Source organism: Prinia subflava, chromosome 10 (genome assembly GCF_021018805.1).
Source record: "Prinia subflava isolate CZ2003 ecotype Zambia chromosome 10, Cam_Psub_1.2, whole genome shotgun sequence".
Classification (NCBI taxonomy): Eukaryota; Metazoa; Chordata; class Aves; order Passeriformes; family Cisticolidae; genus Prinia; species Prinia subflava.
The window spans coordinates 1,822,748-2,108,652 of NC_086256.1; the positions used below are offsets into that span (position 1 = coordinate 1,822,748).

Here is a 285,905-nt window from a genome sequence, read left to right on the forward strand (position 1 = left end):
CTCAGAGCTGCACCCCTGGGCAGCAGAACCTGGAAAAAGGGAAAGTTAAAACTTAAAGCATCACCAGGCCCTTCCCTGTGTCCAAGGAGCTCTCTGGAAATGTGATTTTCAGTCCCACTCCTGTCCCTCACCATCAAAGCTCCAATTCCCAGTCTGACCCAGACCCTCTGCTCTCCATCCTGTGGTGATGTGGTGCTGAATGCTGAATTCATGTGAATGTGGTGCTGAATTCCTGGCACACCCCCCACGTTTCTTTCCCTGTGTTTCCTCCCTGTGACCCATCCTGAGCAGGATGTGCATCCAGCTCCTCCTTGCTCCAGGACAATCCCCTCATGCCCAGAGATCGGCACTAATTAAAATCTGAGCTGCTGCCACTGTAATTAGCCAAGATGTGGAAACTCTGGGTGGGCACGGTGCTCTTCACGTGTTTTACCCCAACCTCCGCTGGATTTCAAACCTCTGCCACGGCAGTAATTGAATTTAGAGGCCTCATTTCCGAGGAAAGCGCGTTGGAGTACAAACACTCCCTCCCTGCGCTCCCGAGCCAGGGTTGCTGCTGCTGCTCTGCTCTCAGCAGATTTTTGGCCTCTCTGCTCTCTCATCCCCTGCCAGGAGCTCAGGGCTGAGCTTGGAGCAGCCCGGGGACTTTGGGGAGCTGTTTGCAATTGAGGAAACAACAAAAAAAATCACAAAAACCCGCGAGGCAACCCCGTGTTTGACCCTGCCGGCGGTGCCCGGACCCGCCTTTGATCCCGCGGGGTTCAAAGGAGGAGGAATCTCCCAAAAAGCTCCCAAATCCCGGGATCTGCCGCCGCCAGGTGGCCCCGGGATGTTCCCATTCCCCAGCGCCAGAACGGCCTCGCCTCGCCCTCCCAAAATCCAGGGAGCTGCAATTTCCTCTGAGGTTCGTGTGAGTTGAGAGGGGGGAGAGAAAATAAACCCCCAAGCCCCGGGGGATGCGGGATCCCAGCACGGAACAGTCACACAGAGGGGCTCTGAGAAAGGACACACAGCACAGGAAAATTAAATTCGTGTTCTGGGAGAGGGGAAAAATCCCCTGAACGTCACCTCGGGACCCGCTGTCCTCCACCTCCGGTGGAACGGCACCTTCCCTCCAGCTGCTGCTGGAAACAAAGGGGATCCCGGGGGAAAAGGGACTTCTTAAACAGTTCTGGAGTCACCAGGATAGGAAAAAGGAGGAGGGAAACTCCAGTCCCCTCTGAGACCCCAGGCAGCATCCTGGCTCTGCAAATTCCCTGATTTTTAATCTGCTTGCTAAGCCACAGGAGAACCCAGGAGTAACATTCAAGAGTTTTTATCACATCCTCAGCTGGAGGGAGGAGATTCTGGCCAGTACAGAATTTATTGGCTAACTCAGGCTCTTGTGTAACTTCCACTAACGACAGCAATCAACGAAGGTGATCTAACCCCTGAATAATTTAAATATTAACATTATGGAGAGTTGGAAAGCGGCAGAAAGAAAAGGGTGCACAAAGCTCCCCAAGCCCAAGGAAAAGCTCCTCCACAAGGACTCGCTCTGTCTGTTCATTACTGCTGTGAGAAGCACAGGCAAAGATTATTTTAATATTCTGCCCTTCCCTCCGCCTCCAAGGAAAATAAAATTCTGTTTAAAATCATTCATGAGGCCAAGCAGAGCCAAGGGAAGACATATTTTTGCCATGAGGTCGAGTTTTGTGAGATCCAGTGGGGGTTTTCGCAGGAGCTTTTCGCCTGGCTCTGGAGGTGACTGCCAAACATTGGAAATAAATGAAGAAAAGTTTCAGTTTCGCCTCGATTCCTTTGTGGTTCATCCCATCCCACCTGGACCCTGCCTTGCATTTGCTCCATTCCTGTGTTCTCTTTTGCTAAACCGAAAGAGAGGAGGCACAGCCTGAGGTGAAGAAATTCCCAGCTCCATGAAAACCTGGGAGAGCCCAAGAGGAGCTGCTGCTGGTGCCTTGGGCAGGCTGAGCTGGAACAGGGATGGACAGAGCTAAGGAATAAAGCAGAGATTTATTAAAAGGCCTTTAGGATCCGCCTTGGGTGGGAGAAGAGCCTGGCCAGGGCTGCACCCAAAATGGTCACAAAATGGATGCAAAATGGACGCAAAATGGTCACAAAATGGTCACAAAATGGACACAAAATGGGACCAAAATGATCACAAAATGGTCACAAAATGGATGCAAAATGGGACCAAAATGGACCCAAAATGGTCACAAAATGGTCACAAAATGGACACAAAATGGTCACAAAATGGACCCAAAATGGACCCAAAATGGTCACAAAATGGTCACAAAATGGTCACAAAATAGATCCAAAATGGACCCAAAATGGATCAGAGGTCATGAGGTTTCACACTTTTATAAGTTTTGATCCATTGGAATCCCAATTCCATCACAGACCTTCCATTTCCTTCCCTTCCACGCCTGGGATTTGTGATGGAACCCTGGAAGTTGCATCAAGAACACAGGGAACAAACAGACTTTGAGGACAAACTGGAGATATTTGGGGTTTGCAACTGATTCTCTTCCTGAGCGAAGATCCTGCACTGAAATCTCGATTCCACCAGCGGGAATTAGACTTGAACTCCAGCAGGGCCAAGTTTTTATCCTCTGTGTCCCAGGCACATCCCCTTTTCCGAGTCTGGAAATAGCCTGGGTCAGGAATCCGCTGCTCTTGGATTTCCAGTGCTGAGAACTCCTTGTCCTCAGGAAGATTTGTCAGCAGGCCAGGGACGACCAAATTCCAGCGGGATCCAGAGGCAGCTGAACCAGGACAGGGAACCTGACTCCACTGGCTCCTCTGAAAGGTGATTTCCAGAATGTTCCAACGGGGGTGCCACACACACAAAAAGAAATGCACCAAAAAAACAACCCCGGGGTTTTGTTTTCCTTTGAGAGAATTCCCTGCTGTTTATTAATATTACAAATGCCCTTGGGATATGCATTCCCTGAAATAAATGTCATCGATCAGGGCAAAGGAAAATATCACCGGGCCCGACGATGACAAATCTGCTGCTCCTGCCAGGCCAAGGATTCGTTTCATTTTTCCTTCATTTAGGAACAGGAGCTGCTGGCAGGGGCTGAGGAGGGAACTGCTGCCAGCTGCCTCCATAAGAAATGAAATAATTGGGAATATTCACCAACAGGGAGAAGAAAATCATTGCTCTCTTTGGTCCACAGACCCAAACCTCCCGGAGTCAGGGATTTCTGAAATGGTGGCAGCGGGAGCAGAGGTTTTGTTGGGATTTGTCCTGTAAAGTGGCTGGTGATGCCTCAGAGGAGAGGCACAGTCCTCCCCAGTCCCAGGAAGCCCTACCATGGAAAACAGGCTCTTTTAAAGGAATTCTCATCCAGATCCCACTGGCATGAATTAATTCTGCTCAATGGAGCTGTGCTGACTTTGTCACACAGGAGGAGCTTCCTCCTTTCCTAGCAGAGGATGCCACAAAATTCAGAGACAGTTTCCTCTCACTACCAAAATAAAAGTTGCAGGAAACACGAACATAAAAAATATTCTCTGCAGGCCAAGGCAGAGAATCCCAGCTTTTGGGTAAGTTACTGAATTTTCTCAGAAAATCATAAAATCCTGGGTTGGGAGAGGCTTTAAATCCCACCCAGTGCCACCCCTGCCATGGCAGGGACACCTCCCACTGTCCCAGGCTGCTCCAGCCCTGTCCAGCCTGGCCTTGGGCACTGCCAGGGGTGGGGCAGCCACAGATTTTTTGGGAAAACCATTCCAGAGCCTCCCCACCCTCACCAGACTCTGGAAAAAAACCCCTGGGATCCCTCCCTGCTCTCTCCCTGCTCCTGTTGTCACCTGGTGAGCAAATGCAGAAGTTCTGTCACCAGGTTGCTGTATTTTCTGTTGATGTGTTGGAAATCATCCCCTGAAGAAACCAGAACACCCAAGGCTCTCCAAACTCTCACAGTCCTGGTTTCCTTCCCAATTAGTGCAATTACACCGCTCTAATGGGCTGCACTGGCTGCTCGGTGCCCTCAATAATCACAGTCAGCTCCTCCTTTGGACCTGCCCACCATCTCCTCACTCCTTTAATTTCCCCCTCATTCCGTGCTAATTCCCAGGGAAGAGGCAGGAATCACACACGGCTCCACAATTTGTTTCACTCCTCATTAAAATGAAGCTGTTTGGTAAAATCCTGCAGACACGGAGGGATATCCTCAGGAGGGGAGAGGATATTCCAGGTGGTGGGAATGAGAACAGATGGAAAGGCCAAGAGTGCTCCGAGAAAAAAAATCTGAATTAATTTGTCCTAAAAGCTCCCAAACTCAACAAAACCAGAGGACAGCAAATAACAAATAAACCACTTTAAAAACTCATCCCCGCACTCCTGATCAGGCTGGCAATGGGAGAGGCCAGGAAAGTTTAAAGTGAATTTATCAGCTGCCCTCAAGCCCTGTCTGCAGTGCGGAGCTGTGGGGCCTCGGGAGATAATGGGGTGTAAATCCCCAGGATCAAAGGGAGCCCTTCCCTGCTGGATCTGGAAACTGGTGCTGGCCACAGCTCCAGCCCTGCCATTCCTGGGGTGTCTGCTCCCCTCGGGCTGCAGGAGGGATGGGAATGATCCATCTGCACAGGGAGCAGCCCCAGCTCCTGCTCATCCCAGCAGGAATTTGGATTTTGACATTCCCAGCCACTGCAGAAAATAAATCTCAATATTTTCCGGCAGAGAAGACACCAATCTCCACCTGCTTCCTCCCCTGGTCGTGAGTGAAATATTCCTTTATTCCTGCTCCCCAGAGCTGCTGAGGTCAATCCATGGCTTCCCAAAGTGATCCCTGGCACGAGGGGAAAGCACCAGCCCCTGTGGAGCTGAGATGAAGCAGCTTTGTCACCAGGCTCTGAAGGCACCACAGGTTGTTTCCCACGCATATCTTGTATTTTTAAACAACTCAAACTCTCTGTCTCTGGGTTGTTTGCCTGGTTTCCCAGATAAATCCCAATTTCTCCATGTAGAACAAGTCTCTCCTGGCAGGACCTGTTCAAAGGTCTCACTTTATCCAAGACTTTTGGACATTCAATGGCCAGGTTGGAACAACATCTCTGCAGCTCCCTGCTGTGTTTCAGCAAATGCTGATGACAAATTCCCTGATAAAATGAACAGAAATGGGGGATTGGGAATCATTGCTGTCCTCGCTGCTCCAAAATGTTACTGGAGTTTGGATAAACTCTGGGAATGCCCCACAAACCCACTGGATTTCCACAGGTATCCCCCACAGCTCCCACAGATGCAGATCCTGCTCCCAGCAGGTTTATAACCCCCCGTGTCCCTCATAAATCTAACAGAGATTTCTGCTTTTAAATTCCATAAAAGTAACCCAAATTCTCCACACACTTGAAGGTTACAGCACTGCAAAATCCTCCTTTGTGTCTCAAGGTCAAAATTCAATTACCAAGAGCTGCAGTTCCCTCTGCAGGAGCAGATAAACCACAGGGTTTAGGGTAAAATTCAGCAAATTAAAACTCAGCAAATCCAGGCCCAGAACCAGCCCAGCACCATCCCCAAACGTGTTGCACTGTTAAATGGGAAATAAAGGACACCACAGATGCTTCCAATAATTCCACTTTCGAGTCAATTTTGCCTCCTTTGTCTTAAAGAGCTTTTGATGTGCGGCCCCAATATTGTGTCTCTGGTTTTAATCATTTTCTATTACCTCAGCAATAGAAACTGTCCTGCAATGGGCTGAACTTTAATCTGGGGGAGATCAAACAGGCAGGAACAGGATGGGCTGGAGAGTGACCAGCTTGGGGGCAATATTCCCTCTCCTCCTATAAAAACCCACGGCAAGGTAAAAATTTCTGCTGGGATTCCACAGACGTCGCATCTTTGAGAGGCTCCAGGCCCATGGAAAGGGAATTCTCCTGTTTTTTCCATGGATGTTCTGCAGCAGAACCAGCTGCTCATTCCACCCCCGGCCACAGAAACGTGAATTCCTAAAGAAACACTGGTTAAAATGTTGTAATACAAAAGAAAGATGCTGTCACATTTTTCTGCAAATGAAAAATTGATTATTTTTTGTCCAGTGGTTTTGAAAAAATACTGTTTTGTTTTTGTGCAAAAATGTTCTTTAGAGCAACTGTGTTCAAAAGTCTCTGTTTGCTGGCTCAGGACTCTGCTTTGTGTCCCCTGTGCTCACACCAGAACCACCTGGGAGCTTGGGCTGCACCATCAAATCCCTCAAATCAAACGGGAGAGAGGGAAGGAATCAGCTGGGATGGGATTCCCAGGGAAGCTGTGGCTGCCCTGGATCCCTGGCAATGCCCAAGGCCAGCCTGGGACAGTGGAAATGTCCCTGCCCATGGAATGGGGTGGGATTCCAGGTCCCTCCTGAGCCAAACCATCTCCTTTGGATGCTCAGCCCGGTTTGGAGGAGGCAGAGCCGAAGCTCAGACACCCCGAGGGGGCTGAATCCTGCCCCAAAGGCAAATTCCTGCTGGGGAATGTGGGAGGTAATCCCCCATTCCAGAGCCTTGGATCCAGCAGGGGTTTGTTCCCCTCCTGGCAGGAGGGGTTTGAGCCAGGGATGTGTCAGGGCTCTCCTTGAACGCCCATCACGGCACAAGGAGATGGAATCGAGGGTTTCCAACCCCCCTGGAAATCCCAGTTCCTGCACAGCAAGGCAGATTCCCTCGTGAGCATTCCTGAATAAACACATCCTGCTGAGTCCTTCCAGCCCCATCTCTGCACAGGCAGCTCTGGGCTCCTCCTCTCAATCCAGGGAATGCAGAATTCCAGCCCAGTCACTCCTCTGTGGGAACAAAGGGTCCAAATCCCCCTTTCAGGCTCTGCCTCAGTGGCCTTTCAATCAGCAAATATTTATTCTCTTTCACAGCAACACAGCCGGCCTGAGGGGATGAGACTGTCCAGGCTGAGGGCTCAGTAAACACTGTTTTATTATTTTATCCAGGTTTTATTCCCAGCCCTCCCGAGCTCCTCAATCCAGCCAAGACTCCTCCATTTCCAAGAGCCTTGGCTGTGTGAAGAGGGAAGGGATGATGATTTCTCCTCTGGAATATTCCCTGTGCCTCTGTTTGCACAATCCCAGCTTCCATCCATGTCTGTTCCCACCTGAGGAGCGACTCCTTCATTTCTGCCATTTCCTCTCCACATTACCTCAGCAGCTCCTGCGGGATTTTCCCTCTCCTCTCTCCCTGAGGAGCTCCTGCCTCTCTGTGCTCCCTCCCTCGCATCAGGTGTGAGCCAGGCTGTGATTCCAGCCTCAGAATTCCCAGATTTTCCTGCTGAGAGGGAGGGAGGGCAGGGAAAGGTCTTCCCGAGGATTTCCAGGTGCGCTGTTCGGAGCTGGCTCGTATCTACAAATCCTTCAACCTCAAGGCTTTGAAATAAAGGAAAAACCTCAGGCTGAGCTGAGAGGGGTTTGAACACAAAACCACAAAGTGTGTGAGGGATTGTTTTACAATCCCACTGCTGCTCCTGACGGATCAGGTCATTCCTAATTCCTGACTGAAGCCAAGGATGCCTGGCTGACACCAGCTCAGCTCCCCTGGTGACTGGGAAGATCCTTCCAGGTCCTTCAGGGTGGAGGAAACACCGATGTGATCGTGGTAAAACAACGTTTTAATAAACAGCAGCATAAAATAATCCGTGTTTAATATCATCTCTGGCACGTGAAATACAAAAATGCACATATCTCAATTATAAAATAGCCTTTGTTATTACATTTTTCTTTTTCATGCTTGCCTAATTGAAATGCCCGTAATTAATAACTCAATCATCAAGTAATACAGTGATTAAACGCATGCAGTGAAAACAAAGAAAGATATTTGTATAAGGTAGTGGCTGAGTATCACCATAATACATTTCAGGAACATCTACATCAGGGTAAAAATCAAAAGAAACAGCCCAAGATATAAAATGCAGAGATGTATTTTCACTTCTGCTGTACAAAAACACCATCACGCTTTTGTGCAAAAAGATAAAAATAAAGTCCTATGATACAACATTGTCGACTGAGCAAAAAGATTGTTTTTTGTGGACAATAAAAATATTATTCAGTACAAAAAAGAGAGTCTGTGGAAAGTGTACCGTACACAGCAGGTGTGTAACTCATTAAAGTGGTTTCAAATGAAGAATCTCGGTTGGTTCTACCTGAATGGGTTTTTTAATGACACAAATGGTGCATTTCTAAGTGGAAAATCAGCACTAATTCACATTATTAGACACAATTGCTATCGATGGATTTGCTGCCTGGTGGAACGTGAGTCTCCCTTTTTCCAGGGTTACTGGAGTCAGAGTCACTGAAACGGCACAATAAATATTCCTGGGAAAACTGATTGTCATACATAAAACTGTGGTTTGGCGCTTTTCCATTGCACAGTTGCATAGCAACAAAAGGATACAAAATTCCTGCTTGAGCGACTAGATGGAGAAATGTTATCTTTGAAGAAGCTGATTCAGGTTCTGAAATTAAAGCTCTTTAATTTCATTTCCTTTAAGGCAATTCCTTAAGAACTCCAGCTGTCCTTAGCAGCCAGCAGCAGATGAGGTTTGTAGACTGCAAGCTGATAACTCCAGCATTTGTGCTGTCACAAAAATGACATTTTTTGGTCTGAATCTGAGCTCAGACTCCCAACTAAACCAAAGACCAAAACCCCACCTGAAGTAATCGATTCAGCTCTCAGATCATATATTTGAAACACAATCCTCGACTGCAACATTTACAAATATTTTCCCTGTTGGCACTGAAATTGCACACCCAGATCTCCGAACCTTTGCATCTCCTAAAAAAAGAGACAAATATTAAAATACGGATTTCAGTATTAAAAAAAAAAAAGTTCCCGTGATTTAAATCACAAAGGAGGTTTAAAAAACTGTGAAAAAGCGTTGGATAAAATGTTTTTATTTAAAAAAACCCCTCAGATTCCTTCTATCTCTCTTTGGGTTGTCGGTGGCACTTGGAGAAACGCGGCCAAGGCTGAGGATTCCCACCACGAGGACCTGTCTGGTCGTGCCTGCCCATCCTGGCGAGCAGTGAAACTTCACAGAAGACACTTTGCTGCAATGTCTGTCCAACAACCAGAAAAGGAGCTTTAATAAAATATTCAAATAGAAAAAAAAGAAACAACCCCCAATCCTTCCTACCCCTCTGCGAGCCCGTGGAGCTCTATGTACAAGGCGTGGCGTATTTACAGCTCCGCCGAGATCACGGAGTCGCCGGGTCCGTGCGCGCTGGGGTCCCCCAGCAGCGAGGGCTGCTTGGAGTCCAGTTTGAAGGGTTTCTGAGTCTTGCTGCCGAACACGGCCACGGCCATGCCCGCAGGGTGGCTGGGGATGGCCACGTGCGACAGCAGCGGGATGTTGGCCTCCTGGTTGGAGCCCGACGACGGCAGGCTGGTGACGTGGCCCGTGCTGGTGGAGCCGCTGGCGCTGCTGGGCGAGCGGCTCTTGGGCGGGGGGCAGTGCTGGAGCACCCTGGGGGGCGCCTGCGGGGGGTAGTGGGGCGCGGGGAAGGCGGCGTAGCCCGGCGGGATGGGGAACCCGTTGAGGGGGATGTAGCGCTGGTTCTGGGCCAGGGCGGGCCCCATGAACCCCGCCAGCTGGCCCTGCGCCATGCCCTGCGCCGGGAACAGGTAGTTGGGGTAGCGGGGGTTGCTGAGGTTGCTGACGGGGCTGGCGCTCAGCGACGTGGTCTGCGTGGTGGCGTTGCCCCCCGAGGGCGTGGTGGAGCTGGTGTGGCTGGAGAGGCCCTCCCAGGAGCGCAGGCGCGCGTGGATCTCCTTGAAGCGCGGCCTGCGGGAGGGCAGGTCGTGCCAGCACTCCGTCATCAGGCTGTACATCCTGGGGGGACAGTCCTCGGAGCAGGGCAGCAGCTGGCGCTTGCGGATCATCTCGATCACCTCCTGGTTGCTGAAGCCGTAATACGGCTGCAGGCCGAAGCTGAAGATCTCCCACAAAACCACGCCGAAGGACCAGATGTCGGAGTCGGAGGAGAACTTGCCGTACATGATGGCCTCGGGGGGCATCCAGCGGATGGGCAGCAGCGACTTGTTCTGCACCCGGTAGTAATCGGCCGAGTAGATCTCCCTGGAGAGCCCCAGGTCGGAGATCTTCACGTGCAGCTGCTCCCCGATCAGGATGTTGCGGGCGGCCAGGTCCTTGTGCACGAAGAAGTGCCCGGCCAGGTACTCCATGCCGGCGGCGATCTGCACGGCGATGTGCAGGAAGTCGCCGTGGTCCAGGCTGGACTTGACCGTGCCGTCCTCGTCGCTGCTGCAGCCGACGTCGGAGTGGGGCGAGCGCATCACCAGGAACTCGTGCAGGTCGCCCTGGTTGGTGTACTCGAAGAGCAGGCACACGGGCTGCTCCTGCGTCACCACGCCCAGCAGGCACACGATGTTGGGGTGGTGCAGCTCGGCCATCAGCGACGCCTCCTGCTGGAATTCCGCCCACTGCTGCGGGTTGTTGAAGTCCTTGAGGGTCTTGATGGCCACCAGCTGGGCGTGGTCCATGCCCGGCAGGTAGAGGTGGCCCTTGTAGATCTTCCCGAACGCGCACTCGCCCAGCTCCTCCATGAAGCGGACGGCGGAGAGGGGCAGCTCCTTGGCTTTGCTCTGTGGGAGAGACACCGAGGACACGTCAGGGCTGAAAACAGCCTTTGGAAAGTGAAACCCCGCGGGGCACGGTGGGTGGGAGACAAGGACACGGACACGGGAGCAGTGATCCCATGGGTGCAGTGATCCCATGGGTGCAGTGATCCCATGGGTGCAGTGATCTCACTGGAGCAGTGATCCCACGGGAGCAGTGATCCCACGGGAGCAGGGCTCCCATGGGAGCAGTGATCCCATGGGTGCAGTGATCCCATGGGTGCAGTGATCCCACGGGTGCAGTGATCCCATGGGTGCAGTGATCCCACGGGTGCAGCGATCCCACGGGAGCAGCGATCCCACGGGAGCAGTGATCCCATGGGAGCAGAGATCCCATGGGTGCAGCAATCCCATGGGGGCAGTGATCCCATGGGGGCAGTGATCCCATGGGAGCAGTGATCCCATGGGTGCAGCGATCCCACGGGTGCCAGGCACAGCCCAAGGAACACCAGGATCCACATGGGATCACCGTGCTCCAAAGGGTAACGAAGGGAATCCCTTCCCATCCTCTCCACAAGGTCAGATCCAACAAGGATCGGATCCAAAGTAATGCAGGAGCCATCAGCATCTCTGCTTTTGGCCTTGGGCATTTCTGTACTTGCAATTGGATGTGACTAATTTCGGGAATTGAGGCGATTCCCATGCTCTCAGAGGTCCATGCTGAAGTGTTTTCTGGGCCAGGGCCGGGAGTTTGAGCAGGAAAAAAATGATTTTGTTTTAAAAACCGTGCCCTTGTAGCCCATTCTCCCTTGCCTTTGCTGTTAACCCTTCCAGGCACAGCAGAGCCTGTTCCCACTGTGTTCCATCCCAAAACTCTGACAGCGAGTCCCTAAAGGAGAGAGGCAAACCCTTTAAACATTTATGGCCCTTTGGTGTGCAGATATTCACTCCTGGGCCATAAAGAACCTGTGCCGTTCCCAACTTCCACTTGTGCTTGTAACACCCAACCCCACTCATTTAGGGCCCTCAGTAAATCCACAGGTAGTAATTTAAGGTTAATGAGTTTGGGATCTAGGCTCTGTAAATTAGTGTAAACATTGGCATTTGCATTCCAGGCCAGCTTTCCAGTGGCAATGTGGGAAAAAACCTGACAGTTCAAATAATCATGGAAAAAAGCCAGTTTAGCATGAATTAATTCTCATTGTATTGATCACTTATGACTTTTAGACAAACACCGCATTAATAATCATAATAATGATAATAACAACAATAATAATAACAAAGCCATTTAAGCAGGCAGCCCAGTAGACTGCACAGTGATGGCAGGAAATTAGCTATATTGTTGAGGAACAGATGGTTTATATTACCCAAATCCTTTAGGCTAAAACTTGTTTAGGTCTGGCATATTGTAAATTATATTTTAGTAATGAAAGTGAAGTGACCTCTGTCTGACCTGAGCCAGGGTCCGTCTGTCTGAACCAACAGAGTGGAAAACTGGGGGAAGAAAATGAAGCCATAAAGTTTTGGCAGGAAGGGCTCGTTTGGAGTGAAGCAGTTGTAAATCTGCCTGGCTTTTGTTTGACAGGTCTTTGTCACACACGGGTGTCCAAAATGTAGGGAAGTGTAAAATACACAAGAGGCAGCAGGTCAGGGGAAAGGGAGAGGGAAACCCACCCCTTCCACCTCTGCCTCAGCTCCAGGACAAGATGTCCTTAATTTATTATATTTTTGAAGGCAATAAAAATCCCTTAAAACCAGAGGAAATGCTAACATTCCTATTTATCCAAGCAAACAACTGCCTCAGTGGGAGCTTGAAGCTGAAATGTGTTTTCACCCAAGGCTGACATCAATTTTAAAAATAAGATTCTGTTTCCTTTCCTTGAAAATATTGTTTGAAAGGCAAGCAAAACACTGGAGATGGGGGGAGCTGGCTTTCCCAGTGGGAAAATCCTGAATTAGCACAAATAAAACGAAAATATTCTTGCAGCACATGACTTGCAAATTGAAAGGAGAGAGAATGGTCAGTATTTGCAAACATTTCCAGGGATTTCTGCTTTCCTGCGCTGTGTGTGCCAGCAGGAAAGGTGGGAATTGCATCCTCAATAAAAGCATTTCCATGATCTTCAGTTTTGCCAGAACTAAACCCCAAATTCCCAACAGAACAGGCAGCAAGAAGCAACCCCAAATTTACCAGAATATTCCAGAGATTGGATGCAAGATGCACTTTGGACACTGACTTTATTAAATGGTTTTTACTGCTGCCAACACTTTGAGATAAAACTACTCCAAGCTGTACAGGAGAGCTGGAATTGGGAACTTCCAAGGAACATGAAGATAAATTCATGTTATGGGAATTGAGACACAGATTTTCACTCTCAAATGGTTCAAAAGAACAAAGCCCACCAAATTCCAGAGGAACAAAACCCATCAAGTGTTTGAAGAACCATCAAATATCCTGAGTTGGAAGGGACCCCGAGGATCAGGAGCCCTGGCAGGGTGTGAAGCACAAGGGAAAGGCTTTCCCAGGGCATTCCTGTGCCTGTGGATGCTGGGATGACACTGCCAGCCCCATCCTGGGTGACACAGCCACGCCTGCACATCCCAGGATGTGCCCCTGATCAGGGGCACGAGGTTGATCACATTAAAACCAGAAGGGTTTTTAAAATTCCTCCAGAGCTGTGGTGAAGCCAAGCAGCAGCAGCAGGAGCTGTGCTGCAGGCAGAGCTTTGAGGCTGTTTTGGTCACTGCTGCTTTCAGCTGAGGGATGGGCAAGCCTGAAAGCCCAAGGAGCAAATCTTGGCAGAGGTGACTTTAGCTGAGTGAAAGGTGACAGATGAGCTGAGCAGAGCCATGGAAAGCTCTCCTGAGGAAATGCTGAATCACATTTTTACCTGCATTACCCTCCCACTTAACTGAGGTGTTTTGGAGGTGCTTCAGAAAGGGATTTCTTACTTTATCACACAAAACCTCCATTATTTCTCCAGGGACACGGACACACAGGAATTACCCCCTTGTTCCAGCACAAGCTGCTGCTGCTGAGAAAACCCTCCCCAAAAAAATCACACAAATCACAGGCTGGAAACCAGCTGAATCCTTCAGTGCTGGGCTGTTTGAAGCACTTCCCTCCCTGCCTGTGGAGACAGGAGTGTGGAAGCAGCAGCCTGGGTTTACCTTTGGTTTGTAGGCGTTGAGCATGGACATCTCCACGTTCTGCCCCCGCACGTGCTTCGGCTGCCGCTGCACCGGAGGGGACGAGGATTTCTGGTTGTTGCGACAGATGCAGATGAAGAAGAAGAGCAAGGCTATGGCCAGGGGAATGGTGACACTTGGCACCAGGATGTACAGGATTTCCATTTTATTCTTTTCCTTGGAATCCTTGTAATCTGGTTCAGAAAGGAAAAAAAAAATCCAACAAGGAGTGAGGCATCCCACGGAGTCAAACACACCCCTGGGTCAACTGAAAGTGTTAAAAAGAGTAAAACTTGCTTTTTGTCTTGCTGAAATCCACCCTGAATGTTGTTTTATTTAATTAATATTAAAAGGAAGGCTGATTTTGTGGACTAACAGTTCTGAGAGGACACACAGGAACCGTCCCTGTAAGGTCAAACCCACTGATGGGCAGGACAGAGTGGAATGCTGTGAGGTGGCCTTGGCATGGGCTGAACTCATGGCCTAACACAGATCCACAGAAAAGGGAATTTCTAAAACACCTTATGGAAGAAGCTTGTGGGAGGTGCCCCTTCCCATGGCAGGGACTTGGAACTAAATGAATTTTAAGGTCCCTTCCAAGCCAGACCATTCTGGGATTCCAAGAAAAGCTCTGGTGGGAATACAAACTCCTTATTTTGTGTCTTGGTTTGAGACAATTTGAAGGAGAACACTCTGGATTGAGCTGCCTCCCTTTAAAGGTTCAGCCAATCCCTTTCCACCAAAAAGGAGTGGATACAAGCAGATGGAAGTGAAGAAAGGACAGTTCACAACCAGCACAACCAGGCAACAGTGAGAGGTGCCAGGAAAGCCGGAGCAGGGATAAAAGGAAGGAACCCGGAGGGGTTGGGAAGGAGGATGGTGTAACACAGCCCAAAGGCTCCCTGCAGTCCCTGCTCCCTCTCAGGGCTATTCCCAGAGCACGCTGGAAACGCGATCCCCTCTTTGCCCAGGATATCCAGCGCTGCATCCCCCGGCTGGAGCCGGCTCCCCGGGAAACGCAGCGGGACAGGGGAGAGGCTTTGGGAGGAGCTCGGGCAGCCCCCGCTGGGTGACAAGGACACATCTCCTTCCCCGAGTGCCGAGTGGCACAGGGACAGGGATAGGCACAGGGACAGGGACAGGGACAGATCCTCCATCCCGAGTGCCCCGGGCACAGGCACAGATCCTCCACCCTGAGTGCCCCGGGCACAGGGACAGGGACAGGTCCTCCATCCCGAGAGTCCTGGGAACAGGGACAGGGACGGTTCCCCCCATCCCGAGTGCCCCAGGCACAGGTACAGGGACAGATCCCCTTCCCTGAGTGCCCCGGGCACAGGGACAGGGACAGGGACAGGGACAGGGACAGGGACAGATCCCCCATCCCGAGTGCCCTGGGCATAGGGACAGATCCTCCATCCCGAGTGCCCCGGCACAGGGACAGGCACAGGGACAGGGACAGATCCCCCATCCCGAGTGCCCCGGCACAGGGACAGGCACAGGGACAGGGACAGATCCCCCATCCCGAGTGCCCCGGCACAGGGACAGGCACAGATCCCCCATCCCGAGTGCCCCGGGCACGGGACAGGGACAGGGACAGGGACAGGGACAGGGACAGATCCCCATCCCGAGTGCCCCGGGCACAGGCACACGGAGCCTGCCCTGCTCTGCCGTTCCCAGCAGCATTCCCAAGGTTTAGGGTGGGACTCCACCCGCATTACCGCACTCACTGCGGGAGCTCGGGGGATGGTGGAGCCCGGGCTGTTTCCAGGGGAATTGGGAGTGCCCGAGGCAGCCCCAGGGAGGCTGGGAGAACGGGGATGTTTTATTATCCCTGCAGGGTCACTCCGGTTTGTTTGTCTGTGTTTTCCAGGCTGGATTTGTTCAAGTGCTCAGCGGCCCACACAGATCTCTTTTATGCACTTCATTAAACATGAACTTGATCTGAAGCTTGGGCTCGACTCAAATTGTGACAGAGGCAAAGTTCAAATGGTTCTGGATGTCACTTTGCATAACCCCTCTCCTCTTGCAGGCCCACGCTCCTCTCTGATCATCCCTTTCAGATTAACTTGTGCCATCTGGATTTTAATTGAGAGGAGAGGTTTAATTATTGAGCCCAAATATTCCTCCAGCCTTTGGGAATCGGGAGAGGACCACAGCACCGTCCCCGTGGCATTTCCCCTGTTCCCAGAGAGGCAGGGATTCACACACTGCCCTTCCCAGCCTTCTTAGGCTTGGCTTTGCTAAGCCTCATGCTCGAATTACCCCGTGTTTCACATCTTCCACAATCAGGTTGACAAACTTTGATGACACAAATCTCTCTCAGCTTGTGAGACACAGTTGAAGAAAGGAAAAGAAAGCAGCAGCACGAGGCAGAGGGAGACCTGGGCACCAGTTCATCACCTGAGCCACTCCAGTCAAAGGCAATTATTATTCTTATTAAGTAGCAGCCCCCCGCCACGAAGCCTCATTAGGTTAATGGGCTTCTTGGGAGCCACCCTAATTAAATCCATTTCCCATCTAGGCATGTCCTGGAGAGGCAGAATGCACAATGCTGATTAAAATGGGCTCTTTCAGCCAGTGCAGACCCAGCAGAATGCGAGTCCCACATGTATTCTGGTTTTAATATGCAGATTAGCATTTAACAATTCAATTACTGCTCACCTGATCCAGCTCTGTTTGTATTCAGAATAATAAAGCCACAGAGCAGCGAGTACCATTTAAGGCAGCAGTGAGAGGTTTTGGCAATTAAAACCTTTGTCGGGAATTCTCCAGCCCAGCCAGCCTATCTCAGTTATTATCAAGGAAAGCTGGAAAATCAGAGAATTTGGCTCCAAAAGAGTCCTGGAATCCCAGATCAAAAGCCTGAGCCAGGCCTGGCATCCCAAAGCCCATCTAGAGGGGACTGGCACAAGAACCTTCAGGGTAGCTTTTTGTTATTTCTGTTGAAATAACACCAGAAGAGATACAGGACTCAAAAAGTGGGGGAGAAAATCACAGAATTGCTGAGGTTGGAAAAGCCCTCAGAGATGAGCAAGTCCAACTCTTAAACCAGCATTGCCAGCACAGCTCAGGCCTTGTTTAAAAACCAGAGGTGACATTGCCAGGTCCTCTAAAATGGAATTGAACTTTGTGTTTACAGAACTGCATTTTGGGTTTGCAAAATGAACAAAAAGGGAGATTCAGCTCTCATTTGATTCTGCTTTTCAGAGACCCGGGGGGAAGTGAATGGAAGACCTGAACAAATGGGTCCTAACTGTTTTATCTGCGTGTAGAAATAACAGTATTGATAACGGGCCAAGAAAAAATATATACAGCTATTCGCATGGACATGCCAGAAATGCACCCAGAAATGTTATGGAAATTCAAAGTTTCACACAGAATTTGATGTTGCCTACAAGTTGTCACAGTAACATTCACCTTTCCCCTCAGAAAGGAGATACCTTTGATGTTCCTGCTCCATAGCCAGAACCAAATTAAATTTTTTCTGGTTCTGGTTATGGTTATAAACATTCCTGCAGTGAGACACATTCTGAGTCTGCTCCAAAGTCTTTTTCAATTAATGGAAAGATGGGAATCGATGCCAAAATGGGATCTAAATTATGTTCTTACTGAAAGGGTAGATCAGGGGGAAGGCAGATAGTCTGGGCTCTATCATGTACATCTCAAACCCTCTCCCTGTTTTTGGGCCCCTCACAAGAAGAAAGCCATGGAGGGGCTGGAGCGTGGCCAGGGAAGGGAAAGGAGCTGGGAAAGGGTCTGGAGGGGCTGAGGGAGCTGGGAAGGGGCTCAGCCTGGAGAAAAGGAGGCTCAGGGGGGACCTTGTGGCTCTGCACAGCTCCTGACAGGAGGGGACAGCCGGGGGGATTTGGGATCTGCTCCCAGGGACAGGGACAGGAGGAGAGGGAACGGCCTCAGGTTACACCAGAGGATGTTTAGATTGGACATGAGGGAAAATTTCTTCACTGAAAGGTTGTCCAGGGCAGCGGTGGGGTCTTAAAAGGGACTCAGAAAGGGATTTAAAAGCTGTGTGGGGACATGGGGCAGTGGTGGCTTTGGCAGTGCTGGGGATGGTTGGACTCTATGGCCTCAGAGGGCTTTTCCAACCTGAACAATTCCATGTTTCTACGATTTAATTTGGCCTAAGGAGCTGTACTGATTGGAACAACAGCCTGGAAAGTCAGGAGCACTTTCACAGAATTCTCAGAGTCACTGGGTTGGAAGAGACCTCCAAGATCATCGAGTCCAACCAGCCCCAACACCTCAACCAAACCACGGCACCAATGCCACATCCAGCCTTGTGTGAAACACCTCCAGGGATGGACTCCACCACCTCAACCAAACCACGGCACCAGTGCCACATCCAGTCCTGTTTTAAACACCTCCAGGGATGGTGACTGCACCACCTCAACCAAACCATGGCACCAGTGCCACATCCAGTCTTGTTTTAAACACCTCCAGGGATGGTGACTGCACCACCTCAACCAAACCACGGCACCAGTGCCTCGTCCAGTCTTGTGTCAAACACCTCCAGGGATGGTGACTCCACCACCTCCCAGGCAGACCCAGGCCACTCAAGCCATTCCCCAGGGAACGACTGCTGTGCCACCACTTTGTCCCAGCTCCTCAGAGCAGGCCCACCAGGCTGTCCTGCAGCTCTGTTCCCAGGTGTTCCATTCCCCTGTGGGAATGGTTTCTCCTCCCTCAGGGACCCCTAGAGCTTGTGCCGTGTAGTTTGACCCTTCCTTCCCTTTATTGACCCCCTTGGCTGTGTTCCAATTGCCCCACCCTCACAAGAGCTGAGAAAAGACCCTGTTCCTCTGTGCACGCCCTCTTTCCCTTTGGAGACCACCTGGAATAAACATCTTACTGCAGCTGAGGGTGAGAGCCTCTTCTGAGTCCTTTTTCCTGTCTTTTGATATATTCCTCCAGAGCCTGAGAAGGCCTGAGCTATCTTAGACCCTGGGAGGGGTTAAAAAGGAGGATTTATTATCACCCAGGCACTCCCAAAGGACAATCTGTGCACCAAACCCTTCCCCTGTCTGTCCCCACGCCGGCTCAGGCATTACCGCAGGCCGGCACGTCGCAGAGCTCCGACTTGAGGTTCTCGTCCAGGGTGAAGCACCACGGCGCGTCCTTCTGGCTGCCGGGGTTCCTGCAGTAGGAGTGGCCCCCGTTGAGCTCGGGGTACCTGGCGGCAGTGAAGGTGTGGGTGTGGGGGTACTGCGAGTTCCAGGGCTGGCACTGCCGCCCCGAGCGCGTCACGCTCACCGTGCCGCGGTAATCCACGCCCGTGCTGTTGTAGCACCGGTGATCTGCAAAGACAGCCAGAAACCAGAGCCATGGTCAGTGCTGGGAGCAGCTGTGGGGAACCCTGGCACTGGGGATTTTACACTTTCTGTGCTGCTCACAGGCACTGACCCCCAAGCAAACTCTGCATTGACCTGAGGCTGTGGAACAGGCTCCCAAAATTGAGTGACAGCACTGGGACTGTGGGTGTGGAGTTTGGGTAGCAGTGTGTGATAGCACAGGGTGCAAAACTCAGAGTTTAAGGGTTTAGAATACAGCAATAGATATAAAGCAGGATGGAGGTTTTAGGGCAGAGGCTGAGTCCTTCTTTTTCAGCTTCTTCTCCACAGCTCTGGGTGGTATTTTGTAATTTGGGTAGAAAAATCGGCATTGCAGACCACAGGTGCTTGTGGTTATTGGGTTAAAAGTAAAAATATTTAGGTGTCATTCCATAGTTGGACAGTTTATCCTTAAAAGGCCTTGTCGAGAGAGAGACAGGGCTCCATTTTTACTCTAGAAAGTGCTAGAAGTGCTGTAGAACTCACAGCTTGTGAGACTGTAATACAGATGAGAATTAATAAACATCTGAGTCCAAACAAGAAAATCTGTCTGGAGCATTTAATCCCAACCCTGGCAAAAAGAAGACAAAACACAGGTGAGCTGTTGGCATCCCAGCATGGCCCAGTTTGGGAGTGTGGGATCCCAGTTTGGTGTGTGTGAAAATTCTCAACACCTTGTGCACGTAGGCCCAAACACAGTAAAGAATACAGGCTTCGACCTGAGACCTTGGAAAAGACTTCCAAATTTAGAGACCATAAGCAAGAATGTGGGTTTGTAATACAGATAGAGACATACTAAGCTAGGCAGTGGGAAGTTTCAGAGATTAAAGTCAAGATCTAAAGGTGATAAGAAGTTTTAAGGTGTAGCAAGTAGTTTGTGTGTCACTGTATGATTGGATAAATAAAGCCCGCATTGCAGCAGGAGGTGTGACACAGGTTAATTAGCCATTGGTGTGGAAATTAATCTGTGTGGCAGTAGATTATTGGCTGATAAACCTTTCAAACCCCTTGTGACCTGTGGTCTTGTGACCACTGATGACCATTGACCATGAACCTGTGGGTGAAGACATTCTCACCCTTCATGAGATTGTAGAAGAAGAGAAATCGATCATTCATAATTCATATTTTAAGACACCTCCCAGTGGTCCTGTCTCTCTCAACACCCCGATAGGTGTGGCTGCAGGGCAGGGCCTGCTTTGCACTCACATTCCTGGGAGGATTTAAAGCTTCCAGGAGTGGAAACAGCCTCTCCATAAGACACACAGAAAGGCAGAGCCACAATGGGAAATGGAATTACAGCCCTTATTTCCATAGCAAGGTGGACAATTGGTGGGAGCCACGTTTTAGATTTGCCTGTTGGGATGTGGAAGGGTTGTGAAGGGGCTGCAGCCCAGCCTGATCAAAGAGTGGGCTCAGCCAGAGCCTAAATTTAGGCTGGCTTAAGCAGGCCAGCCCTGGATCCAGCCCTGCCAATGTTCCCCCTGACAAGGATCCCTGCACTGCACCGCCGGTGCTGCCAGGCTGAGGGGGGAGGAGGATGGAGGAGCAGGGAGGATGATGAAGGAGCAGGGAGGATGAAGCAGCTCATATTCCTCAGCATCCAAAGCTTACATGCCACAGTTTCCTACCCCATATCACTCAGAAAAGACTTGAAAAAACCCTTCAGAATTCCTGAAAAAAATCTTCAGAATTCCTGAAAAAAAACCCTTCAGAATTCCTGAAAAAAATCTTCAGAATTCCTGGAAAAATATCCTTCAGAATTCCTGAAAAAAATCCTTCAGAATTCCTAGAAAAAACCCCTTCAGAATTCCTGAAAATATGCATCAGAATTCCTGAAAAAACCCTTCAAAATTCCTGAAAAAATCCTTCTGAATTCCTGAAAAAAACCCTCCAGAATTCCTGAAAATAAAACCTTCAGAACTCCTGATAATATCCTTCAGAATCCCTGATAAAACCCTTCAAAATTCCTGAAAAAGACCCTTCTGAATTTCTGAAAAAAAACCTTAAAATTTTCTGAAAAAATCCTTCTGAATTCCTGAAAAAAACCCTTCAGAATTCCTGAAAAAACCCTTCAGAATACCTGCAAAAAAACCCTCAAAATTCCCGAAAAAAACCCCTTCAGAATTCCTGAAGAAAACCCTTCAGAATTCCTCAAAAAACCCCCTTCAGCATTCCTGAAAAACCCCTTCAGCATTCCTCCCCCTGCTGGCCGAGCTGGCGCTGGGCACTTCCCCTGTGAGCTGTCCCAGCCCAGCCCTGGCTCCACGTGGGACGCACGATCCCTCCCAGCCAGCCTGGGCGCTCCAGCCCCATTTTCCAAGGAGGAAAAGCATAGGGAATTCCCTTCCCCACTGTAACAAAGCATTTCTCACAGAGGAAAAGCAGAGGGAATTCCCTTCTCCACTGTAATAAAGCATTTCTCACGGAGGAAAAGCAGAGGAGCCTCCCTTTCCCACTGTAACAAAGCCTTTCTCACGGAGGAAAAGCAGAGGAATTCCCTTCCCCACTGTAACAAAGCATTTCTCACGGAGGAAAAGCAGAGGGAATTCCCTTTCCCCACTGTAACAAAGCATTTCTCACGGAGGAAAAGCAGAGGGAATTCCCTTTTCCACTGTAACAAAGCCTTTCTGCCAGCACTCACTCTTGTTGATGGGCTCGGCCATGGGGATGCCGATGCGGATGCAGCTGGCCGCCTCGGGGCTGTCGGGCTGCGGCAGGTCCTCGCAGTTGGGCAGCTTCAGCCGCATCAGGATCATGGGGTTGGACCTGGCGAAGATGTACTCGGTCTGGCACAGGACGTTCTCCAGGATCTCGCACTCGTCCCGGCACAGGTCCCGCGGTTTGGGGACGGCCGAGGCGTCGTCGCAGTAGGGGAAGGCGTAGTGGCACAGAGAGGGGATGGCGAACTGCGAGCACTTGTCCGACAGGTGGCTGGAGGTGCCGATCATGGTGAAGGCAGCTGCAAAACACACACGGGGTGGGCTGGGGATGCTCTGCCTGCCCGGGAAAGCCTCACTGCCCACAGCAGGAACACACAGTGCTAATTGCACTGCGAGTTATTAACGATGCGACTTCACCAGCAAGGAAAATGCACCGGGATTTCAGCACGGGGTCAATGCTGAGCTCATTGCCCAACCCCCTGCTGCTATGAGATTTTCTTAGTTTGCTGAGCGTTCATATTAAAGTGGAAGGTTTGCACCTTCTCACGCTCCTTTCATGTAAAAACCAGTTGTGTTCTATAAACGTTGCCACTGTTTTCACTTTCCTTGCTGGGACAGACAAGGCTGTGTGACAGTCCCTTTGACCAGCGTGGTTGAGAGGTGGCAATGCCACTCTCCAATCCATGGGCACCTTGTTGGAAGTAGATAAGAGGGAGTAATAAGCAAAGCAGGGATTCTCCCCTGCTGCTCTGATCCCCCCAAATTTGTAGCTCCGTGTGTCTTTTCGGGCAAGGCTCACAGCAACAACCCCCAAATATAATTATTCTTTTAATTATTCCTTTTTTTCCTCCCAAAAAAATTGGAATAGTTTACAAATTTGTGTAATATTTGGAAGCCCAGCAGGTAAACCCCAAATTCCTGCACCAGCTCCTTTGTGGAAGGTGACAGCTTTCATTCAATCCCAAATAACTTTTCAAACAGTTATTTAAACAGCTGGAAGGTTCTGAACTGGTGGCTCCACGTTGCCTTGCTTGGGGAAATGTTTCTTGGGGAAATGCTGGGGGAATGCCTTTTTTGCAATGCTGACAGTGTTTGGAGACAAAGGGAGAAGAGAAATTTGGGATATTCTGACAGCAAGAAAGAAAAATCTGAATATAGAGGTGATTACCGGGGCTAGGATCAAGCAGAGTTAATTTATATGAAAAATAGAGAATATCACAATATCTGTGAGTTCAGCAACCCCAGCAGCACATTCCACAAAAAGGATGGCAACTGGTTCTCCCTTAAATGCAAAGGAAATCCACTACCTGCTGCACGATTTATGCAGCCTTTCCCAGCACCTAAATTATTCCAGCATTATTATTATTATTATTATTATTATTATTATTATTATTATTATTATTATTATTATTATTTCCCCTTTGCTTTCAAAGCCCTTTGCTGGGCTAACAGCAGCACTGAGTCTTCCAGAAGCTGTAAACACACAGCCCTTTCTCCTTTAAAAATCTTTTTTTTTTAGGTATTTTGGGAGGAGCTGGAGGAGCAGAGACACCCAGACGAGCTCCTGGCAAGAGGGAATAAGGCCCAAAGCAAAATAACTTTGCTGTTTCTAAAACTCCAGCAGCCCTTTGGGAGCAGACAGCTCGGTGGGGAAGCAGCCAGGGAGTTTTTACTCACCTGTAATCTGATTTTCTATTTCCCCCTGCATGTGCAAGGACTCCATGTAGATGGTTCTGTTCCCAATGAAGCGGGCGCAGGCGATGCCCCTGTAAGGCTGGCAAAACCCATCCTCCTCATACTCATCCCTGAAACCAGCCAGAAACAATCAAATGGTGACTGTAAAATAGTGAAAACAATTAGGATTATTTCCCTACGTTCAAAGAGAGCTTGAATATTTGTTTGTTTAAATAAACCCCCTTCATCTGCCTGGTAAAAAGTGGCATTTCAGCTTAGCCAAAATACACATTAATGTTGTATGAAATGAGTGCTTTTAAGGTCTGCTCAGAAATAAACCCAGCCTTGATTAGAAGAGAAATATAAACTGCCCGGAGAAATAGGATTGATGTTTATTTAAAGCAGCTAACACATAGTTTTCTATTTTTGAACCAAGCTTGTGCTCTAATATTGATAAACACAGCAGGAAGAGTCATGCAAGCAGAATTTCAAGTGTATATAGAAAATCCAACCTCTGCCAGCAGCGATGCCCTGGAAATGGGAAATGTTTGCTCAGCCTTCCGTGTGTGTAGAACATTTAGTGCTCAAACAGGACCAAAACTGAGACAGGAGCTCAACAGACACATTTCTTTCATTAGGTGCTTCTTTTAGTCAATACTGGGGACATTTAATCCAGAAATCCAGATGGGAAATTATTTGCTCTTCAAACACAGCAAGGAAAGGCAGACACTGGGTATTTTGAATAATCAGCAGCGAGCAGGGAGTTTTAGTGGGTTTTGAGGAGGGGTTTTAGCACATGATCCCTGAAATCCCAATGCATGAATCAGCCCTTTCAGTCCCTTCCTGCGAGGATCCACTCCGAGATGTTTAACTGAGATTTTTGGCAGGAATTTTCTGGACAGACACCCCGGCTCTGCTTGAGGAGGCAACAGGAGGTGCTCAGTGAAAATCTGCTGATATTTCATTTGTCATTCCTGCCCAGCCCAGCAGCTCCTCTGTGGCTCTCAGACTGGGATAAATGATACTGGAATATCCCTAGGGATGATGCCAGCCGGGAGGGAACAGGTGTCCTTTGTGTGGGGCATTCTCCCTCCCCCAGATGCCGAAAGCCCAACAGCGGAACCACGCTACGCCTTAATAAGGCAAAAATCAGAGCTTTTTTTTTTTTTTTAATCAACTCTGCCATTAAGTTTAACAAAAGCCACTTTCATCCCCTCCTCAAGACCTTGGCTGTGCGAGCTTGGAAATGCAAATTCCACGGGGCTCTTTGAAGTCGCCCATCCTTTGTGCGCGGCTCCGGGGCCGGCGGGCGCTCCCGGTGCCCGTCCCCGGTGCCCGCTCAGGGATTAGCGGGAAAAGCGCCGGGATCGCCCTCCGGGACACCCCAGACATGGCCCGGGCTGGCACAGCCGGCCCCGATCCCCGCAGTGTCCGCAGGGAGAGGCCAAACCCCGGGATTAGCGCGGTAATTTATGGGTGTGAAGGCGAGGGGGTGGGAAAGAGCGACGGGAGAGATGGAAAACCCCTCCAGGGCCACCTCACCACTGGGAAATTCCAAAGATATTCCCAAGATATTCCCAAGGTATTCCCAAGCACTCTGGAAGCTGGGTCGCAAAAGCACGACCTTTAAAGCACTGCCAATTAAACTCTTCATTAACAGCCTGAGGGAAGGTTGAGGAGCCTCAGGGATTCAGGCAACAAAGACACCTGAGATGCAGGCAGGGACACACGGCCCATCCTCGGGTTCCTGCAGGGAGCAGCTCTGGTGAAATTATTTTTGTTCTGTTGGTTCTTGAAGAGAAAATCTGAAATCTGAGCTGAAAAAGCGACTGCAGGCTCTGGAGGTGAGTTCATCTTCTCATCATCAAATGCCCAGATAGGATATGATTAATTAGCCGTTCATTTTTAATGGAATTATAGCATCATAGAATCCTTAAGGCTGGAAAAGGCCGCTAAGATCGAGTCCAGCCATTCCCCAGCGCTGCCAAGTCCCCAAGTGCTACATCCACAGGGATTTTAAATCCCTCCAGGGATGGGGACTCAGCACTGGGCCAATGCCTGACCACCCTTTCTGTAAAGCAAATTTTCAAAATATCCAGTCTGAGCCTCCCCTGGCCCAGCCTGAGGCCGTTCCCTCTCCTCCTGTCCCTGTTCCTTGGGAGCAGATCCCAAATCCCCCCGGCTGTCCCCTCCTGTCAGGAGCTGTGCAGAGCCACAGGGTGCCCCCTGAGCCTCCTTTTCTCCGTAATTTCTCTGAATTTATCACGGAATTTCACCCAGGGACTCCCCAAAGGCTCCCCTTGAAGGGGAGGGTTGGCAGGGAGCTGCCACCAGCTCAGCTGGCTGGAAATGCCCTGAGGAGCGGGGATTATTCTGCAGATAATCTCAGGAGAGGAAGGGCCAGGATGCCTCCAGCCGTGCCCTGGGGCTGCATCCAGAGGAATTCACACAGGGAAAATCGCAGATTAGTACCTCATGAGGAGCAGGAACTGTTTAGGATTGTTTTGGCAATCAGCTCCATAATGGGGCAGAAGGGTAAAACAAACGAAAGGAACAGGAGCATCAGGGTATGCCAGAGGGACGCTGAGATTCCGCAGTCCCCTGAACCCTGCTGCGGGGGACCTGGGGACAAAAAAAGGGCTGGGAGGTTCCTCTGTGGAACAGCAGCTCCCCACAGCACAGCGGGTTTGGGGAGCAGCCACGGCTCTCCCACACCCTTTCCCTGAGCAGATGCTGCCGAGGGGATCGCCCTCTGCTTTCCAGACACTCCATCCAAACCCATCCAAACCCATCCAAAACCCATCCAAATCCATCCAAACCCAGAGCCGGAGCCCCACACGAAAGCCACAAAACCATGAAGGGCTCCCGCAGCTCAAACACATTCCCCACCTCCTGCTGCCCCCTGGCAGCGCCTGGGCTTTAAAAACAGCTATTTTCAGGTTTGGCTTGAAACACAGAGATCACGTTTTGGCTTTAAACACAGCGATCACTTTTTGGCTTTAAACACACCTATCAGTTCTTGGCTTTAAACACAACTATTATCAGGTTTGGCTTTAAACACAACCCTGAATTTTTTGTTTTAAACACAGCAATAGGGTTTTGGTTTTAAACACACTCCTATCAGTTTTTGGTTTTAAACGGAGCCATTATCAGGTTTGGCTTTAAACACAGCTCTGAATTTTTTGTTTTAAACACAGCAATAGGGTTTTTGTTTAAAACACAGCAATAGGATTTTGGTTTTAAACACATACCTATCAGTTTTTGGTTTTAAACACACACCTATCAGTTTTTGGCTTTAAACATACACCTATCAGTTTTTGGCTTTAAACGCAGCCATTATCAGGTTTTGGCTTTGAACACAGCTCTCGGTTTCTTGGGCTCAAGGCTGAGCCCGCATTCCTTTCCCGCAGTTTGGCATTCCTCACCTGCTCTGCGTGAGGAATCACCGCATCCCGCTCGGGTGAGTTTCTGCCTCTTGATCCTGATCCCGCACAAGGAAGGGTCCCTTTGGCTCCAGCAGGATGGAAATTAGGCCTGACCCAGCAATTAACGTGTTAACATTTACAGACCAGTTTAAATCCTAATGATTAAGTCCTAACGAACTGAAAGTCAATGCAAGCCCCCAGATTCAGCACCGCAGGGCTTCTAGAGCCCTTCTTTGCAGGTTTGGTTTCCACTCTGTTTTCTCTTTCGCCCTGTCGATATTTCCAGCCTGGATGTTGATCTTGGAGCTTGCCCACTGCTTTTGGATCCTGCTGCACTTCTCCGTGTGACAACACCTCTGGCTGGGTGTAAGAATAGCACCGAGGATTCATTTACACCGTGCTCAGGTGTCCCCGAGGATCTGAAAGCTCAGAGCTCACAGAAAACTGAGGAGGAGCTTTGAAGGGTGTCCAAAATCTCTTCAAGATCCCTCCCAGCCCAGCCCATTCTCCGATTCCATCTCGATCTCAGCTGCTCCTGGCTTGAAGCTCCCGTGAATCCCGAGGCTGATCCCCCTCCAGAGCAGCTCCTTTCTGACTCTGGGCCCAACTTCTGCCTCTGCAGCTTTTTGGGCATCCCCACGCAAAGCAGGCAGAGCAGAGGAGCATTAACAATCAGATTGCAACATTGATTTTATTGCTTCACACTTAGCCTGGAGGGGCTCGGTGGTACCAGCCCCACTGCAAGTGGTTCCTGAACACAAACCCACAAACCATCCCTGCAAGGTTCTCTGGCAAACTCCACCTCCCAACATCTCAAATTTTCTTTTTCTAAATTACAAGAAATCGCCCAAATTTAAACATTTCCAGCAAATGCCAACGAGTCCAGGAACTCAGTTCAGCAAAGGCTTTGTAAGCAGGCTTTAATGTGAGTTCATTGAGAAGTGTTGAATATACTGATAGAAAACCCGAATCTGTGAGATCATGTTGTATTTATTTTTACAATCCAATATATTAAAAATGCATATTCCAGAGATGCTGTCATTGTGTGGTCATTCCTACCACACCCCATGGATTTCTTTCTTTCTTTTCTTTTTCCTTTCCTTTCCTTTCCTTTCCTTTCCTTTCCTTTCCTTTCCTTCCTTTCCTTTCCTTTTCCTTTCCTTTCCTTTCCTTTCTTTCCTTTCCTTTCCTTTCCTTTCCTTTCCTTTCCTTTCCTTTCCTTTCCTTTCCTTTCCTTTCCCTTTCCTTTCCTTCCTTTCCTTCCTTTCCTTTCCTTTCCTTTCCTTTCCTTTCCATTCCTTTCCTTTCCTTCCTTTCCTTTCCTTTCCTTTTCCTTTCCTTTCCTTTCCTTTCCTTTCCTTTCCTTTCCCTCCCTTTTTCTTTCTTTCTCTTTTCCCCTTTTTGCTTAAGAAGGATTTAAATGAGTACTTTGCAAGAAAGAATCATAAATCCAGGACTAATTTGGATGTCTTGAGCAAAAATGGCCAAAGCAGGGAACAGAACAGGCAAGACAAAGTCCCAAATGCCCTGAGTGTCCAAAACCCAGCATGAATTTAGGTATAAATGCAGTGAAAGGTTGATTTATGAGAATTAACCAATATGAAGAGCAGAAGCAAATAAATTTTCAATTATCTCCCAGATCTAGCAAGTGGAGATGGAAAAGTTTTGGCTCTGGGTGAAGACTGCAGACGTTTTTTCTCACTGACAAAATGAAAGACATTTTGTCTTGCCATTGATTACAAGGTGTATCAATAAATTATTTTATGGTTCCGTACACCCAGTGCCCCTCTCTGTATAAATTACTTGCACATTGTTAAATAAATTATATTTTCTTCCCTCCTCGTGTTCCAGCTTCACACAGGATGAAATGAAAGGGGTTTGACTTGGCAGATCTCCCTTAAAGCAAACAGATGAATAAAAATTCTCTCATACTTTCCAAAGAGCAAAGCCCAGTTGCCTGTGCCTCGCTTGGAAAATGGGAACACCTTGGCTCTGTTTCAACGATATATTTCAGCGAATTTCTGCATTTCACTTTGCAAAAAGAAGAGAACTGCCCAGACTTCCACGTCACTGTGTAATTTAGGGAAGAGTTTTGGGGAGTAAAAGCTGTTGCTGTTTGACACCCATTTAAAGGCACAGGCGGCCAGGGCTGAAATGGGAAAGCAGAGGTAGAAAGTTAAAAATTCATAATGCTGTGCTTTAACATCATTATAGAGTCCCAGAGCACCTCTGAATAATAATAATAATAATTATTACTATTAATAATAATAATAGTAGAGCCTGGGATAGTGGAAGGTGTCTCTGCTCCTGGCAGGGGTTGGAATAAAATGATCTTTAATGTTCTCCTCATTCTAGGACTCTGTGATGAAAAAATGCCAATAATTAAATGAGATCTGCCTAAGGAATTGCTTTACTTGGTTGTTACCTCACTGTTCAGACTGAGGGTTGCTTTGAATGATGTCTCCAGTCCAGATATGGGTAAATAATCCAGAATTCCTGCTGGTTTGGGATGCTGGTTGAACGGATTTGCAGTGGGATGGCACCAGGGAGCCCAGGCCAGCACTGAGGCCATGAATTAAAGCTAAATATTGACCAAAAATCATAAAACCAGCCCTGAGATTCAGCTTCAGAGATGTTCTTTTCCTCCTAAACACTTGAACTGTCCCCTTGCTGACACAACTCCTGCAAGGCCCAAGGGCATTCCCTGCAGGCTGGGAGGGCTCAGCAGCTGCAGCTGGTCAGGGAACAACCCTGGGAGCGGGGCTTGGATCATTCCTGGCAGATTCCTGACATCATTATTCAGGATAAACTGCAAATCATCTGCTCAGAGTTAGGGAATGGCAGGAAACTCCTGGCACTGCTGTTTTGTTTGACAGAGCTGTTTTAAGGTTACGTTTGGAAGCTTGGCTCGTCCAAGTTTCGAAACGCAGAGGGGGAGAAAAAAAGGTGAAATATTTGAAGAGCAGTCAAGAGGGATAAGATTACACGTGCTGAAGGTTGTCTCCTCTCTCAGAGGAGAAAACACGGAGAAAATTCCCTTCCCTAGTGCTGGATTCCCTCCTGGAGCTGCAGGGGTCTCACCCACCCCTCGCCCACCTCTCGTGGGGCACGGAGCTCCAGAGGAGGTGGGGATGGAGGGATGGATGGATGGATGGATGGATGGATGGATGGATGGATGGATGGATGGATGGATGGATGGATGGATGGAGGGATGGAGGGATGGATGGATGGATGGATGGATGGATGGATGGATGGATGGATGGAGGGATGGATGGATGGATGGATGGATGGATGGATGGATGGAGGGATGGATGGATGGATGGAGGGATGGAGGGATGGATGGATGGATGGATGGATGGATGGAGGGATGGATGGAGGGAGGGATGGAGGGATGGAGGGATGGAGGGATGGAGGGATGGAGGGATGGAGGGATGGATGGATGGATGGATGGATGGATGGATGGATGGATGGATGGATGGATGGATGGAGGGATGGATGGATGGAGGGATGGAGGGAGGGATGGAGGGATGGAGGGATGGAGGGATGGAGGGATGGAGGGATGGATGGATGGATGGATGGATGGATGGATGGAGGGATGGAGGGAGGGATGGAGGGATGGAGGGATGGATGGAGGGATGGTGGAGGGATGGATGGAGGGATGGAGGGATGGATGGATGGATGGAGGGATGGAGGGATGGATGGAGGGATGGATGGAGGGATGGATGGAGGGATGGAGGGATGGAGGGAGGGATGGAGGGATGGATGGAGGGATGGAGGGATGGAGGGATGGATGGATGGATGGATGGATGGATGGATGGATGGATGGATGGAGGGATGGATGGAGGGATGGAGGGATGGAGGGAGGGATGGAGGGATGGATGGATGGATGGAGGGATGGAGGGATGGATGGATGGAGGGATGGATGGAGGGATGGAGGGATGGAGGGAGGGATGGAGGGATGGATGGAGGGATGGAGGGATGGAGGGATGGAGGGAGGGAGGGATGGGCAGCTCCAGCCCACAGAGCTGCAGCTGCTCTGCCTGAGCCACCCCAGACCTCGTGGCTGAGGGTCTGAGGGGCCTGGGAGGGGATGGATGGGCCTGGAGCACATCCCCTCCTCCTCCATGTCCCACACGCTGCAGGGAAGCTGGACACCAAGGCAAAGGGAGAGATGTCCTTTAAGAGCTTGGCCACGTCCTCCAATTTATTTTGTCCAAATCCCTCCCAGCTGGGAGGGAATATTCAGAATTTAGGGCCCAATTATGCACATTTTGGTTAGACTTGAGAAGGCTGCCCAGCCCTAAATTTGAAAACTCAGATTCTGATGTTCTAGAAAGCAAAATCCCAACCCTTCCTGGGTACCAGGACAGTGCAAATACAGCTTTGAACTCTTCCAAACTGATAGAAAAACCTGCAATATTGAACCCCACAAAATCAGTTTCAGCCCATTTTATTTCTCCCTAGCTCTCTCCTTCTTTCCCTTATTTTCTGGAGTCACAGCTCTATTTCTGCTCCTCCCTCCCCTCTCCTTCCTCCTAACATTTAATTTGTCTTCTGTGCCTCAAATAGTTCTTTCTTCTGGTGACCTAATATTTTAACCCTACGCATGATGAGAAACAGACTTCACAAACCTGACACTTGAATTAAAAGTGAAACACATGCCTCAGCACAAGTTAATTAAAAACAATACCTATAATGTTAGCTTGTTTAAGCCATTATTTGACCAGAAATTTGCACCCATCAATAAATGGAGTCCACAACTGCTGCAAAAATAACAGCAAGCTCGAAGTTAGCAAAGTTAGCTGGTTTATTTCTCTTTTTATTTCACTGATAAGAAGATCTCCCTGATAGGAGGGGGCAGCCAGGGGGGTCAGGCTCTGCTCCCATGGAACAGGGTGAGAGGGAACAGCCTCCAGTTGTGCCAGGGGAGGTTTGGGCTGGATATTGGGAGAATTTTTTTATGGAAAGGGTGATCAGGCATTGGGAGTGGGGCAGGGGTGGAGTCCCCATCCCTGCAGGGATCCAAAATCCCTGTGGATGTGGCACTTGGGGACGTGGGGCAGCGGTGGCTGGACTCGATCTCAGAGGGCTTTTCCAAGCTAAACAATCCTGTGGCTCCATGAAATTCGGGATTCTTTTAAGAAAATCCAGCAGATTTTCCTCAAGAACCTTCCTGGGAGTTAGGCCTGGGTGGGAACACGGATTTTTCCTCCTGCAGTTGGGATTGTTGGGTTTAGGAGCATCACAAACTTGAGCTGGGGGTAAATCCAAACTCATTTTAACCCGTTGGTCTCACTGAATTCCTTGGCCAAGCCTCCCAACTGTGAAAACATTGGAAGTTCACACAAACTGCAGGTCCACCATAAATCCATCGCCTGCCACACAAAATTCCTCAGCTGGGAATTGCCGGAGCTTGAAAAGCCATCCCCACCCATACCAAAGTGGGAAAGATCCTTTTGCAGATAAGAAACTCCCTCTTGAGACAACAAACACAGGAAAATCGGCTCCAGTGGAGATGGAGAGCGTCCCTCGGTGCCCTCCTGGAAATGGGATAAGGCACAGAGAGAACCTCTTTGTTTTCCTTAAAAACATTTTCCCTCTATCCGGGGGCTGCACGGACCTGAGTGAAGCAACCACACTCCAGGAGCCACTGGAATATTCAGAATATTCGCATTTTGGTTAGCCTCGAGAAGGACACCCGGCCCTAAATTCTGAAAATCCAGGAAAGAATTGTGAAAAATGGGCAGTTTTCTACTCAAAAATGGGACAAATCCCTCCCAAAACTTCAGATTCTAGGAAAAAACCCAGCCAGTCACTGCCCCTTTCTCATGTTAGCCCAAAAAGTGAATCTGTTCCAGCACACCTTCCTGCCTGTTTTCTGGCAGCAGCATTAAAATAATTATTAAGTAAATTCTAAACCCTTCTTCTTTTTTGTCTTTTTTGGGGGGGTTTGAGGTGGTTTTTTTTGTGTTTTTTATTTTGTTTTGGTTTTGGTGTTTTTTTTGTTTGAAACATCTAATTTTTCAATGCCAACCAGTTTGAAACTGTAAAAGTTTAAATTGTGTGAGCAACTGAAGGAAAAGCCCAGTCTGTAGAAAGCATCTCAAAGGCTGTCCCTTCACAGCCTTTTTACAGCCAATAATTGGTATTCAAGGTGAAAAAACCCCATTTTTTGTCCCCCAGAACAAGCACTTTTTACAATTCATGTGGCTGAAAATGAACTTTTTTTTTGGATTTGTCAAAGTTTTAGGATATGAAATTTATTGATATTTCCCAACACATAAAACTATCCCAATTGGTTTATTTAGTTTTATTTTATTATTCCAGTGAGCCAGCAATTGAGAATAGGAATCCCCTCGAGGTTTGCATTAGTGGGAATTATGGTAATGTGCCACTGGGAATGGATCACAACTTTTTAAGGCATTTTACACGTGATTATTGGGGTGCTTTGATGCAAATTAAAGCAAATTAAAGCACGTCTGCCAGACTTCCTACCTGTGCCACCAACATTTCAGCTCCAAATCTGAAATTAATTGTGATTGATAAGCTCAGATGGACGATATGGCTGATATTAATGCATTCTCCCACTGGAAAAATATTATTTAAGATAACAGACTTGTTTCTAGAGCCTTGTTTTAATAACATCTGTTCTGGCACACTCGAGCATTGCACTGGATCAAATTTAAAAGCTGGGTTTTATCTCGGAGTGGGTGAAATTCTCAGATCAATACTCACTCTTATCGTGGTCTTGTAATATAAAACACGGATTTTGCAACTGCATAAAAAATTCGAGGATTTAGCCAGACACCATTTAAAGGGCAGGCACACCCCACCCATGCAGCAGAGCCGTATAGAGCTGAAAATCAAAGGAAACCCTGATATTCCCACCCTGCTGCTCCTTTGATGCAGCCAAGGAACTTTATTTTGGCAAGGCCACGATTGCCTGTTTTGTCTGCAGTGCCAAGGATGGAGTAACAATCCATGTTATTCATGGAAAAATACAGAGTTGAAGCCCACGGAATTCCTCAGGTTTATCCCCACGGAGCTGAGATCAGACCCTCGAAGAGCTGCAGCTCCTGATGCCCCAAACAGCTCTCAGGGTTCTTCTCCCCTTCCCTCACCTTTAGCATTGCTGGAATTGTATTTTCTCCCATTATCTTTTGCTCCTTCCCAGTTTCCAAAAGATGGGAACACTCCTGGAAGGGCAAATTCTCATCTGATACTCCTTGGTGCCCATTGGGGAGGAAAAACTGACACCACCAAATTTGAAATAAATGCTGAAAAATTACTGAGAGGAGCAGAAGTCAGACAAGGAGATTTCCAAAATTGCCAGTGGTGCAAAAGAGGTTTCATGATGCTTTCAAGTCCAAGGTGAAGAGTTTCTGCTGTAATTCATATTTTTTTCTCACAAGATGGAAATGGTGGAACTGTCACCAATAATGCAGAGTTAAAGGCATTTATTTATCATTTACACACAATAAAATTTACACTAAAATTAAAATTAAAATTTACAATATCATTTACACACACACTCTGCTCCAAAAGTGGTTAAAGAAAACATTAGAGAGGAACTGCTAAAGCCAAATCTTTCAGACTCAGGCAGGTTGAGGCAATTTCCACCCCAGCACTGTGGGAGAAGCCTCTCCACGATCTCTGTGGGATATCGTGTGCTGTCCGTACTCACACACATCCTGGGAAAACCCAAATCCCTCCAGGGCTGCCGGCCTTCCCCACCTCACAAACCAGGGAATGGCTGGAATGGAGCCCAAAGAACCCAGGAGAGAGGAGGTGACAGGGCTGGGACAGTGCCCAGGAGCTCACGGAGATGAGACCTCGCAGGGTCCCTCTGGCAGAGTCAAAGCTGGGATGTAAAGGGAAGAGGGGCTGCACATTTAGGATCCTAAAGGGGCTTCTGACCCCCATTCATGTTCAGAAGTTAAAGGCAGATAAAATCAACATGACAGGGTTTTTTTCCTCAAAGATGTGCCCCAGTTAATTGCAAATCACCCAAACTGAGCCATACCCAGAGAGAAATTCTACAGCAGTGGGGACTGCAATGGTCCCTCCTCGCTTTAGGCCCTCCAAATCTCTAATCCAGCTGTGACCCTGGAAAGGGGACTGGCCTGCAAAGTGTTCTTGGTGCTAATTGCTGGGCAGAACCGTGGCAAAAGAATGTGTCCATTCATCTGGAGCAAAATCAGGAAGGAAAGAAAATCTATTTGTTTAAAATTAATTCACCAGGACAAGCAGTTTGGCTGGAGAACTACAGCAGGGTAAGGTTTGTGATTGGTTTTTGCTGAGCACTGGTCCTGGCTGGCTCAGGCACAGGAACAGCATCAAACACCAGCTCGGATGATAAGTGCTTTCCTTCCTCACCCAGGTAACCAGGCATGTTTTCCTGTTAACAAGATCCATAAAGTTGACACACTCAGAAATGGATGATTAACTCCTTTTACAGTATTTGAGGTGGCCCGGGGTTATTGCTTTGAATAGCCAGAGCTGGAACGTCAGGAATGGTTTTAATTATCAGGATAAATAATGTAACACCTTATAATCTTCTCCCTTGCACTGCAGGACTTTGTGATGGAGCTACACAGACGGGGAGGGAGCAGTAACTACACACAGGCTGGCTGAGCAGTGAGGTTATCCTCGTAGGAAAACTCCTTCCCAAGCTTTTACACCCTGCTGAAGTCATGGAAGCCCCTTGGGTCACTACAGATTTATTCCCACTTTTAATGGTTATACCAGGCTGAATAAACACTTGCTCCAACACTGGTTCTCCTGAAGGCTGCAGAAGCCTGGAGTAAAATCTAAATTGAGCTTGGGATGAGTTTAAATTGAAAAAGAATAGGTTTGGATGGGATATTGGGCAGGAATTGTTCCCTGGGAGGGTGGGCAGGCCTGGCACAGGTCCCCAGAGCAGCTGTGGCTGCCCCTGGATCCCTGGCAGTGCCCAAGGCCAGGCTGGAGCAGCCTGGGGCAGTGGAAGTGTCCCTGCCCATGGGACGAGATTTAATGTCCCTTTCTGAATTCCTGGATTGTGAGAGGGAGGGAAGCTCTGCAGTGTCCAGCTCCCAGCTGGGACAGGGATTCCAGGGACAAGCCAAGGTCCCGCTCCCAGCCCTGGATCCCAGCCTGGGATGTCTCAGCAGGCAAACAGCAAAGGCTCAGCACCGAGTGTGTCTGAAGAGGGAGGAGAACCCCAAAGTGCCCACGGAAAGAAAGGATTTACTTGCAGACAGAGATGACTTTTCATGTGGGTGAAAGAACGCCAAGGACAGGAAACAAATCCATCCCACAGAGCCACAGACGCTGCCTCTCCCCCTGCCAGTGCCCCGTGCTTGCAGAACTGTAATTTATTATTATTATTATTATTATTATTCCTCCTACTTTTTGTTCTCCTGAATAATTCCTACCACAAGCGATTGAAGCTTTCACTACTGCAAAGTTTGAAATGTTTCATCTCAATTCATTTTTGATGAACCAAAAACCTGCCTGAGGCTGAGCTCTGGATGTGCTGAGCCTCCAGCAGGTCCCTCAGAGCTCCTCCTTTCCTTGGTCCCCACCAACACAGAACGAAAAGAGCAGAGGAGGATTTGTTTAAGGAACTTCAGCAGCTGCTGGGCACTGAGGTAAAAGAATGAAATGATAGAGATTGAGATTTGTCCCCTGAGATTTTCCTGCTGGCTTGTGTGAGAGATTTTGCTGTGACCACAGAAACATTTGAGGCCTTTAAACAGGATTTCCCTCCTAATTAAGGCCTTATGGCACCTCGTGTGCCTCGGAGATGACCTCAGATATTGCAAGTGGGTTCTGAAATGTGTGAGCAGTTCTTTATTCCACCCTTCCACCCAGCCACTCCCAAGGCCCAGGAAAGTTCCAGAGCAGGATTTGGCCACCAGAAGCTGCAGGGTTTGAAGGAAAACAAGGACTTTGAAAACCACTCGTTCCACAGAAGAGAAGCTCCATTTCCTCTTTCAGAACATTAAATTAAGACACAATTTCATCTGTCAGTTTTCTGACTCAGTTACATTGAACTCATGACAGCCAGACACCCTTTTACACCATGAGCACCCAGGTTATTGAATTATTTCCCTTCTTCTCTGCTCCACCTACAGCCCTTTCCCCAGGAGTGAAACAGCAGAGGCAGTGGGGAGCAGAGAAAATCAAATTCTGTGTTTTCCTGCAGCACTGGATCCTTGGAATGACTCTGAACCCACCCCAGGGTGGTGGGGAGGGAAATCAAGGACCTGGTTTCAAATACCTTAAATTTTGTTGTATTTTATTTCTTAACTGCATAAGGTAGACCAGCAACCCCCCCAAACAGAACAGAAAGCTCCCAAAGCCTGGGACTGAGGTGAATTTTCCATTGTAAAATACAATCCTTGTCCCCAAAACAAAACTTCCCACCTTTATTTTAGCAACTCTGCGCTGAGAGGCCACTGAAGAAGGAACTGGGTTGGATTTACACACAAATAAAACAGCAGATCAGTAATTTTCCTGTGTTGTCTCAAGCATAATGAAAATCAGGTTTAATCTCACGTGAATCAGGGACTCTCTAAAACATGTTTTTTTATTTGTCCTCTTTGAGCACACAACACACAGGCCAAGTCCTTCCAAAGCCAGGCTCTGCTAAGCCAGGACTGAAAGCTGACCCAGGCCTGCTGAAACCCATTGTCACTCTAATATTGTCAGCTCTTTCCTCACAGCCCTCAGGCTCAAAGAAATCCTGCTAAGCCACTTAAAATGTCCTTCTGATTAGAGATAAATGAGATTTTTTTTTGATTTAAACTGTCTTAAAGAGCAAACACTGCCTCCTGAACGCTGGAATGCTTCACAAAAACCCAGTGGTTTGGCCCAAAGTGCTGCTGCAAGCTTTCAGCAGCTCCACCAGGGATTTTGGGGTTGGCTTCAAAGGAGCTGTTACCTGGAATGACCACATGAAATATGGGAAAAGCAGATTATTCTCTGCTCTGAAGCACAGCCAGCACCCCCCTCCTCTCCGCTGGGTTAGGGGCTGTGCAAGTTTTATTTTCTGAGACAAATGCCTGATGGTCTCAGCTTCGTTTCAACAGGGAATAAAGCAAAGTTTGGAAGCTCTGAGTTTTTAATCAAATCCAATATTTTTGTTCCCAAGCAGCCTTAGGAACACAGGTCCCTGTCCTGAGGGGATGAACTCCAGCCCAGACAGCTTCTGCAGGGAGAGCAGTGGGAAAAGGCCTCTGGTGACACAAAGGCATTCATGGGGACAATATTTGGCAGGTTTGGCTGTTTGGTTTAACTCACAAGCCTGGGTTTATTATTAGTCAGACCCAGACTGCCAACTGGGCTTAATGATATTTATTATTTTTTACAATAGTTGAAGAATGTCTCCATGAGCACAATGGCCTGGAGGAAATGACCAGCAGAAGTAATGCAACTTTCCAGCCTTTCCTGATTTATTTTTTTGCCTTTCTGTTGTCAAAAGCTTCAAAATATCCTCACTTTGCTCCTTTTTAAAATAAATCAGGAAAATGGACACAGAGTCTGTAACTCAGGGTTAAATTATGTCATCACAGGATTTAAGTGTTTTGGAAAGACTGATAACTGAGATATTCAATTAGAGAAAGGAAAATTTATCCAATATCTGTACTTTGCTTATCAGTCCCCTTGGAATCATAGATTTATAAAGGTTGGGAAAATCATTGAGTCCAATGAATAACCAGGACCCTGTGGGGGATTTGAGAATTTCCTGGATCCAGGGTTAAAAAAAGCAATAAGGTCTTGATATATATCTATAAATATGAATATAAATAAAGTCACTGATACATAAATAAAGGCAATAAAGATAGAATGACAGCATAAATGCCTCTTTCAATGTTATCCTCGCTCTCAACTCCCTCAGTCTCCAGGATTGGCCACAAATCCCACATGCCAGGTCAGGGAATTCCAACTGTGCAGCTGCTTGTGTGAAAGTCTGATGGAATTACAAGCCCCAAACTCCTCCAATCCTGACTGGAGCATTCCACAGGGGACACCTCCACCCCAAACATTTATTCCCATCCAGCTGTAGCTGCTGTGGGTGATCCTGCACAGAGGGAAAGCCAAGCCAGCTCTTCAGTTTGCCTTTCCTTTGTGCTCCCCATGCCCAAGTTCTAATGCACCTCACTCCCTCCTCCCTGCCTGCTTAAAAAAATATTGACACCTCTGTAATTAATTTGTTTTCAGATAATTCAGTCTCCACGCTGGGCTGGGCCTCTCTCCTGTGCCACGTGTGGCCAGGAGGGGTTTCTGTTTGCCCTGCCCGCAGATAAGGGAGCCCTTCAGCTGAAATCTCACAAATGGTTTTATCAGATACCCTTCCAAAAGCCAAAAATACTTTCTAAGGTCAATCTTTCACCAAGCTCCAGGCCCATTTCTTTGCTGCAGGCTTGCCACAGCATAACCAGATGCAATTTTAGCCATTTCATGGCAAAGAACGTGGCTGTTTGCAGCACTGCTCAGGTGAGAACTGATGGGCGATGCAGGGCCACAGCAGACAGGAGCAGCTGGATTTCGGGAAGGAATTCCTGGCTGGGAGGGTGGGGAGTCCCTGGAACAGAATTCCCAGAGCAGCTGTGGCTGTCCCTGTCCCCTGGCAGTGCCCAAGGCCAGGCTGGAGCAGCCTGGGACAGTGGAGGTGTCCCTGCCATGGCAGGGCTGGCACTGGATGAACTTTAAGGTCTTTTCCACGCCATCCCTTCTGTGATTCCATTCTCTTTTCTGTTTCAGGCCACTCCTGCAATAGTTTGGGCTGATCCCCCCCGAGCTGGTGCCCTGCAGCTCCTCCAGCTCCAGTTCAGGCCCCTCAGCCACACCTCAGACCCTGCTCTGGCCCAGCTGCCCACACGTCTGGGAGATAAGGGGAGGTACAGAGGCACAGGAGCCTGCTGTTCCCAGATAAGGTGTAAATTTAGCTACCTAAGTACCCTGAGGTCGATAAACACCCTGCAAATGCTCTGCAGCCAGTTCACCTCACACAAGGCACAACTGTGCCTTCCTAAATTCTGCATCAATTCACCCAGAGCTTTTCAGTCCTTCTTTGCTCGCTGAGGAAAATCCAAGAGCGTGACTCCCAAGAAGCCGCGTGCCCTGTCCCTGGGCAGACTCCTCACTGTCCCCAGTGCCAGGCACAGCAATCCAGGGACAAGGTGAGACAGTGGCACTGGAGATAAGCGTGCAGCACATCAAAGAGCCCGTGGAGGGGACAAGGCCAGCTCTCCCCGGGAACATTCCCAGCAGATAACCTGCCCCAGCCCTGGCAGACTGAGGGAGGATTCTTTTCCCTGGGATGAGGTCATCCAGCAGGACGTAACGTGGTTTGTGTCAGCATCAGCCACTCGGGCTCCAACCTTGCACCACGTGGGGCTTTTTATCCCACCCAAAATATATTTATATTGGCCTTTGCATGGAATATCCCACTTCAGGCTTGTGCCTCAGATCCCACAAGCTGTAGGAATGAGCTGCAGCACCAGCACACAGTGGGAGCGTAAAAGATCCCACACCAAAACACCTGGGAACTGTGTCCAGTCCTCATCCAGAATTTCCATCTCTGAACAGCAGGAGGGAGTTTCTGTGCCAGCCACAAAATGTGGGGCGGGCTGGAATTCCAAGATTCCAGGAGTCAAGCCTGGCAGGCAGAGCGCAGGGACGAGGCTCCCAGGACGCTGCTGGAGCAGTGAATCTGTTCTGGCCTCTTGATTGGCATTTTTTTCTTTAAATTTTACCTTCTGTGGCCAAAAGAGGAAAGTCTCTGTGCTCCTCTTTGAAATCCACAATCACACACGCAGTTGGCCGAGCCTCACCTGGATGCTGGCCAGTGCTTACACATTTTCTTGTTGCAGGAACCGTGCTGGCACACAGAGCCACTGCACAAAAGATCTGTTTTACTGAAAAACCCAGATGTGTTTAGCTGAAAGTTTAAAAGAAAATTGAAAAAAACCCCTCAATCATTGAAAAAGATGGGAGAATCCAGGGGGGTTTGTGGTTTCACAAGCCTTGCAAGCTATTTCTGGGAATCACAAACCCTATTTCATTTTATGAATCAGATGCTCCTTAAAGTTACAGCCCTCTTGTCTCCTCTTTTCCCCTCTCCTTGTTCCCAGTGGTTAAATAAAGAACAAAACAATGCCATATTTAGGATATTTATATATAGAAGAGGCTCCATGAGGAACAAAAGGAACGTTCCAGAGGAATATTGGCACCAGGATGTACATATTCCATTTGGGAATATATCCCTGCCATACACACCCAGGTTAAACCTCTTCAGAACATGCTCACAACACAATAAATAATAAATACAGAGCATTTTCCTGCACCCTTCCCACTGGATTCCACTCCAGCAGGGTTTTTCCAGCTCGTTTTACACCAGCCCATGTAACCTGGCATTTTCCTTTTCTTTCTCACCACAGCTCCTGTGGAAGTTCTTGCTCCAGCACCTCTAATCTCAGGGATTTGTGCCCAGGATTTCTGCTGCAGTGGGTAAAGTTTGGGATAAGCACCAAGCCAAGGCTCCAGGCATCGGGAACAATGGAGAATGAGACAAAAAGCACACAAAGATGAGGCACAGAACCATTTCCCAGGCAAAGGGTCTCTGTTGTTACACTGAATTCTCTCATCTCCAGGAATCTGCTGTGCTCTGACCTCGTTCTGCTCTGGTTCTGATCTCTGCAGCCACACCTGAGGTGAGGACACACATTCCTACATCCTTAAGGGACCAACCAGGGATGATGGATAAAAGTGAGTTTCAAAGGGACGTGGAGCACAGGAGCTTCAAAAATAATGTTCAAAATCTGGGTTGGGGGAAATTTTGAGCAGCAATGTCTGCAGTGCAAATTCCTGCTTTAGTGGAAGGTGTCCATGGCAGGGGGTGATCTTTGAGAGCCCTTCCAACCCAAACCCCTCTGGGATTGTGTGAAATGTTTGAGTGCAAACACACAGCCACAGAGAATGCACAAAGCCCTGGGTGAACCCCCAGGATGCTGCCTTTGATCTCCCCAGAATTTTCCACTCAACTCAACCTGAATCCAGGAATCCATGGATGAAGGGAGGAGATGGCTCAGCTGAGGGTGGCCTCTCCCAGCCACAGCTCCTCGACCTCTCTGCCCTCCTTGACACCATCCAGGTGTTGGAAACTCTTCCAGCAGCCTGAGAGCCTGGAGCTGCCTGCTGGGGACACATCCAGGGGTGGGACACGGGCATCCCCACCCTCCTCACATCCCCTGAGCTCCCTGGAGCTGGGCCTGCATCTGCAGCACCCACAGATGAAATAATGATTTATTTATAAAGCATGAGTAGGGCTCGTGGGGTGTTTTTGTAAACAAAAGAAGCTTCTCCCAGCTAAGCAGAGCAGCAGAGCAGGATCATGGAAGGTGATTCCAAGGCTTTTCCAGCTTGTCCAACAGGAAAGAAGGATGAAGGGTATGGAATTCACACCCTCCCCACATCCCCTGAGCTGCCTGGAGCTGGCTCTGCATCTGCAGCCCCCAAAAATGAAATAATGATTTATTTATAAAGCACGAGTAGAGCTTGTTGTTTTGGGGGTTTTGTTTTGTTTTTTTCTTTTATTTTTTTCCTTTTTTTTTGGGGGGGGGGTTTGTTTGTTTAGGTTTTTTGGGGTTTTTTTGTTTTGGTTTGGTTTTTTGTTTTTGTTTTTTTGGGGGCTTTTTTTGGTTTTTTATAACAAAAGAAGTTTCTCCCAAGCTTCTGTCTAAGTCATTGCAGCAGAGCAGGATCATGGAAGCTGATTCCAAGGCTTTTCCAGCTTGCCCAACAAAAAAGAAGGATGAAGGGTATGGACAGTGACGCCCTCCCCACATCCCCTGAGCAGCCTGGAGCTGGGCCTGCATCTGCAGCACTCACAGATAAAATAATGATTTATTTATAAAGCATGAGTAGGGCTTGTTGTTTTGATTTTGTTTTGGGGTTTTTGTTTTGTTTTGGTTTTTTCTGTTTTTTTTCCTTTTTTTTTTTTTCTTTTCTTTTGTGGTTTTTTTTTTGTTTGTTTTTTGGGGGTTTTTTGGTTGGTTGGTTGGTTTTTTCGGGTTTTTGTTTTGTTTTTTTTGTTTTTGTTTTTTTGGGGTTTTTTGGGGCTTTTTTTGGGTTTTTTTAACAAAAGGAGTTTCTCCCAAACTTCTCTCTAAGTCAGAACAGCAGAGCAGGACCATGGAAGGTGATTCCAAGGCTTTCACAGCTTGTCCAACAGGGCAGAGCCCTGAAGGATGTTCAGGGCTGCCCACCCTGGGGCTCCTGCTGTCCCTGGGGACAGCACTGCTGCCTTTGCTTCACACTGATTTCCAAATCAGACTTTTGGCTCTGAGACAGCTCAGGGAAAGCAGCAAAAACAACAGCCATGAATTATTGTGTTATCCCTGCCTGTCTCCTTTAGAGAAATCATCACTGAACATTCCCATTCACACTTGGCCCATCTGTTTTTCTGCCATCACATCGGGGCAGAGCTCTGCTCCTATAAATTATGGAAGGAAAAGTGCTGAGAGTGTGGATGTCTTTAAAAACACAATCCTCAAATGAAATCTGTAAATGGACAGAACCTTCCACTCATGGGTGGCTGATAAAGACATGGGAACAGCAGGCCCAGGAAGTTGCCATCAGTTTTGTTCTGAATTTTATGGCCGAGTTTTCAGACTGTTCCCAAGGAAAGTGTTTCCCCAGAGGTCAGCCAGGTACTTCACCTCTCACCCTGGAGTTGAACACTGCCACAGATGGGCTTGGTTTTCACAGAAAAAAAAGCAGACAAAATGAAATTCATAGCTACAAATTCATTTTTCAACTTGTACAGGGAGAAGGCTGCACGTGAGTGAGTCCCACAATCCAATCCCCAGGATATTCCTTGCACTGAGGAACAGCAAACACAAAGAACCAGAATTCGAGGTAATTTCCCTCCTGCATTTCACAACATGCAACTGAAGGGTGATTAAATATCTTTTTTGGTTACAAAACTGTAAGGCACAACTGCAAAATGAACTATTAAAGAGGACATACCCCTTTCTTTTCACCTTTTCACATCCATTATGTGCATTTTAGCTGGTTAAGTTGTGGGGGTTTTTTTGGTTTTTTTTGGAAGGGGAGCAAAAAAACTGCAAACCTCTGCCAGAAAGAAAGAAATGGGGAAAAAGATTCCCAAATGTATTTTGTTTTAAAAAGTGAGGCAATCCTGAGTGGCCCAGGCAGTGAAATCCCAGCCCAGCTTTGTGCTCTCACGTGGGTTCTGACCACCAAGGACGTGTTGTACAACCCCACAAATTTCAGAAACCCCAAACTAGGTGGGAGCAGCACCAAATCCCCATTTTCTCACCTCATTCATTAAATCTCCAAACAGCTGCAGAGCCCAGCAGCCCCCAAATCCCACAGCACCAGGAATCTTCCTTTCCCAGAGCCCCACAATCACCAGAGAGAGCTGAAACCCCAGCTCAGAGCTCCCCTTCCAAAACAAACTCCAGGATTCCACAGCAGGCACCTTCACAAGGGAAGATAAAACCACATTTTAGGCTGTTCCATTAGAGGGCATCCTACAACATCCTTTTGTGGTCAGATGCTTCTCCTCTGTTATATCCTCTGCAATAATTCATGGGAGATCTTCCATAAGGAGCCAGGAACATTCACATTCCCCGGGTTTTACATCCCTTTTAATTGCATTAATTGCATTTAAGGATTCATTTTCTGGTTTAGTTGGTTCTGTGTTTCCCTCCCCTCACCAGGAGAGGTGGATTTTCAATATTTTTCCACAATGGGAGCTGTGAATAAGCAGCACCACAAAACTGATTTCAAACCTCAGGACAGCTGGAGACCACACTGAGGAACAACAAGGCACTGAGCAGGTTTGATCAGATATTTTGAAATCAGACAGAAAAGTGAATATTCTCAAAAACTGCCCAAGACAGAAGCCCCACTGCCAAAGTACAGGGTGGGAAATGCTCAGAGCCTCCACAGGAGCCAAAGCTGAGCTCGGGGAGCTGAGGCACAAACAGGCACTGCTCCCACCCACCTGCTCAATCTCCAAAACCTCAGGTTTCAGCCAGGTTATTAATGCAGGTACACAGAGACAGACACAGTTTACGACCCTGAAAATCAGCAAGAAGCCCCAGGGCAGTAAAACCTGCTTGTAGTGATAAATATTGTCCAGCCTGGGCTGTGACATGGATGAAGTAGCTGTAGGTGCACTGAAATCACTGCACAGACTGAAGGCACCAGAGGATCTAAAGGTAATAATATTGGAAATTAAGAAGTCTGGGGTAAGAAATGGGAGTTGACACGATAACATGAAAATATAAGTGCGAGACAGATAACTCAGTTACCATAAATTCCCATCCTATCTGACTTAAAAAGCAGAATGTAAAAGTGCTCCTGTCACACGGAATGACAAATGAACTCCTGGCTGCTGAAATGCAAGATTAATGAACCCACAGAAGAGACATGAAAGGACTTACGAGGATCCTGGGCTTGCTGTTGGCGGGGGACCTGGAAGAGTGACAGAAGAAAAACAGCAGGATGAGTTACGGCGAGGTAGCGAGCAGGAAGCTTTTGAAAAGCTTTTAAAAGATAAAAGCACCAGGCTGTGGTGCTGGCTGTGGTTTTTGTGGTTGAACAGAGGAGTGGCAGCCCCTCAGCACCAAAGACAAGCCTGTATTGGCTGCAGAACATGACACCAGGACAATAAACAGGTGAGCAGCTCACCCTCCTCCTGAAACTGCCGTAGGAGAACATCTAATGATTAATTTCTTATCAGGAATCAGAAAACATGGGAGATTTATGAAAAAAAGACGATGAAACTCATCTCATCCATCATTCCTTGTGTGTTATTTGTCCAGTTCCAAAGAGGATTAACCAGGACTGTGTGCAAATATCTTCATCTCAGTGAATTATTTCCCCCTGACCGTGGAGGAGGAGAAGACACACAAAACCTGTTTCTCGTTTGGAATCTCCTGAGTGGAAAGCTCAGCTTTGAAGGCAGTTATCTCAATATAAACTTGGGAGAATGAGTGCTTATTTTCCCTGACAGGTATAAATGTGTCTCATCTCAGGCCCTCAGCCTGCAGTGCCAGCTGAAATTTCTCACTCACCAGACACAGAGGTCACTGAGAATAAAGGAGTTTTTCTCCTCTGGTCTGAATCTACCCAGGTACCACATTAATGGGGCTCAGCCTGGAGAAAAGGAGGCTCAGAGGGACCTTGTGGCTCTGCACAGCTCCTGACAGGAGGGGACAGCCGGGGGGATTTGGGATCTGCTCCCAGGGACAGGGACAGGAGGAGAGGGAATGGCCTCAGGCTGGGCCAGGAGAGGTTTGGATTGGATATTGGGAAAATTTCTCCTCCAAAATTATTGGAACAGTCTGCCCAAGGCAGTAGTGGAGTCACCATCCCTACAACTGTTCAAAAACCATGGATGTGGCACTTGGGACATGGTTTAATGGTGAATGTGGTGGTACTGCTGGGTGCTGGTTGGACTTGAAGACCTTGGAGGTCTTTTCCAACCTGGGCATTCCGTGATTCTATGAAAACACAGCTGTTCCTACACTCCCATGGATCCAGTTATTTAGGAAATCTGTGTGAAACTGCTTCTGTCAGGGAACAAGGGGCAGGATGAGAGGGAACGGCCTCACGTTGTACCAGGGGAGGTTTAGATTGGGTATCAGGGGAAAAAAAAATCATGGGAAGAGCTGTAAAGGATTGAAATGGGTGGCCCAGGGCAGTGGTGGAGTCACCATCCCTGCAAATGTCCAAAAACCAGGTGGAAGTGGCACTTGGGGACGTGGCTGAGTGGTGAACATGGCGCTGGCTGCACTTGTGGATCTTAAGGGCTTTTTCCAACCTGGACATTCCGTGATTCCATGAAAACACAGCTGTTCCTACACTCCCATGGATCCAATTATTGAGGAAATCCGTGGATGGGGGTAAAGGGCAGAGACCCCAGCCCTGTGGGACAGACAGGGCCCAGAGTGTCCCTCAGGGCTGTCCCATGGCTCCTCAGCTCTCTGTTTCTCCACGCTCCATCCCAGGGAATGTTTCTGCCCTGCCCTCCCAACATTCTCTCTAATAAGCAGAGCTGCAGCCACTCCTGGGCTCTCTGCACAACCTGGGTTTAACAAATTTAACGAATTTGGCTTTTCCAACCCAACGATCCCACGATGCCGATCCATCATCGGATCACCGCCCTCTCCTAGGCGAGAGCTGGAGCGGCCAAGGAGGAAGAGGAGGGCACTCACCGAACTTGACGAAGAGCACGCCGGTGGTGGACACGGTCCTCCTGCCGTTGGTGGCCACGCACTGGAAGTAGCCGGTGTCGGTGGTGTCCAGGTTGCGGATGCGCAGGCGGGAGCCGTAGGGAGTGGCGCGGAACGAGATCCTGCGCGGCTCCTGCACCACGGGCGCGTCGTTCTTCAGCCAGCGCACCGTGGGCGGGGGGTTCCCCGACACCCGGCAGTGCAGCTCCGCCGTCTGGCCCAGCGTGGTGGTGATGTTGTTCATGGGCTCGTCCAGCGTCAGGAAATAATCTGGGATTGGGAGGAAAGAAGGGCAGTGAAAGGGGTGCAGAGCATTGTGGAGAGAGGTCCTGCTTGGCTGTGGAAGGGACACAAGGAAGGTGGGGGTCTGCTGTTTCAACATCTCCTGTTTGGCTTCGTTTAGCTCAGAAAAAACACCACTGCTCTTTTTCCTTCTCCTTTTCCTAACCAATGAACGTGAAAAACACCTCAGCACTCCAGTTGTTCATTTTGATGCTGTCCTGCCTCTGGTCATACCAGAATCCACCAAATACAGGAATATATGAAAGGAATTGTTCAGAAGTGAAACTCCTGTTACATAGAGAAGCCAAGGCTGCCCCTGGATCCCTGGCAATGTCCAGGGCCGGGTTGGACACTGGGGCTGGAGCAGCCTGGGACAGTGGGAGGTGTCCCTGCCATGGTAGGGGGTGGGATGAGATGAGATTTAAGGGCTCTTCCAACCCAAACCATTCCAGGATTCTGTCTCCAATAATTTGTCATTTTTCATTCTGTCTCCAAGTCATTTTTAGTGACTCACAGGCAGAGCAGTGTGTTACCCATGATTTTGTAACCACCAGCTGCAGGGATGAGGAATAAGGATCATATCTGGGAAAGGGGATTTTATTCTCACTCAGTGTTTCCATGGCTAAGAGTAATGAAGATTCTACTCCAATCTGAAATAGGGATCATGACTGAAAAATCCAATTAAATTAATATTATTAGGATGAATCTCTCCTAATCCATTCCTGAGCACTGCCTTCTGTCAGGGGCTATTTCATTGGGCATCCTTCAGGAAGAGGCCCATCCCTAATTCACTGTATTCACCATTTCATTAAATCCCTTAAAGGCAGGGAGGGAGGTGGGGATGGGTTGGGGAGTGGAATCCTCAGGCTTTCATCTCCAGGTGGCTGTTTGTGCCCAGAGCCATCTTCAGCTGCTGGCTGTCCCAGCAGGGTGCCCAGGAATGAGAAATCCCAACTGGATCTGGCTCCTGAACTCTCAGAGGAGGTCAAGAAAAGCCAGAATCAGTCAGTGAAGCTGGAATCACAGAATTATTTGGATTGGAAGGGACCTTGGAGTTCATCCAGTTCCACCCCCTGCCACAGGCAGGGACACCTTCCACTACCCCAGGGTGCTCCAAGCCCTGTCCCCATCCCTTGGACACTGCCAGGGATGGGGAATTCCCAGACTCGTGCTGTGCTGCTTGTGCTCCATCACTCCCAAGTCCATCTGCAGTTAACTCCAGCAAGAAACCTTCCTACAGGTGTGAAAACCCCTCCAGCACGTTCCAAACCAGCTCAGCCACCCCACCTGCCTAGGTAAGCCACTTCCCTAATTATTCCCTGCAATCTTGGCTTGCCCAGCTCCTCCCTTCATTATGGTCTGTGGAGAGCAGTATCTCTTGCCTTTGTTTTTAATCTGTTTAGCACACCACTCACCCTGTGTTTGCACAGCTCTTTGAACAAGGCGTCCCTGTCCTCACCTGGTCCCAGGAGCCATTTGGGACAAACATTTGGCACCCAGGCCCTGCCCACAGGTCTTTATTTCCACGTGTATTTTTTCACTTAAGTTCTAACCTGCAGGTGTGAAACTGTGCTTCTGTCAGGGAACAAGGGGCAGGGTGAGAGGGAACGGCCTCAAGTTGTACCAGGGGAGGTTTAGATTGGGTATCAGGGGAAAAAAAATCATGCAAAGAGATATAAAGTGTTGAAACGGGCTGCCCAGGGCAGTGGTGGAGTCACCATCCCTGCAAATGTCCAAAAACCAGGTGGAAGTGGCACTTGGGGACGTGGCTGAGTGGTGAACATGGAGCTGGTTGTACTTGGTGATCTTAAGGGCTTTTTCCAACCTGGACATTCCGTGATTCCATGAAAACACAGCTGTTCCTACACTCCCATGGATCCAATTATTGAGGAAATCTGTGGATGGGGGTAAAGGGCAGAGACCCCAGCCCTGTGGGACAGACAGGGCCCAGAGTGTCCCTCAGGGCTGTCCCATGGCTCCTCAGCTCTCCGTTTCTCCACGCTCCATCCCAGGGAATGTTTCTGCCCTGCCCTCCCAACATTCTCTCTAATAAGCAGAGCTGCAGCCACTCCTGGGCTCTCTGCACAACCTGGGTTTAATAAAGCCCCACTAATAGCCCGGGACCAGAGAACCACATTAATTACCCACCGTAGGGTTCCTGTACCGTTTATACAGCTCCTGATAATGCCTGGAGACTGCTCCAGACATCCCCACAGCCAGAGAATGCCCTGGCATGGGCTGCCTGGCACACAGCACAGGGAAAAGGAGCTTTTAGGGCTCCTCAGGAATACACGAGAGGCAAATAAAGGCCTGAGGATGGAGGGCAGGTTCCCAAAGGCTGGAAAAGGATTTCAAAGCGTCAGTAGAAATCATAAGGCAGTGAAAAAGCGTGGCTGCAGTTTCTCTGTAGGTACCAACACAAGTGGCCTCAGGAGCTGCTGACTCCTCTGATTGTTTTCCACCCTCCTCCATGAGCTACTGCAGAAACACTAAAACAAATTCATCTGCTGAATTCACCCTAGATTAGTCCTCAAATCCATAAATTTAGCATCTGAATCATAAACCAGATCAAGCAGCTCACCTGAGGTGAGATTTAAGCAGGGCAGCTTTGAAGCCATTGGGAGCTCTGGGAGATGTTTCTCACAGATAAAGAAGTTTTGGAATTGAAAATGAACTCCCCAGAAGCCTTGGATTGCTACTGAGGCACACAACAGGGTGAGCATCCCTTCCCTGGCATGCACCAAACTCATCCAGTGCTGCCCTGGCCTGGTGTGGAGGGGCTGGAGAGAAGCCCAGTTGTATTTTTAATGTGTCTCTCACCTTCCAAAGCCCATCAAAGGAGAAATTCTTCCCTGTGAGGGTGGTGAGGCCTTGCCAGAGAAGCTGTGGCTTCCCCTGGATCCCTGGCAGTGTCCAAGGCCAGGCTGGAGCAGCCTGGGATAGTGGAAGGTGTCCCGTGGCAGGGGTGGAATGGGATGAGCTTTAAGGTCCCTTCCAATCCAAACCATTTCACTGTAATTCATCTGACCCTCTCCTGCCACCCAGGAGCTCTCCAGCTGGAGCTCACTCCCTCTGACCTAAAGGACATTTTCTTCAAAAAAAGGATGGTTTTGTGTACTGGGAATGATCCAGTCTGGTGGCACCGGCCTTTAGAAAGTCTGAGTTGAATCCTGGCTGGGAGCAGCCTTGGGTGAATCAGCTCAGTTGTGATTTTTAGAAGAGCCAAGGGGAAGTAGACACCCAAAGCCAATCAAAGCTCACATGGGATTTGTGCAACTAAGGCCTTTTCAAAACAGCCTTAAACCTTTTGGCTCGATGTCTGCAGCCATAAAGTGAGGATAATAATCCCTCTGACATCATGGGGAGGCTGCTATGTACATTAATGAGATAATGCTCATAAAGCACTTTGAAGGTGAAAAGTGCTATGCTGGGATAAGCACTGTTATTATATTTTAAGTTAAATCTCGGGGTTTCGAGCACAGAACAAAAGCCTGTCCGTATTTTAGAGCAGCACTCTATAAAAACATTTGGGAAACGTTTTAATTTGCAGAAGTACGGGAGAATAGCCTGAAAGAGCTCTAAATAAAATTTAGCCCACCTATAATTTAATAATAGTCAAACTGATTTTTTTTTAATTTGTAAAAACAATTTACTGCTGGGCCTAGACCCTGAATGCCAAGTTTCAGCCCACAGAGAGGTTTTTTTTTAATGGCTGAGTTATAAACCCTTGAAAAATGCTGACAGCCCCTTTACTAGAGCAGCACTAGCGGGTGCCCTATAATGAACTTTTAAATGACTTGAGATAATATCTGGAAAGCCAAGCCTGAAATATATTTCTGGGTTTGAGCCGTTGCCAAGGCAAACACAACACATCATAAGTCATCCTCATGATTCTGAGCGCATAAATTGGAGACACTGCATATAAAACCCAAATATTGGGTATCCTTCATGGCCAGGCTCCGGGCTGGTTTGATGTTACAGAGCAGCAGCAGCTGTGCAAGGACGAGCTGCGGGCGTTGCGTGTCTCCAAAGAAGAAAAGGGTCTGTATTTCCACAGCTCTGCCTTGACATTGTTAAATAGGAGCCTGCCCAGCCCTAATAAATCCTCCACTATTCTACTACTTTTAAGTGGAACCCAGGTGGCTTTCAAAATAAGAGCTCGCCCTGGCCGGCCAAGGAATGTTAATCTGCTCTGCGACCACATGGTTGCTGCATCTTAAATTACCAAAGACACATCTTAGAGCTGTAAGGCCCTCTTGGCTTGCAGGAGGGTTTTGCTGGCCACAGCGAGACCTTTCCCCCCAGCACCGTGTGTGCTGCGTGTTTCTGATTTCACAAGGTGCTTAAAGCATGGTGGGGATGCAGGATTAGACCCTGCAAGGGTCATTTTATGAGAGGAGTTGTTGTTTCATTTATCCTCCTCTTTCTGCCCCTCTGATCTTGCGGAATATTCAAAGAAAAGCTAAAATTAAAGTCTCTGCTCGAGCCTAACCCAGCTTTAATCCAGGTGCACAAGAGAGGCTGGTGAGCCAAGCTCCTTCCATTACAGATGGGGAGCAACACAGTTCTCTGCAAACATCTCCAGAGCTTTCCTCAGGCAGCTGTGGGGACACCTTGTCCAGCTGCTGCCCTGGAGGAGATTTTAATTCTGGATTTGAAGATTCAAACCTGCAGTGCAGAAAGCAGAACCTGCCCCGGCTGGAGTAAGGCACTGGGACACCGATATTCCAGGATTCCATAAATGCAAATTCCACTGCATTTATGGAATCCTGGAATGGTTCGGGCTGGGAGAGGCCTCAAGGATCCAAACCCTGCCACGGGCAGGGCCCCTTCCACTGTCCCCACTGATCAAGCCCTGTCCAACCTGGCCTTGAATTGTGTTTGTGAACTGAAGGGTTTGGAAGAAGTGTCTTGGGGAAAGCTCCATTTTCATTCATCCGGAGCCTTGGATTATCCACGAGTCCAGTGTGTGCCACAGCTGGATGTGCTCCACAGTCACAGATATCACACCACCACCGAGCCCGCTCCACTGGGAATTTTCCATGTGGAATAGCTGCCTTTGGAGAAGGTCACCAACACAGAGCCCACCCAGACTGAGGATGCTGGAGAAACCCGCTGGCTGCTCCATGGAAAGGAAGAAAGCAGCAGGATTCCTGAGGGAAGCGTGGCCATCCACACCCCTTGGAAAAAGGATTCATGGATTGCTGGATCTGCCCGTAACTCACAAAGGAGACAACTCCCCGTGGGTCTGATCACCAGACCTTGTTATTAAAAGGGGTAAAAGGAAAACTCCCACTGAATTTCACTTATTTTAAATGAATAAACAAGAGGAATGACAGTGGGAGGGAAGAGATGCTGCACTCAAGTCATGATCTGGCAACCCTTGAAGAATATCAGGGTTAAAGAAGTCCAGATAATCACATGGAAATATCCAGTCTCCAGTCTTGGGACAAAAGGAAACCCTCTGCTGCCTTAGCCTGCCCAGCTTTACTCCCAGTGGGTTTCCTCAGAGGAGTCAATTTGGGATGTCTGTGGAAATTCTGTCCTGGACTTTCCCTTCCCATGAGAGGTTCAGTGCCACACAGGATAACTCAACCAGGCTGACCATGGTCAGGCTCCAGGCCTGGTGGATTTTCAGACCTCCACCTGTGACTGTCACTGGGGTTCTCAGAATTAATTTTTATATTCTGATAATTGGCAGTTCAGAGATGGTGCTGGGCTTGTGGAGGGAACCCAGACCTCCTAAAAATTATCCGGAACATGAATCCCACTGCTTTTGGGTGGGAACTGGACACCTCACTGCCCTCCACGAACTCTGGAATGCATTTGAGAGTTGCTTCTGCCCTTCCTTTCATCAGACAACCCTGAGGTTTAAGGACAGATGTCTCAGAGGGCACTTTGAGGGGAAATGAAGCTTTTCTTTACTCAGGAACCAGTTTTATAGCCCAAGTAGGAAACCTCTAAACTTTATCACCAAAAAAAAAAGTGATTTGGAATAGGTAAACAAATGTCCACATCCAGCTATAAAGCCAACTACTGAAAACCATCAAGGGATTTTGTAGTCACTTTAGAAGCTGCTCTGCAGTAAAGAGCCACAAAGAAAAACTCAAGCATTAAAGGGAGGGTGTATGGAAAGGTATGTGCCTCAAGATTAATGCTGTGGAGTCAAAGAAAAGCTGTTATTTCTGACATTTTGACATAGCATCACTTTAGGATCTGGTTCTTATTAGCCCTTTCTGTGCCTTTTAAAGGCCTATTTTTTTTTTCAACCCAAAATGTCAGGAAATTTGGAACAGAAACGTACAATAAAACACGTCCCTTGACCCTCTGATCTATCAATCTTTCAAATAAACAAAGATAGCTGGATGAGCCAGGAAAGGGTTATTATATATAGTTACCTTATGTATAATGGTCAATATTCACTGCACAAACTCAGATTGTACAAAAAACCCGATGTGAGTGAAGCTTTTTGTGAAAGATTTTTGCCCTGAAAGCCCAAAGTTACTCAGGGTGGTTTCATTTTCAGGCTGCGTTCTGTGACCTTCGAATTTCACACCCTGTATTATTTATAAATGAGACATTCATGGAACACAAATTCTCAAATAAAAACGCGCACTCCGTCAGTGGAAAAGCAAACAAAAGGAGCTAATGTACTGTGGCTAAAAAAATTTTCAAACAAAGTAGCAGTAATTTACTGCCCTGCTACTAACGGGACCCCACAAATCGAATCAGAACCCTGAGCCCCACCAGGGGAGCTTGATTTACCCCATATCCCCCAGATAATAAAGGAAAATAGAAAGGTAAATTGTGCATGAATGTGAAGCTGTAATTCTTCCCCTTTCAGCACACGTATCGAATTCGCATCCCCTGATTCCAAAGGAGGATCTGGAACCTCGGAAGGACTGGGCCCAAAGGCAGGAGGCCTCCATCCACCTGGATTTCCCCACCTTTGGCTGTGTTTATGTTGTTTGGGATGAAGTTTGCCTGGGAGTCGAATCCTCCCTGGGAGATCCAGGATTTTCCCTGCAGGACCCACAGCCAGGTCCTTTCCCTGCCTGGAAGGACCAAGGTGGAGCCTCAGCCTGGATCTGTCAGTGAGGGGAGCCAAAGGCTCCCTGAGCAGCCTGGCTGCACCCCTGGGTGTCCTGCAGACCTTCCACTGCCTGCATCTCCCTCCTCCTGTGCTGGAGCTGTTGTCCAGCCCTTCAGGGAATGTTCTGGATCTCCAGGAAGGTCAGGACACGCAGTCCCAAACGCTGCCCCTCTCCCATCCCTCGTTTGGACCCTCCACAGTCATTTTGAGGTGTGCATCCCCGGAACACCCCAGGGGAGGGGTGCTGGAGGTGATCCTTGAAGGTCTTTGATTGTTAAGGGTAAATCCCAGCTGAACCTTCAGCTGTACAACCCTGACTCCTGCTGCCCAGCTCTGCAGGGAATGTTTGTTCCAGGGAGCACCGTGGGCCCCACAGAGCTCCAAGCCTGGGCTCAGAATCGTGGATGTCTGGAAATGGAAATGGTTCCCAAGCTCCAGGGCTTTAGACTTGTTTGCCACAGCTGATAGGCCACGGAAGGAAAAGGAAAACAGGCAAAAATTCACAGTAATGGATTTCTTGGGAAGCTGAAGGATCAGGAGGTTCTGGGAGGAGGAACCAGCAAGAGAAATGAGCTGCAGCCCTGGCCCAGCTCAGCCACAGCCAGGACACATCCCTGTGCCTCTGGAGGGGCCGCAGTGGGAATGGGGCTCTGGGAGGACCCACCGCAGGGATGAGGCTGCAGTGACAGTGACATTGTCCTGTCAGCCCTGCAGAAAGAGCAGCCATGAGGCTGAACCCTGCTCACAGCAATATTCCAAAGCTGACTCCTTCCTGGCAAAGACTCCAGTGTTATCCTTGCCTAAGGATGAAGAGATCCCAAACAACTCCTCCAGTGTAGCAGATGGAAATGGGCTCTCATTCCAATTCACACCTATTTCTCTGTAAATAAACTGACAGGGGATGGAAGGAGGAAGGAGAAGCCTCTCCTTCCATGATCTGTTTTGTGGGACAGCAGCAGCTCCATGGAGGGCTCTTCACCTTTCTAAAGGTGGGACACTGGGAGCTTTCCCAAACAAAGAGCTGGAGCAGGAGCTGGTGGTGCGAGGGGACAGACAGGGAAGGAGAAATCCAAGGAGAAACCCCAGTTCCAGTGGGGATGAGGCTTTCCCAGCCTCTTGGAGCAGTGAGCCATGGTCCCCATGGGAGATCTCCCATCTGGGGCTGCTCCAGACTCCCCCAGCCAAGAACCTGGGAGTGCAAAGCTTCACACGCTGCCTCCAGCCCCCTTCTCCCCCCAGTTTCACTTCTTTCTCCATATAGAATTAAATATTTATAGGATCATATGTTCATTTCTCTTTCTCCCTCGTGGCATTCCCTCTGCACACCATGGTTTGCTGGTAGGGAAAGAGAGAAATGCTCATAGCTAAATCTCCCCTGTTTTAAAAGTGATTATTTTTTATTTTTTATGCCCAGTTTGTTTGTTTTTTTAAGGTTTTGGTGAGAAACCACCTCCTCCCTCCCATCAATCGTTGCTTTCAACAGCTCTTCACGGGTGGCTGCGTCTCTTTTAAATTCATTTCCTGCTAAAAAGAATAAACAGGCAACTGTTTAATGCTGTCGATTTAGCTTATTTAATAGAAATTGAAACCTGAATAGGGCTCAGTTGTAAGATAATCACCGCAGAACTCACCCGGCGAGGGAAAGCACCAGATTAAGTCATTATTTCAAAATGCAGAATATTATTAACAAGCCGTTCCTCCTTCCCCAACACGGGGCACACGCTGGAGGAGGAGATGCTCATTCCCAAAGGGCAGCAGGTAGAGTCAGAGCCACTTAGAGCGGGCAGGGATTTAATTGGGGAATCGGGCTGGAAGCCACTTTGATGTGGGGAACTTCACAGGCTCTAAAATGAGTTTTACTGGGACCTCCTGGAAGACAAGTGGAGGTTTGGCTCCTTAAGATGCAAAAGAAAGGGAACCGAGCCTCATTTTCCCCTCTGAGGTTTGCAGTGCCCAGCTCAGCGGTAAATGGTTGGCAGAGGAGAAGTGGTTGACAAATTCCACAGTCAGGGTGGCTGAGGGCATCCTCAAAGATGCACAGATTTCACTCAGGAGCTGCAGCCACCGCCTTGCAGTGAGGGAATCTCAGCAGTTTGTCTTAAATTAGCAGTGCTTAATTTATAAAATGAAGGAGAATTATAAATCTCTCGGTTTTTTTTACAATAGAGCTCCAAATTGCACCTAATTACCACCTGCAAATGTATTTTGTACTATTAAAGCCTCAAAATTTGGTAATAAAACACATCAGGGCAAACTGAGTGCCTGATGCTTGTGAATTTTGGGTTCAAATCCCAAGATCCACCAGAAAAAACTGTGACAGAACATCTGGAAATATTTTTGCCACGTGGAACATTTTCCTGGTACGAGAAATGAATCTCCAGAAATCACAGAACCACACGGAATTAAATGTCAAAGGATCCCGAGGCAAATGGGGTTTATCTTGAACATCCCCTGACCCCCTTTGTTTGCTGATTTGGTCAAATCAAGAAAAATGGAGATTTTTTTCTGGATCCAGGCGGGAGCTCCCGAGGCTTTGGGGAGGAGCAGCTCTCACATGAAAGCCCCGCTGGTGCTGAGACCAGCCCAAACCCGCCCCGAACTCCTCTGTGGCAGGAGCCGCCCCTCTGACGGAGCTTTTGGGGCACAAACGCGTTTGAATCCCGTTTTAACCCCGTGTGTAAACGCGTGTTTAGGTGTGGGAGCTGCCAGCGCTCCGGAGAGGGGCCGGGAATCCCCCAGGAATGCGGGATGCAGCCCGAGCGCTGCCAATTGCCGCATTCCAGCTGGATTAAAAGCCGGGAGCCGCCTTTTACCTGTTCCTGACAATATCTCCAGCTCCAGCAGGTGCCACGGAGCTAACGCGGTTCAGTCACAGAGCGGCAGCTCTGCTTGGACCTTCCAAAGTCAAAGTTTTGCTTTCTCTGGCGTTTCTGAACTTTTGAGTGGATTTGTGGGCTTTACTTTTATTTTCTAGGCCACTTGATTATTTCCTGCTCTCCGAAAAACCAAAGAAAGCTGCCAAACAAGGAAGAAGCATGGAAAGAGCAGGTTTAGATGGGGAATCAGGAAGAATTCCTCTCCTGGATCGTGTGTCTGTGATTCTGACTAAATGTCAGCAGCAGGGAGGTGAAGAGAAGGTGCAGAGGAAAAAGATTTCAACAGCTGGATGATGAAGAGGAGTGAAGATGAGAGTCACATTTGCTAATCAGTAATGCCTCCAGAATAGAATATTTATTGTGTGTTGTACCTGTGGGGCCTGGGCAAGGTTTATGGCACAGTCCAGGCTGTGCAAACTCCTGGGAAGGAAGAGGCTCCTTTCCCTGGGACTCCCACAGGGCAGATCTCGTGGTGGCGATGGCAGTGGTGACACTGCAGGGACTGGAACAGGAGCTTGCCTCTCCCTTCAATAGAGAGTCAAGAAAGATGGAGAGAAACTTTTTACAAGGACATTTAGTGACAGGACAAGGGGGAATGGCTTCAAACTGAAAGCCAGGAGGTTTGGGGTGGATATTGGGAATAAATTCTTGGCTGGGAGGGTGGGCAGGCCCTGGCACAGGGTGCTCAGAGGGGCTGTGGGTGGGCCTGGATCTCTGGCAGTGTCCAAGGCCAGGATGGACAGGGCTTGGAGCACCCTGGGACAGTGGGAGGTGTCCCTAGGGTGGGACTGGATGGGATTTGAGGTCCCTCCCAACCCAAACCATTCCAGGATTCTGTGATCCTGCCTGGGGGAGGCACCACCTTCACTTCTCCCCAGCTGTGGGACGTTCCCTGAGCACAGCACAGCACAGAAATCCATTCTTATCCTGCTTTTCCTCGGCAATTTGCTGGGATTTGGGAATTCCCTGCTGAATGACCACAAGCTTTTGTCCCTTTCCCACCAGCCAGCACCAGCCCTTTGAATTTCATCTTCTCCACTGAGTCCTGGGTCACCAGAAAGTCCTGCTGCTTCCCTGCTGGGAAGGCAGATGTGAAAGGATCAACCTAAAGCACCCAGAATTACATATTCTCCTCATCCTTAAGCACAGAAAGCATATTTATGGATAAACATCAAACATTATGAACACATGTTCAAAAAAACATTAACAAAACACAGACAAAAACAGTTGGGAAAACCATCTGGGGCAGAACTCCACGGTGGGAAATTTCCAGCTCAGCAGTAAATGGTTGGCAAAGGAGAAGTGGTGACAAATTCCACAGTCAGGGTGGCTGAGGGCATCCTCAAAGATGCACAGATTTCACTCAGGAGCTGCAGCCACTGCCTTGCAGTGAGGGAATCTCAGCAGTTTTCCTTAAATTAGCAGTGCTTAATTTATAAAATGAAGGAGAATGATAAATCTCTCTTTTTTTTTACAATACATATCCCTTGGAGAGCTCCAAATTGCACCTAATTACCACCTGCAAATGTATTTTGTACTATTAAAGCCTCAAAATTTGGTAATAAAACACATCAGGGCAAACTGAGTGCCTGATGCTTGTGAATTTTGGGTTCAGATCCCAAGATCCACCAGAAAAAACAGTGTGACAGAACATCTTGAAATATTTTTGCCACGAGGAACATTTTCCTGGTACGAGAAATGAATCTCCAGAAATCACAGAACGACACGGAATTAAATGTCAAAGGATCCCGAGGCAAATGGGGTTTATCTTGAACATCCCCTGACCCCCTTTGTTTGCTGATTTGGTCAAATCAAGAAAAATGGAGATTTTAAAATCTCAAATCAGGTGGTTTGGGGTTTTTTTCTGCCTGCTTACCTTTATCTAATTCACTTGAGATGTTCCATGACGATGTGGGCATGAAATCAGCAACAACCGAGGAATTCACTCCTGGAAGGGGAAGAGAGAAAAACCACGAGATGCTGTTAATGCATGGGTTCTATATCATCAGGAATCGAGCTGCTGTCACAGGAATAAAATGATTTGAAGCTCTGTGCTGGCAGGCTGAGCATCTGGGCAGCAGAAGCAGCCAAGGGGGAAAGGCAGCAGGGCTGCAGTTTGTTTTGCAGTGCTGTTCACTGCAAGGCTAATTAAGCATCTTTGGGATGGACTTGACCCACCCTAAAATCTCTCCTCGGGTTTTTGAGAGGTGGAATGACTCTGCAGTGGTAGAGCTGAGGGAAACGCGGTGCTGAGAGGCTGCTGAAGGTGTCATCTGGTAATATTTACAAGATATTTGAATCCTGGAAACCCGTGTGCAGCAGAAGGGATGTGCTTGATGCACTGAAGTTAACAGGGCTCCTTGAATGAAAATTGCTGGAATCAGGCTGATCTGAGCCCCAGCAGCTGGGGAGAATCCTTAACTCTTCAGCAAAAAGCTGAATGGAGGGTTGTTTTTTTGTTTGTTTGTTTAAATAATTTTTATTTTATTTATTTATTGTTATTTATAATATTTTTATTGCTGTACTTTTATTTTAAACAGCAAATCACAGGGAGGGTTGTGTTAAGCCAGCACGTCCTGCCTCAGCCCCAGGTCATAGCAGAACATTCCCTGTATCCAAACCTCATCCAGCATCCAGGATTTGCTGTCTCCCTGCCACAGCAGATCCACACGCAGCCTGTGAGGCTGCTCAGCCACCAGGGAAGGGTTCTGGAGTCACCCCCAGGGATAAACAGGTTTTGTATGAGCTTTAGGGAGTGCTGGTGGGAAGAAGGGGTGTGCACACACCTTCCATGGCAGGGAAAGCAGAGCACATCCTCGTTCCCGGTGTCACCCAGCCCTCAGAAACCTGACCTGGAGTGGGAGGAGAGCGGTGTTGGATGGCACTGAGTACAGGAGAGGGAATGTGAAACCAAACCAAGCAGTGCTCAGGGTGCCAGTCCTGGAAAATCCACTGGGAATGAGCATCCCAGACCCCAGTGCTGCACCCTGGAGGGACCCCCAGCGCTGGGTGATCCCAGAGGTGCACAGGGAAGGCAGAGGGGATGCTGTGAGTTAGAGAACAGGAATGTTCTGAAGTGCTTTCGTTTCTCTTTGACACCATCCTTTAGCTTATTCCCAGATCCCACTCATAAAACACAGCATGCAAGGATATGCTAAGATGCTCTGCCTGTATTTGATGTGTTGGCAGCTCTCCTATTTCATTAAAAACTCACCAGAGGTTGAAAACACCAGGTCAGACAAATCCACGAGGCCCTTTGGTTCAGACACAGCCCGTGCCCTCTTCATAAATAAGGCCTGGCTTAAGAGCCCACTGGGCAGCCCTGCTTACCCAACACCCTGCCAGGCATTCCCAGTGTGAGCACGGGATTTAAGGCATTAGAGCTCCCCTGGGAGCACGTCCTGGCCTGTGCAGCCCCCAGGCAGAGCCCGCTGCTGGGGACAGGCCCTGGGCACAGGGAGGTGGCACAGCCAGCCTGGCACCCGCTGGCACCAGCTGAGATTTTGGCCCACTGCATTCATCCCTTCTCATTCTCTTTTAAAGCTGAGCTTGTCTGAGCCACACAGCCCTTACCTAACCCAAATTTTTGGGACCACGTGGCTTAAACTTGCAGGGTTGAAGGGAAAAAAAGGCAGATCCAGTGCCAATATTGCTGTCACGAGGGGTAGGTGACAAACAACAGTGGCCAAACACTGCCCGGGAGCTGCTGGGTGTCAGGCTGTGCCAGAGGTTGGGATCTTGGTTCCCTACCCCTCCTTACCCTTCCAGCTCTGCTAGCCAAGAAATGGGACAACTCCTGTGGTAAAACCCCTCCAAGAGGGGATCTGAGGTGCTGCAGCTCAGCTGGGACCAAACAGGTTCATCCCTGTGTCCACAGGCACAGCTCAAACCCACAGCGGGTTACACCTCAGTCACACACTCACCTCTGGCACCCACAAGGGATTTTCTGTAGCTGCTTTGGCTCCCCTGGAAATATTTTAGTATGAAGAGCCCACAAACCAACTGTACTCTGCCAACAGGTAACAGACATTAACCAAAATTAAACAGAAGTATTAACAACCCTGTGCCCACATGCAGCATTTGTTATTTGGAGCTCCAGAACTGACAACACAATGACCACATGCAGTATTTTGGGTTTTTATAACTCCAGAGTGTTCATATGGATGTTTTCTCAGCCAGGCTTTGAAAACATGACCAGGAATCTCACAGAGCAGACACCTCTCAGCTCATCCACAGCAGAAACCACATGAGAAGACCAAAGTTTCCCATTTGTGGAAGTTCTGCAGGCTGGTGACTGGTGATTTTCTGATGTTCCTCAAGTAAAGTTCCAAAGAAGGGCAAAGCATCCCTGTGCCCATAGTAAACATTTTATTTGATTGAAGGGAACTCACAGAGCAGCTACACCGTGTAGGAACAAACCCTCCCAGTGCAGGAAAATAAAACATCCCAGCAAAAAGGCCCAGGAGACATCCCTGAATTCCATTTCTACCTGTGATGACTCAGGATTGCTGCAGGAAAGTGAGAGTGGTGCCACCTCCCCTTGGAAAAGCTCTGGCCTAATTCCAGGGGAGTTCCCAGGCAGCCTGGGAAGGGATGAGTCAGGGATTTGCCCACAGCAGTTGGGGCACTGGAACAGACTTGCCCATTCACTGTCACCACTTCAAAATAGGGGAAAAAACCTCTGTCTAATATTAGATCACAGATTGAGAGGATTGCTGAGGTTGGGAAAGCCCTCCAAGGTCATCAGCTCCAGGCTGTGCCTGATCCCACCTTGTCACCAGCCCTGACATCCTCACTCCTTGGGAACCTCCAGGGACTGCAGCCCCTCCCAAGGCCTGACCACCCTTTCCATGAGGAATTCCCTCCTGAATCCAACCTGAGCCCTCCCCGGCACAGCTTGAGGCCGTTTCTTCTTCTCCTGGCAATACTGCAACTGAATTTTGGATGTGGGGTTTAAAAACGAATTCTTACTTCTTAAAACTTCCCTAATGCCCAGCTTTAACTTGAACAATTAGATTTGTAAGAAGAGCCAGCCCGAGAAATGTGATCAGACAGAGCCATTATCCCGTTAAGGTTGTATTTATCCATGGAATCATTCCAGATGAATGATGACTCCTCTTAACACTGGCAAGATAATTATCTGTTCCAACCTATTAAGAAACGTTGGATTTAAGTTAATGAGAAGTCACAACAGGCTGTGAAAAGCCAAGTAAAGTGTATTCAAACACACTTCCCACGGAGAAATTGGCCAAGACCTGATTTTATCACCGAATTGCACAAGTGTGGAGTCAGGCCTTGTAAAGCCTTTGTGATTAAATAAATTTCAGTGAGGTTTACAAAAAGCTGTACCTGCATTTGTAAGATCAACTAGAGAGTGTAAGTCAAAGAAAGGAGATAATTGAGATGACATCAAGCCCAGAAATAACTGAAAATTTTAGTGGGGATTAAATCTGTTGTACGGGAAAAAAGGAGAGAGCAAAATGAGTCTAGAAATGAGGATATCCTGCTTGGCAGACTCCAGAGCACGAGGAATGTGTGGGTGCTCCATGAAGGAATGGACACATCCAGTGGAAGCACGGCCTGGGATGGACTTTCTGTTGGGGCAGAGATGGAAATCCCACCCTTTTTAAGATGGAAAATAAGTCCTGTTAAAACTGCAAACAAAAAATTCAAAGTATGTTCTTCATGGGCATCCCTTGTACCCCGCCAGGGGCTCATCCATACCCCGATGCTATACCAAATTGATACAATTATTTATATAATCAGGAGTAATCTCTTTTTTCTGATAGAAAAATGAATGTGATTGCAATCCGGATCTCACTGCGGGATACCCAAAACAGCAAACAGAACAAGGAGGTGTTTGGAGAAGGAGTTAGGAGTCTGAACAACAGGACAAACGATTCCGAATTCATGTTTAACATAAGAAAAAGCTCTCCATTCGCAAGCCTCTCTCCGAGTCTGAGCAGAAAGCCTTCGCTTTGTTATCCCGTGAAGGAATTTGCCTAAGGAAGTGATAAAAGCCCAATTTCCCGAGACATTAAAAACAAGATTGGGCAAGACATGACTGCAGACACCACCGCGGAGTTATCCCACGCTGGCAGCAGGGTCAGGGCAGGACAACTTCACAGGGGGCTTAGGCACAGCTCCTTTTGGCCAAATCACCCATGAACATTTTATAGCTGCAGATCTACCAGAAACATCAACTCCCCCTTAAAAAGGGGAATAAAATCTCCAGCAAACGAACTCCTCAGCTTTCCTACTTGCATAGAACCTCAGGAAAACCGGAATGGCAGATAAAGTTATACAGACTTAGAGAAAAGCTAATTATCCTAAGTGCTCGGTGTTTTCTGCTCTTCTGCACATTCCAGACCAACACTTCATCTTTCCCTCAGTCTGGTTCCTACCTGACTGATCCCTTCCAGGATCTGCCCACAGATCTGCCTCCCGGCTGTTTTTCCTCTCGGTCCTATCTCCCTCATCTGCCTTTTCTGCCTTTTGCACTCCCTGTTCCACCGATCCTTTGTGAGCTCCGCACACGTTTCCATCTGATCTCCACAGATATTCCATTTTGCAATCAGCCTCTGCACAGCCCACCCCGGAGCTGCTGAAGGAAATTTAGACAGACTGTAATGGATACAACCCATTATTTACTAATTCTCTTGTCTGTTTAAAAATTGGCACCATCCTGATATTTCTATCACATATCTCAAATTTTGCTTATCCCCTTAATATGTTGAAGGATTTTCAGGACAACAGTCCCTCTGTCTGCATTGGAATTCTCCTCTTTCCAAAGGAGGTGGGAATTGTGAATTCTTCAATCAGCTGAATGAGGGAAAAGAGCAAGGAGGTGGGGAATATTTGAACATTTCTGCTCTTTGAGTAAGGCAGGTGTCTCTCAAGGAGAATCTTCTGCCTTTAATAGTTTGTGACACCACAGGTCAAACCCTATGGACACTAATCCTCATCCCACAGGACAAACCTTCCATGGATTATTTAAAAAAACAGCCCATGTTAAAAATATACTCCTGCAAGATGCCTCCACTTGCCATGCTCAGGTGAAGCTGCTGTAAAAAATATGTATAAAATATTCAATATTTTGAATATTGTGGAAGACAAGAGCCTGCAATTATACACAATAAAATCTGCCCCAGGACAGACCTTAGAGAGCTGTCCCTGGTGAGGAACGCTGCAGGATGGCATTTCCCCAGTTAGTTGTGCTAACTGGTTATTCCATGGCTGAAAAATAAAGGGAAAGCTGGTGCTGCCAAAACCTTGCCTGGGCAGGTGCAGAGGGTAAGGGTTTACCAGATCCCACAATCCCAGAGGCTGGAGAAGACCTGGAGGATCATCCCAGTGCCTGATGCCCACCTTGTCCCCAGCCCGGAGCTCTAAGTGCCACATCCAGGAGTCCCTTGGACACCTCCAGGGATGGGCACCCCCAAACCTCCCTGGGCAGCGCTTCCCAATCCTGCCCACCCTTTCCATGGAGAAATTCTTTCCAATTTCCTGCCTGACCTTCCCCTGGTGCTTGAGGCCATTCCCCATCCCATCCCTGTCCCCCGGCTGTCCCCTCCTGTCAGGAGCTGTGCAGAGACACAAGGTCTCCCCTGAGCCTCCTTTTCTCCAGGCTGAGCCCCCCCAGCTCCCTCAGCTGCTCCTCACAGGATTTAAATGATTCCTCCAAAGTCATCACGGTGTCCAAAATGCATTTTCTGCTCTCCAGGCTGCTCCCTGCAGCCGGGGCAGAGATGAAGTTGTGGGGTGCTAAAACCTTCAAATGGTTCATTTTGTTCCAGATGTTCAAATGTAAAACTCCTGCACGTCTACCTGTTCTTTATCTGCAGTGTTATCATTATTGACAGCCCTGGGCAGGTTCATAATTGGCATTAGATAGGGAAATTTTCAACACCAGAGAACAATTCGGGCTCGGTGGATTTCAAATACACCAGACATTAATTCCCAGCTTCAAAGGGAGACGTGCAGCGGGATGATTTCACTTAGAGCAGGACTGGAAATTGTTAGCAACTTCATTTATATCCCATCCCTTCCATCTATCAGAGCACCTCACCGCTGCTACTGGCACTTTCAGCAGCAGGACCTCTCTGCCCGGGAGCCCTTCTGAGTCTTCAGGCTCTCCAGGGCTGGAGATAAATGAAAGGATTAACCCATTTCGGATGTGCCATCAGGAGGAATCCCAGTGCTCTATTTATGGTTTCAGGACAGGGGGCCAAATCATGCACCCGACCCCTCTGCCTTCCCTTTTCCTGCAGGTCTGCTCCCTCCCATGGGAATCAGTCCCTGGGGGTTCCAATAAAACCCACCCCAAAAGGCTACAGGGGAGAGTAAAACTCCTTCTCACAAACATAATTCTTGAGATTTGCTCTGGAATCTCGAAGTCATCAGAAAATGATGTGATTGCTACGTCTGAGTCTCTGCAAACTCCTCAAATGCCTTTAGATGTTTTGGCAGCAGCCTGGTGCCTTCCTCAAGTCGGTATTTTTAGTAACTTGGTCTTTGGCTAAGGTCATATCAGTTAAAAATTGTTTTCTTCCGCGGGATCGGAGCCATCGCTTGGTAGAAGAGGTTTTTAAAGAGGCCCATTTTATATGCTAAAACCTTAATCCTAAATTTCTAATTACCGCCCTACAATTCCTTTTGATTGCGGCTATTAATTACAGATTATCATTAATGTTAGATGGATTTAGAAGTCACTGTGGAATCTGGGTGCACTTCACGTTACTCCAAATTGGGTCGTTAACAGTTCCACTTAAGAAGAGCCAAACCCCGCGCCCGGAGCAAGCCACAGCTTTAATGACAGGGAATGAAGAAAAGGAACGGCCACTTGGCCGAGGGCCAGCATTTCACGGCTCACAGTGGGGCCTTTGTGCCTCTGAGCTGGAGAAATGTGGCCACGGTGGCTTCCAGGGCACTTTGAGCAGACCTGGAGCACCACATTCCTGGGATGGCCCCGCTCAGGTGGACCCGGAATGATCCCGCGTTGTACAAACTCACAGAATGTCCGAGTTTTAATAGGAATTATTATTTGTGCTCTGCTCTGTTTGAAATATGAGGGAGGTGGGAGGAAGGTACTGGAGGAACGTGGGGTTTTCCTGACGAAAAAAAGGGGTTTTAATGGATATGGATCCAGAACCTGGTGGATCCTTGGAAGGTGGAATACTGGAAGAGGGAACAGCAGGGCTGCTGGTCAGGCAAATTTACAAAGGCTGGGAATTTGCATAATGAATGCAAATTTTCCATCTCTCCAAACCCACCTGGATTTTTTTCCATGCCCTGAGCTGCTCTGGGCATCTCAGACTGGCAGAAAGAGAGAAGAAAAGGTGGAAATGGGCCACCCAAAGACAACTGGACAACTGCAAAGACAAGGAAGCAAAAAGCTGAAGAAATCACTGGATGGGGCTTATCCAGAAGTGGATGTGACAAGAAGCAGAGGAGTCACAAAAACCCACTGGAATATCACGAGGGAATGGAGAAGGAGAAGGATGTCCTGGGGCACCGTTAAGTGAAGATTCTCCAGTGCCAGGAATGGTGAAGAAGAGTCCAGGGAGGGATGGAAGGAGCAACACCGGGGTTGTCTGGGATGAACATTTCCCTCCCAAAAGTTTCGCAGGCTCAAAAGCGCTGAGATCCCTCCAGAGCCTCCCTTGCAAAGCCCACACATCCCTGTGACTCCAGGTGATCCACAGCCCACATTCACCCACGGAACTCGCTTTCCTGAAGGCACCAGTGCCCTGCCCCTCTCCTGGCACAGGTCCCCGCTGATTTCCCTCCGCACCAGCGGAACGAGCAGCGCGTGCTCGGCACAGACGTGTTTGGAGAGGGAGGATGAGGTGGCTGGACAGGGCTCTGCTGCACCTGCTGGCTTGTCCCTGGCTTCCATCAGTGCCACTGCACTAAATCCACCCACAAAGGCTCGAAAGAAGGCAAAGGCAGCCAAGCCCAGGGAGGGCAAACAAGAAATCATTTACGTCCGCCATAAATCGCGGCACGCCGTAACTCCTCGCACCTCAGCGCTCGGGGGCCACAACCCACTGCAGAGGATGAGGAGACCAGCAAGCCACAATTAAACCCTTATAACTTGTGAAGAAAACTGCAGCAGAAGGCTGCCATGTGCAAATCCACGGGTATTTTTTCGAGCCCGATAATTATTTTTGTTGCGGCGACGAAAAACGGGCCCGTGTCAGCTGATGAATTAATGGGAGGGCCTGAAACAATTACTCCTTAAATACACAGAGGTCTCCCCAGTGTAAACACGCTCCCTTTCCTTGCAGGTCCTCGTGGTACGGGGCAGACGTTGCCCCATGACTTATTGGCTGCCCATGATGGAGCAGTAAATGCTGCCTGCCTGATGGCTGCAGCCCCATGCCTCGGATTTTACACGGCTCGACGGTGATTAATGCACAAACTGCCAACTGCAGCCAGAGGCTGGAACACAAGGCCACACTGTGAAACCTATGCTAATAGAGCACAATTTATATAAAAAAAGGGGGGAATGTAAATATTTAACCGATGCCAGAGCTGGATGCTTTGGCCAAGCTGGGACTGAGCTACATTGATTGTTCAGGAGGAACTTACACCCTAAAACCCACACAGGCCTGATCTCAGACAGGCTTGGAAGGTGCACTCAAAACTTCATTTCTTCTGCTAAAAGGCTGTTTTCTTAAATTTTGCTTCAAGTCGAGCAGATGCCACTTGTAAGAGCTGCTCAGTGTGTGTGTGGAGAGCTGGGCCCAGCTCAGGTCTCCTTTGGAGTGCTGAGAGGAGAAGTGGCAGGAGAGATCTGCATCCCCCAGAGACCAACGCCAAACCAAGGCCCTCCAGCTAATTTGTGTTTATTAGCAGCCCCAGGAGAGGGCAGGGGCTCGGGGAGGTGAAGATTGAGCTCCCTTCTCATAGCTCTGGGTTGGGTTTCAGTCACAGCACAGGCTGTCCTTGTCCTGCCCCTTGTCCTGCCCCTTGTCCTGCCCTCGTGGCACTTCTGATCCAGGCTGTCCTCAGGCAGCCAACAAAAGCAATTATGCAGGTAATTAGTCTGCACAAAAGGTTTACATCAATGCTTCAGAGGTTTCTTTTTAATCCCTTCACTGATGGAAGGAGTTAATTGATTTAGCCACAGTTAGAACTTATTTACTGTAAGAAAGGTTCCTAAATCCAAGGTTCAGCAGGACCTGCTGGATTCAGGTACTCATTAACATCAAGAGAAATTAAATCCAAATTTATTTTCACTGCTGCTTTTGGGGACATCTGAAGTTTCCTCAGTGGCTGAAGCATGGTCCTGCACTGCATTCCCCATGATTTCCAAGGATATTCCAGGGAATCCCATCCCATCCCAGGCATGCTGAGCTCAGCACTGCGAGCCTAACAACAGCCACCAAATCCAAAGGTTTGACAAAATCAGTCTCCCGAATTCTTGCAACAATCCTGCACTGCCCAAAGCTCAGCCAGGGCTGTTCCTGTCGGTGCAAAAGAGCCACTTCTGAAAAACACAATTAAGACGTCGCGAGCCTTCACCTTAATTGCACCCAGCAGCACAAACGTCTGTGGGCTTCGTGACCCCGTAATGGTTCTGCCACAAAAACCCAGCCCACAGTCTCTAAAAGTTAACAGCCTGTACAATGGAAAATCAACAGGAGCAGGGCAGAGTCGGCTTGTGCAGCCCTAACTGCTCCAGCAGCCGCGGAAGCCTCACGGAAGGATAAACCACTGATGATTTTTTTATTAGCTCAACAAACAAGAAGCTCAGCATTTGGTGCGGTGCTACTGCAGAGCCACAGGGATTAGGTTTCAAAGCCGTGGCAACTGCCATGCTTTAAGGAACTCGTTAGGCTGGAAATGGATATAGGCTCCCTCTGGAAGGCAAGGCAATCCAAATAAACACGCTGAGAACGGCAGCACATCCAGATGAACTTCCAGGGGACCCCCTGGTCCTTCCCCAGGAGCAAAACCCACAGCAGTGCCAGGGGTTAGGAATTTCCAGGGGAACCCCTGTTCCTGCCCAAGGAGCAAAACCCAGAGCAGTGCTAGGGGTTAGGAATTTCCAGGGGAACCCCTGTTCCTGCCCAAGGAGCAAAACCCAGAGCAGTGCCAGGGGTTAGGAATTTCCAGGGGAACCCCTGTTCCTGCCCCAGGAGCAAAGCCCACAGCAGTGCCAGGGTTTATGGAGTTCCAGGGGACCCCCTGTTCCTCCCCCAGGAGCAAAACCCAGAGCAGTGCCAGGATTTACAAGATTCCACGATTCCCTGTTCTCTCCCTGGGGAGCAAAGCCCACAGCAGCACCAGGGATTAGGAATTTCCAGGGCATCCTCTGTTCTCTTCCCCATAAGCAAAGCCCAGAGCAGTGCCAGGGGTTAGGAACTTCCAGGGGACCCCTGTTCCTCCCCCAGGAGCAAAACCCACAGCAGTGCCAGGGTTTACAAGATTCCATGATCCACTGTTCTCTCTCCCTGAGGAGCCAAGCCCAGAGCAGTGCCAGGGGTTAGGAACTTCCAGGGGACCCCCTGTTCCTCTCCCAGGAGCAAAGTTCAGAGCAGTGCCAGAGTTCAGGAATTTCCAGGGGACCCCTTGTTCCTCTCCCAGGAGCAAAGTTCAGAGCAGTGCCAGAGTTCAGGAATTTCCAGGGGACTCCTGTTCCTCCCCCAGGAGCCAAGCCCAGAACAGTGCCAGGATTTAGGAATTTCCAGGGGACCCCTGTTCCTCTCCCAGGAGCCAAGCCCAGAGCAGTGCCAGGATTTAGGAATTTCCAGGGGACCCCTGTTCCTCCCCCAGGAGCCAAGCCCAGAACAGTGCCAGGATTTAGGAATTTCCAGGGGACCCCTGTTCCTCCCCCAGGAGCCAAGCCCCCAGCAGTGCCAGGATTTTCGTGGCTGTCCCAGTCCTTGCTCTCCAGGCCAAAGGAGAGCAGCAATCTCAAGCTCAGCAGTGATCAGAGCGAGCGGCTGCCAAAGTGAGCCCGGCCTAGGGATGGGGCTGAGCTCAAATGCTCACACACTCATTCCAGGGCTCCATCCCACTGCTGCCTCATTCCCATCCCTCAGCTCTGGGAGCGTCCAGGAAGATTCTGCACGGACTATTTACAGGGCAAGGAAAACACAGCTTCCCTTGGAAGGCTCCGGAGCAAACATGACACCGGGAAATGGAGATGGTGGAATGGCCTGGAGAATTCTCCCTCATTTCCTAGGGAATATTTACAGCCCGCTCCTCCAGCTTTTCTCCACTCATCTGTAACGAGTTCCCAAACTGCTCCTTGTGGTCAAGCCAGATTTTTGTGCTGTTTGGCTTTTCAGGTTTCCCAAAGTTCATTCCCAGGTCCTTTCCCCACACTGCCAGGAGCTTCAGGCTCTGCTTTGCCCCACTCACCATCGTGTGCAAAACCCCATTTTACTAAAACAGAAAATCCTGACAGACGGAGGATGGACAGAGACCTTTCCCAAGTGCAGTTCTGATCTTTTGAGGGAGAATTTTTGGGAGGATTCCTGCCTGAGAGATACAGAGCACTGATTGCACAAAGTCTAAACACTCCATCAGTGATAGGAGAAATATGTTGGAAATATTCATTTTTCATTCTGGCAATTCCCTTATCATGTTCAGGATTCTGGTCAAATATCACAATCTAACACCTGTTTAATTTAAATAAAAGTGCTGAAGTAACCAAACTCCTTTCCTTGTGGCATTAAAAGACTAAAATCTTCCCACTGTTTAACACATGGATGTTGGAGAGATATTTGAACCTAATCCAGATTTTATTGAGATACTTAGAAAATCCAGCATCAGTTAATGATTTTGGATGCTGTTTCAGGTTTGTGCATGTCTTTAATCCTCCTGAAGCACAGCACTGCCAAGCTGTGTATTTTCTCACCCAAATTCCCAAATTAATTAACTCTGACAGGGGGTTTGTGTGCTGCTGTTACCCACAGTGTTTATATAAAACCAGGGACAGCAAATCAGAGCATTACAGTAATCTTTAAAAAAATAGCTTTTAAAGACTCAGTAGGGGCGTAAGAGAAGAGATTTAAACCAAAAGTGAGCAGGTTTAGATTAAAAATTAGGGAGAAATTGTTACCTGTGAGGGTGGTGAGGCTCTGGCATGGTTTTCCCAGAGCAGCTGTGGCTGCTCCATCCCTGGCAGTGCCCAAGGCCAGGCTGGAACAACCTGGGACAGTGGAAGGTGTCCCTGCCCATGGCAGGGGTGGAACAGGATGAACTTTAAGGCCTCTTCCAACCCAAACCTGTCTGAGATTCTTTGATTTTTTCACCCCCTGCCATGGGCAGGAACCCCTTCCACTATCCCAGGTTGCTCCAAGCCCTTTAAAACTTGGCTTTGGACACTTCCAGGGATGAGAATCCACAACCTGTCAGAAACATTCTCAATTTATGCCAAAGGCAGGGTGACAAACACCTGCAGTAGGAGCCATGTTCACCAAAAGATGTGTTTAAAGCAGGATCCCACAGGGAGGAATATCCTGGGTAAAGGGATCAAATTATTCCTGCCACATCCAGGCCACTGGGATGGCCCAAAGCACATCCCATCTCTCAATGCAAACACAAACTGCAAATACAAATCATGCAGAATGTGTTTTTCACCCCATTTCTCAGCAGATTGGCTCCTGTTTGGAATGCCTGGGCCGGGCATGCTGAGGGTGGGAATCCTCAGGAGTTCCCTCCAAACCACAGAGCAAACCGTGCCCTGTGATTTTGGTTTCCTTGCATTACTGCCCTGGAGCTCTGGGAGCATCTGATCCCTACCCAAACACACTCCCCCAGACACAGAGCACACAGAGCTGAGCACGGCCAGCCTGGGGCTGGCACACGGAATCCCCAGACAGCACAGCCCAAACACCTCACCCTGAGCATGCCCTGTGCTCACTGAGAAGCAATTCCTGTGCCCAGAAGCTCTCACTGCTGAGAAAGAGATTTTTACTATCACAGCTTTGCTGCTAAAATTAATTAAAATTAATTAAAATTAATTTTAAAAAAAGGAGTTATTGCACCAACTTTATCCAGATGTACCTGAGCCCTCCAAAGACATTGTCAGCCTGGAGTTTTAGTCACCTGCAGTGTCATATCCAGAGCAATAAATGTAATTGTTATTCATTGTCAGCAATGAACAGAACCTCTGTTATACTCTTCCAGGATGGAATTAGTTGTTAAACATATTTGGGCAGTTTTACACTGATGCAAAGCTGAGCACAGGGATGTAAACGAGGAAGAATTTTTGCAGTGGGGTGTGTGAATCCAAGAAATCAATCTGGAAATAAGTGATATGAGCTGACAGAGCTGCTGGCTGTGCCAGCAAAACCAGTTTCCCATGACCCCTGGACATTGCCCTTCCCAGTCTGACCTTCCAAGAAAACTCAAACTCCTCTGAACACTTTACTGTGTTTAAACAGACCCTGAGAAATGGAATCAGAGATTTCCTGCCCACGTTGTATCAGCCCAAAGATGAACTCTTACTTGCCAGGAATGGGAGGGGATGGAAGTGGGGAATGGAATGAGGCACCTGTAAATTCTCCAGCCTCCATCTGCCCCTTGCAAGGCTCTCCCTGTGTGTCTGAAGCTCTTTAAGTGTTGAAGAGGAAGAGAAATGCTCTCTACTCGCTGCATTTCCACAGTGTGGAACACAAACAGCAGCACCTTAAAGAACTAAAAGCTGATCTCTTTACCTGGCCAGCCTCCAGACATGAGGAGGCCAGGAAAAATAAACCCAGCTTTTCTGATTTCTTCTTCTGATTTCTTTTCAACCTCCTGGGGCCAGGGCCAGCTCTGGGGACAGTGCCACCAGCTCTCCCCCTGGAGCTCCTGTCCATATCCATGTGGTGCCTCTCAGTTCTGGGAGGGTTCCCACTGTGGTTAAGGGAGTTCTGACCAACAGCCACAAATCCAGGAGTGCCCCAAGCTTTCAGATTTGGCTCCCTGAGTGCCACTGTCCCTGAGTGCCACCATCCCTGAGTGCCACCGTCCCTGAGTGCCACCGTCCCTGAGTGCCACCGTCCCTGGGTGCCACCGTCCCTGAGTGCCACTGTCCCTGGGTGCCACCATCCCTGAGTGCCACCGTCCCTGAGTGCCACCGTCCCTGAGTGCCACTGTCCCTGAGTGCCACCATCCCTGAGTGCCACCGTCCCTGAGTGCCACTGTCCCTGAGTGCCACCGTCCCTGAGTGCCACCATCCCTGAGTTCCACTGTCCCTGAGTGCCACCGTCCCTGAGTGCCACCATCCCTGAGTGCCACCGTCCCTGAGTGCCACCGTCCCTGAGTGCCACCATTCCTGAGTGCCACTGTCCCTGGGTGCCACTGTCCCAGCCTTTGTGCCCGGCCCAGCTCCACTGGATAAACCCTGAGCTGCAGACACAGGAGTCCTGGCAATCTCGGTTTGTGTTTATGGCAAGCAGTGCAGGTGGGTTTACATTTCAAATAAATAAATAAATGCAAAACCACTTCAGAACCCTTGGAAGTCAGCGGAGAGCAGCGTGGTGGGATTGGCCTCTCCTGTGCTGGTTCAGAAGAAAGTCCTGAGGGTCACTGTGATGGGAAAGAGCCAGGCTGGACACAGGCCAGGAGATTCCCTGCCCTGAGTGATTAAACTTGGAGCAAAACCAACAGACAGCGAGAGAAAAGAGGAATTTTCCCAGGGACGTGTTTGATTTGAGCAGGGATTTCTCCTCAGCAATTAACTCTTAGCAACAAATTGATATTTGTGTGTCCCCTGCCCTGACTGCAGCCCCATGCAAGGGAGTGTCTGGGGGCACTGGGATCAAACAGCCCTCGAGGAATGTGCTGGAACTGTGACTGTTTCAATTATCACTGGTGATGCTGCTGCCTTTATTCTGTGCAGAGTCAAACAGAGCTCCGGGGAGAGCAGTGTGGTTTTTCAAGAGGCACTTGGGCTCCCATTGAAGCCTCCCAGAAAAGCTGCCACTGAATTAGGAAATGCTGAGAGCTGCACAAGTGCAGGAGAAGTGCCTTACAGAGCTATTAGCTCACAACTGCTCTACAAGCTACAAGCAAGGAAAATAAAGGCAGCAAAGAAAAAGCAAAGAAAGGCACAGAAATGTTTGAAAGCCCTTCCAAACCATCACAGGCTGACAGCCTGCAGCCCCTTTCATCTGCTGCAGGCCACTTCAGCAGGCTCCAGGATTTAATTAAATGGAATGTTTATTTACACAGCTCGGGAGAGGGGCTCGGCAGCCACCAGAGCCACCTCACTGAGGTTTATGGGCTGAAAGGGTTGGAGTTTGGCAGACTGTGACATAAAATAAGGGCAGGATTGCTGGAATTCCGAGTGCTCCGGGCTGGGGGCGTGGGCCAGAACCACGACTTTGACTGACTCTTGGCTGGGAATCTTCTGGAACATCAAGAACCTCCTGCTGTGGCCTGAGAGACACAGAAGAACCATGGGAGAGAATCCCAGCAGGGCCCACTGGGCCAGAGGGGCTGATCCCCCTGCGGAGTTTGTGGGGAGGGGAATGGGATGAGATGGGATGGGGTGGGATGGGATGGAATGGAATGGAATGGGATGGAATGGAATGGGATGGAATGGAATGGAATGGAATGGAATGGGATGGGATGGGATGGGATGGGATGGGATGGGATGGGATGGGATGGGATGGGATGGGATGGGATGGGATGGGATGGGATGGGATGGAATGGAATGGAATGGAATGGAATGAGATGGGATGGGATGGAATGGAATGGAATGGAATGGGATGGAATGGGATGGAATGGAATGGAATGGAATGGAATGGAATGGAATGGAATGGAAGGGAATGGAATGGAATGAGATGGGATGGAATGGAATGGAATGGGATGGGATGGGATGGGATGGAATGGGATGGGATGGAATGGAATGGAATGGAATGAGATGGGATGGAATGGAATGGAATGGAATGGAATGGAATGGAATGGAATGGAATGGAATGGAATGGAATGGAATGGAATGGAATGGAATGGAATGAGATGGGATGGAATGGAATGGAATGGAATGGAATGGAATGGAATGGAATGGAATGGAATGGAATGGAATGGGATGGAATCCAAGGCCATGGAGTTTGCTGGTGGCACCTGGATAAACTGCAGAGTTTTTGAGCTCCTCCGAGCAGCTCAGCCCCACCAAACACGGAGCACAGGAGTTGCTCAATCCCAGGATTTGCTTTGGCACGGGGCGAGGACGCCGTGGCACCGCTCGTGTGTACTCAGCAGTTTTAGAATCCCAGGATTTCTCCTGGAGATCCAATAAGAGCTCTCGGCGCAGCTTCTGGCTGGCTACAAAGCAGACAAATGAGGAAAATTAAGACTTTTGTTTTCACTGGGCTGTCAGTTCACGTTTAGCAGCGGGGCTCGAGTTCCCTCGCCGAGGGTGCTCTGCTCCATCCTGGTTATTACGTGAAAAATGACACAGGGTGCTGGGATTCCAGCAGAAACTCAGCCCTACTGACCTTTTATTCACAAGCATTTGTATTCCTCCAAAGGTGAATGTGGAAGCAGTGAAGGGGCTCTCCCTTCAGACAACTTAATATTGAGTATTTGAGCAGCAGCCCAAATTCATTTATCCATTTAAAGATTCTCCTTTCATTGCCTCAGGTGGAGGGAGCTGTGATTCAAAGGGCTGCTCTCCACTAAACCTGGCTTTAAGGATGGACCCCGAGGATGCCCATGGTTATACCCAGGCTAAAGGAGGCCCAGGGTTTATCCAAAAAGGAGCAGAATTGGTGCTTTATTTCACTGATTCCTTCACTCAGCTCTGACAGGAGAAAAATCTGGCACTGCTGCAGAAATATCTGACATTCTTTGCTGTCCAGAATACAGAAAAGAAGGATGGATTTAAGGAAATCATTCTAAACCCAGGGAGCTGCTGCACAAGGACAATTATTGTTGTACAACAGCAATTATTGGCTATTTCCTCGTGCTCATCTTCACCCTACACGAGCAAATTCCTCAAGCAGAAGCAGACACTGGAGCAAAGGTTTTGTGTCTCTTTTCCACGCCCTGCTGGAGCAGAGTCAGCTGGTGGCACAGAGAGGGGGGATCTGTAATGAAGAATTCTTTAAGTGGCATGGTGCAGGCTCTGGAAAACCCTACACAGAGTTTTTTTTGTTGGAAAAGGTCAGGGAAAAAAAAAAAAAAAAAAGAGCAAGCTAATCCTTGAAAAATAATCTTCCAAAAAAACAGAGCAGCCTCTGGAGAAGGGATCAGCACCGAGTTTGGAGGGAGCACCAGGGACAGGCTGAGAATGATCCTTTCTTTTAATTCTTTCTTTATTAATCACTGACTTTCGGACTTTGGGAGTGATGAAAATGGCAAATACCCCCAGAAATAAAGGAGAATGGTACTTAGGGGGAAATGGAAATGAGGCCCACAGCAAAATGGTAATTTTAGCAAAATATCAGCCCGTCATCTGTGTTGAGGAGTTGTGACCCTGGTTTTGTGTCAGCAGCTCTCACATGAAGAGAATTTCACCTTAAAATAACCTTCCACAGCCCCACAGTCTTCTGAGATCTGATTTTACAACCCCTTACTAACACAGGCTGTTGGAATATGTATTTGAAATCCTGGGAAGGTAAATCCGTGTTTCCACCCTGTTTTCCTATTGCACATTTCTGCACATTCACAAACACGGTGAGTGATACAAAGAATCTGCAGAAAACCGGCAACTGCTGGTGAGTCCAAAGAGAGGGGGAAAAACCCAATTAAAACAAGGTCAAAATTGGATTGATAACTGCAGATCTAAACAAAAAAACCAACCTGCAAACCAGATCATGCAACTTCTGTGCCAAATGCCTCATTTTGGAAGGAAATCAGCACTGACTGCTGAAAACCCTGCACGGTCCAAGCCCCAAGCGAGCTCCAGAGATATCTGGCACCCTGATTCCCCAGCAGGGAAGATTTATAACCTCCCTTTGTAATTGCCCCCTTGGAGCAGAGCCTGTTTTGAACCCCTCCTAATGAGCTGGTTTGGGGCTGGAATTCTCCTAACGCCGGCTGGCAAACGTTGGAAGTGAAAATCTTCAAGAGTGTTCAATTTTTAAAAGATTTACTGGGAACATAATAGCAAATATGGTTGGAATCAGGAGCCAAAGGGGTTTTATTCCAGCCTGGAGAGAGCAAGCAGTCTGTTGTTCCTTACATCTGGAACAGTAGTAATCTATTCCTTAAGCCCGAGCAATCAAATTACTCTAATTTTCTGTTGTCTTGGCTTGAATAAATATTTTCAAGACAAGTTATGTTAAAAATATGCACACTGTGCTGACTGCACAGTGAAATGTGCTTAACATCTGTGCTGCACTTTAGATGGAAAGGTATCCCAATGGAAAGGGACTGCAGAGAAATCACTCCCTTTCCACTGCAATTAATAACCCACTAAAGAATAACTAGTGGACAAAATAGGGGAATTTAAATGAATGATAGAGAAATGGTTATATAAATAAAATATACAGAACTAGGGAGAAAATGTGTATAGGAATAGGGGGGAAATTAAGGAAAAATTAGACTTGAAGGGAGGCTGGAATTCCTGTGGCAGCTGCACAGGAATAAATCTCAAAGGGGTGGTGGGCTGAAAATAAGAATTTTCCATCATTTCATGGGATCCAGCTCTGGCTGGGCTGATTGGGCAACTGGGGGAAAAAAAGGAAAAAATTTAAGGGGTTTTCTGCCTCTGGAATCCCCTCACAGCATTTGCAGGTCTCACTCTCCATGTGAAGAAGGGATTTGGGTTTTTAGGAAAAAAATGGAAAATTGGGACTTTCTCATTGCGCTACCAAGAACTGAAAACTTCTGAGACGTTGAGTGAAAAAGAACAAGGGTCAATAATTATAATTAATATTCAATGAGAATTAATTCTGGCCAAAAGCAGCAGGAAGGAAATGCAGTAAGAAATGCTCCCACTTTTCTTGCACAGGCTGCAAGGCTCTGACCCTGAGCACCTCCAAGGGCAGGGGATGAGGGGCAAACCCTGTCAGATTTGGGATCAAAGCCCCATGTGCTTCTCATTTTCCCTCTCTGCACCAGGGACGGGCTGACAGGCGTTTCTAAAACTGCAGCAGCACTGCCAGACTGGAACAGGTCACTAAAAGAGAAGTTATTCTTCATTTCCAAGGCCCCACTTACATTCCAACGGAAGGAAGAAATTGAAGGCACTTAACTCTTTTTCTCTAAAGCAGTTTTTCCCTCCCATTACGTCTTCCTGCAATATTAGGACACGGGGAATGGATCTGGGATGAAGATCTTTTTCAAAGAATTGCCTTCTGCCGTTTTTCATCTGCAGAAGTCAAGACTTGGAATGGTTTTCCTCTAATGGGCAGTGCCTGGTGGAGAGGGAGGCTCTGGGTTGGAATGCAGATGTGCACATCTGTAGGTGTTTATTCCTGCTGCTCAGGTTTAAAAAAATAAAAGAGTTGATGGTCTCCCCTCAACTTAAAATCTTAAAACTGGTTTAAAGTGTTGGCATTTTGAAAGCCTTTGTCCTCCCCTGCTCTCCCATTCAGATGTTTGAACTCCCACCACAATTCCAAGCTCCTTCCTACAAACACAAAGGTGGCTTTGCTGTCAACTTCTGGACCAGAATTCCAGCAAAACACTGGGAAATTCAAAATACCCCTGGAGCTGGGACCCTTCTCACTGGAGTCTTTGCTGCTGTTCACATTCCCGGTGCCTCCACGCCGGAGCAGAGGGAGGGGAGGGCGTGAGGAAAGCCCAGAGCTGCAGTTTGCTCTGTGCTTTGAAGAGAGAATTATGTCTGCTGAGATAGAGAGTAATTGATGTTGAAAATGCACCAATAAATTAATATCACAGCAAAGCCGAATCCCGGGATTTATGGGAACGCAATCCAGGCCGTTTGGTAAACAGATCTGAAGTGCAGACGACCGGGGAGGATAAGGAATACAGGAGCTTGGGCTGCTTCCAGCTGAGCAGATTAATGTCAATATTTAAGAAAGCTCCAGAGAAAAGGGGAAAAAAAAAATTCAGCCATCTGAATTTGTGTTGTGGCGGGGCTGGAGGATTATCCCAGCAGCAGAATTCCCCTGCTGCTCTGGCTGTGCTGGAGCCCCTCAGGCAGGGAAGGGTCTCTCTTTGGGAAGAGCGAGGCTGGAGGTGCTCGACTTTGGCATTTCCAGAGGCTGGAGTGGCCATCCCAGAGATTATTGCCTAAATCAGGTTGTGCTGAGAGATGAGAGGACAGAGCACTGAACCCAATTTCAGCAGTCTGGGCACGGCTTGGGCGAGTTTCAAGGTTTTGATGAAAGCCAAAGGGGTTCCCACATCCCAGTTTTCCAGTGGCTGTCGTGTGGATTCCTGCATTTATCCCAGGTTCCTTCAGTTCCTGGGGCTCCAGACTGACTTCAGCTTTTCAACATGGAGTATTTTATTTTATTTTATTTTATTTTATTTTATTTTATTTTATTTTATTTTATTTTATTTTATTTTATTTTATTTTATTTTATTTTATTTTATTTTATTTTATTTTATTTTATTCTATTCTATTCTATTCTATTCTATTCTATTCTATTCTATTCTATTACACAGTTTCATACCCTGTTCCACAATGTGTGGAAAGGATTAAAAGTTTCTACATGAACCTATTTAGACAATATTTAAACTCCCTTTAAAAACCTTCTGAATTTCTCAAATATTTCATTTCTCCTTTCTTAAGCCTTTCTGCTCTTTGAAACACACCACAGCTTTGAAAGAAGCTGTCTATAATTTCATTTTTCTGCTTTTATTTTGCTAATATCTTTATTTTTTTGGGCCTGAGCTGAGCTAATTCTCTGTAACTGATCTGGGTATCATTTAACTCCTGTGGCTGTAAACTTTCCCCCTTAAGACAATTTTAAAATTATATTTCTAATCCTCTTATCTCACCCCTTTATCATCCATCTTGCTTGTAGGTTTTCTGGAGAGAATGATTTAATTATGAATGAATTCTTTCCATTTGGATTTGTTTATTTTCAGGAGAGATAAGTTATCTTCCCCTCCATAAGAGACAGCAATTAAAATATTTCTAATTATAAATTTGAGAGTGGTGCAATTCCAAGGACTTCACTGATTGTTTGCTGGGCTGGCAGAAATAGAACTGATGGGATCATATTGGAAAATTGATGAGCCTGTGAGTTTGAACATCTTGATGAAGGGATAGGAGCAGGAAAAGTGAGAGAATTGCAGAATTTGTGGAATAAATCCCAGAGGGCCTGTGGAGAATCACTAAGGATGAGCCAAAGCAGTGTCGTGAGGGGCCCACATCCAGCTGCTCCCACTTTTTCCCATTTTAAGGGTTGTGGTTTTATTTGGAACCTCTTGTGAGTCCAGAAGAGGTTTCTGCTCTGTGCTCCTGGATGGGGCTCCTGCTTTGGCCTCTGGGGGAAAATCTCAATTTTCCACCTTTGCCTGGTGCTCACAGGGAACCAAAACCAGCAGCACTGGCAACCAAAAGCTCTGGGACAGAGTGGGAATCTTGTTCCCAGCCCACACCAAGGATTTCCCACGGAAAACCTTTCACTGGAGGTGGAATTCCCTTCAGTTTTTCCGAGTTGTTTTTCAGCTGCAGGCGCTGTTTTTGCTGGTGCCATCATTCCATGAATTCAGTGGCCCCATCCTGACAATCCCTCCCTCCCAAGCTTGGACAGGGAGCAGCTGGAGCAAAAGGGCTTCCAAGTTTCCGAGCTCCTGGAAAAGGAGGATGAGCACGGCTGCACCAGCATTTGGGATTTATTGCAACGCCAATTCTGACCATCCTCTGGAAAAACAACTCCAGCATGTTTTGTCTGCTTTTGCTGATACACCTTGAAGGAAGTTTGAGCCTTTTCAAGGTGCTGATGTATTCATTATATGGTGAAAACTTTTAGTTATTCATGGTTTCTTTCTCAAAAAAAAAAAAAAGAAAATAAAAAGAAAAAGGAAAAAAGGAGTATTTGTGTTGTTAATGGAAAAGGAATTTAAACAGGAACTTCTGGGACAAACTGTCTGAAGTTCTCCTATAATCAATATTTTTTTACATAAACAAGAACCTAGAAATAACTCATATTTATAAATATGAAGCATTTGGGAGGAGAGGCACGGTCTGTGTGTGTCACAGCAGAGAAGATCCATGGATTTTCAATTAACATGGTCCATTTACCTAACAAATACACTGTGAGATGCTCATAAAACACAAATATGGACAGGGATTCACAGGAATTCTTCCCTTCAAGCTTAGGAACCTGGGCTCATCTGGCATCCTTGGCATTTCAAGCTGGGTTTTGTGGTTTTAGTCCCTTTTTGATACGGACCCTCTTACAGCTGAGGATTTAAACACAAACTTAACTCTCAACTCAACTAAACTGAACTTTACTAAATTTACTTAAACTCTGCTGGGCTGGGCCCCGGAATGTGTTCAGGAAAGATGGGTTGGAGGGTTTTTGTTAAAGTTTTACCGGGTGCACAACACGGTAAGTGTGCTCCATGTGCGACTCCTCTTAATTAACATTCCTGCTATGATTCCCTGCAAAGTTCAGCAATATGGGATTCTTCAAAGGACTGCCTCCAACCTTTGACCCTCCGGAGCATTTCTCAGGAGCTGCAAGGATGGATAAACCATTAAAACCATTCTGAGTTGTTCCTTCCACACTGAAATGTGTTTTATTGATCCGAGTGTCCCTCAAGGGTTTGCTTTCAGGGAGAAAGAGCATCAAAAGGGACTTTGGTGATGGGAAAAAGGCCCTGGGAAGGTTCTTTGTGGTGGCTGCCTTCCAGTGGAGAGGGAAAGGAGAGAAGATCTGCTTTATCTGGTGCCTCAGGGAAGTTATTCCATCCCTGGGAGTGTCCAGGGCCAGGCTGGACAGGGTTTGGAGCAGCCTGGGATAGAGGGAGGTGTCCCTGCCATGGCAGGGGTGGGATGGGATCATCTTCAAGGTCCCCTCCAACCCAAACCATTCCATGACTCCATGATCTCACTCTCAGTGGGAATTCTGTGGCACACAGAGCATTCCCAGTGGTTGTCAAACCCTTCCCAAGGGCCCTCACAGGGCGTTGGGAACTCCATGGCACAGAATTGTCCCATTCCAAAAAAATCAGAACGAGCTTCCCCTGTTCACCTGGAGCCTTGGATTGCCCCATCCAGAGACCTGCTTTTCAAATGCAACTTAAATCATGAAGAGTCTTCTCCTTTTCCCTCCTGCCAAGAAGCAGCATCAGAAAAAAATCCAAATTCTATGAATAAAAGGCATGGCCAGGCCGTGCTGTCAGCACGGACTCGCTCCGAGATGTCACATTTTCCTTGTTGAGAAATGTGCTGGGTGACAGATCCACCAACAGCACCAACTGCTCTTCCCCAGGGCATTTAAGGGCTGTGGGAGGGTTTGGAGCCTGTGCCACCCTCTCTGCTGTGATGTTGGTGGCACACTCGAGCCAGCCGTGTCCCCTCTGCCGTCACCGGTGCCCTTCCCTCTCCGTGTGGCTCTTCTGGAAAGTTCCCAGTGTCCCCTGGTGACTGCTGTGACTTCAGCAGGGCTGGGATATGAATTACATTTTATTAAATGTCACGCTCAGTGCTCAGGCACTGATGCACAGCCTATTAGTAGCTTTAAGATTTCAGTGTTTTGGTGGGAACGCTTCAGAACTGGAGTGTGTTTTCTTTGGCCAAAGCTGTGCCATTAGCCGCAGTTTCTCCTGACATTTTCGGAATTGTTTTATGGCTGTTTCCATGGAGGTCGAGAAGGAAATGACTGTTCCAGGAATGCTTCGATAGCATCCACTGGCAACACAAAAGGCTGAGTTATGGAGCTGGCTCTGGCCAGGCTGATGGTGTGATGATTAACAAGTTGTGCTGCCACCAGGGCCCCGAGCTGGGAATGCTGCTGGGAATTCCCTTCCTAAGCCCAGCTCCAGTGATTGATCCGGCATCTTCCACTTCATACATTTCCCTGCATGCCCAATTATCAGATTTTCTTCCTCTCTGTTTCATCAGTCACAGTCATTATTTGCATTGTTTCCCTACCAGCTGCCAGACGTCCAGAGATCAAACGGTGAAACCCTCCCCTCCTTTTTTTATTTTATTTTAAAGAAAGTGACTCTGCTTAAGACTTCCCTAAGAATGGGGATTGTAAATTTATTACCTTCACTTGCTCTGAGGAAGCTGTTAAAGGCATCAGGAAGCAGCCAGATAACCAAGGCCATAAAATACTTTGGAAATTAATGAATGAAAGATGGGCTGAAGCCACAAAGTGTGGGTCTGGTTCTGGTTTTTGAACTTGTGCAGAGTTCACAGATGCTCACGGGCACGGCTCTTATTCCAGAGAGTAAAGCACCAGTGCTCAAGTTTAGAGCAGAATCAGACTTTTCCCAAAGCTCAGAGTTATCCCAAATCCTTGGGGTTTGTTCTGATACATGGCTGAAGTGATTCAGAAGTGCTGTGAGCTGGGAATTGCTACAGCTGCCTTTTGTCAGGCATTTCCTGAGACAAGGCTGGAGAAAATATCCCTGGTGCTGCTGCCACCAGGATTGCCTGCCTGAGAGAGCGTGCTGGGAGAGAGGGGGATTCATCCCTGCTTAAAAGGATCCAGGATCTGAACGGATAAACCACAGGAAGAGGAATGGATGGAGCAGTGGTCGGGCAAAATGATAAAAAATGCCTTAAAAGCAGTGCCTGCCCTTCAGTCCTCCTGAGCTGAGCCCTCCAAGAGCACCTTTCCCAAAAACAGGACAGAACTTGAAGTCTTACCCAAGTTCTGCTGAATTCAGAGAATTCTCTACTGATTTCACAGAATTAGAGGATCCCAGACTGGGTTGGGAGAGACCTTAAAAGTTTATCCTGTTGCACCCCTGCCATGGGCAGGGACACCTTCCACTGTCCCAGGCTGCTCCAGGCTCCTCCCAGCCTGGCCTTGGATATTTCCAGGGACCCAGGGCAGCCACAGCTCCTCAGGACAACAGTTTAATTAATAATAGACTAATAATTATTAATAATAAATAGATTCCTTGAAACTGAAATCTGTATTTTTCAAACTGCTGCCTCTATTGACACCTTCTGTTAGGGCAGGGAGAAATAAAGTCTTTGTGTCTCTCTCATCATTCAGAAAGAGAAATACCTGAAGGAAAGGGTGGGGGTGAGAGAGCTCAGGGACATCCCACACCCAAAGGTGTTCAGCCCATCACACCCTCCCTCCATTCCCCCCTCCTGAAGGTGCATTTTCTCCTAAGAAATGAACATTTTTTAGAATAAAACCCTTTTTTGTCTCTTTTCCACACCCTTAGACATCCCCAGCAGCACAAGACAATTCTATTTTCTCCTCCAGTTCCTGTGTGTCCCAGCTCTGCTGGCTAACTGGGAATGTCCCCTGCCTCCCCAAGCACAGCCCAGGGCACCACCAGGGACCACCCACAGCCCAACGGGGCAACTAAAACAGTTTGTTACTCACAAAAATAAAATTCCAGAACTATTGGGTGTATTTTAGCCTCTTTTAAGGCACTTGAGCAGCTGGGAACGAGGTGGGAAGCCAGAACCGTGGGCCAAGATCCAAAATCCATCGTAGGCATCAGAGCTTTTCCATGGGTTGGCTTTGGAGCAGGATTGCTCCAGCCCAGAGCTCCTCCACTAAACTGGTTTGGGGATTATATTCATGGTTTCCTTCACATTTCACACGTGAGCTTTAAAGAGTTAAACACAACAAGCATCCCAGGAAATGAAGATTTATTCACAGAAAAAACTGTGTAATAATAAATCTTCTCCTTAGATGTGCAGAGCAGAGGATGGAGATGAGAAGAATTATTTTACACTTTATAGTGCCTAGAGGTAGAATTCTATTCTCTATTCTCTATTCTATTCTCTGTTCTAGAGGTAGAATATTATTTACAGCATCTATTTGAACTGAGGTTGTCCCAGAGAGGGAAAAGGACACTCAGCTCCAGCTTTAGATAACAGGTCAGGCTTTCCAAACAGTATCTGAGACTTTTAAAAATAAAATTAAATACCAGGCTCCAATCTGGCCCTCTCCACTCTTTAAGAATAATTACAGAAATAAAAGATTTGTTATTAAATCATTGAAATTCGGGATAAAAGCCTGAGGAAAAAAGCCTGTAAAAGTATAATTGCCACACTGATGCCTGGTATTCTTAGGAATTCCACTCCCACAGCGACTGCTCCTTATTCCAGGTTCTCCCCAGATTTGCACAGAGTCCCAGCATTCACCCCAGCCTCGTGCACCACTGGCAGAAAAAGGAGCAGCACCCTTTTCTTAATAGTCAACAATCACCAAAATTTGTGAGGCAACTCATCATCCTCAGCCTAAAAGAGATTTCCAGGCTGCCCACACCAGCGCCACAATAATTCATATTTAGGGGGAAAATTCTCCTGAACTAAGGAGAATTCTTATTTTCCCATCTGAAAAAAAAAATAATAATAATAAAATTGCTGTGAGACTGAATCAAGTGGTGAAATGGCTTAGCAAAAGTTGTTACAAGAAACCCTCTCCTCGAGCTAATTCCTTTCTGTGACAGAAGCCATTCTAGCACTCCACAATGAACTTTTTGGCAGCACACGCTCTGGAAATAACTGTCCATTCTCCTGACAGCCTTCTTCCTGGATTGTTTCCCTTAAATCCCATGAATGAAGGATTACCAGGATTTATGTAGCTATTTAATACCTCCAGGAAAGAAAAAGCACACAGCACAGGAAGAGGAACAACAGGTATAGAATGGATCTATCATAATTTAAGTTCAGCTCGCCAATAAATTTATCCTGACATTGACTGATAAATATTGGGACTATTTGAACTTGTTTCCTGGATTGAGAAAATTCTCCTGCAGCTGCTTCCTCTGGCTGCTCCAAAATCCTGGATTTTAGGGAGCATGTTGAGGGAGTCAAGTCAACAAGAAGGACAAATCAGAGCAATTAATAACAAGTCACCCCGTTTGCACCAAAAAAAAAAAAATCTTGATTTGGGTTTTGAGAAGTCAGGATTAAATGGCACTTGATTTGCTGGATGTTCATACTCCTGAATAGTTTAAAAATATTTTAATATAATTTAAAAAGATTTAATCCTTTAAATAGCCCAGGAAATGGAGAGAGGAAAGGGGAGAGGAAGAGAAGAGAAGAGAAGAGAAGAGAAGAGAAGAGAAGAGAAGAGAAGAGAAGAGAAGAGAAGAGAAGAGAAGAGAAGAGAAGAGAAGAGAAGAGAAGAGAAGAGAAGAGAAGAGAAGAGAAGAGAAGAGAAGAGAAGAGAAGAGAAGAGAAGAGAAGAGAAGAGAAGAGAAGAGAAGAGAAGAGAAGAGAAGAGAAGAGAAGAGAAGAGAAGAGAAGAGAAGAAGAGAAGAGAAGAGAAGAGAAGAAGAGAAGAGAAGAGAAGAGAAGCACATGGAGACGATGGAGCTGGGCAAAGCCAGGCTGAACAATTAATTAATTTTTGCCCTACTGCAGCATCCCAGCCCTGTTTAACCCCTTCTGGGTTGGCTCTGTGCTCCCCAAGGAGCAGAAGGGCTTTCTGAGGAAATTCCTGCCCGCTGATATAAATGGGTGGAAAAAGGAGAGAAAATCCTCCATGTGCTGTGACAGAACAGTGAGCTCAGCCCTGACAACCACCCCAGAGCCTCCACAGAGGCAAAAAGTGCTTTTTAAACGCTCCAGATGTGAAAAGGGCTTTCCATCTGAGGCTGCAGTGGGTGTCACAAGGAATAGATCCCCAGGAAAGCCAGCTCACGGCTCACACTGGGTTCTGTTCCACATTGCTCATGCTGGACAATTCCTGGGGGAGGGAATAGTTCAGCCTGGCTGCAAGGGAAGAGCAGAGCTCTGGTGATTCTCCTGGCTCCAGCTGAAACCCAGCAAGGGCTGGGGATGCTGGCTCCATAGGAGGCCACCCTGTGTCCTTATCACTGATACCTGCTGCTGCCAGGGGTCCCTGGAGAGCAGGAGCACAGAGGGGAAGGAGGAGTTTGGGGTATTTTTTTGTTCCTCCAAACCCCATTAATTCCAGGGTTGTCTGCCAGCCTGTGCAGATCAGGAAGAGCACAAACCTCCACGTGACAGCTCTTCTGTCCCTCTATTTCTAGATTTTTACAGGGAATAGATGCTTAAACTCTCCTCCTGTCTAACAGCAAAGGGAGGAACGCTGGGAAACGCCCCTCTGGGTGTTTCTGTGCCTGGGAATGATGAGAGGTTTGCACTGATCAAGCGCTGGGATCAAAGCTCAGGGAAGAGGGATGCTGGTTTCATCTCCCCACAATGGACACGCTGTTGCAGAGGGAGCTGGGGGAGGGAAGGAGCTCCTGTCGCATTCCCCGAGCTGCCCTTGCAGGAGGTGCTGACTTCTCGTGTCCCAAGGGGACTGGAGCAAGGCTTCAAACCAGCCCTTTGATCTGCAGGTCAGGGGCTCTGCAGCCCACACGGGTTTGGATGCTCCACAGTTGGACTCCAAAGTCTTTGAAGATTGTTTTTTGCTGCCTAAAGAGCTCATCTGCTTTTGAATGGTTCCTCTGGCTGAAGCCACCCCACCTTCAGGTGACAATGTGTGGGTTTGGAGCTAAAACCAACAAATCAGCTGAGCCTGGCACTGGCATCGTGTTGATTCTTCACTGCTGGGGAGTGAGAGGTTAAATCCCTCTCCAATTCTTCACTGCTGGGGAGTGAGAGGTTAAATCCCTCTCCAATTCTTCACTGCTGGGGAGTGAGAGGTTAAATCCCTCTCCATTTTAACACTGGATTTTAACTGACTCCAACACTCCCAGTTAACATTAGAAAAAGGAACGGGCATGCTGCGCTCTAATAATTTTTTTTCTTGGCTCCCTTCTCTTTGAATCTTGGGGAGAGGGAACAGAGAGAGAGAGATATTAACTATTTGGGCTGAGTTCTTTTTAAATTGTCAAAAAGCTTCCAAAAGGCAAGAGCTTGCTGTCCTGCCAGTCACAGTGAGGCAGGTCAGACCCTCGGGGTCTCTGAGGCTCACATCAGCCCATCTGCACATCCAAGGACGGCAGAATCTCATTTAACACCCTATAAAGAGCCCCAGAATGGTGACATGGTCAGACCTGGCCAGAAGAATGCTTTTCAGTTTGTTTAATCAACAATTGCTGGTTAACCTGGCAACAAGCACGCAGTGAAATCATGTTGAAACTTCAGTGAACCGGTGTGAGTGTCTCACTTTACCCTCTTCTGTTGGGAAATCAGCAACATTTCCATCTACTCCTGCCTCTTCCCTCTGCAAAATTACTCCCTCCTGCACTCTGAAAAGTTTATTCCACGTTGCTGCAGCTAAACCAAGCGCAGAATTCCCACCACCCCACTTTTATAGTTAATCCTCGAGGCTACCAAATCCTGCAATGAGGATTTTTCACCCCTGACGCTTTGCTCTGTGTTTTCCATTTCTCAGTTTCACCCAGCACTGCCTTGGACTACGTTAAAACAGCTCCTCTCTCTTCCCTTGGTTTTTCCTTTTTCCAACACCGCCCACTTCAAGGGAACCAGCACTTCCCACAGAGCTGAGCTCGGAGGGGAGGATGTGGCGTCTGAAATGACACCATGTGGTAGCCATTAGCAAAGCTGAATCAGAATAATTACAAATACACTTGGAGGTAACACATCCCTGTGCGTCCCTTCCCGCTCCCCGAGTCCTTGGAGAGCTGGAAAACTGCGTGGCCTTCAGGCTAAGGGACAGGTGTTGATTTGGGGGGTTTATTTTATTCATTTCTTTCATTCAAAGGGGTTTCTCAGAGCCTCCAGACAGATTTGGGAAGTATTTTAAGTGATTTTAAGGAAAAAGAGGAAAATAGGTTTTCTGCGGTATATTTCAGGATATTTTACATCCAGAATCAGGGAAAATCCTGAGTTGGAAGGGATCCACAAGGAGCATCCAGTTCAACTTCTGGCCCTGCACAGACACCCCAAAATCCCACCCTGGGCATCCCTGGGAGTGATGTCCAAACACTCCTGGAGCCTCGGGGCTGTGCCCGTTCCCTGGGGAGCCTGGGCACCCTCTGAGGGAAGAACCTTTCCCAAAATCCAACCTCAACTTCCCCTGGCACAGCTCCAGACATTCCTTTGTTTGTTTATTGTTTGTATCTAACACTTTATTTATAGTTTACATTTATTTATAGTACAGTATCACCCCAAAGGGAATCTGTTAGCTCATGTTTATTTATAGTTGAAATGTCTCACTTTCGAGCATGTCTAAAGGCATTAGTGAGGCTGCAGGATAATCTCCTTTTTCCTTCCTTCCTCCAGAGTTTAGCTTGGGAATTTTGGTGTTGATCACCTACCTGCTAATCCAGTTCCCAAATCAAGGCCTGGCACCCGGCCAAAACACTACAAAAACTACAAAAACTACAAAAACTACAAAAACTACAAAAACTACAAAACTTCAGGATGCTAAAATGCAGTGTTTCAGGAAGAGAAAAGAATATAAAGGTTGGAATCTAAAACTCTGCTGCTCATGTGGCCAGGAGGATTCCTACAGAACTCCCAGGAAGAGAAGAGGAATCAGAACATTCCAAGCAGGAGCAAACACAAAGGATGTGCTGAACCCACGCTGTCCTAAGCCAGGAATTCAGAGAGTTAAAAACCCACTGGGGCAATAGAAACCTCCATTCCAGCCTCCCAAATCCCAGTGGCCAAGAGCACAAAAAGCCCATTCAGCTGCTCATTTCTCAACAGAGTCTAATCAGGAGGGACTGCGGAGTGGCACAGCCTCGCTGAGAGAGTGGCAGGGAGAGAGGAGAGGTGGCTGAATAATAACATTTAATAGCTTTGAAACTTGAGAGTTACCTACAAAATGAAGTCATGGCTGGGAACAATGGTATTCCAGAAGCTCCTCACTGAATGACTGAATGCATTGTTTAAATCCACGGGACATTTTATTATAAATACGTGGTGGTGGTGTTCAGTAACGCAGAGGTTTGAAAAGTCTCCTCGGTGGAGCGATATTGTCGAAATATTTATCTTTCACTATTTTTTGGATTTTAATTCTAATGCTGTGTTGAGCTGACAAATGAGATTTGAGGTTTTTGAGTACAATAATCCGGTGTGTTCACCTCAGAGCTTTTCTTTTACAGCTTCCCGAGCCAGCTGGAGCTCTCCCTGTGCAGGATCTGTGAGGGATGGATGGAAAACAAACGCAGGAACCTCTGGAGTTAACAGCCACCTCGGCCACCCTGTCTTTATCAAGACTGTGCATTTTGGGCTATGCCAAGTGTTAATAAAAACAAATGCACACCTCCAGGCTCTCTTTAAATGCAGAGTTTAACAGCAAAAGTAAACTGCAGCCACTTATGTTATCTGGGGGGTGTCACACTGGGCTCTGAAACAATCAGAGTGAACCTGGAAGGTCTTAGAAGTAAAACTGCCTAAACCTGATTCAACAAAGTGCAATTACTGCTTTAAGAGTCTTTACATCCGTGAGGATTCCAGGCTCCTGCAGGGCAGCATCCCCACGCTGAGGCTCCCAGGGTTCACCTCCCCACGAGTCCTAAAGCTGCTCCGGTCCCGGATCACGTTACGGGCTCGTGTGGTGGAGCCTGCACCGTGCCAAGAAAACGTCTTCAGCTTTCCTCTTACAAATATGGCAATGATCAACCCTGAGCGTGATGGGGAGGCTGATTGTGTTTAAGGCAATTTAACATGTTGCAACAGCGTGGTGCTGAGCGCCGCTCCGTGCAGCCATCGCGGGCTCCCACAGCCGGGAAACGCCGGGGCTGCGGGGCTGGCCCACAAACCTGATCCACATCAGCAGCGTTCACCTTGTGAGTCATCTCCCCGAGGTAAAGATAATGGATGGAAAGGAAAAACTGAGAGGCTGCTGCCAGAACTTGGCTCCAGCAGTGAGTTCAGCACTTGGGGCTTTGCTGTGCAGCGGAGAAAAGCGATGCCCAACCTCAGCAGCGCTCCAAACACTTCCAGGTTTTCAGAGATTGCTGCAGGACACCACAAAGGGACCCTTCTGTTGAAAAATTCTGCCAGAGTGATCTCCTCTTGCCAAACATCTCCCTGCAGAAGCCAGGTGGAGCCACAGCCACCGCTCCAGAAGGTTCCATGAGCTGGGGTTGAGGATTTGGGTTCAGCTCCCCAGACACTTCCCCTCCAATGACTCCTGCACAGACAGGGTGAAAGCATTCCCAGAAATCACCTTCCCTGTGTGAGGGGAGCTGTGACAGCATCAGACCACAGATGTCATCACCTGGGGTTCATTCGCATCACAGAACCCCAAAATGTTGGAAGGGACTTTAAAGATCATCTCTTTTCACTATCCAAGGAATCATTTGATTACAATTCACTCCTGCTTGTTTTTTTAATATCCAGGACACATTGAAACCACATAAATGTACTTTACAACAGCGAGCAGTGCAATACAATGGCAAAGATAACAACTGGGGAATAATTTGTAGATCAGCCACCACAACAGCTCTACAAGTAACAGCTGCTGTATTTACATGTCAACAGATTGGATATTCCCTGATGATCCAGATAAACAGCTCCACGTCTCTGGGAAACAAACAGGCACGCGAGATGCAAAGCAAACAAAACCACAAAGACCAAAGGATGCCAAGGGGAGCTCTGAAGGCGTTCCCAGGACAGGTATTCCAAAGGGAACTCCAGTCAGAGCTCCAGGGGTGTAACACTCCAAGGCACTGCCGTGCCACGCAAATCCCAAACTGCCTGGGAATCTTCAGGGACAGCACAGGCCTCTCCCTCATATTCCACAACATTCTAAGAGGAGCACAGCAGTAAATTATTCTCAATGAGAAAATAATTTTCCTTGTTTCCAGCCATGCTGGTCCACAGAGGACATTTCCCATCATTCAATCCATACTTTTAGAGCTGTGGATTCCAAACCTTGTTGCTACTTCCTTGGACCCTTCTCCATCAAACTTTAACGTGGACAGATGCAAGAGCAACAGGATTCCTGAATTCCTGACTCCTCACAGCCTCCCTCTGTGCTACAAGTAGGGTTTGCTGATGAGTTGTTAAAAATTATCCATTTAAAAATCCAAGTAAAGGTTCCTGTCAATCCTGACAGCGGTTTCAAGTTTGAGAAGATGAAGCCAGGGAGCTGCACCAGCTGTTCCTGTTGGCATCACAGGCCAAGGTGTCCTGAGGAACCACAAACCAACTGAACACTTTGATTCTGGATTGGAAAACCTGTAAAAGCACAGCCAGACACGTGGAAAGGGCAGGAAGGGGCTTTGCACTGCAAAATGGATAATTTTTAACAAGCTCTTCAAACCTGTGCCTGGAGCTGTGAATTCAGCTGGTGTGTGGCACAAACTTCACTGAAATCAGTTAAAAAAGTGAGCAGCCCTCTAAGAAACAGCCTTTAAATTACAACTGCAGATATATTTAAATCATTAAAAGTCTGGTTTATGTTTGAAGTAAATGAAAATAGAGAGGGAAGATGTCACTGCAGCATTATTCAGGATGTCTGTGCTCATCACCTTGGTGGTTTAGCTGACAGTCAAGCACAGACTAAATGTCACTACAAAAGCCAGGATGATTTGTAGGGAAAGCATCAGCGCTGTTCTATTTTCCCCATCTTGATTCTGCAAATAGATTTTTCTCAAGGAGTTCAACATCTCTTTGTAGATATAAAAGCTCTTTTTGAGGGGAGGAAAAACATAAAAGCACAGCCTGAGAGCTATCAGAGTTGAAATTGAGCTTTGTACCGTGAGGATCTGACCCATTCCCTCAGTAATAGACCTAATCAATCTCGGTATCTCCCAGCACAGATCCATCAGGGCAGGGCTTATCTCTGCATCAGGCAAGAAGAAAGGCAGAGGCAGCCATCAGGAAATACTTTCCCTCTCCCTGCTCCATGTGCTGTGCATAGCTGGAATACCAGCACTGATAATAAGTTGGACACTCGTGAGTCCCGTGTACACTTAATCACTCATTTCCTCCCCTGACTAAGAATAATACCGGGATTTATCCCTCCTTCCTCCCAGACACCTGGCACACGGCCAGGGAGTGCCACTGCTGGAGGACCTCAGAGGGGTGGGGAAGGCTGTGGAACCGATGGGAACATCACTGCTCCCTGCACAAGTGATGGGGACACAACTTCCCCCAGCCCCAGCGGGATTTTGGAGCTGGGGACGCTCTGGGAACTCTGCATGCCCAGGGCTGATGGCCCCAGCCACGGCTCTGGCTGTGCTTTCTGCTGAGGCAGACTGGCTCTGCTCATCTAAGCCATGCAGGGCCTCATTCCCAGTCCCATCTGGATCCTTGCAGAGCTTGGATAATCAGAAGAAAAGCACATTTCACCTCCAGCTTGGCTAGGAAGCCTCGCCTCTCTTTGCCCTGCCAGAGGGAATTTTGCTGGGGACAAGGATGTCCGTGCCTTGGTGTCCAGGCTGGCCCTGGCTCTCCTGCCCTGTTCCAGTCAGGGATGCACATCTGGCCAGCTGCTGTGAGGTGCTGGAAGGACTCAACCTGATAAATATAATATCTGCTGGTGACATTAAATATAATCTCATCATTTCTCCACAGCTCCGGAGTGGGGGGTTATCCCTGACCCAGAATCAAGGATTCACCACAGCTTTGAGGTTTCCCCCAAATGCACAAAGTGTTTTTTCCACCATCACTTAGTCGTTGCCAGTTTCTCAAATGCAAAGGGACACACAGATATCTGTCACCTGGAGGACATTTGTCACCTCTCACCCACTTTCTGCTGGCATTTTCTCTCTTTCTGAGCTCTGACTCTTGGCTGTGGCAGTCCAAGGCCATAAATCACCATCCCAAACCCCTGCTGACCATGCAGGGGGCAGAGAGGGAGGGAAGCTCCCCACACCCCTAACAGCAACATTTTATTTACAGAACCGACACTTTCCTGGTCTAGCTCAGAAAAAAACAAACCTAGAGCTGGTTCATCCCTAACCCCACCATCCTGAGTTTTGTGCCTTCAGGAACACCGTGTCCCATTCCATCATTCCCAAGGAGGGGGGACACCTCTGCTGCTGCACTCTCCATACTCAGGAATTGATCTGAATAAATCAAAAGCACTGAGCACTTGGGGTGTTTTATTGCCTTTACTACTGTGTGCACCTGCACAAGCCCAGCACTGCCGTCCCTCAAGGCCCAATACTCAGATTTATACACTCCTAACACATCTTAATAGTTAAGGAAATGATGCTTTTATTTTTTTTCCCTCAGAAAGATTTGATTTCTAAAACTCCTCAAGAGTTGTTCACTGTCATTCCTGATATTTAGGTGAGAAAACAACAGACCACCCCTTTCTACCTCTGTGTGGAGAAAATACTGACAAAATTGTATTTATCCATTTTTGTGCCCAAGATACAAATTCTGGGCTGCTCCTTTGCCTGGGTTCTGCTGGTACCAACTCACAGATGTATTTCCACTGGCTTCTCTCTAAAAACCACAGGATGGGAATTTGTGTTGGGTCTGGCCACGTGCAAATGAAATTTAGGCCATTTTAAAATTTGCTGTTCTGCTGCTTTCAGAAAGAACATTTACAATCAGTTTGCAAACGCCATGAGGATGTCTGAAATCTTTCTTCCAAATCGCAGAACTGTGAATTCCTGAAGCACAAACAGCACAACCACTGCTCTTTCGTTGGTTTCCTAACCTTTTCCGTGGAGTGACAGCAAAAATTGGCTTTTCCCCCTGGAGACTTTACGCAAGTGTCAGCCCCAGTCAGTGCAGTTTTACAAGACTATAAAGTTAGCAGCCCCTAACACCCAATTAGCAGTTCCCTATATAAAGGAAAACCACTTCCATACCATTGTATTCCCAATAACCTGAGGCTCACTGCATCTTTTCCCCCTCTTGCCTCAACACCAGCTTCCAACCTTTTTCCTTAGAAAAGGGAAGTAAGAAGGATTAACACTCCTAATAACCACTGATGAGATGAAACTTCATAAATCTGCCGTATGAAAAAATAAAAAGGAAAATATTTCGGTGTCTGCAGCAAGGACCGGCTTGGTCTGTTTGGAGCACGCAGTTAAAGTATTTAACACTGAACAATTCAGGGCATTTTCAGCTCATCTACGAAATATTCGCACAACTTTTTGCCTTTGTTGCTGTCACTTCGGATCAGTCCGTACCTGAGGATGGCTGCTGAAGCCCCGGCCACTGTCTAAACACATTACCAGGCAATTCCCAGGCTTGCAGCTCAGTGGACGGTGCAAAGAAAGGAATGAGGGGTCATTAGGAGGTTTGCAGATGCACCAGAGAGGCGCAGGAAAATCCAGACCCTTCCCCAGGTCACGCAGTGCTCGCAGGAGGAATGAGAGAAGTCCCTGTGGCCGGCATTTTATCCAAAAAGTTGTTTTTCCTCATCAGCAGAAGAGGGGGATGGCTGAGCATGGGATGGGGGCCCGGAGAGGCTGGAGCACCTCCAGATTTGCAGTTTTTACACCCCGGGCCAGGTGAGACCCCTCTGAGTCAGCCCTGACAGGTCAGGGGAGGTGACCTCCCATGCCTCACTCCCACTGATATTTTTCCATGATTTCTGCCTTCTCTGCAGATTACAGAATCACAGAATCAGGAAATGATTGAGGTTGGAAAAGCCCTCCAAGATCATCCAGTCCCAGCTGTGCCTGGTGCCCACCCTGTCCCCAGCCCAGAGCCCTCAGTGCCACATCCAGGAATTCCTTGGACTCCTCCTGGGATGGGCACTCCAAACCTCCCTGGGCACTTCCAAGGCCTGAGCACCCTCTCCATGAGGAAATTCCTGCTGATGTCCACCCCGAGCCTCCCCTGGCCCAGCCTGAGGCCGTTCCCTCTCCTCCCTGGAGAGATCCTCCTCCTGGAGCAAATCCCAAATCCCCCCCAGCTGTCCCCTCCTGTCAGGAGCTGTGCAGAGCCACAGTGTCCCCCCTGAGTCTCCTTTTCCCCAGGAAAAAGGTGCCCCGGTTAGACAGGAACCAGGCTGGGGTGGCAGACAGGTCCCTGAGCAATGTGACACTTTTATTGTCACTTGTTAATCCTCCACCATTCTCCCAAAGCAGCAGAACGCCCAGCCCCCGGCACAGGCAGGGGTCACAACCACGGATTTGGGATGAGTGCTCATGCAAGGAGCTGTTATCCCCATCCCACGGATCTCTTCCAGGAAAAAAAAAGCTTTTTCAGCTGAAAGGATCTCCAAAAATCCCTTTCAGCGAGCCCTGTTGCTCTGGCAGTGTATGGGAACATCAGCTTCCAGGGCTGACATCCCACACAGCTTTCAGCAGCAGCAGCCGGCCAAAACTTCCCGGGGGAAGGAGAGGGATGCACGCAGCTCTCCCTGTGCCTGGTCCCTCCCTGCCGGGCTGGCACAGCGGCTCATGTCACCACGCTGTGACATCAGCTGGCCCCGTGTCACCCCCTGACACCCGGGCAGGCCCCAGCTCCGGCTGCTGTCCCGGATCCTTTGTGTGAAATCCCGGGAACAGCAGCTCAGCACAGAGCGCCCGCCCGGCCGCACTCCCTGTCAGCAGCTGGAGGATGTTCCCCTTCCCACTCACACACCGAAGGGCAGGCGGGACAACAGGAGGAAAATCCCACCCTGGAATATCCAGGATAAAGCTGAGCCCCTGTTTTACCTCCTGGCACCACCTGTGGGAAACAGTCCTAAGGAAAATCATGCTCTGTACGCACCCAAAAGTACAATTCCCTGCCTTCAACTCTCAAACAACAAATAACTAGGAATACAACAGATCCAATAAAATATTTCACCCAAAACCAAGATAAAGGTCAGTTGTTCTAACTACAAATCTGCCCCAGTATTACATTTATTTTTTAGAAGTTAAAACCAGCCAGACTGGTTTAAAAAGCCAGACTACAAACTCATATCACTTATTCACAAAAATAACCTAAACCACTTTTTTTTTAATCCTCATAAATTCACATTTTGATTTTTTTCAAGATGGAAACAGGCTCATTTAAACGGTCCTATTTTGTAAAAATAAAGTCGGATTATTTATCCTTAGGTGTGGCGATTTTTCCTACCCTTTCTTTCCCCTTGGACTGCTCTGCTGGGGTTTTGCCAGGTTCCCTTTTTCCACACATCTTTCAGCACTAAAAGGAGTTTTTTAAGCAGCCCAGCTGGTCCCTGAGCACTCTCAGCTTTTTGCCACAGGGGATGACTGCAGGTGCCTTCCCTCTGCCCAGCCAGAGCGTGCAGGGGGTTCCAGCAGAGGAAATCCCTGGGAACAGGGGAGGCAGGAATGGGAATTGTAACTCCCAGGGTGACAGCTCTGCCACCTCCTGCCCCCAGTGACCTGCCCAGGTGAGCGGAGCCGCCTGGGCTGTGCTGGGAGCCCAGTTTGGGAGCACACCCCAATTTCCTGCAGCCAAACTCCTTCCCCACTTGGCGAGCGCCCGGCAGGCCCCACCCAGCCCTGAAAACCCTTCCCGGAGTTAACGAAGTGCTGCTGCTTTTCCCTGGCACATCCAGCCCCAGCTGCGGAACTCCCCGGTTACTGAGTCAGGAGGAAAAGTCGCCTCGGTTTGTTCTGACCTCATAGATCCAAAGGAAAGTTAGATTTGGCCACCTGGGAAGTCTGTGAGGGCTGGAGGAGAGATAAGAAGTCAAGTGGGGAAAATAAAATGAGTTTAATTGAAAGGGAAGTTTGGAAAACGCTGAAGTAAGGATTTACTCCCAGGCAGGATTACAGTCCCAGGAAGGGGAGATAGGTCAGGTGTGAAATACTTGGGAGAGGTTCTCCACTCTCCTTCCCTTTCAGGCAGGACAGGAGCATCCACGGGTGGAGTCCCCACCCCTGGAGGTGTCCAAGGAACATCTGGAGGTGGCACTCAGTGCCCTGGGCTGGGGACAAGGTGGGGATCTTGGACCCAATGATCTTGGAGGGCTTCTCCAACTCTGAGTAATTCTGGGATCCTGTGCTCAGATTTCCACAGCCCCACTTGTTGTCTCCTAATAATTCAGGCCCAGAGGTGACCACACAATCATGGATGTTCTGATGAAAATCAGTTTCTTTGCTGCCTTTCAGACCTAAAAACTCCCCTGATCTACCTCTCTTGCTCATGCTTTAGGCTTCCAGGATTGCCTACCCTAAACCTCTGTTCCACTGGAGCAACATTGTCCTTGGAGCTGTGACAAGTTTTGACTGGGGAGAAGAAGGGAAGGGGGAAAAAAAGTAAAGACATTTTAGTCCCTTCTGAGAGTTATGAGATGAAATTTGTGCCAGCTTCAAGCACAGTCCGTGTGAAGGGTCAGGAAAAGTTCACAGCTTTTTTTTCATAGATATAAACCAGAATTAAGTTCAAAATTTTACAATGATTTCTGCTCCAAGAAAAGCTTCTGGGAATATCTGGATCAGCCTGATAAAAAAGCTACAGCACAGTTCCCATGGTTCCTGAGATTCTTTCAGTGCAGAACCTGCAGAGCTTTTTAACAAAACCTCTTTTAGAAGAAGATGGGCACTGCCAGGAGTGTGGGGCTGGAGAGCAGCTCCAAGCAGCAGGGATTTTTTCCTAGGAATGAACACTGGGTTGAGAGAAAAGTCTTCATAATTTTTAGGATTCTTTGAAACGAAGATTAAACATAAAATCTCAAATAAGCACTAGAAGCATCACCCTGCAGGAAATAATGACTGCACAGAAAAGCTAAAAAACATGCAAGGGAAAATCAACAGGAGACATCTATAAAAAAATCCTGCAGTTCACTCCGAATTCTCCAGTTCATTATGATTAAAAAAAAATAAATCTATGGCTATGTGAACAAATATTAAGAAATTGAACAATGAGAAATAACACAGATTGTGTTTCCATGCTCATTTTAGAGCAATAAAGCTTCTCTTCCTCCAGTATCTGTGTGTGGGATCAACCTTGAGCATTATCTGAAACAAACCCAAGCCAAACTCTCAAATTTGGTGTTTCTTTGACATATTGCTGCCTTGGAACAGAACAGGTACAGGGATTTTAATTCTGCCTGCAGAGAAACTCATTCAGGGTGGGTTTATTAAACCAGGAGGGGGAAAAGCAGCTCAGGGGCCACCACATGAATTTCAAAAGCTTTTGTCTTTCACATGAGTTTAGTCGGGACTGGCATGAGAAATGACCTTTTTCAAAGGCAAAACTTTTAAAAACTTTTTCGTTTTGCTTAATAGAAAAGCAAAGCTGGGCAGGAAGGAATTTTTTGGGAGTCTAGACAGGACTCCAAACAAACTTCAAAGAGCAGCCCACTCTCGGAGCAGCTCATCCAGGGAGCAGATGCGCTGAGAGGGGGGAAAAAACCCTCCAAGCCCTCTCAGACATCCTGGCTACTGCTCCGAGGAGGTGCAGCCCCGGGACAGAGCAGATAATATCCTGCTACTTAAGGCTTGCAAAAATAACCTCTGAGAGTTATTAATTAATTCCCAGCTGAAGGCAGCGCGGGCAATGAATCAGAAGAGCCCACAGTCCTCACCATCCGTTCTGTTTTCATTAAATGGAGCTGAAAACCTGCAAAAAGCCTCTCTGGGATGTGTTGGGCAGTTTGGGTCTCCCAAGGGAAGCGAGTCCATGATTTCCTGCTGTCATCCATGGCAGACACAAGCCCCAGCAGGATCCAGCCCGGCCCTCACCTCCCTCCACCAGCTTTGCCCTCGAAACCCAGGATTGGAACAAGAGCAGCATTATCACTCCTTTACAACCTGGGAGGGGGAAGCTGATTTACAGCCACCCATAAATCTGGGCTGGTGCAAAATAATCAGCCCACATCTCTTGGTTTGGTTTGAACAGGATTGGGTTTTTTTTCTTTTTTTTTTTTTTTTTTTTTTTTTTAAAGCAAAAACACATGTTGATTGATGGCAATTTTTTTTTTTTTTTTTTTTTTTGCAGGTTCATGATGATCTTAATGAATTGTTTATGTAAAAACAAAAGCTTCATACCATTGTGAATCCTTTTTAGATGGCTTCGGGGGAAGAGTCATTATTTCAGCTGAAATGACCTTTCATTTCAAATTGTTGAATACAATTGAAAACTTGAAACAGTCAGAACCCAGCAAGATGGTTTGGTTTTCTCTAATAAAATACTCTGAGTCAACGTGAATCTTTTTTTCCAGTGTTTTAACAATTATTTTTATATTTTCCATTGGTTCCACGCTCAAAGTTTTACATCTCAAAAGAAGGCAGCAGATGCCAGCCCTCAGCTGTGTGCTTTGCTCAAAGAACAAGATGAGGGATCCAAGTTGAGATCCAAACCTCAAACTCCACAAGTGATTTGTTATTGTAGCTGCATCCCAGCACAGCATCCTTGGGCTGAGCCACAGCAGGAACAGGGATGGAAGGAGCAGGGAGCAGCCTGGAGAGTCATGGAATGGTTTGGAAGGGACCTGAAAGTTCATCCATCCCTGCCCTGCCACCCCAGGGACACCTCCCACTGTCCCAGGGTGCTCCAGCCTGGCCTTGGGCACTGCCAGGGATCCAGGGGCAGCCACAGCTGCTCTGGGCACCCTGTGCCAGGGCCTGCCCACCCTGCCAGGGAGGAATTCCTGCCCAATCTCCCATCCAGCCCTGTTCTCTCCCATTGCCCTTGTCCCAGCACAGCCTGCCCATATAAAAATGCCCTGACGGGGGACAGAACCCTCAGCACTCGCGGAACACGGGGGTCCATCAGAGGGTTTAGTGTGGTGACACCTGAGCCACATCCACAGGTGACCCCTGGAGTTGCCCTTGTGCTCAGTCTGGAGCGTGGACAGAGAAGGGAACAGAGCTGGGAAAGGTCTGGAATCTGGAGGGGCTGAGGGAGCTGGAAAGGGGCTCAGCCTGGAGAAAAGGAGGCTCAGGGGGGACCTTGTGGCTCTGCACAGCTCCTGACAGGAGGGGACAGCTGGGGGGATTTGGAATCTGCTCCCAGGGACAGGGACAGGAGGAGAGGGAACGGCCCCAGGCTGGGCCAGGGGAGGTCTGGGTTGGATATTTGGGAAAATTTCTCCATGGAAAGGACTGTCCAGCCCTGGCACAGCTGCCCAGGGCAGGGATGGAGTCACATCCCCGTAGGGATTTAAAAGCCCTGTGGATGTGGCACTGGGGGCCACAGTTTGATGATGACCATGGTGGTGCTGCTCCAACCTTAGCAACTCTGTGATTACATTTATTATTATGATTATTTTACGTAGAGTGTTTTTAAAAACAAACTGAGAAAAGAGAACAGGGATTCAAGGAATGCAGAGAGCAGGTGACAGCTCCAGGACCAACCCTTACCTCAAACCCCACAGGGTCACGGCCACGAGCAGGGGGTGGAGATCCCACAGATCTTCTGGAGATCCAACAGATCTTGTGGAGATCCCACAGATCTTCTGGAGATCCAACAGATCTTGTGGAGATCCAACAGATCTTCTGGAGATCTTACAGATCGTGTGGAGATCCCACAGATCTTGTGGAGATGGTCCCAGGGCAGCCTAAATCTGTTCAGGGCATCCTGGGCACTCCCAGCCCCACTGGGATCTGCCCTCAGAGGCTCCTGAGAGCAGCAGGATTTGGGGATTTGTCACAAGGGAAAGCCAGGCTTTAACAACCCAGCAAACTCCTCTCTGCTTCGTTTGATGAACATGGCATTAATCTGGGATTTCTTTCTATTTAGTCTGGGCAGGAAAATGATAAAAACCAGACCTGGCAATCTCTGATGTAGGAGGGGACTTGACCTCCTTGGAAAAGGGGCAGCTGCAGCCCCTGCTGACGTCCCTGTGATGCCACATCCCCTTCTCACCTGCACCACCTTGGATTTACCTGCACTTTCCAAAGAAATCACAGGGAATGCCAGGCTTGGTTTACCTTTTAAATCAGAGACCCGACAAATCATTTTCTCCTGAGCCAGACAGGATTTTTTCTGAAAGAATATCCAGTGTTTCATGCTATTTTGCAAATAACTCAACCCCCAAGGCTCGGCAGTGGCTGAAGTCCTGCACACTCGTGGTGTTTATTTGCATCACAAATAAAAGCACCTTCCAGTGGTGGAATACAGTTAAAAATAAACAGTCTGGGAAAACTTGGCTTTTCAAACTGTCTTGTACATTTGGTCCATTATTGTCCTTCCCCAGCTCTTATCCAAACAGTCCTGACAGTTTGTTTACGGAGAGCTCTGCAGAGCTCTGCCTACCCTCACAGTGCTGGGGACAGAACCTCGGGGAGGCTCTCACCGCGCCCTGACCTGACAAATAACACCAACATTAAAAATAAATAAGTAAAAGAAACTCACAAGTGCAAACTGTTTAATTTGTGGACAACACTGGAAACCATTCTCTGGTGACTCTCTGGCAATTAATCAGAATTTCTACCTGAAATGCTACATGTGACATCTTTTAATTTGACATTATAGCACCAAACATATCAGGAACTATAAAATTCACCCTCAAAACCTTTTGTTTGTGGGATTTTCAGGTAGAACTCCTGATTCCTTCTGCTGAGGTCCCATTAAAGCGGAGACGTAAATGTTCATGCATTCAGTGAAGCCCTGAAGTCCCACATTTTTATGTTCTATATAACAGTCTATATATATTTGTGTAACAACGTACACATGTTGTTTTCTAGACAGCTAAACTATTTTTTTAATGGAGTTTGAATCTGGGAAAGTGTTCAGTCCATTTTTATCCATGGTAGATTAAAAGCACAAGTTGCAGCAGCCCAGCTTTGTTAAGTACTACTCCATTAACATCCTCAGTTTTCCCCAGGAAGGCTGGGAGATGAAAGGGAGCTCCAATTCCAGGCCTTTTCCCAAAGGAAATGCTCAGTGCCACGTGCAGCTCTTTCAGGAAAATATGGAATTAGAGAAGGCCAAAGTCACTTTAGATGTGTCATCAGCCCCCCACAGGAACTGGGATTCACTGACGGACTCAAAGCCACTTCCCAAAATCCCAAGGCAGCTTCTCCAAGGTGTTATTCCTCAGGGAAAGCTCACCTGGACACTTCCTTTAACAACACTTTTAAACACAAGGGTAAACACAGGGTGAAATCCTCGCCTTGTCGGAATTCCTCAATAATTCCTACAGAGCACAGCCTGGAAACATGATTATTAAAAATAATAAGTAAAACCAGCTTTTTAAAGACAATTTAGGGGCTTTTTAAGAACTCCATATAAACTGGAGCCTTTGAAATGAGATCAGAGTTTATAGCTAAGCACCATGATAACGAGCACACGCCAAGATGTGGAAATTCTGTACTGAATCCACATTAAATACAGGGTTAGAGCACTGCTGCAGGACTCCAAGGAACTGCAGCAGCCAGAGAATTCCAGAGCTAAAACCCTGCCTCTAATTCCCCAGGAATGTGCTTTACCTTGCCTCCTGCCCGTCACCCAGCACTGACCTTGCCTCCATCCCTGCCCCTGAGGATGCACCACAGGGCATCACCTGAAAATCCTGGAATTGCAGAGGTGGTGCTGCAGCTGGAGCTGATTTTGCAGCCCTGTGGAAAAAATCCAGGTCTATTTTCCAGTCTGTGGTGGTTTTGTTGAGCTCAAACACGCTCAACCCTTCTTATGCCTCTAAATTTTAAAACGTGATTAAGTGAATGTGGTTCCAAACCTGCTCACGGGGGGAAAGCTGGAAAAGAAGCAGGTAGAGAAGGGTTTCTGCCTTGTTGGACATGGATCAGCTGTGCCCTTGGATTATTTGGATCCAGGCAAAAAGCTGCTGAGCTCAGCTGGGCTCCAAAGAAGTTTTGCTGCATCTTCTGCACAGAAAAATTGTGATAAGGACAGAAAGAGTGAGCTAGGTGTCCAGAGAGAGGAGGAAGGGCTTTCCTGGGCTGGCCCCTCTCGGTGTGAGGCAGACAGGGTCAGGCAGTGACCTGTGACTCCTTGGAGCCCTTCCCGAGGCTGCACCTCAGGGACAGCAGGAACAGCTCAGCAGAACCCAGCCCCGACCTGGAAAATCCCTCCTGGCCCAGCTGGATGAGCAGGGATCTCCTCACAGGTTGCATTTAGCCAGAGGACACTCAAAACTCAGAATTGCAAACCTGGTGTAGGGGTTTTGCTAAAGGCGATTCGTTGCAGGCTGTCACACTGCTGAGTATTTTGGGAGTCTTAAATCCAGCATCGCCCTGGCTGCTGGGACTCGCAGGAGTCCCAAATCCTGATGAAATGTTTGCTGAAAAGCAGGAATGCCATGTGGCTCCAGGAAGGAGAAGACAGCAGCTCAGCCTCGAGTTGTTTTCCCTGTCCAAATCATCCAAAAGTGATGTAACTGTCTGGAAAATAACCCGATTTTTTGTGCTCCCCGTGCACAGGTTGGTTCAGGGGCCACCACTGCCAGCATTTTCCATTCCCAGCTTTCCTTTTTTCTGATCATGAACAACAAATCTACCAGTCCAGGGTTAACAATTAAGCTGGAAGCAGTGGGGCTTCTCTTCCAGGATGCATTTGGAAGCCCATGACGGATCCTCTCTGCTAAATTTAGTAGCACCACAACAATTTATGTTCACCACCCACTTCCATGTCAAATGTTGTCCCAACCTTGCAGATTTTTCCCATCTTCGTCTGAAGTTTTCTTTTCACAAGGTGCCAAACAAAGCAATATTTACTCTGTTGCTAACACAGGAAGCATTGTTATCCAACAAGCCAAAGAAGCTGACTGCACTTATGTTTTTTGGCTGAAGCACACCAAGTTTAATTGCTGAAATACCCTTAAAATTTGATAAAAAGGAAAAATAACATTCTGTATTGCTAGAGGAATTTCAAAGCATTAAAAAAGGGCTGTAAAATAACATTAGAGGCTCAATTTCAGAAGTGTCTTTCAAAAAATGTAACCCCAAATGTCAACTCTGGTGAGCCCTGCCATTAATCAGCTTATGCCACTGCTTTCCATCAGTTGTAAGATCTAATACTCTGAGTAAGGACAGAGAGGGCACTTCTCCCTCAGAGACAGCGAAATCACTGGCTGGAGAAAATTCTCTGTTTTCTTTAGACATTAAATAGCTCCTACAGTGCTGCAGCTGGCAGAATAGAAGGCAACCAGCAGGACAGTTTTGGTAAATAAAAGCTGGAGAGCATCTGTGCCACGAAATGCCACCTCCCAAGCACTTCCACTTGTCATTCACAGCCTGAAATGTGTTTGAGCCCCCAGCAGAGCCACCTTCCCCAACTGGGTCCTGATTCTCAGTTATGAAAGGTATGAACGAAATAAATAAAGCCCAACCTACATCTGGAATAAATATCAATCAACAAGCTTAAAAAAAACAAAACAAAACTTATTCAAGAGGCATTTGTATCAAGCTTTTCAATTCTCACTTGGTCAGAGAGGAACACACAGAGTGAAGCAATGCAATAAAAATGTCTGGGCCCAGCTATGGGATTTAAGGGTTAAGGGTACAACCTGTTGATTGCTTTCCCTCACCTATAACATATGGATTTGCACTCCGGGGCAAACCTGCGTGCCCAGAGCGTGTGTGGAATTCTTGGGAAGGTCACTGGAAGGCAGAATGTCCCTAAACACGGCCTGCAGACCCAGGGAGCAGAGAATTCCCAGCTCCAGAGAGAATTCCCAGCTCCACAGGCCCTGCTCAAATCACTGCCTGTTCCTGGGATTAAAAGGATTCATCCACCAGCAAGGGACTGGGCAATAACTGGTTTACAAACATAAAAATCAGCCAAATACTTTGATTTCACCATTGGTTTCCAGCATCTTTTCATTGAATAATGATGAAGGAAAGGGTATCCAAAATGTAATCAGAGCAGGAATTCTGAATATGCAAAGACCCAGACTGCTCAATGCTCCAAAGCACTCCTTCCTCCCAAGCGAGCTCATTCCAAATGCAGAATTCCCATTAATTCTCTCCAAAAATGTATTGGGGAGAAAAGGAAGGAACAAGCAAGAAGCTCTTAGTGATAAAGCATAGAAGTGGAGTGAGAAACCTCCAGAAAACAAATGTGAATGAATTTACCAGACAAGTATGAGGTTTAAAAATCATCATTTCTCGCATCAGAAGTTGCCGGGTGCTTTATAAATAAAGTTATTCTTTTTCTGTTGGACATTTTTGCCCAAAGTCTGAGCCTGAGGATCCCTGGGAAGTGGCAGGACAGCAGTTTGTGCACTGGGAACAGCCCCCGGGGTTTGGCTGGAAATTCCTCTGCCTGGAGCGAGGAGCAGCCGAGGGTTTGGACATCCCCACCACAGACCCAGCACCACTGGGGGAACTGGTGCCAAACTGGCTCAGAATTAATGAATTAATAATGAATTAATGAATTAATGCACCCACAGCACTGGGGCAGGACAGGAACCACTGAGGCTGCATTTTACCCCTTGGTGATATAAAACAAAGCACGTGGGAGCAGAAATTGTAGATATTCTGCTTCTCTACAGACTGCGAAATGGAAAATCCCATTTTTCTAACTTCAAATTCACATTTCTGCTTTTTTTTTAACTTTAATATTACAGCATGAAATAATAATATAAAGCTGAATAAAATACCATATAATTATATATTATATATATAAAATAGCATATATTATAGCATAAAATCATAATATAAAGCAAAATATTCTAACACAGTAAAATAAGGTGGGTAAAGAAAGACAGACAAAGGGATTTTACCACTGGGATTGAATGGAGGTTGGTGGGCAACACTCCCAAGTGCAGCATGATGGAAAAATCCCTGGATTGCCCCATTCCTGGGAATCCAGCTTGTACCTGGATTGAACACCCTGAGTGGGATTGGTGGCACCTCTGTGTGTCACCACACAAACACAAAGAGCCACCAGGACATGAGGCACCAGCAGGGATTACTGGGAATTACTGACAATTCCCCCCAAATGGGATTTAATTGGTGATCATGCTGATACAGTTATTAAACCGGAATTAAACCTCACGTGTAATTAATTAATACCTGGAAGCAGCACTGGTGCCATCCCCATCCCTGGAAACTGCTTCCAAGGCTGGAGTCACCAGCCCAGGAACTGGGAAGGATTTCCAGTGCTCTACCAAAAATGGGGATTTTAGAGCAGAAATTATTATGGCTTCTTATTAAAAGGACATCCCCCCCCTCTTCCTTGATAAGCAGGAATGTGAGCAGTTTCTGTGGTGAATATTTTGGGGAATTTGAGAGATTTGTGGATCTCTGCATCCAAGTGGAAGGAAAAGCCAAACTGAGCGGGTGTGACAGAAAAGAAATGCCTGTGTCATTATTCCATGGGAGCTCCAACGGGAATGAACCAGCAATGAAAGATAAACTTACAAAAACCACACAAAGAAATACATTTTTTCCCATGAAGTCACCGAAAAGCCTCTTGAAAGTGTGCAATATTTACCTTCAACCCAAAAAAAGCCCACTTCAGTGGAAGTATATGAAAGCTAATTTGCACAAGCGTGCTAAATTCAGCACTTAAATTCACATCTCACCTTCCTCCGTGCTGGGCTCCACGCTGGAGGATGTGGTGACAGACGTGGAGGAGTGAAAGCAGAGCACTATCTCTTGAAAATTGCCCAAAAAGTGATTTTTTCACCAGATGGGACTTGTAACAGCCCTGAAGTGTTCCAGCCCTCTCCCACTTGATTGCTTTTCCCCTTGCCCAGTGTGACACAGCTAAAATCCACCAGCTCAGCACTTCCACGGTGATCCTTATCCAAGGGGGTTTTATCTCTACTCTGACATGAAATTAAAAGCTACGTTAATAACACCACCTATCAAGATGATATTTAAAAAAAACACAACCCAAACGTGTATTTAAGGTTGTTTAATGTTGGTTCTGGCCAAGCCTTAAAGCAGAACTCACGTCTGGAAGTTTTATCTGAGCATTCCTGCCCCACTAACCCAGAGCTGTGCCCCAGCATTAAAAGCCTGAGCTAAAACATTCTGAAGACCATCTCCACATTTCACCATTTTCTACATCTTCCAGCAGAAGTTTTGATGTTTTAACCCTTTCCCAAAAGCAAATTATCCTCCTTGGTTCCATTTCCACTGGACTCTTGTGCTTCAGCATCCCATTGGCACAGCTCTTTTCCCCAAGAGCATTTAATGCCCCAGATATTGTGGGAAAGAGAAGATTTTCCAGTCTGGTTGTCCCTTTCCCAGGAGGATTGTAGGGCTGTGCTTCTCTGAGGGAATCAGAGACCCACAGCACGGTGGGAGCTGAAAAATTCTCTGTGTGTTCCCAGAAAAATGAGCATTTTCCAGTGAGAAAAGCCTGCAGCCATCCCACCGTTCATTCCAAACCCCCAAAATCAATCATTCCTAGCATTACTTTATCTAAATCCGTGCTCAAGGAATCTGCTGTTTATCATGCTCAGGTCTCACTGCTGCCAGTTTCATCACAAGAGACTTCACTTGGAGTTTATTTCTCCACAGAAATAGTAATATTTTTCAAAAGCGGGACACAGGATAGGGCAGTAATGAAAATGTTGTCTACAGCAAGATTAGCTGGCAAGTTCCATTTTTGAGGTCAGCAGTCTCACTGTTACACATGAATTTATGGCCTTTAGTGATTTGTTGGACTGGAGTGTTTGTCTACCTCTCCTCTTGGAAGTTGGACAATCATTACAAACTGCATTTGGAGACAACCTAGTAGGTTTTATGTCATATATTTCTCCAAAGTTAAATTGTCTGCTTTTTTTTCTTCTCTAGCTGGAAAAAATGAGAGAAGTGCAAAGATCTTTGTACTTAACCCTTCACTTTTACTGGGATGTGTAGCCCAGAGCTCACTTAATGCAAAGCCCCTATTTATTATTACCCTAAAATTCAGACATTCCCTAATTGTGGAGGACAAATCCACCAGTGATTAAGAGCAGAGGAGGAAAACGAGGCGTCAGTTTGAGGTTTTCTCCCTGGATGTGCTCAGTTAGTCATCTTTTCCTGCTCCTTATTTTTCATGGCAAGCTTGGAATTTTCACCTGGGGTCCATCAAAGCCGTGCTCAGTTTTGTGTGTACAAAAGGAGAGGGAAGATGATGAGGTTACTCTGCCTCCTGCTCCGGAGGCAGCTTTGGGGTGGTCTGTTTAGATCCAAGAAATTTCTTAAAGGAGCAACAGTGGCTCCAGGACTGACTCCTCCCGGCCAGGTCGGGATGCAAAAGCTGCAGTGGGGATGGGAATGGATGAATTCCTGCCCAGGGCAAGGCTGAGCTTAGGCAGCACCCCAAGAAAGCTTTTCCAGGCTGCCCTGAGCTTTCCCAGGCCGTGCTTGTGCTGGGGTAAACACAGGACTCCAGTCTCCGTGCTTGTCAATCCAGCGCCTTTAACGAGCGAGGAGCCGGGGTTGTGAAAGGAGGAAAAATGCACATTTCCATCACTCCTTATAAAAGAGCAAGAAAATGTCAAACACGGAGGTAAAAGCCATATTTCACAAGGGCTCAGGCCCAAAGTCGCTCTCCCCCTGCACCTGCAGGGTGAGGAACATGTGCTGGACTGCTCTGTGCTGGCTCAGTGCTCAACATTTGAACTGGACCCGCTCCAGCTTCTGAATAAATATCTCTTTGCGGGAAGAGGGAATTGCATTCCTTACTCCAAACACAGTTTTTCTTCTCTGAAATTCTGAAAGAAACGTGTACTTGTGAAACATTAGGGAACTGGAATCCTTTCTGCCTCCAGCCTGGGCAAAGAGCCCTCCCTGCTCCTTGGGCACCACATCCGTGACCCCCGGCCCGGCCACGGGCCCAGCCCGGGTGGGAGGGCTGCACTCAGAACGGTGTCCTGGGGTTTTCTTCCCAAAAAAGGCTGATTTGTGAGGGGCTGGGAACACAAACCCTGTGAGGAAGGGCTGAGGGAGCTGGGGGTGTTCAGCCTGGGGAAAAGGAGGCTCAGGGGTGCCCTCATCACTCTCACAGCTCCCTGAAAGGTGCCTGTGCTCAGGTGGGGTCGGGCTCTCTCTCCAGGCAGCACTGACAGAAGGAGAGGACACAGCCTCGAGCTGTGCCAAGGGAAATGCAGGCTGGATATCAGGGAAAAGGTTTTTATGGAAAGGGTGATAAAGCACTGGAATGTTCTGCTGGGAGGTGGTGCAGTCACCATCCCTGGATGTGTTTGACTCAAGACTGGATGTGGCACTGGTGCCGTGGTTTGGTTGAGGTGTCAGAGCTGGGTTGGACTCAATGATGTTGGAGGTCCCTTCCAACCCAGACCTTCTGTGATTGTGTGATTTCCAACAAGGGCACTTTTGGAAATTATATGAGGGGAATTCAGGGGGATGTGAAAACCCTTTTGGGATCAAAACTTGTGGATTTCCCCATCCCTGGAAGTGTCCAAGGCCAGGTTGGACACTGGGGCTTGGAGCACCCTGGGACAGGGGAAGGTGTCCCTGGGGTGGGACTGAATGGGCTTTAAGGTCCCTTCCAACCCAAACCATTCCAGGATTCTGTGATTTTACCCCAAAACCAGGATCAGCCGGGTCCAAAGAGCATCAACAGCAGATGCTGGGAGAAGGAGCTGGGAAAGGTGCCTGGGGAGAACCAGCTGCTGCTGGCAGTCCCCTCAGATGGTCACCCTGTCACACGAAATGTGCCCATAAACTCTGTTTGTACATCTACAAGTGGTGGTAGAATTGACACTGGGAATAAGAAAAGCAACTTTAACTTCTACAAAAACTCTTTACCATCCACATTTTAGGTGTTTTGTATAAAGAACCCAAAAATTACCATATTTGAGAACAAAGAGAGCTCTGGAAAAGCATAATGAAGGAAGCTGAACGGAAAAGAAGAAAGGAACAGATGTCAGATTATCCTTAAACAAAGTTACCAGTTTATTTTCCCACTGATTTGAATATCTAAAATATACATTTTTTGCCAAGGCAAACAGGTGATTAAAATACATTAAAAATCCCAATGAGCAAAGGGCCACACTTGCATTTGCCTGACATTTGTCAGCCATTCCCCAAGTGTCAGCACACGCAGAGCACAGCAACAATAATATTAATTTTACAAAGGCTGACTGTTTAATTGCAATTAACTGTGGCCCCACAAAAGGCAAGCTGCACTCTGGAGTGCACATAAGCCTCATTTATCCTGCAAGGACAGCGAGATGAAGCTGGCATGAAATATTAAGATCACAATTGCTGTTGGCAAACCTTCTGACGGGAAGCTGCTGGCTCGGATGAGCACGGATTACACAAAGGAGCAACGAGGGAAAACACAGCCGTGAATCAGCCCACAGAATGTCCTTTCACTGAGGAGCACGGGGAATGGGTGGGCTGCTGGCAGCAGGGATGGACAGGATGCTGTGGAGGGCTGGAATGTGCCAGGATAACCTCTGGAGGAGGGAAGGCTGGAGGATGTCGGGTGGCTCAGCACAGTCTCCTTCATTGCGGGCACTGCTGATGAACTGAACGAGTGCCATCGTCGAGCTAATTAAGGTTCTTGCCCAAACTTCTCCTGCTGGAAAGCTATCCCAGTGCCTCACAGCTCTTCCACTTGGAAAACATCAACTCAAAGCTACTGATGGCCAGTTTAGACAAATTTAACTTTGCATCAGCATTACCGTGTGCCTGGGTTGCACTCCCTGCCTTCCTGGTGTTTCTGAGGATAAACACTGTGTGCACAGAGCAGGAACATTCCCTCAGCCTGATGGAACAAGCCCAACCTGCAGCCTCACCAAGGAGCCTGGCCAGATCGGTGGTGGTCTCCAGAATCATACAGCACAGCTGTGCAGAGAATTCCAGAGGTCTTTCCAGAACCCTTCGCTTCCCTTGCTCCACTGTTTTAACATCAGTTCCCTGATACACCCAGGACATCGTTTTCCTGTTCATCTGCCTGCCCACGGGGATGATTCCCTCTTGCTTGGTTGCTGCACTCCCATTTCCCTTTTTCCATGTTCTCCACGAGTGTCAAAATGGAAAACGCACAGAGGATGGAATCTTACCTTAGAGAAACCCAGCAAACATTCCTGCCTACCTGGGGCAAAAAGCAGGCAAAGGAAAAGGATTCCTGGTAACTGTGAGGAATAAAAAGCTTCTTTCAGAGGGCCAGAACTGAGACTGGACCAGTAATTTCCATCAAGAATCACCAACTTCCACGGTGGGCACAAGTGGGAATTAGAGTTCAATTATGGGGAGAGAAAAATCAGGAGGGGGACTAGAAGAGCATGGAAGGAAGAGAGAGATTGCTAAAAAAGAATGTATGAGATGGGCTGGACAGGGCACAACGGCCACACATGAAGAAAAACAGCCAGGATCAAAATGTTGGCACTGGGAAAGGAACTCTGCAGCCTTGGGAAGTCTGTCTGTCCCAAAAACATGTCTGTCTATCCCACACATTCTGTGTTAGGAGTTTCCCAACTCCTGCCCTGGCTGCAGAGCCAGCAAAGTCCCTGGGGAGCCATGAGCATCCCTGTGGTATCAGCTGCTCCAAGAAATACTGCAAGGACGTGTCTGTGTGTTCTGCTCACAGTGCAGCTGTTGTGCAATGTGTTTATCCAGCAACTGCAAACAGCCAGGAGGTCTTGGAATATGAATTTACAGAGGTTTGCAAAGGTAGTGGTTTGCCCTGGATCCTCGGGGTTTTTTGGTTTTGGGGTTGGTTTTGTTTTGCTCTCCCCACTTCAGGTGCAATTTCTTGATCTAATGACAGGTGGTGATACCTTCCAAGTGAGAAGTGATCTTCTTTATCACCTTTTAAAGGACTGAATTCCATTCCATGGAATTTGATGACGTGATTAGGGCCTAATTTCTATTCCTGGTGTGCTGCAGTAAAGTTAATTTCTCTGAAATTTGTCCTGACTCTTGTGGGAAGCAGGTTTTCCCCACATTGCAGGTGACTGAATTTATTCTCTGTTGTAGGAAAGATGCATTTAACACCCTCCTGGACGTTTGCTATGGAAAACTAACCAGAAATCCCAAAAAACAAACAGCAACAATGTCACAAAGGAAGAAAAAACCCCAGGTGATTGAACTGCTACCAAAGCAAGGCTTTAATCACCAGAATTAATTTGTTTGAAAAGGAAAAAAAAAAGCTTGGATTTTAGAAACGCTGACCAGAAATTCTTTCAGAGAGCGAGTTTCCAGTGGAGAATGCCAAAGCTGCACAATCCAAACATTACCTGGAGAGGGTTCAGCACTGACACATTCGCTGCAGACCCTCCCTGCTGACTCCCATCCCCAACAACAGCACTGGGAGGGGAGCTGGGATTTGGGGTAACTGGGATTTGGGATAACTGGTATTAGGGATAACTGGGATTCAGGATAGCTGGGATTTGGGGTAGCTGGGATTTGGGATAACTGGGATTTGGGATAACTGGGATTTGGGGTAGCTGGGATTCGGGGTAGCTGGGATTTGGGATAACTGGGATTTGGGGTAGCTGGGATTTGGGGTAGCTGGGATTTGGGATAACTGGGATTTGGGATAACTGGGATTTGGGGTAGCTGGGATTCGGGGTAGCTGGGATTTGGGATAACTGGGATTTGGGGTAGCTGGGATTTGGGATAACTGAGATTTGGGGTAGCTGGGATTTGGGATAGCTGGGATTTGGGATAACTGGGATTCGGGATAACTGGGATTTGGGGTAGCTGGGATTCGGGGTAGCTGGGATTCGGGGTAGCTGGGATTTGGGGTAGCTGGGATTTGGGATAACTGGGATTTGGGATAACTGGGATTTGGGGTAGCTGGGATTTGGGATAGCTGGGATTTGGGATAACTGGGATTTGGGGTAGCTGGGATTCGGGGTAGCTGGGATTTGACCCTTCTGTTCCTGAGAGCCTCCAGTTTTCAGATGGCCCCTCCAGAGCTGATTGCAGGGCTGTTGGGAAGCAGGGCTCTGGCTCCCCATCCAGAGCTGGGATTTGCCCTGGCTCAGGCAGACACTTCGGAGCCGTGGCTCCTGAGATTCCCGCTCTCCTGGCTTCCCTTCAGCCCACCTGGCAGATTAAAGGGCAGCCCAGAGCTTGGGAGCCTCATTCCCAGGGCTGTGAGTGTCAGAGGCAGCCCCAGCTCTGTGGGCTGATGGCTCCACACGCCCTGAGTGAGGGCCCCGTTCCCTTTCCAGGGAATTTTGCAGGTTTGGCTTCCCCTGCCACCCCCAACAACCCCACAGCTCTGCAGGGTTCGAGCCCTCCCTCAGTGGAAATCATCCTTCCCCGCACAACTCGCATTTTAATCCTTCAAAAACACAAACGAGTTCATCCACGGGGAAAGCAGGAGCTGGCAGTTCCCAGTTTGGGGATGACAGAGATTCCCTGCCTGTGTTTGTGCCCTGCAGAGCTCATGGAGATGCTCCCGGGGTGTGGATCCAGCACTGCCTGTGCTGCTGCCCTGCTGAGCCCTGCCCGTGGGGCCTTGGGACACCCCAGCAGTGCCCCAGGAGCAACAATTCCCACCAGAGCTCTCAGAAGGGGAGAAAGATCAGGAGAGAAAATAGAGGATGTAATTTTACAGCTAACACAGGTTTGTATCAGACAGAGAATGAAACTAAAAATAGTTTGTTCTTTGAAATGAAACAAAACTTCAAAACATGAAAGTAGCCCTGAAGTAGCTTTAAAATTTCATCCCACAAGGCTTTCAGGTCAACCCTGAGGTCTCCTCTCCAGATGGAGGCTCCGTTAAAGCAGTTTAACTGGAGCCCTACAGCTCCATCAAGAGATCTCACCCTGATTTTGGTTTCAATTATCAGCCAGAGCCCTGTGCACATCCTTTGAAGCCAATGGATGCAGATGGGCTTTAACAAGATTCCCTTCAGAAGGACAGGACCCATCAATGTCCCTTGGAATACCAAAAGAAAAACACAGGTGTTCCTGTGGCCCCAGGAAGAGGAAATACCACACTGATTAAAACTTGAGCCACACTCAGGACAGGCCTGACCCTCCTCAGGCCTCCCCTCCCCAGTTCTTCCTGTCGGATGAACGGGAAAACGGGAACACATCACTGCAGCTCAGCTCGGGGTCTGCACGTGTAATTCAATAACCTCTAATGAGAGCCAGGAGAGCTGGCCAGGAGCAGGGCTGGCCCAGAGGGGTGGGCTGAGAGGAGGGCATCTACAAAAATCACAATTCTCCATTTCATGTCAGAAAAAAGCACCTTAATTATAACATCACTGTGTGTTTAAAACATCACCCAGATGCCCAAGATGCTGTTTCTTATCCCTAGAAGCTCTTCCAAAATACCCTTTTCAAGTACTTTGAAATACTTGAAACTTCAAATACTTTGAAAAGGGTCTTTTGGAAGAGCTTCACTCTTCCAGTGAGTGAGATTTCATCCTGTTCCCTCTCTCCCTTCCCCTTCCCTACCCAGGCTTCTTTTTTTGCAGCAAGGCTGAAACACACCCTTGAGCACTTCAGAGCTCCACACCCTTACATTAAAAGAGAGAAACAGCTTTTAAAAACCCCAGCTCACTTTGCAAAGGTCTCCTGTCCTGACTGGGAGCTGCTGGGGAGAGCCAGGCACTGCCTCAGCCCCCCGGGTTGGAGCTCTGAGCTGCTGGGAAAGCCAGGAGAGACAGGGAGCATCCCCTGGGAGCTGAGCCAGAGCTGCTGTTCCTGCTGCAGCAACGCCCTTGGAACGGGAGGAGCAGCTCTGGAGCAGCAGGAGAAGCTTTGGATCAGCAGCAGAAGGGGTCATGCGAGGGCTCTGCCTCCTGTGTCCTCTCCAGACACTCCCAGATCCCAAATGCACCGTGGTGTGCAGGGAAAGCGTTAAATAAAGAATTCTCTTAATGCTTAAATCTCAATGAAACCACAGCAGCGCTTTTTTTTTTCCTTCCCCAAAATCAGGCCCACCAATGCTTGCTTTCTTTAGGAGCCAAACAACATTCTTGGAGAGCAGCTCAATATCTCCAGAGGTGTAAATCACCACGCTCTATCTTATTAGAAACATTTGAAAGAGGGCAAGTGCTTTCAAAGCCATAAACTTGGGATTCCATACATGTTCCAAAGCTGCAGTGAACACACATTCCTGACTCAAACTGGTTTTAATTTGCAGTCCCTTGAAAGCACAAATGCAAAAGTCTAAATACTGAATCGACTTAACTAACAATAACAAACCATTGAAAAAGTTGTCCGTTTGCAGCTTCTTAAAATGAACTGGAAATAGGAATCACTCACATGCCAGAGGCAATGCCATGGGTGGATGTCCAGTGCAAAGGCCACCAGAGCTCCCAGGAAAATGCAATTCCCTGCTCCACTGTGGATTATTTATGGTCACAAGGCTGACAGAGCACTGGAAACTAAAGCACCAGTTTCTCCCAGCTAAAAATCCTGGGACACAATGAGAACAGCGGAATGAAAACCACGTGAGGGCTGAAGAGAAAGGCAAACTTGCCACATCCCTTGTGAACACGAGGAGATAAATCCATACCTGGAAGCAGGGGGTGGGCAGCCACAGCCCCGTTGTGCCCGAGATGGAATTTCTGGGGACTGGCAGGGCGCCCTCTGCTCCCCAGCAAGCCTTTAATTCAAGATATTGATATTATCTCCAGCCACAATCACTGTCCTGGAGCTCGGGCACAGTCCCTGAGATCAGCAGCAGCAGCTTTGGAATGAGCAGAGCTGCCAAATACACCTGGAATACACCAAAATCCTTCTCCAAGAGTGGATAAAATGAATTCCCTGCTGCAAACACCCCTGTGCTTGCAAATGCCTCATTAATGCATCAGTCCTTTGGGGAAGTCCTCAGGGAACAGGGACTACCCTGGAACAGGAGCTTTGGGAATTGGGGAAGTGCAGGTTTAAATCATAATGGGCAGGAAATGCTTTTCTTCCCATGCAGAATCTGCAGAAATGGAAATGCTTCCAAGTAGTTTTCAGTACTTCATTAAAATTTAGAATCAAAATTACAGACTTGAAAGGGAAAACGGCCAAAAGAACACTTTAAAACGTATCGTTTCCTACAAAACTTTGTTTTTAATAAAGAAGTAGATGTTTTCCCCGAATGTAATGCTTCAGGCAAGTTTATCTGCCAGGCATGAGGAATTTACAGTATTTTACCAGCTCAGCTTGCTGCTCTGCATTCAGAGAAAGCACCTTTTGTCAGCAGCTGGGGAAGGGCTGAATAAAGAGCACAGAATAAGTGACATTTAATCGCTGGGGAGCTGCCTTTCCTCCCTGCCCCATTGTCAGGAGAAAAAGCTGCATTATGGAAAGCTGATTAGGGACAATATGGACTCACACTGGAACACGGGACACGTCCAGAAGGTTTGCTCCGGGGTACCGAGGGTTCAGGAAATGTTATTAACCTCGACTATTGTCACCCAGCAAGTGGATTTAAGAGATGGAAAGTGTTCAGCTGATGAGCATCCAAAAGTGGATCCTCATCCCTGGAAGTGTCCAAGGCTTCGAGCAGCCTGGGATAGTGGAAGGGGGGACTGGATCCTTTCCTAAGGTCCCTTCCAGTCCAAACCAGCCTGGGGTTCCACCTCAGCTGCTCTGTGATTTTATGTTTATTCATCAGAAATCTTTAAAGACATTGAATATAAAAGAGATGCAAATCACAGGCCTTTAATAATAAATTTTCCAGATATTGCTCATCAGTTTAGCTTGGTTTCACACAGGACAAAAGTAGTGGAACTATAAATAAGGTGTCTGAGTTAATAATGCCTTGCATCCATATATAAGTATATAAAATATATTATATTAGTTATAATGATCTCCCACTGGCCAGCAAACATCAAGAGGCAAGAAAATAAGGACAACTTCCAAGTAGGCTTTAAAATCCTGAGTTCCCCAACAAGTTGGAACAAGGATAAAACCTGCCATGACCTTACACAGGCACCAGTCTTGTGCCTCTCTGAGCACCCAGGGACTTACAAAAATATCCCAAAAATACTGGAAGATGAGGCAATAAATTCTGTCAAGTGAATCTTTATTAACTCCTGATTGCTACCCTTGGAAGCAAAATGAAGTAATTTCCAATTATTATGTCTGAAATGATTAAAATAAGGTGCTGAGATGGAATCAGTGCGGAAAAAAAAAAGAAAAAAAAGAAGGCAAGCATTTTTTCCAGCAGGAAAACCACAAGTGTGGCCCAGGTGTTGCTGCAGCAGTAACACCTGAGGCTGTGATGTGTTGGGGTCAGAGGAGGGGACAGAGGTCAGACCAGGGCACAGACCTCCAGGAGAACTCAGAACGCCCCTGGGAATCCTGGTGGGGATTCCCTGGAGGTGCCACAGCACTGGCAGCAGCTGGGAGGTTCAGGACTCCGTGGAAAACACAAATTAACAGCAGAGTGAGGGACCTGGGTGCTTCTGCAGAGGAGACAGGGCTCAGCCACTGGTGGGTGTTCCAAAAGCAAGGAGGGAGTTCTGAACTCGGGGAAATGGAGCCTTTCGTTCACAAAACAAACCCAAAGCAAAAAACAGCGAAGCAGAACAAACAAAAACCCACAAAACCTGAGAAAACCTGGGGAAAGCCCCTCTGAGGAAGCAGCAGGAAGGAGGAAAACCTCGTCAGGATCCAGACAAAATGAGTCACAAGGTGAGAGAGGAGGGGTTGCTCCCTGTCAGGAACCGCTCCTGCCCACATTCTGATCCCCTAAAATTAATTCCCTTGTACCTCCTCCCTCTGGACTGAACTCCAGGCACAGCTCGGATCAAAGGCTCCATTATCTGCAGCAAAGGAAGTTTCCCTGATGTTTTCCATCTCCACTCTTCAATCAAGACGAGGAAAAGCTTTGTCAGGGCAGAAATAAAATCATGTCCTCCTAAAGCACTGTGCCCTTCAAGGCTTTCTCTCCGCCCCACCCTTTACATTTTTCCATATGATATCCCAGTTTCTGTGGTTTAGCCATGGGATAAGTCTCCCAAACCTATGGATTAGCAGAGGGATGAAAGGCACTGGGATAGAGGAATAAAGACCTGGTTTTCCCTTTGAAGTGAGCAACTCAAGGCTGCCAGCTTGGAAAGAGGAAAAATGCCTTTCCCTTGTGTGCCAGCACAGCTCCTGTGGATCCCTTCTCGTGAGGAACTCTGCAGGCAGAGTTACTTACATACATATATTTATATATATATATATATAAAATTAAAAAAATATATATATATACTATGTGATCCTTGTATAAACGGACATCCAGCCCACACCTGCCCCGTATGACACCCCCACATTGCAGCTCTTCCCTGAACACCCCAAAGGAAGATGATGTTATCAATTCCCAGGAATAAAGAGATTTGAAGGGATTTAATTTTTTTTTTCAAGTTTCAATAGAGTTAGAGGACATTACCCCAAAACAAGACACAAAATCCATGCGAATTTGCCAGGCATTAATAAGACTTTCCACGCTTCCCAACCAACAGCTCGAGCTTTTCTTTTTTATTTTGCAGTCAGACATTTCTAGCAGACAGGTTTTGGAGGAGAGGCACAGGAGTAGTGTCTCCATGAATGCACAGCAGAGGCACAAGCAGCTCCAGAAATGAAGGGACAGGAGCTCTTTTCTTTTCCCTGTCTGTGCCCCAGAACCTGCCCCTGCACATGACTTTGGCACAGGATTCCAGGCCGGGAGCTCCTCGGGGAAGCCTTACAGGAGAAAAGGAGACTGGCACGGGAATCACTTCATCAGTTGAGTGTTCCTGATCAAACCCCGCTGAAATTCAACGCCAGTCCCACGCTGGCCCAACAGAGTTTGGGTCAAGCTCAGCTTGTAAGCCCACACTTAATTCCAGTGCTGGAATTTGGAATGCCTGGGTTTTCAATAGGAAAATACCGAATTTCTGATGTTTGTTGGAATCTCTGTTTGGCTGGGAGAGCTGGGAATGTTCCCCTGGAGAGGAGAAGGCTCCAGGGAGAGCTCAGAGCCCCTGGCAGGGCCTGAAGGGGCTCCAGGAGAGCTGGAGAGGGACTGGGGACAAGGGATGGAGGGACAGGACACAGGGAATGGCTCCCACTGCCAGAGGGCAGGGATGGGTGGGAGATTGGGAATCAGGAATTCCTGGCTGGGAGGGTGGGCAGGCCCTGGAATAGAATTCCCAGAGCAGCTGTGGCTGCCCCTGGATCCCTGGCAGTGCCCAAGGCCAGGCTGGACAGGGCTTGGAGCACCCTGGAATAGTGAAAGTGTCCCTGCCATGAGGGTGGGACTGGATGAACTTTACAGTCCCTTCCAATCCAAAGCATTCCACGATTCTTTGATTTCCAGTCACATCATGAATTTAAAATTTATAAATGATCAAAGCTGAGGCCAGAACCAGCAAGGAAAACACATATTTATTTCCAAATGGAAAAAGCATGGACCAATCCTGGAATACCATTGCCACGAGAAGCAAAACCTGGAAATTTGTTGAGCTCTGGATGATCAGCAGGTCCCAGAGCTCCACTTTAAGCCCAGCTTTGCTGGGCTGGAGTTTAAAGCCAGGCAGGGCTCCTCATCTCTCCAGGCAGGGTTACAGAGCTCAGCTCTCTCTGGGCACTCAGGTGCAGCTTTGCAGCACATTTCACCCCCAGTGCTGCAGCCACCAACAAAGCAATGAATGATTAACTTGATGAGAAATTAAAACCACCTTTCTCTTAAGCAGGGCAGTGATTTCTGTGCCTGTTTTTTCATTATTTCTGCAAAAGGTGGAAGTAAAAAGTAACACAAACCCCACTGCTGCCTCAGCACTACGCTGAAAAGAGCAAAAATTGCCAAAATATTCTGTGTGCTGTACAGAAATAAAGGAGCCAGGTGCTGATTGCTGGAGGCCATAAAGATTCACTAATTAACACCTACGGCAAATGTGGCCCTATCAAAGCAAACACTGGCAAAAGCAGGAATTACAAGAAGAAAATCAATTTAAATCAATTACCATTGTTCCCATACAAAGTACCCAGTGACTGGGTCACATTCCTGGAAATCATGCTGCTCATCCCATGGGAAAAATGATTCCCTCCAGCTACAAACCCAGCAGTCAACACTGAATTATCACAATTATTATGTTGCTCATTAATTATAATTTTCAATGAAAGCATTCAGGTTTTTAGCCTGTAGTTTGCAAATGAATCCTTACAGTTTTCAAATTAAGAATTCCTGGGATCAGGCTAGAATCTGAATCTTCCCACTTATGCTGCTGTCACAGAACTGGCAAATAAAGGTTTTGACAAAATAAAAGTTTGCCGACAGATTTAATTATATGGGAACAGCCTCTCAAGCCCAGCAACCTCTCACAGTGAGCACAAGGGAGCTAAAAAGTACAAAAAACCCAAAAATATTTCCCACATTTAGGCAGGAGAGAAAAATCTGCTTCCCACCCACCCCAACTGCACAGTCCAGGGGCCAACATGAGGTGGTTAAACCAAAATGAAATATTAATAATACAAATAAATAATAAACAATATTGATATAATAAATAATAAAATAATATAAAGAAACAATATAAAGACTAAAATATAAATAATAACCATAATGAACATAATGATAAATAATAAAAATAATAAAATAATTTTTAAAATAATAAATAATAAATAATAAATAATCCCAGAGAATGGCTGGAGATTTTCAGCCCATTGTGAGTGGAGCAGGTCTGCAAATCCATCACAGCACAACCCCCAAAAATTCTGTATTTAACTAAAATATGGCCAGGGCAGGACTTCAGGGGCTCACCTGCTGTCCAGACATTTTCCATTAGGAAGCAACTAAAATCCAAGATGAGCCCAGGGGAAGTTGAATCAGTTTATATTTTCTGGGGTTTTCTGAGCACTCAAGAATCCCCTCTTCATTTTCACCTCTGAGGAAGGAACTACTGAAAACTAAACACCAAACAGAGCCATTTTCAAAGCTTAAAAATGAGAACAAGCTGCCGGTCAGAAAGTAAATAATTTAGAATAGATTCAAACAATTAGGATTAACCAGACTGGGTTTTATTCTTTTTTTTTTAAATAAGAGACTGTTTGATTATTCTGGGCTGTGTTTTGGAAACCATTTCTACCTTGTTTTTCTTGGGAAAACAATTTCATGCTACAAAAAAAGGCATCGAGCGATGAAAAGCATTTGTTTCTTTCTAGTTCTTAAGTAGAACCAGCAATGCTGGGCAGGTCAGATATAATAAATACAGCTATTTCAAGGCTAAAGAAAAATGTTTCCCTGGCCTAACTTTGAGTGACAAGAGAAAATTTTTCCCAGCTTGCAATTCCACTTTATTAAAAGAGCTCAATTTGATTTAATTGGATATATATGGACATGTTATATTGGGCTGCTTTGTTGCATTTTTCAAATTAATCCTCCACCACTGAAGCAACGTTTTCAAGTGAGTGGATGTTGTGGACACCTTTAGAAGTTGTGCTCTGTGGCAGCCACAGGCTCGTAGCCCATATTTTTGAATTTTGGAGACTTGGATTACCCCAGCAGGAAGGCGATAGGCCTTGAATGGAGCTTTTTGTTCAGCCCTTTAATCGCTTCCAGCACTTGCCCCAGCCCACAAGATCCACACCGAATTTAGTCAGACATCCAGACGTGAAGGATTTCTCTGCAGATCCACTCAGTTCCACCAGTTTAACGTTTTGGTTTCTTGAGGCAGAGGAGGAGACAGTGAGGCAGCTTAAAAGTTAATAATTATGGCCACAAACCTCACCAAGTCCTGGGAACGTCCTATTTTAATTTTAAAAAATAAGAATCACCCATCCATAGCTGTTTCCAGCCCTATATCCTGGGAATGAAGGCTGCTAGGAGACAGATGCAGAAATACAGATATTTTTAAGTCCAGTTTGCCCTGTCATAACCCTGGAGCTCCAATCCTCTGTGTTTCCTCATGCAGACACTAAAACATTTCAGTCAGCTTGAAGCAATTCCTCTCCTCTCACAGCAACTCCTCCCCATTTGTCTCAGATTTGTTACCAAGAGCTTAAATTTAACAGAAGGAGCTGGTAGGCAATTTGTACTCTTGCATTAAATTATTGTGGTTTAAACCCACTCAGTTTGATCTTGTCCCGCTGATCCTCTCCCCCACACAAAGGGAATCCAAAATCTTTGGGGAAGGGCAGAGAGGGAGGTGGAAGGTGCCCAGTGAGAGCCTGGCCTTGCTGAAGGCACAGCACGGATGCTCCAAGCGGGAATCTCCCAATGGGCTTTTCCTTCCCCACTCTGCAGAGGGGATGGAGATTTTGGAAGAAAAATCTCCCTCTGTGGCTGGGCAGTGCCTCGTGGGGGGATGTGGAGAGGCACAAGTTTGGGGTTGGGGAGCCGGTGAGATTCCAGCCCCGAATTCCAGCGCCCCACGCTCCTCATTTGGAAGCAATTGCCCTGTGCAATCCATCAGGAGGGGCCACAGCAGATAGCTTTGTGAAGTGGAAAAAAACGAGCTCTTAATTTATATATGACAATTAAACCAAATTGGATTGATTTCTTCTTCTTCTTCTTTTTTTTTTTTTTAAGACTTTAAAATGAACTGTAAGTCAGAAGATCTGCCAAGGCTCCCTTCCCTAATTAAACACATAACTTGGATTAAAAATCTTTTTAATCCAGCTGCTGAGAGCCTGTGAAATTGTGGAGATGTATAGTTTGTGGGAAACATTGTGTTCCTTCTTGGATTCTTCAGCTTTCAGAAAAGACAGCATGTGAAAACTTTCCATAAATACAAACTGGGGTTTCCAATTAAACTACTGTCACTTCTATAAAATAAGCGAGAAGCCAAATGAAAGCTCAGACAAATATTTTTAAAGTTAAAGTAACCAGCTTCAAATGAAATACACGACTTCTCACTGCAGCCATACCTTTAGTAACTAAAGCAACACTTCTTCTAAATAAGTAATAAAATATTCCTGATTTAGACACGGCATTGCCACCAAGAGATTGCAAAACACCAAGGGTGTTGGTAATAAAAGAGATAAAACTGAACTTCAGAAGGAAATTCCTTCTCTAGCTCAGAGTTCAGAGCAAGATACAGACATTTCTTACCAAAAACTCCTTTTTGTCCCCAATTTAAGAGTTTATTTCTCAGTGTTGATTACTAGAGAAGAGACAGAGCAAGAGTTTGAGCTCCCTCCATCCTACTGGAAGTGCACAGTATGAAATATTCCATCCCTGCCCAAGGAACTGCAGTGTTCCCTGTGCAGCATTTCCTGCTTTATTGCTCTCACGTTGGCTCTGCCAGAACACAGCTCTGCAGGTATTACACACTCAAAGCTCTCCAGCTTAGAAAAACAGAACAACCCAGAAATATCAAAGGGCTGATCCTGTGGAAACAGCTGTCTTTGGAAAACGCGAGTGTTTCCAGCCCTGAAGTACCAATTTCGGGTACATTTGTAAGGCTCACTGGGGTCACACTTACATCACCTCACTCCCAGCACCCCAGCCAGGCTTTGTCAAACTTCTCTGGAATCCGGCCCGACCCACTGAACGCCTTCCTACCTGCTAGGGATCATTTTAAATTCATGGATTGGGAAGCTCCTGCAGTCCCCAGTGAACCCATTTCCCCCTTCCACCCCAACTCCACAGTAGGTCCATGATGTCTCTGTAGGATGTCTTACATCAAATCCCCAAATCCATAACCTGGAGTTATCCAGGAGCTCCGTGCCTGAAGCTGGGGGGATCCCATTCCCCAGGTGGGGTGTCCTGGCCATCCATCACCGGAGTCACCTGGGCAGTGACACCCTGGGGGTTTCCCACCTCCTCCCAATCCCCAGGGAAGAGCGGGTCCTTAGCAGGGAATTTGGCCCTCCTGCTGTGGATCCGGGTGTCTGGCGCTGTCCCAGAGTCACCCAGAGGGGTTCTCAGCTCTTTTCCATCCCCGCTGTGCCCTGCTGCTCACACCCCTGCAAAGCACCGAGGCGCTGGGGGGAAATGGGCTCTTCCTTCCATTAACACCTCTGCCTTTGTCACGGGAGCCCCTGGAATTCACAAAGCCACCGAGCAGGAGGTGCCTGCGAGCGGTTCCAGGGGACCTGGGCTGCTCCCCGGGTCACAGCTGAGGACTGAAATGACATCGTGGCTTTTCCGATTTCAGCACCAAATTCCCCAAACTGGCTCCCAGCACGACTCCCTGCACAAGAACTGGGGAGATCCTTCCCATCTTTCCACCCTTGACACGACCTGAAGCCTTTATCAGAACAGATTCCCCATGGAATTCTCACATCCCAAAGGGATGTAGCAAAGGCTGCTGGAAATCCCCGAGCTGCTGGAACCATTCTGCAAACCTCAATATTTGTTTTAAAGACATCTCCCGAGGTGAAAAATGGCTCTACTTCATTGTTAAAAGACAATGTCGCAGGCAGTTAATCTCCACCATTTATTTTATATCATCCAAACCAAAATATTGATACATCTGGACAAACTCAGGGCGAGGAAAGAGCCCGTTCCCAAAGCATTCATGAACACAAGCAGCACATCATAAATTGTAACTATCCAGAACTGACCCCAATTAAGGGATCTGCCCAGGGAGGTGGCGGGCGGCCGCTCGGGCTGGGTTCATTCAGCACGCCGAGAGAAATCCAAAAGGTTAAATTAAAAATATCATCAGCTTCTTGGATTGGCCTCTCCTGAGTCCCAGAGCTGAGACAGTCTAAGCTACAATAAACCTCCCCCAGGGTAGGTCAAATGTTTATTCAATTGTTGTGCCCAAGAGATTCCCACAAACTCAGGAAAAACCACTTAAATGTTTCACTCAGACTGAGCAGGATCGCACATTCCTAAGAGGCTCCTGCTGGGATTCAGTGGCAGGGAAATTCAGGATGAGCCCATCCAGGAGCTCAGCTTGGGTTATTCCAACACTCTGCTGCTCTCGTGGTGAAAAGGTGAGTTCTGCCAATCCCTCCTGAGAGAAATTTGGACTACAAGGCCCAGAACTGCCAGCTGTGCACTGGGAGTCATGTGAGATTATTAATTTTCATTTTAAACCCAGAAATATTTGAAAGACAATGAAAAAAAAATCCCAACAATAAAACGCAGAAATGTTTTTTTTAAAAACTCCTCCGCCACCTCCAAATTTTTCTCTCCTGTACCTTAAAGAAATTCGGCTAAGTTGGTGGTTGCAAGATTCCTGAAAGCGGGATCAGGGCAGGAAGTGATCACCCAGTTCAAGACAATGAACTTCAGCACTATTTCAAAACATCAGAGAGAAAGAAAAAGAAATTTCTAGACAGAAACTTCCAGCTGAGCTGAAATGACTCCTGCATGGCAAGGACAAGCACACAACATCTGAGTTTATCCTCTCTACACCTCTAAATTACATTAATGGAAACCATGACCTTGACATTTCCATTGCAGTGCTCTTTTAAAAGGCAACACAAAAGCAGCGATTCATCTGGTTTATTTTTAGGAAAATACTTCTTTGCCATCAGTAATGAGATCTCACCACTGTCTGACCTTAAAGGAAACCTAAACAATGATTTCTCCACCATTGTGCAAATTATAAAAAAAAATCCAGTAGCATTCCTTCCCATCATGTCTTATTTTCCAATAAAGAGGTGCTTTCCTGGCATAAAAAAAACCCTCAATATTTAACATTCCCTTTAAAATATCTCCGGCAAGTCACTCAGCCTGAACATAAAAGTTGGGCATTAACTGACTTTAGCCATCCTCCTTTCTCTGTAAATAAATGAAAAGAAACAACCTCTGAGTGAAGAGAACCCCATGCAGCTGAACATTAGAAATTCAGATTTTGTGACTGCTGGCTCACACAAAGCCGTGTGTGTTACACAGCCCTTATCTGTAATTAATATCAGCTCTGGCTTGGGTTATGCTTATTGACACAAACAGCCTCCGAGCAAAGCAGAGGTAATGGTTAATAATTAAATACAAGCATCTGGAACAACAAATTGATAGGACAAAATCACATCATTATGCATTGAAAACTCAATTTGAATAATGTAAGGAAATTTTCTCTATCTGCAAGCATCAAATTAATTTATGCTAAGAAAGAGAGGCATGTCCAAGTCATTCTGTGGATTTCATTGTTCTTAAATTTACTTAATTGGAAAGAAATTAGGAAGAGCACAGGTAGTTAACCCTACTACCAACTTCAGTACTATTAGGTGCAACTATTCAGTGCAATATTAGGGTGAAAGGTTCAAAACAATGTCATTCCTTTCACTGGAAGCACTATTTAAAAATGCTGTCTTTAAAAATTTTCAGATTATTTTTACCCATTGATACATCGGCAAAAGCCACAGTGTGTGATATTTAATATAATTTAATTTAATATAATTTATTTTCATCTTCATATAGACATCCAAGGAACTACAATTTTTCTGTCCCTTAGAAATTCCCAGTTCAAGTCCTTTGGAAAAAGCACCGGGAGAACCCCTGAAGAGGCACTGGGCTTGTTTTTTGGGGAAAGCCATTTGGATTGCACGTGTCTCTTTGCACAGCCCTGTGCTCCTGACAGAACGGATCAGCTCAGCGAGCTCCTGGGGCATGAATCCAGTTATGAATCGAGTGACAAACAAGCCCTGTCCCGGTGGCTTCACCGATCTTATCACGGGACAGCGATGCCTGGAATGTGGCTCAGAGCCGGGCAGGGAGCACAGGGCGGCCCCTCCTGCCTCCTACAGCCTGCGCAGACAGGGCTGTGCCCGGCACTCACCGGGATAAAATCAGATTTATTCACTGGGATAAAATCACATTTATTCTCGGCAATTACCGCAGCCACTCGCGCCTTTCAGGCAGCAAATAAAGGAAAGCAAGTGTGCAGGCTGCTGGCGTGAGACTAATGATGATCTATGGCTGGCACGGGAGTGCCAATCCCGGGCGTGCTGGGGAATGGGGCTGTGCCTGCAGGCTGGCACTGCCCCGCGGCCAGGAGCCTCCGGCTGCTGCTCACTGCCATTTCTTTTCTTGCCCAGGTTTTGTTGTTTGGCCAAGCCCTTGCTCAGCCGCTGCTGTGGAGAGAAGGGGCCACAATACTCAGCCACCATTCAGAGGTTGTGTGGGCTTCAATTTCTGTTTGCAACAGGCTTTAAAAACTGCAGCCTCACCAGGCCAGCCCTGGGATTTATTGCTCTGACACCAGCACTGCAGTCAGGCAATGGCAGAAGAGAAGAACACATCCCAGGGCTGTGACATTTTGCCCAACTTCCCTGACACAAGCACAGCAAAGAAAAAATTTTAATTTTTTTTAAATCAGTGCTGATGGTCATGTTCTTGTTGGGTTATCCAGAATATCCACTGCTTTCTTCTGGAGAATAAACAGCAGAGGAAAAAGCTGTGGTGGCAGATGTTATGACACGAACTCTGCTGCAGAGTTTGGAGGATCACTTCAGTGAGCAGGCAGGGAAAGGCATCTGCAGCTGAGTGATTTCCCTCTCCAGGCAGGAAAAAACCACAGTTATCCCACAGATGCAGTCTTCAACAGCAGATCCAACAAAAAATGAGCAGGACAACAATGGAGAAGAGAATCCTCATCTATTTGCTACCTACCTGAATCAAATTACACGTGGTTTTCTTGATGAAATTGCAATTATTTACAAATATTTAATTTAATCTAAAAGCAGCTCGCCCCAACACCCCAAAAACTCAGCACTGAGCAATTCATCCAGCAGACCTTGGGAGAGGAAATGTGAAATCTCAGAGCTGCTGGACACCTGGGTACTGCGGGCGTTCAGTGGCATCCAGATCTCCTCTCTCATGGATTTACAGCTGTGCAGTGTGTGGATGCCAGTCCAGATCCCACAGATTTCAAGCAGATTTAGAAGGTTAAATGCCATGTAAGCCAGAAAAAGAAAACAGCTTCTTATTTGCTCTTTTTAACATCAACTAGAAGGAATTGCAGTTTTTGCAGAAAGCAGCAGTGGGGAAACAGAACCAAGTGCAGATTTTCTCACAAAAACCCCAAAGGTTTCCACCATGGGGGCCTTCAGTGAGGTGTCTTATCCAAGAACAGGCTGAGTTGGAAGGGACCCATCAGGACCAGGGTCCAGCTGCTGTCCCTGCACTGGACACCACAAGAATCCCACCCTGAGCAGAGGACACACCAAATAACTGCACAGAGGAATCACAACTAGAAATCCCAAGTCTGCATTAAGGCATTTCCCAAATCAAACATGTAATATTTTTTTAAAAAAGGAGGAAAGGGAATAACCACAGAGGCCCGAGCCAATCCACTCTGCAAAGGCCTCTGGAATCTGTGGCCAGTCCCTGAGGGAAATGGGTGACCTGGCCACTGGGACACCAGTCCAGTGAGCATCAGTCACACAACACTCGAGGAGCCCGCTTGATTTTTGTTGTTGTTGTTGTTCCTTTTCAACCATAACCCAGCGAGCTGGGTTCAAAAGCTGCCACCTCCAACCCGCTCCCTGCCAAACACATTTGCTGTTCCTTCATTCCCTCCTCCCCCAGCAGGTGAAGGGACAGTGACCTCACCACCATCCCATGGCCAGCACTGAGCAGCAGCAGCCAGGGGCAAAACTGCAGCTCCAACTGTTGGAATGACAAGACAAAAAGGCCACCAGCAACAGAACCACGGGTTACAGCCACACTCTGCTCCCTCCCAGAGCAGCCCCCACAATGGGCCCATTGTTCTGCAGCCTCATCTCTGCCCAGGGCCACCCACATCTTCCCCACTGCAGGGAGAAGTCAGAATCTTCCAGCTCAATAGACAGCCAGGGAGAGGAGAAAGCATCTTTACAAGGCTTGTTCATTTTTCTTGGATAAGGGGAGAGCTCAGCCTCTGCCTCCAAGCCCAAGCCCTGAAAGGAAGAGAAAGAGTTTGAAGTTTTGAGGATGGACAAGCCTCCGACACTCAGAAATTCTGTATCACACAAGATTGATTTCCTCCAAGTACAAGAGGCCTCGGGTGAAAACGATCCCTCACAGCCCCGTGGCCGGGAGCCAGCAGGAGGCTGGAACACAAAGGAGGCATCGTGCTTGCCTCGAGATGTCAGGAGCTTTTGATAAATTCAGATTCATTCTGGTAAATGAAAAATTCCTGGGATCTTTCCTTCATGTTAACATGTGCAGTAATATTTCAAATTTATATAAATTACACCAAAAAAAACCCAACAGTTTTTTTTTTAAAAAAAGAGTCAGTCCTTTCCTTTTTTTTTTTTTTTTAAGTTTAAAATGTTCTGTTTCTTTTTACCAGACCTGCTATAAGAAAGGAAAACTAAATGCAACCAGATCTAAAAATACTGAAGAGGAAAACAACAGAAATAATGTGTCATGCCAGATAAAGTCCAAACAAGCTCTGTCCAAAATCTGGGTATGCAGCACCAAATACCTGCTGTGAGCAGGGAAACAGGGCAGATCCTAGAGAGTTTTAAAAGCCTTTTCAGGATTCACCTACAGACCAAAAGAGGCTGTGGAAATAAGATTTGCCAGATGTCCCAATATAAATCAGGATTTTTAATATTCCTCCTGACGTCCCATTAACCTGACCAAGATTTCCACACACGCCATGTGGCAAACTTGTCATAAAACTCAGACACACGTGGGCAGAGGAGGACAAGGGAGAAGCCTGAATTCAGCTCCGTCGGTTTTCCATGCCTGGAAGAGGGGAAGGAGAACAAGGAGACAAAGCAAACCAGGTTGGATGTAAAATAAAGACAGAAAGAGCGAATGCAGCCCAGATGGGTGAGGGAGATCCTGCAGGTTGCTGCTCCAGGAGAAAAGCTCAGGACTCAGAGCTTGTCTAGAGGGGAAGGGGAAAAAAGGAAATTCTTTTATCATGCTCACTTCAAGATAACCTTTCTGCAGCCTAAAATAAGCCTCCTGTTGAAGTGCATTGAAACACACACAAATCAGTGTTGTGATGGTGTTGTGTGGAAGGGACACAGGCTTGTCCTGGATGTAAGGTCACTGCTGTCCAGCAAATTAACTTCTCCTTACACTAAAAACCATATTCCCCACCCTCTAATCAGTAAGCACTCGGCCCTCAGAAGAAAGCTTTTTCTTTTCTTTCTTCTTTTTCTTTTTAAATGAGAATATTTACAACAGGTAATGGGGAAACTTAATCAGCCCTTGGCAGGTATTTAGGTCTAAAAGGTGCAGAGAGTCAGTGCTCTCCCCATTCCCCAGCAGAAATGGGATATTTGTGCAGAGCTGAAAGGCACAGAGTTTATCTGAACACCTGCCTCCACTTAACCCTTTGGGGACTTTCTGCTTCAGCTGCTTTATTCAATGGGGTGAGTAGATCAACAGGGCTCTAAATTCCTCAGAAACTCTCTTCCCCCTGCCTCTTTTCAACAATATCTTACCAGACACTCTTTCAACACGGGGTCTCCATCCTTATGGTTTTCCAAAAGACTCCAGCTGAGGGATCACAGAAAGTCAGGACAAGGCAGTTTTGTTCCTGCCAAGTATTTGAGCTCAGATCTCCCGGTTCATTGTGTCAATCACTTGTCTGGGCTGGGTCAGGAGTTATTCCCAGATCCAGATGCAATCCAGGTTTTTGCAGTGGCTGTCTCCTTGTCCTGCTCCTGAGCCTCCATGCTCCACACACTGCTCTGTATCCACGCACAGATGGGCCAAATTCTTGCAATATATAAAGTTATGCAAGGGGATTACCAGTATTCATACAAGTCATCCTCATCTCTGTGTGTACGTCAAATTTACAGCACATTTCTTTGGGTACTTTTGTTTCAAAAAAATGGTCAAAAGTGAAGAGTTTACTGAGAAAAAAAATAGAGGAAACAGCACAAAGGAAAATGAGCACAGGGCTTCATTAATATGAAAGTCAAATATTTTGTGTTTTAGTGGGAGGTTCATGTAAAATACTTGAGGTATTTTTAAAAAATCAGATTCTCTGCCCTTGCTGTTTGCACAGAGCACCACAATACCAGGGGTGCTTTAAAGAGAGATAAAAATGACATTCACCCCAGTCAAAAGTTCCCTTCTGAAGAAAAGTGGAGATAATCTTATCTCAGCAGCATTATCTCAGCCCACAAGTGTAAGTGTGCCCTATTTATTTACACACTTTATTCCAAAACTTATTGAATGTTCCTAGTTGCAAGCAGCAAAGCTCTTTTCCTCCGGCCTTGTTTAAATAAAACTGGTATTGTGACAGATTATTTTAATTTTTTAAGTCTAAATGCAGGATAGTTGGAATTGGAAGGATATTTGTCTTTTGGAGCCCAGCACTACAGAAATGTGGCATCAAAAGTACAATAGAAAACAGAGTTTGGTGGGAAGTTGAGCTGCTTCACTCCCCTGCTCTGAATAGAGCAGAAATCTTCTATTAATTCCCTGCTGTTCCAGCCAGGGCAGGTCAATTCCCTCAGCACCAGCCTGGAGACCCTTCCAGCAGGGCTGGAATTAACCCTGTTCCTGCTGCTCCCAAAGTCCCCAGGCAGCACTGCCAGGAGGCAACACAGCTTTCCAAAGCTGAATTCCAACCCCTGCAATATGGACAGGTCAATGATTCTAAAATCTGGGCTGATCTGCAGCTTCTCACCCCTGAGATCTGCCCATTATCAGTTACAGGACAAAGTGAGGGGGTTTTATCATAAAAACACAACCTGGATTCCCACTCTGTGCTGGCAGAGTGGGAGCAGCTGAAAACCCCTTGGAAAAATTCATTGCAGAGCACAAAGTGCTCAAAACAGGGACAGTTAACCCAAAATACATGAAAAAAGTGCTTCAAGCACACCCCATGGAAAATTGTTTGATAAACACCAACTCAGGTGAACATAACATTTTTGGCCATGTTAGATTTAAAAGCTGAACCACAAAGCTGGCACTTTAACTAAACAGTATCAGGGCAGGTACCTGCTGAAAGTACTGCAAAAAATACATTGCTGTAAATTCAAGCTCTGCAACTAAAGTGAGATTTATTAAGGGGGAAAAAAGGGAATATCTAAGCAAGTGAATGAGGATTTCCTAACAAGAGTTTGAAGCCACCCTGGAGGGGAGTGGGGTCGAGCTCCTTGTACCTTGCAGGGTTTGGAGTAAGGGGAGAGCAGGAGGAAGTTTCACCAGGAGGCAAAACCATTCCTTCACCCAGCACTCCCCAAAGTGGAAAAGCTCTGCTCACTGCTGAGTTATAGGTGTCAGCACACACCTTCAGAGTTATTTCACCTGTCCAGGGATCCATTTCCAGCTGGGCAATGGGAATAGCAATTTTTGCTAAGGAGGAACATAACAAGGAAAATGATGTCAAGGTCATAAGGTTTTGGGGTATTTCCAGTGATGAGAACTGTGAGGACCAGAAAACAAGAGAAAATGGTGGTTTAGCCAAAAATCAGTGTGGAAACCACTCCACAGTGCTTTGAAGTTCAGCTCAGCAGCAATATTTAATAAAATGGATGGATACTAAACCAACTTCATCCCTCCTTGAGGTGTCAGCAATCCAATACCTGCACAGAGACAGACCTGCCCCTGAACAATGCTCCCTCTCTGGGCTGAAACTCTGAACAACCCCTCATTTGGCCCATCTGAGTAAAATTTTGGCAGCCCAGTGCTCAGAGATGCAGAGCTTGTGGATTCCCAAGTGCCAGCCTGGGGATGCACACAGAACCTCAGGAAAATGTGAAATGAGTCTGCTGTGCCCAGCTAAAATCCTTCCTCCTCAGTGACAATGACACTCCAAGCACGTGTTTAATATCCAAATGTGTCTTTCCAATGGAAAAAAAACAAACCCACATTTAGAAATGTTTAACTGGCTGTGGGAAAGAATTCATGCTCAGGAGAGGATCCAGAAGGGTGGTCACAAATGTGCCCTGTGGATTTTGGGCAAGGCAGAAAGAAGAAGAGTCCAGGCTGTCTCTTTTTCTGTGCAGCTGCCCCGTGCTGTGCAAGGACTGAAAAATCTCCTCCCAATTACCACAGAAAGAAGTAGGGAAGTGTCAACGGTGCCAAAGCTCAGAGGATGACAAAGAAACCAACAAAACCAAAAGAAAAAAAAAATCTGTTGCTATTTTCCCAAACAATTCTAGGAACACAAATATGGTTTTATAGATTTAAGTAATTTTTTCTTAATGGAAAAAGAAAAATAGAAGAGCTGTAATACAAAAAAAAAGTTATATAAGCTCCAACAAAAGCTGGTTATGAAGAGGAAAGCTTTAACTACCTCAGGACCAGAATTTTATGCCAAGAAGCCAAGTGGCAGGCGGCTGCCACATGCCAGCAGGAGGAATTCATGGATCCAGCAGGAACTTGCTCCATTGTTTAAGCAACTGATTTGCTGAGAAATGGGCACTGGAAAAGCCAAAGGGCCTGAGACTTCCCTCCAGAGTGGTGGCTGCATCCCACCCACTCTTATTCTATTAACTACAGATGGCAGGGAAACGAGGGAGGAAAAACACAATATGCCACAGCTCTTTCCCACAGAGACTGAGCAGTATCAGGGGATCACACTGTGTTATTTAAATCGGAGAGACTAAAAATACAGCTCTTTATTGCTCTGGAATGTGAAGCCTAAGAGCAGCTCCACAACCTGAGGTAGCAAATTTAAGGATGTCCCCCAGTTCCTCCCTGTGCCCTGGATTTGGTGTGCATTATGTTACTGCAGACCTTTTCCCCTTAGTAAAACAAACAAACAAACAGGCAAGCACATGCTACTAATTTTATTTACATTACACATTATCGACCAAATCTACATTTGGGGTTCTTTCCAGACCACCAAGGCTCTCGTTACAGGGACTTTGCACTAAGCAGAGAAACAAAAAAACCCAGAAAAATCTTGTCATTTTAGTATTAATGAAATAGATGCAGGTTAAGAATATGTTTATGAAAATCTGGCAGGGGAAAGACACATTCCCATCTCAAAAGGGGAATGTCTATTATCCATATATTAAAAAATACTAATGAAGTAGACTCAGCTCATTATACAGTGACAGCCAACTTGGTCCTGTCACTCATCCCCTCCTCCAGCTGAGGAAACCTGGAAATCTGCAGTGACATTTAAACCTGACAGGGAGCCCAGAACCAGCAGAGACATCTTCAGTCAGCAGAGGCTGATCCAGGGTGAGCTCAAAGCCTCCCTTTGACTTCCCAAGGGCTGGACCAGCCTGTGCATGCAGGCCAGTGCCAAGCAGGACTTTGTGCCAGGAATAGAATCCCCTGTCCAATTTAAACATCCCCAGCACTGCAGCTTCAATAACCTCCCTTGCACGATTATTCACTCCCAGAGATTTCACTCGTAGGAAACTCTGGAATTTAGCTGAGGTTTCCTTGTCTGCATTGGCTCCCCCCTTCTTACAGTCACACCTTGCTCTAAATAACACCCCTGTCCCTGCTGGTAGCACAAAGATGTGCACAAAACATCATCCCCTTTACTGCAGCAGGTCTGCATTTCCCCAAAATAAAACCACAGAATGGATTTTGAACTTTTTCCTCCAGGGCTTCGGCCCAATTTGTTGGAAACTTTCCTAGGATATTAGAGGTGTGCTCCCAGGGCAGTGTGGTGACTGCCCCTGACCTTGCTGCTCCTCTGTCCCTTCATCTTCACGGTCCTTTCAGCCAAACAGCAGAAATCAGGTTGGGAGGATATTTTTATGAACAAATATCTATTTATTGCTGCCTAGATCTCTTTTCTTTCCTTTGTGACAGAACCACAGAGAAAGGAAAACAGGCAGAGGTTGGATTGCAAGGCAGAGGTTGGAATGGGTGACCCCGAGTTCCCTGGAGCAGCATTACAAGGATTCCACAATTTATAAAATTCAGGCATCCTGGAAAACAGCAGGATTGTGGCACAATGACTGACACCATCACATAGGACACAAACCTCCTTACCTAAAGCCTGATTAATAAATATTAAAAGGCTGAGTTTGATCTTTCCAGAACAGCAGCAGACTTCATAAACAGGGTGATGTCAGATGGAGATTACTGGGGCAAAAAAAAAAAACCAACAAACCTGCTGGGGTTTGTAATGGAAGGAGGAAAAGCTAAACACAGCCTGACTCCTGAGATTACAGGTCAGCCCATTTGAATAAAAAATTGAGTATTAAAAAAGGGGTGGGCTGTATTTGTCTCCATGTATTTTGGGGGGAAGGAGGAATGAGAAAGGGGAAAGTAATACTCGTTATTTGAGCAGGGCATGCCTTTTTTCTTGGCAATCTCTGCCTTCTCTTTTCAACAGACACATCCTTTGGGGCCTGAATTGTGAGTTAGACACATGTCCAGAGAGAAACAGGCCTCTGTTTTCTGTAGAACAACAGACTACTTATTTTTCAGTACAGACAACCCCTCCTATCTGGTATTTAACTTAGATGTAAACTAGTCCCAGCAGAGCTACCCCTCTTAATGGCTCACACAACCCTGGAAAACAGATTTTTTTCTGCTCTTGGACTGGACTCATCACTGGTGCATTAACTCAGAACGACAGTGAACCCAAGTCTATTCAGTTTTGTGGGCTGGTGTCGAGTGATGAGGCTTCTTGGCAGACTTGAACTACATGGGAAGGCAGAAGTGAATCAAAGACTATTACCCAGATAGAGCAAAAACATTAGAGAGCTTCTGACATGCTCGATCCTTTCAGAATGTTTGATGTTCTGCTGTTCTCAAGTGACTCATGTGATTAATAAAGTAGATATATTTGTCATCTCCTTGGACAGAACCAGAAATGTGCTTTGCTTGGAGCAAAAATAAATAGGCTTTGAGAGAAACACCACAGATGAATGCATCCCACCCACGGCAGCAGGGATGTGCACTGCAGGAACTCCCTTTTTATGGGAATTCCCAGCAGCAAGGACAGAAGGAGGATCATGGAATGCAGCCTAGGTCTGAATCATGTTTGTTTTCTGTGAGTGTTCATATCAAAAAGCAGTTTATACTCCATCAGGTTTGACAGGAGAAAAAGCTTCGGTGTGATGCCATTATTGCTTTAATTTAGGAGTATATTTGTAAAGGTCTGAATAAACAGCTGAGGGAAAGATTCACAAAGACTAAATGGAAGCTTTGGTTTCTCTAGGATCCCTTTAGAGTCACCAAGATTGCCAGTGTAAAGGAGATGGGGCAGAGTCCCCTGGCCATGCCCCTCCCAAACTGTCTCCTAACAGATGGAAATCTAATTTCTTGTTAAACACAGCCTTCACAACCTCCCAAGACTGTGAAAGGCTTTATTCTCCTCACCCCAGCAAGTTTTCTCTCTCATATCTAAATTAAGCCTATTCTGCTTTAAATTAAGTCAAATATCTTTTGTCTTAGCAATCACTGCCATTGGGAATAAGCTGTTCTATTCTTCCTTGTAACAGCTGATGTGGTAACAACTCACAATATATCCTTTTTTTTTCCTTTTTCCTGCTTTTTGGTGATGTAATCAAAGCTCATCCATCCTTACCAGCGAGGTTTTCCATCCTTGCAGTTCTCCCTGGACGTTCTCCAGCTGGTCCCTGCCTTTCTCCAGATCCACTTTCCCCGGCCAGTTTTCCTGCTGCTGAGGTCTGTCCCACGCTGAGCACGGGGACAGAGATTTCTTGTGCCCTGCTGCTTGTGCTGCTGCCTGCACAGCCAAACACAACGTTTGCCTTCCCCTCGCCCTGCAGCTCTCTTGGCTTGGCTCCCTCCCTTCCACGACAGCTCCCAAGTGCTTTCCAAAGAGCTGCAGCCCAGCCAGCTCCTGCCCTGCCATTTACACAGGTGCCTTCTCCTTCAGGAGTTTAATATGTTGCACTTATTCCATCATCATATTTTTTTTTCTCCAGCAGGTTTGTTGGGGTTTTTTTTTTGCCCCAGTAATCTCCATCTGACATCACCCTGTTTATGAAGTCTGCTGCTGTTCTGGAAAGATCAAACTCAGCCTTTTAATATTTATTAATCAGGCTTTAGGTAAGGAGGTTTGTGTCCTGTGTGATGGTGTCGGTCATTGTGCCACAATCCTGCTGTTTTCCAGGATGCCTGAATTTTATAAATTGTGGAATCCCTGTAATGCTGCTCCAGGGAACTCAGGGTCACCCATTCCAACCTCTGCCTTGCAACCCAACCTCTGCCTGTTTTCCTTTCTCTGTGGTTCTGTCACAAAGGAAGGAAAAGAGATCTAGGCAGCAATAAATAGATATTTGTTCATAAAAACCCTCCCTCCCGGTGTCCTCCAGCACAACTGCTGCTCCCATTCCCAGTTTGCTCCAGAAGAACCCAACCACCAGCCCCAAGGCTCTCCAGGTATTTCGAGGTTCTCTGTTTTCCCTGCATGGAAATGACTCCAGTCCTGCCTTTACAGAGCTCCACTCAGCCCCTGTGTCTGTCCCTGCCATCACAAGTTTGCACCAACTCCAGACACTTTTTGTCACCGTGTCCCCCACAGGGCTTGAGAAGCTGCTCTGAGGGGAAAGGAGGTTGCTGTGACAGGATTTGGCCCTGACAAAACCATTTTAGCTTGCTATTTGTCTCCTTGTTATCTCCCAGCTGCTTGCAAATACTTTATCTGCTGTTAAGCAGATTGATGTCGAAATCCTCACACTCATTTTTTGCTTCCTTCCCAATTTTTTAGGCTTCCCTCCCCTCAGCACACAGGGTCTCTCACTCCTCAGCCTGACCCAGGCTGAGCAACTTCCTCAGAGGTTGAAAAAGTGACAGGAGAAATCCTAAAACATCTAATTTATCCACGTATTCCCTAACAGTTTTTTCTCGTTCTAGACAGAGATTGCAGTGCTGATGTCTTTGCATTCCTGGTGTCTGCTGGGTTTTTCAGGGCAGGGTCAAAAGCAGTGCAAAAAAAAAAAAAAGAGCATTAAGGATTTCAGCCTTTGGTTTTGCTCTCCAGAACATTTCCTGTGCACCGAGTCACAAGTCAGCATTTTCTCCTGGCTTTCTCTTTTCCTGCTCCCCTCATTGTCACTTGGAGCTTCAATCCCGTTCTGTGCCTCAGTTTTTTGGACTTTGTTGCTGTGTTTATCACAAACTTTTGTACTGATGTCTGGCAATTTCATTCACAGATTTAAAATACCTTCCTCTCCTATCCAGGGCCTCTCTCTCTCTTCTTTTCACACCCAGCATTCCCAAATCAAAAGTATAAGAATGTTCTTCATAAGTAACTACAGAATCCCTTAAATACTTTGTCTCTTCAGATTTGCTTCCCATAAGATATGAACTTTAGTCTAACAAATCACAGTATTTTTATATCATCCCTGTTTCCTAAGGAATTTGAACTCCATCATTCAAAATTGTTCATTAAAATACTTCCCAAAGTCACAATAGCAAATTTACGAGCACTTTGTCATTTTATAATTGAGAAAAGAGCATTTCAACCCCACACTGGGCAATTTCAAGAAATGCCACAAAATGCATTTATTTCATGAAGGTGCCAAGTTTTGAAATAATTACCACCTCCAAAACCAAACTGATTATGATTTCTCCCTGTCAACATCCCACTCCCCTCCCCAAATCACCAGCCTGGGCAGCTGGGAATGGCAGGAGGCTTTTGCAGGATTGGGAAGGATTTGGATGGGAGGCAGTGATTGAGAAGTTTGGGCTCAGGAATCAGGATTAATGTTGGTGAGATGGCTCCATATGGCACAACTACATAGGTCCCACACTACTTTCAAATCAAGAAATAAATGAAAATGCTTTGATCTTGGACTTTTGGTAAAAGAGGCATGTGGAAGAGCAGATCGCCAGCTTTTATTCCCAGGTCTGCTGTGGGGTTTTTTGGGGGGAGCTCATACAAGATTTAACCCGTACTCCTCTACAAGCATCTAAAAGGAAAAAAAAAATACATAACCCACAGCAAGCCACAGTGAAAAACTCAAAATTGTTTCTAAACACTTCTGAGCATCCTTGATCAAAACTGCTGTTGAAAAAATCAGTAACTTCTGGATACTATCACCAGAGAAATAAAAACGGAGTGCACAGGATTTCTATTTGATGGAACTTTGAGAAGATTTGCTTTTTTCTGCTGCCTGCCAAGCTGCAATAAGAACCATATTTTCTGCATGAAATTTAACACCCAGAAGAAACTGTAAAGGACCAGAGGGTCTCCTGTCCCTCTGCACTTATTACTGCTGTGAGCTCGTGAGCACATGGAAAGAACACACTCCGGGTTGCCTGGAGATGATGTAAATACAGATAAGTGCATTCATCTGTTTGAAAATGAATAAAAAGAAAAGAAAACCTCCAGATCTTATTAAATAAGTTATCACAAAAATATGAAAGTACATCTTTGCAGTGCATCAGTCCAGGCACATCATTTTTTATATGTTTTATATGTTTTGGGTTTATGTGCCTTTTTCTTTAGCTGCACTTCATGTTTCTCAGGACTCAGGGAAAAAAACAACCTAATATTCCGACACAAAATTTATTTGGGTACTTCCCATTCTGATTCAACACGTATCAATGGTCTAAGTTACATATTATCAACCCCTAGAATATCATTCAAGAAACAACACCAAAGGATGACAGGTGGTCAAAACCTGCTTTTTATCCTTTTTCTGCTTTCCATCACTCCAGCTCCCCCTAAACTAGGCAAAGTGAGTGCAAATATTAACTCTAACATAGAAATTGTGCACGTTTCTCCACGAGCAGCTCCTCTTCCATCCCTGGATCCCTGAGAAAAAGCAGCTGCTCCAGCCCAGAGCAGGGGAAATCCAAACAGATTGCACTCAAGCACTGCGTTATGGGAGCTTTAGGAGAGCCCACAATAATCCTAAATGTGATCCCCTGCACGACACATGCCACAATTCCCAATATCCACTGGTTCTGAGGGAGTGAGCACAGTGTGCCCCAAGTCAGCCCTGATTTAAAGGCTCCCAAGTGAAGAGCTTCCCACATCATTGACCGTTTGTTTTCCACAAATAGCTCCTTTCAAAGCGAAAAACGTGGAAGAAAATGAAGTTGGCTCCCTTGAGTTCAAGCTGGAAGTTTAAGAGTTTGTCCCTGCTGCAAACCGCAGTGCAATGGAGAATTCCAGGAGCAAAGCTGGGGCACCAGAAGGTCCACATGGGGAAAGGGCCCAGCCTGAGGCATCAGCAAGTACAGAGAGCCTGTGCCAGACACCCAAAATAAATGATGTGCCTTCACAGCAAACCAGCCTGATTCATTTCTGCTGACTTAAGTCGGGGTATTTAAAACAAACTCTGAACAAAAATACCTTTTGTGTTTACAAGACTTTGCTTTCCAAGTGGTTGCCTCTAAAGATGGCATTTTCCAGACAGCTCAGGCCTCTGGGTGCTGAGGGATCCTTTGGGAGTGCACCTGGGTGGCTTCAGGACTTGGAGTCATGTCACTGTCACCACCAGAGACCCAGCCCTGGGCATCCATCCTTCCACAGGGGCTGTGCCAGGGATCCCAACTGCACAGGGAATGGGTTTGGACACAAAGAGCCAGTTCCAGGGTTACCCTCAGCCTTCATTCTGAGGTGTTTTGGTGGAAAACCACGCAGCAAGATTAAATCTGCAGCAAAAAGAGGATTAGTCCAGCCCAAGGGTGGGTAAGGAAGGACAAAAGCTGTTCTGATCCCAGAGAACATCCTGTCACCCCCTTCTCCCTGATCTCCCTCCCTGCCTTGATGAAGCCCAATCAAAAATTTTATTTTGTTTTAGCCCAGTCTTAAAAGTTTGGATGAAACCAAAAGAAATCTCCACTGGGCTGCAGCCTGTTAATGATACGGTGCTCTCCTCTGGCTCCCTGCCAGAGAGTGAACAGTGCCAACATTTGCAGACTTCCAACAGGAAATTAAATAACTGCCCTGTTGGAAATATAAACCCATTTACAGTGGTCAGGCTTGCATTTTCCAAAACAACGATACAGTTTGTGCACGTAAAGCTCGAGGAAAATTTGTTCAGAAGATTCAGCCAAGCGAATATGAAACAAAGCCTTATGGAAAGGTGTTTTACTCAGCTCTCCCAATTAGAGCTTTGTCAGGTGTATTTCCTGCCCTGAGGCTTCTGTAGGAACAATTCTGGGCCCTTTAGTGAGTGCTGCACGCACACATCCCCCATGGCTGAAGATTAGCAGAGGTCCTGCTTATTTCATCATTTCCTATATTCTTTCATTTACTTCTCAAGGATTGTTTTGGGGAGCATATATAAAGTGCTGCTGCAGGCTTGGGAGAGCCTGGGCTTTATTGTTAACCTGTCTGGTGACTTTTGGTCCAATCTCTGCTCCAGGCCACCCTTCCTCCTCACACACTCCAGCACAGAGAATCAGGGAATCATGGAATGGTTTGGGTTGGGAGGGACCTTAAAGCTCACCTTGACACCTTCCACTGTCCCAGGGTGCTCCAAGCCCTGTCCATCCTGGCCTTGGACACTGCCAGAGATCCAGGGCCACCCACAGCCCCTCTGAGCACCCTGTGCCAGGGCCTGCCCACCCTCCCAGCCAAGAATTTATTCCCAATATCCACCCCAAACCTCCTGGCTTTCAGTTTGAAGCCATTCCCCCTTGTCCTGTCACTAAATGTCCTTGTAAAAAGTTTCTCTCCATCTTTCTTGACTCTCTATTGAAGGGAGAGGCAAGCTCCTGTTCCAGTCCCTGCAGTGTCACCACTGCCATCGCCACCACGAGATCTGCCCTGTGGGAGTCCCAGGGAAAGGAGCCTCTTCCTTCCCAGGAGTTTGCACAGCCTGGACTGTGCCATAAACCTTGCCCAGGCCCCACAGGTACAACACACAATAAATATTCTATTCTGGAGGCATTACTGATTAGCAAATGTGACTCTCATCTTCACTCCTCTTCATCATCCAGCTGTTGAAATCTTTTTCCTCTGCACCTTCCCTTCACCTCCCTGCTGCTGACATTTAGTCAGAATCACAGACACACAATCCAGGAGAGGAAGAGGCAGGCAGAATATTTAATATCTATATTCAATAACAGGAATATTCAGCAGCAACAGCAGCAGTAGAATCTCCACACTTAAAGGCTTAGAAAACCATTCTTCACATTTTTGCCAATACTAAGATAGTGACGACTGCAGTGTTGTTCTCTAATATTATTTCTTTGTTGTTTTTTAATATTATTTCTTTGCTCCCTGCATGAGTGCAAACCAGCCACACCTCACCTTTTCATTAAAGAAACCTTCCCTACGTTCACTGTAAATAATCTGAAGTTGCAGGTACAGAATGCCCCCCTCCCCCAAATGGTGCTACCTTGTATTTTTGCACACTAGGGCCTTTCATTCAGGGATCTGAACTTGTATTACTCAGGTGGGTAAACATTATTATCCAGCTTCAGTTGGATTGTTGCAAGTCCATGGCAAACCTGCAGCAGAGTCATTCCCTGAAGGGCAGATTTCCCTGGGGCCAGCATTCAGTCCTCTGGAGTAAAGACAACTTGCAAAAGAAAGACTTTGTGAGATCAACCCACTAAAAAAGTTCCTCCCACTCATCAAAGTCATATGGAAAGAATTGCTTGAAAAAATCCCATTTCCTTAAGAAACTCCTCTAAAATGGACTGAAGAGTCACAAAAAAAGATTATCTACATTTGTATATTCAAGCCTCACCTCGAGTTTCACGTGTATGTACATAAGACTGAGAATTGTGCGTGTATTTAATGCCAGTAAAACAGAAGGACACCTCTGCATCACTGCTTTTATTGCTCCTTCCCTTCCTGCTCCTCCACCACCCAAGCTGGGTTGAGGCCCTTGGAAAACGTGACCAGTGACACCACTCCCCTGGCACAAAATGAATAATTTGCATCTTTCAGATTCTCATTCTGCACAAGCCATTGGGCTTGGCAGCAGGAAAACAAGCAAGGAAAAAGCAGCACATTTGGAAGTGGCAGGAAAAGCAGCAGCAGGGGTAGAGCCCCAAAAAGCCTCAGTGAGCTCTTGGGTGCCCCAGGACACCACTGAGCAGCAGTCAGGGCTCGCTTTCAAGCCTCACTGCTGTAAATGAAAAACAACTCGAGTTTCTGGAGTCTCGCTGGCTCAGGAAGGCGCTCAGGCGGGACCTGACGTTAAACACAGAACCGGGCCCGTTTAAATCAACCGCGCTGTTTACACTTCCATCGATGGGTAAGTGCTCTGCTGGACTGCAGCCTCGAGCTGTGATTGTTATTTAACACTTTCTTTAGCTTATCCTGCCAGTTCCTGGTGCCTCGGCAAACTTCATCTCTTTCCCATCCGCTGCGTCCCCTGTTGCTCCTTGAACAAACACAGATGTCCCAGTCTGAGCACCGAGATTCTGCCACCGCAGCCCTCTAGGAACCGGCAGATACCAAACGCAAAGGGAGCTGCTATTTTCAAAGAATAAATTAGCACCATTCACTGGCAACACAAGGAAAAAAGGCAAACAGGCAGCGGGGCAAAGGGAGCTGATAGGGAAGGGGAAATCAAACCAGCCCCGAGGAGGAGTCACAGCTTGAGGTGTTTTCCCTGCCCACAGCCACTGCCTGGGGAAGAAGATCAGCGGGAGGAGTTCTCACTTCTTGCTGTGGCTGATAAAAGCCCAGACCCTTCCATTGGACACGGGATTTGCCTGCTGGGAAGCTCCAGAGCCATCTGCAGCAGCGCCTTTCCAGCTTTCCCAGCCCCGGTTTGCCCGGAACAGCCTCGCACCGGTCCCTCCTTGCCAGGACTCACTGTCACAGCCCTGGGGACAGCCCCGGGTCCCCAGGACACCCCTGCTGGACGAGGAGTCACCACAGCAGAGGGACAGAGAAGCACCAGCAGCTCTTTGGCCTCTCCCCCATCTCTGCCACCACCACGACACCAGCAGACAGCAGAGGAACGATTTCAGTAATCAAAGGGAACAACTTCCTTTAAATCAGAGCTGCAGAAACTGCTTAAACAGACCTCGGAAGAGTCAGCAGGGGATCCCTTTGAAAAAACAAGGCTCCCAAGGACCGTGAAGAAGAAAAACCACACTGGAGAGCAGAGATTAGAAAAGAGGAAAGAAACAGCATGGGGAGGAAGGAGTATCATGTGCTCTGCTAACTGCACCTCGTAATTAAAAGAACACAAGTGTGGCTCGGTGAAACAATGTCACTGCACATCCCCGCTACAACACACATTTATAAAAGGGATATATTCCTGTCCTTCCAAATGCTGAAGGGTCTCCTTTCATCTGGCTGCAGCATGTTACAGAACTGCACTGCAGCAAGATAATCTCTAGAAAGCCAGGGCTGTTATTCATATATGGAAACATAAGTAAGATATTATTGCTTTGGAAGCTGTCAAGACATTTCTCTGTGTGCTGCCACAGAAGTCAGAACCAGACGTTTTTCAGCCCCTACCCAAGGTTTCCATTGGACACTGGAAAAATCAAAGACCAGAAATCCTTTGGGGTGTTGACATTATTTTCTAAACTAAATCATCACCAGTGTAGTTCCTGTTCACATAAAACTAATTTTATTTGAGATATAAAGCTTCTAATATAAACAAAGTTTCTGAAAGAAAAATCTGGTCAATCACTGTAGCTGCCATGGCAAATAATATTGCAGATTTTTCATTTGTTAATACTCCTACAGGGTCTGGGCATCTGTAATCCTGCTCCCCAGTACCTTCTCCCCTGAAAATTAAAGTGGTACAGATGGATTTTTTTTTTTAAATAACCCTAGTCAGTAAAAAATGGAAAATTAGAAGAAAGCATTAAAAACTGCATTGTTATTGGTGTGCCTGTGTTGTATTAGCCCAGACATGTCTGTGCTTGGAAACAAATTGATTGCATCTCTTGGTAAATCAGCCCCTCTGTGGAGAACGCACCAATCTCTCCCCAGATTAAAGAAGAAGCATCTGTTTATAAACACAAACCAACTGAGGAGCTGGCACAGCTGCAGGACTCCATGGCTTGTGTTTCTCTGCTGTTCATCACGTGCATGCAAGGGCTGAACTACAGCACATCTCTGACACCACATCAGGGGCTTCAGGTAAACCTCTAACTGCTCCATGTGTACAAAAAATGCATTTAAACAGAGTTTTTTTAAAATAAAATGCATGCAAAGTATGTGATGGAGCATTTATCACCGACTCTTTAACAATTCATTACCAGCATCGGGTACAGATTTTATTCTGAATTTACTGGAGAGTAAGGTTTGGTCAAAATATCCTCCTGTGGCTTTAAAGATCCAATTAAGCCAAGCACATTCCCAAAATGAAAGGGATGTTAATAGAAAACATCGAAGCAGTTGTTGGCTGACACAAGAATCCACTGGAACCCAAACAACCCCCAGGCCCGTGAATTGCCAATGGAAATGATCCATCAGGGCAGCTCAAAGGCAGTCCCGAGTGCGCTCTGTTCCTGGAAGGAATGTGAGTGAAAAGGCAGCTCTGCTGTGGGATGGATGCTGCCTCCAAACCTCCCAGCACTTCTGAGCAAGCCTTTCACCAAAGGCAAACCCCAAAGTTCAGTGCACGACGTTCACCAAAGCCTTTCACCAAAGGCAAACCCCAAAGTTCAGTGCACGACGTTCACCAAAGCCTTTCACCAAAGGCAAACCCCAAAGTTCAGTGCACGACGTTCACCAAAGGCAAACCCCAAAGTTCAGTGCACAAACTTTCGCCTCCAAAACTCCAACAGCTCGGTGCCACGGAGGGCAGGTTTGTCATTAAAACACAGGAAAGTAACAAAAAATAACCCCCAAATCCTGGCAAGGAGGCACTAAAAGTGAATTTCCAAATATTTAGTGCTTGTGCTCTGCAGAGGTGACCCTCCTGCGCCTTCAGACATCCCAGAATCCAGAAATGAGATGGAAACCTCAGAAATAACTTGGATTAAAACTGGCCCAGGGCAGAAGGTGTTGGTGCAGGCCAGGAAAGGGCTGCCAGAGCCTCCCCTGCCAGGTGCACCCCTTTTCCAGCACATTTTCACCCGGGCTGATGTCCAACATAAACCACCCGAGTCCCAAATCCCAAACATCAAAGATGAATGAGCACAAAGCATCTGAAATGTTTCCTAGCTTGGCTCAAACTGGGAAATTCTGCAGAACTCCAGAAAGGATCAAGCTCTGTGCAACAGGAAAGAGACACTTGAAGCTGCCTCCCCTTTCACTTCATCTGAATAAATGCTTGATAGATTCAGGCAAAATGGAAAAATCCTGAAGATTATAAAATCCTTACTCTACATACACAAAAATCACTCATTTCAGAACTCTATGCAGTGATGAGAAAAGTAATAAAAGCCAAAAAAGCCACGTAAGAGACTGCAACAGAGTTGCTTCCCAGCCAAAATTTGAACACACAGCAGTAAACATTTCCTTTTTTATCTTTATATTCCTCCAAAATGTGAAAAGTTCTTGCTCCAAGAACTATTGCTCTCCTTGAACTGCACAAGAAATTATTAAATATAGGTTCCAAGAACAAATACTGTCTCAAGTTGCAACAGCTTTCACCAAGTACTGCAAATGTTTTCCTGACACACAAATGGAGTTAAAATTTGGAAATTATTTCAAGTCCCACATTCAGTCTGAGAAATATTCCTCACAGAAATGGTGTCTTTTCATTAGGATTTAACTGAATTCTGTATTATTTATTAGTAGGTAAATGAGATACCTTTTGTGCACATTTTTGGAGGAAAAATTGGGATATTACGGTTAAGGTTGGTAGAGAGAGCATGAGAACACATATGGAACAAAAAGTGCAACCATTTGCATTTGGCTGCTCGTTTGAACCCCATGAATATCTTTGGATAATATTTTGTTTGGAGAAACCCAATCCCCCCCTGAGCAGCCTTTTTCCTGTCTGCAAAGCCCTGGCTTTGTCCTAGCCTGGGCCAGCCGTGGCAGCGCAGCCAGTGCTGGGAGTGACGCTGGCCTTTCATCCCTGCGAGCTGCGCCAGCCCCGCATCGCTCACGGATCAAATCCAGCCCTTCCCTTGGTGCAGGGAGCACAGGGAACACCGGATCCTGCTTCAGGACAAAATCCCAAGGATTCGGTGCAGGGAGCACAGGGGACACCGGATCCTGCTTCAGGACAAAATCCCGAGGATTCGGTGCAGGGAGCACAGGGAACACCGGATCCTGCTTCAGGACAAAATCCCGAGGATTTGGTGCAGGGAGCACAGGGAACACCGGATCCTGCTTCAAGGCAAAATCCCGAGGATTCGGTGCAGGGAGCACAGGGAACACCGGATCCTGCTTCAAGGCAAAATCCCGAGGATTCGGTGCAGGGTGCACAGGGAACACCGGATCCTGCTTCAGGACAAAATCCCGAGGATTCGGTGCAGGGAGCACAGGGAACACCGGATCCTGCTTCAAGGCAAAATCCCGAGGATTCGGTGCAGGGAGCACAGGGGACACCGGATCCTGCTTCAAGGCAAAATCCCGAGGATTCGGTGCAGGGAGCACAGGGGACACCGGATCCTGCTTCAGGACAAAATCCCGAGGATTCGGTGCAGGGAGCACAGGGAACACCGGATCCTGCTTCAGGACAAAATCCCGAGGATTCGGTGCAGGGAGCACAGGGAACACCGGATCCTGCTTCAAGGCAAAATCCCGAGGATTCGGTGCAGGGAGCACAGGGAACACCGGATCCTGCTTCAGGACAAAATCCCGAGGATTCGGTGCAGGGAGCACAGGGGACACCGGATCCTGCTTCAGGACAAAATCCCGAGGATTCGGTGCAGGGAGCACAGGGAACACCGGATCCTGCTTCAGGACAAAATCCCGAGGATTCGGTGCAGGGAGCACAGGGAACACCGGATCCTGCTTCAAGGCAAAATCCTGAGGATTCGGTGCAGGGAGCACAGGGAACACCGGATCCTGCTTCAGGACAAAATCCCGAGGATTCGGTGCAGGGAGCACAGGGGACACCGGATCCTGCTTCAGGACAAAATCCCGAGGATTCGGTGCAGGGAGCACAGGGAACACCGGATCCTGCTTCAGGACAAAATCCCGAGGATTCGGTGCAGGGAGCACAGGGGACACCGGATCCTGCTTCAGGACAAAATCCCGAGGATTCGGTGCAGGGAGCACAGGGAACACCGGATCCTGCTTCAAGGCAAAATCCTGAGGATTCGGTGCAGGGAGCACAGGGAACACCGGATCCTGCTTCAGGACAAAATCCTGAGGATTCGGTGCAGGGAGCACAGGGAACACCGGATCCTGCTTCAAGGCAAAATCCTGAGGATTCGGTGCAGGGAGCACAGGGAACACCGGATCCTGCTTCAAGGCAAAATCCCGAGGATTCGGGTTTCTGCAGTGGGCATTTCCCGCCTCTGCGAAAGGGGCACCCGCACAACCCCAGGACAAAAACCCACAGGGCAAAAACCACCCCAGTGCTTTTTGGACATTTGGACATTTTTGGACAAAAACCATCCTGGTGCTGCCAGGGTCCATTTGGAGGGCAGAGGTGTTGGGAAGCACTCAGGAGTTTAATGGAGCAGAGTAATGGGGCAAAACAAAACGTTTCTCCCATTTCTTTAAGCACCACGAGTACTTTGAGTCCAACTGAGTCCATGAGAGGAACTGCAATTCCCTGTTTTTCAGGATAAAATATTCTAGGGCACTCTGCATTTGTTCACTGCTGGAAACAAAGCAGTAAAAAGCATTTTCTAGGGAAGGAAAAAAGTGGATTTGAGTCTAAAAATAAGAAAAACATATCAAAATGCATTTTCAGTGTACTTTCTTTGTGTACTGGTAACAAGTACCATCATTAGCAGGACCGAGTTCCTTCTTTGGAGTTCTCTTCAGGCAATAATATCCCACTCCAGGGGTGGGCACATTGTGACTTCCACGTGGAAAGTCTGTCTTCCTTTACACAGGAAATATTTCAGCTGGCTGAAAGCAACTGCCCACTGAAGTTACTAAAACATTCACTGCATGCATCCTCTAAAGGATTCTGGCAGAAAACCTGTCAGGTTCTGCTGCTCAGATTGACTGTCCTAATCAGCACTGCTGAGTGACTGAGCCATAACCAGGATCTTTCGGATCTTGTAGGATCTTTAAGACAGCAAAGCAAGCAGAGATCAAAAATTATTTCCTTGCTGCGCCTCAGTCATCTTCAGTGTAATCCCCAACATCTCTGGTGTCAGTAATTCCCAGTAAGAACTGAGCAACAAACAGCAGGATAATATCAAGCCTTGATACCTGATGAAATGAAAGCTAAATTAACACAATAATCCTTCAAGAACATAAGTGCCTTCTCAAGGAGCCTGACACCAGCTTATACAGGCAAGGGCAGAAAAAAGCCTATAAAATTCACTTCAGTGGGATAATGCAACAAAAGCTGAAGGAAGTTGAGCCTCCTATCACCACACATCTATCCCTTGCAACATTTCAAATGATTTTACAGTTCTTCTGACAGATCTGTACATAGACACCTCTCAGCAAATTACATGGAATATATACACACCTAATCCCTCCTTGCCCTGCCGAGACAGAATTCTTCCCCCCGGGCCCTGTCAGTTATTACAATTAGTCCAGGTGAAGTTACCCTTGATAATCTCAGGAGATAATAACTGGCAGGAGGAATAGGATAACAGAACATCCGACAATTACAGGGTTTGGGTAGGGGATTTCTGTAGAGCTGACAACAAAATAAACAGCACCTTACTCACAAACCTGTGCAGAAGCCCGAACTCTGATTTTCCCAAAGCAAAGGCAGTGGCAGCACTGCTGTCCCTGCTGTGACCCTGCTGGATGGGCTGTGGTGCCTGAGGCCACAGCTTCACTCATTTACTGACAGAGAGAACAAGCCCAGTTAAGACTTTGGTGCTGCATTCTGTCAAAACTTTCTGGAAGAGGGGACTGTTCTTAGAGCTACTGTTGGATTTTTAAAGCTGGATGTAGCAGAGGTTCTCCACAATAAATATAAGGGACCAAAAAATTCACCCAGTGCTTCAGAGCTCCAAGCCCAGAGACTTCAGAATGGCCTTGGATGAGGGAACAGAACAGGACTGAGCCTTCTCTCTCGGATGAGAGAACTGAACACACCCCATAAATGACAACAGAGTAACTTCAAATGTCCAGATTCCCAAAAACCCTTGGAAAGGTGTCCTGCTTGCAGGAGTCACTTCCACCACGGGGAATTGTTACCCTGCCAAAGGCCCCATGGCAAGGAAAAGCTGTCAGTTTGCAGGTGGTCTCTCCTTCTTTACTGAACAAAAATTCCCTGGAAATTCACTGTGCCTGCTATCCACACTGAGACCACCTTCTTCCCTTTCCCTCAGTACCAACTTCTGAAGTTTTCAAGACAGATCAAAGAACTTCCCCAGAACCATTAAGACCTACAGAAATGTTGAAAGCAGAGCCACAAGTGTGATCAGCACCAAATGTGGCTCCCCAGTGAAACCAGTTCAGGAAGGAAGGAACGGCCCAGTTCATTTAATGCCCAACCTAATCTGTCTCACCCTGAACAGCTCAATCAAAAAAATATTGATATTGACATTCCCTGGAGGTTTTCAGCCTGAAATGAGAGGGGTTGGGTCACACAGCTCCTCATATCAGGACCATTTTTGCTGCTGGGAAAAGCAGGAGACCACAGATTTTAAGAGAAAAATTGTCTAAGGTCTGCACATAAAATACTCTCAAGTTTGTGAACATTTTTCTGCTGCTCAGGGGTCACTACACAGAAATACTCATTAGGATTTAAAAAAAGATCAATCACAAACAGAGAATGCAAGAACATAAATCACATCCTACAAGCTGGCTCTCAAAAGGAAAAGGGTAAATCAGAGATCATCTCTCCCATATAACACAAGAAAATCAGGTCACTGGTTTCTTTTAATCCTTGATGAAATAGAATTTTGCTAATAAGATTCCCCTACAGTGAGAGGATGCCTTTACAGCTTCTTCCCTTGCCTGGGCCTCTTTTTGGAGAATTTATGTAGCAGAGGGGACTGAAAGGAGTAAAAACCCTTAAAGAGTTTTTACCAGGGTGTCCCAAGGCCTTCCTAAAGCTCTTTGCTGTGCTAAGAATGCAGTTTATACACAGGTAAAATGCTTCTGCTCTTAATGTACTGAAGAACACAATTTTTTTCAACACAGAGCAACAAATCCTGCATAGAAAAAATAATGACAACATCCAGCTTATGGGAATGACCCAAAACTCAGGAGAAAGGGGGTCTGGAGCTCCAGTGGTGCTCCACTGCTGCATCCACTAGAATGCATTCTGTTATCCCACACCAGGTTTCAATTATTTATCTCTTAATCAACTTCAGATTGACTTATTTAAAAGGATGCAATTTTAACAATAACTCTCATGGACAGTGTTAATTAAAAGCTAAATCTTGCCCTGAGCTGGACGCCCAAGGTCTATGAGAATGTTCACAGCCCATTTATTTGCTCCAGCATTGTGTCAGTTATTGAATTACAGTAAATTAAAAACACAGTGACACAGCAATAGCTGAAATAAGTGAGGCTTGTTGCATCTCACTTACAAAGGTTGCCAGACTTGGGCTCTGTCAGGCTGCCAAGAAAGTGAATGTAAAAGTCAGGGGCCCTCAGTTCAGAAACATCCTCTGGTGAGCATGAAGGGTTTCAGCCTCAGAGATGGCAGCAGGCAGATGCAAAGGTCCACCACGAGCTCTTCCTCGGCCTCCTGAAAGCATTTAATGATATAAATCCATCTTCCTGACAATCATCTGGGAATTAAATGACCTCCTGTCACTGTAGGTGAAACTCACTGAAAGCAGAGCTCAACGTGCTGCTCTCTGCACTCAGCACGTTCTGGAGAAAAAGAGATGTCTCCATCGTGCTACAGACTTTCATTAAATTCACAGAGAGATAATGTGTTTTATAAAGAAAAATCCAAGCATATGGAATGAATAATTAACATATACAAAAAAGAATTCAAAATGAAAACGCACAGAACGCTTGTTACTTATACAGCACATCAAGTACTTCAGAGTAAACAAAACAATTAAAAAGACACTTCCTTTCATTTGAAGCCAAGTTAATTTTGGAGAAGAGATGCTCACCCATGATAACTGACCCCTTACAGGAAAAACTGGGAGAGGCAAGAGCTGTTGTAAATCCAGTGCAGACTGCACAGGGCTCTGATATACATTAACTCCATAAAGGTGTCACAGGTGAGATATTCCCTGTACAGTGAGGACGGTTCCTCTCCATGAGGAGAAAGGCTGACAGAGGTTTTGCAAAGAGGACCTCACGTGAGGAAAACCAGATCTAATCTTAGTTCTAACACCGATTTTAATTTTTTATCATCTGACCAAGCTTCTGTCTTCCTGAGACCTCTGTGAGTTCACAGTGACACCCTTGAGGACAGAATGACCGAAACTGAATTCAGAGACAGAACACATTGAATGTTCCACAGGAGTGGATGCCAACAGTATCCACTGTAAGAGCTAAAGGGTAAGAGCTAAAGGCCCTCAAGAATTTCGAAATTAAGGCCACTCAGATCACAATCCCTCCTTTTCCAGCACATGTTCTGTCTCTGCAGGAGCAGCCATGGTGTTCTGTATGGACCAGGCACACCACGGGCAGCCTCAGGCAGCCCATCACATTTCCACCCTCCATCCTTTAAAGCTCAGCTCAGCATCTTCAGGGGGGTTGGGCCACCAGAGCAGCTTTGCAGAGGACTGTGCACACTGTGACTGTGGAAGTGCACATCCTTCCAGAGCCACTCTCAAGTTCCCAGGGCAGGAAAAGCTCCCCTGCTCCATTCCCAGCCTCTGGAGGGAATGTGTGAGGAGGTTACTGAGCGCTTTTCCCTCGCTTATCTCTGATCTCTCCATTTCCCATGGCCTGCTGCTGTGCTCTGGCTCCCAGCTCCAGCTCCTTCCCGGATCTGCCTGGAGCAGATGATGTTCAGGGCTGTGCTGCAGACAGACAGACAGACAGAGCATCTGGGAACGGGACAGGGAGACACACCAGGGACAGCCCTGAGAGGGAAGGAGCAGAAGGTCACAGGAAGCCCTTGTGCCATATCAGTTTCAGCATATGACCTGAGCAGCTTGAAAAAAACCTTTTAATAAAATCCAGGCTTCCCCCAGAGCCTGCACGAGCTTTTCTCAAGAACTCACCCAGTTATGAAACTTTCCCAGTGCATATTGGGATGGCAAAGTCCTAACTTAAAGCTAGTCCCAAATATCTGTGAGTGAGTGAAAGCACATCCCTGCACAGCCCAGAGCCTCAGCAGGGCTTAGAGACCACAGAACATCTGCACAAAGTTCCCAGCACTGCTGCTCCAGCTCCTGGGGACAGTGGCTGCCTGTACACATGGGATTTGCCTTATTTGCTTATTTTTTTTTAGCTTTCCCTGACACAAAAAGCAGACAAATTTTCTTTGCCGTCAACATTCCCAGGGCACAATAAATACGCTCAGGATTCCAGTCTCCCATGTAATATCATAGAGAATCCTGAGCTGGAAGGGACCCCAAAGGATCATCCAGCCTGACTTCTGAACTTGCACAGACACCCCAACAATCCCACCCTGTGTCTGGGAGTGTTGTCCAAATGCTCCTGGAGCTCTGGCAGCCTTGGGGCTGTGACCATTCCCTGGGGAGGCTGTTCAGGGCCCAACCACCCTTTGGGGGAAGAACCTTTTCCTGATATGCAGCCTAAACCTGCCCTGACTCAGCCTCAGCCATTTCCCAGAGTCACTGGAAACAAGAGCAAAGAGATCAGCAAATCTCAGCAGGGCCCAGGAGTGTTAAGCCAGGCCTGGACCAGCACCCCCAAACTGGCACATTCCAGCCAACAGGGACACAGCACCCAGCCCCCACCAACACCGTGATCCAGGACAGGTCCTGCAAGACCATTTTTTGCTGTCCTTTACCCTCTCTGATCCACAGACTCCACACAGCTCTCCAAAGGGGGCTGTTAGAACAGGATGTCAAGCACAAAAGCCCCACAGAGCTCAGTGAAGCAGCCTTGACCTGAGCTTTCTCCTGCTCCTGCCTTGGAAACTCCACGTAAGAGCTCGCTGAGAAACAGCAGAGAAAGGCCAGCTCTGCACACACAGCCCTGGCCACACAGCCTGTTTATCCCTGCCAGTCCCTCCTCCACGGCAGTGCTGCACCTTCTGCTCCTTTGGTGACCACTGCAGCATTTTGTCAGGAGTCCTACCTGACAATATTCCTCCAAATCTGTGTCCATCCCAGCAACAGGAACCGTGGCATTCCTTCCACAGGGCACCAGGCACCTCCTTTCTTCTACTGCCCTGCAGATTTCCTGGGAACAGTGGCACTCCAGTGTCTCCACTTCAGGAGGAGACCCTGGAAAGCAATCTTCCTCACGCCGGGATGCTGGCATGGCAGCAGGCTGAGGAGCCTGGGTTATTGCTTTCCTCACTAAAGGGTTCCTTTCTCAAGCTACTTCTTTTCCCCAAGCTGCCCGACTTTGGCAGAGCACCATTTTCAATATCACATTGCATTAGGGTCCAAACATAGGCAAGTCCTTTTATTTTACATTGTATTCTCTGGGGGACTTCAGAGAGCCTTACTATTAAATAATGGTAATATTTAGAGCTTTATCACTACATCACACACTAGTGATATATATTGGAGCTGAAATTATTCCCTTTTTCCACCTTGGCAAACTTCACAGCCTCCCCTGGCTATCCTGTCATTCCAGCCCAATTAACTGACATTAAACATGTCCAAGCCTCTCACATGCCACACTCCTGGCAAGGACAGCGGTGACTCTGCTTGTAAACAGACAAAAAAATAATTGTGGCTTCCTCTGCAGCACCTGACCAAATGAAACTGTACACCAAATGCAGAATTTCAGGAATTTTAAAGCACTTCATCATAAGGGATGTACAACTGCAATCACCACCCCCACAGAAGCATCCTTCAGCTAACACCAGTATTTTGTTGTTATTTACAAAGAGTCATTGACAACAGCTCTCCTCCCGTTTATTCATCTCACCGCTGTTCCATTTATAAATGTGCAGATTCGTTGACTTTCAATATCTCCTCGATTACAATGAAAAAGAAACAAGAAAAGCCCTACAAAATCACTTCACTATTCAGCCAGAATTTCTTCGAGCTCAGCTTTAGGGAGCTGATTTCATGACACAGCACGGGGCTCGCTAATTTTTAAAAGCAGAACCCTGGCTCAAAGCCAGCATGTTAACAGTAAAATAAGTGTCTTTGCAGTTGGTTTAAGTGTTTGATGCGGAGGATTCTGTCCAAACGCAGGCTGGGGGATCACCGGCACACCTCCACCTCTGTCCGGCGGGGTGTGAGACGCTCCAGCTGTGCCAGGGAACAATTCCCCCGGGAAGCTGCAGCAGCATCGCCGGGATACCCCGGGCAAGGCGAGACCCCAGCACAGAACGCCTCAGTCCGGCAGATTCCCAAACACTGCTTGAGACACAACACTTCACACAACAACTGCGAACATCCCATTTGCAGCTGAGGATGACTGAGGGGGTTTTTTTCCAGGGTTTGGGGAAGGTTTACACTTTTTCTTTTGTCTGAGTTAACTTTCTACATGTTTCCGGCTTGCAAGACAATCGCTGTGTGTAAAGCAGCTGCATTTAGTTAGAGATTTTTAAAAAGGGTTTTCAGCTCTGAGGTGCTCTTTGGAGTCCCAGCAGGCTGCTGGATTTCTACATCTGCTTCCAAAGAGCAGGATCCAGTGTCACACCTCAGGGAAACTCTTTTTTTCCCCTCTCTTTGCCTACTTAAATCCATACACACAAGCTTTAAAATACTCCCCTGCCTAACTCTCATTTGCAACACTTTAAATCCCTGAGAGGACGTAATTAACATAGCAGTTTCAGGAGAAGTTAATTATGGAAACAAAGAAACGATGTCATGAAGATAATTTGCTGCTACTTCAAGCCACTTTTGTCAAGAAATACAAGGCTACAACCTCAAACAGTGACATCTACCCTCATCCTCTTAGAGGCTTAAGGCAACAAAAGCATTTTGTTTGTTTTTAAACTCATTCCTGGATTGTGGCTGAAGCAGCAGCCTGTGACCCAGGGATGAAACAATTAACCGCAGGGACTAATCAAGAGCTGTGGAACTTTATCTCTCAACTTTCAAGGAAATCAGCAGCACCCCTCCAATCTAAAACACAATCTAGAGATCTGTGGGTTCACTCCATGCTTTTAAAATGTTTTTCTGTCGTTCACACTTCTTCCATTGTGACTCCTCACAAAGTTACACGATCTGGAAGAACAATAATCGAGCTGAGCTGGGAATATCCAGAGCCACACACTGCAAAAACCATCCAAGCTGGAGAGTGGCTGTTCCTTAAATTGACATTACCTTTGTGCTTTTATTTGGAACACCCGGGCCAGCCCGTGAGCACCCTTGGGAAGAGCACAAGTTAAAGGCAGTGAATGGACAAAGCTTTGGGGGTTGTTTTGCTCCCTGCAAGGAAAGGTCATGGACAAAAAGGCAGCAGCAGGAGACAGTGGTCCACATTCTCTTTCTGAAAATGGCAGGGTTAAAGGGTAGGGACTGAAGATTCTGTCTGGGCTGGGTTCCTGATAGAGAAAATTCTACTTACCCAACCACTACAGCCACCTTAAAGAAATCTGTAAAACTTTTCAGAACAGGACTTCTCTTTGTTTGGTTTTTTAATTGGTGTTGGGTGTTCAGGTTCCTTTATTCTTCCACAAAAACTAGTTTGGGGGGAAACCTAGTATGTGGCTGAACATGTGACAGATGCCTATCTATAAAAAATAAATAAATCACTTGATCTGCCCATGAATCCACTGTGTAAGCATTTGCCAAAGATATTATTTAAAATACAGGAAATACTTCACAGTGGAAAGTAACAGTACATAATCCCAGATCACAGTCCGGGCTGGAAGGATCACCTGGTCCAGCCCTGTGGGAAAGGGAGTCTGGCTGAGATGATCCAGTCTCATCTTGGGAACCTCCACTGGGATTCCACCACATCCCTGGGGTGGTAATTCCAGTGAATTATTGTTCTCACTATTAAAAAAAAAAAACCAAAAACTTTCTTACATTGAGCTGAAACCCCTCTTGGTGTAACTTGTACTAATGGCCAGCAGTGTAATGACTACATTAATATACAATGACTAATAATGACTATATTAATATATTCACACAAAGGTGAATTCATACTCTGATAGGTACTTCCCAGCAGAATGCACAGGAAGTAAGAAATGATCCTTTTCAGACCCGATGTGATCAGTTGCTTTATGTTAATTGGGTTTTTATTTTTATTTTAGATTTCCAGGCTCTTTGAAACATGCCAAAAATCTGGTATTGCCCTAAAGCTTTGAAATTATCTGAAAAACCAGGGGAGAAATAGCCTTTTTTCCCCATTTAAAAAGCACAGCTATTTGTTAAGCATACACAGCATTCCCTTGAGACATTAGAAAACAACTTCTGAGAATTTTCCCATTGAGATGTCGCAAAGAATTCCAACCCCAAGCTAGAACTCATCCAGCCATTGAATCTGCACCACGGGGACGTGGGGAAGTCATTCCAGCAGATGCGCTCCCTCACACAGCGTCAGGAACAGCATCCTGAGGGACATCCCCACAAATCCAGGCACAGGGATATGACAAGACACCTACATCTGTTAGCGACAAGCAAATTTTTAAAGGCAGTTATCCCACAGTGTTTACCAATCGGGTTAAAATTTGGCTTTTTCATCAACTTTGTCTCTTTAGCCTTCACTTTTTTTCACTTCTTTAAATATTGAAGACGGGCATAAATCAACCAGCACTTCTCAGAGGTGGGTTGTGACTGAGGCACCACCACAGAACGCTGCGGAGGAGCCGGAGCTCACCACATCCAACTCCCAGCGAAATTCTCATGCAGCCGTCCAAAAACACTGCTCACTTTTCACTGACTTGGCCTGAAGGGATCGGTCCTTGCCCAATTCCAGCTATCCCAACTCCAAAATCCCTTCACGCTATGTTTCACACATAAATCCCTCGCAAAAATGCTGGAGTCAGAACCTTGATAAAGCAGAAGGACCGCGGGATAAACACCACTGGCTAAAAGCAAAACGGAAACACTTTCTCTTGGTTGAAAAGAAATAAACAGATAAATAAATAAACACTTTTGAGGGATGCAAGGCGGGTGAGATGGCAAAGTGTGCCCTGAGAGCCGGATCCAAGGGACAAGTCCCCAGTGCGGTAACACACCTCGGGCACCATCAATCACGGAGCGCAAAGCGGGACCGCCTGCGAATGGTTACGCTGGGAACGCTCACTGGCCCAAACACTTGGAAAGAGCTTTTTTTACGAAGCAATTAAACACAGACCGAGCATAAAACCCCGAGCTGGTTAACGAGAGGCTCCCCTCGGTGCCGGCCCGGCTGCTCTCAGCCCGGCCGGGACCGCCGCCCGCCGCGTCCCCCTTACCTTGCGTGGCGTCCCCGGGCTCGGCGCGGCTGCCCGCTCGCAGCAGCAGCAGCAGCGGGAGCAGCAGCGGGAGGCTCCCGTCCGCGCCGCCCGGCTGCTGCATTCCTGAGCCGACGCTGCTCCCGCATCCACCGCGGGGCCGCCGCTGCTCCGTCCCGCGCTGTGCCGGCGGGCGGGCGGGCGGGGAAGGCGGCGCGGGCGGGGAGGGAGCGGGGCAGGCACGGCCGCCCTCAGCCCTCAGCGCGGAGCCCTCAGCCCTGCCCGCGGCCCGCGCTGCCCGCGCCCGCAGCGCCCCCGCGCGGCCGCGCGCGCCGCCGCCGCCGCCATTTTGTCCGCGCGCGGAGGAGCCGCCCGCCCTCAGAGCCGGGCCGGGCCGGGAGCGCTGAGGGCAGCGCTGAGGGGGGATCGGCTTCCCTTCCCGAGAGTCAGTCCCGGCGGGGATCGCCTTCCCGAGAGTCAGTCCCTGCTGGGAATCGCCTTCCCTTCCCGAGAGTCAGTCCCGGCGGGGATCGCCTTCCCTTCCCGAGAGTCAGTCCCGGCAGGGGGATCACCTTCCCTTCCGGAGAGTCAGTCCCGGCGGGGATCGCCTTCCCGAGGGTCAGTCCCTGCTGGGAATCGCCTTCCCTTCCCGAGAGTCAGTCCCGGCAGGGGGATCACCTTCCCTTCCCGAGGGTCAGTCCCGGCGGGGATCGCCTTCCCGAGGGTCAGTCCCTTCCCGAGGGTCAGTCCCTTCCCGAGGGTCAGTCCCTTCCCGAGGGTCAGTCCCTTCCCGAGGGTCAGTCCCTTCCCGAGGGTCAGTCCCTTCCCGAGGGTCAGTCCCTTCCCGAGGGTCAGTCCCTTCCCGAGGGTCAGTCCCTTCCCGAGGGTCAGTCCCTTCCCGAGGGTCAGTCCCTTCCCGAGGGTCAGTCCCTGCGGGATTGTCGCGCTTTCCACAGAATCGCCTGCGGGATTATCGAGTCCAGCCCGTGAGCAGACACAGAGTCACAGAATGGAGTTGGAAGGGAGCACTGCCCGTGATCTGGTGCAGCCTTCCCTTCTGCAGCAGCCCGGAGCACATAGCATGGGACTGTGTCCGGAGGGTTCTGGAGTGTCTCTAGTGAGGGAGGCTCCACTCTGGACAATCCATCCTGCTGCATGGTCATCCACACTGGAAAAGTTTCCATCCCTTCCCCTTCCCAAGGGGCTGCCCTCCATCCAGTGGCCGCAGTCTGGGATTACTGCACTTGGAGGTGCACACTTTTCACAGAATCACAGAAATGTTGAGGATTGAAAAGACCCCCAAGACCATCAAGTCCATCCTGTGATCGATCCCCAACTTGTCAACCAGCCCAGACACCAAATACATTTTTCTCTCTCTCTGGTGATTGGAAAGTGAGATTCTGGGCAGGAGGGTTGGAGTTCCCTCCTGCCAATGGTGAATAACATTTTTGCTGGAGTTGGAGGACACTGCCAAAGCTGGATGAAGCTTCTAGGAGTGATAGCTCCTTTCCATCCAGGAGAATGATCGCATTCCTGGGATGCTTACATTAGGTTTAGGATTTCAAAAGTCAGCAACTGTTTAATAAAAAGCTCATAAGCAGAGTGGAAACAAGGACAAGATTAAAGGAATTTCCTCCTCACTTCCTGCTAGATCAGATCCCTTAGGCTTTTCTTCTGCCATATGAATCTTGTATTTCTTGTCAGACACTAACAGAGTTTCAAGAGGAGGAAGAAACCCAGATAAACATCTGGCAGCGTGTTAGGGAAGGAGGTTGAGGTCTGGAACCACCTTCTCCTGACACACACAAACATGCACATGTACCTCCTCTCACCAGCCGGGAAAAGGACAAGAGATTATTCACTTCCTCGGGAAAACAGACCAATGAACAAACACGGATGGAATGGACAAGTTTAGGATCTGGTGTGACACATGAAGGGACTGTCAGCTGCCGGCTTTCTGTGTGCTCGAGTTTCTGCCACTTTAGGTCCTTGAAGCACCACCCCTAATCCAGGTGAGCGAGGCAGGCCCAGCTCCAGCCAGGACCATCAGGTGAGCTCAGGGTGGGGAGGCAGGTGTGAGATCAGGCTGAGAATGAACAGCAGCTCAGGGGCCGTTCCTCAGGAGCCGTTCCAGCAGCACGGGACATTCTGGGACTGGGACAGGGCACAGTGGCTGCCAGCCCGTCCGTAGGGATGGGACAGGCCTGAGGTGAGCAGGGAATGGGACAGGGCTGAGGTGAGCAGGGAATGGGACAGGGCTGAGGTGAGCAGGGAATGAGATGGGTCTGGGATCAAGCAGGGAATGAGATGGGTCTGGGATCAAGCAGGGAATGAGATGGGTGTGGGGTCAAGCAGAAGTCAGTCCATGCATCAGGAGGGTCCACAGGCCGGCACAGGGATGCTGAAGGATCAGACTTCAATGGGGCCAGGGCTGAGCTTAAAGAGAGCCCCTGGCAAGGTGGGGTGGGACTCATTAAAGCTCTGAGTGCCCTCAGGGGCCTGACACTTCTCCTGGAGACAGGGAATAGCAGGAATACCGGAGCTGTGCCGCCGAAGGTCAGGCCACACAGCTGGGATTGCAGTGCTGCCACACCAGCCCAGGCTTGCCTGCCCTGACCCTCTGAAGTGACATTTCAGGTTACTTCTGACTGATCTAACAGCGAGCTGCCCGCAAGAAAACACCTCCTGTGTTTCCTTGTGTTCACCCAGGCAAACCCATTCAGTGAACCCTGTGGGGAGAGGGAATGGGAGCGACGTTCCCCCGGATCAGCAGCTGGGTCCGATTCCCCACAGCTGCCAGAGGATCCAGCAAAGGTGGATCCACTGCTCTTGGCAGCAGCTGCTGCTACACCTCTTCAGCTGCAACACAAAAGTGTCTCCTTCATCTCTCTGAAATAAGATGTCCATGAGATCCAGATTCCTCTGAGCTGGGCACAGGGATAACCCACTAAAGATACAAAAAAAGTCTGTGGCAGATGCAGAAACTAAATGCAGATTCTCCAAGTTCTCATTTAGCTTCGAAGTTTTAGCTCCATGCAGCGTGAGAGGATAAATCATTTATAATTAAAAAACAAACCACTTATTTTTAGCTGCAAATCTACCAAAGTGCATGCAATTAGCAGATATAAATCACTTCCTGGCTCGCAGGCTGCTCAGCACAGCACATAAATGAAAGTTAAAACATACGTTTGGGGAATACGTGGTACATCTGCTCTCAATCTGCAGCATTTGGAAATCAATACAAATATTCTCCCTGCTTTAACATGCTGCAGTCTGTCATCCCACAGTGGAAGGGCTAAAAATATATTAAACAAAGGAACTGCAGTGGACACAGCCCTGAAGACCCCAAAATGGATAGCACGGGGTACCCACAGTGATCTGATCTGATGGCAAAGAGAATTCCAGGCAGGGACAAGCACTTGGGAGGACAAATGGGATCTCAGGGTGCTTGGGAGATGAAGAGCACACACGAAGCTTCAGAAGATGACTCTGGGGAGAAGAATCAACCATTTGATACATGGCCACATATTTTAAAACAACGACAGGCTTGTAGTCAATATCTTTGTGGAATTAGATCCCGCAGGGAAAATGTATTATCCACAAAAGTTTTTTATTCTCTCCTTTTTTTATTTAATGAAAAGATAGCAAAGAAGCTGTCTGGGAATGATTTGTAAGTACAATAAACCTCACAAGAGGATGATAAGCAAAGCATTGTAAGAGAATCGTGTCAGAAGTACAGCAAAATAAAAGAGAAACATTACACATTTGTAGTTACTGACAATGTGTGTTCTTAAGTATCATGTCACATTAGGAAAGAATCCTTGTTTTCCTTTCCAGCTTTCACTAATATTCCTATTAATTCATACCAGATTTTTTGATTCCACCATTTGAGGCCATATCAATCATGCTTTGCCCCCTTGAAATTCAACTGGAATTACACCAGCGTGTTCAGTCTTCAGAGTGGAAGCTGGAGTGAGGGTAGAGCTCCCCTGGATTCCTAGAATCTGTGTATCCGTGGAAAGACCCAGTGTAAATCTGATTTCACCACGGATTTTTAAGTTATAAGGTGGAAAACAACAATTGCTGTTACATTTAAAGATGGAAGATTTAGACAAAACTTACACTGAGTTCTTTAGGAAGGGAATTCTGTCTAACCCAGGTGAAAACTTGGTGCCAGCTTTATTTCCAGTGGAGTTTCAGGAGCAAGTACAGCATAAATAACATTTATTTAAAAGGGACGGGAGATATGAGAATGAATAGTTTTATCCTGAAGGCAGCAGGTCAGGAGGTGCATTTGTGCACCTTTGCAGCAGCTCTGTCTCCTCAGGTGGGATTTTTCCTTTCCTTTGAGAGGAAAGCAAAGCTCAGCAGCCACAGGGAGCGTGGCAGGGACACTGTGGGGACAGGGTGGCCCTGGGAGGTGACACCAGGAGCACCAGGAGCTGCAGGCCAGCCTTGCTCAGATCATTTTGTTCAGTCCGTGCTCTGGGAGCACTTTGGAAATTGGCAGAAAACTACGGAAAAGATGAAAGGGAACGCCTTGAAATAGGCCACAGCTCTTTCATGTGTGGATCACACTGGAATTTTATATATATAAATAAATATACATGTATTTATATCTCAGGAGGACTCTGCTCCTTACATCCCTGAATTCCACAGGGATCTCTGACACAGGGTGACAATGGGACACAAACATCAGCAGCTATTTAATAACATATGCAAATATTGGCACGCTTATTGCTCATTAGTTTTGTTGCTGTTATGACTTTGTTTTTTGAGTGCTCATTAGTTTTGTTGTTGTTGTGACTCTGTTTTTGAGCTGGCACCCCAGCCTTTGATGACACTGACATCCCTTGTGCTGGGCACTTCGAGTTGTTCATGGAAGGAGCAGACAGGTGGGAGAAGTGTGACAGCAACAATTCCAAACATCAGCCAGGCTGGGCATTCACACTTCAGCTGCTGAGCTTTGTGGTTATCCGTAAAGGATAATATTAAACAATTATGTTATGTCTTCCTCATTAGCTGCAGAGGGGAGCCTGGAAAAGAAGGACATGGGTTACAGCTCAGTTTGGACAGGACCAAGCTGTCCTTTTGCAAAACATCTCAGGTAATTCCAGGTGAAATTGCTCTGTAACTTCCAAGTTCCTCACACAGAGCTTGTTTGCTTCTTCCAAAAGGAATCAACCAACCCAATCCTCAAAAAATCTGATTCACAGAGAAGGTTCTTAGGCTAAAAGTTTGGAGAACTGAACCAATATTACACCCAACAGTCACAATCCATCAGTTCCCACTGCTTGCAGGGAGCCCCAGCCCTTCCTGCCAGGAAGGACCACAGCATCTTTGGATGAACAAGGAGATTTCATCACCTTCCTGAACATTCTCATCGCTGTGGCCAGGCACGTGAGGCAGTAAAACTCTTCAGTCATAAGAGGAAGGAGCACGTCACAATTTTTGCAGGAGAAAAAGAGATTCCAGGGCTGGTGGTTTGACAGGTTAATAAGAAGGCCCCTAGACAGCCTTTACAATTTATTTACTTGCAAGTCTACACAGGGATTTGGCGTCTTAAACAGGTTTTTATTCCAGCAACATTTCAATTCACCTTTAAGGCTTCCAATTAGGACAAACACTGGGGATCCACAGGTGGAATTTGCATGGAGGTTGGCAGGGGGCTGGAAAAGCCCTGATAGCAGGGTTTAGGTATCAGCTTTAGAGATCTGTACTGTCCTATCTAGCCTCTAGATTTTCCACTCATTCTGCACCTAAAACTTTTATTGCTATCAGCAGTTTAGCACAGCCCTAACCCAGAGATGTGCCCCAACATGAGCTGAGGTACCCCGTTCACTGAGAACAGTTCCTAAATCCTCGTGGAGAATGTTTGGTTTAGCTCCCCCATAAACCTCATCTGCTGGATTTATATATTTTGGCTCCTTTTATTTTGACTCTGGTGGCTGAATTTGTGATTGCAGAGCTGCAGCACAGTGGGGGTTTCTCCTTGTGTAAATACAGGGTTTGTCTGGCAGGATGCTGAGGGCACCGACCTGGGGGGGTTTCAGTGAGATCCCAGAGGGTTCAGCACCTCCAGGGAGAAATTCCAGCCCCAAGAGCGTCTGAGGTCCCTCTCCATGGCCCTTTGTCCCAGTCACAGCACACAACGCAGCTGCTTATCTCCTTGGGAATCACAAACACCAAAATGTTTATTTTCCTGTGTTATGAAAGCTCACTTCTATCTGCAACAAAGAATTATGTCAATTATGAGGATGATGAAGATGTTTTCTCCCTCTAAAGCTCTGTGAAATTTATATTTCACATGGGTGTGGGGGTTTAAAACAAAGTAGTATTTCAATAATGGCTTCAGTGGGATTTTTAAATTCTTTTTCCTCTATTTAGAGTTGATTTTTTTTAAAAATCCATTTCAATTCCAGTGAAAATGGCTCTGATCTGATAAAGGAGATGAAGTCACTGCACAGACTTACTATTTTATTTCCATAAGGTTTGAAAGTTTTGTTCCCTGCAGTGTTTTGGAGCCCAGGAGTATTCATCTGTTTTGTAAAAGGAAAGTTCTACGGAACAACATTTGGTCACTGTTGTCTGAATTTCATTATTCTCTTCTCCAGACTAGCAGAGGGGAAAAGTGCAAGTTAGCTGGGTCACAGTCTGAAATGTGAGAGCAGTCAACTTTTTCTGAAGTTTATGGGAATGAAAGGAAATTTAATACTGCTCAAAAGCAAGATTTAAAGTTGCATCATGTGAAAACAATTGGCCAAGTTTAATCCCGAGGTCCCGGGTTATTTGGTAACTTACATGACCATTTGTCAGCCTGCAAAAGATGAGGTTGGCTTTGCCTCTGTTAACAGTTGGCCTCTGTTTTGGAGTGGTTTTGCAGTGCCAAAGGAACAAACAGGAGCTGGAGTGGGTTTATAGAGCCCTGCTTGCTCTATTCTTCTGCAGCCTTTCAGCTGCTGCGGCTCTGCCCATTCGGGGCTCTCCCCTGCTCGGGGAACACGTGCTGACAAGCCTTTCATGGCACAGGGGCTGACAGCTCCTCAGACCTCTCAAAAGCTGAATACATATCCATAATTTAACCTTTACCTCTCAGCCCGCTCCAGGCCTCGTCCTTTTCATTGTACGTGGAATAAAAGCCTCGGGACCCTGGGATGTAACTGAATGCTTCGTGTTTTGTAATGTTTCCAGTGTATCATTTATGCTAAAAGATGTTGATTGAAACATTCTTTATATTCAGATCAGTTTCTGTGGAGCAAATTGAAGTGAAAAATCTACAGAGCTTTGAATGCATAAAAATCAGAGAACTTTGTTCCAGAGCGTCCCAGCACAAATTCCATCAAATAACTCTTAGCAAAGCCTCTTGCTGTAAGAAAATTCTCAGGAAATGCAGCCCGAGCCTCCCTGTATCATCTCATCCTCCCTGGATTTGGCATCAGCGCCTTCTGTGTTTGGCCACCACTCTGCAGAGACTTAAAATAATGGGAATCATTATTAAAGGGAGAAAAATGGTGTCAGAACAAAGACAGCTTGGTTTTGAAGGACATTTGAAATATTTCTTTGAGGGAGTAACTTTTAAAAAGATCTTTGGGCTGTGCACGGTGTCATGGCTGTGCCATTAAACTGGACAAGCTGAGGTTTAATCATTTAACTCAGGGTGGAGCCTCTTTCCCTCTGTTTCTCAATGCAACTAATTTATAAATTGCCTTTACCAGCTCTGAAAATAGGGGTTGATGTGGTTTCTTTTTCACCTGATCATTCAGTAACTCCTCAGAGTACCTCCTCACCATGCTGGAGCTGGTGAAGTCTTGTGTTCCCACACAGAACTGCAGAAAAGAAATGAAATCTAGAGAGGAAAAATGCTGTGTACGGAGAAGGTGGAAGAGTGGAAAATGGTGAAGGAGGCCAAAAAGGAGGAGAAGCTGGAAACAAAGAAGGGGAAAAGGAGAGGAGAAGAAGCTTGTGAATGTAAGAAAATCCAGTGTGCCAGCACTGAGCTACAAACCACTGTGCACAATTGGGAGGAATTAGTGCACAGTGACAGGAATCTCTTGCACTTCCCTGGATGTAAAAACAATTCCTGTGAGCCCCGGTGGTATTTGCTGTTGACATCAGCCCAGTTGTCATGGCAGAAGAAATCAGGAGGAGCTGAGGTGTGTTCTGTGCCTCCTACACACAATAAACTTCACAGACACACCTGAGGACGTTCAGGTACTCCGCGGCTTTTCAATCCCTCTATCTAAAACTGAGAAATCAAACTGATAAAAAGCTCAGCTGCTTTTTATAAGACACCTGTGACAGTCACCTCAAACATACAAGAACATAAAAGAGCTGCTTAAAAACTGCCTTTGATTCCCTTGATAGAGCTCACCAGTGCAGCCAGGGAGCTGAAACCACAAATGTCCAATTTCACTTCTGCTGCTGTTTAATTTGAATTGATCTATCCCATCTCTCTCTCTCTCTTTTTTTTAAATTTTGTTTTTATTTGAGAAAGCAGTAAAATAGAATGTCTTACCTTGCTCATTCTGCCATAAATATCATCAATAGTAAATGCCTGAAATGGTGCCAGGAGCTGCCCTGTCCCACCTGCTGCTGGGAGGGAGACACTAATTAATTAACAGCCCTGCACAAGTTGCACACTTGTTTGGCAATAAATTTTTAAAAATTGCTTTATTTTACATTCAATTTCTCTACTCTCTGTACAACCTAAATATTCAACTTCCACAACAGCAACAATTTAATCAGGAGGACACTGAAAGTTAAAAACCAGTGATCTCTTGAAACTGGAGGGAGCTCAGGTACTCCTGGGAAAGGCACTGAACTGGGCCAAATGCATTTTAACAAGCCAATAAAGTCCGATTCAGCGATTTAAATAACACCTACATACTAATTAACTTCTTCAGCCTAAGCTGCACGTTACTGAGGCTGTCATTTTGCTTTGGAAAAGGCTGTGCTTCACCCTGAACATTGCAGGTATCTGAAACTAGGCAGGACCATCATTTAAACTCATATTTATGTATTTTTTCCTCTGTCATCCAAGTGGTCAAAGTCTTAAACAGCTGGGACTTCTTGCACAGGGAGAAACACCTCTAAACTGCTGCTGAGTCAAACTAAACCCCAGCACTTTAAAAATCACATTAATTCCTGATAATGCAGTCGATTAATGCCCTCATGAAGAGCCTTCTTTGAGGCTGACTGTAATTACAGAGCATTGTAACACTTTTATCCTCGGCTGCACTGGCACAGGATGGATTTGCAGTGTCTGACTCTGGTTTTTACCCCAGAGGCTCTTTGCAGGCGGGTGACCCCAGAAAAGGCAGAGCCCCTGTGCCCTGTGCCGCCATCCCAGGGCTCCCCTGGAGCCGATCCCCCCCGAGGCTGTGGAGGGACAATGGGAATGGGAATTGTGTGCCAGGAACAACACGAGCGCTCTGCTTGTGCTTGTGAACTTCCTCCCCTCCTCTGCAGCTCCCCCAGGAGCGCTGGGTAAACACGGAGCCGGATGATTCAGAGCTTTGCACACTCACTCGCTCTGACACGGGGCTTACCCGGCCTTTTATTCCTCCCAAACTCACCTTTTCCTGCTTCCTTTGTGCTCTGGATGTGCGAGGAGAGACTGGGAACAGCAGAGGAGGGACTGGAAACAGCAGAGGAGGGACTGAGGGGATTCTCCAGCGTGGGGAACTGCAGCACATGTGAGTCACCCTGGAGGGATTCAGGGCACGGAAGGTCCCTCACAGAGGAGGGGAGGGGGCTGAATCGGCCTGAATTGATGCAGAGTCTTTCTAAGCCATGTCACGATGTCAAATACAGCCATGAAGTGCAGCCAAACTCCTCCAGTGTTCAGCTCATCCTGCCTGCTTCTAGAAAGGTCAAAATTATGGCAAATTCCATGTGCCATAGGCAGGGTTTTTCTCCAGCCTTTGCCTTGCTGTGGGGTAAAAGGGACTTGAAGCTCATCCAGTTCCATGGGCAGGGTCACCTCCCACTGTCCCAGGCTGCTCCAAGCCCCATCCAACCTGGCCTGGGACACTGCCAGGGATCCAGGGGCAGCCACAGCTGCTCTGGGAATTCTATTCCAGGGCCCGCGCACCCTCCCACATTGAACAATTCCTGCCCAATCTCCCATCCATCCCTGCCCTCTGGCAGTGGGAGCCATTCCCTGTGTCCTGTCCCTCCATCCCTTGTCCCCAGTCCCTCTCCAGCTCTCCTGGAGCCCCTTCAGGCCCTGCCAGGGGCTCTGAGCTCTCCCTGGATCCTTCTCCTCTCCAGGTGAACATTCCCAGCTCTGTCAGAGCTGAGGGGCTGCAGCCCTGGCAGCATCTGATCCCCCTCCTCCTCCAGACCCATCCCAGCAGCTGCGGCCTTGGCTGCTCTGGGCTGTCACACGAGGAGCCTGGAGGCAGTTCAGGCCTTGCTCCTCACCAGGATTCCTCCTCCTAATTAAAACCTAATTTGTTCCCTGCAATCAAGCTGTACGTGTGGAGCTGAGCGTTCAGCAGAGGAGAGGGAGCTCACAGAGTGAAGTGCAGGTGGGGCTCAGCACTGACCTGTCTCCATTTCCCACAGTGGGGAATGGGCTGTGGAATTCTGGCTGTGCATTCTGGCTCATAATCACAGCCTGTGAAAACAAAGGCTGTAAAACCAAATCCTTCTCTGTTTTGGAGCTTTCATCTCTTCCACTCCCCATACATTCCACCCCCCTGCTCCCACCTCCACCCCAGCACCACGTCCCGATCCTGTCCCGTTCTTCCCCCTCCTCCCTGGCCTGGTCCTTCACCTGCAGCCTTTGGCCCCAGCCTGGCCCTGCTTTTTCCTGGTCCCAGCTCAGCTTTTCTGGGATCTTCCCAGAGCCTCTCACAGCTGGGGAATGTGAGGGAATGCCGAGGGAAGGGATGAGACAAACTCTTCTGGTGGTGCTGAAGAAGCAGAGACATCAGAATGTGCTGATGGTCCCACATCCCTGGTCAGTGTCTGAAAACTGGGAGAACAAATGGGATTTGATTTCATTTTGTATAATAATTGTTTTAGTTCATCTGCTGCCACTTTCTCCACCTGAGCCTGGGCACAGCTGTCAGTGCTACGATGGAACATGCCAAAGAACACTTCTTTTTCAGTGGTACCTGGAAATGTTGCCCAAAACTCCACATGCTGAAGATCTGGGGATTAGATTTTGGGTTTTATCACCTCAATAACAGCACTGTGCAGTGTTTTCCTGAACTGTTTTAGGTAGTCTCAAACGTGTGGTTTGTGCCAATATTTCTGTGTGGGGCCCATCCTCAGGGAGCAGCTGGGCAGCCTGTGCACTCACCAAGGCTTCAGGAACTCGGGAATTGTGGCTGAATCCCAGGATTATTGATCAAGTCACAACACAGTGAGGTGTGGCAAGACCCTGCCTCGGCTGGAGGTGGCGCAGAGACTCTTTATCAATGCTGCCATCTAGAGAGAGACACTCCATCTCCAGAGTGGAAAATCCTCCAGAAAACCAGGATTTCAGAGCTTTTGTGCCTCAGGCACAGGGGCTCAACCATTCCCCTTGTGCTGGGAGGCACCCTGGACACTGGGGGGGATCGCCCTGGACACTGGGAATCACCCTGGACACTGGGAATCACCCTGGACACGGGGGGATCACCTTGGACACTGGGGGGATCACCCTGGACACTGGGGGGGCTCACCCTGGGCACTGGTTCCTGCCAGCTTGACTCCTGGCACCTCTGCACGAGCAGCCAGGCTGGGACGAGGATTCCTGAGCACAGTTTGGGGCTGGGCTGAGCTCTGCTCTGGGCTGTGGCTGCTCTTCCCAGGAAGCTCTTGGGATGTGTTTCCACCTCTGTGCCGTGCAAACTGCGCCCAGAAATGAGATCCTGCCTTACGTAAAGGTTACAAGGCTACAAGTGAGACATCTGGAACTCATCGGGCTCCTCCGGGACAGGAGTCCTGAGCTCTGGCCTGGAGAGAGGCAGAGAAAGAGCAGGAGTCATTTTTCATGCAAATCTCCATCTGCAGAGGGGCTGAGCCTCTGCAAACCCCTCTGTGGCCACGGCTTTGGCCAAGGCAGCCCATCCAGTGCTGCATGGACTGACTGTGCTCCCCTGGTCCTGGAAGGGATCCACCAGGATCCAGCCCAGGGGTAAAAGTGGATTTCCTGAGAAAATCAGGCCTGACTGAGCCTCAGGAGTGTCCCACACCTGGAGCTGCAGCAGTGTCCTGACCCACAGCCCCCTTCCCTGCCTGGGCTGTGCAGTCAGGGTGTGCTGGCACTGGGGCAGCTGCCAAGAGCTGCCTCCTGCTCAGTGACCCAGGCAGACCCACCCAGGCTGCCCCAAGAGGGATCTCTGAACCACACACTCATTTAGGCTGGAAAAGCCCTCTCAGACCATCGAGTCTGACTGTCCCTAGCACTGCAGATCCCACTACTGCCCCGTGTCCCCAAGTGCCACATCCACGTGGCTTTTAAACCCTTCCAGGGATGGGGACTCACCACTGCCCTGGGCAGCTGTGCCAGGGCTGGACAACCCTTTTGGGACAGAAATTTTCCCAAAAATCCAGCCCAAACCTCCCATGGTGCAACTCCCTCTTGCCAAGTCGCCGGTGCCGGAGAGGAGCCCAATCCCTGCCTGGTTCCAAATCCTGCCAGGGAGTTGTGAGAACATTTCCCCTGGCACAAAGCCCCAAAACTCATGAGCCAGAGAGGCAAGGGCTGCACAGGCACAAACTGTCACAGGGGAACAGTCTGGGCTCTGCTCTGCAGCTCCTGGAGGCGTGGTGGGAAGGAGCAGCTGGAGGAACTGAGCTCAGATAAAGCCGTGAGAGCACAGGAAACTTTGCCTCTCATTCTGAAGGTGCTGAAAGAAGCTGGGAGCCCCAGGAGAGGAAAGCTGTGTGTCACCAGCGAGCTGTTAGCACCAGGATGGGCAGAGAGCAGCTCTCAGCACAATTTGACTGGAAAACACTCACAGCTCCATTAGGTGGAACCCAGGACTGACCTGCTTTAACAAGAGGCCAACCATAAACTCCGGGGTCACTTGTTCACACAATGCTTGAAAGGCAAATTAGAGCAGCCAGACTGTTTTTCCCCCACTAATCCCAGCTTCCTGGTGTAGAGCTCTGCAGCCAGACTGGGGGAAACCTCTGGAATGATCCTGCCAAGGGAGGCTGTGGGCAGGCACAGCACCACAGGAAAACACAGCTCTCCCAGCCTCAGGCACGGGCTCCTCCTGGAGCCTCGGCTTTTAGACTTACTTGCATCTGATTTTTGAGGGTTTTTATCCACCCCACAGCAGAGCAGCTCCCCCAGCAGAATTGTCAGTGCAGATGGAGCAGCAGAGACCCCTCACCTGTGAGATAAAAACCCTTTTTTATCTCACAGGTGAGATAAAACCCCTTTTGTCAGCACATCCAGTCTCCTTGGAAGTGGTGCTGGCAGGTCAGGATGAGGATGGGATGTTCCACATTCCTGGATAAAAGAGCTGCTCCCTCAGGCCTGCCTAGGGACCCAGCCCAGGTTTCTGCCCTGGGAAGAAGATGAGATGGGGCACAGGGATTGCAGGATTTGGGTGTCAAAGACAAGCAAACCAAGAGGGGACAAGACCTAAACTCATCCCACTAATGTGAATTCTTTTCAGGAAGAGGGAAGGAAGGTGCAGCTGCACAGCCCTAACATCAAACCCAGCTACAGCTGTCTCCAAAGTGACCCTCTCTGTGCCCTTGGATAAGATATTGCACATTAATGCCTGCAAATCTGATTATTCCAAGGCTCTTACTGTCCACATCCAACCAAGCAAGCTCATCCAGACAGGGATAAAGTGTTTGTGCTTCTTTCCCAAGAAAGTTTCCAAGACAGTAAAAAGAGCCTGTGAATTATTGAAGAATTCAGTGTCTCTGTTATTCCTAGAGCCTGTTGCTGAAGGAAAAGCCAGGAGTCCACGAGCTGCCCCAAAGGTGTGTGAGGAGCACCACACCCAACCCGAGGGCAGCACTGGCGACAGAGAGAGGCAGCAAAGGGGACAAGGGGTGCTGAGGGCTGGGGTTTATTGGCTATCCTTAGCAGCAAAACAGTGTTCTTAAATACAGGGAGACAATCAGTATTCCTCTTTTAGTGGCAGTGTGGCGGGGCAGGGGCTGGGCACACTCCTGCCATGGTGGCTCTATGTGATGACGGTGGGCCCCGAGCGGCCGGTCCGTTCGTGCAGCTGAGACAGTTTCAGTGCAATGGAAATGAGAGGTGCCAACATCACCTGCAGGGAGGAAAGAGAGGGCTCAGAACTGCACAGCAGCCTTCCCACGCCACGTCCCTCAGCAGGCAGGTCAGGCTGGGACACCCAGAGCTCGGCCCAAAGGCTGCTTTGGGCTCACAACCTGAGCTCTGGGACCAGGGACAGGGGTGCAGTGCTCCAAAAAATCCCAAGCTCCAGCAGTGCTGCTGCTACCCTTCCTGTGCTGTATCCCAGCACAGGATTTAGGTAAATCCTAAGTTCCCCCCATCAGAATGGGGGATTTTCAGTCTTTTTGTCAATTATGGTACAGTAAGTTTGGCACAACGAGCCCCCGGAGTGTTTGTGGGGAATACAGAACCAGAGAATACCCTGAGTTGGAAGGATCCCCAAGGATGGTCCAGTCCAGCTGCTGGCCCTGCACAGAGACCCCAACAATCCCACCCTGTCCCTGGGAGTGATGTCCAGACACTCCTGGAGCTCTGGCTTGGGGCTGTGCCCACTCCCTGGGGAGCCTGTTCAGTGTCCAGCCATCTACTGAGTGAAAAACTCTTTCCTGATATCCAGGCTAAACCTAAATACAAGAGGAGGATTCTTTTCCTCCAGTGCCTGCAGGAGCTCAGCAGCATTTGTGAATGATGTTGCAGAGCATTCACTGCACCCAGTACAGAACAGGGCAGTCCCACCCTAGGTATGGCTGCATCCTGTGATCCCATTGATATTTTTTAAAGCAGGCACAGGGGTAACACAGACAGGAAAACTGTGCTGTGGCAGAGGCAGCTGTGAGGGATTCCCAGTAACACTTGCCCCACACAGAGCTTTATTTTTCAATAATCCTATTTATACTGGGATGAAAGACACCGAACCTCCAGCTCCCAAAATTCCTGGCACCTCCACACAGCTCCAAGCAAAGCAGGGCTAAGAGAGGGCTGAGCAGTGGCAGGACTGCAGCACCCACCTGCGGGTCCTGGTTTATCTTCTGGGCGTCCTTCTCGTAGCTGTCGATGTAGAGGCGCACGGTGGCGCCCGCGCTGCCGGTGCCGCTCAGCCGGAAGATGATGCGGGAGCCGTCGGAGAAGATGAGCCGCAGGCCCTGCCCGGGGACACGGGAGGGCTCTCAGCTCATTGCCAGCCCGCTGAGCCCCGCCTGCACCACCCCTCCTCTCCAGGGAGCCACGGGAGGCTCCTGTGGAACCCTCTCCCCGCTCCCAGGGGCGTTAATGTCTGTCCTAACCCGGAGAACTTTGAACAGGAGCCTGCATGCCCAGCCCACTGCTCTTCATGGGAACAGGACATGGAGAAAACACTCCTGGAGGCTCAGTGCCCACTGAGGTTCTCTGAAATTCACCTTTCCTTCCAACCCACAGACAAATCCCACATATCACAGTAATATCTGACTGCAAAAATATTGTCCCTGGAGCTGCTCAGCCCCACAGCAGCCTGCTCTCCCCCAGAGCTGTGATCCCATCTCCTCAGCCTCAGGAAAGATGGGCTAAGCCTTCCCTGTCAGGCTGTGCATCCCAGCTCCACAAAGCACTCCACTCCAGGGAGTTGGGGTTTAAGGCACCCACACTCAAGCTAAAAGGTTTTTCTGAGGTGGTGCAATGACAAGACACAAGGCTGGAGTGAGAAATTCCCTCAGGACCTTGTGCCTTGCATATCCCACCTGAGATCCTTAGAGAACAGGAAAAAACAACATCTCCAGGAGAATTCAGAGCAGATTAAACTCAGCCTTGGAGCAGGAATCAGGGCCCTGCCTGCAGGGAAGGTCCCATTTCCACAGGCAGGACACAAAGGCACAGGGAGAGCTGAGGGAATGCAGAGAGCTCCTGGGAATGCTGCCTGTCCTGAGCACCCTGCTCCCACCTGCAGCAAATCCTGCTGCCCTCAACCTCCCTGCACGCCCCCAGGAAACTCCTTGTGGTGTTCACTTTGTTTCTCAGGGCCCACCTGGTTCCTGGAGACGCTGCCATCCACGGGGTCGTTGTACTCGAAGTTGTCGGCTTTCTCCACCGTGTAGGTTTTGTCCCCGCCCGAGAGCTGCTTCCCCACGAAGGAGCGGTCGAACATCAGCGTCTCCAAATCCTTCATCATTTTGTTGGCAGCGTCTGCATCCACCTCCTCGTAGTCGTACCTGCAGCCAGCAGCACACACAGGATCAGGGAGGGGAGATGCAGTGAGCTGGGATGCTTTGGGAGCCCTTCTCAGGCTCTGTGGGTGTTCTCTGCTCCTGTGCTGGAGGTGAGGACAGGCAGAAGAGGCACCGAAAAGCACCAGAACACACTGCCCTGAGGAGCTGTCCCTGGATCCCTGGAGGTGCCCCAGGCCAGGCTTGGGGCACCCTGGGACAGCGGAAGGTGTCCCTGCCCATGGCAGGGGTGGCACTGGATGGGCTTCAGTGTCCCTCCCAAGCCAGCCCTGTGTGAGGTTCTATGAAAAGAGAGGAGGATCTGTGTGCAGCACTGCAGCCACACCCACGCAGATCCCTGGGATACAGCACAGCATTTCACAGGCACTTGGTGCCAGGAGATGAAAGCACAAAGCGCTGTCCCACACCGAGAATCACAGACCGAGGGCCAGGGCCAAGATCCAACTGACTGCCAAGAATTTCCTGCAGTTCTGCCCGCCAGCCCCCTCATGGTTGCTGTGAACACCCTCAGTGCATCCCCACAGCAAACTGCAGCTGTGACTGCACCAGGAAAGCATCCAGAGCCAGCTTTGATGTCCCTGCCCAGGTAGGAGAGGCAGCAGAGTGGCTGGAGCCCACTCCAGGATCCCAGATTCCGTGCTCCCACTGCCAGCGGGATTTGTGCTGCTCTGTTTGCGCCTGAGCCGCCTACCCCGCGCTCAGCATGCTCTGCACACACACCTCCAGTGCTAAAAGGCTGCTTTTTTATCCTAGACTTTGGCATTTTTCCCCAGGTTTCCATGCCTCAGATGTGTGCTGGCTTTGTGGTGAGTGGAGGGGGGAAAAAGAAAAAAAAACACAAAGGAAAGGCAAGTTCTTTCACTTGGCAATTTGAGACGGAATTTTCAAGATCCTCCAAGCTGAAAGGTTTCTGCCTAGTGCAGTTTCCACCTCTGCTTGTGTGCAGGTTGGTTCTATTCCTTCCCTTGCCATCTTCCATGTCTACTGCAGCTTAAATTTCAGTATTTGGGGAGTGGCCAGGAACTCAACCAGGTAAATAACAGCCATGGGCCTGGCATCCCTTTACAAGATGCTGCTGTCACTGAAGATATCACAGATTAACCTGTGGTCTGGGGTCTCAAGATTATTGATCCCATGGCAAAAATGACCCTTGAAGGAAAAAAAATCTCAATTAAAAGAAAAAAAAAGGTGCTTTGCACGTATAAAATGTCCAGAGTCTGATGCCAGATTTATGTCTGGAGTAACAACCCAAAGCTGGTGAATCCCCTGTGGCACCCAGGAATGCTCGGGGAGCTCTGCAGCACAAACAGCCATGGAGGGACACAGGAACAGCCCCGCAGTGCCCGTCAGGGCTCTGCTCTGGCACTGCCCAGGGAGTGGCAGGGCTCAGGAGCTTTCCCCACCTGGTGAAGAAGTTCCTGCCGTACTTCTGCCAGTGGTCCTTCATGATGTCCTCCACGCTCTGCTTGCGGGCGGCCAGGATGGAGAGCCAGGCCAGCACTGCCCACAGCCCGTCCTTCTCTCGGATGTGGTCGGAGCCTGTGGGGAGCCACAGCACTGACACAATTCCCTCTCCTCACACCTCAGTCCCCGCCTCGTCCCCTCTCCCCATCCCCTGGCAGTTGCACAGCTCAAAAATGGGAGGCATTTCCAGAACTCCGTCCCTGCTGCATCGTTAAAATGGGTCAGGGTCTCATCTGCTCCAGCTCCAGCCCGAATAAAACACTCGGCATCTTTTAACACACTTATTGTTCTCACATCCTGAACTCTGTTCTCAAGGAAATAACAGGGAATGCACAGTAAAAAAGGCACCAAATAAAAAACAAAAGGCAAATGCAAAGGAGCAACTTGGGAAGGAGAACATCAACAAGGAGAACATCAACAGGGAGAACATCAACAGGGAGAACATCAACAGGGAGAACATCAACAGGGAGAACATCAACAGGGAGAACATCAACAGGGAGAACATCAACAAGGAGAACATCAACAGGGAGGACATCAACAGGGAGAACATCAACAGGGAGGACATCAACAGGGAGAACATCAACAAGGAGAACATCAACAGAGAGGACATCAACAGGGAGAACATCAACAAAAACATCAACTCCGCAGCAGCTGTCGTGCCCTGTCTGCCAAGGAGCACCCTGGGATCGTCTCCTGGCCCAGCACCAGGGGGAATGTCAGCCCTCCTGAGGAAGCAAACCCCAACAACCCCAAAATCACCCCAGAACGGGGAGAGGAGCAGCAGGGCAGGGAGCACCAGCCGTGGGGCTGGCAACAGCAGGGCAAGAGAGGCTCCATCCACCTGCAGAGAGCAGGAGAGCCTCCAGCCTGCTCTCATTGGGGGCTGGAAAAGCTCCTCTCGTGGCTAAAGGAGAATTCACAGAATCCAGAATGGGTCAGGCTGGAAGGGACCACAGTGGGGCCTCTGCTCCAACCTCCCTGCTCCATCCCTGGGCCCAGGACTGCAGCCAGATTTCTGACTGCTCCAGTGAGGGAGACTCCACACCTCTCTGGGCAATCTGTCCCACACAATAAGGAAGTTCCTGCTCGTGTTCAGGTGGAATTTCCTGGGCCTCAGTTTGTGCCCGTTGCCTCTCGTGGGTTCCCCCAAAGCTGGCAGTGCAAGGAGAGCAGGGAGCAGGCAGAGGCAGCCCAGCCTTGCCCTGGAAGCACAGGGGGATCACACAGCACTGAGCCCTTGGGAAACCCGAGAGGTGCTGGACCTTACACAGCCCCCATTAAATGGGATCAGGTGGCCCAGAACACACCCAGCCCACCCTCACTGCCTCGGTCTGACCCCGTGCCCCACAGATGCAAAGTGAACTCCTCCTCACGCTGGAAAACCTCCAAACAGGTATTAAAGAAATCCCAGGAGCACTCCAGAGCTGCCATGCCACCCTCTGAAGGAGTGCCAGAGTGGGAATCCCCTGGGAAAGGCTGGGGGCAGGGCAGGGGTGATGTGGTGCTTTGCACAAACCCCACTGTTGTGGACGTGGCCATAAATTATCCCCAGGGTCCCTCACAGCAGAGAGGGCTGGGCAGAGGTGATGGAGAGGAATGCTAAATAAACACCAGTCCCATGTGATGGATCAACTTATTGCTGGAATGAAATACCCAAGGAGGCAGGCAGGAATTCTGTCATGTCCCATTACTCTAATTGCTGCTGGGCTCCAGTCCCACTGCCTCACAGTTTGTTTCAATTTTTACTGGGTCTTTTGGCTGCTCCTTCACCTCTCTCCCCTTCAACACTCCCACTCTGTCCAGCTCCAAACAACTCCTCATTAATTTCCTATCAAGTTCTTGTCATTCCTTTTGCATTTCCCACGGGGACAAACCCCTTTGCTTTGTAGGGAGTCCAACGCTCCTGGGCCCTTTCCCAATCTGTTCCCCCAAACTGCTTCAGCTCCCACCACTTGGATGTGCTGCTGCCTGGCCAAAATCCCAAACCTCTCCCAGCCCCTGCTGCCACTGGAATCACTTTGGTTTGGGAGGCAGTCCCTTACCTGCTGGGAGTGGAGAGGAACTGAGCTTGTTGCTCATACAAAGGTGGAAACAGTTTTGGAGAGCTCTCATTTGAGATCACCTCCCATCAGCAGCTCCAGGAATTTGGTTTTATTTATCTCCTGAAGCACCAGTGCACTCTCATTAGCCAAGATCCAGGATATAAACTCAGCACATGCTGAAATCACTCAGGGCAAAACTCCAGATTTTTTCTTTAATCACTGTTTACTTCAAGATTTCTTTACAGAGATACCAGGATCTCTGAAATTCACCTTTCCTTCCAACCCACAGACAAATCCCAGTCCCACATATCACAGTAATATCTGACTGCAAAAATATTGTCCCTGGAGCTGCTCAGCCCCACAGCAGCCTGCTCTCCCCCAGAGCTGTGATCCCATCTCCTCAGCCTCAGGAAAGATGGGCTAAGCCTTCCCTGTCAGGCTGTGCATCCCAGCTCCACAAAGCACTCCACTCCAGGGAGTTGGGGGTTAAGGCACCCACACTCAAGCTAAAAGGTTTTTCTGGGGTGGTGCAATGACAAGACACAAGGCTGGAGTGAGAAATTCCCTCAGGACCTTGTGTCTTGCATATCCCACCTGAGATCCTTAGAGAACAGGAAACAACAACATCTCCAGGAGAATTCAGAGCAGATTAAACTCAGCCTTGGAGCAGGAATCAGGGCCCTGCCTGCAGGGAAGGTCCCATTTCCACAGGCAGGACACAAAGGCACAGGGAGAGCTGAGGGAATGCAGAGAGCTCCTGGGAATGCTGCCTGTCCTGAGCACCCTGCTCCCACCTGCAGCAAATCCTGCTGCCCTCAACCTCCCTGCACGCCCCCAGGAAACTCCTTGTGGTGTTCACTTTGTTTCTCTGTAACTCAGTAACTCACTCAGACTGTTCAAAGGCAAGTGTTAATTTAAACTTTATAAATCATACCTTGTTTTCAGAACAGGAAAATGAGGGCCCTATTAAGCTCAGAGATTTAATAGTGACCTGAAACCTTCCCCAGTAAAACTCCGTGCTCCCAACCGTATTTCTTTCCAGAAATGAAAACATTGAAAAGGTTTTCCTGGCCACCAAGAGTTGAAAAATACATTTAGCATTGCATTTAATCCCCACAGACTCAGTGACCAGGCTACTAAAGAGGCCCCCAAACTTCCTGCCTATCTCCTTCCTGGAGAACTGGAGGAGAAGGAGCTCCTACCTCACAAAACCTTTGTGTTCATTTCCACTCTAATTCCTCCAAGCCTTTTTTATATTTCAATATTTTACAAGTATTAACAACTGCAGATGAAAGATAAGCTCTAAAGAATAAACAACTAGGAGGAGGAACAGCACCATCATGGGTGATATTGGGAATGCTGACTTACCAGTCCCAAAACTTTCCTCTCCACACAGAGACAGTTTGTTGGCATCCATCAAATTTCCAAAGAACTTCCAGCCCGTTGGGGTCTCATACAAAGCAATCTTTGCAGCCTGGGCCACCCTGCCGAGGTAAGGAGGCCAAGTCACATCCCTGGATTCTCGGTGCTCCCAGGGGAGATGGGATCAGCAGCTCTCCTGGTGCCACTGAAGGCAGGGAATGCTTTGGTACAACCCCTCTGTTTCATCCCAGCGTGAGATGTGGGAGATGCCTGGGCTGTGCATTTACAGAACAGGCACAAACACACAGGTCTTAAAGCAACTTTACCTGGCAGATCGCAAAGCATTTCATCAAGAAAGCATCACTATCAAATTTAGGGAAAAGAAGGATGGGGAGGGTCATTTGTTTGGGTTTATCTGTAGGAAAGAGCAAGAGCCAAGCTCTGCCATGTCCCCAGGCAGGCTTTAATCCATTAAACCTCACTGATGCCCTGGCACTCTTCATCAGACCAAACACACAGGACAGATCGGGGTAAAATCCCAGGAAAGGGATTTGCCCCTCAGTTTAGGAAGGACACTGAGTGCAGTGTCCAGCTCTGTCCCCTCAGTGTAGGAAGGACACTGAGTGCTGTGTCCAGTTGTGTCCCCTCAGTTTAGGAAGGACACTGAGGCACTTGAGTGCATCCAGAGGAGGCAGCAAGGCTGGAGAGGGGCTGGGAACACAAACCCTGTGAGGAAGGGCTGAGGGAGCTGGGGGTGTTCAGCCTGGAGAAAAGGAGGCTCAGGGGTGATTTTATCACTCTCACAGCTCCCTGGAAGGTGCCTGTGCTCAGGTGGGGTCGGGCTCTCTCTCCAGGCAGCACTGACAGAAGGAGAGGACACAGCCTCAAGCTGCAGCAAGGGAAATGCAGGCTGGATATCAGGGAAAAGGTTTTTATGGAAAGGGTGATAAAGCACTGGAATGGTCTGCTGGGAGGTGGTGCAGTCACCATCCCTGGAGGTGTTTCACACAAGACTGGACATGGCACTGGTGCCGTGGTTCAGTTGAGGTGTTGGGGCTGGGTTGGCCCTGATGATGTTGGAGGTCCCTTTCTAACCCAGATATTCTGTGACTGTGTGCCCTGCAGGCTCCCTGCGTGCCCGGTTACCTGTCCAGGGCCCCGCTGGTGGGCATGCTGCGCGCCAGCCCGCGCACCCCGCTCTGCTGGAAGTACGGGATGCTGAAGATGTTGGCGGCGATCACGGCCACCGAGTCCGAGGGGTTGACGAAGAAGCCGTGCTTGCCCAAAATCATGTTCCTGTCCTGGGGGAGACAGCACAGGCACAGCTCAGCTCCCTGCTCAGCTCCCTGCTCCCTGCTCAGCCCACAAACCCAGCAATGCCCAGAGGTTTTCTGGAATAAACACAGAGTTTTGAAGAGGTTACCCAGCAGTGTTTCACCTTCCTGCTGATTTTTCACAGCTTTGAAGTTAGTTAAATACAGTTTGGGCTTATTGACACAGTACCCAATTATTTCTGTGGTGCCAAACTGCAGAGGGTGGTTCACTGCAGTCATGATTCCAGAGGAGAGAGGGAAAGAAAAGGTGCCCCTCAGTGCCCAGAGCTGGCTAAAAGGAAGGGAGGGGAATTCTGAGCAGCTCCTTTACCCCGTCTCCATCAAAGGCAGCTCCAAAGTCGTACTCTCCCGTCTTCATGGTCTGCACCAGGTCGGCAGCATAGGTCAGGTTGGGGTCAGGGTGGTGGCCCCCAAAGTCCTCCAGGGGGGTGCAGTTCACAGCTGAATTTGCTGGGGCTCCCAGCTCCTCACACAGGATCTTCTTCACGTAAGGACCCACCACTGTCTCGGCAAACAGAGAGGAAGGAGTTGGCCCAGCCACGGCACCACCCACCCCAGGCTGCTCAATTTGGGTCACTTCAGGTTCTTTGTGGTTTGGGAGCTCACACCAAAACCCAGCCCACCCCTGGCAGTGTCCCAGGCCAGGCTGGTCAGGGCTTGGGGCAAGCTGGGCTAGTGGAAGGTGTCCCTGCCCATGGCAGGGGTGGCACTGGATGAGCTTTAAGCTCCCTCCTAACCAAAACCATTTCAGGCTTACATGAATCATTTCACAGAATCCTGGAATGGTTTGGGTTGGAAAGGACCTTAAAGCTCAGCTCATTCTCATCCCCAAAACACAACACTTGATAAAAGAAAATAACAAGGGATATAAGAAGTTTGCTCCCAAAAAGAAAAACCCAGTATGCTACAAACCAACCCCCAAACTTGCAATCTAAATTCCAGGGAAAATCCTCCTGTGCCAAATCCCCAAGGACACCCTGGGCTGTCCCAAGCCCAGCCCTCTTTACCCCCGTGCATGGCGTCGATGCGGATCTTGAGCTGGTTCTTCCCTGAGAGCAGCTCCTTCAAGGCACTGAAATCAAAAATACTCCTCAGCATGCTGGCATAGGCTTCCACAGAGTCCACAATTTCCACTGCAAAAGAGGAGGAGAAATGATCAACCCTCACAGCCTGGATTTGTGATAACTCCTGCTGCTGTTGAGGGTCCTCAGAGCCCAACACAAAGCCCTGGAACCCCCCAGAGAATCAGAACAGGGGCAGGAATAATGGGGCTAAATCAGGAATTTAATCACAGGCTCTCACTGCTAATCAGGCCACAAGTGGAGCAACAAAATCCTTAAGGCAAATTCTGCTCCCAGTTAAGGTCCCTGAGCTTCCTTCAAGAGGGCTCAATCCCACTTTGCTTCAATTTAAAAATATGTATATAAAATCAGATCTTTGATTTCCACAAAGCCAATGGGAACTGTGAGCTTAATAGTTCAAAAGTTGCACCTTTGCAGCCAAAATAAAAACAAAATACTGCATAAAATTCCCACTACAAAGAAATGGGGACTGAGAGAAACACCAATTTTTATTAACTTTTAACTTATTTCTTTGTTAATTACAAGCACCAGGAGATGGTAAAAAATACTTGCAGTATTTTTTAAAAGTCTTTTTTAAACTTATTTTCATATTTCACTGCTGACTGACAAAAGTCATGTGTGAAATGTAACAGCTTTCCCACTCACAGGGACAACTTTCATATGTTAAAACCATTGAAAAAAACCAGTTGAAAGGTTAAACTCTGTCATTTTTAATTAGGAAAATGCACTTTAACTGCATTTTTATGTTTTCAAGTATATGTTTGCCTTGCAGAAAAAACAGCCTTTGATTTTAGTGAAGTTTGATGGATCAAGATTTTGCTACTGAAGTAGAAACTTCTGTAGGACAGAAAATTATATAAATCAAAATCAACAAATAAATAAATGCCAGGAGCAATGTCCTCACTGGGATTATGCAACAGGCGAGAAGGAGAGGTCAGAATGGCCACAGAAACATCAAAATTCCTCACCCTGGCCAAGAGGAAGAACCTTTCTTTACCTGTAAATGGCTTAAATTTGTTCTCCAAGTCAAACTGCTGCTTCCCAATGGTGCCCAAATCCACCTGGAGATCTGGGCAGATTGCATATTCCTCAATTTTCTTGCTGATCTGGAAAATTTTATCCGTGATGGCTTCAGGAGCAGGACCTGCAAAATGAAAAGGGCAAGGGGAAGATGTTGAAGAATCCAACTGCAAGAGGAGTGAACTTGAGGAATGCAGCAAAGACCTGGGCTGGGAATACCCTCCTGGGAGAGGAACTGCAGGGGATGAGGGGAGCAGAGCATCCCTGCTCTGAGGCTTTGGGCAGGCTGAGCTGGAACAGAGATGGACAGAGCTAAGGAATAAAGCAGAGATTTATTGAAAGGCCTTAAAGGATTCACCCTGGGCAGGACAGGGCCTGTGCTATACCCAAGGTGGGCCCAAAATGGTCACAAAATGGACACAAAATGGTCACAAAATGGACACAAAATGGTCACAAAATGGGTGACCCATCACGAGGTCTCACACTTTTATAAGTTTTGGTCCATTTGCATATTGGGGTTTAATTGTCCCATTCCAGCCCCAGGCTGTGAGGTCCCATCCTTCTTGTTCTCCCTCCAGCCACCCTTGTTTGTGCTTTTGGGCTGAAAGTTGTCCTTGTGTGCAGCAGGAGAAGGATTTGTTTTGTGTCCCTGCTGTGTGAAGAGAGCTCACTAACGCTGAATGTGAGCTCAGAACTGCACCCCTGGGCAGCACAGAATTTGACAAACATGAAAGCTCAAACTTAAAGCCTCAGCTCCATTAGGGAAACCACTGCTTGGAGCACTGATTCCTGGGCTAGAAACAGAAATTTCAATTCTTGGGTGGACACAATAAATAAATAATAATAATAATAGTAATAAGAATGTTGTTGAAACAATTATGACATACAGAATGACACTCCTAAAATCTTTAGAAGGCTTTTTATTATGGCCACATGCTGGTTTTTATCCTGTTTTTACAAACCTTAAGGGTAACTTTTAATTAGTTAGTAGTTTTCTTGTTAATTAATTCAGCAGCAACTTCAGGCAGCAGCTGACAGACCGAGAGGACACAGCCTCAAGCTGCGCCAAGGGAAATACAGGCTGGACATTAGGAAAAAGTTTTTACAGAAAGGGTAACAAAGTGTTGGAATGGTCCACCTGGGGAGGTGGTGCAGTCACCATCCCTGGGTGTGTTTAAGAAAAGACTGGATGTGGCACTGGTGCCGTGGTTTAGTTGAGGTTAGGGTTGGGTTGGACTTGATGATCCTGGAGGTCTCTTCCAACCTAATGATTCTGTGATTTTATTGGCTAGTAATATTTGATTATTAAATCTATCTATTTGATTATTAAATCTATCTATTTGTAAGATTTACGTATTTTCTTTACTGATTTTTGTGGGACAAATCCTTTGTTATTACAGGTACACTGATTATTCCCCCTCAGAACAGATGGTTGAGTAAAAGAAACTTCCCCTTCTCAAAACAGCCTCACGTGTGAACTTCCAAAGGGTGAGCTGCCCTTAGAGGGAAGAGCAGGCTAGCTTTTACCCCACTGCTACCCCCGAGCCAGGCGGGTGCCCTGACCTCCGTTGGCGATGTTGAACTTGATGCCGAAGTCGCCGGCGGGGCCGCCGGGGTTGTGGCTGGCGGTGAGGATGATGCCGCCGATGGCCTTGATCTTGCGGATGATGCAGGACACGGCCGGCGTGGACAGGATCCCGTTCTGCCCGATCACCAGGCGCCCGATCTGCGGGGCAGGAGCACAGCACAGCCTGGTGAGGGCACACCCCAAACCCCAAACCCCAAACCCCAAACCCACAGCCCTGTTCCTGCCAGAGCTCCCCCCGTGAATCCCGCTCTGTTTTCCTCCACAAATTCTTGTGGTGGTTTCACGTTTGCCAGTCCCTGTTTCCCAAAATTAATGTAAGGGTTTGAGTGTCCCCTAGAATTATTTACTCTTCTTCTGCTGTGAGATAGGACTAAGAGTGAAGCAAAGCAGTTTCCAAACTTAAAAGGTATAAAGAGGTTTATTCACAAAACTACAAGAAAGAAAAAATTAATAAGAATCTGAATAGACATAACAGCAGAAATGGCAAAAAGCACTTTACAAACCCAAAGGGAGGGCCCTGCCTGCAGCTGCTCACACCAGCTCATACTGAAGCCCTGACTGTGCCTCCAAAACACCTCCCTATCCCTCAACAGCTTCTTTTCCCTTCTCACAGACAAAGTATAGAGACAAAACTTGGAACTCTTGGTCACGTTACCACCTATAAAATAGTCTTAGTTCCTTTAGAGAGAGAAATCTCTTTTAGTTTGCCATGGAATTCCCCACAAGAATCAAACCAGACCCATGACAATGCTGCACATGGATGCACTGAAGGGCTGGCATTAAACACCACAAATAAATTCTCTGAATAAATTCTCACCACAGCATTCTCTCTGGCAGTGGTCTTGAAATTTGCCTTGAAAGTACACAATGGGGCAGAGAGAAGCCAAAAGAACACAAAACTTGAACATCTTGAGTAGCTGCAGATCCTTCCTCACAGCGGGCAGCACACCTCCTTCCCATAAATCCAGGGATATCACTGAGATTGGAACCAGAGCAGTGTGCTGAGCACCAGAACCCAGGCAATAAAGCAGGAGGTGGATAATTCCCTGGATGAGCACACTCCTTCCCACAGCCCCCAAATGAGGTGACAGGATTAAAACCCACACCAGGCTCCTCTGCACCGACCGAGGGGGCCAGGCCCAGAACAGGCTGGGGAAGGAGGAGGGAATTCATTCAGTCCCAGGCTGAGCAGGAATCCAGAGGAGCATTCCCAGGCTGTGGTGGGTGCTGAGCCAAGGGCATGGCGTGGCTGTGATTCCTGTCCCCTGGCACTGCCAGGTGCTAAGCCCCAGCCTCGCTGCCCATCGCTCACTGTCACAGCCCAGCTGCTGGCAGAGCTGCAGATAACAGCAGAAACATCAAAAAGCACTTTACAAACCCAAAGGGTTTATAAACCCAAACCCTGCCTGCAGCTGCCCACACCAGCTCAAACTGGAGCCCTGACTGTGCCCACGCACTGATCACTCATTTCTTATACCTCACTTCCATCTGAAGCAGCCCAGCCTCCACAGGGTTTGCTTTTTCCCCATTCTCACACACGCCTTGTCCTGTGCTTTATTCCAGCCTCCAAACCTTGCTCCTTCAATTTTCCTGAGAATTCCCAGGACCTCCAGGAAGCTCCTCTCCAAAACTTCCCCTCCTGCTCCCCCGTTTCCCTCTCAGGGTCATGTCCTGCAGCATCAGAGCCCCAGGAACGCTGCAGAGGAAGGGAGAACGAGGGAATTTCCCTGCCAAAGCAGGCAGCAGCTGCAGGAGAGCTGGATGAACACATCAAACTCCCTGTCCTTGCCCTCCCTGCACACCTGAGCTGCAGCTTTTCCCTGCAGCAAGGAGGGAAAGGAAGAAACACTCATCTCCACGTGAGCTGCTCTGTGATTTGGGTCCTCCTTGGCTTCCAGAGGTTTCAGCTGCCACTCCCCACCCATCCAATGCTAAATCCTTTGTGGTAACCACTGGGGAAGGTTGCTAAGTGTAACAATGTGCTGAACGATTTACACTTAATCCTTTTTGAATCTGTGGAATTTCTTATGAGGAAAACCTCAGGCTGCAATGATGGAGAAACACCTTTCATGGAATCCTCCAAACAGACACACGTCATGCAGCAAGTTTGGGTTACAGCACTTCGAAACCACCCGGGCAATAATTCCACCCTGGTTTTACTGAAAGCCCCGTTAGGATGCACACAGGGACCTCCTGCAGCCCCTGCTCCCCCCAGGAGCACTGGGAACAGCTTTTCCAGGCTGTGGAAGTTGGTGGCTGCAGCTCCACGGTGTCCCCAGCCCACCCTTGCAGCCCCTTCTGTGCAGGAGATGCAGCCCAAGCCACCAATCCCACACCCTGAGCCCCACTGAGGAGAAAAATCCATGGGAAATATTCAAATCATCCCCTAAATCCCATTGTTTAGGCAGACCTGGGCCCAGTGCTGGAGAGAAAAGTCTGATCTCCCCCTCACCAGCAGATCTGTCCTGGTGTCAGGCACTCCAAGCCTGGCTCTGTGCACATTTTCCAGCTCCTCTGCCCAGCACACACACTGATTTCAAAGGAAGACATTAATTTGCAATACCTGAAGATTTTTCCCCCCACAAGATGGAAAATAGGTCGATTTTAAAATTAAATTAATAAAATTCTCTCCTCCATTTTCCATTCACTATTGATCACAGTGTCCAAAGACAGGTTTTATGTCAAGTTCCTGAAATCCAGGTCCCTCTGCACAAAGTTTGCTCTGCACTAAGAGATCCAGGACAGACAGCAGAGCCTTTTCTCCTTAAAAAGCAGAAGGAAACAAAGATAAAAGCCCAGTGCACGAACCACGATCTGCACAAACACACAAGCCTCTTGCTCTGCTTCCAAATCACAGAATTCCAGCACAACTGGGCTCCCTATAAAGGCTGTCACTCACTTGCTGACTCTCATATCAATTTTCAAAGGCTCCCTGAGCATTTATCCCACAGCCACCACTTACACCTGGTGAGAAAGGCAAAGCATGCTTGTTCCTTTGCCTTTGCCACTCTGGTGGCTGTCCCTGTTACTTCATTTCTGAGCATTATCAGGGGTTTATATTCTCGTGGAAAGACTGGAAAATCCACAGGTGCCAACAGCTTGGGGCATGTCAAAGCACCAAACAAGAACACTCAAACCCCAGGCAGAATTTCTTTTCCTTTCTCCATGTGTATTCTCTGCCCAACTGCAACTCTTAGAGTGAAAACCCAATAATTCCCATACTCCCCACCTGATCTGCCATTAAAAACGTCACTGTCAGCAATTGAATAAAGCCTTTGGGGAAATTAAATCTCACAGTGCCCAGTTTCTGATGGATTTCTGCATTTCTCAGCCACACCCCACAGGAATTCAGCCCTTTAACATTTACCAACCCCGTTGGCAGCAGCCATTTGGACAATCAGTTCCACTGCAGACTTATTGAGGTACCTCCCATCACCTCCAACCACCAGAGAGGCTCCTTGGCGATCCCTTAGGTCTATGGAATAAAAGATACTCTGGATAAAGTTCTGCAAATAGTTCAGCTTGGATTCAAAGTAGAAGGTCTTCCTCCGTAGGCCGCTGGTTCCCGGTTTCTGGTCGCTGTAGGGAGCAGTTGGCACCGTCAGCAGAGGCAGGGGAGCGTCTTCCATGTCCCTTTCTCCCACAGATGCATTTAAAAAGTCAAATATGCCAAAATTAACCCCCAACCTTGACACAGCAATGGCCCACCTATGATCCAGGAGCTCCTGGGAGCTGTTGAACACCCAAAAATAGCTCCTTGCACCTCCTGTAACCGAAGCCGTGTCCTCGCACTTGCTGTGGGGGATCAATGTCAGGGACAACGCACGATTCCACGCTGCTGTCCCTCACTGCGAGGCTGGCAGAGGATTCCTGTCTTCCCTGTCACCTCCTGCTTGCCACAGGCGCTGCTCCCAGCCATCCCACACTCCCAGCAGTGCCAGTCCGTGTGGATCTCCCCGGGCAGGGAGGCGGGAGCAGCCCAGCCCTGCTCGGATGCGCCGCTCCGGCGTTTCCCAGATCCGCAGGGCAGTGCCAGGCCTGGAGGCAAACTTGCAGCAGGATCCTGCTGCAGCTATTTTGCAAAGTCTGGTGAGTTAAAGGTCACTCTTAAAATGGAAGGGAACAGATCTGTTACCTCCCGTTTGCTCATGCGACTCCTGCCCTGACAACCTGACTTCCCACGGCTCCCTCGAACACAGGGAGGATTTCCAGCAGGAGCAGCTGCTCAGCCCTTGGCTGGAAAGCCTCAGGAGCCTCAGCTGAACACCCCCAGCAGGTCTGACCCAGATTAAAACCTCAAAATCTACCAAATGCTTGGGAAAACTGCACCCCGTAATGCTGTCCATTGTGGGACAGCCTAAACACAAACAGAAGAGACTCAGAGGTCAAGAATCTGCTGTGAAGCCTCATCTTCCCAAGCATGGGGAAGCTAAATTAAAGAAGGGAATGTTGTGGACTCCCCATCCCTGGCAGTGTCCAAGGCCAGGTTGGAGGGGGCTTGGAGCAGCCTGGGATAGTGGGAGGTGTCCCTGTCCATGGCAGGGGTGGGATAGGATGGGCTTTAAGGTCCCTTCCCATCCAAACCATTCCATGATTCTAAAATCAGCCTTTCCTCCAAGCCTCTTTAACAACACCCAGAGTCCTCTATCTGAGCTGCTGGAAACAATTTCTAGATATCCCTGGAGCAATTAAAGAACAGAGACTTGGTAATGACTGTTTACCCCACCATTAAAAGCAGGAAAAAGGAGATGTGTACACACAGCTGAACTGTGACAGACCTGAAGGTGCTCAGGGACCCTTTTCTGCAGTGCTGATTCTGTCATCGTTCCAATAATTGATATATTTTCTTCCAAAGGAGACCACAGAACCACAAATGTTGGAAAAGCTCTCTGAAATAATCCAGATAAACCCTTAACCCTGCCAGGCCACCAGTGACCCTGTCCCCAAGATCCTGATTTCTCCGTCAGCACATTAAAATGGAGTTGGATAATTTGTGTGAACCAACACATCTTTCACCTCAACAGTGAGACTGCCTGGGATACACAGCAAAACTGGGCTGTGTTTTATCCACCCACACTGTTCCAGCATCTCGCAGCTCTCTTTTTCTCCCCATGCAAAGGCCCAGGTTTCCCTCTAGTGGCGCAGAACCCAAAATCCAGCTCCCAAAATTAGGGAAAAGCCTAAGCAAGCTCTTTCCTTGTGGCATTGAGTGACAGGAGGAGGGTACAGGACACCCAGCAGCTCCTGTGACTGCACACTCAGATTTACTGGCAGGGAAAAGCCTGTGGAGGGCTGGAATTTGTGTGCAATTCAGTGCATGTGGAGTAGACAGAGGAATGAAACGAAACGAAGCAGGGGAGGAGGGTCATTCATGCAGTGTTTTTGTGCATAAAGTGAAGCACATCCTATTAAATGAAATATAAAATAATGCATAAAAGGCACAGGGACAAGGACAGCCACAGCAAGGCCACTCTCTCCTGTAACATCTGCACCACTGCCTGGGACAAACCCAGTCACCAGGAACTGGGCAGCCAGGACTGCTCAGGGCCTGGGGATCACTCCAGAGGATTCAGAGGTGCCAAATGTCACCAGAGGTGGGTGCTGAGCACCTTTGCACTGGGGCAGGGCCTGGGGAAAGGTCATTTGAGCCGTGATAAGGGAGGCTTTGCTGGGGTGACTGATATCACAAATCACTCAGGCCATCTGCTCCCTCCCCACAGCTGGATAACAGCACCCAGGGCCCTCCTGGAAGGTGATGGAATTTGTTCTTGTAATCTTTCTCTCCAGGTAAGCCCTGCCAGGGCACAGTGAGCCTTGCAGCTGGAAGTGCTTCCCTACAATCTGCTGGATACTTCCCTTGCTGGCACAGCAAACAAAGAGATCATAATCCTCTCCCTGGCAACTCCTCAGTAAAAAACCCTTTGGCATTAGGCTCTGAGTGCCCTCTCTGCTGCAGCAAAGAGCCCCAATGTTCTGAGCTTTTCCTTCTGGTCCTGTTTCCCAGATCTCTTATTCCCCACGGCAGGCAGAGGCTGGTGAGGGAATCTCCCTCTCTCAACAGCCAACCTGGCACAGACAGGGGCATTTCCTAACCCAGGGCTCCTTTTACTGTCCTGCACTTCACACACACAAGAACAGAGTTAAAACTATTGATTAACTGTTGACTTTAATGATAGAAAGACAAACAAGACTCTCCTGAGAGGGCTTAAATTCACTAAACATTGCAGAGCCACAGGTCCTCCCTTGATTCCTAATCAAGGGGATGGTCCCTCAGTGATGCCCTTGATTCCCTCTCCCTGAGTGAGCTGAGCCATCCTTTTTGTGAGATGGAGCCTTCTTTATCTGGAGTCTCCCCCAAGCCTGGGACCAAGGGCAGGGTGAGAGCCAGACTCTCCCAGCTCCCCACTCTGACACAAACCCAGCCTCCCTCCAAGCTACAATTTTATATTTAGGCATTCAAGCAAGAAAAATAATTGTTGGGGGAACCCACTATGGAAAGGCCAAACTGAATGGTAATTCCCTGTTCCCATCCCTGCTCCACCCTTGGAGGCTTCTCCAAGGTGCAGGGTGCCCTCTCCTCCTCTTCTCCTTTCCTTCCCGTTCCTCTCCCAGGTTTTTGTCCCCATTCAGAGAGCAGATAAAGCCCATGTCCCCTCTGTGGGGCTGTGTTTAGCTGCAAGCTTCCTTTTCCAGCTTTGCAGGAATTTTGAACAGCGAGAGGTTGGTGACAGGCATCTCCTGCTCCTGTTCTGTGTTCAGTCAAGAAGACACAGCTTGAAATCCCAACAAATGGAGAAAAACCACTTTACACTTCATCTGTGACTGTCCTTTAAGGCAGAATCCCAATCCCTGAACTCCTGCCCTCGGGACAGCTCCAGTGCTGTGCTGTCCCTGCACATCGGCCATCAGAGGGTGCCAAGAGCCCAGGAAAACTTCACGGAGCAGCTGCCAAAATCTGGCACTTTCTGCCCAGAACTCTGCTGCTGGGAGTGGCATTTGGTAATGCCAGGACAAACGGAGCCCAAGAAAAATAAATAGACTCCAAGTGTGTTATTGGTCATACAAGGAGTGCTGCTCCCACTGCAACATGCTTAGTTTCTATTAAGAATCAATTAAAAATCTGAGTTTGGAAGTTGCTGTGGAGATTTCAGAGGGAGAGAAAGATCTTTGGCACCATCTCAACAGCACAAGTGCACTCACATATGAATCACTCCAGAATGAAGAGACTGCTCTGCTCCTACCACAGCTGAAAAGAAAAGGTGGCAGAGACAGGGGCTGGCAGGGCTGGGGGTGAATCCCCAGCTCCAGGTTTGTCCCCCTGGCAGGGGCTGAGCTTTCCTTTCCAGGGAAGCTCTCACCAGCCACCAGGATTGTGAAACTCTCTGTTCAATGGTCAGCCCCTCACAGCACACCCAAATCTGCATTTTATCTCTGCTCTCCTGCCTTTGCACCAGGGAAAAGGGAGGGATTCCAGCAGGATTTCCTCAGTGCTCCAGGATTTCTGGCCCCAGACTGCTGAGATAGAGCCCCTGGCCCTGGGTGCTCTTGGAAATCTGCACCTGAACCCAAAGGACACCTTCCACTATCCCAGATGGCTCCAAGCTCTGTCCAGCCAGGCCTTGGGCACTTCCAGGGATCCAGGGGCAGCCCCAGCTTCCCTGGAAAACCTGAGCCAGGCCTCAGCAGCCTCACAGGGAGCATTTCCTTCCCCACAGAATGACCTCAGCCACCCCTGCTAAAATCTCCCACACCCAGACCAGATCTTCTCTGAGGGCTGATGCCCCGGCTCAGGACTTGTGTTCCTGGTGAGGCTTTATTTCCTGATTTTGATTTATAACAAACACATTTTAAAATTGAGAAATGATGTTTTTCTGAATAACTGGATGTGTTTGCCCTCTACCATCACATCTGCTGTTTATTTTGTTACTCTGCAACTTGTACTATGAGTATGTACTACAAGTGTACATTACACTTTTATTACTTCAGAATTCTTTGAGCTTCTTGCTGATATCTAAACTATCTCTGTTTATTTCTAAAATACATTTCAGCTCCTCATCTGAAGCATTAACCAATATTTTGCCCAGCTCAGGATCATGACAGGATGCATTTCTCAGTCCTGGTGAGCTCAAATTTGGAGTAACACAAATGGAGTAACACAAAAAAACCTCCAGCCCAGCTCCCCATCCCAAACTTTGCCCTGACAGAGGGAAGGCATTTCCACCCTGCCAGCCCAGCCCCACTGAGCTGTGTGCTCCTGCAGCCTTGGCCCAGGAGATCACAGCTAAACCCCTGGCAGGATGAATTTCACCTCTGCCTGCTGGATTTGCAGAGATTAACTGCAAAGCACCTTAGCTCCTGCTCTGAGCTGGAGTTTCATGAGTGCAGAGTTTAAAATTCCAAAGGGCCACTGAAACTGGACAACCTGACCACTTAATTACCTTCCACTGTAAACTGACATAAGCCAATTAACTTTACAGGCAAAAAGGAGTCTAAGCTGGTGTAAAAAGAGGCTGTGAGAGCTGCTGCAGCTGCTGTCTTCTAAAATCCACATCATGCGCAGCCAGGAAATAGCTACAAGTGGTATTTATTTCCTCACTTTACATATCACATCTCAATTTCCCCTTCTGCCTCTGAGAAAAACAGTAACATAAGAAAGTCGGAAATTGAGGTTTTTCCTACTGGCCCAGAGGATCCAGCATCATCATATCTAACCCTGGTGCACAGGGGATGCTTTTTTGGAAGAACTTTCTTTATGAGGACTTTATTTTGATGATGTTAATCCCAGGAGCTTTTACTCAAAGGGAAGATCTCAGTGGGAACTGGTCTGGGAGCTGTGGCAGAACAGCACAAAGGAAAAGGGAGCTACCAAAGGAGAGCAGTGAATAAAATAAATAAAAAGAAAATAAATAAAAAGAAAATTAAAAAATTTAAAAAATAAAATAAAATTTAAAAAAATAATAAAATAAAATAAATAAAAAATAAAATAAATAAAAAATTAAAATAAAATAAAATAAAATAAAATAAAATAAAATAAAATAAAATAAAATAAAATAAAATAAAATAAAATAAAATAAAATAAAATAAAATAAAATAAAATAAAATAAAATAAAACAAAATAAAATAGAAATGCAACAGTTTTGAACACTTGGTTTCCTTGGGTAACTGAGAGGGGAGAAAGGTTAAAGCAGCCAAGGCAGGAACCCAGACTTGCTGGGGCAGAGAGCAGCATTTCTAATAACAGCCCTGTTTGTCCTGCAGCTATAAAACAAAAGCAGGCACTAGTTAACATGCAAGGCACAGCCTGGCACTCCAAACACCTTCCAGCAACGTGCCCGAGTGTGGCAACTTTGCAGCACTTGGGAAAGTGTTCGGTTGGGAAGGAAGCAAGGGCACAGAAAATTTGGGGACAGCAGGTGACAATGTCACTGAATCAGCCTGGGGCTGCTTCTATGATCACACTTGGAATTTCTGTCATTTTTTGAAATAAAATTATTGCACAGCCACAATTCTGCTGAGAAGGGATGCTCCAGCAGGTCCTGTGAAGATCTGATTTGTGTAATTAAAGATCAGATTCAGCATGTGGGAAGAATATCAAGGAAAGCTGGCACAGGCCAGAACAAAGCTGGTAGGCTACACTGGATGCCAACTGGGATGGCAAACAATTTCAGTTTACTTACAGAAATGCAAACTTTAAAGTAAGATAAACACCTCGTAATCTCATAACTACAAACTGAGTAGTTGCTACTTAAAAATAAATACTTAGTTCCATATTAACCATTCCAGGTGGAGACAAAATCCAAGCTAATTTTAGCACCCTTTCCTTTTATGCTGTTAAACTAAAGTTCATCATTTGTGGTCCTCAGGTCTGTCCTGTGCCTGGAGAGCACCACTCAACCAGATGTTAACACCACGTGATTTTAAAGCATTCATCAACCACTTAATCAGAAATGCACTTTTCCAGCAGTTTTCTTAGTATTGCTCAGTTTTTTCTCAGCATGAGGGAAAACTGAGTTTTCCCCCCAGAGCTGGAATCAGGAGATGTTTGAGCCCCAGCACTTGGACAAACCCACAGCTGCAGGGACAAATTTCCATGTGCTGGTCCCTTTCTTACCACGAATGAAGTTGTCCATCCTTCTCTTTGAAGGACAGGGAACTCCCAGTCACTTCATATTTACTATGAAGAAAGAGGATTTTAATATTTAACTACACTGTGGTAACCAGCAGGGAATTGATATTTGTAGTGACAGAGAAACTCCACAAACCAAGCATCCCTCAAGCACTCCGAAACAAGGCAAACACATCAAAATTTAAATTTAAATTTAAAACCAGTGCTTTGCATTTGCTAAAGGAACCATCTGGTTTTAGTCACCTCATTTCTTGGGACCTGAGAGTTTTGCTGCTCCTGAGTTTGGCAATGCAGTTCCTGCACTGCCTTATTTGGGCCAGAGCTGCTAAAATGTAGCAAATATCTGAAATCAAGTTCCCCGCGGCTCTGCCCTCTGCAGCTCAGCCCTGTGGTTACTAACACAGAATTTTCCTGCTGCTCATTTACTAACCCACATATTCTTCCACACGTTTCCTTCCCCCACCTCCCGTTTTCCGAACATTTTCTGACTCTAGAGCCGGTCCTGCCCCAGCACTCGGAATTCACGTGGACAAAGTGCTGCAGGGCAAATTCCTGCTGGCAAGGGCAGCCCTTGGGAGCCGCTGCTGGCAGCGAGCTGGGCTCTGCACCTACGTGAGGGACTGCACGATGCAGGGGAGGATCCGAGACATTCCCGGCCCTCCGCGCTTCCCAAAAATCCTCAGCACGGCCCTACCCCCGGCCTCCGCTCCTGGGATGGAGCTGAGGTGGGAATGAGGGAGAAGTCGGTGCCTGGAATGCTGCCGGGTGCACATCCAAAAACCTGCACGAAGTCACATTTCATCCCAGGGAACAAGTTTGCCACTCTGCTTATTCACAGTGATCCACAGGGATCCTGTGTGTGCACTCAGGCAGGAATGCTGCATATTCCAGCTCCAACCCCTCCCAGAACAAATAAATAAAGCTGCTGCTTTTCCGTCAGGGAAGGCTGCTCTATCCATCACTTCCAGAGGTGCACGCAGCATCCAGGGATGCTGGGCTATGGAATCGAAGTTGAGCAGCTGCCACACATCACAAAAGACAAATTTGTACATGGCTTAAAAAGAAACCGAGCCAGTTATTTGCTTCTTCGTGCCCTAAGGAGGCAGCAATCCCAAATTATTATTTTTTTCCTAAGAAGTCAGATAATTACAGGCATTGGAGCACGTGGGAATTTGAAATAGGTAACTCTGAGGTTTTATCCTAAGCACCAGCACCCTCAGCCCCTCTCTCCTTTGTGGTCCACGAGGATGAATGTTTTCTGCTGGGGCTGGTGTCCCAGGAGAAGGGGATAGTTTTCCTTGGAAAAGAGTAAATGTAGGGGATTCCTACATTTTGAGGTACTAAAAACATTCAGCTTTGAATGTTTTGAAACATTTTCAGCAAAATTCCTTTGCTTCTCCCCACCACCATCACATTCCCTGCTGGGATTCCCTTGGGCCGGGAGTGACAGGAGCAGGACGAGCCCACGGAGGAATCCCGCCGCAGGGAGATGTGATCCCACATTCCAGCGGTGTGGAAGGCAGCGCTGCTCCCTCCCCGCCTCCCCGCCCGCTGCTCCGTGTCTCAGCTGGGAAACCCAACCACAGCCAGCAGGAAGAAGGAATTAGAGCGAAGCGCATTTGCTTCCATCCCTCCACCTTGTCCACTGGCTCGGGCAGGCAGGGAGAGGCTGCCGGGGGGGTTTTCCAGCCCGGCCCGCGGGCAGTCCCACGCCAGCCCGTGTCCCTCACCGTGTCACTGCCAGGGGCGGACGCGCCGAGCGCCAGCGATTTCCGCCGGCGCTGCGGGCGGGGGCGCATCCCGGAGCCCCCGGTGCCCCGGTGCTTACCCCGTTGGCGGCGGCGATGCGCACGATCAGCTGGATGGCGTCTCGCATGTAGAAGCGGCCGTCGCCTCCCACCACGAGCGTGGCGTCCTGGCGCTCGGCGGGCGGCACGGTGGCCAGAATGCTCTGGATGAAGTTCTCGGTGTAGTTGGCATTGCTCTGGAACACCGTCACCCGCTTGCGCAGCCCGCTGGTGCCCGGCTTCTGGTCGCCGTAGGGCTTGGTCTGCACGGTCACGATCCGCACCATGGCCGGCTCCGGGAGAGTTCCGGGAGCCGGGGGGGAACCGCGGCCGCCCCGGCCCCGCCGCCGCCACCGCCCCGCGACCGCCCCTTAAAGGCACCGCCCGACTCCGGCGGGGCGCACGGGCGGCAGCGCCCGGCTGCGCTCCTGGCCTCTCCTGTCCTCTCCTGATCTGTCCTCTCCTGTCCTGTCCTGTCCTCTCCTCTTCTGTTCTGTCCTCTCCTCTCCTGTCCTCTCGATGCTGCCCTGCCACAGCCCCCAGCACCTCCGTGTCCTGGCGCTCTGCTCGATCCGAGCCACTGTCATGGAATCAGGGAATAGTTTAGGGTTTAGGAAAGAGCTTTTAAGATTTTCAAGTCCAACCGCTCCCCAGCAGTGCCAAGGCCAGCGCTTAACCCATGTCCCCAAGTGCCACATCCACAGGGATTTTAAATCCATGCAGGGATGGGGATTCCACCACTGCCCTGGGCAGCTGCGCCAAGGCCGGACACTTTCCATCGAGAAATCTTCCCTGAGATCCAATCTGAACCTTCCCTGGCACAACCTGAAGCCCTTTTTCCTCCTCCTGTCCCTGTCCCTGGCAGCAGATCCCAAATCCCCCCAGCTGTCCCCTCCTGTCAGGTGTGCAGAGCCACAAGGTCCCCCTGAGCCTCCTTTTCCCCAGGTGAGCCCCCCCAGCTGTCCCAGGAGCCCCAGACCCCTCCTGTCTGAAGCAGGGGCAGGGAAGGTCAGCATTAGCAAAGCCTTGAAGAAGCTGAATTTTGTTATAGCTCTAGTTCTCAAGAGAAAAGTAACAATCCAGAACTTGAAATTCATCTTACAGAGATTTTTTTCCTCCTAAATGTCTCCCCTCAAAGAAAATGAACTGGTACCTGTGTTCAACTTTAAAAAGAGAAGCTGGAATTTTTCTGTCTTGGCAGTACCTGGATTTGGAGCAAACTGAAAAGACTCTGCAAATACAACCAAGATCTCTAAGCTCACCTCCTCCAGGGCAGGAAAGGTAGAAAATCCATGGAGAGTTTGCCTCTGTCCCCTCTTTAAAAATTGGATAATTAAACCCCTGCTAGCAGCAGGAGGATCAGAAATAAATGAGGTTCCCTGTGTAGTGCTGTGCCATGTTTTTACCTGCAGCAATCTTTCCACGTGCAGTGATTTCTCAGCTAAGCCCTTCTTTCAGCTTTAACCACTCCTTTCCTAAAATGCAGAGAGAGTTGCATATGAATCCCTGCCACATCTAAAAAAGGCTGATTTTACAAACAAAAGAAATGTAAATAACAGACTGCTCACTTTTTAGTGCCTGTTCCACACAGTGTCTCATTATTTCCCAACTCCTTTTTAGACAAGGAGCTGGCAATTTCTGCTTCACCTACACCTTGCCTGAGGCAGCATTTGCAGAGCTCTGTCAGAGCTAAAAATCACCAAATATTTTTGGGGCCTCAATTTCTTTTAGACAGTTCTGAAAATGGGAATGATACCTGTGGTCCTTGCTAAGGAGAAAAAGGAAAACTCAAAGCTCCCCAGGAATCCTGCCTGAGTGTATAAATCAGAGCCCAGCTCTCATTTTGTCACTGACATTTACTTGCCCAGTGTAAGATTACAGCAGAGTAACAGCAGAGTTGGGGCAGATAAAAATAACTTTGCAACACTGTTAGCTGCCCTCACACATGAGGTCACACACATTTAATGGCTATTTTAAACTCAAACACTTTTCAAACACTCAGTGGAAAGGGTCATCATTTTTTTTCTCCACATTAACAGATATTTAGAGGAACCAGAAAAATATAATAAGCTGAATGTTTTCAGTACCTCAAAGCTGGTTTTCATTTGCAGCCTAAACTTAGTGCACTTCAGTCTTCTTATTTCAGTTGCCCTGGGAATAATTAATTGCTGTTAACAGTCAAGAGCCCAAGACAAAACTTCATTTTTCTCAAATGATGTTATTTCCTTATTGCATATGGAAAGGCAGATTTTATTTTACATTAAAGAGTATAAAATCAGGCAGAAATTACAGAACAAGAGTAAGATGAGGATTATCAGCAAATGACAAAAAAAAAAGGAAAGAAACAAACCCTTTATCAAGGGACAAAATAAAATGAGCCTCATCCCTTTATATCTCTCACATCAAAACTGCAGGAATGTTTAATTAGGAATCCATTACACAGAGTTTTTCCTCAGTGAAGCAGTTCCAGCCTGCGATGGAATTACAGTCCATGGTATGGAAAATAAGAACATATTTAGGGAAATGATCCCATATAAAGCACAATTATATTACAACTGGCAGCTGGATTACTGAACAGCACTAATTTTGATTGTGCCTCATTGTTTCCATGTCAAAATAATCAAGAAATATAAATGCATGCCAGCTTTTTGAGAAGGACAAGAGCTATGAATTGTCTGAGGGCTGCCCAAAGCCAATCCTGGTTCAGAGTGGCTGCTCCCAGCCCTGGCACTGGGAGCTTTAACACACCAGGGAGTGCACACAGCTGTAAATCCACTCCTCCTGCTCGTTCAGGGCCATCACGTGCTGGCACACCTGGCACAAGAGAAAGCAGAGGTGAAAGGGAGTTCTGTGTATGGAGAACTGCTCCCCAGTGTGCTGTGTGAGCAAAGTGTTCAGTGCTTGTGTCGCTAAATGATGAATATCCATCATCTACACTGACAGATATTCAAAAATTACTCTTGAATTTAACAGCAAAATTACTCTTGGTTTTAACAGCAAAATATCCATAAGGACTGAGCCTACAGTTTACACTGAATGAAACCTTAATTCAAATTAAAAACCACCTTACAGGGTGAGGCATTGGGTATCTGAAGTGTCAGCAGCAATTTAAATAGGCCCCAGCCCTGTTTGTGTCATGGGACTGCTGTGCTTACAACAGGCTTGAATGAATCCCCCTGGGAAACTGGGAAATACAAAATATCGTGGATGTCTCTGCTTTTAAACAAAGAGGGTGTGCTTTTAGAAAAATAAAACCAGAGGGTTATTCCTAAATAAACGAAGAAAAACATAATCTGCATTTGTAATGCATTTTCCATCACAGTCCATCCCTCAGAACCCTCGTTTGGAATTGTCACTAAAGCCTGCCCAGCTCTGCAGCAGGGCTCAGCAATCAAATTGTCTCATGGTTAATATGATCCCTAAATAAAGTGTAACAAAAGTTACCCACAGCAAATCACAGTGTGCACGAGGACTGCAATACATTTATTTCTCTTTCTGATTACTGCATGCTTGGTCTGTTCTCACAGGCATCAACTTAATGTTGGGATTAAAAATTGCTAAGTGAAAAAAAAAATACAGCCTTAAAAAAAGAGTATTAGAAATATTAGTGAATGGTGCATTTATAGAATGGACAAGTGAAACAGGCCCATGTATGAAAAACTGGATTGTGGATTTTTATAGCAAACTGCACAGGAAAACAGGGATGCAGCAAGTGCATGATCAGCATTGAAATATCAAAAAGTGCATCTGGTCTGCTCTGGTCAGAAGATGCTAATGTCCACATGCTCATGATCATGATAAAAGCCCTACAAAAAGAAAATATAAGGATGTCACCTGATTTTCTCTGGAGTTGGCTAAGCAATAAAAAACCTTACCATCATGGATTTTGGAGCCACTTCCACAGCAAAAACTGTCAGTCCCCTGTTGTTCAGGCAGTTCTTACTCTGCTCATTGTTGACATGAATTATCACTTTGTTTTCAGACTGCAGGTGTAAAAACATGAAGGAACCATTAGACTTTACAGGTTAAGGGTCTGTTCTTTGTGGAACAACTGCACACTCCTTGGCCTTCCTGTGACCGCCCTGTTCTAAGGATGGAAATACTTTATGGATACTCTGAAGATACTCCTTGAAGAGTAACAGTTTCAAATGTTCCTTAGCACCACAACCGGGGTCAAAAGGCATTGGAGACTGGTTTTAACAACACAAAGGCTTGTGAAGAATCAAGGTGGCCTTGCTGAAGCTCACAGCAGCGGCCTCAGCCTGTCCAGATCCCCCCAGGGAGCTCCCAGCGCTCCCGCCCAGCCTGGTGAGATCTGCAAACCAAACCCAAGAGGGACAAACAGAGATCTGGAGCAGAGAGCACCCAGTTGTCTCAGAGCAGCCCTGATCTCCCTCTCTGACATGTCCCCAAACATATAAATAACTCTGGAATATCCACCCCAAAGGGCGAAGTGCACAGCCAAATCCAGAGCTCCAGGAGCCTCAGCATCCAGTCCTAATATTAGTCCCACATGCCACCTCCTTTTGCATGGCTGAGCATTTAAAAATATATTTCTTGCTGTGATCTTTTAAGATTTAAAGCATCTGAAGTTTCATATCCTACTCTGCTGTGTTTATTTACTCACAGTTCCTGGTATAAAGGAAACTGAGAACATTCATTGTGATCTATGGAAAAAGGTTTAAAATCTCACCAATCACTTCTACGTGGATTTACAACTTTCAGATTGAATTGCTAATAAACCCTGGAAGAATAATCAGGTAAAAACTCATCCATAACACACTCCAAAAAATCACTGCTCTTTGACTTTCATATGGACACTGAAAATATTCAGTAGTGTAAATGCTGTGATCTTGGCTCCTGCTCTAATTGCATTTCCTGCTGTTAGTGTTTGTTTCCTCATATGATGATGATATTCTGTCAAAATACTGAAAAATTGGGATGTGAACACAAAAATATTCAGTTTCTGTATGGTAGTTAGAACTGCTTGCCTCATTATAACAATCTGCCCCTTCCAAGAACACTGACCCAGGCTCTTCTGAAGTCACAAGGAGCACATCAGACAGAGTTTTTTTAATAAAACAGACACAAAAACCTGATTTCAGGGAAATTAATTCTCAAATCTGACCCAAGGCAGGAGGAGGAACAAGAACAGACATCAGCACAAAGCACAGTTTGGAAGTCTCAGGCCGTACCTTGTTTTCTATCACAGAGCTGATCCTGCTGCCTGATCTGTAGGTGTGGATGAAGATGTTCTCAGAGCCTTGCAGCACTTTGGCCTCTCCTTTATTCACCACAGCCCTGCACACAGCCCTGCTGAGCTGGGAGCCCCCTGCCTCCAGAGAAACAGCTTTAATTCTGGGTCTGCACCTCTCTGCACAGATGGCAACCACAAAGGGGCAGGCCTGCAGTGGAGAAGATGAGTTTAGCATCACTTAGACTGTATTTTTCCCCTCAGATTTTCACCCACAGCTCCTAGGTATTTTCATATTTGAACTAGAATGACCCAGATGGAAATATTTCCCTGAGTATTAACTATTATAAACTGTGAGTTGTGGCAATCTTTGACACCAAATGAAAGCCCAGGAGAACTTTTTTTAATGTTTTTTGGGTTTTTTTAACAGGCTTTTTTTATGCCATTCCCAGTAGCCCTGACATAGCTCAACACAGCAAACCCTTCCTTGGACAGCAGAATGTCCAGGAATTAAAATGAAATCTGAATGTATTGCAGGGTCTGAAATAAACCTGTCACACTGTCGCTGTTTGTGCCACTCCAGGCAGATTTAACACCTCTGCAATGTTGCATTGAGCACTCTGGGGCTATCTTGGCTACATTTTACTCCTGGTGTAACAACCAGGGGTTTGTATTTTCTTAGGCTCAGTCACAGCACCTCAATTCCTTCCTAAAAGCTGCTGGAATCCACCAAGTTCTGTCTCAGTGCTCACAAAACATAAACCTTCAATTATTTGAAATCAAGGAATTTGAGGGTTAAGTGAGAGACACGAGTTAACAGCTGGAGATTTTTAAATTACTGAAGCATCCCAGAGCTGTGCTGTCCTTTGGAAAGCAAAGGCTGGAGGCAGAACCCACAGCTGGAACAAGGCTCAAAACACCTTCCTGAAATTCCTAACTGCAGAAAAACCTCCCCAAAACGCTCTCTCTTGGAGGAGGGCTCTCTCTGGTGGCTGAAATGCAGAAAAACAGCCCAGCAGGAGCCACAAGAGGAAAAGGAGCTGCTCATCCCTAAATCCCTCAGCACCATCCCAAAATTTTCACTGAGAGACAACTGATCTCTCTCATACTGACTGTTTTTACATCTTTATATATTTTATATACTGACTAAATTGACTTGTTTAACAGAGCTAAAAATCGTGTCATGTCATGTATGTCATCCTAAAAATCTGCTTTTCCTGGGGATTAAACAATTTAATTATCTGTATGTTTAATGTTTTGATTTTTCAATACTTTTTTCTCATCATAAAAGAGAACCTCTTTCTTTAGAATTATTAACATAAGAAATATGTAATATGTATTTCAGAATATAAGAATAAATAACTATTTTTTAAAAAATCTGGAAGTGCACAGAAACATCAGAGAAATAATCTCTGGTCCTGCCAAGTAAGCAATGTGTGACTCAAACCCAAAAATTTTAATGGAGCATTAAAATTTTATGTTGAACCTCTTCAGACATTGTTGTGAAAGGCAACAATAACAGAAATAGTTATGTCTGGAGACTAGGAATTCTGAACCATGTGGAAAAAATTATCTTTATCCACTTCTATTGTGGTTTGAGCCACAAAATTGACTTTTTTAAGGAGAAAAAGTTCTGTTTTTTCTAAATTGGCTGACAGGTCACAGTTTACCATCCTTATCTTCCTATCACCCCTCACCAACAGAGTGCATGGATTCCTCTAACAGATACAATCCAAAATTCCTTCCTCTATAACCCCATAACACCCTGGCTTTCCCTGAATAAAGGAGAATTTCTTTTTCCAAAAATCCAAGTGCTATCCTAAGAACCAGGACAAGGACAGTGGCATGGAAGCCCTGAGAATAAAAATGGATATTCCTGGAGGGTGGCAGTGGGTCCCTGCCCTCCTGCAGTCAGGTTTTGGTAGGCACAAAGGCTGCAGCAGTTCCACCTGCAGTGATTTTTGATTTTTGCTCTCTTACCTCTGTCATTTCTAAGGCTTTGTTGTAGCCCAGGGACAGCAAAGTGACCCAAAGGTCCTGAGGATCCCCATCCCGGTCGTTGGCTTCCATGAGATTCAGATCCAGAAATCCTTGTCTTGTTAGTTCATTCTTCCTCATCTCAAAATTTTCTGTTTTAAAAGAATAAAAACAACACTTAAAAATCTGTTCTCTCTGCAGACACCTTTATCCTTCCAAAGCCAAAATCCCCCTCCTGTTAACAAGGTTGAAAAGATGGAGCCAACTCAGAGCCTCAGGATCTCCAGGATTATTTGGGAAGGAATGTCCTTGCCCAGGCAGGTGCTGTTTGCAGAGCTCCCCTGGGGATTTGGGATAATGCCTACAAATTGCTGGCTCCTTGGATAACCCCAAAAAAGGGGGAGATTTCAAAACAAAAAGAGTTCACCTTCATTTTTTTTTGCCTTCAAGTTTGTTGAGCTTTGCAGGATGGGGTATTTTAGGAATGGGAAATGAAAGCCAGCTGGAGCCAGCACCTTGAAATGTTTCAGGTCCTTGATACAGCAATGATTTACTTAGTTCCTAAAAAGCAATAAAATTCCAGTAATCCTAACACCCCCCTCTAGAGAGAATATCATAGATCCACCACTCTAATGCCAGCAAACACATAATTGAAATGTCCTTGTGTCAGGGACTTTTAAAAATGGTTTTCTCATCTTCATAACAATGCTAAATCTTTACTATATATTATTAAAAAGGGATTACCAATTTAATAAATCTCTCCAGGGGTACAGATGCTGTAATAAATGGTTTGAACTTTGGTGCCAAGATTGATGATATTCGTGTGAACCCCTGCACTGATTGATGACCTGGTGGAACATTCCCCAGCTTCTCCTCTTTCCTCTCTTATTTATTCACACATTTCCACCCCTCCTGCTGGTATCACCCTGACAGAGCCATCAAGTGTGGAAAAGCACATCCAGGGATGAAACAGAGGAGAAATTCAGTTCTAAAAATGTATTTTTGGAGGAGCTTTCCATCAGTCAGGAAAAATTCTGGTACCTCAGAGTGCTTTGGGAAGAGATAATTAATAAGGGTTGGCATATTTAAAGTGTTTTGGCCAATGTGCCACAGCCTCCAAAGGAATTCTGTCAAATATGACAGGGATATTCTAAAAGGAGACACTGAAAACCCACAAAAACTCTGGATGTCAGTTTATAGCATCAGATCCACGCTAATTAAATGTCCCTCTCCACACCTTGTGAGATAAAGCAGCACCAGCCCAATAAATTAAATAAGTACCTGTGACAGTTTCCTTGCCCATGTGATCCAGGATTACAAACCCTGTAGGTTTTGGCAGCTACAAAACAATTAGGAAGAGGAAGAATTTTCTCAGCAGAAGGTCAGTGGCACACACAGGAGAGTGAAGCAAAGCAAAGGACAGGAGACTGGAAAAAAAGAAAAAGAAAGGAGGAAGAGAACAATATTCTTGGAATAGGTGCAGAACACGCAGTTCTAACCAGCTTAGCAGTTAATTGATAGACCTAATTAGCTGTAGCACAGTAATGAGCTTACCCTTGCACACAGCCCAGGCTTCCTGGTCACACTTCTCCCCACTAGTCCTCAGCTCAAAGAAGTTGTACTCCTCCAGGCTCAGCAGGCCATTCCCATCCAAATCAATCATCTCAAATATATCCAACAAAGCAGCTCTGAGGGATGAAAAAGCCAAATTATTTCCAAAAGCTTCCATTTCATTTTGCTGTCTCATAACATTGCCAAGAACTGCTCAGTCTGGGATTATTCTGAGCAAACAGAACTTTGGGAACACCCAGATTTGAAAAAGCCACATTTTAGCTGGAAAAGAGATTTTTATTGCCATGTTTGGGACTAAAACTCACCGGAATTCCTTGGTGAGAGCCAGCTCTCCATCTTCATCCCTCCACACCAGTTTGGCTTCTCCAGTTATTTGGGTTTTTACCTTCCTCAGCCTGCAGCCAGTTGTGAAAGGGAGCAGCCAGTAAACCCCAGCTCCAAGTTCTCCCCTCCAGCCAAACATCTGCACTTAAAAAAGGCAGAAAAGTGTGTAAGAACTTCTCAAATTACACCTTTCTTTGTTGTCAATAATATCCATACAAAAGTGATTAATTACTTGAAAACAATGGGAATGCTGGGTTCTCTCCTTAAAAAAAAACATTGGCTGTGTGATGCCACTTTAAATAAAAAATAGTGAATCTCTTAGAATAAAAGTTAGAAAAACAGACAGGAGAGAGATGAGGGAAGAAAGGGGAAAGAAGTTAATGCTCTCTTATTTCTGCCACAGGAAAAGAATATTTGGGCACTTAGAAGTTCCAAAGGGAAGGAGAAGGAAAATTAAAGGAAATTTAAACAAATTCTGCCTTGGAAATTTTGTGTTTGAGGGGAAGAAACAGAACTGAGTTTTTCCAGAGTAGCTGTAAATACACCCAGCAACTCAGCAATTCTGAGGACAGCTGGAATTCCTTCCAAACACATGGAATTCACACTCCAGCATTAGCACACACATTAAAAAATAACTATTAAAATAGGAATACACCAAAAACCTCTAACCTCCTCATTTTGGAGTTCAGTAAAGCTCACAAGCTGTAGATTCTCTTGGGTTTCATTTTCCTTCAGAATAAACAAAGCTGTATCCACTGACAACCAGTGACAGGATTTTCCTAAAAAGAAAAATATCCCCCAAACAAATGCTTAATAAAGGCCCCAAATTGTTTTTCTTTGCATCTCAAAATAGATATTCCCCTGGTATTTATTGATCCCTGCTGATGAAAAATGGAAAAAAAAATCTGTTCTCTGCTATTAAGATTTTCTTCCTGTTTAGGCTGAGCAGATAAATTGTTCCAAGCCTTGTGATTGTCTTACAGATAATTAATAATTTTGTCATTAAGAATTATTGCTAAAATAATTCTATCATTAAGAGTCAAGAATATCAAGGAATGGTTCCACACCACACAAGCTTGTTTGAAAAAAAGCCAGCCCAGGTGACTTGAAAACAATTTTGGGGTTTAAAAGCTCCTGTTTTATGGGGTTAAAAAGGGAATATTCTGCATGGGGAAAAAAAATAATTCCAATGCAGCAACTGGATGGTAAATCTCCAAGTCACCTCCTTTTAAGAAGAAAATGAAATTTAAACACTCACTTTCTGCCTGGGGAATCCTGCAGGGTTTGATGGTGACACAGACTGCAGATCTGTGGGGTAGGTGCAGCCTGTACTTGTGGCTGATGATTTCGCCATCTTCCTCCAGGTAGAAGCAGCCTTTGGATTCTGCACGTTGCCATTCCTGCAAAACCAAGTAAATATGAAGTGTTTTCTTCATTTTGGATGAAGATAGAAGTGCCTTCTCTGAAATCCTAATTAATATGATTATTTAATAAAGCCTGTATCAAATAAACAAGATACAGCATCAATATACTTAAAAAAAAATCCTAAATAGTCCTTATTGTAGACAATTTTTGCAAAGTAACATTGCTTCACTTGTGAAAATGCCTGAAAAACACAGAGATTACCCCAGTGCTCCTACAGCTAAAAATTAAATTGGAATTGCCACAAAGATTCTGCTAATTATATTTGCAAACAGCTGACAGCATGGAGTAATTTAAACACAAATATTACACACTTTGCAACTCCCTTTCTGCTGTTCTTTAGAGGTTTGGAAGTTTTTTTAAAAATTAAGGTTTTGCCAAAGAAGTTCTAAAAGGCTTTCAAAGTAAATTGGCTGTGGAAAAGATAAAGATGAATTAAGTTATTTAAAATAAAGTGGGATGTCCAATTCCTGGCAGGCACCAAGTCCTCCCCTCCTACTTTTATGGAGCAGAATAAACCTAATTAACAAATCCATCCAATAATTTTATACTCATCTTTATCCATGAAACTGGATTTGTAGCGACAGGACAAGGAAAAAGGGGACCAATCATAAAAAATAATTAGGAAAAAAGTGATCAGAGACAAAATATTCCCAGGATTTAATGGTGAGGGTTGAATATGGAGCAACAGCTGGGGTTGTGTCAGTCCAAAAGTGGATAATGGGAGCTGGGATTAAAATAAATCAGTGACAGAATTCCAACATGGAGTTCATGTTCCTTCTAAAAGGAAATATAAAAAATGGATTTTTTTTTTCTTTAAACTTGACATACATGAAATAACTGGTTGTTTGCTCCAAGCTTGATACCTGCCAAAACTGTTGGACAAAAACCTTATCCTCACCCTTTCCTTTTGGGAAATCAAATCCTGTTATTCTGGCAGAGAGCATAAGGGGGTGCTAGAAGTCCTTAATTATCAAATTTCAAAATTTGGAAGCTAAAAGAGCATCCATCCTCTGATTGGATTTTCCTCTGTCACCTCAAAGCAGAACAGAAGTTGTTAAATAATAGCTGAAGTGGGCAATGTTTGTGTTAGAAATGTTAATTAGAAGGAAATGTTGAGCACTACCTGCTGCTGGTCACTGCTACAGAAATTCAAATTAAAATTGAAAATATCCACACATTGATACAGAATTTCATTGACCATAATTCCTCCTAATAATTCCTCATAATTCCCACTGATTCCATAATTTCAGCACTACCTGCTGCTAACTGCTACAGAAATTCAAATTAAAATTGAAAATATCCACACATTGATGCATAACTCCTAATAAAAAGCAATGATTGAGAGGAATTTTCTAAGAGTTTTTATTTTCACCGTGTTCTGACTTTCAGTGTTTTCCTCTGTCAGAAATGTAAAGTCAGTGTTGCTCCAACATCCTGAGGGCAACATTTTCTTACTTACACAAAAAGAAAAATAAAAATCTTGGCTATAAGATGAATAAAAAGAATTTGGGGTGGTGGACTCTGATTCACATCACAAATAAATGCCTGGGTATTTATTCATTGATCCTGGCAGTTTGCACTGTGCAAAATGAAGTTTAAAAAAATTAACAGTACTTACTTAGAACTTCCCATGTTTATTGACAGATTTCAGTTTTTGGATGATGCCAAGCAATACTAATCAGTATCTTTTCTTTCAGTCAGTTTTTACTTGTAGAAAGAAAAAGAACCCAATCTTGGGGAGGTGTGTGCTGGTTTTATACCCCTACATCACATTTGAGCAAGGTCCAGCTACCCAAACAGACTGCAGCAACCCCTGGGAGGTGATGTTTGAAATTTTAATATAGAACAAATGTCACTGTACAGCAGTGGGGAAGACAGAAAGGACTTCAGAGCTCAATAACAAATCCAGAGTTGTTATTTGAAAGGAAAATGCAGCTCCTGAGGACAATCAGTTCCGTTTCCCAGCAGCAGTTACCCTGTGTGGTCACAACCACATTTTCCCTTTTATACACAAGTCTCCAGGTGCACATTTTTAATGTATCCCAGCAGTTCCCAGTTCGTGTTTTATATTTTTACAGCTATTATTTTCTGTTGAAAGAAAACTAGTAAAGGTTCAGTCAAGAAAGGGAAAACAAAGGGAAAAAGATCAATATTAACACTCTACAAATATTGACTTAGCAAAGTGACTTTGTTGTCTCTCTCCCCCAGGAATTTATATTGAATGAGTGATTTATTTAAAAGAAAATACTGATAGAACATATTAGTCTAACTAAAAATCAATATTTTCAGGTTACAGCATCTATTTACCAAGCAATGCTCAAGAAACTGAATATGCTTACAGATCTGTTATTTATTTCCAATTACCTTTCATGCAAAGGTTTATGATACACAATCTTTCAGACTACTTAAGCATTTAAAGTTCTCACCAACCTAATAAATTATTCAATTTTAAATTTCTCAAGAAGTCATTAACTGTTTTCTCCAACAGTGGTTTCATTTATAAAAAACACATTTTGTTCTATTAAACCTTCACACCTGAAAAATTATTTCCAATAACTTGTTGTCAGCAAAACCAACAGTATATAAAAATGTTAATAATAATACGTATCGAGAAAGCTCTCAGTAGTTCATAGCTGCCCTTGACAAACTGTTAATAAAACATAAGAAACCATTTTTCTCTGATTTTTAGCTTCTTTAAAATGCAATAACACAGGTGCCCAGAGGAAAACACCATCATTTCAGTGTGATACCTTCATTGTGTCAGGCTCAAGAATTAGCTTTGTGTTCCTGCTGCTGCTGGCACCCACGGTGACAGTGGTGCAGGTGGAAGCTTTGCTGCTTGGAGCCGATGAAGGTCTTGAAGGAGCTCTGCTGTCACCTATAAACAGAGATATTTAATTACAATTACATTATTTCAACCCTCTCCTAGTGCTATTTATCATGAAGTTTGCATTTAGAAGCACAAAGAAAAGTGGATGACAAGAACTCGATCAGAGAACTTCCCTCCATCACTGTTGTGTCATTTTTGCACCTCTGATTTGAAGGAACTTGGAACAAACTCCATCCCAAAATTTCATACTTGGTGCCTCTGCAGTTTGTTCCCTGTGGGGTTTGTCCAGTTTGGGAAGGTTTTGAAGTATCTTTGTAACTTCAGGAAGGAAACTGTCCACAATTTATTAATTGTGCTTGAAAAGCAGCCTCAGTAATTGAAACAACACACAGATTATCGAGAAATGTTTGGAGTTTTGTCTCTGATGTAGGAAGGAAATCAATAATTTGCCTATAGTGCAACACCTGAACATTCATTTTCTCTCTTCCCTCTGGACTGTGTCACATGAAAATCAACAAAATCCACCCTTAGGAATTGGAGAGTTTCACAGATGCAGCCATTTGAACATATTTTACTGACACATTGATGTGAGTGCCACAGTAGAAATTATACTCACCAATAAAATCTTAAATAATCTCAGAAAAATCAAACAAAAACTCAACTGCTCAACTGAGCCAGAGCTTCATCTCCACCAGAAGGAAAATATAAAATACAAGAAATAGAAATACCTTTAGGTAGTTTGTGATCAGCTTTCCTGGAGGCCCTCGGGGATGGTTTTGGCAGGGTGATCCCTTCAGAGACATTCCCAGTTTGATTCCCGAAGTCATTCCCAGTTTGATTCCCGAAGTGCTGCTGCCTCAGCCGAGGGTCGGTTTCCAGCCTGGCCCTGGCAGCCTTGCAGCACTGCTCCCTGGTGGTCAGGTACAGCTCACAGAACTGGAAAAAAAGGAATATTTCACTTACCAACTTGTCTCATTAGCGAGGAAAGCACAGCTCAGCTGATAGAATGAATTTCCTCTTCAAGCCAAATTGTTGCCCTGGTTTTTCTGAGATTTTTTAAAGCCTTCTACTTGCTTATAAGATGGAGTCAGTTTTTTAGTTACTGTACAATATTAAGGGTCAGTTTTTCACTTTCTCACACTTTGGAACATAAACAACCTTTCCTGTTTTTGTTCACTGTCCTTTGCTTACATATTTCCAGCCTGAAAATAATGTTGGTTGACAGCTGGTCTGGCCAGTGGGGTGAAGGGGTAGTAGCCCCAGAAGCCAATCTGCTACCAGACCCACAAAATTATAAAAGGAAAAGAAATAAACAGGCTGGGGCCCTTTTTTGTGGGGAACAGCTTTTCACTGCAGACCTCTGCCTCCATGTTGTTGATTTTGCGTTCTGGGCAACACCAAATATAATTTTCATTTTTATTAATCAGTATCACAGTAAAATGCAGCCATGATTCAACAAGGAGGTCCAAATACTGAACAAAAATTAAGTGTGGCTTTCAGCTCTTCCTTTCTAGACATTGCAAGGCTGATTTTCAACACAGGATTCTTACCAGTTTTCCCCCTATGAAACCATATCTATGTACAAATCTTCCTGGGCTGTTTGTTCAGTCCCAAATTCAGAATCCTGGGGTAAGGTCCTCACTGATGCTCACATTGTCACAGGACAAATATCACTCCTGGCCATACCTTGTTGTAGTCGAGCTTGCCACTGCAGTTAAAATCAGCTTGTTTAGTAATGCTGCTCACTTCCTCCCAGGTCATTTTATCACCTCTCTGCAAGAAAAAAACAGCTCACTTTGGGCTCCTAATCAAAAATCCTGTTCACCTACAGCACAAATTTTATAAACAAGGAAGAGCCTTTTAATATTCTTTCAGAGAATCTGATGTTGCAATAGATTTCAACAGATTTTGATTTGAATCATGGAAACAGAGGTCAAAATCATTAAAAATTATGTCTTTACAATGCTCCTAAATACTGAAGAGATCAATTCTATCAGTTTATGGAATTCTGAGGTGTCTTCTGGAAATCCACCACTAAAATCATCCATAAAATGGGGAATTCCAGCTCTCAGCACCATCTGATTTCCAAAATCTCTACTAATAGAGATGCATAATTAAGTTTCTAGTGATACTCACTGTTGTAAGAATTTTATAAAGCTCATCATGTAAAATATATCCAGCCTTATCTGTGTCTATTTTTCCAAACGCTTCGAGCAGTTCATTTTTTGTAGCTGGCTTTTCTTTTCTTAAAATGGCACAAAAATCATCAAAATTCAGTGAAGTTGTTTGTGAAGTCCAGTATTTGTTAATGGTCTTCTGAGAAGGATTTCTTCCAGCCTGTTGAAGTACTGAACAACAAAACACAATATTAAATATATATTCCAGCTGTTAGAAAAGAGGTTTTCTCCAAACATTCTTGAGTCCCTTCCCATGTTCAGATTTTTTTAAAGACAAATGACTCCAAGAGAAAAGTGGTTCTGAAGGACAGTCTTGGTCATGATCTTAATCCAAATATCCACAAACTCAAAGACAGTCTCAAGTGTAAAATTCAGCCTATATCCAGTGTCTTAATAGCAAGACTATATTATTTTTAAGTCTGCACATTATTTGTATTTGCTTGAAAAACTTCATCTGGTGAAGTGAAACCTCCTTCAAAACTGAGGTTATTTATTACTCAGTCTTACCTTACTCTTTCCTTATCTTGCCTGATCACTAAGATACATTATTAAGAAACCAACTTCCATTTTTCAGGTAATTTTTTCTCACTTCCCTTTGAAATTCCTGAAGTTTTCAAAGCAAAGCCCCACAGTTTCCACCCACAGCCTTATTTAGTGCAGCTGAAGCAGCCAGAGATGATTTTTTTTTCTGTTGTACTGCTGACAACACTTATACACAAATATAATCTGGATAAAAAATGAGACCTTTAGTTTCCAGTCTATGAAAATGTAATTCAGGAGGAGTTGAGATGAGGAGTAAGAATTCTTATGGAACACCAGTTATGGTGGTTTTCTGTGCCAGGACAATGGCCCTCTCTAAACTGAAGTAAAACTTTTCCTACTGGTGATTCACAAATCAAATTTATAATAAAATAATCTACAATAAAGCCCTGCTTTGTTTGGCATTCCCACTTCCACCAGGCACCCAAAACTACTCTCAATTCCTTAAACCCTCATGCCCAGGGATACTCCCACTGCAATCACCCCATGTAAGAGTTAGAGGGGAAAAAGATCCAATCATTACCTAAACTGAGCTGTTCTTTTGATTTAATATTTTCCAAGCTGCTCTTTAAGACACTCAGATAAGCTGCTCTGCAGTTCATGTAGAAAATGGTTTCTTCTGCATGCTGGGACTTCTTCCCTTGAGAATTTTCCATGTGTGTGATTTTCTGATTCCCAGGAGTGCTGGCCATCCTGTGAGGCATGAAATTCCAGTTAGAATTTGTAACTGTCTTAATAATGCCTCTGGTTTTCCTCTGAAACACAGACTAGCCCCAGTTATCCAAACATCCAGGTCATGTCCTTTCTTTTCTCTAAATGGGAATAATTATCTGCACTTGTAGGTAAGCACCATGACATGCACAGGAAGAAAGAGTTTGAGCTCTACTTATTATTCAGTTTATCCTTCATTGGCAGTAAAAAGTTTAATTTCACTGTGTTTTATATAGTTTCAGACATTTGGTATTACAAGTATTATATAAATATTATGTAGTCTTGATTATTGAAAGCACACAAGCACATTTTCATGTTATCTGTGAAACAAGGCTTTGCCATCCGTGTTTTCTCTTTTTATTCTTATAATTCAACAAAACAGATGGATGATAATAAAACTGCTCCAAATTGGAACCCTTAATCTCAAAAAAAAGCCAGGTTAAGCACACGAGAATTTTACTTCTTAGAGTTACCTAAATATAAATAATAGAAATAGGTGGGCACAAAACTTGAAAAATAAGTGTGCATAAAACTTTGAGCAACTCAGGCCTTTGAAGTCCAAAGCCCTGACAATTATAAATGAATGGAAAAAAACAGAAACACTTTTTTTTCTTAATTATTGAAACAACTCAAAGCTGTAACTAATGCTGTTTGCTCAGCAATGGTCAGCAAGCTCTGGCAGCAGCTTTCTGCTTCCACCAGGGTGATTAAGGTTTGTAGAAGGCCATCACAGAGGGACTCTAAATCCTGTTGTGCTGTTGCTTTAACAGCCTCTTGTATTATTTTACCCCACGTTGACTTCAGGAAATATATTCCAGTATAATAAATGGAATATCTCAAGTTCAGCAACAAGACAACGCCGTCCCAGGGTCCCCTTCAGCACTCATTGGATTTTTACTCAGGAGGCCTCAATCACTGGCACCTTGTTGAGTTATACAGGCCTTTTACACTTGGGAAAGGCAGATAATAATCGCTTATCAAGGATGAAGTACCCAATTTGTAACAGCCTGACACTTTAATATTACACAGGCACCAGAAGAAGCCCACAGAGACCCCCTGGCACAGCCCGGCTCCTGCAAACGGGTGTCACTATAATTAAGCACCAGCGTTACACACACTGGAATGGAACTGGGGGGAAAGGCAAGGAGGAGAAGAAGAATAAATGTTAATTTTCCAGTAACCAGTTTGGAAAATGTGAACTCTCGTCCGTACTCCTTGGACTTCCCATTACTGAGATATTTCTTGTGAGGGCTGGGAAGTGCTGCCAGTGCATTGCAGGGAAATGCACTGAGCAATGGCTTAGTGACAGCACTGCCAGCAGCCCCACGGCTTCGGCTGGGACATTTTCACTGGATAAATGACACTTCAGAAAAATAGACAGAGGGGAGCAATCCAGCCCGGGCTGCCAAACAGGGAGAGAGCAGGTTTAGATTAGAGACTGGGAAAAAATTCCTGGCTGTGAGGGTGGGCAGGCCCTGGCACAGGGTGTCCAGGGAAGCTGTGGCTGTCCCTGGATCCCTGGCAGTGCCCAAGGCCAGGCTGAACGGCACAGCCTGGGACAGTGGAAGGTGTCCTTGCCCATGGGTGGAACTGGATGGGTTTTAAGGTCCCTTCCAACCCAAACCAGTGCTGTTTTCTCAGCCCAGAGCACTGCGTGCCATGCCCAGTCCTTCCCTGGACACCTCCACCCCTCCCTAGGGAGCCCCTTCCAATCTCTAATCACCCTTTCCGTGAAGAAATTCCTCCTGATGGCCAAAGCCAGACCCTCCATGGCAACACCGACCTTCATATCCGAGGCTCATCCACACAGAGCCCACACTAGCACAGGGAAGCTCTGCCCTGCTCCGGCCTCGGCCACCTGAAACGGGGAAACTTTTCCCGCATGGATCTCGTCACCTCCCTCGCTAGTGGGCACAGGGACCTTCAAGGTCCCCTGTAATAAATAAATAAATAAATTTTAAAAAAAATTTTAAAAAATCACAATCCCCTTCGCCCAGCCCTGAGGGGAGCCAGCCCTCCCTCCCTCAGCCCTGCCCGGCGGTCCCTGAGGGACTCCTGAGGTGCGTTTGGCCGCCCCGAACCCGCAGCACCGGCCCCGACACGGCTCCTACCGCGCACAGCGGGACCGACGAGCCCACACCGACACCGGTCTCGATCTCCGCCTCGGTCGGCCCCGAGGGTCTCAGTCCCGGGGCTCTCGGTCTCGGGGCTCCCGGTTTCGGTCCCGGCGCTGTCAGTCTCGGTCCGGGGGCTCTCAGTCCCGGAGCTCTCGGTCTCGGTCTCGGTCCCGGAGCTCTCAGTCCCGGGGCTCTCAGTCCCGGGGCTCCCGGTTTCGGTCCCGAGGCTCTCGGTGTCGGGGCTGTCGGTCCCGGCCCCGCAGTCCTCCCGGGCTCCCCGGCCCCGCCCCGGCCCGGCCCGCCCTCGGCGCCGTTTCCAGCCGGCGGCGTTTGGCGGGAGCACGGCGGGAGCTCCGAAAGGGAAGCGGCGGGAACGGCTCCGGGATGTCGTAGGTGTCTGGGGAGCGCTGCGGCCCTGCTCTCCTTTCTTTTCCCTCTCCTTTTCCCTCTCCTTTCTTCTCCTTCTCCTTTCTTCTCCCTCTCCTTTCTTCTCCCTCTCCTTTCTTCTCCCTCTCCTTTCTTCTTCTCCCGCTCTTCTCCCGCTCTCCTCCTCTCCGTTCCCCTGTTCTCCTCCCTCCCTCTCCTCTCCTCCCCTCACGGCAGCGGTCTGTTCCCGTGAGGGGAGCGCTTCCCCCGGCGGGCTGCGGCTCCCGAGCGCGTTCCGTGAGGGGAAAAGCGCGCTCGGAGAGGGCCCGGGCAGGGGAGGAGCGGCCGGCGAGGGGCGGGATTTGTTTAAAAATGAAAACACAGACCGGGAAACGCTGGCGGCGGAGGTTCCGTGGTTCCCGGGGCAGCGCTGAGGGCGGGGCTGGGCGGGCGGTGCTGCTGTGGGTGATATTCTCTGTATTCCGCATTTCGGAGGGGTCGGGGCGGCTCTGGTCAGAGGTGCCCAGCCACAGGACGGGGAGCAGTGACCGTAAACTAAAACACAACGAGTTCCACCTCAACATCAAGAACAACTCCCGTACTGAGGGTGGCAGAGCCCTGGGACAGCTGCCCAGGCAATGCCTTGGGAAGGCTGAGCTGGAACAGAGACTGGAGAAGGCTAGAGGATAAAGTAGATACTTATCAAAAGCCTTAAAGGATTCACCTTGGGCAGCACAAGACCCTGGCCAGGGCTGCACCCAAGGTGGGCCCAAAATGGGCACAAAATGGATAAACGGTCGCGAGGTCTCACACTTTTATCAGTTTTGGTCCATTTGCATATTGGGGTTTAATTGTCCAATTGCAGCTCCAGGCTGTGAGGTCCCATCCTTCTTGTTCCTCAGCCACCCTTGTTTGTGCTTTTGGGCCTGAAAACTTGTAACATTGTCCTTGGTGTGCAGCAGGGAAAGGATTTGTTTTGTGTTCCTGCTGTGTGCAGAGCTGAGTGACCCTGAGTGTGAGCTCAGAGATGCACCCCTGGGCAGCAGAGAATCTGAAAAACACAAAAACTAAAACTTAAAGCATCATTTCCCTGCTCCCTCTGTGGAGACATTCCAGAGCCTGTGTCACCTGCTCTGGGTGACCCTGCCATGGCAAGGGGGTTTGGACTGGATGATCTCCAGACATCCCTTCCCAGTTATTCTAATTCTTTATCTCTCGACATACCATGGATAACACTCGTGGGGTTGTGTGGGAGAGGGGGCAAAGGAAGGAGCACAAGATGGTTCAGCTTGGAAGGGACCACGGTGGGTCACCAGCCCAGCATTGTCAAGCAGAGCCATCCCCTGCACGTGGCACAACCTGGCATCCAGGCAGCTCTGGAATATCTCCAGGGAGGGAGACTCCACTCTCCCTCTGGAATATCTCCAGAGAGGGAGAACTCCACACTCCCTCTGGAATATCTCCAGAGAGGGAGAACTCCACACTCCCTCTGGAATATCTCCAGAGAGGGAGAACTCCACACTCCCTCTGGAATATCTCCAGAGAGGGAGAACTCCATACTCCCTCTGGAATATCTCCAGAGAGGGAGAACTCCACACTCCCTCTGGACAATCTCCAGGGAGGGAGAACTCCACGCTCTCTCTGGACAATCTGTGCTCAGTCCCTGCACAGGAAAGAAGTTCTTCCTCATATCCAGGTGGAATCTCCTGAGCATCATTTTCTGCCCACTGCATCTTGTCCCATTGCTGGGCACCACCAGGCAGAGCCTGCTCCATCCTCTGATCCCTCCCTTGGCCTCCACTAAAGGGATTGGCAAAAAAAAGCAGGTTTTGGTGTGAATTTGTGAAAGTGTGGCTTCAGCAGAGTTTGATGGCAAGGTTCACTCTACTGCTGGCTACACAGATAGAGCATACACAGGAAAATGGGATTAGGATCAATTTAGAGTGATTTACACGGAAATCAGGGATGCAGAAGGGTCACGGGCACAAGGATATGGATACAAACGATACAGGTGCAAAAGAGTTTAGCAGCACTTAATCACTGACTGATTTAATATTTATAAAGTGATTCAACAGGATTTACTACAATTACAGCAGTGACTAAATTATAGATTCACACACACACTCAGGTGCAGAGATGGGGGAGGAATTGCAGGTCTGTGGAGATCAGAGCACGACACCCCCATGCCCATTTCCCATCAAGCTGTATCTCTTCATTTTGTCTCCAATGGGAATAAATCCTGCTCATTTTTTTCCCTATATTTTGCAATTTATCAAGCAGTTAGTAATTAATCAAGTCATGGAAGTCTGGTGCTGTTCATTGTGAGCTTCTGGAGATCAATAAAGAAAGTTCTTTAAGCTGGTAAATATTAGGCCCAAAATAATCGCTGCAGGTTGTACAGCTGTAAACATGTGCCATCATACTCTGCATGGTTAAGAAAATAAATTCAGCCTTGTCAGGCCAATTCAGGGGCAGGAAACTCAGGTTAAACACTCTCACCACACATGCTTCATCTTTCTGTCTCCTTTTCTTGTTCCACTCTGGCATTTGGTTTTACACCATAGTCAAAGTCAAAAAACCAAACCAAACTAAGAATGGCGCTCTTTATGTTGTTTCCTAAAATACTTTTCTTTGCTCATGCTGTTTTTTCACCACATTCTTCTTTTGGAAGATCTGAGAGACCACAATTTGGCCAGCAGGGTTTTCATGTGAGGTGTCAGGATAAATTTGGTTTCAGGGGTCCAAGCCAGGGTCTGTGTGCAGACTTAGAGCATAAATTTTCAATAATTCTGATTTAACCTCTCACATTATGGCATTGAAAGGACAATCAGTAAAAACAAACCTCAAGCAAGCCAGGCTGTGGAGGACACAAGGCAAGGCTGACCTCCTAAAGCTAAAATTCTATCTTCCAATACAATATTCCAAATCTTTGCAACGTTGAAGAGCTTGGAATGAGGCTCCACCTCTGCTCCCATAGTTCAGGGTGCTTGGAGAGAGAAATTTGGGTGTTTTTTGCTGCTTTGTTGCTGTAGACAATATTTGCCAGACTTCAAAGAACGTGGCTTTGATCAGTGCACAACTTTCCCCCTAAGAAATGTTCTCAGTGTTTATAACTTAGCAGGATTTTCATGGAGTTTCTCATTTATTTCATCCTGCAGCTGTGATCCTGATTTCCTTTGGCTTTCAGCTTCTTTTGACATCTGTCATAAAAACTTCCATCAGAACATGCCTTAGTGGAACATGCAAATGCATTGGCCCCCAGAGCACCCTTGCAGTGTGGATGCATTAATAAATGGAATATTTCTCTGCTGCCGTGAGCTGGAAGCTGTAATGGAGTCGGGATTCCTTGAGCTATATGGGGTTCTCTTTAAAAAAGAAATACATTGTAAAGAATTCCATCAAACTGTTACAGCTCGGGCTGCCCTTTGGCCAGATTTTCAGAGGCTTTTTTAATTTAAATGTTACCTGTTTACTTGGCTGTTTTAAGATAGGATATTTCTTTTCCCCTTTTTGTAATAGAGATAGCTGTAAAACAGTTTTCATATAAAACCTTTGCCTGAGTTACCTATCAAAGATGCGTTTCCATTCTATTTTCCCAATCCTTTAATTTACAGTTTTGGAATAGCAACATAAATTTGAAAAGGATATGTTTGCAATGAGGTCATCTAAATTCCTTACAAGGCAAAACATTCTTTTTCTAAGATGAAAACTGAGCTAAGTTCTTGAAATATGATGTATATTCCAAACCTTGTTTAATTCATTGTAATATATATGTTTCTTGGGAACCGTTCTTACAAAGATTTTTTTTTTCTCATCGTTTTGCATCGTGCTTTAAACTATTGTTAAGATTTAGGAATGTGCTTAAAAAGTTTCAGTTGTCTCTGGGAAAAATAGTCTTAATTTATGTTGACCTTTCTTTCCTTGGAGCATTTCGCCTGCATTCAATAAAATTTTGATGACTGCTCTTTAGCAGACAGCTGTACCATATAAAGTATTATAAATATTCAGCTTTCCTCTTCCAGTGTTGCCATTAACAGCTGGGCATCCAGTTCAGAGGAGCAGATTTTGCAGAGAGAGCTTGGCATGTTCCTGAATCAGGAGAGGGGAGAAGGGAAAAAAACAGTTTCTTATGGTTTGGGGACCTGTAAAGACATAGAGCATCTGTTCCCCAGCTAAGTCATAGTCTGGTAGCACTGAATCATGTTAAGAGCTAAAATGATGGGAAAAACTACTTTTTTCACCTTGCCTGTACCTGTGTCTTAAATGTCTTAAATGTTATTTCGACTGATGGCAAAGTAATTCCAATTGCTCAGAAGGTATGTAAATGGAAATGCTTTGGGGAGGGGTGGTTTTTTATGGTCTTGGAGAAAAGATAAATACTCAGCGTGATTTCACTTCAGTGCCTTGATTTTATCTCTGGTATAAAATGGAGAATCAGATTTTCTTAGGCAAACACTTTATCCTTTTAAACAAGCAATATTCTCGGTACAGGGAATGGGTTTGCTTTGGATGCCATCAGTAAATGTGAAACCAGAAAAGGAAATTGTCTTTAACATTATCAATTACAGACCTTACTCACAGAACTCTTTGTGTCTACATGACCATTAAAACCTGTCTGTATTTTTCTTTTGTAGGGTTAAAAGAGCATTAAAATTGGACCCTGTTAAAAAAGATGGTGTAAGTATGTTTTGGTGTCTGGAGCCATCTGGGCTGTATAAATATATATGTATATATATATCTGTGTGCAAAAATAAATGTGGATATAAACAGTCTATTTCATTTTAGCTGCCTTTATGTGGTTACAGATTGGATGTTGTCTGGGCAAATCTTAAAGCACAAAATTACTGCTGCAAATATTAGTATAAAATTGATTGTATTTCATTTGTCACAGAACTGCCTGGCGTTAAGTAATGTACATCTGCATGAATCACTTGAAAAATGTGCATATTGTTATTGCCATCACTATTTACCCAAGAGCCGAATGAGTTAAGATCCTTGGTGAAATCATTTATTAGAAATTAGCTCCATTATCCTGGGAAGCAAACGTTCTGCCATGTAATTGTACATGTGACAATATGGAATTATGATAAGGCCGTAATCTGCATATTAGAAACTGCAAAACTGAAATGAAAACATTAAAGGCATTTTCGTGTCAGGGCTGTAATTACCTCCCTCAGCTAATCTGGCATAATGAAACAATAAACCCCTAACGCTGCCATCAATTTCACCACAGTTATCACAATAAAAATAAAATCGTACTGGTGCTGTTGTTTGTTGTGAATGCAGCTCCGGCGTCCTCCCAGCCACCAGCATGTCGTGACATATGTCAGTTTATTGTCTCCCACAGTGGCTGGGGAGGATGGAAAGCTGGAAAGAAATGAAGATTTTGGAGAAGTACAGAGAGAAAGAGCTGGTCAGCAAACGAGCTCCCAGTAAATCTCCAAACCTGTGTTGTTTGGAAGAGGTTTTTGTGTATGCAGCACTTGGAGGCCTCACTGGTATTGAGCAAGGTGGAAATTTGCCATTGAAAAAAAAATTCTAGATACTTATTTTTGAAAATTTCAACAGAGGTGGCAAAATACCGCAGTGGCACAGAAAACTAATGATTAGCAGTTTAATTAGCAGCTTAGTGTACCATTACCCAAGTTGTTCTGCTCAGAATGCAGCTGGGACTGGAATTTTGCATCTGTTTCTTGGGCTGAAGTAACATTTTTGTAGAAGAGTGGTCCAGCTGAAATTCCAGGGATGCTTTCCCTGCCCTAAAGCCACCCCTTCCCATGGGATAAAAAGAATTATTCAATGCTTCCCTGCAGTTAGGTTCTTGAGCAGCAAAGAGCTGAAGAAAAGCCCCTCTGAATGGTAGAAATTTCAGTGGAGGCTCAGTGATGTGGCTTTACTCTGATTTTTAGTTCACACCATGTCTCTACGTGCCAAAGATTTAAATTAAATAACTTTACAGAGGGAAAGAAGGAGCAGAAAGTAGTAAACTCATGGTTTGGGTGAAATATATGTTTAATCTTTTAATATATTTTAATTTAATCTTTTCTGGTTTTGTCATTCCTTCCCTGTTTTTATCAAGAGTTCCTCATCCCATGGAGTAAAATATTCATGAACTAACCAAATCAGGAATGAGTATTTTTTAGATTTTTGGAATCTTAGCATGGTATGGTTAAAAAAACCATAACTGGAGTAAAATTCTTCTTCCTGGAGAAGAAAATCTTATTGACAGATAAAAACTGCCCTTGTAAGTACTGCAGGATTTTTTTTTAAATAACCTTATCCACATTCAGAAATGGTGAGGTGGCTGCTGTTCAAGCAGGAAAAATAGTCTGAAATATTTGGAGATTCTCCCTGTTGAAAAGGAGATTTGATGCCATGTTAATCCCTAAATTGGCATTGATAGTTCAATTAATATTTCATTTAAAGATGGTTGGAAACATTTCTTTAACGTGCTTGAATGTGGCAAGACAGAGTGAGGATTTCCATCAGGTGTAGTTTAAACACTGCTAGACTGCAATGAGAGTATAAATGAAAGGTGTGAAATTATTTAAGGTATTTGAGACTAAAACAGGGCAGAGCAAGTGGGCAGCAAATTAAATCTTTTAAAATCTGAAGTCCCACTACTGATGACCAGCTGTAGCACTTGTGGGTTGTAAAGTAAAGGTTTGGGTTGGTTTTTTTTTTTTATTTCTGTACATGAAATGTGCAGAAAATCCCATTTTCTCATCCTTGCAATTCAGCATCCACGCTAGAGCACATCCCAGATGATCCCAGTTCATGTTCCAGCACTTGTTCTTCTGAAAACCTCTCTGCACAACTCCTTTAACACCTTTAAATAATTCCTCTTACATCATTAGACATCTTGAAACCCCAAACCACAGGCAAAATTTTGCATTTAAGGGACTCACTTTGGATTTTTTTCAATTAACACTTGTTTAAAATAATTACTAGAAATAACGTTTGATACAATTAAAATCTAAAAATATTTGTTTCTTAAATCCTCATTAGTGGAAGAAAATTAATGACTTGGTTTGACTGCTTTAAAGAAAACCTAACCATCAAGGTGATCATGCCAGGATACCTAAATCTATGGAAAACATGTTTTTTTTCTTTATAGAACCCGGGAGACAAAATGTTTGAAAGGATTTTTTATCTTTTAGAGTCAAACTGATCTTATTGAGGAGAGAGAGTGATAGAGGAGCTCGATGAGCTCAAAATCACCCCACCACAACATTTAACGTGGGCTTTCCAAATGACCAGACATAAATCCAGGAATTACTTAGCTGTTAAAATTCAGAGAGGTTTTGCCAACATTCCTGTGAGTTTTTTTGTCTTTTTCTCCATCTCAGCCCCCTGAGAAGGCCCAGAGGAGCAATCTGAACTTGTACTCACCCACCACGGGCACGCGCCGCATCAGCCCCTTCTCCTCTCCCGCCAGCCACGGGGCAGAAAATCCCGGGAATGCCCCAGCAGAGGGTGAGCTCAGCATCCCATCCTTCCTGCCACCACATTTCCTGCCTTTTGGCTGGGTTTGGGGACTTCTCTCCCATCTGGAATGTTTGATTTCTCTTTCCTCCCAAAGAATCTCTGGAAAAGCTAATGTCGGGTCTTAAAGCTTGGATTTTTTTCAGTGGAAATCTTGGGGGTGTTTGTAAAACAACTGAGTGAGGCAATTTTTAATTAACATAATGCTGAATGTCATCAGCTCTCAGAAAATACACCTCTGTAAGGTTATAATTACATTATTTCCAGTTCACTTTAGGATAAATGTTCACTTAGTCACAGTTTTTGGCTCTGACTGCTCAAAAAGCAGATTTTCAGTGACTGAGCTGCTTTTATGTCTGTATAAAAATATTGTGATTGTGGCCTCTTTAAGTATTGAGGAACCCTCAGATCACCTGGTGCAACGTTTTTATTTTAAATAGAACAATACAGAGGGACATTTTGTCATCTTTCCCTGTAGAGTTTTTATTTCCTTGCAGTACAACTCTAGAAAATATGATTAAGTAGTAGTAGTAGTAGTAGTAGTAGTAGTAATAATAATAATAATAATAATAATAATAATAATAATAGAATCACTTCTCTTGTTAGCAAATTCCTTGTTCAATTATTTTAGTTATTAAGAAAAAAACATCCCCTGTCTGATTTTGAATTTGGCTTTAATTTTCAGCCACTGGTTCTTGTTGGGTTGCAGAATTTAGAATTTACAGAATTTGCAGCCTTAGAGGTTTTGGAATTTGGGTACAATAATTGAGGCCTCACCAACATTCAGAGATTGTGATGAGTAAAAATAATCCAGGCAAAGTGGAACAAACACTGTTGGAAATTTATCTGGGTGCCTGCAGATTTTAGCTGCTGCACCATGTCCTCTCCTGAGGGATCTGCACAAGTGGAGCTTCCCTCCAGGATTTTTTATTTTATCCTAATTCTTCATTCTGCTGCCAGTCTTTTTTTATATCCTGTGTTCATATAGCCACAAAATGATGTGTAATTATTAAATCCCAGGTTTCAGGTTGTCCATTTAAACCTACAATTCCTGCTCTCCTAAAAATTCACAGTGCTGGTCTCAAAGTATGACCTGTTTGATAATTGATGACTGATTTAAGTCCAAGTTCTGTTGACTACTTAGATTTAAAATTAAATCTTTGAGAGTCTTAACTTTAAGCTACTGTATTAAAGCTTAAACTTTTATAGCACTTTGTCATTCTGAAGTGTTTCTAAATGTTTTACAAAATACTAGAATTAAAAGTTAATTTATCCTTGAGTGCTGAGACTTGTATGTAATAATTTAGATCTAACAAGGAGAAATCACAGTGTTTAATGCTGAGTGTGGTCTCTTTTTCTTTTGGTCTGATGGCAGGAAGGAGATTTATTACAGTGAAATGTGGAAAGCTCCTCATTCCACGGGGTCTGCCTGGGATCTGTACATTTGTTAAGCCCGTGGTAAATTCCAAATCTTTCACTTAAAAGTGAATTTACAAAATCCCCACGTTTTGGGATGCCTTCAGCTTCAGCCACAATTAAATCATTTCTGATAGTCAGATGTGACTTTTTTATTGCTGGAACAAGTATTGATAGACAAGCTGAAATTTTAATCTGGTTTTGTTCTGATCTGATTCCTGTGGGAATTGGATAAATCATGTAAATTCAGAAAGTCTTTTGTGGGCAGAGGTCACATTTATCCTGCCCCATCCATCATATGCCAGACTGGGATATTATATTGTCAGCAGAGCACATTGGGAGCCTTTGGAAGCAATTCCCAGTATTTTTGTGGTTGTTTAGGAAATGGACTTGGGCCAGGCAGTTTTTATAGTGGGAAATGGGAATTTCAGCATTTTCAGGATAATGCTCCGTGTTAATCTGCAGTTAATAGGATAAAAAGCTCCTGGAAGAACACAGTAAATACCAGCCAGGAGGATTCTCACTTCCAAATATTAATGCTGTAATCCCAAGGTTTCCAGAAACTGAGGAGAGGTCAAATCCAGAAGCATAAATCAGAAATAATTCAGTGTGCTCCATCCCAAGCCCTGCTCTCCAAGCGAGCTGTGGGGTTTCTCCTCCTCCCAAAAGATCTTTCAGCTTCACACCAACACCTTCTTCGGGTGCTTCAAACACTCCACATCTGATTTTTATCTTTGTTGTGTCTTTTTTTCCTTGTGACCTCGGAGGAGACGAGAGTGAGCAGAGCGACTGCGAGCGCGGATTATCCAGGAGAGGGCAGCCTCCAACAGAGCACGACGTGTGAGTGTTCAGCCTGGAGTTTGTTATGCTGTGATTGCATCCCTTTTGCACCAGCAGACAATAATTGTGACCTTTATTCACCTAAATATGACGTTTGAAGTCGTGGCTCTTCCTTTTCATTCTTGCTCTTGAGTTCACAATTTTTTTCCTGAGGTTTTGCCTCTACTCGATGTTTTCTCACATCATTAGACTGAAATTCCTTCTCTGTAGGATAATGTCTTCCAGTGATGGAGATGGACAGAATTGTTTGGACAGTGGAAAATAAAATATTAACATTATAGCGGTGTAAAGCTGTAAATTGATTAATTGGGGGGTTTTTTGTCATTCGGTGAATGCCTTGGTCAACACATCCAGCCTCATTTCTTAGTGACAGGAACCCGGAATTACAGAACAATTGGAGCACTTAGAGGCCTCATTGAGATGGAAATGTTTGCAGTCAATAATTCAGAATGTTTTTAAAAGCTTTGCAGGAGACCAACAGTGACATTCAAATAAAAACATGTCTAAACTAACACCTACTTAATATTCATGTGAACTTCATACACTTAATTTTACAGATGGAAAATACGTTGTCCAGTACACTGATATAAATCCTCCCAGCTGAACTGGACCCATGCCCGTTCCAATAAGGAAAAACGCTGGGAAACACTGCAAAAACTGGATTTTCAGTGAGTGGGGATGTGGATAATTGGAATTGATTTACCTTTTTTACACAGGTTCCTGCAACTGCAGTCCCAAGTGAGAAATTCCTTGCCCAGGATTCTGAAACTAAGAGAAAATCTGAGAAGCCTGAAGGTCTGGTTTACACTGATTTGTCTTTTAAACTACTTCGTATATAGGATTTGAAAGCAAAATTAGGATTTTATGTGCAACATTTGAGTTTGAAGGGGTAGGGAAACAAATAAAAGACTCGGAACCAGGTAAGTTGGACTTGGAAATCCAGGAAATGCAGAAAAACTCAAAACTCATTGGATTTTTTAAACTAGATGAGTTGCGTTTCCATGTCCTCTGTTTTTAATTTGTACACAAATAAAACCAATATGAAGTAGTTCTCAAATATTATTTATAACTCAAAATATGAATTAACTGCATAGATTTTTATGTCTTTGAAGATTAAAGATCCTTTTGGAGGGATTCTACCATTTTATTTACCACTAAAGTGGTAAACTAAATCATTATTTAATAGTCCAATACATGTTAAAATGCAAATCACTGCTCTTTTTTATTCCAGTTTTGTTTCCTGACTCAGTTTAGCACAAGGTTCATTGACAAATAATTCAGTGTACTCAGAGGACTGTGCTGATTTATTTCATGTGGACAAGGTTTTATTTTTTTAAAAAATATACTAATTGAAACTATTTTAATTGCAGTGTTTATTTAGAAAAGGAAGAATTTATGAACGATTTCCAGATGGATTTTGGTGTGTTGTAGACATGGAGTAGATATTGGGAACGGGATTTACCAATGATTTTAATTGTTGTTTTCCAGGCTTTGGAGGGCAGCAGAGAGCTGGAAAATATCCTGGGAGTCTCCCACTCGTCCTGTGTGCTGAGTGCTGAGCTGCAGAAAACCCAAGCGCTGGGTGAGCAGGGCTCAGTACATTTATTTATCCCTTGGAACATTTCCAGGGATCAGATATTCCCTCTGGTACTCCCCAGGAAAAACGCACCTCCAGTGTCCCGGTGCATCCAGCCGGGGACATGAAAGCCAGGCCCGCTGGGGAGGGCAATCCTGGAAAAGCAACACCTTTTCTCATGGAAATGCTCGGTAAATAGTTAGATACTTAGTGGGTGCTCAGGTGGGGATTAGGATAAACCTTTGCACTCGGATTGCTCGGCCTTTCTTCTCCCCTCCCGAGGAAGTTGGTTTGTTTGTTTGTTTGCCTGTCGGCAGGATTAGGCTGAACATAAATTTCCAGGCTTTAAAACTCGCTATTCATGTGTCCTGCAATGATGGACATTCCAGATGTTTGCTGTGTTGGGGTGAGGGCACTTCACAGCTGGCACATCTGGAATACTCTCCCAAAGGAGCCCAGAAAGCAAACCTGGGCTGCCTGGACTGCTGCTTTTTGCAGCTGGGAGCAGGTGGGCAGCAAAGCCACAGCTACCAGGGGACTTTTCTTCCCAAACCGTGGAACTGGTGCCTCAAATGCTGGTGTTTAAATTTCCATTTCCTCCCTGACTTGTATCCCAAAGCTCATTCCCTTTCCCTTCTGTAACGCCAGATCCTTTCTGAGGCAGGATGGAATTACCTGGGAGCAGCCTGGCTTTCCATCAGGGTGGGACAGACAGACAGACAGCCCAAAGGACAGCTCAGACCTCTTGCTGTCACTCCTGTGTCCCCTCTTGCCCTCAGCTCCTTGGGAAACATCTTTCCTCCCTCTCTGAATTAGGAACCACCTCAGCACTAGAAGAAAGAAAAATGGAAATGAAATGTGGGATTGAGGCTTGGAAGCACAACTTGACAGAATTCTCTGAATTTTGAAAATTCTTGTTGATTTTTCTGAGCACAGTTACATAGGCAAGAGGGTTTTTCCCTTGAAATGCTTTGAAAGTGAAGGAGGCAGCAGAGGTATTATTTTCTTTGAAAGCTCTGGGGCAACATTTGTTGATTTTGGATTTATTTCTTCACCAGTGAGTCAAGCAGAAAAACTGCAGCTGTTGAAAGCAAACCATGGCAAAGTCCCTGCCCGAGGTAAGAAACTCCTCATAACTCCTGTGTAACAGATGTTTTGATTCCTTTTGCTTGATTTCTTTTTCAGTTCTTTTCACTTGAAATAAGTTGGGTAACCTTTAGGATATGAAATAATGATAATCAAATGTGTTTCTTCTGAATAGTCTGCAAATGTAAATGGAATATTTGCTGCTGTTTTCATTGTATTGGGTATTTCCTCATGAGATTGTGCAAGGAGAAGGAATCATTCATGGCCTTGCACTTGTGGATGGTCCAGAAGCCTTCCCATACTTTTTGTGTATCCCAATCATCCTTGTTCTTCCTCATCCTCCTCCCTCCCACTGCGTTTTCAGTGTCACAATCCTGCAGCAAAACCTTTTCACTCTGTGTGTGTTTTTGGGGAATTTCACCCGCCCCAGGGGGCTGTGAAATCCCAGCTCTGAGGTTTCTTCAGAACCAGGGCTGTGAAATATTTGAAGCTGGTTCCATCCCCAGCTGCTTCAGTGCCTTGGCAGGAAGGAGGGGGACACACACAGGACAGTTTAATTCCCTCACACTCAGTAAAATCAACCACCACCCCCAGGGATGTTCTGATATTTCTGTTACCTTCACACTTTCTGTCTGAAAGCAGAGCAAACCCAAAATCAGGAGCAGTGGTGGCATCTCTGCTGTGGGGAGTTCTAAAGGACAGAGAATTGATCAGGCTCAGATGTGCTGGGCTGCAGAGATGAGCTGCAAAGGGAGAGGAGTGGCAGCACTTTGGAGGGGACTGTGCTGCTCTGTGCAGTGTGCAGTGGTGATTTACAGCTCCCCGTGTCCCCCTGCTGCAGCTCCTGCTGGGCTGGCACAGGGAAAACCTTCCCTGCTCCTTTGTGCTCCTCATTCTCACAGCACACACAGAGCTCCATCTCTGCTTAGCTGAGAGCTGCTCTCTGAAGGTAGGGTGGAAAAGAGAATTTGAGTTTAAGCTGGCTGATTTTGGTGAAGTTCCAGCGTCAGTTTTGCTTTCACAAAGAATAAATTCAGGTTTTGCAGTCTTGAAAATGCGGTAGCAGGAGAGGCAGAGAAGTTGGTGATCAAAGAGAAGCATCTGGAGATCTTTGCCTTTGCCTTTTAGTTTCAGATGTGGGTTTTTCAGAATTATTTTTAATTAGTTATGGCAAGGCTTGAAACTTATGACTGTTCTGTGGCTTGGTCCAGATGGAATGTCACATTATCATCACATGGTGAGGCATGAAATTTATTTACTTTACATAAACAAGCTCCTCTTAAAACAACTTCATACACAACATTCCTGGCTCAATGGGCAGCATTGTGCACAGCTCAGTTTATCATTTGGGGTGACCAGCATGGAAAAAGGGCACCATTGTTTGCCCACGACTTGAATTTACAGTAAACAAAATGTTTTTGAACAGAAAGTAAGCAAATTGTGGAACAGCTTCCAAGAGATGAATCGAGTTGGTGTCTGGGAGTCCAAAATGTGCTGAGAATGGATGTGTGGGTTGGGGTGTGCACACTTTAAAGGAAAATCTCATAGGTGTGGAGATTCCAGGAGTGAAGGTTCTAGAAGGGGAAGGTAGGGAAAGCTGGGAAAGGGAAAGCTGGGAAAGGGAAAGCTGGGAAAGCTGTTACAAAGGACAGGGACGCTTTGCTTCCCCAAACCCTGACACAAACCGTGGCTGCTGCCCCTGAGCGTGTTCAGAGATCAAACACTGGCAGTGGTGAGGAAAGCCCTTTGCAGGCTGTGCTGAAATAGAAAACATTTCCTTTTCTGTGGCTCTTCATCCTGCCGAGCCCAGGGGCAAATCTGATCCTCTCTGGGTTCTGGACGTTCCCAGCTTTCATGGTGGGCTGAGCTTTGTGCTCTTGGGACAGCAGTGGTGGCTGTCCAGGAGGCTGGATCGGGGTTAACTGGGTGGATTTTATCCCATGCCCCTTGAAATCACTGCTGAAAGCAAAGCTGGAGAGCTCAGGGACCAAAACTCCTCTGAGTTTCCACCTGCCAGTCCAGTTTTGAAAACTGCATTTGTGGTGAAATATAAATCCCATTTCACAACCACTGCAAAATATAAACACCTCCTTAATAATCAGGGCTCCTCCTAAACCAGAAAAAAAGGGTAAAAATACCGAATTCTACCATTTATCCCATTTTGTGTTGGTTTGGGTTTGGAATTTGGGTGTCCTAAGACTAAACCATTTGGCCCTGGTGGTTGCTGGGGGTTTGTTTTCACATCATTCTCAAATCAAGTGTACCCAGTTTGTTTTTGTTGACCTTTAGATGTTCTTGGGTGTCTGCCCCACCTTTCCTTCCTCCTCCTTGGAGCTCTTCTGAGGAAAAGGGGAACGCAGCAATGGAACTGTAAAACCCTAACCTAAAAACCACTTTTATTTTCCTCAGCCCGACTTTGTATTTACTTACAGGGATGAAATGCCATTATCCCTTTGCTAGGAAAAGTAAGTCTGGGAACTGGCTGAGCAAAAATTGTGATTTTTGGAGGATTGTGAGGAGGATTGGAGGATTTGTGATTGCTGGAGGGATCTGGCCTTGTTCACCTGCCCTTCCCTGTGGGAGAACATCCCTGCTTGTGCTCCTGGGGCTTTGCTGCCACCACACTGGGGCAGGGCTGGTCCAGTTCCTCACTGAGGGGGATTGCCCAGTTTGTGTCCTGGGGTGGAAGCTGCTGTTGCTCAGGGTAAATCTGAATTCCTGTCTCCTCACTGTTGGTTTGGGACACCAGGGGAGTCACCAAGGAGTGGAGGAGAGGGAAGAGATCCCACCCAGCCCAGTCCCACACGCTGCATTCCCAGCACAGGTGGGGAATCCTGTCCAGTGGCAGCTCCAGGAGCTGGGGGAGCCTCCCTCTGCTCCTTCCCTGGGGAATTTGGGGCCCTTGGGTTGAATTTTGCAAAGAGCCTGAGGCTGGAGGAGTTTTGGGGTGGCAGGAAGGAGAAGGGGCAGCCCCAGGGCTGTGCAGGGATGGAACACCCAGGGTATGCAGATGAAATGTGAAGCCATTAACTGCAGTGGCAGACACAGAAATGCACACGAGACGTGAGACTGGAGGCCCCAGACAAGCACACACACAACTGCCAACCTGCATTTCAGATTTAGGTGCCAGCCCCATTTATTCCCAGTGTGTTTTTTACACTCTATTTTCCTACGTGCCTTTTTAGAGATGCAACAGCTATGAATTTTTAATTCTGGTGGATGTAGTTTAGAGTATTAAGCTTAATGAAAAATTCAAAAGAATTGTAGTTCTTCCAACATGTAGCAACTCCTACATGAGAATAAATACTGCTTTCTCCCATGAATATAATTATTTTAAATAAAAAAGAAAAGAAACATTAGTTTGGACTCACTTAGTAGCAATTATATGTTTAAGAGGTGTAAATAACTTGCTATCCAGACATTACAAATATCCAGGTGCTCTGTATGTGCTGATGACAACAAAATTGAAAAGAAAGACTGTAATAATTCTGACTGGTTTTCTCTGCAGAAGATATTGATTATTTGTGTGTGGTGAGAGATTTGGAAAATTCAATTAAAGGAGTTGTGCAAAGGTTTCATAAATTTCCCCGGTACAGCGTGTACACAGACATTGCTGCGTATTAAATCAATGCAGCACTTCACAATATATTTTCTTTGAAACATAAAAATAAATAACATTTAAACAGTTCTGCTTACTACAGAAACAAATTTTATTTTCTGTGAAGCATTTAGTCATGTGCTATCACTGACTCATACACATTTGCCAGCTGTAACAAATTTTATAGACGTTTTCTCCAGAGACATAGCTCATATACTATGAATTTTTAAATGAGCAAATGGTGAAGAAGGGATGTCAGCAATATAAAAATTGATCAGTTAAAAGATAAAAGCATAAGTAAAGAGATTTGTATGGTAGTCTTAATAGGTTTTATTAAATAAAAATACTATAAAAAGACAGTAATGAATAGACTGAAGGTTTTAACTGTGGTTGAGGTGGAGAAAAATTATTCTGGCACATTTAGTAGAAGATTGGTTTTATATCACCCGACAGGTGAACATTTTTTTTCTCTCTGCTTTTTAGATCTGTAAATGTTTTAGAGCAGTCAAAGTTGGGAGAGGATGGTGAGGGAGCATGGAGGGGAAAGGAAACTTGGGCAGATGGAGCCCTTGTAGTGCCTGTGTGGGGCAGGGCTGGGAGAGGCCGTGCCCAAGGGCAGGGCTGGCTCTGGAACAGCTCTGCTGACCCTGCTGAAGCTGGAGCTGAGGGGAGGATCAGGCTGGGCCTGCACCAGCCACCGCTCCTGCCACAGCCCGGGCACCTCCTGGTGCCCTCCCCCAGCCCTTCCCTGCTGCTCTGTTCACTGCCAGCCTCACCCAGCAGTTCCTGACTGTTCCTTTGGTTTGATGGGGCTGAACTCGCTCAGGAGCTCTGCATGGCAAAATCCTGAGGGAGAGAAGGGTTGTTGGGGCTTTTAAGAACATCTCACTCAAAGGTGAGGTGGGGCTGGATGGGATTTTGGGCAGGAATTGTTCCCTGGCAGGGTGGGCAGGCGCTGGCACAGGGTGCCCAGAGTAGCTGTGGCTGCCCCTGGATCCCTGGCAGTGCCCAAGGCCAGGCTGGAGCACCCTGGGACACTGGAAGGTGTCCCTGCCATGGCAGGGGTGGCACTGGGTGGGCTTTAAGGTCCCTTCCAACCCAAATAATTCCAGGATTCCTTGTTAGGAAAACAAAGCTGAGTCTGTGGTATTTTTTGTGAATCTGGGCATTTTCTGTTCTTTAGGAGAGCTCAGAGTGCCAGGCTGAGCTCAGCACCGTGGTCTTGGCATGTTAGGGTTCTTTATTCACCTTACAGTCCAAAGCTGCACTCTGTGGTTAAAGGGAAATCAGTGCTTTCCTTTAAGGAATTGCATTTAGCACAAGTAAACCAGCTTTAATTGAACCTTTTTCCTGTTCCTTGCCATACAGGATTGGACAGTGAGCAGTTGTGGGGTTTTTTGTTGGTAATTTGTGTAAACTAATGATGTTTATTAGGGATAAAGCTGGAAGTGGTACCCGAGGCCAGGTTGGGCTGGATTCCTTTTTCTGGAGTATCCTTGTGAGTCCCAGCCCAGCACAGAGTGTGGGGTTGGTGTGGCCCAGCCCCGGTAGCGCTGTCAGCCCGGGCAGGAGCTGGAGTCACCCTGGCAGTGTGAGATCCCAGGGGATCACCGTGTGCCAGCCGGGAGAGCAGAGGGGCTCCAGCAGCCCCTGGAGCCCTCCCCAGCCGGGTTCCTGTGCAGCCGAGAGGCTCCAGCTGCTGGAAATGCCCTTTGCATGTTGGAGATCGTTCTGAGTTTCACCCCTGTGTGCTGGGGAATCAAACTCCCCGAGCCCGCAGCCCTGGGGCTGCTCCAGCAGCGCTGCTCGTGTGCTGCACGGACATTTGGCAGCCCTGGCACTCTCAGGCACCTGCTCCCAGAGCCTGCCCCGCACGTCCCCATTCCCCGAGTGCCTTCCTGCCCTCGCACCACTCCTTGCCTTGGCCCAGCCACCTGCTCACCCTCACCCAGCCCGGCCTGCTGCGCGCAGGTGTGGGGACCCTGGGGTGCTGTGGGGACCCTGGGGTGCTGTGGGGACCCTGGGGTGCTGTGGGTGACTCTGGGGTGGCTGTGGGTGATCCAGGGATGGCTGTGGGTGATCCAGGGGTAGCTATGGGTGATCCAGGGATGGCTGTGGGTGACTCTGGGGTGCTGTGGGTGACTCTGGGGTGGCTGTGGGGGCTCGGGGGTGCTGTGGGGACCCTGGGGTGCTGTGGGTGATCCAGGGATGGCTGTGGGTGATGCAGGGATGGCTGTGGGTGACTCTGGGGTGCTGTGGGTGACTCTGGGGTGGCTGTGGGTGATCCAGGGGTAGCTGTGGGTGATCCAGGGATGGCTGTTCCTCTGCTGCAATCCCTTACTGGGCTCTGCTGGCACAGCCCTTGGAGATTCTTATTTATTCTTTTATTATTGATAGCAGAAAGCAGCACCAGTTTCTCATCCTGGTAGCACTTTGTGTTCTGCTTAGCCATCACTGCAGTGATGTAACACAGGTGCAGCCACTCACCAGGACAGGCTCTGAAGTCCCTGCTGAGACACCGTGTGTGAAGGAGGAGGGGTGCTGGGCTCTTTAGCCACCACAGCAATTTATTTACCTGGTGTTTGAGGCAGGATTTGCACCAGCTCTGTCCTCACAGCGCTGTCGTTGCTCACAGCACGTGTCTGTGTTTCCCTGTCCGCAGGGCACGCCCAGGCTGCCGGCAGTGCCGCATTCCCCCTCCCCGCCCTGCCCGGCACCGGGGCACGGCGGGAGCGACCGGGACCGGGGCACGCCGTGTGCTGAGAGCTCCGGGGTGTCCTGCAAGGGCCCGAGGGCAGGCAGTGGTTTCTGTGCACCTGGGATTTGTTCCTGGTTTGTTGGGCACCGTGACAAAGAAACTCCACAAACTCTGCTCCCCCGCTAAAACATCCTGTGCTGTTTCTTCTCATCTTATTTGGCTATTTGTCCTTGTTGCAGCGTTTCTCCTCTCCAGTTTGTTCCTCCTTTGGGTGCTTGTTCCTTCAAACATCCCAAAATGCTCCTGCAGCTCCAGGCAGAGGGGCTGCTGCCCTGCCCTGCCCTGCCTGAGGCTCTGCTTTCCTGGACATCACATCCGTAACTCCAAACTGATCCCATGCACGATGATGCTGCTGTCTAATTGCTATTTATTTTAGTCATTCCTCATCTCCCCACAGGCATTATGTGAAAAATGCATTCCACATCAACCCAAACTTCTCCATCTGCTGGACTGGACTTAAAAGGAGCGAAGAGCTGAGTGTAAACCAATCTCCCCAGCAAATCCCAGCTGGGGAGCGCTCGCTGCGCCGGGCAGGTGCACGTCCAGATAACATTTCTGGCATCTATTTCAACTTAACAATGTGCACAAGCAGATAATCTCAATGTCAATAATCCACCCTGGGTGCTGTGTGGAAATAAACTGAGGGGTTCTCCTGCACTGCCTCTGAGGCTGGAGGGAGCTCTGCAGTGCCAGGATTCATTATCCCGACTCTGGGTGTGTTTTAGGTGTTTGCAAACTTTCCTGGTGCTGGGGACGCGTTTGTCATCCACACGAGGAATAAAAGGGCCTCAGCCTCCAACCCAGCATTAACACACAGAGCTCTGGTAACATTTGCTTTTAGGTCAACATTTGAGTTTAGTTTTGGCGTTTAATGCTCTACGAGCAGAGTTGTTTCATATAAACCAATTTTATATAAACCAGCTGCTTTTCTCTTTCCTTCTCCTCAGCCTCACCCCTGTGGCCAAGTGAATCCCCTGCATCTCAAATCCTTGCAATTAGGCTGAAAAAGTGCAGTAAAATGATTTGTTCTTATCCAAGTCCAGCATAAACACAAACACTTGAATGTCCTTTCTACCACTGCAAAGTCTCATCCTCAAATGATTTTTACAGCTAAAATTTTGAGCACCGGGATGACAAACACGTTCAGGGTGTGGCTGAACATGCACATGCTCAAGCTTTGGGAGGTTTCAATTGATAAAAATGGTTTTGCACTTCAGTGCCGGTGCAGTCAGACTGGGGAGAAGGTCAGGAAGTGTTTGAGGGAATTGTTCTCTTTCCCCGGGTCTGTCAGGCTCTCAGCTGGGGGTGGCTGTGTGTGTGAGGTGCCCCAGCCCTGGCTTTGTACGCTGAGGGCACCTGAAGCAGGCAGAGTTTCTGTGGCCTGGCTGGAACCTCTGGGAATTAAATAATCGCTGATCTGAGAAGGGTCTGGCACCGACTGTGCTGCTCTGAATGGAGCAGCTCTGGGCAGTCCTGGAAGAGCAGCACCAAACTCGTACAGGAGCCACCAGCAAAGGGCTGATGGAGAGCAGCGAGGCACAGCAGAACTTCTCCCTTGGCAAATTCTAAATTCGGCATTTTTAGGGCGATGGAGCTGCACCCCAGCTCCTGCTGCTCAGCCTTTGGGCACTCCGTGCCTTTGACCTCCTGCTGCAGCAGGCGTTTGCCCCGAAGCAGCTGGGGCTGTTAAGAACCATTTCCAGTTCCACACCAGGTGGATCGGGTGACTCTCACTTTATCACCCCCGAGGCCACCTCAAGGACAAAGGAAAGGGATACACCAAAACTAATGTTTGGGTAGGGGGCCCTGCCGTGGGGCTAACGAGCCCCTGGGCTCCCTGTGCCTCCATCCCCCCATCCCGGGCTCCCTGTGCCTCCATCCCCGCGTTCTCCTGTCCCCCATCCCGGGCTCCCTGTGCCTCCATCCCCCCCTGTTCTCCTGTCCCCCATCCCGGGCTCCCTGTGTTTCCATCCCCCCGCTCTCCTGTCCCCCATCCCGGGCTCCCTGTGCCTCCATCCCCCCCTGTTCTCCTGTCCCCCCATCCCGGGCTCTCCGTGCCTCCATCCCCCCGCTCTCCTGTCCCCCATCCCGGGCTCCCCGTGCCTCCATCCCCCGGCTCTCCTGTCCCCCATCCCGGGCAGCCGCTCCCGGGGGAAGCTCGGCGGGGCTGGGATTTCGCAGCCTCTGCAGACAGAGGTTGCTGTGTTGTGTCCCGGAGCCCTCAGTGCCCCTCAGCCCACACGTGCACAAAGCCGAGCTGTGGGCAGAGCTCTGCGTGCCACAGCTGAGTCAAACCCACAGAAAATCCTAAACCCTTGTGAAATGATGGAAGTTTTGTTCTTTATAGGAACAGTTACAGTGAGGGGACTGAACTGTGCTCACCCCCAATATCCACACTCCCTTTTCCATTCTCTCTGAGCTGCCAGGGGGGCAGTGGTGCCTGGGGATATTTTTTCCACAACAAATAAGCCTGGAAAAAAGTGCACAAATACACTGAGCTCGTGGGGCTGCGGTGCCAGGGCTCAGAGCTGGCCCAGCTGGGAGCTCCCAGAACAGCTGATTCACACACTGAGGCTGAGGGCAGTGACAGCCTGGAATGTGACAGGGGAAGCCTTTAAACAAGGGGGGCTTCTTTTAGAGTTATATATAGGTACAGAAAAAAAGGGCAGACTGACTCCTAATTAAACTATACGACCCTAAATTGCTTTATGATTTATTTTCTTCCTCCATGCTTTGTTATGTTTATAATTACTCAATCAATTTGTATTCTCTGAATTATTGGCGTTGGAGGCTGAGCTGTGCCCAGGGAGAAATTGCAGAGTTGAGTTCAGTTTACATCTGCAAATTGCTGTGCAATTTAAGAAGGGGTTTGGGTATTTTCAAACTGCACTGCAGCACCTCGGCTTTTATTGCAGCAGAATCAGAAGTTTTGGCTTTTCAGTCCTGTTCAAGAGAGTTGCAGCAGTTTTAGAGCTGCTGACCCCCAGCAAAGGGGGACAGTGACTGATGCCACAAGCCAGGTTTGTGGCATAAACAATCCAGCACAACTCCAGTGCTGCCAGGCACGAGATTAAACTTTACCTGCTTAAACTTTGTGCTTTGTATGCTGGGAAAGGCGAAAACTTCATGCTGCTTTTGCTAATACAGTATTTTAGCATTAATTCAAAATTTGGTCCTTTATTAGGCATTTGAGGTTTACAAATGGTAACAAAAGTATGACACTTCCAAAGAAAACAAATCAAATCCCATTCCCAATGCTCTTCAAAATATTTCTCCTTTAAAACAGTCTTTGATTGTTTTGTGTTTAAATAAGGAAAAGGCTTTTCCTGGCTTTCCTGGAGTTGTCACACCAGGCTCCTCTGCAGTGCTGGCACCTCTCACTGAGCACTCAGTCCTGCAGCCTCCCCTTCATTAACTGATTTTCTTCTGCCCTCTATTCCTGGAGTCCCAGAGTATGACAACGTTAAAGTACAGCAGGAAGAGCAGGAAGTGCAGGCAGGAGAGCACGGCCACGGCCACGGGGAACAGATCGGGCAGGCGCTGGGGCGGAGGCGCGGTGACACTGAGCACTGACAGCGCTGCCATCAGGGACAGGGACAGCAGGAACTGCAAGGGAAGGAAGGACAAACCCCTCAGACAGCTCAGCTGCCACCTCACTGCCCCCTGCTCTGGGACAAACCCCTCAGACAGCTCAGCTGCCACTCCCTGCCCCCTGCTCTGCCCTCTCCCATGTGGCACAAAATGTGACAGCCCCCCTCCTCCGGTACCTCAGCGCTGGGAAAAGCTGCAAGAAGAGGTGAAGGAATGAAATCTGCTTACCAGGCTCCTGACAATCCTGGGAAAGGACTTGACCCAGGACACGTAACCCTTGAGGGAAAGGGAGAAGGCCTTGAGCTGTAGGTCCTCTGCAGAGGTCTTCTCCAGGATGGAGAAGGAGGCCAGGCACACGGCCAGGAAGGCGGGCGTGGTGACGGCGTAGGGCAGCAGCAGCCCGTCCTTCAGCAGCAGGGGCAGCAGGCTGGGCGGGCAGCCACAGGGAGCAGGGAGAAGAGGGAAAAGCAGTAAATCCATTTATCCTTACTCAAACTGGGGCAGAACAGCGTTTTCATGGAACTACAGATGGGTGTGGGTTGGAAGAGATCTTAAAGCTCATCCTGTTTCAACTCTGACACCTTCCAGGGTGCTCCAGCCTGGCCTTGGGCACTGCCAGGGATCCAGGGGCAGCCTCAGCTGCTCTGGGCACCCTGTGCCAGGGCCTGCCCACCCTGCCAGGGGACAATTCCTGCCCAATCTCCCATCCAAACCCACCCTCTGGCAGTGGGAGCCATTCCCTGTGTCCTGTCCCTCCATCCCTTGTCCCCAGCCCCTCTCCAGCTCACCTGAAAGTTGACACGAGCAGAAACCACGTGGCCATAAAGGGGATTTCATTTATGACTAAGCAGACAGGGCTAGAATGAGAAGAAGAAAAAGAGATATCAACTGTCCCCTAATCAAACAGCACTGCAGTCCTTGCAGGGTACCCCATGGAACAGCAGTGCTGTGACTGTCCCCACAGCCACCACTGAAAGGACACAGCAGCCTGGCTGCACTCGCACACCTTCATTTACCAGTGATTTACAAAAACAAACGTGCAGAGCTGCTAAAGTCTGATACATTTGTAAGTGAAAGCAGCATGCAATATAAGATGAGGAAAAGATCAAATTTTATCCACAGAAAAGTAATTTACTTACACGGACACGAGCAGAATAGATTTTTCATGGACTTGAAAGGAGAACAGGAAGAACGACAAGGCACAGCTGACCTTGGGAGAGAGAGCAGGGCAGTGTCAGCCGTGAGGGCAGAGCTCTCATTCACTGCTGCATTCCCCAGTGCAGACCCAGAGCAGCTCCCGGGACACCCTCACCCACCAAAAGCTCTGGAAGTTTGTCCAGAATTGGTCACAAAGTCCTTCAGGCAGAGCCTCACTCAGTCTTCCTGACAAGAGCAAGGAACCACGATATTCCCACACACGGGCACTGGCAAATCCCACTCCTGGGAAGATTTACCCCATTTTTGACACAAAATTTTGCTCCTCATCATGACCAGCTAACACAAAAAGGAAACTAATTGTCTTTTTATTCCCCCACCAAATAAAAATGTGTAAAAACAACCAGTTCTTAGGACAAATTTTAGTTTTAGGTAATGTTGTGATAAAATTAAAAAGATAAATTATCTTGTAACTCTGAAACTTCGGACCCAGCTCCATCTAATTTTGATTTCAAGGAGAACTCTGTTTTTGCACGGGAGTCATGGCAATGTGCTTCAACTCAATGAGGTGACTAAGAGAAGGCAAACATTTTGGAAAATAGGATCATTTTATTTTCAAACCACTCATGAGCTTACAATGTCCATTTGGGGAATTTTAATGGAATTTTGCAGCCAGTGAAGGAAGAAACACTGGCACTTTGGAAGCCAAACAAAAAGAGAAATCCCAGTTCTATATGAGGTTTGAGTGTGTGTGGAATCTTCCAAAGGCTCTTCAGAGGAAGATAATAAAAATACAGAGTTAAATAAACAAAACTGAGCTTAAGGAGCAAGTCTGGGTTTAAAGGACAGCTCAGAGCCCTGGATTTGAGGAAGTAAACCACTTTTTAACCAATTCCTACAGCATTTGGTGGCTCCCACCCTCTGTGCCCTGCACAAGTGCTGTTGGCACTGCTGGTTGCCCTCCAGAACAAGGAGCAGTGAAAAGCAAACACTCACCAAGGCGAATTTAAACCCTCGCAGGGAAGGCTGGACAGTGAGCTTGATACAGGCAGGGAGCAGGCTCAGGAACGTTACTGCAAAACTGAAGGATTGGGGAAGGAAAACAGTTTGAATAACGAGTGACTACAGCCATTAACACTTCACCCTGCAGAGCCACACCTGAATTCTTCACTGAGCCAAGAGAACTGGGAGCTCGGAGTTCTAAAAGCATTGAAAGATATTTGAATTCTTTGAATTTGCAAATTTAAACTCAGTTTTAACCAAGCAGCTTAAATCACTATATAAACAAGCAGGGAATTTTTCAGTCATAAATATTCTTAATATTTCTCCCTCATGACTTGGCAGAAAAACACAGTACATGAAAGAACACAATTTGAGAAAATTTACTCCTCTTGCAAAAACTGTTGCAGATAAAAAACTACCTGAGGCACTGCAGGTATGTCTTACCTGAGCTTTAGCTGAGTTCGAGGGGATATTACATTCTTTATCTTTATAAGGACACTTAGACTGCACCAAATATTGGCTACTTTATCCTGGAAGGAAATGAAAAGGTAATCAGTGATAATTACATATAATTACACTCATGTTTGTGGGAACAATGGGGTTAGGGAGGTGGGGATTGTTGGGTTTCTACCACGAGAGTGCAAATAGCACTTGCAGGTGTACATCACATTCTCAGATGTACTGGGGATGATTCTGCTCCTCAAAAATGGAAAGTTTCAGGAGACCAATTTAAAACATGCTCCAAAATAAGTGAGAAATAGTTCTTCAGCACAAGAGACGACAACCTGACCCATGAGAGCAGACATTTTGTGGAGCTGAGGCTGTGAAAGTGTCTCTGAGTAAACCCTGGCCCAGGTGAACCTTTCTGTGTGCTGCACATTCCCTCCCGTACCTGCGTGCGCTCGCTGCTCGCTAGCACTGACAGAGTTAACCCCGATAAATCAAGAAGCCTAAAGACATTAGCACTTGTGCTGGGATCACTTTCCAAATGAAATTTGGAACTGCGGCTCTCCTGCTGGTGAAACCCATCCGCAGGCAGCTGCTGGAGGCACAGCTGTGCAGACACAGCTCCCAGCACAACGAGAGTTCTGGGATGGAAACGGGGACTGGCACGCCCTGAGCTGCACATGGGAGCTGCACACAGCCTGTCACACCCCGGGCCAAGGGACAGCGCTGCTTACATGGACAAATTCTCCTTTTGTCTCCATCAGCATCCAGCCCGTCACTGCCCTGAGCAGCCCAGAAAATATTTGGGCTAATATTAGACTGAAATGCTCCAGCTCTTTTAGACACATTGGTTATTATCATTTAATGATTTTATTTTAGGACTTGGTACTGAATAAAAGGTGTGATAAGTAAAATGATTCCTTTATAAATTCCAGTTATCAAGGAACAGGGTCACTGGTTTTTTTGGGGGGTTTCTTTTTTGGAGAGGTTGTTTGGTGTTTGTTGGGGTTTTTAAAATAAGCTAGCAGAGAATACACTAAGAACACCTCCACTGCTTTTGGTACATCAGCATAAACTTTTGGGGGAAAAAGAGTGCCAGCTGTGATATTATTTACTTCTAAAAAAGATTAAAAGAACAATTAAGATTAACCAAACCACGTGAGAATTTGCTTTCATTCCTGTGACAACCTGGAAATTCAAAGTTTCATTTTCTGGGTTAAGCCTGAAACTGAGAATCTGCTGTAAGTGTAATATTGACTCATGCCCCAGTTAAAACAGCAGCAACTCCCAGTGACCTGGGACATGAGAATCCCGTGCTTTATCCCAAACTCCTGTGGCACTGCCATTGGGTAAATGAGGAATTGAGTGACTGGATTAACGCTCAGCACCTTCAGCACGGGCACGTCCACAGCCTGAGCACAACCAAAAGCAAAAGTGGGAAAAAACTTTTGGAAAATATTATGGAAACTGAACAAGGTGAGTCAAAAAGGAAGTTCTAGGCTGTATCTAAAACACCATTTTAAATTATTTTAAGAAAATAATTAATCCCGTTGAAAAGAGGGGAGCAGAACCCAAGAGGCTGAAGCCATTGACTTTCAAGGTTACATCTTCTAACACTGTCAATTACTATGGAATCTATTTCAATGGAAAAATGTATGGATTGAAGCACGGGTTTGATGATGGGATAAGTGTTGTCTCCTGGTCTAATATCCTGGAAGATGCCAGCTGAGCTGGGGTTAAACTCTGGATTAAATCACTGGCAAGAAACGACTGCTGAAGAAGGCGTCTCGAGTTACTCGCCCTGCGCTGCGTCTCCCCCGTGAAATCCTAAAGGTCAGGCTGAAGGTTTCTCCAGGGATCTAAGAATACAGGACAGGGCATGGGTGGGAGAAGAAAACATGCATGCCTCGAACAAGCCTCTGTCAATGGGAAAGAGTCTTCTGAGTACTTGCATGATTTGTTCCACGTCGGTGCCGAACGGGAGCCAGCAGGCAGCGAAGGACACCAGCACTGTCCCTGCCAGTTTAGCCAACAGCACCAACCTGCAAGGGGACAGCACTCAGCACAGCAACGCTGCAGGGCTGCCACAAACCTGCAGCACAGCAATGCTGCAGGGCTGCCACAAACCTGCAGCACAGCAATGCTGCAGGGCTGCCACAAACCTGCAGCACTGCTCACCCCACAGGGCTGGCACAAACCTGCAGCGCTGCTCACCCTGCAGGGCTCCACAAACCTGCAGCACTGCTCACCCTGCAGGGCTGGGCACAAACCTGCAGCACTGCTCACCCCACAGGGCTGGCACAAACCTGCAGCACAGCAACTCTGCAGGGCTGGGCACAAACCTGCAGTGCTGCTCACTCTGCAGGGCTGGCACAAACCTGCAGCACAGCAACGCTGCAGGGCTGGCACAAACCTGCAGCACTGCTCACCCTGCAGGGCTCCACAAACCTGCAGCACTGCTCACCCCACAGGGCTGGCACAAACCTGCAGCACTGCTCACCCCACAGGGCTGGCACAAACCTGCAGCACTGCTCACCCCACAGGGCTGGCACAAACCTGCAGCACTGCTCACCCCACAGGGCTGGCACAAACCTGCAGCACTGCAACGCTGCAGGGCTGGCACAAACCTGCAGCGCTGCTCACCCTGCAGGGCTGGCACAAACCTGCAGCACTGCTCACCCCACAGGGCTGGCACAAACCTGCAGCGCTGCTCACCCTGCAGGGCTGGGACACATCCCACAGGTACCTCCCCAGAAATGAGCCCACAGTGCCCACATGCACATCAGGACGATGCCATTCCCCGTGCCAGGCTGACTCCTGAGGAGGATAAAACACTTCAAACCCACTTACCCCTTTCCCTTCAGTCCCTTCTTGAAGCACTTTCCAAGCAAATAGCAAAAAAAGGGCAGCGAATGGTAGAGCTCCATCTGCTTATAATTTAAGGCCAAGCAAAAGGCCACGGAGCCCAGGAGGTCCCAGTCATGGGACAAACACAGGACAGCCCACAGGGCCAAGCCAAGGCTCACTGAGTTGTATATGGTTTTTTATGTCAAGGACAAGATACACATCTCACTTCTGGAAGGCAGCAATTAATGCCCTGAGGGAAAGCACAAACAGCTTGTCAAATGAGTTTTGGAAAGTTCGTTTTAAGAACACATTGCCGGTTGTGACTATGTTGCCTCCAGAGATAAAAAAATTTACTCCCATTGAAAGTGTCATTTTTATATTCCCAAAGTTTGATTCAGAGCTTGCTCAGGCAAATCTGAGGGCAAATTCTGTATGTTAATTACACGTGTAATGTGTACTCAGCCAACCCAGCTTTGGGTGGCACTGACAGTTCTCTGCAACAAGCAACATTTGCTTCTTGGTATTTACATGAGTAATGGTAAAACTCTCACCAGCCTCCCCTCCCAGCTCCCACAGGATAGTGCAGAATATTCAAATATGTCAGTGTTTAAATTATGTATAATTTAGTTCAAGGACTTCGGAGGGGTTTGTGATTCTGTTCCACACACAAGGCACCCTCGTCCATGACCAGCTCCCTGAGCTGCTAATCCTGCCCAAACAAAGAGTAATAGTTGCTAAAAGCAATGTTACTGCCTTGTGACTTTGAAAAGAGCTTCCCAGGCCCAGGAGATTTTGAGGAGACTAATCTACACTTACTATTAAACTCCAACAAAGTATTAGCTTTGGTTTTTACTTTTTTTTTAAAAAACTTAGATAAACCAGTAAACACAGAATCCCAGAACAGTTTGAATTGGAAGGGACCTCAAAGCCCATCCAGTGCCACCCCTGCCATGGCAGGGACACCTTCCACTGTCCCAGGCTGCTCCAGCCTGGCCTTGGGCACCGCCAGGGATCCAGGGGCAGATCTGAGCACCCTGTGCCAGGGCCTGCCCACCCTCACAGGAGGAGTTTCTCCCTAATACCCAATCCAAACCCACCCTCTGGCAGTGGGAACCATTCCCTCCTGTCCCGTCACTCCATCCCTTATAAACACTCCCTTGTATTTCTTGCATTGTCAGAAATGTCACAATATTTTGTTTTCCCTCTGCCAACCTAAGCAGCTGTGACAACACATCCAGCATGCCCAGGGCGCCCTGAGCCCACTCACAGCTCCCACTCCCCATCACCAGGAGCGTTTGACACCTCATTGATTTCCCATCAGCAAACTCAGAGAGGCCCCGACGCTGCCGAGGTGCAGCAGCTCAGGGAGACAGACCTCAGACCGGCTGGAGCTGCTCAGAGGGTGGCAGGGCTGGCACAGAGATCTGCAGGAAACCCCTGCCTCCGCAGCAGCTGCTGCTGCTGTCCAAACCAGGGCTGGTATTAACAGAGGCCCCTGTGGAGGTTCCACCAGCCCTGTGTCACCAGCCCTGTGTCACCAGCCCTGTGTCACCAGCCCTGGGTCACTTCCCTGAGCACAGGGGGAGGTTTGACAGAGCCCAACATCTCCCACTGCTCGTGACACGGCTCTGCCACCCCAGGAAGGTCTGAGGGGATTCCCTGTGCACACACAAATCACAGCAGCACGACCCATCACTCTCCTCCTGTCACAACCCCGCTGACGCTGCCTGCAGGGAATGAGTGACAGGGAGCTGGAGCCATGGAACAATGATATTCATGTTGGATTGATTTGTGCCAATAGCAATAATTTTTATCTCCGGGATGTTTCAGACTTGCAGCTTCCTTTGATATCTGTGTTTGGGGTGGGCAGAACCCCCCAGAGGAGTTTGTACACCAAAGTCACCCCCTGCTCAGCTCCAGGTGCTAAGGAGCAGTTATTCCATGAACAGGAATTCATTCCAAAGCAGAACAAGGATACTGGAAGTGCCCGTGGTCGATGAGGATGAGGCCTGGGTAAAGCAGGATGCAGAGAGCACTGGAAACCTGGCAAGAAGGAGCAAAAAAGAGAGGGAGAAATTAATTACTCCAAAATGAGACATTAGACAGAGGAACTTCTCCAATACAAAAACGTGCCCCTCCATGGTGCATCCTATACGTAGGAACATTATTCTGCACAAGTAATCATCTGTCAGGAATATTTTGTGATTAAAAAAAGGATAAAGATTTGCCATAAATGAGAAAATATTGAATATTGCCTGCCCTTAACAATAGCTCAAAGATCACCTACACCTGTCTTGAACCACTCCAAAAATCAGGAGACTTTCTATTCCAAAATCTACTGTAAGGAGTGTTCAAAACAAAAACACTCCCAAATAGCTCCCAAATCCCCCCTGCCACACCACAAATCTTTTTTTTTCTTTACTACTCAAGTAATAAATTCGTGGAAAATTTTGTTATTAAAAGCATTAAAATAATTGCTGTAAGATAAAATAAAGGGGTTTTTAATGTTTTCCAGTGAAAAGTCTACAATATGAGCTCTAGTGGTTGTCATCAGTTTTACATGGAAGCCATCGGGGTGTTCTAAGTGTTAATTAACTCAGAGTTACATTTCTGCTCTGTTCTAACAGTGTTTTGTTTGTTTAATTTACACGCACCAGGTACTTGCCTTTTTTTTAGCAGATGTTTCTTTCAAAGAAAAGCAATATAAAATAACTGCAGGGATATAAACCAGCAAATCAGCAACGAACACTGAAAAATAAAGATTAACTTTCCATTAGAATCCTCCCACAAGGAAGAGGCAAGGAAAAAAACCACAGGCAAATAAACATCAGAAATAAACCGGGCAGTCCCACTTCAAAGGCCAAAAAGAACCAGATCTACAGAATTTGATCTCGTTAATGTTTGTGAGGCTCATTTCTGATGTCCCCAAGCTGCTGCTTGCACGTGTTCAGCTGTCCTGGCTGCTGGCACGGCCTCAGTCACTCTCTAGTTCCTGACATGCCACAGGCAGGGCAGGCACTCGGAATGCCCGGGCAGAGCAGCCCTGCCCCGGGCTGTGGGACAGGACAGAGGGCTGGGGGGCAGTGAGGAAACCCCAATTATCCCAATCGCTGTGTGAATCACCACGATGGGGACAGAGACACTGAGAGCAGGGCTTGGATCACCTGCCCACAGCCAGGATTGGTGGCAGGGGAGAGGCAAACACAGCCAGCAGGTTCCCCTGCCCACGGGATGTCCAGCAGTGAATTCTTCTTGTCTTAAAAACTCAGATTATTTCTAAAAATCACTTTCAGCAAATGTGCAGTGGCTCCAAGAGGGAAAGGAGATGTTAAATATTTCAGTTATCCAGGGATGAATTGTTTTGGCAGCTTAAGCCACAACTAAACAAATATACCCAAGGTGTTAGCAAAATAAATACACTGATGCTTAAAATAAAGCTGCCATTGAGCACCCTGAATTATTTTAATGCACTCTTCTAATGGCCCCTGTTAAAAAGTGTTTATCAGCTCTCCAGATCCATCAGTGGTGTGTCAAGTGAGTTGATTTCAAAATTAATAAAGACCATTTCAAGGGTAATTAAATACTAGTGATTTTTATTTTTTTTCAATTCAATCAATTACCAGAGAGCAGAGGAGAGGTTTGTGAAGTACAGAAAAGCTATTGATGAACAACAAATTCTGCTGTTGCAATCAGAAAGCATTTTGTGTTAGAAAAAGCAAAAGACATTTGAAATGAAAGAAAATAGTAATGAGAAACACAAGTTCATTTGCCACATTGTTTGCTGTCCTACTGCTGCAGCTGCTAAATTATGGTACAAATCTTCTCCTGCTTTTGTTTGCAGTTCAAAATAATCAAATGGTGTAGGACAAATTTAGAGTCCAAGTAGTAAAGTAAATTTTTACTTTTGTGCTCACAGAAATAATATCAAATATCTCTGCCTTTGAGATCAGGTCCTAATGAAGATCTCTGATACCTCCAGAGGTTAAGTCAGTAAAGGCTACATGTAAAATTATTTTACAATAAAAACCACGTTAAGCTAAAAATAAAAACTGTTTATCAGAAGAGAAGGGAAAACAAGAATATTTTCAAAATTAAAAAGTGGGTCTATGCTACGAAGAGTAGTTGTGTTTTAGAGTTTTAAGTTAATTAATTGGGTTGAAAACTTGTTTCTACATTTTATATTTATCAGCTCCACAAACGATGGCAGAAGAAGAAATAATGCAGGAATCTGGCTCAGAAATGGACCTGCAAAACCACCCAATTAAAAACCTGAGAATAAAGCAGTGAAGACAGTGAAGCTGCATATTAAACATGCTGAATTAGTAAGCAAGACAAATGTGCAGGATGATCCCAAGGAAATATAATCTCCCTACCTGTTGTACGCATAAATAACTTATGGGGCTGACTCTCATAGCCCCGAGATGTGTGCAGAGCAACCCAATCAGGATTTATTAACTTTGCACTGTAAAACAAAGTACAGACACATCAAAATGCAGACAGTTCTCATTTCCCTTTACACTCCTTGCAGCAATAAAGATGACACACACAGGAGCAGATTCCAAGAATTAAGATGAATGAGAAGAAATATTTCAGAGAGCAATAGTGATCAATGAAAGCTTTTCCTCACCACTGGATCAGTTTACACTCCAGACTGGTTCACAATTAAAAGAAATAACCTTTGGGAACAGTAAAAATGGAATACAATATTTATTAGGACAAGATAACCACCTCCAGTCTGGTTCCAGGGTCTTTAAAAAAAAACAATTGTAAATACCTTTCATGCTTAAGTATTAAATTTAAACCATTTACAGTTCACATAGATGCCCCACATAGCTGTGCCTGTGCACTTTAACCTACATTCCTATTCCATAAGTCTCATTCCAACAGCAGCAAAGCCCCTGTGGAAAAAGTATTCCAATAACAGAATTCTATTTCCATGATATCCACTCATCAAATGTCACTCGGGCTCTGCACACACAGAGCTTTCCCAGGCAATGCCCCCTGCTCCTCCAGCCCTTTTCCCTGGGCATCCCAGATCCAGCAGTGCCTTGTAGGGAAAGCTGAATATCCACAAAGGAAAATGTAACAGAGGATTTAAAGCACTGAACTTACATGTGAGCACACAGCAAGCTGTGATAGGCAGTGAGAGGTGGGTAATCGAGGCCCCAGTACTGCAGGTTGTTGTCACTTGTATTGAAGTACCTAGAAAATAGAAATAAAAGATAAAATTCAATTGGAAGACTACATCTCCAGCTTGGTTTTGACCCATGGAAATGGCTGAATATTAAATGTATTCCAAATCCAAAATAGAAGGTGGCAACATCTACACCTGTTTAATTTTACTTCACATTAAATAAGTCTCAAGCAACAAAATAACAGCAAAATTGATGAAGAGTTCATACATTTGTGGCTGCAAAAACAAAAGGCTGCTAAAGCTCTCTTCAGTGGAGAGGGAAACTCCTGGCTCTACCTCCAAGCCCAGGTGGACCCCGTGAAAGGGAGGACAAGGGTTTTGCCATTTGGGATTTTGTTGTGTCAGATTTCCACGGCAGCAGGCAAAATGAAATCTCCTCTTCCACGTGAGATCAGAGGGGTTTTTCCAAGGAAAAGCTCCAGCAGTGAGGAGCAGCCCCTTTCCATCTCCCACTGCCACGGGGCAGGCTCTTGGCTTTTCCACTTCCTCTCTTCAAATGCAGCCCATTTTTGACATTTATTATAGTAAATTATATTTCTTGAATTCTTTATGAGCTGCCTGAAGTGTCTTCTGAACTGATGATAAATCATATTTCTTTGAGTTGCATCTCTGCCTCTTTTCCTACAATTCAAGATAGCTCCTGCCAAGGCAGTGCAGATTCTTCACACAGAATGTCACAGTTTGCAACTTTTAGGGAACTTGCCAGTTTGGGGGGTTTCTTTTTTCATTTTACCTTCCAAAAAGTTTTCAAAAAAAAAAAAAAAAGAAAGAAAAGAAAACAACCCTTATATAATCAGTAATATTTAGTAAGGAAGCTTTCAGAGCTTTAATTAGCAGTAGAATAAGAAAGGATGTTCTTAAAGCAGCCTTTAGTAAATAATGTTAAGACTTTAAAGAGTAATATAAACCAGAAACATTTCAATTCTAGAATGCAATCCCTTGCAGGTCAGCCAAGCTGTGTTTTTCCAAACACCCACTTTGCTGTGTTCGAGATTCATTCCCAAAGCAGGCCCAACCCAAAAAACTCTCAATTATAAATATAAAATTACATCAATTATAAAACCAGAGAGCAAACACAAGGTGCCCACCTGGCAGCCCCCAGCTAAACCAGCCTGCAGCAGTGTCTGGGAATGCCTGGCAATATTGGCTGCTGTAACTCTGAATTTTAAGGAGATGCAGTTCAGTGTAGCAGAGTGGATCAGAGCTGCCAACTCCACCATTATGTAACTCCTCTTATCCCAGCTCTGGCACAGTCAGGGTTTGGATATCCCAGAGAAAAAAGGATAAAAATGAGAATATAGGAACAAGAGGATGACCTGAGGTCGCCATCTGCAGAGTTCACGTGTATTTACAGAACACAAGGAAATTAATTTTCTATTTTGTCAGATCACCCAGAGGAAAATTACACCACACACACACAGCACCTCTGGCCTTGCTGGAAGATGAGCTGGAATTCCAGTATATTCCAATTTGAGCTGTAGCACATACATGGACTAAATTTTTACTCTAAAAGATATTAGGAATAACACAAAATTAAATAAAATATTTTAAATCATTCTCCTGTTTTACATGATCTGTACAAACGAAGCTTGCTACCCCTTAAATCCAGAATTTCCACATTTAAAAATGTCATGAACAGTGAACTCAGAGGTGTAAAATCCTGGCAGGATTTCCCCCCAGCCCCCTTTGCCAGCAGCCCCTACCACTGCCTGACGGGTAAGTTGTAGGTGATTTCTTGCCAGTGCCTCTGAGCCTCGTAGTCTCCATACATGGGGGGTTTTCCTGCCCCTAAAAAGAGAGGACACAGCATTTAGGACATTATTTGGTTTAGAGATTGCATATTAATTACTAATTTTATTCTCAATTCCTCTGTATTGAGAGCAAATAGAGACCTCATCAAGCAGTCTAACAGAGAGAGAGAAAAAAAGAAGTTATGTGTTCTTTTGGCTTTCTGGAGATTTCTGCAATGAGCATTTATCAAGATACTCTGCTGTGAAGAACTGCTTCCTCATCTGACAAAAGAAATCATTTCCAAGTGCAGATGAAAAATGTGGTACTTTCCCTGAACTAGGAAAATGCACATAATGGACACGTTCCAGTGACTCTGTGGGAACTGCTGCACTCCTTGCTATGTGATAATTGTCAATATTCTCACTTGTGCTTCAGCCATGTCCTGGTACCTTAATGTTAATATCATTATAATATTATTATTTGCCATTTCCATGGGAAAAAAAAGTTTTATCAATGCAAATACTTCAGGTGTCAAATACTCCCCTCGATGGAAGCCTAACTGTGATAATGGCAGCATGCAAAGCATCTTCCCAGAGTTTATTTACCTCTATTAACCTGCTCATTGAGAACAGAAACTGCACTGATTGTGCTCCCAGTGAAATATTGACATGAGCCAGACAGAGATTTAGGAGGTTCTTTAAAATATAGAAAAGCCATCTCTGGTTCTACCCATGATCTGTGTTTGTGGGGATCCCACGAGCTCAGCAATGTGCAATTTATTCCCACAAAGTGGAAAGGGTCTCTTATCCCTAATTTCTTCCTGGGTGGTGGAGAGATCTCACACATTCATCTTAAATATTCCCAAATAAGTGAGGTCACTGCAGTTTCATCAGTGGAAAGCCTGTAGCTGTAAGTGCAGTGGAACAAAGAATCTGCCACTGGAATACTGAAATGTAAAGCAGATATTTACCCAAGTTATAGAGTGTTTGTATGCATATCAATCTCTCCCTCTCTAGGGGTTAAAAGGGATGAAGAATTTATTTGGCTTCAAAATGACCAAAAGATCTTAATTCAAAGGTTTGATTATTAAAAGCCAAGTGCTGATGGGTTAGTTTGACAATGCACATTTAGCTTCCATCACAGAAAGCACCAAGTTCACAGACAAACTGAGTTAAAAATAATAAAATTGGAATATTTTATTTTAAAAGGCTCCCAAATACTTTAAAAGTAGTGATCTTACTCAGTTTATTGTTAGTCTGGGAACAGACTTTTTAAGGGTTTGAAACTGCCTCTCAACATCTGTGTTTAGCAGGGGTTTGGCAATGCATAAAAAAAAATATGCATTAACCTATGAAGCCAAAATTTTCCTCAATAACTCTCCAAGACCAGCTCATCACTGATGGTAACTTTTCAAACCCAGGTATTAGTTTCTGCTTTTTCATTTATTCCAGAGGCAGATCCAAAAGCAGACTGATGTCAAGGAACAGGGTGGGAATGAGACAGAGATCCAAGGGTGCACAGTAAACGAGGGTGGAATTAAAAGTTTATCACATCTGCAGGGAGTCAAAGAGAAAAAAATAATAAAGTGGATTTATGTGTTTGACAGCTCTAACATTGGGGTTTGTATTTTTACCAATGCTCAAAGTTAAGCTTTAATAATTTGCTGGACTGGATCAGATTCAGGTTTTGCTATTCCAAAAGCAGTTATATCAGCACTGTGGAGGAAATAGGATTTTAAAATTGTTATTTTAGCTCAGGCTTTATTTTAGACTGTCTTCCACAATCCTGATTGGTTTGAAATTAAATCAACTTACAAAAATCTAGTTAGCAACAGAATTTTAAATAAATCCTCTTGCACTGCAAGAGAAATTCAGTGTATGCCTAAAGACAGGGTCCTTCATTCCTAGGGATGGGTAAAAAGCTCTGTTACCTACAGATCCCTCAGAAATGGCATTTTGAGAAACCAAACTCAAACCCAAACAATCTGAAATTCAGTTCAGCTTCAAGCAAATGCTTCAAGTAAAGAAACCCAGAATTAGCAGTTTAAAATCACCAGAATGCTCCCGAGCAGCTCCAGCTCAGGGAACGAGGCTCCCCATTGCCTCCATAAACCAGAGTAGAATTTAACCCCTGATTCTTTGGGCTGGTGAGGATTGAAAATATTGGTTCACTTCTTATCTTTATTGAAATTTGCAGAGAGCAAACCTTGTGCAAGCTCATTCCAAGTGTGGGGCTGGAACTGGGAGGTTTGGAGAGGAACTTGCTAATTCTTTGCAAGCCTTCTGACACAGGGAGGAGAAAAACTCATCCATTACCAGAATGCAGCTCTGGCTGCTGCTGTAAACAGGCTTAAGGAGGAACAGCTACAAGCAGAGCCATTGCTCACTCCATGTCACCTCTGCACTGTCTTCATTAGCACCAGGATTAGCTAAATACAAGCTAAATAAAAATATAAATATAAATAATGAGGTTATATCTGCTACAGAATTTCAAAGACAACATGAGGCAAATGTACGAGTGGACTGCAATATTCTGCGAATGAAGGCACAGGGGCAAACAGCCAGGTATTGATCCTAAAATATTCATGATACCACCAAGAACCACCACAAAAAAAAACAAAACAAAAACAAAACAAAACAAAACAAACAAACAAACAAACAAACAAACAAACAAAAAAAAAAAAAAAACAAAACACAAACTTGTGGTGTTTTTTCCAGTGTTTTGCCCCAAACTGGGTTAATTATGGTTAATTATTATCACAGTTAGGCTTCCATCCAGGGGAGTATTTGACACCTGAAGTATTTGCATTGAAAGCTTTTTTTTCCCCATGAAAATGGCAACTAATAATATTATAATGATATTAACACTATGGGTTAATTATGGCACGCTTCAAAAAATAAAAAATAAAAGAATTCTTGGGGAAAATCAAGAGGAACTAAAATATAATGGCAGTTGAAACAACACATTGCTTCTTATTTATGACTTTATACAAACAACAATAAAACAATTAAGCAACAAAGAGCATTAATTTTCATTTGTCACAGGCCCATGAGCGCTGTCCCCGAGGCTGCTGCCTCACCTGAGTAGGAGCCCAGGGACACGGCCCAGCGCACGGTGAGCGCCAGCAGCACCGCCACCGTCATCAGGCTCCACCTCTCCATGGCCTTGGGGACACTCCGGGCACCTGGAACACAGCGGGAGCAGCCCTGCATCAGTAACTCGCTGTATTATTAACAAGCACGGGGGTTAAGGAGTGAGAAAATGTGCCAGGGTTACGTTAATGCCGCTTCTTTCCTCACTTAGGAGCACCGCGGGCAGGCTGTGCAAAGTGCACGGCTGCTACAGGTACCACTGCTGCTTGCAACAAAATAAAAGTTATTTTAAAAAGTAATTGGTGTCAGATACTATTCTCCACCATTCAACCCCCAAAAAGCAACAGGGCTGCTGTCCCACCAAGCTTATTTCACCACACTAAGGATCCAGCAAGAAATATTGCCAGGTCTGTCAGACTGAAGGCTGTGCACATTAAACTCAGAAATCAAGAAACAGGAAAATTATTATGTTGCCCTTTGAAAAAAAAAATTTTAAAAAATCAAACCTCTACTCTAACTGTAGAATATGTAAATTTCAACCCAAAGAATCAAAAAAAAATTAGTCTGAACTAGGAAAAAAGTGAGGAAGAAACTACTCCAGTCTTGAAGGGTACAACTGCCAGACTTTCCTCACAGAAGAGGCCTCATTTGACTTAAGTGAGTTTAATATTCTTGTTACTGACCAAAACTAAAAAAATCCCATACAGCAGAAGCACTGAGCTGCTGTTTTAGCAACAGACAAGCAACATCTAAGGCATGGTTAGATTATTCTTCTCCAACTCCACCCATATTTATTTATTATTCACAGAAAGGTGTGACCCAACACCACCACCAAGGGGAAAAAATAAGTTAATTAATAATAGAAATCTGTGGCAGCAGATCTCCATCTATAGGTAGAAAGGTGAACACTGGTATTTGCATGTTTTACCTGTGGCTAAGCCACAGGGGAGGCACTTTTATCTAAATAAAAGATACATCTGTCCTTTTTTCTACCTCGCCGGAACATTAATTAATTATACCTTCTTAATTATTACATAGCACCAGCCTCACCTACAGACTCCCCCACCTCTGTTCCACTCATTTACTTTTGCCATTCCCTATGTTTGGAATAACAATGGTTTTTGGGGATACTGAGTTTCTTTCTCTGCTCTCAAAAGTTGCTCTTAAAATATTCTTTCCTACTCATTTTTCACCTTTAATAATAATCCCGTACTACCCATAACAAAATGTCATGCTTTTATTAGATTCTAAAGCACAGAACTCTTAATTCTTGGTGTCCTGTGGGTAACAATATTAGACAAGGAATATTTTTTAGGGGATGATGAAGCCAGTTTGGCCAATCCCAAACTTTTCACCATCCTTTGGATATGCACCTGAGGGTGTCTCAAGATCCTACCTGTAAGCATGAGATGAAAATCACAGCTAAAAAAAAACCTCCTAAAAACTGCTATCCTTTCACACTGCCTGCGATGCAGACTCAGATAAATAATGCCAATAAAAACCACCCACTCCCTGCCCAAGGAAGCTGACAGAACTCAGCCCATAGATGCACGGCCCTGAATAGAACTTGCCTTACAACAAGTGTCAGCACACATTTCAGCAGCTGAAAAACGCACACACCGAACGAAGAATAATTTAATTTGTTGCAGCAATACCTGTCTATAAGGTATTGTTTCCCTAATCCTGTCAGGAGGCGCTTTACTCCTCACATCCCTTCTCTCACCCCTCGCTCTGCCCCGGCCTCCTCAGAGCGCCCAGGGCGGGCTGGCGCTGCGGGGCTCGCAGCGGGGCCGAGCTGCGAGCCCGCCCCGGGGTCACCAGCGGACCCTGCTGCCCCTCAGCCCGCTAAGTGTCCTCGACCCCCTCTGCCTCAGCCCTTCAGCCCCCTCAGCCCGCTCTCCCTCAGCCCTTCAGCCCCCTCAGCCCGCTCTCCCTGAGCCTCTCGGCCCCCTCAGCCCGCTCTCCCTGAGCCTCTCGGCCCCCTCAGTCCGCTCTCCCTGAGCCTCTCGGCCCCCTCAGTCCGCTCTCCCTGAGCCTCTCGGCCCCCTCAGTCCGCTCTCCCTCAGCCTCTCGGCCCCCTCAGCCTTTCAGCCCCCCTCAGCCTCTAAGCCCCCCTCAGCCTCTAAGCCCCCCTCAGCCTCTAAGCCCCCCTCAGCCTCTAAGCCCCCCTCAGCCTTTCAGCCCCCCTCAGCCTCTAAGCCCCCCTCAGCCTCTAAGCCCCCCTCAGCCCGCTCTCCCTGAGCCTCTCGGCCCCCTCAGTCCTCAGCGCCCTCAGCCGGCTCACCCCCCAGCCCCCTGACCGCCCTCACCCTGGTCACCGCGCAGCCCGCTCACCTCCCCGCGCCGCTCAGCCGCCGCTGTCCCCGGCCCCGCTCGGTGCCCGCTCCCCTCAGCCGCCGCTGTCCCTGTCCCCGGCCCCGCTCGGTGCCCGGTACCCGGTACTCGGTACCCGGTACTCGGTACCCGGTACTCGGTACCCGGTGCCCGCTCCCCTCAGCCCGCGCCGCCCGCGGGCTCTCACCGCGCTCGGGCCGGGCGCGCGCGCTTCCGCCCGCGCGGCGCCTTCCGGGCGCGCAGTGCGCGTGCGCGGGGCGGGAGGCGGGAGCGCCTCGGGGACGCTCCGCCATGGCCGCGGCCGGGATGGGAGCGCAGCGCTCCGCTCCGGCAGCGGGGAACGCTCCGGGGGAACATCAGAGACCTAACGGGGCTCCGGGAGAGCTGCAGAGGGACTCTGGACAACTGACAGGATAAGGGGAATGGGTTCCACTCCTAGAGAGCAGGGATGGATGGGATATTGGGAAGGCATTCCAGGCTGTGAGGCTGGGCAGGCCCTGGCACAGGGTGCCCAGAGCAGCTGTGGCTGCCCCTGGATCGCTAAAAGTGCCCAAGGCCAGGCTGGACAGGGCTTGGAGCAACCTGGGATAGCGGAAGGTGTCCCTGACAGTGGAAGAGGTGGCTCTGGATGGACTTTAAGGTCCCTTCCAACCGGAATTCATGTTTTCCTACCATGCCAGCTGGCTGGGGAGCAGCACCTCAGGCTTTACATTTTGGAGACGATACCTGGGAAGCAATTGGTAGGTAAAGCTCATAGCACAGAATCCCAGGCTGGAAGAGAGCACGGCAGGGTCGTCCGGTGCCACCTCCCTGCCCAGGCAGGGCACCCCTGAGCACAGGGTTGTGTCCTGGCAGCCTTGAGTCTCTCCAGCGAGGAAAACTCCAGGATCAATCAGTGATCCACCACAGGCCTCGCTTTTAAACCTTTCAGTCTGAGCCCTTTTCGTTCTCTTGAAGGTGTTGACAAAGTACAGAGCATAACAAAAATCAGAGAATCAATCACAGGATGGTCTGGGTTGACAGAGAGCTCAAAAATCATCTCATTCCTTGGGCAGGGACACCTTCCTCTATCCCAGGCTGCTCCAAACCCCATCCAACCTGGTCTTGTCTTCTGGTTGTGTGTCTGACTGAGGTTAGGACATGAAACTGAAGAGAAAACCGATTATTCTTTAAAATAACACCACATACTGAGGGTTTCATGGCCACACCTGCCAGGTGAGCTGGCAGCAGTGCTCTCTTTGGACTGGAATCCCAGGGCTGAAAGTTGGGATGGATTTAAACACAGCTGTTACAAAAAGCAGATGAGGTCAAGAAGCATCTGATCACTTACAATAGAAACCTTAAAGTAAACAGCCATTGCTGTAAAACAAAGTGATTATGAAATTTTTTTCAGATGTGCAGAATATTTTTTAAATCTATAAACACTATAAATGTAGGATTGTGTAACACCAGAGATGGCTTTTCTTCCTTGATGTTCTTCCAGTTCAGGATGTGTTTCCCACTATCCCAACCATTTTTGGGTGCAAATTCTTTGGGCATCCTGGTCCCTCTTACACCTGCCATAATTTCAGCCCCTTGTGGTGTTGCCTCGTGTGGGATGGTGTGAGAGACTGAAAACTGAATTAAACAGATAAAGGTAAATATCACACCTGTCTGCCGGCTTGCCAAGGTGTTTGGAGCCATAATCCTGTGGAAATGGCAGATTATGACCATCAAATTTTACATCGTTTGCCTAATCTGATACACTCAATAATTTATATCCCTGCTAGGTCAAGTGGGTCCGTTTCAGGATTTTGCCAGGATGTCTGGAAATGACAAGCCTGTAGAACAAGGATAACCCTAGAAATTAATCAATTACAAACCAACTTAGAATTAATTACAAACCAACTTAGAATTACACCTGCTGAACCCACGGCTGCTGGAGCTGCTCTATGGCACTGGAACGCAAAGTGAATTCCCAGCCTGAGCCCGGGGGACAATCGCCGGGGCAGATTCCTGTTTCAGTACCTCTCTCCTTCCCTTCTGCTCTCCCCTCCAGGATTTTCCATGCCCGGAATTCCTCAGACAGCAAGGCCGGGGAGCGCTGATAACTCAGCTACCCTCGAGTCCCTGAAAAAAAAATTAAAAAAGAAAAAAAAAAGGACTTTTTGGATTTTTCCGTGGAGATTATTGCTAATTCTGTGCTGGAGCTGGGATGGACGTGCAGGAGCCCGCGGCCGCACATTCAAGTGCATTATTTCAATTAGCCGAGCGCTCTTTGTTGCAAGGTGAAATCATTCACTCCCCGGGAAAGCTTTTTTATTGAATGCTTTCTAAATACCCGCATCGGGCGCGTCGCCTGCAATCGAGTCTCTGTCACTTGTGTTTCTGCGGTGACTTTGAGCAGATCAATGGCTGGAAAAGGCATTCAGGACACATTGATACCGCGGGGTAGGAGACGGGCGGGCTTTGGCGCTCGGGAGTGAAGAGAAGCCGATAATGAGCGGATAAATGGCTTTTCTTAACCCTTGGCGCTCTCGGGAGCCTCCGCTGCCTCCTCTCCTCCGCCCCGGCTCTGCGGCTTCACGGCAGCCGAGCGGTGCCAAGGCAAAAACCCCGTGAATTCGGAGTGAAATGCGGCCAGAATAATGAGAAAGTCTTTCCTAGGGCGGGCCGGGGGGAAAAGAGCCTGCGGCCATAAAAAGTTCCAGCTCAGCCAGGATTTCGTTTCTGAGCGGAGCCGTAGAGCCGGAGCGAGCGGGGGAACAGTCTCTGGAGGGGTTTGCAATTGCAGATTCCCAATGTGCAGATTCCCAGATTATCCCGAGCCCGGGACATCGCCCGGGGTTTAGCGGGCACAGAGCCGGGCGCTGCGAGCCCCGCTGGGAGTCCCCAGGAGCCTCGGCTCCTTCGCATCCTCCTTTGGCGAGCAAAACCAGGAGTGAACGTGTCTGAAACCACTACCCGAGCCCGCAGGGAGCTGGATTCATCTTTATTTTCCCCCATGAAGTATTGGCACTTAATAAAGTAATTACAAATGATCGAGGGTTTGGGGTTTTCTCTTGAATCCTTGCGATTCTCTGGGCGCTGGGGAACACCGAGCTTCCCTCGTCCGACCCGGGGATCCCAGCCCGGGGGATGCTCCGCGTCCTCGGCAGAGCAGAGCGGGACACTCCATCCTTTCCGGGAGAGGAGAGGTTGGGCTGTGTCCGTGTGTCCCGGCTTTTCCCATTTCGCTGAAGCTCAAGAAAATCGGGATTTTATCGCACCTGGAGTTCAAGGGCGCTCCCTCTCACGTTTTGCCGCCTTAATAAAGTCGCGCGGTTCCCGCTTCTTCGGCTTGCTTACCAAATCCCGGATTAATAAAGTTTACTTAGTTATTTAAATAGATTAAATGTCACATTTAAAATGGAAGGGGAAGGTTCTACCTCCCTGACCTATTTTTCATTTCTGATTTAGAAAAAGGCAAGATTAGCATGGATATTGCATTTTCAAGGACCTCGCCACTATTAAATAGACTGTTAAGTGCATTTTATGGCTGAAGAGTCTGTTCCCAGTTCAGTCTGGAAGACGTGCTAAGTTCATCTCTACCTGCTACATTGAACATCCACTGACTAAAATACTTCCTGTGGATGTAATACCCATGCTCTGTATCTTCTAAGTACATAACGCTTAATGTTTTAGGACTGGTGACACGTAATTCGGTAAAAGCCCCCGGAACTGAAGGGTTTCTCTCCGGAAAGCTGTACCGGGGTGTTTGCCCGGTTGCGGAGGAGGAGGAGGCGCGGCGGCGGCAGGGGAGGCTGCGGGGATGGAGGACCCGGGTGCTCCCGGCTGCGGGCGGACGCTGGAGCGCATCATTCGCCGCCCCGGGGGAAGCCCGAGCCCGGCCTGTCCGCGGCCGCGGGGATGGGCAGCGCACTCTGAGCTCGCTGATTCCTCGGTCGCTGCCGCTTAACGCCAATGAAGTGCCCCGGCAATGGCCGGGCTGTTTTTCCGCCTCCCCGGAGCAGGTGGGGAAAGGCCCAGAGCGCACCTCGGACACGAGAAAGAGACAAAACTGCCCGAGGTGCCCCGAGAGACAAAATCCCATCGAATTTCCCCATCCCCCGGGGACTGCCCCCTGACCCGCACCCGCACGGGTGAGGAAAATCCCCATTTTCCCTAAAGAAATCCTCGCTCTCTCCCGGAGTGGGAGAGCCCCGAGGGCCCCGCGAAAGATGAGGAGGGGCGGCTCATCCCAAAGAGAAATGTTTGCGCTCCTTCGTGTGCGGCCAGGGCCGCTTCGGGCAGTGCTGGAGGTGCAGACGGTGCGGGTTAAATCCCCCGGTACCGCGGGCGCCGACCCGAGCCCGCAACCCCCGAGGAAGTCGGAGCCGTCCTCGAACGCTGCCCGTGTCCCGGAGGGGGCTGATGTCGCCGGTGGGTGATTTCCTCCCGCACCTCTCGGTGCCACAGACCGAGAGGGAAAGGACATCGCTCCCTGCGCCCCCCTGAGCGCCCCCGGCGCTGCCCCTTCCGCTAAACCCGGCCTCGGTTCTGCCCTCCCGCAGCTCCGGAGCGGGGTCTCCGGTCGCTGCCCCTCTCCGGGGACACTGCTGCGGCCACGCGGGTCCCGGCTGGGGACAGGCGGGGGGGATCCCCCGAACGCTGCGGCTCTTACTGAGATAAAAACACACGTTTATAAATAACCGCGAAAGGTCTTTCCCTGCCTTTTCCACCGCTCGCCGCAGCCTTTCAACACCCATTAGCCCGAAACTTTCAGCCCCGCTCTGTGCCCGGGAGAGACCAGGGATGCTATAAATAGGCGGCGTTGGGAGCCGGCAGCGCGGAGAGGGGGGAAAGGGGGGCGCAACTCCCGCGGCCGCGCAGCAAAACCGAGAGGGTTCCCGGGGAGCCCCGCATCGGCCGTGGAAACGGCCCTGATAAACCTCATCTCGTCCCTTTTCCAACCAGGGTGATGGTTTAGAGGATTAGGGCCAGATCCTATGGCCAGATCCAATTATAAATTCCTTCCCCCGGCGGAGGGAGCAGCGGGGCCGTAATCGGAATAAATAAGGAGCGGGGTCGGGGAGCGTGCAGGGGGTGGTGGTGCTGGGTAAACTCTCGGGGCTGCGGGAGGGTCATTTTCCCGGTGTTTCGGATCTAGTTACTTCCAACACACCCCAGGGACCGACGTGACACGACTTATACTAATGGGCATCTGTCACCGGCCGTGTCAAGTTTTGCCATATGCGGCGGACGAGTTTGTGGAAGGGAAAACGAGGGAAAGAACAAGGGAAAGAGTTTCTGCTGTCCGGCTGAGGGAACTTCGCCGGGATATGCTGCTCCCGGTCCGGCTGCGGGGGCCGCGCCCATTGCGCTGGGAGCAGGGAAAGCCGCTCCCGTCCTGGCTGCACACCCTCCCCTATTTGGGGACCGACTTTTGGCATCCCCTGGACCCCCGCTCCCGGCCGGTTGCTGTGCGGGACCCTCCGGAACGCCCCGTCCTGCCCCCCGCTGCCAGAGCGCGCCCGGGTCGGTGTCGTCCTGGGCGGCTGCGGGCGCCGGGGGTGCTCCCGATCCCCCGAATTGCTCCCGGATTCCCGGGGAACTCCCGGGGTTACTCCCGGCCCCAGGAGTGTTCCCGGCTCCGAGGGTGCTCCCGGCCCCGGGAGTGCTCCCCATCCCGCGGGCCGTGAGGCTGATCCCGGTCCCCGCGGATGCTCCGGGGGCTGTTCCCGGATCCGGGTGCTGGGAGGATGCTCCTGGTCCCGGGGGTGCTCCCGGCCCCGGGGGGGCGCGCCCGTTCCCCGCGGCTGCAGCGGGAGCTGCCGCGCCCCCCGCAGGCCCCGGTGCGCCACTGCAGCCCCGCCGCCACCGGAGCCTCCCTCCACCTGCCCGCACGGCCCCGCCGCCGCTCACGGCCCCGCGGCCTCGGCGGCTCCCGCGGGGAGCGGCAGCCGGATGGGGAGCTCATCCCGGGGTTCTTCCCCAGCCCCGCGCCTCCCCGGTGCTGCCCGGCCCCGGGAGCCGCCACCACCCCTTCCCCGGGAAAGGCTTCTCCTGCCGGCCGCCGTCCTCGGCCACGGAGAGGAAAGCGGGGCAGAGCAAGAGAGGCCGGAGGTTACGGAGGGAGAAGCGGTTCCCGGAGGGAGGCAGCGGGCAGGAAAGTTGCCGGTGCCGCCGCCGCCGGCGCGCAGATGCCGAGCCGAGGCATTGCTGCTATGTGGGGAAATATGAGCGAGTAATTTTATAAGTAACAAAGGCTGCGGAATGGAATGAGCCCCTGTTATCCGGTGTCCTCTGGAAGCCCTGGATCAGCAGCTTCTTGAGCCTCGCAGCGACTCCGGGCAGAGGCTCCTTTCTTTTTTCCCAGGGGATCGGCTAAATATAGCACCCCCCTGGATGGCACGAATCACCCACCATTTGCTGTTTGTGTAAAACCGATTAGCCAGACACAACTGTGAACCCGCCCGTTCCCCGAGCCCGCCGCATTCCGCCCCGCGGGGTTCCGCGGGGCCGTGGGTGCCCGTGCGGGGCCCCGCGTGTCCCCGCTCCCTCCAGGTCCTCCCTGTCCCCGGCAGATGATTAGCGAGTCCTTATTTATAAAGTTCAAACGATCTCATCACCGGGGCTACTCGGTTTATTTTAGTCCGTGTATGCGGAGGTATAAATATTTACTTAGGAAGAAATAATATTTACTGCTTACCAGGAAAGCAAGGACACTTTTATTTATATATTTATTTTAAATCCGCGGCTGCCAGAGGGTTGTTGGAGGGGGAATAAGCGCCTGGTTCAGCTCCTCCCGCGGCCGAGCCTGCCGCATCCCACATCCCGCTTGCGTTTTACGCCGCCGATTTTCCTAACAAAGACAACAAATTATTTGAGCGGAAAAGAAAAATCCACGACGGTTTTCCAAGGTGGAAAAATTCGACTTTGTAAGAGGGAGATCATCAAGCACCAAATACTGTCAGTGCACGGGAGACACCGAGACCTCACCAGACTCAAGCCCCCGATGCGCCGCTTTAAATATTATAACGCTGTATATTAATTCTTTTTTATTATTATTTTGACTGTCTATTTTAGCCTCGAAAATGCATATATGTATATATATAATATACGTATGTATGTATATTATTTTTAATTTTAGCAGCTGCCAATAAATCCGAGTTATTGGGAATTAACTGGGAAAGGCCGATCCCTTCCTGCGGGAAGAACCGCTGCTTTAACCCTGATAATTTCCCTGATCTAAACGAAAGATCCTCGCTCGAACATCGCTCGGCCACGGCCTGAATATTACTACATATATTTATTTTTTTCCCTCTAAAATAAATAGTAAACGTTGATTAAATCGACCGAACGTGTTTTATTTAAAATAATTTCCTTTATAATTAGCCCCGACCGCAGACCCAAAGCGTACCTATTCCGGCCGGGAATGCCGCAGCGCCGGGATGCAGTGTCGAAGTCAGGCCGAGAAAATTTAATATATTTAGGGAAGCATCAAGGCGCGCTCGCGGGGGTCTCGGATCTGCCGGGGAAGGTTGGATTTGGAGGGAATCAGGGTAATGATTCCCCGCGAACGAGCCGGGCCGGGCGCTGCCGCTCGGAGCACCCCGGACCGGGTGGAGGGACCGCGGGAACCCGCCCGCACCTCCACCGGCGGGACCCAAAGCCCCGCGGCACCGGAGAACCGGCGCGTCCCCAACCCCCGCGGCCGCGCAGCCCGTCCTGCGCGCCGGGGTCACAAAGACACCGCTCACACAGAGACGGGCAAAGCATTTTAAAAATTTATTTACAAAGTTGTGTACAACACGAAGGGATAACATTTAGAATACATATATTCATTCATATATAAACAGACTTCTATAATAGAATGACAGCGTTTTTCCTCCTTTTTTTTTCTCTCCAAAATTCTCTCTTTTTTTCCCCTGTTCGTTCGTTTAATATTTAAAATTTCCCCCACTTATTTCTTTTTTATACAATTTTTTCCCCCTCGTTTGTTCGTTTATTTCGGATAAAACCGCTCGGAGCGCCGGAACCTTCAAAAAAAGTGAAAGTTCGCAGCTCCTAATCGCGACCGTCATTTTCGCCTCTTTAGAAAAATAAAAACCCCGAAAGCAACGTCAGTGATTTTTGATACAAATATGTACAAGCGGCGGCGGCGGCGGCCGGTGCCCGCTGCTGCTCCGAGCCCGGGCGGCCGCGCAGCCCCGAGGGGGCGGCCGGAGCTCCCCGGGGCTCTGCCCGGGGCTCTGCCCGGAGCTCCCCGGGGCTCTGCCCGGGGCTACTGCGCCGGCCACTTGGCCTGCACGGCAGCGGCGGGGGCGGCGGGCTGCAGGAACTGGCCTGCGATGATGTTGGTAGGCACGCTGAGGATGGGCGCGATGGCCGCGGTGGTCCTGGCCAGCGCCAGCGGCTGGTGCGCCATCAGCGCCGACTGCACCGTGACCGGCGGCCGCAGGAAAGTCTGCGCGCTGGCGGCCGAGCTGGCGGCGGGCACGCCGATGATGTTCTCGATGCTGAAGGACGGGCGGCTGCTGGGCTCCGACTTGACGATGGAGCCGGCGGCGCCCAGGCTGTTGAGCTGCAGCTGCAGGCTGGGGCTGAGCTGGGAGTTGAAGGCTTTGCGGCTGAGCTCGCTGGACGGCAGCAGCGGCACGGCGGGCGGCAGCATGGGCCCCACCGGGGGGATGTAGGGGTACTGCAGCGCGGCCGCGGCCGCCGCGGGGTGCGTGTAGGCGCCGGGGTGCAGCCCGTAGGGGCGGCCGTAGGGTCCGGCCAGGCCGTAGGCGCCGAAGCCCTGCATCATGAGCGCCGTCTGGTCCCGCAGGTGCTCCTGCTGGTGCCGCTTGAAGCGCTTCCTGCGGCGGAGGAAGCTGCCGTTGTCGAACATGTCCTCGGACTGCGGGTCCAGCGTCCAGTAGTTGCCCTTGCCCGGGTTGCCGGGCTCCCGGGGGATCTTGACGAAGCAGTCGTTGAGGGAGAGGTTGTGGCGGATGCTGTTCTGCCAGGCGGGGAACTTCTCCCGGTAGTAGGGGAAGCGGTTGCTGATGAACTCGCAGATGCCGCTGAGCGTCAGCTTCTTCTGCGGGCTCTGCAGGATGGCCATGGTGATGAGGGCGATGTACGAGTAGGGCGGCTTCACCAGGCTGCTCTTGGGCTTGCTCTGCCCCGCTGCCCCGCCGCCGCCGCCGCCGCTCGCCCCCTCCTCGCCGCCCCCCTTGCCGCCCTCGGCCGCGCCGCCGGGGGCCGCCCCGGCCGGGCTCCCGCTGCCGCTGCTGCCGCTCTCCGCGCCCGCCTCCGCGGGCAGCGCCAGCTCCGCCGCCTCGTCCAGCGGCAGGCGCGGCAGGGCGGCGGGGCTGCCGGCCTCGCCCTCGCTGTCCTTGCCCGGCCCGTCGTCTCCTTCTCCCACCACGTCGATATCCACATCCTCGGCCGCCGGGACGGCGGGGCCGGACATGTCGCTGGCGCTGCCGCCGCCCGACAGGGTCATCCCCGCTCGGCGGACGGGGCGCGGCGGCGGCGGCGGAGGGGCCTCCCGCCCGCACCGGGCTCCCCCCGCGCCCCGCTCCCGCCGCTCCTCCGACCGGCCCCGGGGGCTACACCCGAGCGGCCCGGCTGCGCCCCGCGGCGCCGTCCCCGCGGGGCATGGGGCGGCCGCGCCCGCTGCTCTCCCGTCCGCGGGGCTGCCCCGGCCGCCCGGTCACCTCCCGCCGCCGGGCATCGGGGCTCAGGCGGCGCCGCCGGATCCCGCTCGCCGCGATGCGCGCCCGAGGGCGCCGCGCATGGGGCCGCTCCGCGGGCCGCCGCCGCTCCACCGCTCCGCTCCGCGGCCTCGCCGCGCACCGCTCCGCCGCCCTCCGCGCCGGCTGGGATTTTTTGGTCGCTTTTTTTTTTTCCCCTCTTCCCTCTTTCCTCCTCTGCTCCGGCTTTTTTTTTTTTTTGGCTGCTGTTTTTTCCCCCCCTCGGCGGAGGGAGGGGACGGAGGTGCCGGCGGCCGGGCGGGGCGGGGGCAGGAGGCCGGGGGTCGCGGGGCCTCGCTCGCCACTTTGGCAGCGCGGCGGTCCCGACTGCCTGATAGATTACTTTCCCGTTAAAGATATACTCGGAGGCGGCTCCACGTGACCGCCTGACGTCAGGCGCCCCGCCGTGAAGTCATGCAAAACTCGAGTTGTTTCATGGACTGTCAACAAAGAGCGGCGGCTCCGCTCCGCCCGCCCCGACGGGCCCCGACGGCACCGGCACCCTCCGCGCCCCGCCGCGGGGCTGCCGCACCTGGGCTCGCCGCTGCCGCTCCCGGTGCGCCCCGAGCGCTCGGCAGCGCAGGCTCGGCGGATGCGCCGCCGAGAGAGCGTTTAAAAGCACCAAGTTTGGGCTTGGAAACCACTTTTCCGTGGGTTTCTATTTTTTTTTTCTTTTAATTTTTTTTTTCTGGCGGCGGCAGCAGCACCAGCTGGGAACGGAAGATCAGAGAATAGCTATCGATTAATCTATTAGGTTAGTTGCAGGGAGAAATAAAAAAGACGTAAAATAACAAAGGGAAACTATAAATAAAGAACCTTTTAGCCGGTTATATTTTTTTTTTCTCTCTTTTCTTTTTCTTTGCTTTTTTCTTTTTTTCTTTTTTTCTTTTTTTCTTTTTTTCTTTTTTTCTTTTTTTCTTTTTTTTTTTCTTTCCAGAGGTGTTAACGACTTAATCATTGCGGGCCTTAGCATATGAAAAAGTAGGAAATGAGGGAGTGTGTGTGAATGTGAGGACCGTATTGCCGCGGCCCCAGGTAAGCCCCGGCCCGGGGAAAGGCGCCCGGCGGGGCGGGAGGGGGCCCGGCCGCCCACCCCTGCCCGGTGCGGAACCCCCCGCCCGGGCCCTCGGCCGCGGGTGGCTCCCGGGGTTTGGCTTTTTAATCCGTCCCGCCGAGCCCTTTTGCTCCCGTCCTTCCCGCACGTGTTGTCCGATTTCGGTAAATACAATTAAATTAGGAAAACGCCCCAGGAGCCAACGATTTCCTCCGAGCGGCGCTGGTTTAGGGGAAGCGATTCCCCTCCCGTTCCCCAAACCCATCGGCGCTCGGAAGGGTCGCTGTCCCGGCCTCTGGCAGAGCCTCTGCCGGGCCCGGCCCCGCGGGGAGGATGGGGGGAACATGGGGGGACCTTCCCGGGGGGCGCGGAGCCGCTTTCCCCCCGCGCTCCGTTCTTCCGCGGCTCCCGCAGGGTGTCCGCGGCCCGTGACCTCCGCGCCCGCGCAGCGCCCGCGGAGCCACAGAGCCACACTCACACACACGCACCCGCCTCGCCTGGCACCCGCAGCTCTCCCAGGGAAAAAAAATAAATTAAAAAAAGGAGGAAAAACCCCAACTCCGCAGCCCCCTGTTCCATTTGTTGCGCTTTTCTTGGGCACAATAAAAGTCAAATTAATTGATTCGTACTATTAATTATGGTGCTTAGCGTGAAAAGGAACGTTTCCCCTCGATTAGGGCTCCATTGTGCTAATCCCGTGTTCAGTCACGGCCGCCGGCTGAGCGGGGCCGCCCCGCTCCGCGCCCCTCCGCGCCCCTCCGCGGGCGCTGCTGCCGCTGCTGGGCCTTCCCTGCTCGGCTTTAGGGCAGAGTTTCCAACCCCATCCCGTCGGAAAGTATTTAAAAGCCCACCCCGGAGGAGAAAAGCTTTCCTAAAATCAGGAAAGTTTCCCCCAAATAACCCCGGGAGCCCCCGAAGCCAGGGAAGTTCAAGGGCTGAAGGTGAGCGGGAGCAGGAGCTGCGCCCTGCGAAGCGATAAAACAATTAAAGCAGCTCCTGCGGAGGTGGAAACCCACGATAATGACACGGCCAGAAATAGAAAGTGGGCGCCCATATAGACAGATAGATTTAGCAACAGGAGAAAAACAAACTGTATCGTCCGGATCGATACGGAGTCAAATAGAGACACGGCAGCTCAACGGGAAAAGGGAGGATGGAATAAGTTATGATAGAGAGGGAGAAATTAATTACAACTCAATTTGATTCTAATATGGGAAAGCAAGATCCTGGCTGCTAAGCGAGTTAAAAATAAATCCGGAGGCTGAGCCTCGGGGGTGGGGGGGCTTGTGGAGGAAAGACAGGGCTGGGGCAATTTCTGCTTCTGTAATCGTTTTAAAGGAAGGAGAAACCAAAGGTGTCCCCTTTCAGCTCCTTAAGCCTATTACTTTCACTAATGAGTTATATAAATCGTTGACCTGACCTGGATTAAACCAGCATTGTCGTTTAGTACAAACGTGCGGGGGTAAAGGGGCTCGCAGGAAAGGGGCTGCGGGCGAGAAACCCCTGTAAAATAAACACATCCAAGGGAGGGGACACGACAGGGACGCACGGACATCCCCCGACCACTAGGACCGGGGTCGGGGCCGAAACGGGACGAACGGTGGGGCCTGGACCCCCCTTCAGCCGGGCTTTCCGCTGAAGATGTAGATTATTAAATATATCTAATTTCCCCCTCTATTTTTAGGCCTCTATTTGCACGTGTTTTGTTTCTTTTTTTCTTTTTCTTTCTTTCTTATTTTTTTCTTTCATTCTTTTTTTTTTTTACTTGTAATAAATCGCCAGTAAAGCAGGTAGACCTCAGTGTAAAACGAAATTGGTCATGTTTCCAAAACGGTTTCGGATTTATTTGTATTGGAAATGTATAAACATCCATTCTGTAAAAGGCAACACGTTTAATTAACGATGAGAGAGCAGTTAGGGGCAGAAAGCTAGTAAAATTGTGTGATAAATTTATGGCATTGTTAGCGTGCTTTTAATTATGGCTATTATGTTAATTATTTCACATTAGCATGGAGTTATCAGCAGCATGTCAGATTTAATCAAAACGAGCCTTTCTCTCGAAAACTGTGCTTTTCATTCGCCGCGAGGAGAACGGGGGGTCCCGAGCCGAAGCCGCTTCCCCCCTTCTTTATTTATTTAAAAATAAATAAATGAAGGCTTTTAAAAAGAGACTTCCCAATGAAAAGAGTGGCTGGACGTGATCCGGGCTGGTGCAGGCGGCAGATCCCTTTAGGCTACAGCGAGCAGCGCAGGGAGGCTGAGGAGAGAAGCGTCGCTCTTGTTTTTTAGGAATTCACCATTTTCACCCCCTCCGGAGAAGGCATTTTATCATTTTGGATCATTCTGTCAAACAATATGATGTTGCTCATTTTTATCTGTCCCGTTTTACAAAGCCCCCGTTCACACTGCCGGCCAGGACAACGCGCCTCGGTACAAAAGAATAAAAGAGACAAGCCGGGAGGATATGGGATCGCTGCGTGGATCAAAAAGGAGGAAAGAGGAGGAGGTGTGTGCGAGTGTGAGTGCGTGTGTGAGTGCGTGTGTGTGTGTGTTCGCGGGGGGCTCGCAGCGGCCCGGGGCCGGCTCCGTGCCCGGCGCTGCCCCGCAGCTCCGCGGCCGCGGCTCCCGCACCCCCGGGGCCGCCCCCAGCCCGGGCCACCGCTTCCCCAAAGGAGCTCCCGTGCAGAGAAAAAAGAACTCAACATCGAAAAATAACAAAGAGAAATTAAAACCCCGCCCGTGTGCCGGCAGCCGGCAGCGAGGCGGGCGGAGGAGTTTTGGGGGGCTCCGTCCGCGCCGAGGTGCGGAGCGGCCCCCGCCGCGCCGGCGGCTCCGCGTCCGCGGAGAGCCGCGGCCGCCGCTCCGCGCAGCCCCGCGCAGCCAGCCCGGCTCTGCCCGCGCCCCCTCCTCCGGCCGGCCCCGCTCCCCCTTCCCCACGGGAGCGGGGGGCTGCGACCACGGCAGCTGCTGGCTTATTTTTAGAGCATTTCCATTCCTCCGGTTAATTTTAGATCGATCCATTATTTAGCCCCAGTTCGCCTTTAGGGAAACCCAAGCTGGGGGCGGCCGGCGCTCCGCGGCCGCGGGACTTTCCCCCGTGCGAGGTCCGCGGCCGCGCAGGGAAGGCAACTTTGGGGATCCCCCCTGCCACCCCCGGCGCCGCCCGAGGGCCGGGGGGCCGCGCCCCGCGGATCCTGCGCCTCCCCCGGCTGGCCCGCGTGTCCCCGCGCTGTTTGCGCGCTGCCTTTCCCGCTGAGCCGGGGTTTCTCCAGGCGCGGGTTTCCCTCGTTCTGCAGCCTTTCCCCTTCGGGAGACACCCCCAAACACACGCACGCCCCCCCTCCCCGCCCCTCCCAGCTGGGCCGAGGTGCCGGGGCTGCCCCGCGGGCCCGGCCCCGCTCCCCGCCCGGCCCCGCGGGACCGCGGGGAGGCACGGACGCCCCGTCCGGCCCCTCGGAGGGATGCGGGGGTACGTGCGGTTCATACGCGGGGATTTCAACCCCGCACATGCTCCCCCCGGGCAGCCCCCGCCGCCGGGACCGGGGGGCGGCTCAGCCCCGCGCCGTGTCCATCCTCCCACCGCCCCTGCGGTTTCACCCGGAGCTTCTCCCTGCTCCGGATCTAAACACCAGCCCAAGGCCGTGTTTGTGCAGAACCGCGAGTCGCCTTGAATTTGGGATTTGTTTTCCTGAAGGCGCGTCCTGGCGCTGGGCATTACCTCCCCTGTCCCTTCCCTCCCCTGGGGGCTGGCAGGGTGCAGGTGGAGGGGCACCCAGAGGTGCTGGCTCAGCTCGGCTCGCAGGGAGGCATCCCCGACTCGGACACAGGCAGGAAAACATCCCGGGCAGAGGGCAAAACCTGGCAGCAGCGCTCAGGTGTCCCAAGGTATCCTCTTGGGATCCACAAAATAAAATCGAAAGGGTCAGAAGAGTGGAGCCTGGTACAGGGTAGAGATTTGGGGGCTTTACAAAGCAAGGAGAGAGCAAAATTAATCAAATGAGTTAAAATACAGAATTATTTTTAGGCAAATGAGGCTATGTGAGCAGAGGAGCTCTGCCGCCTTTTGGGCAAGAGGGCTGCAAAGTTAGCTGAGACTTGGTTTGGAAAACAAAAAGCTAAAAACACCCAAACATTTGGCAGTCATTCAATCAAAAATTCGTTTGTTCTTCAGATTCTCATTTTGCAAATCCCCACTCTAAACAAATGGATATTTATCCCCAGTTTTGGCTGCAAGCACCTGCACCCACTCTGCAGTCCCACACAGCCCTGGCATCCAGCAGTGCTGATTCCTGGAAGGGGCCTGCTCATGTCCCCTGCCATCTCCAAAAAATGGCTAAAACTCATGCCCTAAACACCCTGTCACCTCCCTGCCCCTGTGAGGCATAATAAATACACAGGGGCAAAAATCAGAGGCCAAAGAAAAATCCTTTCAGTGGGATTGATTTGAATTGGTGGAGGGAAGGGAGGGGTGGGAAGGGGTGACCCTGGCCGGGTGCTGTGGGGGAGGCACAGGCAGCCCCCAGCCCTGCTCCATGCCCAGCAGCAATATCGGGGTGAGGCACCCCCAGCTCATCCCCGAGGGAATGGATGTGCTTAGGCCACTCTTGCTCCTGCAGAACCTGGGGATTCCTCCATTTACGGATGGAGAGGGCACCCTGGATAGGCTCAGGGGAGAAGATTTTATGTGAAAATGAGGGAATTCCATGTGAAAATGCCCTTATTCATCTGAACAAATCAACACACACAATATTTTTTCCTTCACGTCTGTGTGGCCCAAAGGGATGGTGCCAGTGGTGCCAGTTTGGCAGCAGATACGGGAAAATGCCTTCAAAAGGGAGGATGCAACACGAAAAGAAGGGACTGGACTCGGAATGAGGATCCACAGAGAGGCAGCAGTGGCAGCTCCTCTCACACCACTGCCCTGTGTGTTTCTACACCGAGGTGTGAGGAAGGCACAGCAGGCTTGTTTTCTCAGCTATCCCCTTGGCCAGCGAGATGCAAATGAAGACGCTAAGAGGATTTCCAGGGCTGTGAGGAAATCCCTTTGCTGAAAACAGGGAGCTCTCCTTGGGCTGGCCCAGTCCTCCTCACAGTCTTAACTCACAGATGCTCCCGTGAGATTTCCCACATCGTGAGATCCACAAACTGATTCCTTTTACTCCTCAGCACAGCCAGGACATTGATGGGAGCCAGCTCCCCCTCCACAGTGCTCCCCTGCTTCCCAGGGCTTCATCTGTTTGTTTTCAGCAGGATAGTTTTGTGAGCCGCCCCTCTGGCTCGTGTACAGCACCCCTGATTCCCTTTATTAAGCACGGCAAGACAAGCGGTGAGTTATGGCAGTTGTTAATAAAATTACTCTGCTAATATTTTTCCCCAACACGTGGAATATTATTGATGGATCAGGGATGGGGCCCATGCATCACCCCAGCTCCACGTGCACCATCCAAATGGGGCCTTGGTGGAGCGTAAGTGGTGCACAGGCCTTTTATGGGCCTTCTGCAGAACGGTGAATTTTACCCAAAATGCAGGTTAAAACCCATGTTAGGTATTAATGTAATCAGGTCCATAATCTCTCCATCAAAAACTCCCCGAGCACCTCTTCACCTGCTAAACCAGGTAGCTCCTTGTCTGGGGAGTGCTGTAACACATTCTGGGGGACTTCTTGCTTGTTTTTGCTAAAGAAAATATTCATTGCTAAGCCCCTGCCAGTCCTGGCTTAGGGCAGAGCATGGGCAGTCACCAAAGGGCCATCCTCACCTGCCACTCCAATATTTTCCTCCTCTACCTTCAAACACAGAATTAAATGATCACAATATTTCTGAAAACTTATTTATGAAAACTTGGTGACCTCCACAAACTTCTTGGAAACAGAAGTGCCAGCTTCAAGAAAGAAAAAAATCCTGCTTTATTTTTTCCCCCCAAAATCTATTTTTTAAGACCAGAAATTATCTACTTTTAATTTTTCTGGGGCAACCCACTTCCAGGAGAGCTGCACCTCCCTTCCCCTGCAAAGCTTCATCAGCTTCATTCATCAGGGCATTTCTGCAAATTCCATTTAGATCCTTCACCCTATTAGAGGTATTTTATTAAACATTTTATTAAAGTGTTTTAATGCCTTCCAGGGCATGTTGTAAAACCCTACTGATTTCAGAAGCTTCTGGATGAGCTTTTCCAGCACTTCCACGTTGAGAGCACACATTGGCAGCTTAGCTCCTCTCTAGGACAGGACAGGTAAAACCAGAGAGGGTTTTAACTTTGACCAAAATCATTAAAGGCTGGTATTTCCAATTGAAAGTGGATGATGTGAAGAATAAGTATTTATTCTCTAAAACACATCATCATTATTATTTTTTGTTGGATTTCCTTCTTTTGCCCAGGTAAGAGGAATTCCAGCTAAGGAGGTGGTGAAACATGTTGAGATGGTCAGGCAATATTTGCAGCCTGTAAATAAAGTTTATTTAGAGAGTCTTGTTAAAATATTCCATGATAGAAGAGTTCAACAGGCATTTTAAAATGGATTCTGAGCAACTGGGCAGAGAGAAAATATGTCTGTGGGACCATGAAACATTTATCTGTCCAGAAGGAGACACGGAAAAAAAAACCCAGGAATGATCTATCATAAGGGAGGAAATCTGCACCTCAGCATTTGCCAAAATGTCTTAATTGCTTTGTAAACTCATCTAAATAAATAAAACGTGGAGGGCTGTCTGAGCTCTCTGCTAAGGAGCAGTGAGCATTGCCTGGGGATGAAAGTCTTAATCCTGCCCAGGGCTGGGCTTGTTCCCAGTTTGGGGCTGCCTGCTCCTGGTGCAGGAGGTCAGGACGCTGTCACAGGGCTTGGGCAGCTCCTGGAGGTGGGGAGGGATCCCTGCCCCAGCCCTTGCCCACGGACAGGGGACACTCAGGTGTCTTTTAGTTCTCCTGGAAACTCACACCCCTTGTGGCTCCTCTTTATTTGGTTTTTTTTACTGCTCCTTGCATTTTTCCTGGTGAAAATGGCTCCGTGATACTCACGGATAATTCACTTTGAGGGCTTGCACACCACGGTTGTCAGAGGGCTCCTTCTGCCTCCTTGGTTTTATTTAAAACTTTCCAATTTGTGGCTTTCCTCCTCAAAACCCAGATGAGATCCTTGCTCAGGGCACATTCTCATGGTTCTTGTGACAAAGGTGATTGTCCCCCTCTTCTCCTCTGTGGTGAGACCCCACCTCCAGCCCTGGTCCCATCAGGATGTGCAGGATAAATTCCAGATGAGGCTGGGAAGTTTCTCCAGGGCTGGAGCCCCTCTGGAGCCAGGCTGGGAGAGCTGGGGGTGCTCACCTGGAGAAGGGGAGGCTCCAGGGAGAGCTCAGAACCCCTGGCAGTGCCTAAAGGTGCATAGCATTTAAACCATCTAAATTAACGAGACTTAAATATGTGCTTCAGGTTAACAATATTCTAACGCTGAAGCAGAGCTTCATTTTCCACACAGGTCTTGTTCAAATTTGTAAGGTAAATTTTCATCTTCAGATATATGAAATATCTTCCTTCCTGCCTTTCTCCTGATAGATTTTACTCTTTATTTTCATTTCTTAGTGAACCTGGAGCTGGAGCAATGGTCATTCCCGTACTGAAACTGCAGCAGAGGCAGCTCCTGAGTGACTTCAGGCTGGAAATGGGGCTGGTGGGTGTTTGGCAAATGCTGCTCATGGAAAGAGGATGACCAGAGGAGACTCATGGCTGACACTGTCACACTATCCTGCTGCTCTGGCTTTTATTAATTAATTAATTTGGCTTCTAATAACCAACAGCCCAGTCCTGCACTCCTTTCACATGCAAAAAAGGGCATTTTCTTATAAAGTTGTGCTGGATCCTGAACAACTTCACTCATGGCATTGCTCCCATTGCAGGATTTATTTGCAGGAGCTTTTCCCTGAGTTGGTAAGGATTTTTCAGGCTGTCATTCTGGGAAGGCCATATGTCCAGCATAGCTATGGCTAACATGTCCTGCATGATTTACATGTTTCTTATGTGTGTGAAATGTAATATACTTGTATGTTTTGGAGTCATGTATTTAGATATGATCTCACGTAAGTCTGGCAGATAAATATGTTCATCTCATATAGCACTGACATACTTATTTTCACTTAGGACTGCTTTTATTCAAGGACTTCTTTCTGGGCTTGGTAGGGTCAAGCAGCCTTGCTGTTGGCTCAGCTGGATCATTATTAGGTCCAAATTTTCCCTTCAAATTTCAGTCATCTGAAATAAAACCACGTAGGCAACGTAACCACTGTGTTTAAGTTAAATATTAATGTTAGATACAGATCCGGTGGTGGAAAGATTGATGCCTGTCTGTATAGGATTTGCTAATTGCTGGGAACAGGAGTGAAGTTTTATTTTCTGTCTGCTCACGACACTTCAGTGACCGATCTCTGGGGTTTTATTCCTTTGAAGAACGAGGTGGAACAGGCTCAACTGCAGCTCCTGCCCAGGTGAACGGAACCTGCCTTCAAAAACAACTTTGTGCAGCTTGCTGCCAGAATTACCTGGACAGAAATCTCCTTAAATTCCTGGGTTTTTTTTTTACATCTGATTTCCTGAAGCTGAGTAAGAAGGGGGAGGAAGAGGAGTGTCCCGATTCTGAGGAAGGTACGAATCTGAAAATGGAGAACTTAAAAAAAAAAAAAACAAAACAAACCAAGAGGAGAAATTAATTAAATAAATGCTAATATAGAAGTAAAAAACCCCACTGCCTGACAGGAGAGCAGCATTTTAATGGCATAACTCGTGAATAATCCTGCTGAAAGGTCTCTGTGCTCGCTGCCCTTTGGTACCTGACTGTGCTGCTATCCTGCAATGTTTGTTCCTGGTTTCTTCTGCTAAAGTTTATAAAGCCAACTTTAAAAAAAAAAGGGGGAGTGTTCCCATAATTATCCCCTCACCAATCTAGTGCAGTAAATTACCCCCCAGCCCCGTGCCTTGGTGCTTAACACGGACCAGATGAGAGAGCTTCATATTTAGTTTAATAAACTGTAATTTCTGACAAAGGTAACTGTCACCTTCTGTTTCATTCTGCACGTTTATTTTTCAAGCACCAGAGCTGACCTCCGAACTCAATCTGCACTTGCCTATTGATGCATAAATATCTGTAATATCACAGTAAATTAAATTCAGTTTTAAAGGGTTTCTATTTAACAATCTGTCAGAACTTTCACAGCGTTTGATTTCTAGTTTCCTCTGTCCACTGACAGGTTTATCTCGGTATGGCTTGATTAATGAAACCTTTTATTTGCAGTAAGCACACCTATTATTACCATAATCTCTTAATGCTTGCTTAGACAACATTGTACTCTGACAGCAGGGCTCCAAAAACTTCCAGCCCCTTCCAGCTCCTCGGCAGAACAAGCAGGATTTGGGGTTGGAGAGGGGATGGCACTGTCCTGCCCTCCACTCTTGGGGGTGTTTGCAAAATCAAGCAGTTTCCCAGTTTAGCAGGTTTGGAAATGTTATTTTCATGGAATAAATGGGCCTTAATAGAAAGTGTTTTCACCTAAGATTAATGAACCCACATTTAATTTTGATTTGTGTTTCCTAGGGAGGAGAGGGATGTTCTCAAGATGAGTTCTTATGGGTGATTTGTTGAATTTAGGGAAATACACTATGGCATAGCCTGGAGAAGTTTGGATAGGTTTGGATAGCAGAGTTGTTGACTCCAGTTCCTGGTTTTCTTAGGAAAACCCTGGGAAAATCCCTTCATCTCTCTGTGCTGCAATCCCATCTCACTGATGGTTGTGGGTAATGGAATAAATAGAATTACACCACACGAGGGGCAGAGTAAAACTGCTCCAGATGAGAGACAGGCCAAAATATTCCAAATTTCTTTCCTTACTGCACAGAAGGAAGGGGAATTCCTGACCCCCCACACTTCCAGCATGCAGAGTTGCTGCTGTGGCTGAGGAGGGCTCTGCAGCAGGGACTTGGATGAAGGATGAGGTGCTTTGGTACCCTCAGCAAGACAGAACGAGGAAGGAACCAGCAAGTCACACCCCTGGACTAGGAAAAGATGTGATTTTCATCCCTGAGAGAGCTTTAAGTTTAGATAAACTAAGGAGAGCTGCAAATTTCCCTGGGTCCCTGAGGATTTTCTCTTTACAGGTGAGGATGAACTTGCAGCCCTACGGAGAGCAAAGGGAGTTCTGACACCAAATTCATCATGGCCATGGTTCATGGGGAGTCTGATTCCCTTCTTATTCTTGTTTACAGCTGGGTTTGGGCTTTTTCCAAACTGCTCCTCACTGGGAATTCTTTGTTGTAAGCTGATTGTCAGACTCTCTCAGATTCTGAAAATAAAGACCCTGACTCCCAATCTCAGCACCTAAAATGAGAGTGAATAATTTAGGAGGGCTCTGACATTTGGGTTGTCTCCAATTTTCAGGGACAGCCTTTGCTTTTAGTTCTCCAGGATGTTGAAATCCTCATCCCTCTGGAATCAGGGACGAAGTTGCCAGCAAAGATTTGATTGCTTACACACCAACACAAGGATTACATGCGGAAAATGTCACTCCAGTCACAAGTCTCTCTTGTGCAGAAATATTGAGGATTTCCATGTCAGCGCTATTAAAAAGGAGAATAATTCTGAAGGTGATTTGTGCACTTGTTTCTTCAGGATGAAAACATCACAAGAGGTTTATTGCATTAAGATGTTAATCAGCATCAGGAAACACATTCTCAGTTCTGCAGTAAGACCCAGAGAGGCACTGACACTGCTCAATAAACAGCTCAAAATGAGGATTATATTTGTCTGTACAAAAGCACACGCCACACTCTGCATGTACAGACCTGATCTCAGAATATTTTCATGGTATAAAAACTTGGGGAGACCCATTAAAAGCAAATTGTATATTTTCAATCAATAAATGAATATGGCTCGATGGCCCTGCACCCAGTGTGTGTTTGTGCAGCTCCAGGAGTGACTCTTCCAGTACACAAATGCCTGTCATAAAAATGTTTATTTGCTCAGAAGTACAGATTCTGCTCCTGCATCCCTGTTCTGGAATTATTATAATTCTCCAGCACGTTTCAGACTTTTTTGGGTTGTTTCACACTCTGCTTTTTAACCTTCAACAACAAATATTGTTGTATCATGAAGACAGCAAATCCAAACAATTACATATGTAGTCCAAAGGCATACACAAGAAAATCAATATTTGACATCTTTGCAACTCCCTCCTTGGAGCAGCGCTCAATAGCTCTTATTCATTATACACTTATATCTCTTTCAGATTCGCCTTTGTCACCAGAAACCCATTTTTTTTTCTCCTTTGACTTCCACATAACTTCTTTGCCCTGTACTTTTACAGATGCCTTCTGGCTATAAATACTAATGAAATCTCTTTGCTTAATTCAATTTTGCTGGTACACTTACAGTTATGACCTAACTTTCCCACGAGAGAGACTGATTGAACATTCCAATACCTTATGGATGGGAGCAAACACTCCACAGAACTGGACTGACAATTTCCATAATTATAGAATTCACAGCCTAATGACCTTAAAAAACAATAAAAAGATCTCTTGTTAATTCCATTTCTGTTACTGACATTCAAGATATTTCATTTTTCACAGGACAACAAATTTACTTTTTATTTTCGAAAGAGCAGTCTATCCTTTTACCCTAGATTAAATTTTCTGAATATTGAAGGATTTCATTGAATATTTAGCATTTCTTTGTCTTTTAAAAGTTAGAATATTTATGATCCTTAGAATGCTCCTGACTGATTTATAGCAATCAATTATAAGAGTGCGTTTTGAAATAGCCCTTTTAAAAATGAAGAATAGAATAATTAAAAAGATCAGAAGTCCTCCCTTGCATATAATTATTTCATTATTTCATTACAGTGCAGAAATTGTTTTTGCTGACTGCGAACAATTTTAATTGAGCAAAAGCTGTATTAATATACGATAGCAAGCAGTTCTTCCTAAGAAATAAGAGCGCTAATTGCCTAAATTTTTATTCAGCACAGTGAGCCTTAAAAGCCACATTGTAATATAAACCTAATCGCTGGCTACAGCGGATCCTTTTGCCGTGGTGGAGACATTCCCAGAGCACAGCCTTGCTGTGCAGTTAATTTATGCCTTCAACAGGTTTATCTCTGCATGAAATATTTGTTTGGGTGCTGATTTGTGGCAGGCTGAGAGCAGAGAGCTCCGTGCCTGCCCAGGCAGGGCACCCCCGGCCACTTTGTCCCCACGTTTTGCTGGGGACACCACCACGGTGGTGCCTACATTGCTTTGGCTCCTCATTTCCCATCTGATTCCCCTCTCCAGCTGCTCCAGGGTTTCCATCTGAGCAATGGGGAGGAAGAGAAACACCAGCAGAGAGAAATTAAGAGTGGGAGCCTGACTTTTGGTGTCTCGAATCGCCATGAGAGAGAGGTTTCCTCTCACTGGAAGGACTTGGGGAGCTTGAGCTGTTGCTGGAAGCTCTCTACCCACCCTGGGTATCCCTGCTTTTCCAAGGAGAAGGAGGTGGTGTTGGCAGCAGACTGGGATTTGGGTAGTCCTGCTTTGGCCAGGAGACCTCTTCTCATTCTGCTCTGTGTTGGAAATATTCATCATCACTGGTGCCACCTCATTTCAGGGGCCTGGTCCATCTCTGCCAGCTGCTGAACTTCAGCCCTGTGCTGGCTGGGCTGGAACTCCTCTGGCCCGTGAGATGTGACAAATTGCTGTCAGCTTTGCAAACACACACCAGCACCGTGGCCACGATGGTCATTCCTGGTGCTTCCACAAGGGACTTGCAGAAGGGTGGGATTGGGCTGTCCCCAGTAATGGGGCACTGACAGGGGCTCTATAGGGGCATGGCTATAGGGGCAAGGGCACCCAGCAGCTGTTTTGTGATCCCAAACCCTCCCCTCCCTCTGGGATGCAATATCCCTGTGTGCCAGGCACAGGCAAGCAGTTCTTACGTTCAGCTCCCAAGCAGAGCTCAACACCCTCGCTGATACAGACCAAGAAACTCTGGTGAGGTTGGCTCAGAGTCCTTTAACTTCATCAGAGACAGTTTTTTGGAAGGAAGCAAAGTCTTTTTAATAAATAATAACCCCTTAGCCAGCGTGGTGCTGGCAGATGGCTCATGATGGCTTCTGCCTAAGGAATCCAAGCTCGACAAGAGGAGTCTGCAAGCCCATGTCAGAGGCAGTGCAGTGCCTGGAAGTGCAGACACGGAGTTATCAGGAGATAATCGCTGCAGGGGAGATCTGGAGTTTGTCTGATGTCCAAGTTTCTCCTGTCACGGCATAGTTGCTTCCGGGGTGCTGGGGGAAGTCGCCAGTGGGGCTGCTGGTGGTTTGTGAATGAGGCTCTTTGTCAGTGCTCAGCTCTGACCCCCCTCCTCTCAAAGCCTGGCTGAAGCCCATTCAAAGAAGCAAAGTGGAAATGAAAGATAAAATTCTGGTCCCATGCAGCAGCATTAATACAGCATCTGAATGGGAGAGAAAAGATTTATAATTACCTCCGAGTGAGGCTGGAATTTTCCTCCTGAGCTTGCTGCTTTCCAGTCCCACTGTGAAGCCTTAAATGCAGTTTTGGTGCCAAATTAACACTGTAGTGTTCAAGTAAGGGCAGTGGAGGTACCAGTCCCAACAACAGCCGGCAGCACTCAAACACAGCCACATTAAGGATTGCCTGGCAGCAGATGTGATGTATCCCTCTGCTATTCCATAGTGGCAGCCCTCAGGTACATAGTCATAATTCCTGGGAGAGGCAGGCTCTGGAGATGACAGACTGAATAGTTACAATCTATCATGAAAAATTTTCAAGGATGAGTTAATGATTTTGTGCAATTTCCAGACCAGTTAGCTGAAGCCTGCAAGCTGGAATTTCCCTGGGCTGCAGCTCACCAGGAACAAGTAACTGTTTTCTTCTTGTGCTTCAGTTTCCACTTCTATAAAATAAGTGAACATCCCACCTTTTCTGTGAAATGATTTAAATATGTTTCAGAAAAATGCTGTATAGGAAATATTCCACAGGAGGAAAAGGGGGTTATAATCAACTCAACTTTTCTTGCAGTAAAACCAGGGCTAAAGTTAGTCCTGGGTGAAGAGTTTTGTTTTTGCTGAACTGTTACATCCCATGTTTTCCTGAAGGAGGTGCACAGGGTAAGACATGGAATGTGTCTTTCTTTGCCAGGGACTTGTGTCTGAAATCCGTGCAGATGGAGGTGGGAACTATTGGAAACTCCTTTTGTATGTGCTTGTTCTTAGCTGGAACCTGCTGTTGTGTGCGTGGATTTTGTGCATGTGAAAAAGTCTTGCACCTTTTCAGGTGAGCTCTGCCCTGCTGTGGTGAAAGCCGTTGACAAATATCAACTCCTCAAATCCCTGCACTGGCTTAATTTATCTCCCTGTCTCCACTGAATTGGTTTCAAAGAATTCCAGAACCCCAGAATGGTTTGGGTTGGAAAGGATCTTAAATCCCATCTTGTTCCACCCTCAGACTCCCACTTCTCCAGGATGCTCGGATCCCTGTCCAGCCTGGCCTTGGACACTTCCAGGGATGGGCATCCTCCTTTGCAGGGGTCTGAAACTTTGTTTTCCAGCCTGCAAGAACCAGATAACAGCCTGGCCTTCCAGATGTTGGCTGAAAAGCTAAAAATTTGTGAAAGATCTTCAGTGACCCCACAGTCCATCCCTCCTTCCTGGAGGCTCCAGGCAAGGCTGGTCCTCGCTGTGCTCTGGGTCTCTGGCAAGGAGAGGAGGTTCCAGCTGTGTCCAGACACATTTTGCAGCTCTGTATTTTGAAAACGTTGTCTCTTTGACTCCAGTGAGCCCTCTGGGAGCTTCCTCAGTGCCCAGGGGAATCAGTAGGAGGTCGGTTCTCCAGTAGTCCCGGGACAGCTGTGCTGGCAGTGTGGGATACAAAGGATTTGCGCTGCCATCTGTGTCCTTTGTGCCTGCTCACGGCATTTCCCCCTGTGCCCGGCAAGACGGAGAAGGTTATTTGTCTTAAGAACATTTTCTCCTTCTCTCTCTTTTGTTTTGCGGCAGTGTCAACAAGCAATTTGCACCATAATTCATTCTTGTTTGGGCCCTAATTGTCCCTCCCCTCCGGAGCTGGCTGTTCCCAGGCTCTCCCCGGGGGATTCCCAGGGTCAGCCCTCGGCTGCCAGGCGGAGGCTGCTGCTCCCGGGGCATCCCGGGGTATTCCATGCGAGCGGGAGCAGGGAGAGCTCCAAGCAAACCCCTCGGGGCGGTTTAAGGTGTTGCTCCCTCCAGGACAGCTGCTACTGCCCAGTTCTCAGCCCTCCCGTGGAGCCTGAAAAGATCCCACATCTGAAAAGATGTGGGATTGGAGGTGGAGAGCATCTTCCGTGCTGCTCCGGCCAGGCAGCACCCAAAAAAGATCAATTAGGGCTAAACTCATATACACAGACTGTGCAATCATTAATAAAACACCCAACCCAAACCCTCCCCTCTTTTGCCAGGGTGACACGAGACTTAATTAATTAGCACTTTCAGGTGCTTGGATAGTCCATTGGTGGGAAATCATAACTTATTCATTTTCCCCTCCAGGTGGTCAGGAAAGAGCATTTCATTCTCATGGATGCAACAGAGACATCTTCATTGCATACAAAATTTTGCAAGGGAGGGAAGACCTAGCAGAGGGCTCTCGCTTCCTGGAAGTGATTCTGATGGCAGGAATTATTTAAAGGGAGAGAAAAGCGTGCTCTCGGGTAAAGGACTCTATTGAGCAAAAACCAGAGCAGGGTAGGAAGGCTTGATGACAATCCAAAAGTTTCTACAAGGACAAGAGAACTTTTGTCGTGGCCTTTTCAACCCGTACCAATCAGGGAAGATGACAGGGAGGTGCAAGAAGACGCTTGGCAAATTCAGAGTGAAAAACGGAGAGTACACTTTTTAAATGTGGGGAGTAATTCAATTCACCCTCCTCTCTTTGATGCTCAAGAAATTGTAGGAGGGTTTAAACTTCAGGAATTCCCAGGGGGATTTGGTGACTCCTCCTGAGCTGCCTGAGCAGTTGGTGTGTGCTGCAAAGTCATTTCTGCACCCACTGCCTTGCCAGCACCACACACACACAGACACATGCTGCACCTCTGATGGTAAAAGCCAGAGTGTATTGCTTTAAAAGGCTCCAAAATACACTTTTCTTTTATAATAATATTTCCACAGGCCAAGCAATTGATGGCTGGACTAGGGGAAAACACACATCTTTGCTTCCAAGTAATAGGCTGCAGATTTGCAAGACTAAATCCTTTTAAAAGCTCAGAATCACATCCATCCAGTCTGTAAAAGAAAAAGAAGTCTAATTTGATAACATTATACATAAAGCATTTTCTTGACTTAGATATATTTTAGGTATGCCAGTTATATAATACAGTGCAAGCAGGGGGAAAGGACTTGATCACATTTAGATGATACTAAATTATCTTATGACACAGGCTGTATCTTTTTTACAACAGAAAATGGAAACAACTGTGTCCTTGACCTTCAAAAAGGAATTGACTTCCCTAGCTTAACTATTCAAACAAACAACTGTGTACTCTCTTCAATTCCTGTGATAATTTTGATTTACTGTAAATGACTGAATTTAATGAACTAAATTATGCTATTTAAATGCATTTTGTGAATGGTATTGTAGTTTGTTACTAAGCATTATGTCTATGCTAAAGTGTGCTGTAAATGATATGATATGGAACATATGTGCTGTATTCATAATTTAACTGTTGCTATGGAGTGCCTTCTTCAATAGGCTCCTTTGAAAAACGAGTTCTTTATTTACCTGGTGAAATGAAGGTGATTTCTCAGCAAACCTCTAGGTCTCACTGACCTTGACAGAATTACAGTGCTAATATTTTCACATGGATGAACTGTTCTTCAATAATTTTTCCCAAATAGATGGCACAAATCGGTTTTCTGTTAATGCCGTGACAGACTGCGTGTTTTCTAATCTCACTTTGCTTTTTGTTTGAACAAATGTTTATTACAGCTCTTGCAAAACGACTCCCATCCTCATTAGTGATAACAGGTTTGAGTTCAGAGCTGGATCTCAGGATCTTGGATGTGATTCCCAGAAATGCCCTGAGCCTGATGCTGCAGAGGCAGCCGGTGCCCAGCTCCGTTTCCAGCCATGCCATGCAACCTGTGTTACAGTCCTGTTGCTGAAACCTTCTGTATATTTGGATTTCTCCATTCTTAAGGCCACAAATTTGACTCTGTTTTGCTGTTATAGGGATTTGTTTTTTGCACTTAAAGCCAGGTTCATCAGAGCTAAATCCTGAAACTCTTCAAATTCCCTTTAGCCTGGCATCTATTTTTTCTTTAATGCCTCTGTGCCAGTCAGGCACACATAAATACTGGTTACAGATTAAGGGTGTTATATATAAAATGATATATAAAATTAATTCTACTGTTTTCAGAAAATGATGGGAAGTTGAGTAAAGCCTCTAGAATTTCAATGGCGACTTTCAAATTTGGAGCCTCATTTCAGATTTTTCTTATTTTCTTCTTCTTTCCAAAGAGAAAAATGTCATAATTTCTGAGAGCAAATAACAATGCGAGAAAATTCTGGCAACAACAGGGAAGGATTTTTACAGTATCTCGGAACATATCAGTCTTCATTCAATGTGCATTTAATGGGTCAAATAAGGACACTCTTGATGAAACATTGAGCCATATATAACACCACCTTTTAACTAATTTGAACATCCACAATAAATTATGGCTGCATTTCATAACTGTTCATCAACCATCAGCTCCCAAGGAGAACAGCTGAGTTTTCTGAATATGGAATCTCTTGGAAAACCTGGCTGGTTTAAACTATGTGAAATGTGTTGTCATTGTAAAAAAATGCAGCAAACATTGTAAGGGTGTTTTTAATAGTCATATTTCCACCAGTGCATAGCATTTGTGGCATTTTCAGATGTGCAAAGGCTCCTCCTGGAGGTCAGTTTTGTTGTCAGATGCCCTGCTCCACACTCAGGTGGGTTTTTGCAGACCAGCCTTGGTTCCTGCCTGTGCCAGAAAACATAAAACAAACTGCTAAAAATACAAACACATGTAGCATGGTCAAAAAATTCGTGCTGAAAAGCTCATTCCAAAATGTTTCCTGATCTAATAGAAGTGTGCCTGCTGGTTTGGATGCATGTATAGATGGAGAAAAACTTGAGGGCGACTTTATATTTCCACTTTCTCTTGGAGAAATAAAGACCTGCTGAAGAAAGGTGCACAAACAGCAAGAGGACAATGCTTCCCAAGACCTCACTAAAGCATGTCCTGTGAGCTTGAGCACATAGCCAGGAGGATGAGGAGGATGAAACAGGTTTGGGTTTCAGCGAGTGCAGTGCCAGGAGCAGGATGGGACCCCTGCCCTCCTTCCCAGCCAGCACAGCTCCAAGAGAGGAGCCTCTCCTCTAGCACTTTGTGTTTTGGGTTAATCAGCTGCCATCCCAAATGATGTGCAGAGACAGATATCACCTCCTGAGCCAGGAATTGGCAGGGCACAGCAGCCTGCCCCGGGTACCTGCTCTGCACTGTGCACCATAACTGTGTGAGAGAAGGAGAGAAGCTATTTTTCAGCAAGTGGCTATCGGATACTTCCCGTGCTGCATATCA

At 47.5% G+C, this 285,905-nt stretch overlaps 6 protein-coding genes across 7 annotated transcripts; 1 reads left to right on the top strand and 5 right to left on the bottom strand.

The window, feature by feature from the left end:
• Positions 1-9,025: 9,025 nt before the first annotated feature.
• Positions 9,026-159,199, bottom strand: ROR1 (receptor tyrosine kinase like orphan receptor 1). The gene is made up of 9 exons (XM_063406907.1): positions 159,003-159,199; positions 59,245-59,316; positions 47,100-47,387; positions 45,324-45,354; positions 23,438-23,565; positions 21,742-22,059; positions 18,822-19,067; positions 13,738-13,949; positions 9,026-10,593 (listed from the first exon to the last, which is right to left on the bottom strand). The coding sequence occupies exons 1-9, from the start codon at positions 159,103-159,105 to the stop codon at positions 9,169-9,171; spliced, it is 2,823 nt and encodes a 940-aa protein (XP_063262977.1). The 5' UTR covers positions 159,106-159,199; the 3' UTR covers positions 9,026-9,168.
• A 13,583-nt stretch (positions 159,200-172,782) lies between these two features.
• Positions 172,783-197,523, bottom strand: PGM1 (phosphoglucomutase 1). The gene is made up of 11 exons (XM_063406908.1): positions 197,190-197,523; positions 185,211-185,373; positions 183,625-183,771; positions 182,553-182,678; positions 181,856-182,046; positions 181,358-181,512; positions 180,218-180,333; positions 176,747-176,882; positions 175,145-175,328; positions 174,153-174,287; positions 172,783-173,218 (listed from the first exon to the last, which is right to left on the bottom strand). The coding sequence occupies exons 1-11, from the start codon at positions 197,433-197,435 to the stop codon at positions 173,129-173,131; spliced, it is 1,689 nt and encodes a 562-aa protein (XP_063262978.1). The 5' UTR covers positions 197,436-197,523; the 3' UTR covers positions 172,783-173,128.
• A 1,571-nt stretch (positions 197,524-199,094) lies between these two features.
• Positions 199,095-216,149, bottom strand: EFCAB7 (EF-hand calcium binding domain 7). 2 transcript variants are annotated; one of them, XM_063406909.1, is made up of 15 exons: positions 216,010-216,149; positions 215,682-215,831; positions 213,711-213,880; positions 212,607-212,818; positions 212,157-212,243; positions 211,199-211,406; positions 210,391-210,518; positions 207,474-207,615; positions 206,885-206,994; positions 206,197-206,354; positions 205,874-206,007; positions 204,323-204,471; positions 202,344-202,553; positions 201,024-201,131; positions 199,095-199,962 (listed from the first exon to the last, which is right to left on the bottom strand). In XM_063406909.1, the coding sequence occupies exons 3-15, from the start codon at positions 213,877-213,879 to the stop codon at positions 199,888-199,890; spliced, it is 1,890 nt and encodes a 629-aa protein (XP_063262979.1). In that variant the 5' UTR covers position 213,880; positions 215,682-215,831; positions 216,010-216,149; the 3' UTR covers positions 199,095-199,887. The 2 variants fall into 2 exon arrangements, with proteins under 2 accessions (XP_063262979.1, XP_063262980.1); XM_063406910.1 differs by lacking the exon at positions 215,682-215,831 and having other exon boundaries at positions 216,010-216,147.
• Positions 216,014-235,529, top strand: ITGB3BP (integrin subunit beta 3 binding protein). The gene is made up of 8 exons (XM_063406912.1): positions 216,014-216,404; positions 221,016-221,058; positions 223,731-223,857; positions 226,050-226,122; positions 226,839-226,917; positions 227,611-227,704; positions 228,757-228,816; positions 235,045-235,529. The coding sequence occupies exons 1-8, from the start codon at positions 216,400-216,402 to the stop codon at positions 235,143-235,145; spliced, it is 582 nt and encodes a 193-aa protein (XP_063262982.1). The 5' UTR covers positions 216,014-216,399; the 3' UTR covers positions 235,146-235,529.
• A 2,741-nt stretch (positions 235,530-238,270) lies between these two features.
• ALG6 (ALG6 alpha-1,3-glucosyltransferase) lies at positions 238,271-256,712 on the bottom strand. Its single transcript, XM_063406913.1, has 15 exons — positions 256,534-256,712; positions 254,187-254,291; positions 251,080-251,164; positions 249,295-249,384; positions 248,556-248,644; positions 246,848-246,930; positions 246,161-246,225; positions 244,186-244,371; positions 243,242-243,377; positions 241,333-241,418; positions 240,883-240,967; positions 239,871-239,941; positions 239,520-239,588; positions 238,960-239,158; positions 238,271-238,746 (listed from the first exon to the last, which is right to left on the bottom strand). The coding sequence occupies exons 2-15, from the start codon at positions 254,266-254,268 to the stop codon at positions 238,552-238,554; spliced, it is 1,521 nt and encodes a 506-aa protein (XP_063262983.1). The 5' UTR covers positions 254,269-254,291; positions 256,534-256,712; the 3' UTR covers positions 238,271-238,551.
• Positions 256,713-264,282: 7,570 nt separating this feature from the next.
• FOXD3 (forkhead box D3) lies at positions 264,283-266,132 on the bottom strand. The gene has a single exon (XM_063406916.1). It carries the CDS (start codon positions 265,985-265,987, stop codon positions 264,779-264,781), a length of 1,209 nt encoding a protein of 402 aa, XP_063262986.1. The 5' UTR covers positions 265,988-266,132; the 3' UTR covers positions 264,283-264,778.
• Positions 266,133-285,905: the final 19,773 nt, after the last annotated feature.

Coding starts and splice junctions, on each gene's coding strand:
- EFCAB7 (XM_063406909.1), bottom strand. CDS start 213,879: ATGGCCAGCACTCCTGGGAATCAGAAAATCACACACATGGAAAATTCT. Junction 207,616..210,390: donor TTGAGCCTGACACAATGAAG/GTATCACACTGA, acceptor TTGGTTTTGCAG/GAATGGCAACGTGCAGAATC. Junction 206,995..207,473: donor CAGGATTCCCCAGGCAGAAA/GTGAGTGTTTAA, acceptor TTTTCTTTTTAG/GAAAATCCTGTCACTGGTTG.
- ITGB3BP (XM_063406912.1), top strand. Junction 221,059..223,730: donor ACCCTGTTAAAAAAGATGGT/GTAAGTATGTTT, acceptor TCTCCATCTCAG/CCCCCTGAGAAGGCCCAGAG. Junction 226,918..227,610: donor AAAATCTGAGAAGCCTGAAG/GTCTGGTTTACA, acceptor GTTGTTTTCCAG/GCTTTGGAGGGCAGCAGAGA.
- PGM1 (XM_063406908.1), bottom strand. CDS start 197,435: ATGGTGCGGATCGTGACCGTGCAGACCAAGCCCTACGGCGACCAGAAG. Junction 180,334..181,357: donor ACCAGCGGGGCCCTGGACAG/GTAACCGGGCAC, acceptor TTACCTCGGCAG/GGTGGCCCAGGCTGCAAAGA. Junction 174,288..175,144: donor GCAGCGTCTCCAGGAACCAG/GTGGGCCCTGAG, acceptor GTCCCCGGGCAG/GGCCTGCGGCTCATCTTCTC.
- ALG6 (XM_063406913.1), bottom strand. CDS start 254,268: ATGGAGAGGTGGAGCCTGATGACGGTGGCGGTGCTGCTGGCGCTCACC. Junction 248,645..249,294: donor AGCTTGCTGTGTGCTCACAT/GTAAGTTCAGTG, acceptor TTTGTTTTACAG/TGCAAAGTTAATAAATCCTG. Junction 239,589..239,870: donor TCTATTCTGCTCGTGTCCGT/GTAAGTAAATTA, acceptor TTCTCATTCTAG/CCCTGTCTGCTTAGTCATAA.
- ROR1 (XM_063406907.1), bottom strand. CDS start 159,105: ATGCAGCAGCCGGGCGGCGCGGACGGGAGCCTCCCGCTGCTGCTCCCG. Junction 47,388..59,244: donor CTCAAGTGAATTAGATAAAG/GTAAGCAGGCAG, acceptor TCCCAATCCCAG/ATTATTTCCTGACGCTGGAC. Junction 22,060..23,437: donor AATAGAAAATCAGATTACAG/GTGAGTAAAAAC, acceptor TGTGTTTTGCAG/CTGCCTTCACCATGATCGGC.
- FOXD3 (XM_063406916.1), bottom strand. CDS start 265,987: ATGACCCTGTCGGGCGGCGGCAGCGCCAGCGACATGTCCGGCCCCGCC.